The following is a 288,358-nucleotide window of genomic DNA, read 5'->3' on the forward strand; positions in this document are numbered from 1 at the left end:
TCTTTTTATTCCTTGTCTTCATTGTTCTTACAATAATGCACAAATAACACTGAAATATGTGCATCACATGGAAAGCATGGTGGAGGCCCTGAGCCAGCACTTATAATTGTTAGAATTTCAGAAAGGAACTTGCTCACTTAGACATCAGCCCAGAATACCACTGACGGTGAGGGGGAAGGCCAGGCAGGGATACTGAAATCCAAAGCTGTTATAAAGGTACAGTCTTTTTTTTTTTTAAGAGAGAGAGAGAGCAGGGGGAGGGGCAGAGAGAAAGAGACAGAGAGAGAGACTCCCAAGCAGGCTCCAACCTCATCGCAGAGCCTGATTCGGGGCTCAATCCTACAACCCTGGGATCATGACCTGAGCAAAAATCAAGAGTCAGACACTCAACCAACTGAGCCACCCAAGTGCCCCCTCAAGGTACAGTCTTTATAGCAAACATGATGGCTTTCTTTGTAATATTCTGGACACAGGGAAGATATTCAGGAGCTGAGCACTTTCCAAAAGATGCATTTATAATTCATGTGATTAAGAGAAGATATGACTGTGAGATACCCTCCCCCCATTCCCTCTATGCCCCCCTCTATTGTGAGTCCTCAATCTACAATGGTGAATATGGGGAAGGAATGATAGACAGCAATCCCTCACATTACACTTGCACATGCCAGGCCCCGTGCTGTACAGGTGACATATATGAACCTGTTCAGTCCTCACAATGACCCTAGAAGGTAGACACTATTGTTATGCTCATCTTAAAGATGAGAACATGGAGGCACAGAGAAGTTAGGTAATTTCCTCAAGGTCATACAGCTGGTAAGTGGCAGAGCTGAGATTCACAATTTGGCAGGTGATGGAATAAGAAATAGGACTTAACCAGTCCCAAACAGTCATATTGATCATGTGAATGTATACTTGTCCATCGAACTGTAGATCTGCCTATGTATCTTGATAAGCTGTTGCCCTTGGTCCTCTCGTCTCTCAGCTGGTCTCATCTTGCCTATCCCATTGATACTATTCCCCACAAATGCACCCTCCATTCTAGACTGGCTGGCTCTTTCTTAATCCCCCAGACCATACTCACACACTCATTCCTCTCCAGCCCTCCTCAACATCCTTCACAGCATGCTCCCCACTCATAGCTGGGGGTCTACGTCCCATTAGGAGTGTCTGCCTTTGGGATGAAGAAGCTTAGGAAGGCTCTCCAGATTTCATTTCTGCCTTTCTCCCCAAGTCCCTAACTTTGGTCTGAGCTCTCTAGTTCCTCCCTTTTGCCTTGCTCCTGCTTCCTGCCTTTGGCCTAGTGCTTCCACTTCAGGATGGGCTTCCTGGCTTCTGGTTTGGGGGCCACCCTGGGTCCTGTCTCTTGGTCAAGCTCTGCTCCATGATCTGCATCCTGAACAGACCCATGCCTGGCCACCATTGGTCTGGCAGCCTAGGTGGGCAGAAACTGACCTGAGCAACCTGTCCAAATCCTGGGAGAGTCCTATCAAATCCTCAGGGCTTCAATAAGACTTTCCCTAACAATGCCATCTGGTGTTTTCTTTTTCCGCTTCTCAATCATCCTCATGTTTATTGGCTATACTATCCACTCTGACCCGTGTTTGAACAGTGTGTTAGCATTCTCTACAGATAGTATTATTCACTGCCTGTTCCCTATCATGTCTGTCCAAGAAGATAGCATGTCCTCTAGACAAAGACTGTTTCATGTACTCCCTTTATGTTCCCTGTCTTCCTTTGTGTGCTAATACTTTCCCACTAATGCTTGCTGACCTGAAAATTTTATGACTAGTCCATGAAAAATGGGCAACTGAGAGAAATATCATGTTCTGGAGATACCTGCAGTGTGGTACTTATAAGTCTAGATTTGGGGGCTGGCAGGTGCAGCTGACTTTGCCAGCTTATGGGTGGCCTGGCCCTCTTGTCTTACCTCCACTACATCAGTCTTCTCATCTGGAGGGCTGTAGTGAGGGTTGGCCAGGAAGATGTATGAAAAGTTCTTTAGGAAGATGTCTGGCACATAGCAAGTGCTCATTGAATAGTAACTGTGATTTTTCTCATCCCTAACCTTTGAAATTTATATCAAACAGAACAAGAGAACATACTGGAATATGTTCTCTGGTGAACTTGTCTGAGGCTTCCTGGACCCTGAATCTATCCCAACAGAGCATTTTGGATGACCTTATATTAAACTGGATTGTTGGGTTTTCAATCCTTTGAAACTGTGGAATTAATGTTATTAAACATTCAGGAGGAAAGGTTCTCAGGAGAGCCTGTGAGATTGGATGGAAGGGATAAAGCAAAAGCTTTTGATTATTTCCTGATTGTGACTTTCCACCTGGCCTTCCTTTATTTCTCTCCTCCCTCCCTTCCTCTCAAGTTCTGAAGGCTTGTCATGAAAATGAACAAAAGATCAAGGAAATCACTGAGACTTAGGTTATGTGCATATAGATATTAATAGGTTCTTTCATGTCTTCAACATTTAAAAATGGAGTTTACTGTTCTTAGTAAAACATTGCTGGTTGATTCCACTTCACTCATCCTATTTTTAGCCTGTACTTTTTTATAATTGCAACATGAGGCAAAAAGTTCCTATTAAAATCTTGAGCATTCATTCAGCCTTTCAGATGTGGGTTCTTAGATCCTTAATTACAATTGCAGTAGCTCTATGTTAACTTTTTGAATAGTGAGTTCAAAGACCATCTCTCACTGTTAATGTTTTTATTTATTTCATTAATTCATAAACATTGGGTTCTTGGTATGTGTCAATTATGGAGATAGAAAGATGAATAAGATATGGGCTGTCCCCTCAAGAAGCTTCATCTACTGGACCGTAATTATGTATTGTGATGGACTATTTAGATTTCCAATGATGCATTAGAGTACTACCCTCATTAAAAAATACTGAGGAAGTTTTTATCTGCTAAAAGGAGTATTTGTGTGTGTGTGTGTGTGTGTGTGTGTGTGTGTGTGTGTGTTTACTACCCCCAAATAATGTTTTCATACTTTAAACAAATCTTTTTTAAAAAGTCTCCAGTCTAGCTTATAGTTTGGGAAGATATGTCCACTTGGGTTTCCTATAATATTGTCTTACAGTGTTAATAGACTTGGTTTTTAAAATTTCTTAGTCTCTTCCATGTTTTAAAGTGTAAAAGTCATCTTATATCTCTTAAGTGTTCTTTTATAAAACCAACCCTTTGTTCTCAGGAAATTTTTGTAGAATAGATAAATAAACCTGCAGGAAAATGAAAGACTCTTCAGTCTCTCACAGAATTGAAAAAATTTTTAGCCAGCTGCATTATTTACTATTTTATGAACTTTAATAATGCATAGTTCAGTATTTTTGGTTTGCTTTTCTAGGTGATACATGTTCTTTGCAATTAATGATAATAAAAATTAGTTATTTTTTAAACTTTTTTCTCTTATTTATGTTTCACGTTTTGTTGCATTGTATAGAGCAAGGTCCCTTACCCTCAGCACTATTGACACTTTGGGCTGGAGAATTCTCTGTTGTGGGGGCTTTCCTGGGCCTTGCAGAATATTTAGCAGCATTCCTCCCCTCTACCCACCAGATGCCAATAGCACTCCAGTTCCCAAAGTTGTGATGACAAAATGGTTCCAGATATTGCTAAATATCCCCTGAAAAGGTCTAGAATTTCCAAAACATTGTATAATAGTAACAGTGATAGGGGCATCCCTAAGTTGCTTCTAATTTTACAGGGAATAATGCTTCTGGTGTTTTTTCATTAAATACATCAGTTTAGCATAAATAGTCTTTATGAAGTTAAGGAAGTGGACTTTTACTCTTATCTTAAAATAAATAATTGCAATGAGTACTGATTGGTGATAATGTAGGATAAATTCCTTACGGTCAAAAAGAATTATTACAATTCAGTGGACCAAGGCTGGGTAGGGAGTGTGTGTGTGTGTGTGTGTGTGTGTGTGTGTGTGTGAAGGAGTTGGGTGGGGAGTGTTGTGTAACTCCTGATTCTGGACAGTCGACTCATAGAAGCAGAAAAGAATCTGTGCTAAGAGAACACAGCCAAGGCTTTTGCACAGTGAAGGGAAGGAAACCAAATACCAGATTGTTGCTGTAGCTGAGAAACAGTCCTTAGGTATTCCGAGGAGATGAGTTCTTCAGCCACTCTTTTCACATGATAATTTATAGCTTGGTTTGTTTTTTCTGAGCTCATTTTATTAGGCTTCTGCTTTCAACATTTCAAGTATAATAATGAAGTTGAGAGTCACTGTTATTAGCTTCCAATGGCCTTGAGAAGTCTGCTTCTGTGACTGAGGTGATGATGGCAGACTTGGCAAAAAGCTGGGGGGTCATGTTCAAACCTTCAAAAGCAGACTAGAGTAGGGGCCACAGACAGATGGCACAGGTGAGAGGAAGCATAAATTCTACCCCTAAGCTGTTCAGACTCCACTGGGCCTGAATGGGCCTCCCTCCGTGGGGGGTTCAGAGGCCCCCTGGGCTGGCGGATTTATGTCTGAAAGAGCAGTGCAGTAGAGAGAGATTAAGAATGCTTTCAAAGAGTGCGTGAGGGGGTTGTTCCTCGGTCTTAGCGGTCTGGGACACAGAGCTCTGAGTCTGTGAGGACCTGGGCCGGGGCCAGTGAAGGGAGTAGGGTGGCCTGAGGAATGGAAGGTCACCGGCCAGTTGGGGGTTGTGATAATTATATCCTTGTTTCCTTGAAGGTACCAGCGTCCTTGATTTTCCAGCTTCAAAGAGAGCTGCCTCTGAAATAGGGGGACGTTCACACCTGCTTTGCTGCAGAGATTTCTGCCTTCCTGGCTGCAGACTCAACAAGACAACAACACGTCTGTGGACATTTTCAAGGCCATATTTATATACCAGGCATGGGAAGCTTCTCTTCCACCCTTTCTTCCTAAATGAAAATGAAAAGGTTAGTGTGCCCTGTGAGGATTCAGCAATGAACCTGATTTAATGGTTTTACCTTAAATTCAGATATTTTGTAGGTTAGGAGCTCTAAATCATCATACACACACACACACACACACACACACCCTTCTCCCCTCTCCTTCCAATTCTTACACCACCCCAAAGGAGCTATCATAGAACCAGAAGTCTAGTGATTACTAAAGCCAACAGTATACAATACACCTGGAATGTTTGTTTTCTCTTTTTCTTATCCCATTCATCTCCAGATAAGCTGTGCTGACAATAGTTAAGAAGTATAAGCATAGGGGCACCTGGGTCCCTCAGTCAGTTAAGTGTCTGACTTCAACTCAGGTCACAATCTTGCGGTTTGTGGGCTCGAGCCCTGCATCGGCTTGCTGCTGTCAGCACAGAGCCCGCTTTGGATCCTCTCTTTCCTCTCCCTCTGCCCCTACCTCACTCTCATGCTATCTCTCAAAAGTAAATAAACATTAAAAAAAAGTATAAGCACAGTTCTGCCTTTCATATTTTCCTTATAGCACATACAATTCCCATGAGACATTTAGAGAGGAGAGAGGTATTTATTTATTTATTTTTGAATGGGACCCTTTTTGTCCACTGGGTGCAATGAATATGATCTAAAAATTGGATTTCCACTGACTAAATGTATGCTTGCTACTCCCTCACCCCAACTTTTCACAGATCATCTGAACTCTCCCATCATTAGATGTGCAAATTTAAAAATATATTTTGGTCAATAAATTCCCTTTGTTAAAGATGAGATGACTGGTCTCTGACACTTAAAACCCTCAAGAATTAGACTGGAGATTACATGTAACTCCCCGGATCCTGTGCTCTGATGTTTCTCTTGCTGCCATCAGCTCTGTAGACCAAACGTCCCTTCTCTAGGCAAAGAGACGTTTGACCAGGTGCTGGTCAAAACCTTTCTAAAAAATTAGAAAGAGGGAAATATTGTCTATTTTTCTAGCAAGTTCTTGTTCTGACCTTGATAGTGATAGTGGTTACATATACAAAATATTCCCTAACTCTTTTTAACTTTTTCTCTGAGATTGCACAAATACACACTATTATGTTGATGAATTCCCAATTTAGTGACATATAAATAACTAGAATATGCCTCACTGAAACATATAGTCTCTCCCCAACACCCCTCTCTTTGTCTGTCTTTCCTCCTCCTCCCCCCCTCCCTCCTTCTCTTTCTCTATCTCAATTGTTCTAAGAGAGTCCCTCTTCCTAAGTCATGGTTAATGACTGCGATGACTCCATCCTCCCAAGTCAGCTCCTACCTGTCACCTGGGACCCTGGGATACTGAGCTCTTGCTTGTGATTTAATAACGAGACCCAATGGGGCAGCCCAGGTGCTGTATCTCATACCCTTACTGATTGCCAAGGGAACATTTAATCTGTTGACTTTATTCAGTTATGCTAGTCTGGCAAACATACCTGGAGCTATAAATTATTTAGATGTTTAATGTATCTGGTGTAGAAGGATCTCTCTTATACCTTAGTTATCTAAAAGCAGAAGATGAAAAACCACTTTGTTTGCAAATCATAAAATCTTTAACAGATTGTGCCTTAAAGAGTAAAACAGACATCCCTGACCTTAAAAGTATAACAGGGGTCCAAACAAGCATTGTTAACACATTATCCCCTAAGATAAAAATTATGGCATAAATGTGTTTAGGTTAGAAGTGAAATGTGAAACAAAGGCCTTCCATTGGATAATAACAGACTAGTCTGAAGTGAACACAAGGGTAGACTGTAAGTGAGGGGTCAGGAAGGGCATGGCAGAGGCCTTTGCCAGAGTGCCCCCTCCCCCATTACAATGTACTTCCCAATGACAGAGGGAGGGAGATACTTAAAATCCTAGGTAATATGATATAACAAAAACCCTATTAGTATACCAAATTACAACCTAATAGTGAAACATGTCATTGCTTTATTTATTTTTTCACCTTGTACTTAGTATATTTTCAGTAAAATAGAAATTCAGTTCACATTTCATTAAATAGAAACAAACAACAAAAATAAATGATCTCACAGATCAACTACCATCACATCACAGGGTAGGAGCCCCTACCTTCCAACTGTTTCATTTACTCTCCTGATGAAAAAGGGTTGATCTGAAGCATAAATAAGCATAATCTATAGCAACACAAAAATATAAACAATAGGGATACCAAAATTATTTGTAAAATTTTTCTTTTACAATTGCCTTGCTTTAAAGGTCCTCTGGAATCAGGTGACATTATTGGGCTTTTATTTGTCATCACCCAAATACTTTAAAAATTTTCGTTTAGCAATGGGAAGCTGTAAGGTTTTATCTATGAGTGCTGGTTCTACAGTCCAGCTGCCTGGACTTGAATTCTTGACTGTTTTATTAGCTGTGTGATGATGGAGACATTGTTTAACTTTTTTGTACCTCAGTTTTCTCATTTGTAAAATAGGGATATTATTCTCATGGAGTTTGTGGTGGTGAAGTACATACCATGACATATAAGGGCTCAATAAATGTTTAATTATTGGTACTAACCATTTCCTATGTGCTTTAGACTCATTTGTGCATTTCCTCATCTCCTTAGAATAAGCAATGCTGTGAAATAGTTATTATTATGTCCATTTTACTAAAAAGGAAAATTTCCCCTAGACACAGCGTTGAAATAAGCAGAGCCCCAGTTTGAACTCAGGTCCATAAGTTTCTGTGGCAGGTCTGGATCCCCAGAAGTGGACTCTGAGAAAGAGTTGTCTGAGGCTGGAAGTTAACTGAAGAGTGCTCAGGGGCGACATCTGTGGGCCACAGGAGAAGCTGCACTATCGTGCCCCCGATGTTGCAATAAAGACCTCAGCCCACACTGTGGGAGCTCAGGCTCTGACATGGCTCCTTAAGAGTTGGACCTCACTGGGGCAGAGGGTTCGCAGTTAACCAGCCTCTTCATGGAATCTGCAGTCTTTAGATGTAGGTTGGCCCAAAGTGGGTGGCTTTGGGCAAAGCAGCTCTCTTCATCCAAAGGCTATCTCCTGAGAGGGTCTGAGCTAAAGAACTGTCAGCAGCTTTGTCAACACTCAAAGTAGCTAGGGGGGTAAGCAGCTCAGTCTCCAGGGAGAATCTTGGCAGTGTACCACAGGGTCCACACCTTCCTGCAGCCTAGGAGAGTGTTAAAGGTCATCTCATGGACCATGGCAATTGTGATCACTTCTTCTTTTGCCCAGACTCTCTCAGACCCCATTCATGTTGAGGAGCCAAGGAAGCACATGAACAGACTGTCTCTATGAACCACAGAAGGTGCGTGGTGTTTTGAAACAAGCACAGTAGCTGCTAACCAGCACAAGAACCAAGTAAATCACTGATAGGCACTGGCTGCCATGGTTTATATTCTCTTTGTAACTGGCTCTAAGGTCGATCACTTAAAGATGCTTAAGTAGCCCAAATTTTTAAAATCCAATCCCTTTAGCAAGCACTTTTTATGTTGTTTATGTCATAATCCATAGGCTAGAGCCACAGAATTTTAAAATCAGAAGGGGCCTAAGAGATCCACCTCCTTCATCTGGGTTGGGGTGGAGGAGAGTGAGTTTGTCAAGGTCATACAGTAAGTTAATAGTTACACACAATGGGATTGAGACCATAAGCATGAAAACTGATATCTCAAGTAGAGTCTAGCCATTTACCAACTGCAAAGAAATTATAAAAACAAATTCTTGGCTGAAAACTTGAAAGGATACGTTTGGAATGTTATCTTAATGCACATTACAATCTTGAAGTTTCTTGCCATATCCTAGATAAAGTACTGTGTTTATATTTTATTCATTTCCATGCAAGATGGCTTCTAAAATTAAATGCCAAGAATTCTCACTGACAGTGCTTGGTTCACATTTCTTTGATTATATTTTGCTTCTTTTCTGACAATACAATATTTTGTGATTAAAGTATTCCTCTACTCCTAGCACTATAGTTTTTCTCCATATAATTGAAACAATTCCATAAATACCATATGGTGTTGGAAATGTTTAAAGAACCTATTTCAGATTTGAGAGTAAAGTCTTATCTTTAAAGTTACTTTCAGAGAACACATCAGACACACAGAGCTGTCAGGTTTGAACTGTACCAACAATTTTATGTTAACTTATTATCTAAAGTGCAATTCTCTGGCACATGGATATATTCATAACCACAAAGATTAGTGCCTAGCCAAGAAAAGAAAAAGCTTTTAATTTTTCATTACCTCTTCACTATACTACCTGGCTGGAGTTAGACATTTAAAAATCTCATATGATTGTTCAAACTTTCAGAGATGCTAACCCTTAAATTTCCAGCAGAAAACCTTCTGGACAATATCTGAAGAATAGTGGTAGTTTAATATTAGAGTTCAGAGCACAGACTCAAGATCCATACTGCATTGGGTCAAAATCCAGCTTCACCAGCTGTATGACTTTGAGCAAGTTATTGAACCTCTGTAAGATGGGAATAGTACTAGTACTTGGGTCTTGTGGTTGTTGTAAGGATTAAATGAGATAATACATGTGAATGCTTAGAACAAAATAGTGTTCAGTAGCTGCCATATCACTAGAATTTCCCTTTTATATTTATTTATTTTTTAAATGTTTTTATTTAGTTTTGAGACAGAGAGAGACAGAGCATGAGCAGGGGAGGGGCAGAGAGAGAGGGAGACATAGAATCTGAAGCAGGCTCCAGGCTCCGAGCTGTCAGCACAGAGCCTGATGCGGGGCTCGAACTCACGGACTGTGAGATTATGACCTGAGCTGAAGTTGGACACTTAACCGATTGAGCCACCCAGGTGCCCCTAGAATTTCCCTTTTAAACTACAGAGGATTGTACTTTTACAAAGACAGTTAAAGATGCAAACATAGAGTTACAGATGAAAATGTAAAGATCACTTAAGTGATCATGTTGAATTTTTTTTAAGTTTATTTATTTTTGAAAGAGAGAGAAAGAGAGAGAGTGCTCAGGGGAGGGGCAGAGATAGCCGGGGAGTGGGGGACAGAGGATCCAAAGCGGGCTACACACTGACAGCAGTGAGCCTGATGCGGGGCTCAAACCCACAAACCATGAGATCATGACCTGAGCCGATGCTCAACTGACTGACCCACCCAAGCACCCCGATGATGTTAAATTTTTGATTCTTACAATGTAGCTCTTGGGTAAAATATAATCATAAGCCTAGACAGACCATAAATTTAGATTCTAAACATTCATTCCACAACCTGATACACATAATAAATGAGATGGTAAATGCTCAATTTTTAACAAGAAGAAATTTGACTCTGGAAGTCAAAGAACAATGTTCCAATTGCTCTAGAAAATCATTCTCCACTGGTAGCAAAATGAAAGCATGCCAATCTACTCACCATTATATGCACAGTATTTTGCACACTGCCACACAGGAGGAATTTAATATGCGTAGAATGACTGACTGATTGACTGGAAGACACAATGCCCTTTAATTCATGGAACTTGAGAATTTGAAGGGGCCGCCTGCTTATGATGTGTCACAAATAAGGAGCCAGAGGACACATGACTTAAAACTAATTATGTGGTGGGCACCTGGGTGGCTTAGTCGGTTGAGCATCTAACTCTGGCTCAGGTCATGATCTCATGGTTTGTGAGTCTGAGCCCCACATTGGGCTTGCTGCTGTCAACACAGAGCCCCCTTCAGACCTCTGTTCCCCTCTTACTGTCCCTTCCCCACTCGAGCTCTCAAAAATAAATAAAATATCTTTTAAAAACCTAATTATGTGGTTAGTTGTTAATAGAGCTAGGATCCAAAATGTTGACTCTCTGGCTTGGACAGTCAAATAAGTCATTGTCTTCTGTAGTAAATGTGTTCTTAAAAACACCAGTCTCTTGCAATATTCATGGAGTAAAGAGTAGAAGAAGTTGTTCTATAATCAAATGATTTGAGGAACTGGTGAGTAAAACAAATTAAACCATGGATCTCCAGGAGGGAGATATGGTCCTCTATGCAGCATTTTTGAAGAGGGTTTGACCATAACACCCCCTTGGAAGGGAACATCTTTGTAAACTGGTAGTTTATGAAACACTGGAAAAGACTGACCAGTGGGCCTCAACAAATACTTATTAAACACCTATCACATGCATGTATTATGATAGGAACTATACAAAAAGTTAAGGTGAGTTAGACACCAAAGTGTTCCAGGGGCCTTTAACGAGAGAGGGTAAGAGCAGTGGTGGGGGTGGTGGGGGAAGCTCTTAAGAACAGGCACGTATAATCTCCGTCTGTGAATTTGATAAGCATCATGAGAAAGGATCAAATAAAATGCTACTAAAATTCAAAAGAGGGGAATTAGGCCAGAGCTCCATGGAAGAAATAACATTTGAAAGGCAGCTGCTGTGCTCACTGCTATACCACCAATGCAACAAATAACATTTGAGATGAACCTTAAAGGATGGGTATGAGGTGAGTTCTTTTAGTAAAGTTCTGTTAGATTTTGTTCATCTGAAAATGTCTTCATTTTATTCTCATTCATGAGCCTTAGCTTTTCCGGATATACAGTGGACAGTTATTTCCTTTCAACACTTTGAATATATTATTCCACTGTCTCCTTGCATTTACTGTTGTTATTGGTAAGTCCACTAACAGTCTGTGTCAGTCCTTTGTAGGTGATTGTTTCTTTTCTCCCAAGCTGCTTTGGAGATTTTCTCATTGTCTTTGGTGTTCTCCAGTTTCCCTACAAACATGTTTAAGACATAAACTTCTTCTTAATTTATCATGCTAGGGATATGCTATTTCCTATATCTGTGGATTTAGGTCTTTTCATCAGTTCTGAAAAATTCTCAGCTACTATTACTTCACATATTAGGCCCTCCATTTTCTCTATCCTCTTCTTCCAAAACTCCAATTAAATATGTATTAGACATTCCCATTTTATCTTCCATATCTTTAACCTTCCCATTCATACTTTCCATTCCCTTCTTTCCCATGTCACCTTCTGGATATTTTCTGCAGACAGTTCTTCAATTCACTAATTACCTCTTCAGACATTTAACATGTTCATCAAATGTTTACTTTCAACCATTTTATTTTCATTTCTACGGGTTCTTTTATTCTTCTTCTTCAAATCTACCTGGTCATCCCTGAGGGTCCTTTGTTGCTTGCTTATCTTTGGTATTCCCCTCCCCCCACCCCTTATTTCTTTAAATTCTTCGTATGCTCCAATTCTACGTTAAAAAGGCAGCAAAACGTAGTGGTGAAGACTGCAGACTCTAGAATCAAACTACCTAAATCCAAATCGTAGCATTACCACTTAAGAAATGTTGACCTGGGACAATTTACTTAATCTCTGTGTGCCTCAGCTTTTTCATTTATAAAATGGGGGTGACTAGGGTGCCTGGGCGGCTCAGTTCCTTAAGCACCTGACTTTGGTTCAGGTTATGATCTCACAGCTCAGGAGTTTGAGCCCCATATAAGGCCCTATGCTGTCAGCACAGAGCCCATTTCGCATCTTCTGTCACCCTCTCTCTCTGCCCCTCCCCTGTGCTCTCTTTGTGTCTCTCTCAAAAATAAATAAATAAATAAATAAATAAATAAATAAACCTAACAAAATAAGTATTATTCTTTAAAAAAATAAAGTAAAATGGGGATGATAATAGTAATACTTGCTTCATAGAACTGTTACGACAAGTAAATAAGTTAAAATTAAAAACATTTTTGCAGTGGTGCTTAGCAATTAAATCATTGCTTTGGCCATTTTTGTAAATTAAAAAATATATCCTATATCTGAGAATTCCAGTATTTGAAGTTCTTGGGGTCAGACTGGATGTTTGTTTTTCTGCCAACTCTCTCTCTCTCAGTGGACTGCCTCCTTCTGGGCTTGGTGATCTCAGATTTGAACTCAAACATGTCTCTTAATGGCCTTCCTACTGTGAGGATTTGTTTCTGTTTTTTTGGGGGGTAGAGGGAAAATACCAACCTGAGACCTTCTGCCCCTTTTGGGGTGTCCTGGCCTAATGCAGAAGTCTCAGATTCTTGGCTTCCCCATCTTGTGATGCTTTAGAGCTTCTAACACTGCTACTAATTTGCACTGGCTCTCAGGACAACCCAATTTTCTTATTTTCCTAGCACTCTGACTCCAAGTTCTGGTTTCAAAGCATTCTTTGGGAGAAGAGCTGTCCTTAGACAATTCCCTCACTACCGACATGCCCAGCAATGTATTTAAAAAATGATTCAATTCTGGGGTGCTTGGGTGGCTCAGGCAGTTGAGTGACCAACTTCACTTCAGGTCATGATCTCACAGTTTGTGGGTTTGAGCCCCATGTCGGGCTCTGTGCTGACAGCTCAGGGCCTGGACCCTGCTTCAGATTCTGTGTCTCCCTCTCTCTCTGCCCCTCCCCCGCTCGCACTCTGTCCCTTTCTCTCAAAAATAAATAGACATTAAAAAAAATGATTCAGTTCTTTTGTGGTTATAAGGCCTTCAGAGTACCTGGTTATCTACAATGCCTGAAGCTACCTCCCGCTCTGTATCAATCAGAATTGGCTAGCTTATGCTGCAGCGACAAACAACCCCCAAACATCAGTGGCTTAGAAGAACAAAAGTTTCTTTCCCACTTATGCTACCCATCCATCTTAGGTCAGCAGAGCCTCTGCTCCATGTCATACTTACTCAGGGACTCAGGCTAATGGAGTTTTGACCATCTGGCACATTGTCAGAACCTGTAACAGGGGAAAATAAATATGATGGTCATACTGTGGCTGTTCAGGGTTTCCATCTAGAAGTTATACACAGTATTCCCATCACACTTACTTGACCAAAGCAAGTCACGCTTGCTTGCAGCAAGCGCTGCAAAACACCCCCTGCCCTTTTTAATGCTGGATAAACATGTGAAAATCACAAGATTATCCTTATCAGAGAGTGAAGCACAAAGGACCGCACATAACTCCAAGGAAGCGCTTAGGAAGGAGAATGGGAACTATCAGTGACCATCACTAACAATTACTACATGCTTCTTTTTTCCACCTAAAATTATAAATATTATTATGTTCTTATACAGACTTGGTAAGTATCTTTAAAATTTTTATTATGAAAATCTCAAATGCAAAAAACTGTAAAAAATAGTAGCATATAGGGGTACCAGAGTGGTTTAGTCAATTAAGTGTAGACTCTTGATTTCAGCTCACGAGATCAAGCCCCACATCAGGCTCCACACTGACAGTGCATGGAGCCTGCTTTTGATTCTCACTCTGTCCGTCTCCCATTCATGCTTGCTTGCTCTCAAAATAAATAAATAAACTGGGGTGCTGGGTGTCTCAGGCGGTTGAGTGTTCAACTTCAGCTCAGGTCATGATCTCACAGTTCATGGGTTTGAGCTCCGCTTCGGGCTCTGTGCTGACAGCTCAGATCCCGGAGCCTGCTTCAGACTCTGTGTCTCCCTCTCTCTCTGCCCTTCCCCCCGCCCCATGCTCTCTCTCTCTCTCTCTCTCAAAAATAAACATCAAAAAAATTAAAAATAAATAAATAAACTTAAAAAAGAAAACAATAATAAACCCCATAACTACAATTTTAAATGTCTAAATAATAGTCTAGATGGGGAGGATTCAAATACATTTTATCATGAAATATTTCAAACATACTAAATTTAAAATGTTGAGGGCTTTTTATATTAAAAAGTAATATATGCTTCTCATTAAAAATTTTTTGATATAAAAAAGATAATGAAGGGTGCCTGGGTGGTTCAGTCGGTTGAGCGTCCGACTTCGGCTCACGTCATGATCTCACAGCTTGTGAGTTCAAGCCCCACATCGGGGTCTGTGCTGACAGCTCAGAGCCTAGACCTTGCTTCGGATTCTGTGTCTCCCTCTCTCTCTGCTCTTAACCCACTCGCGTTCTGTCTCTGTCTCTCTCAAAAATAAATACACATTAAAAAAATTTTTTTAAAAGATAAAGAAGAATGACCAGAATTTTAATAGATGTACATTCCAAATGGAAAAGAAAGTACCAAAAGTGTGGGTATTAGAGTATAGTGAATATTTGAAGAAAAGCAGTTAGCTTAGTTAAATGATAACCCCTTCTGTTAAACAGAGGGAATTGAAAGCCACTGGAAACAACATAAATTCAATCCAGCCTTTATTGGGCACCTACTATGTAAAGGCACTGGGATATAAAAAGGAATAAAATGCAGTCCTCACCATCTAGTAATATGATTGAAAACATAACTAGGACGATTAATCTAGACCATCATAGAAGTGACCAGACACCAATGTGAAGAAACCAACTTCGAAATTACTGCAATAGTCCAGGTAAAAGCGCAGGAGATCCAGGATGAGGAGGTTGATGGAGGAAGAGATGGAAAGGAATACATTGAGAGATCTTATGGAGATCACATCTGTAGAATATCCTAATTACCTAGATATGGGAAGCAAGGGAAAGGAAAGACCCAGAGATCATTTGAAGATTGTAAACACAAAGGACAGGGAGAAAAACCCCATTAATAGAACTAGAAACACCAGGAAGAGGTGTTTTGGTAGTATACATATTGAGTATTGGTAGTTTGGTTGTTTGGTTGAGTTTGGTAGTATACATATTGAGATTGAGATTGAGATTCCATGAGTATATCCTGATGGAAGTTGGATTTATGAAAACAGAACTCAGGGAGAAATTGGAAATCAGAGTCCATGGCTTATACCATTTGCAGAAGATGAAATTGCCAAGGAAGAGCACTGCAAAACACCCCTCCCTTTTTAATGCTGGATAAACATGTGAAAATCACAAGATTATCCTTATAAGAGAGTGAAGCACAAAACTATTCTTCCATCCAAAAATCTTGTCCTGTCACAATGAATGAAATTCTATCCTTATGGATCCATTCTTCTGTGTCTTGGGAGCTTTTTAGTTTTCAGTGTCCCCAGTTACAACGTCGATATCCCCGAATGATCCTTAGGAGTTGATCAGAAAATACTTTACCCAGCATGGGTTTATCATGGACTTTCCCAGCTGACAGTGGGCATTAGTTTGAAGTGCTGTGGAGGTTGATCTCCTACTCAGGAGATCAGGAAGGGGCAGCAGGAATCTGAATGGAAAGTGATCTGGTATTAGACCAAACCACTGAGTCTTTCAAGAGTCTTTCGAGACCCAGCTGTGGGACACATGCATGTGCACACACAGTCACACACACACACACACACACACACACACACACACACACGTTGTTGGCCAAATGTACACAGTGAGAATGTGGTATAAAGTTCAGCATGGACAAGTCAGCACTGTAGCTTGGTTTGACAGTTGGGATGTTTATATGTCAGGTTGGTTGCCTGAAATATTACATTGGTTCCCTTTCCCTTCATTCAAACTGACTTCCAGGCTTTGCAATGCTTTGCCTGGAAAATTTGAGCCGAGCTCAAAATTGGATGCAGCCTCTTCAGGTAAAATGCACTTTGGTACTAAGCAGGAGAGCCATAGAACACAAAAAATGGTTAAGATGGTAAATTTTGTTCTGAGTATTCTGATACATGTGTATTACAACAAGAAATAAATGTAACATTTATGATCTTAAAAAAAAATGTTTGTGCCTTGAAGCACCATGAAGGGTGGTCTGGAGAGGGAGGGCTGAGGGAGGATGCCTTTGAGAAGTGATGAGTCTAGGAGAAGAGGTCCCCTTCAGGAAAAAGTGCAGAATCATCTAAGATGGGTGTCTTCTCCCTGCTTCCTGGCAGTGTCTAGATAGGCAGCATCCAGTGGGGAGAGGCTACATGAGCAAGGCCCAATCCCAGCATGGCCAATGAGTGCCTCCTGGGCCCCAGGTGAGGAACAGAGTACTACTCAGCCTGGAACAGAGAGGGCAAAGATTTAATCTCTTTTGTACATCACTACTTGTCAGCCCCAAGTCAGGCTTGGCACATGGTATGTGTTCAATAAATATTTATTGAACAAATGAATAATAATGATAAGGCCGAGCCCTGGTGTTACATAAGACCCGTGGACTTCTGTACAAGCCTGTGGATTGGAAAGTGGCAGGTGGATAGTTACCTTTCTCACAAGTCTGGCAGGAGGGGGACTTGGAGTCAGAATTAGGTGGATTTAAGGAAAATAATAGTGACATATTGCACATCTGATAGGCAATGTTTATTTATTATTTATTTATTTTTAATATAATTTATTGTCAAGTTGGCTATCATACAGTGTATACAGCGTGCTCTTGGTTTTGGGGGTAGATTCCCATGATTCACTGCTTACATACAGCACCTGGTGCTCATCATAACAAGTCTGATAGGCAACTTTAAAAAATACTATTTCCCAGGGGTGCCTGGGTGGCTCAGTCAGTCGTGTCTGACTTCAGCTCAAGTCATGATCTTGTGGTTCATGGGTTTGAGCCCTGCATTGGGTTCTCTGCTATCAGCACAAAACCCACTTCGGATCCTCTGTCTGTCCCCTTCTCTTTCTGCCTCTCCCCTGCTTGTGCTCTTTCTCTCTCTCTCAAAAACAAATAAATATTAAAAAAAAAAGCTATTTCCCTGCATCCTTTGCCATATGTTACGTAACATATTTTATTTGCAAATAAATTATGCTTTCAATTACATAAATGGTAGAAGTTCATTTACCAGTGGATAAAGAATTTTCAACACTAGCATAAACAGTGTAAGAGCTGTAATTCTCAGAGTGGAGGTACAAAAGCTTTTTCCACTTGGGATCTCTAGAGAATCAGACATCCTGCCCATGGACAGCCATGGGTATGAGTCAAGTCTAGGATAAACCAGTAGGGCCTCCACCTGTCTCCCCTAGGCCTTGAGGTCAGGGGCTGCAGTGGAGACGGTTGGAGGGTAAATGCAGGAGACCTGGGTCCCACTCCTAGCCCTGTCACCACATGGTCTCGGGTAAGTCCTTTAACCTCTTCTGCCAAACAAGTGTCAGGTTTGATGGTCCCCAAGATAGGGCTGGGGTTCAGCCTGCACACACTTTGTCCAACCATCCCGATGTCTATGGAACTGTGTCTTCTGACTGGTTTAGCATCTACAATATGGTGGTTAAATATTTTCAATGTCATCCTCACTGTCAGGTCTCTTCCATGTGAAGACAGCCTCTTACAGGTCTGCAGAAGACAGGTAATTTGGCTTTCCAGAAGCAGGAGAGCCATAGACACTCATCCAAAGCATCAACTTATCTGATTATAGGGGCACCTGGGTGGCTCAGTTGGTTAAGTGTCCAACTTCGGCTTAGGTCACAATTTCACAGTTTATGGGTTTGAGCCTCGCGTCAGGCTCCGTGCTGACAGCTCAGAGCCTGGAGCCTGCTTCAGATTCTGTCTCCCTCTCTCTCTGCCCCTCCCCAACTCACACTCTGTCTCTATCAAACATAAATAAACATAAAAAATTTTAAGAAAGCATCAACTTATCTGATTATAAATATTACTCCTGATGACTCCAGGAACAGTTACCATGAACCATATAAAACTAACTGCTTATCACTGGCTCTGTGCTCCAATTTTCCATTTTCCACCATCCTCTAATACTTTTCTCCCTCTACTGTAAAGTGATATGTTCCCTGACTTCAAGACATGTGGACACCTTCCCCGTTGATGTGGAAAATAAAAGAAGGCTTAAACTCAGAGCATCTGGGGTTGTCCCATGAAGCCTCATCATTCCTCTCAGGAAGAAAACAAAACACAAAGAGAAGTTGCTAAGGTAAGATACTGTCTAGCAGCCAGGGAGCAGTCTGTGTTCTCATTGCTCCATACCTTGCCCTCTACCTGGAAAATGCTCTCTAAACCCTTTCTCCTGATGACCTTCAACCCATCCTTCAATGCCCCAACCCGTAATTATTTTACTTCTATAATACTTGTTACTTCTCCCCCCCCCCACTGTTATAGAACTTACCATTTGGTGATATAAGTATTATTTATAAGTCTACTTCCCAACTAGAACTCTTTAAGGACAGAGATTGGGTTTTGTTCTCTGTGTCCCATTGTCCAGCACAACACGCGGCATGGATAAGTCAGATGTGCAAGAAATGTCATTCATGTCCTAAATAACACTAAGCTCACTGCCTCCCCACCTACCCCGTACCTAAGCGAACCAGGAACACATGTGTCATCCTTGATCTGGACAAGTCAGATTTGCTTACAAAATTTTGAACTAAAGAGTATAAGAGGGGTGCCTGGGTGGCTCAGTTAGCTAAGCATCTGACTTTTCTTTTAAGTTTATTTATTATTTTGAGAAAGGGAGAGAGTGGGGGAGGGGCAGAGAGAGAGGGAGAGAGAGAATCTCCAGCAGGCTCCATACTGTCAGTGCAGAGCCTGACGAGGGGCTAGATTCCAAGAACTGAGATACCATGACCTGAGCCAAAATCAAGAGTTGGACCCGCAACTGACTGAGCTCCCCAGACACCCCTAAGTGTCCAACTCTTGATCGCAGTTCAGGTCTTGCCCTCAAGGTAATTAATCAAGTTCTGTGTTTGGCTCCATGCTGGGCATGAAGCTTGCTTTAAAAAACAAACAAACAACAACAACAACAACAACAACAACAACAAAATAAGAGTTAGGGCTAGGAGTCAGAAAGTTTGGCACTGGAAGGTCTCATAAAACTCTGACCTCCAAAATTCAACCTTGACACAAGAACTTTGGTGCAGGAAGTTTATCTGGGAGGTTATTCAAGGAAGTACAAATGAGGGTGGGGAAAGTGAGGCAGAGAAGGGAGAAAAGCCCATATAAGGTGTATTAACAAGCAGGTTGTGACCATGGGAAATTGTGGTTTAATCCTGCTTGAGATGCCCTGAGAAACAGTGAGGGACACACCTCAGAACTGCCCCACTGGAGAACCAGAAGGCTGGGGCATTTCTGCAGTGACTCCTGATGTCTACTGTTTGGGGTTGCACATTCCTGCAGCCCAGCAAGCTTCCTGGTACAAGAAAACAACTCTTTGAGGAGCATAGAGATGTGGATGCTTGAGGCGGGGAGTTGCCAGTCCATGAAAGATGGTCTACCACTACTGCAGGTGAACAGGGCCAGGATGGGCCAGAGAACCTGGGCAGTGCATCAACAACACCTGCTACAGTCACCCAAAGCCAAACCAAGCGTAAGTGATGGAGCAGTGGGAGCCAAGAGCCTTACAGAGGGGGCTGATCCCCAGAGAGGAGAATGGTAGGGAAGCTGGCAGAGAAGGAGGAGAAGCAGAGAGCACAGACAGCACAGTCACAGACACAGAGCAGAGGTCTGGCCCTTTCTATTTAGCAGCAGCCTGAAGAGGCCCACGTGGCACAGTCCCCATAGAGATATGACACAGGCTTTGCAGCTGGCCATCAGTCTTCCATCATCCTCTCTTCCATAATTTCTCCCCGCTCCTATTCGTGTATTTGTTGGTCCATCCTTCTGAGCTTCGCTGACCTGTCATGAGTCAAAGGACTCCTATCTATATCCCTATTTATCTGCTGAGCTAAACTCTCTGCTTCTTTATCCAATGACTTGGGGGTCTACAGCCTCTGGAAAACCTGTATTCTAACATCTAACACAACACTCTCCTTTTTATTCCTTTGCAGTAGGTCCCGTATTATTACCTAGACCCTTTGAGTCAGCCATCCTGGGTCGAATTTGTTTGCCAGAATACAAAAGTGATGGCACAAAGGGAGACCAGGGCAGAAAAAACAGTATACATCACAGGACACATCTAACTCTGGTAGTGTAGTAAAGAGTTCAGCTTATTGGCTGGAAGCAGCCACAGTACTAATTAATGCTCACTGGCTGACAAAAGTCAGAATGGTTTCTTTACTTTAGATCTCATTGGCTGAGAGCATCTGATGACACTCAGAGACTGGGAAGAAACTGTATATACACTCACCATGTTTTTTTTAAAAAAATTTTTATTTATTTAAGTAATCTCTGCACCCAATGTGGGGCTTGATCTCATGACCCTGAGATCAAGAGTTACATGTTTTACTGACTGAGCCAGTCAGGTGCCCCTACACTCACATTTTTATTTTGGAAAATATCTCAGATAAAAATAGTGCAATAATTATTTGATATTGAGGAGGATAATCCTAAATATTAAAAGTATTCCCTGATGCTTAATTCTAAGGGTTTCTATTCTATCAACAATAAATCCCTTTTACTTAAATTAGTTTGAGAGGCTTTCTGTTCCTTTCCCATCAGACCATCCTATGTCAATATCATGCCACCTGTATTAGTCAGGGTTCTTCAGAGAAACAGAACCAACAGGAGGGAGGGAGGGAGAGACAGAGAAAGAGGGAGACGGAGAGAGATTTTTATGTTTTTAAGGAATTGGCTCACTTGATTGCAGAGAATAACAAGTCCAAAATCTGCAGGGGTAACCCATTGGTGGGAGACCCAGGGAAGAGGAGCAGTTTGAATCCAAAGGCAGCCTTCTGGCAGAATTCCTTCTTCCTCAGGAGAAATCAGTCTTCTTTCTATAAGGGCTTCAACTGATTGGATGAGGCCCACCTACATTATGGAGGGTAATCTACTTCACTCAAAGTCTACTGAATAAAAAGACTAAACAAAGTCTACTGACTGAGTAAATCTCAACTAAAAAGATAATCTCAACCAAAAAAAAACAAAAAAAAAACAAAACAAAAAACCTTCACAGAAACATCTGGAATAATGTTTGGCCACATAGCTGGGTTGAGACAAAAAATTAAACATCACACCCCCATCTCTGATCCTTAACAGTGGCTGCCTTGAGGACCACGTTGCAAATGATTCTGAAGCCACTTCAGACTCAATAGGAAAGAACACCCCGGTGAACTAGTAACATCTGCTCTGAGCACAGAAGGGAGGAGAGATAGCCTGTGTCATCTATTTGCTATTCCATCAATAGAAGTTTTTAGTTCATGCTTATGGAATGAATGAACAAATGACAAATTCTGTCCATTTTGCCATTACACCTAGGACTAATCTCGATTCAAGCTTGGATTGTTTTGACATTAGCCAGGCAGGCCGAGCAAATTCTCAAGTGTGCCTGAAAACACGCACATGAACCCTCCCAGAAGCTTTGTTAGCAATGTCCCCAGAGTGGAAATAACCCCATTGGCCATCAGCAATACATGTAACAGTTCAGTAAATAAAAAATATTCTGTCACAATGATCATGCCATGATGAATATGGACTAGAGCTCCATACAACACAAGGTACTCTTACAAACATAATGGAGCAAAAGAAGCCAGATACAAAAGAACAATACATTAATTCCATTTATATAAATTTCCAAGATATAAAAGTAAACTATATTCTATATAGATGCACACTTGGTGTTTTGCTTAAAAAAGCAAAGAAGTCGTCCCCATGAGTGCCACAATAGTGGTTATCTCTAAGAGCATGAGAGGGGTTATGGGGGAAAGTTAGCAATAGTATATACATCTTGACTTGGGTGTTAACTTTATTTTTTTAAATTTTTAGTGTTTATTTATTTTTGAGAGAGAGAGAGAGAGAGAGAGAGAGAGAGAGCGGGGGAGGGGCAGATAGAGAGGGAGACACAGAATCCGAAGCAGGCTCTAGGCTCTGAGCTATCAGCACAGAGCCCGAATCAGGGCTTGAACCCATGAACCATGAGATCATGACCTGAGTCAAAGTTGGACCCTTAACTGACTGAGCCACCCAGGTGCTTCTGGGTATTAACTTTAAAACAACTTGTTAAATGGCTTTTTTCCCCTGTGTGTTAAACTTGACAATCAGAAACTTAAAAAAGATGTTCCCAAGGTCTCCTTATGCCAATTCCTGAAGGAAAAAAAGAAAAAAAAGCAAACATGCAGGGGACATCACAAACCTCTGACCCACTCCTCATTTAGACTCTGGCTAAAGTGTCCAGTCACCGACTTTCCAGCCTTCTTCCTCACTAGTGTCTACTTTGTACCCTTTCCTGTCTTGCCTCTTCCTCCAGAACAAATGTCTCCATTTTAGTACAGTGAGTAGATTTATAATATAACAAATCTAACAGTTGAAAGTCCTAAAATTCATCCTCAGCAAAACTTGCAAAGCAGCTGCAAAAAAAAGATGAATGCCACCCGTGGGATCAAAAGCCTAGAAGGGTTTCGTGGAAAAGTTCAGTAGTGTGTGCATGCAAAGTCTATTGTGAGCATAAGGCCCCATTAGAGGATAGAGTGTCCGCCCGTCTCATTAAGGGCTGGAAGTTTCCGAAGGCTGTCCTTTCTAGTACAGAACCCCTGCTAGGCTCTCGTGATTTGCCTTCTAGGATCCTACGTTTAAAATTCGGAATGCAGCTTAGACAGACACAAGCAGAGCGATTTTAAGGGCAGGTGCTCTAAGTTTATTTTTGCCTCTTTTCATAGTCTTTAGTACTTGGAAATTTTTAGTTAAATATACTTCTTCCCTCTGGAAAACAGATTCACCCCTCTCCCACCTCTGCCTGGGGAATAACAAATTTCATATGGAAACCTGAAAACCCATAGAGAAATATGCGATGCTTCAGACACCTCATGTCAGACTGGCTGTCACAGACCCCGGTTTGGGTCAGGCTGTTTAAGCATCTTTGGAACAAGCATTTATCTAGAGGGGTCATTTTATAGATCCATTAAATCTACATTTTCTCTTGGGCTCCTTTCCCTAGCCCCCCTCAATCCTGCTCTAGTCACACACTCTAAAAACCCCCCTTAAGCCTCAGAAATAAATCTCTATAAACTGCCAAGTGTTCAATCAGGCTTTTGCTATATCTCTTTGCAATTAGAATAAATTTACTGCTGGGAGATATGGGGGGAAATATGCAAGGTACTCCTTGGATAAATACACTGCAGCGAGAAAAGTAGAGGCTCTGTAAAAATTATCTCTGTGAATTCAACAAGGATCAAGGTCACTGGAGATGCTACATACCAGGGAATGTTAATTAATGGGCCTGCAGCTGGTGGTACCACTTGGCTGCCCAGCTCCAGCTGCTCGCTCCATATTTCTCTCGTTTGTAGGACCATTCTTGGATCAAATCCCATCTCTTTTTTTCCTCCAAGTACAAAAAGTACATAAGTCTATCCTGGAAGGATGCCAACCTTTCAGAGAACTAAGGAAAGTGTTGTTTCTTAGCTATTTTTATCTCCTTTTTTAAGAAAGGACACTCTATCACCTCGGGAGCTGGATTGCTTGTAATCAGCGTTCAGGCTGTGGTCTGAGGTCACCGTTCTGGCACCGTCCACAGGGAGGTGTCCTGAAGACGGAGAGCAGAGAGGGACACTTGTAACCCCACCCCCACCCCCACGCCCCCCCCCCCCAAACTTCTTCTACTAAAGTAGAAGATACCTGAAAAGATGTTTCCCTTCACTATCTTCTTCATGACAAGGTTTGCAATTTAGGCCAGGCTGGAGGCAAGGTCAAAATGCAACCAGAATGCACTCGACATCTCAGAGATGAAGAGAGAGAGAGGGAAAAAGACAGGAGAAAAGGAGAAAAGAAAATTCTGAAGAAGAGGCAGAAAGTATTTCTAGCGTCAGGGTAGCCTATTTATTCCACTTAAACCTGCTGGAAAGCATTAAATGAGACCAGGCGTGTAAATCACTCAGCACGCTTACCAGGGACACAGGCTGCTATTGTTAATTGTAGTAAAATTTCAGCTAGAACGTAGAATAGAAGTGTTCGATATGGGCCCTCTCCATACTTGCCTGGGAGCTGTATTTAGGCAGTGCATTGTTGTTTTAGCATAGACTTCAGAGTCAGAAAGATCTAGGCTTGTGCACCTGCTCAATCACTTAAGTAGCTATTTGTCACTTGGCTGCTGCATTAGCCTTTTAGACCTCAACTTTGTCATCTCTAGAATGGGGCTAATAATCGTTACCTGTCTCAAGGGTATTGAGTGGATTGAATGAGATACAGCATGTAAAACCTTTGGCAAAGTGTTTGATACCTGGTTAATCTCAATCAATATTCATTGTTATAATTGGGGCTCTTAGAATTGTTTCCATAGGTCAGCAAGGGAAGATGATTCTTTTCCTGGTGGAAAAGTGTTTCAGGAAAAGAGTTGGCCTCTCTGGGCAGGTGAAGACAGCTTAAGAAGTTTTCTAAAGCAGTGAGAATGGTCCTACTTGCTTCTGTCTTAACAAGCCTTGTTTTTCTTCTCATTTGGAAACTTTCTTTCCTTCAGTGTTACATAGTGGAGGGACTGGGCGTTCTTCCACACAATGACAGACACGCAGATCTCGCCCAGAAATAACAGGGAAATGCCTGACACTGCTTCTTGAAGGAATTCTCCAGGTAGTAATTAGCCCTCAGCTCCAGGCTCAGGGCCCTGGGGATGGCTGCCCCACTCCCTGCTAAGGCAGGCAACTCGTCATCCGCTTGGGCCCAGTTCCTTCACAAGGGGGACCCAGCTTTACTGAGCCCTTTTTTAGGGAAGGAAGAATGTTCTTAAAAATGGGGAAGTGTTTTCCATTACTACTCCAAACTGTAAAATGATATTTGGGCCTTTTAAAAGACTTGGGAAATTTTCTGATATTAAGGAATATGGATTTAAAGAAGGCTTGGGGGATTAGATTTTTCCTCCTCTTTGAAGCATTTGAAACAACTTTAATCTGCTTTTAGACTTCTATCCAATTTGGTATGGCATTCTAGCAGAGCATTGTTGCCTTCCTTGTGGAACTGATACTTTTGTGCCTCTTTTAAAAGGCATGAGGAGAAATATTTGGGGTGGGGAAAAAATAAAGCTTGAGTTTAAAGGAACAAGATTTCTAAGATTCTTGAAAGACATTTTTAAATTTGTGTTTCGAGTGTAAGAAAATCAAACAAACAAAAGCCTAGTTGTATATGCAACTACAGTGGTCTGACTTACTCATAACTAATTTCCTGTGGTTGGTCCTTCTATGATACATACGGTGCTTTACCATATGCAAAAAAAAAATTTAAATACTCTCATGTAATAATACTACTCTGGGAGGCAGGTATTATAATCATTTCACCAACAAGAAAACTGGGGCTTAGGGAGTCAAAATTTTGCTTAAATAAAATGTAGTATGTCAAGAACTTTAACTTGGGACTCCAGGCTTTGAACCCAACACCTTTTCCACAACATCCCATTACTTTTAACTTCTCATGTGGCCTAGGTAGCCCGTAGCCCCCATCAACTTTCTGTGCCTCAGTTTCTTGATCTGTGAGATGAGAACAATACCACTCTGGCTTCCTTTCAGGGACTGGAGGATAGATTTTCCAGGACAAGTCCATCTATCACGTGACCAAGATTTCCAGGAACAATGTACAGTTCAGACAATGAGTCTGAACGAAACATATTCTGCATTATCCCGAGGGATGGGGAATCTGGAGAGGCAGCAGAGGGGAAGGTGGGGACACAGTTGTCAGTCTGGGAGCCTTAATGCCCTCCAGCTATAAGAGAGGAGGTAAGTGTATGATCAAAGTAAATGAAAACTAAACCAGCTGTGCAAGCCTAGAAGAATACATATTTTTGAAATACCTAGGAAAATGCTATATTCTTCTTTTTATTTATTTACTTATAACAACTATATCTATTCATTGTTAAAAGAATGAATACAAAAGTGCATTATTAAAAAGTGCATCCCTCCTTCATCTGTTCCTCACCTACTTCGCTTGCTAGACTCCCCACTGTTACATCTGTTTATCTCCTAGAATTTTCTCATTCAAATACTGTGTGTGTGTGTGTGTGTGTGTGTGTGTGTGTGTGTACATATGCGGGCATTCAGATACACTTTATACAGTTTCACATATGTATTTTTAAATGGGTCATACAACCCATATTGTTCTATAACTTGCTTTTTAAAAATGTTACAATGTATCACAGATACCTGGTCATACAGACCTCTCATTTCCCCCTCCACCCAGCTTTATTGAGCTATGCTTGACAAATAAAAATCGCATATACGTGAGGTGTTCAACATGTTGTTTTGGTTTATGTGTACATTGTGAAATGATGACCACAATCAAGCTGATTAACATATCAATCATCTCATATGGTTACCATTTTTTGCACGTGGTGACATCCACTCTTACCAATTTCAAGATGCAATACAGTATTAACTATAGTCAACATGCTGCCCATTAGATCTCCAGAACTCGCTCATCCCACATAAACCTATGTACACTTTGACCAACATCTCCCCCTTTCCTCCAAGCCCCAGCCTCCAACAACCACCATTTTAACCTCTGCTTTTTACGTGTTCCACAGTTTTAGGGACCTCTCATTCTTTTTAAAGCATGAAGTGGGCTCTATTGCATGGATATGCCATAGTTTATTTAACTACCTCCCTACAGATGAAGATACAGGTTACTTCTGGGGTTTTTTTTCTTAACTATTATGAATAATGCTTTGTGGATAAGAATGATGGTTCATTAATATGAAAGAAGACAATTTAGGGATAAGTAGCCTAGAACAAACTTGGGAAAGAAAGATATAATAAAACCCTTACCAGTGAGACCTGTGTGGGACACCTATGACAAGCAGACCCTTCTCAGTTTAGCTCCTCAATATTTCAGATTGCTAGCTAGGGCCAAAGGAAGACTCCAGGAGGAAAAAAAAAGTTAAAGAAAGAAAAAATGCACAGCAGCATTTTTGGTTAAATTGGTTAACCAAAGTTGGTCAAATTGAATGACATGTACATCCCAAAGAGAACCAAGTAGAGAAAGTATGTGTAAACCCTGTAGAGAAACCGTAGGACATGTAAGGAAGATTATAAAGTGTAGATTGAAGACGAAGAAGGAAAATGATGTGACAGTGAGAAAATGTTTCAGCATTTAGTTTTTTTTAATGTTTATCTATTTTTGAGAGAGAGAGAGAGCGCGAGAGAGAGGCAGAGTGTGAGTGGAGGAGGGGCCGAGAAAGAGGGAGACACAGAATGTGAAGCAGGCTCCAGGTTGTCAGCACAGAGCCCAACGTTCATGTAGAGAACGATGCTACTTTCTCCTGTCATGTTTTTTTTTAAGTTTGTTTATTTATTTTGAGAGAGAGAACAAGTGTGTGAACAGGGGAGGGGCAGGGAGGGGGAGAGAGAGAGAGAGAGAGAGAGAGAGAATCCTAAGCAGTCTCCTTGCTGTCAAAGCAGAGCCCAACATGAGGCTCGAACCCACAAACCTTAAGATCATGACCTGAGCCAAAGTCGGACGCTTAACCAATGGAGCCACCCGGGCACCCCTAATTTGAGCATTTAGTTCCCATGTCAGTCCCCATAGGACAGGGGCTGTGTCTTACTCCTTTGCAGCCTCGATACTTGCCATAATTCCTGACAAGCAAAAGATGCTAATAAGTACTTGAAGAAAAGCAAAGAATCCTACTTTCAAAAGGACCAAGTCTTTTGGACATAAGCCAGGAGAATCTACCTGAACGTAGACAAAATCTCGATTTGTGTAAAAATTATTTTAAAAAGTTTAAAACATTTAGCTTAAGTTGAAAAGCAGTAAGTTAAAAGAATGGTGTCAGTAAAAGCCTCTATCATTTAATTTACTGAACATATTTCTTTGCTTACTCTTCCTTGTGCTTAATTCATTGCCTGCTCAAAAAAACATGTAAAAATTGAAGCTGTAACTAACTGGTCATTGGAATTTTAAAAAATTATTTTTAAAAACTGACATCATTTTCTTGAAGCCATCACCAAGTGGCTCTGTGTGTAGTCATCAGTTGTGTCAGTGGGCTGGTTTCTGCCTCTTGGCTTCAAGGCTCATGTTCCTAAAGGGAGTAAAAAGAATCGCATGACCCATGGCATGTCTCCCGTCTTGTTAATAGAGAATTCAGGGGGAAAGTTTAAGACGTAATCCTCTGTGTGATGGTCCTAACAACTGGCTAACTATGGTCCAATCAACTAAAGGCTCAGATACTAGGCGTGTGTGTGTGTGTGTGTGTGTGTGTGTGTGTGTACATTCCTTAAGATGTTATTATGAAGAAAAGGATAAGTGGAAGATAAGTGGACTGATATGAGGATTCACTTTTTTAAGAGAGAGAGAGAGAGCACGAGAGTGTGATCAAGGGAGGGGCAGAGAGAAAGGGAGAGAGAGAATCCTAAGCAGGATTCTCACTGTCAGCACAGTGCCCAACTTGAGGCTCAATCCCATGAACCATGAGAGCATGACCTGAGTTGAAATCAAGAGTTGGGCACTTAACCACCTGAGCCACCCTGGTGCTCCAAGGATTCACTTTTTTCTTTGAATCTTTGGGGGTATTTTATTTACTTATTTACATATTTTTCTTTTAAGACCTCTATGTCTTTTTTGTTTGTTTTATTTTATTTTTTTTTTTTTTAGAAAGAGAGAGGGAAGCTCTGGTTTTTCTCTTTTTTTTTTTTCAATGTTTATTTATTTTTAGGACAGAGAGAGACAGAGCATGAACGGGTGAGGGGCAGAGAGAGAGGGAGACACAGAATCAGAAACAGGCTCCAGGCTCTGAGCCATCAGCCCAGAGCCCGACGCGGGGCTCGAACTCACGGACGGCGAGATCGTGACCTGGCTGAAGTCGGACGCCCAACCGACTGCGCCACCCAGGCGCCCCTGTTTTATTTTTAATTTACATCCAAGTTAGTTAGTCTGAGGATTCACTTTTTAAAAAAAAATTTTTTTTAACGTTTATTTATTACTGAGAGACAGAGGGAGACAGAGCACAAGTGGGGGAGGGGCAGTGAGAAGAGGAGACACAGAATCCGAAGCAGCCTCCAGGCTCTGAGCTGTCAGCACAGAGCTGGATGCGGGGCTCGAACTCACAAACCGTGAGATCATGACCCGAGTCGAAGTCGGAGGCTTAACCAACTGAGCCACCCAGGCACCCCCCAAGGATTCACTTTTTAAAAGAGAGAGAGAAGAACAAGCTTGGTCACCCTCACCTTCTACAACAGGGTCAGCAAATTACCTAAAATTACCTAAAATGGGCAACCCTGTTCTCTATTGGTTGAATTCTCCAGAACAGTAAACCCATACTCATCATGATGACCTTGACACACGAAGGGAAGAAAGATTGAATTAAATTCAGTAGCATTGCTGGTTTTATATTTCAACATCCCATATATTCATTCATTGAACAAACATGAGTGGAAACATTAGATAATCAGAAAGACCATTCTCTAGTCATTCTGAATCAGCAGGATTGCTCTGTTGAGGCTTTCAATCACTTCGGTTCTCATACCGACCTTGAGTTACTCCCTCCCCATCTGGGCAGAAGCTCTAGTTTGTGGTGGAACATGCTACAGAGCACTCTGAACAGTGTGTGGATAAAATTATCTGCCAGGAGGGCACCCACCAGCCTTGGCAGAGAGGAGGAACAAACTACGTAGAAGGACTTTTTAGAATCATCTTTCAGCAGTGTGACTCTGAGGGTTGAAAACTGGACTGAGGTCAGCAGTCTTGGGTTCTGGGCCTTCATTACTGTATGGCTGTCTGACACTGGGCCTCAGCTTCTTCATCATAAGATAAAAGAGTTCAATTAGTATCTTCTACTAGTACATGGAATGGGAATACGGATAAGAAACACATAAAGACAAGTTTCCAAAATCTTAAAGACATATCGTTCTTAATAGAGATGAAAAAAAAAAAAAAAAGATCCTGAGAATTCTAAGAGCACTTCTCTTGGACACCAGTCCTAAGTGTATATTTGCCTCTCCCCTCCCACAAAAACCAGGCATTGCTTGTACTCAGGGATTCTGGTAAGAGCCTCTCTTTCCTAAACGAGATCAGCTGTAAACCCTGTCCTTCCTGAAGGCCATGAGAGCCTGGAGTTTGTGCAGGGAGGGACTCAGTGCTATAAAGATGGCACATGGCCCTATGTCAGCAGGACATTCTTACTGTATGTAAGACCCTAGTCTGAAGCTTGCCCGAAAAGTCCTTTCTTTGTAGCTCCCTGAGTTCAGTGAGGCCCATCTGGTTCAGCTAAGCCTGGCCTATCTTCCTTCAGCCAAGTTAGGGCCTCTCAAAAAGAAGTCCTTCACAGGGCTGTTGACGGCATTTCAGATTGAACCCAATTTGGGCCCTGACTGAAATGATCATTTGCTTGATAACCGCCAATTTAGAGGAGTTAGGAAAGGCTCAACCAACACCAGGGCTCTTAATCTTTGCAACTAACCCACTGTGAGGCAGGTAATGTCTCATGTTATCCTTTTGAACCTATAGATATCTAGAGCTGCTCTATCTAGATTTAAAAATCTTTTAAAAAATTATTTACTTATTTATTTTGAGAAAGAGAGGGAGAGAGAGAGAGAGAGAGAGAGAGAGAGGAGAGAGAGCACACAAGTCGGGGAGGGGCAGAGAGAAGGAGAGAGGGAGAGAGAATTCCAAGCAGCCTCTGCATTGTCAGCACACAGCCCAATGTGAGGCTCGAACTCACGAACTGTGAGATCATGACCCGAGCTGAAATTAAGAGTCAGATGCTTAACCAACTAAGCCACCCAGGTGCCTCTAGAAGAACCAAATCTTAAAGATGAGTTTTCTGTTTTGGTTGTAGAGTTTCTGGAATTGGTTCTCTAATCTGGTTAGATTTAAAGGCACTAATGGCTGTATTTCCTGTAGCGCTGATAATCCATGGTGTGTTGTGATAATAGAGATACACAAAATATGAGCACTGGATGCTCCCAAGCAAATGTATACAAAAGGCAAGGTTCTGGGTGGCCACATAATATACTTTTTCAAAGGAAATCCATTGCTGGCTCTCATGAGAAAGAGTTATCCCCACTTAGTCCCCTTTCCTGTTAATAGACTCATCACTGACCTAAAGAATTTGGCTTTGCAAATGGCTGGCTTCACTTTGCTGGTTGCTGAAAGCCCCTGGGTTTGGGAGCAGCAGTCTGGAGGCAGCACATCTTGTGTTACTTGGCCAGGAGAAATCTCATGAAGCAACACGAAATGGTGTCTATTTGGGTCATCTGTTTGTTTCCTGCCTCATTCTCCTATTTTTAAGAGTCACTGTAATATTAACAATGACTATGACAACAGTGATCACTCACATGGCACATAGCTCTCAGACTGTACACAGATACATGCAGTTAATTTTTACAACACTATGAGGTAGGTATTATTATTAGTCCCATTTTACAGATAGGGAAATGGAGGCAAATCCAAATAGCTAATGAACAGGGAGCAAGGATTTGAACTGGCTCCAGGATCTATGCTCTCAGCACACTTGGATGATTAATAGGTCACTGTTGCATCCTAGCCAAGCCACTCACTGGTGAGATGATCTTGGACTGGACCCTACAACTCTTTAAGCCCCTGTCTCTGAATCTTACCATAGGAATAAGAACAGCTCCTGGTTGATGGAACTGCTGTGAGACTAAACCAAGATGATAAATGTAAACAGCTCAGTTCAGGGGCATCTGGGTGGCTCAGTTGGTGAAGCATCCAACTTTGGCTCAGGTCATGATCTCATTGTTTGTGAGTTCGAGCCCCATGTTGGGCTCTGTGCTGACAGCTCAGAGCCTGGAGCCTGTTTTGGATTTTGTGTCTCCCTCTCTCTCTGCCCCTCCCCCACTGACGCTCGGTCTTTCAAAAATAATAAACATTGAAAAAATTTTAAAAAGGGGCTCAGTCCAGGGCCTACGCATTGAAAGGGCTCAGTAAATAGGCTTCACATTCATTAAGACACCAGTGTACTATGGGCACAGTCAACTCAGCCCAGTTCTGACACCAGTGACAGAAGGAAAGAATGCTTAATAGAGAGCAGGTGACCACAACACTGTAGGACAGACAGCTCTAGACTCAGGAGCACAATGTGGAGAGCTGGGACACTCTGGCAACACGTTTGTTTTTCCAAAACAGGCTAGCAAAATATTGCTTTGGGAAAAATATTTAGTGCTCCTTGTTCTAGAGAGGTGGGTCAAGCCTGTGACCAGGAGCTACTAAAGTTGCTCTGCTGTTCATAGACAGGCTGGCTGTCTCCCATCCCTCCCGCCCTGACACCATTCATTTGACTTGACTTATCATCTCTGATGGGCCACAAGGACATCCTCCCCTGCAACTGGGACCTTGTGAGTCCCAGTTAACAACTTACCTGATGGAGCATCTTTATTTTAGGAGGTGAGGCTGAGAAGTGAGGGAACAAAGCTCCAGATGCCCACATGTGTCAGCCTTGGTTTGAATAATGGGAGGTCACAGGTCAGCAGTCCAGGCTGGAGAGAGTTCACTAAACTATCTAAAACAGATCCTGAAGTAAAGGAACAAAGAAAAATTTTATCAAAAATAAAAATTAAATATATCCATACAGTGGAATATCATTCAACCACAAAAGGCAATGGAGTACTTATACAGGCTACTACATGGATGAACCTTGAAAATATTATGCTCAGTGAAAGAAGCCAGTCACAAAGGACCATATGTTGTATGATTCCACGTATAGGCACACTTTTTAAATGTAAAATCATACGGGATGTGGAAAGTAGATTAGTTATTGCAGGGGAGGGAAAAGGGCCTGATGGATATGGAGTTTCCTTTTGGCTCATGGAAATGTTTGGAATTGTGCAATGGTGATGGTTGCACAATATGGTGAATAAACCAAAACCACCATTGAATCGTACACTTAAAAAAGTTAAAATGACATTTTATGTTAAGTGACTTTTATCTCAAATCAAAAATTAAGCAATAAACTCTAACATTCTAAAACAAATACATATATCAAAAGGGTATGAATTTTAAAACCGTATTCTTCATATTTTTTCCTACACCTTCTAAATTTTCTACACTAAGCATGAATTTCTTTAAAGAAAAATTTTTATTTTGAAACAATTCCAGAGTCAGAAAGTTGCAAAGATAGCACAGAATGGTCCTGGATACCCTTACCCATTTCCCTCTGTAGTTACATCTTATTTAACTATAGTACAATATGAAAGCCAGGAAATCGACATTGGTACAGTGTGTGTGTGTGTGTGTGTGTGTGTGTGTGTGTGTGTGTGTGTGATTTTATTACATGTGTTGATTTGTGTGAGCACCACTGCAATATAGATGCAGAACCATTCCACCACTACAAAGATCTCCCTCATACTACCCTTTATAGCCACACTAAGCTTCCTCCTTCCCACCTCCTGCTCATCTCTAGAATTCCATCTCTATAATTTCACAAATGTGATATAAATGGAATCATACAGTATGTGGCCTTTGGAGATTTGCTTTTTTCACTCAGCATAATGCCCTCGAGGTCCTTCCAGGTTGTTGCATATATCAATAGTTGGCTTTTTTTGTTGTTGTGGAGTTTGATTCCATGGTATGGCGGACCATAGTTTATTTATTGATGGATGTTTTAGCATTTTGCGCATTTTGGCTATCGCCAATAAAGCTGCTATGAATATTTGTGTTCAGGTTTTTTTCATTTCTCTCCAGTAACTGCCCAGGGATAATTTGCTGGGTCATATGGAAAGTCTATGTTTAGGTTTTTTAAGTTTTTATTTATATAAGTAATCTCTACACCCAATGTGGGGCTCAAACTCATGACCCCGAGATCAAGAGTCACATGCTCCACTGACTCAGCCAGCCAGGCGCCCCTATGTTTAGTTTTTTTTAAGAAACTGCCAACCTATTCTCCAGAGTCAATGTACCATTTTACATTCCCACCAGGCATGTATGAGAGATCCAATTTCTCTGATTCCCTGTCAGCATTTGGCATTGGCATTGTCGTTATTTTTTTTTTTTTTGCTTTAGCTACCTTAATAGATGTGTAGTAGTATCTCATCATGGTCAAATGCATTTCGTTAATGGCTAGTGATGGTGAACAACTTTTCATGTGCTCATTTGCTGCCTGTATACCCTCTTTGGTGCTATGGCTCTTCTGTTGTCCATTTTCTAATTAGGTTGTTTGTTTTTCCTGTTGAAATTTGAGAGTTCTTCATATATTCTTGATACAAATCCTTAGTCAGATGTGTGGTTTGCAAATAATATTTTCTCCTAGTCTGAAGCTTGTCTTTTCCTCCTCTTTACATAGTCTTTCACACAGCAAAAGCTTTTAATTCTTTAGAAGTGTGATTTATCTTTTTATTTTCTTTTATGGAATGTGCTTTTGGTGTCAGGTCTAAGAACTCACCATCAAGCCTTAGATCTTGCAGATTTTCTCCTTCAAGTTTTACAGTGAAGGACTACTTTTTGAAAGGACCTTTTTTTCTAAAAGAAAGACATGGCTATTTGGAATACAAAGAAAAACTCAATGGGGAAAGTTAAAACCACTAATAAAACCAACATCCAGAAATATGTTTGGTATTAGATGCCAGGACTTGCAACTTAATAAAAATGTCACCTCCTTTATAATGGGAAAACAGAACCCTCCACCAGTAAACTGCACTATTGAGTACCCATCAGAGTGCTGAGGGAGAGGTGCTTCTCTTAATGCCAAGATCAGCTGGGGGAGTTGCCGTTCGGAAAAGGCTAAGAACTACTGACCCAAACAGTGAAACTCATGTTTATGAACCACAGCTGTTAGTCACAGACTGTAATTGCCCCACTAGATAAAGAAGCTATTTAAGAGAGCAGGTTGCTACAGCTGAAAAGAAACAGAAAATAGTCTTTTGGAAATCACAGGATTGTAACTAAGGGGAACATCAGGTTTGAAGGTGGGGCGGATCGTTGTGTATTCCCTGGCTTGAGACAGGCTGATCTTGCATGAAGATCTTGCAAGATCCCAGCCCTGGCTGATGTTCTGTTTTGCTGGAGAGACTGGTTGAGGTTCTCTTTTTCAAGTCCTGCCATGTGGGGGCTTCCAACGACTAGAATCCGTCCAACCTACACACTTCTGATTCCTAGGCATGTGGAACTTTGCCTCTTGTCCTGCCCTCCTCACCTGCCTGACATGTTGGTCACGGGGTAGCAGCTGTGATGAGAGCAATGGGCTCTGGGGGAGTACTCATCCCCCCGCCTCACCCCACCACCTCCAAGCAACAGACATGAGCTAGTCTCAAAGCATTAGCTACTTCAGGGGGCATGGTTCCCTACCCCTCACCACCAACCTTCTGAGAAGTTGATATTTTAAGAAAGGGCATTTTTAGGGAAACTTGAAGGGAATTTTGAAAGGGTGAAACTGGCAGTTTAAATTGCTTAGCGATGTTAGGAAACAGTCCTGAATTTGATCTAGATTTTCAAACATCTAGTTTGCACTCATTGGAACTTACCTGAAGTACTTAATTATGTACTCGCAAAGAAAATCCTATTTTTTGATTGCCAAGTAAGAATCACTTTTCTTTGCTGAAGAGTGAGGAATCAGGCAAAACCTCTGTATGGTGACAGACACATAAAATTTCATAAAAATTTAGATTAAAAGTTAATTGTGTGGTAAAAATTGCAACCTAAATGTCCATTAACTTAAATTATGATATATCCATACAAAAGCTCAGCATTTATTGTCATGGAAAGGTTTCTACATATATTGAGTTTTTAAAAGCCAGCTTTAGAAATTAACAAGTAGAGGGGCACCTGGGTGGCGCAGTCGGTTAAGCGTCCGACTTCGGCCAGGTCACGATCTCGCGGTCCGTGAGTTCGAGCCCCGCGTCAGGCTCTGGGCTGATGGCTCAGAGCCTGGAGCCTGTTTCCGATTCTGTGTCTCCCTCTCTCTCTGCCCCTCGCCCGTTCATGCTCTGTCTCTCTCTGTCCCAAAAATAAATAAACGTTGAAAAAAAAATTAAAAAAAAAAAAAGAAATTAACAAGTAGAATTTGATCCTATTTCTAAAAAGGCATTGGGAAAGAATATAACAAGACATTATCAGTGGTAATCTTTACATGATGAAGTTATGGAGAATTTTACTTTATTTTTTATTTTTTTCTGAGTTTTCCAAATCTAAATTCATTGAGCTTATATTGCATTAATAATCAGAAGAAAACTAGTTCCCATCCATAGTCATAGGGCTACATGTTAAACAGAACTGTATATATAGCTTACAATTGTATGTATTATTAGTTTTATAAGTTACAAAAACTCATATCTTAAAGTAGTCAAAAGGGATAAGGAGTATCAGGTGAAAAGTAAGAATTCTCTCTCTTATGAATCCAATTTAACAACTGACAACAGGAATATACATATTTAAAATAAAACTTGGAGCACCTGGGAGGCTCGGTCGGTTAAGCGTCTGACTTGGGCTCAGGTCATGATCTTACAGCTCATGGGTTCAAACCCCGCATCAGGCTCTGTGCTGACAACTCAGAGCCTGGAGCCTGCTTCAGATTCTGTGTCTCCCTCTCTCCCACTCATGCTCTGTCTCTCTCTCTCTCTCTCTCAAAAATAAATAAACATTAAAAAATTTTTTAATAAATAAATAAAATAAAACTTGATTAGTGAGAGATCTGAAAAGCAGAAGCTAATGTTAAAGAAATATGAGACAACCTTGAAAACAAGGGAATGAAATTACCAGCCTAATGCCAACCACTCCTCAGCCCACTGCCAGAACACCCCCCTTACAGTCACATGGCCCTTCTAATAAGGGAAATCAGCCTCTTTACACTCTGAGCATGTGGGTCCCAACAGACTCCCACACCTAGCCAGGCATGCAAATTAGTATGGGCCCTAACACCCACATGAATCAAGTCACGTTCGAATTACAGAGCACATTTGGATGGCAAGTCACAGAAGCAGCAAGTGTTGCTCCTGGGTGTGTGGAAGACTCTTCCTGTCTTCTGTACCCCTCCCAACCCTAACTTGTTTATTCAATAGTTGACTCCCAATCCTCAGTGCTTTGGCTTAAATGTCACTTTTTCAGAGAAGAGAAAAATTGGCTTGGCTAAACTGGCATAGCCCCTTCCTTTATTCTCTGTCATCATCCCTGATCATATCTTTGGGAACACTTATTACCATTTGTAATTTTTAATTTTGTGTATTTATGCCTGACCTCTGCCTTCCCTCTCTCCCCAGACTGCAAACTTCATAAGGGCAGGGACCTTGTGTGTATGTGTGTGTGTGGGTAAAATATGGCTTTGTTTAGCAAGCTTTTAGCCCATAATAGGTATTTAATAAACACAGTGTAAACAAGATGGACAATTTTAAAAGTCCATTTTTGAGATGAAACTCTAATTTCATTAATGTTTTAGATAAGACTGACCCTTGACGGGTAGGGCTGTTTATTTCTTCATTCATTCTTCCATTCGTTCAACCAACAAACTTTTATTAAAAGCCTACTCTTTGTAAGACTCTGTGCTAAGTACTGGGGACAGAGGTGCCTAGCAAGGAAGACAAATACAAAGAAGTGAATATGATCTAGGGAGACATGATCTAGGGAGATATGGGTAATTGGGGTTTTGGGGGAGCATGGAGCTATTTCCTGGTCCTTGAGAACCACAGCTGGGTTTTTCTCCACCATCACCCTATGACATCCATTCAAACCCAACGTCATACCCAAAATTATGACTAGGGTCATCTGTGTATCTGTCAGTATGTATAGAAAAGATTATAATCAGGGGCGCCTGGGTGGCTCAGTTGGTTAAGGGGCCGACTTCAGCTCAGGTCATGATCTCATGGTTCATGAGTTCGAGCCTCGCGTCGGGCTCTGTGCTAACAGCTCAGAGCCTGGAGCCTGTTTCAGATTCTATGTCTCCCTCTCTCTGTTCCTCCCCTGCTCACGCTCTGTCTCTCTCTCAAAAATAAATAAAGATTAAAAAAAAAGAAAAGATTATAATCAATGTTTTTAAACAGAAAATTGTATAGGGAAGTGACACCATAGCAAACAAATAAGAAACCAGAGGCACAGTTTGAAAAGCTGCCTCTGCAAAGAAGGGTTTTATTAAGTGCACTCTGTCGCTTTTTGTCCTTCCCTCCATCCTTCCTCCTTCCCTCCTTCCTACTATTCTCTCTCACACACAGCTCAGACACAAGACATGGAGAAACAAATGTTTTCTGACTCGATGACTTCAGCGGATTAGTGCTCCTTTGAAAGTGATATTGTTACAGCCATAATGTGTTTATGTGTAACACAGACATCTTTATGTATAATGCAGACGTGTCTGTGTGGGGAACATTAACATCCTGGCCTTGTCATTTAGTGAGGTAGGAAGTTCAGCCCAGGACTAAAGATCCCCTAAAGCTTTGGGGAATCTTGATACAGGAGAAGGAGGGAGCAGGAGAGAACAGGGGAGATTTCTTTAAGGATTATTTCTCTTTTTTTTCCCTCTCTTGGGCTTAACTCCTACTCTCTGAGAAACAACCCTTTTCCAACACAGCTGGGATGGTTGTCAGGCAGAGGTATCCTTGCTGAGGATAGCAGTCATCCAAAAAAGGGTCAAGCAATCAGAAGATGCTGGAAAATCACAGAGATACCACAATGAGAGTTCCACTTTATAATAACGTGATGGCAAAGCTGTAACAATACTGTAACAATATGAAACAATATGAAAGTATATAAATAAAAAGTTAGTCTAGCTTCTCTGCTATTCCATTCCCCAAAGCAGCAGCACTCAGTAGAAATATAATGTGAGCCATATATGTAATTTAAAGTTTTCTAGAAGCCACATTAAAAAAGTAAAAAGGAACAGGTGTAATTAATTTCAATGATATATTTTATTTAAAGCAATGTATCCCAAATATTACAACTTCAACATATAATCAACATTAACAAATTGTTCATAAAATATACAATTATTATGGAGATATTTACTACTTTTGGTACTAAGTCTTCTAAATCTGGTGTGTACTTTTCACTTACATCTCAATTTGGATGCTAAATTTTCATTGAAAATACTTGATCTGTGTTTAGATTTCACAAAACATACAGTTGAAGTACCCGTTTTTAAATTAAATATGAAGTAGTTAAAATTAAATTAAACTTTATTTTTAAAGTTTATTTATTTATTTTTGAGAGAGAGAGAGAGAGAGAGAGAGAGAGGCAGAGAGAGAGGAGAGAGAATCCCAAGCAGGCTCCATGCTGCCAGCGCAGAGCCCGATGCAGGGTTCAAACTCATGAACCATGAGATCGTGACCTGAGCCAAAATCAAGAGTCAGAAGCTTAACCGACTGAGCCACCCAGGCATCCCAAAATTAAATAAAATTTTAAAATCCAGTTCCTAGTTACACCAGCTACATTTTGAACTTAGTAGTTACACGTGGCTACTATACTGAACTGTGCAGCCCCACAGGAAGCCACATTACTTTTGGTGTGAAACTTTTTCTCTAGGCATATGCATATAAATATATAACTAAATATAATATGCATTACACATACCTGGATTTCACTTCAGAAAAATGTAATCACACTATATATAATTTTTACTCAGCAATTTAATTTTTCCACTTAAAGTTATATTTGGGATATTTTTCTTTTTTAGTACATATGGACGTGCATTCTTTATCGTGGTTGTATCGTAGATTTACTTAGCCACTTCCCTACTAGTGGACACAAAAGTTGTTTTTTATGTTTTGCAGTTATAAACATCCATGCTTGCATACTTATGCTAGTATTTCCACAGGATACATCCCAAGAATTGACACCTGGCCAAGGGCATGTACCTTAAAACATTTGGAAGCTAATGCCCTCCCAAATAGTTGTGACAAATTTTAACCTACACACTTGGCTGGCATTCCTTTCCAGCATCTATAGATGCTCCAAATGTCAGAATCCTAAAACATCAGGAAGAAAAGATCTTATAGCTCATCTATTCCAGTCCCTTTATTTCATGGACCAGGAAAATCAAACCTAAGCTGTGGGAAAAGGCTATGCAGCATGTTTATCGCCAAGCTGGGACTCGAGCAGCTCTCAGGTTCTTGCCCTCTGTCCCACCATGCACGGTGGAGCTGGGCAGAGTCTTTGGAAGCATCCTGGGGAAGAGCATCCCTCCTTGGGCTCAGCCTACCGCCCCTTCCTCCTGCACTTTGTCATTATCAGCTGGCACTGGCTGAGATCAGCAGGCCTTTCAATGGAGCATCACCTTACGCCTCAGTGAACCACGAGCGGGAGCCAAGGGAGACTTTTCCTGGACATTTGTATCCAAAATTAAATTCAATCTGCTCAAATACTTGCTACAATTTCAAAGTGTGCCTTTTCCCTGCCTTTCTTCTGCTAAATACAGCCAAATCATGGACCCAGGCAGAAGGGGGGAAAAAATAGGTGTTTTGTTTCATGCAGAAATAAACTCCACCATGCAGCAATTCCTGGCGGGCCAGCTCAGACACATTCCAGCTTTCATAGCAGTCACTTTGGGAGGACAGAGGCAGAAGGGCATGCACATCCTTTTGGGAGAAGGTGGTTCCCTTTAGCTACCCTCCAGCTGGTGAGGCCTGTGAGATATTAGCGGCAACTCACATGCCAGAGAGATGGGCTCCTCTGGGGACTGTACCCCTCCGTTCAGCTCCCTGGAACTTTATAGATCCCACGAACACAAGAGCTACCTCGTGGAATCCTTGCGGGTAAACTCCGTGCTCAAATGCTCATTGGTGGCAAAGTGGGGCCTGGAAACCAGCTCTCCTCCGTCTCCAAAACATTTCCCTCTTCCCCATCGGTCAGTCCCTGTCCCCATCCATACCCTGCACAGGCACAGAGGGCTTGGTTTCTCTGCTACCTGCTGCCTACACCTCCAGCCCAAACTCATTACAGGCATTAAAAATAAAAAACCTCTTTCTTATGCTACTCATTAATTTATTTTTCTAAAAATCAATTCCTACATTTTAATTCTATTTATTTTTTCTTCCTCTTTTGCCTTATACTCCTTCTTTTCCTCCCAATTATGATGCCTCCTCCACATAGTGGCAAGAAAAAGCCCAAATTCAGGTACAAGAAGTCTCTTATTTTGCTACATGTTGCCAAATAGTTTACATTTTTATACCTGGTGCCTCTTTTTGCTCTTTTTTTTTTTTTTTTAATTTGTATGATGTTTCTTTATTATGGGAAGACAGGAAAGAGGACCGCAGTAGGAAAAAACCAGGGAGCAGGAGAGCACAAAAACAAAATAAGGATTCATTCCATGCCGTATTAGCACATCATCATAAGGCTTCTGACTTTGTCGTTCTGGCACATCTCCACCCCCAAATGCCACTCACCAACCGGTCTGGTGGTTTTACTTCTGCCGTATCTGTCAAGCCCACCCACTTCATTCCATTTTGACCCTCTCACCCTAATTCAATCTCCCCCCGATTAGCCCTTGTCCACTGACACCCACTCTTGCCTGTCCAGTGTGTGTCCCACACTGTAAACGGCATGCCCCCAAAGGACTTTTAAGCCTCATGTTAAGCACTGTAGGGAATAATCATAGCAGTCATCATGACCATGTTAAAATTTGTTGAGCACATCCTGTGTGCCAGGTTATGATTTTTAATGCTTTAATACCAAAGTCACCTAGGCTTCACAATCCTGGACGTAGATATTATTATCTTAAAGGTAATGAAATTGAAGCCCAGGAATGAATGTAGGTAATTTGCCCAAGGAGACGCAGCAATCAGGGGGCAGAACCAATTTAGAAACCCCATTCTAGAAGAATTATTAAGAAATATCCACATAATTAATATTTGGGTATACAGCAATGCCGGTGGGGTCACACTCAGGGGTAAGTGGTTGCACAGACCCCTGAGTTGCATCCACCCTGCAGGATGTAAGTGAGTCCCCACCCTGGACTGCTGAGTTGGGAGACTACGAAGCTGCATCTGGGCACTAGTGGGAAACTGAGGGATTAAAATGTCTGTCCTGGGCCAGGTTCTGGCTGGAACGGGGAGTGCATTTGTTTCCTACTGCTGGTGTAAAAATGATCACAAATTTAGTGGTCTGAAACAATACAAACTTGTTACCTTATGGTTATGAAGATGAGAAATCCCAAGAGGGTCTTACTGGGCTAAAAACCAAGGTAGGCTGGGAGGGCTCCATCCCTTTCTGGTGGCTCCAGTGGAGGATCCAATCCTCGCCTTTTCCAGCTTCCAGAGGCTGCCCTTGTTCCTTGGCTTGTGGCCCCAACCCAGGAAATGCATCGCTTACTCTCCCTCAGTCCTTACAACTGCTTCTCTGACTCCGACCCTCCTGTCTCCCTCTTTCACTCTTAAATGGACTCTTCTGATTACATGGGGCAACCTGCCTAATCCAGGATGATCTCCCCACTCAAGGTCCTTAACTTATACACATCTGCAAAACACTCTTCAGCCACATAAGGTAATATGTTCACAGGTTCCAGGACATTTTGAGGATGCATTATTCTGCCTCCCACGGGGGCTGGAGTCTTACTTGCTTTCCTATCCTTCATGTCTGCCACACAATAGGTACACAAACCTTTGATGAATGAATAAATGAAAGAATCGATTTCAAGAGACACCCCAGAATAACAGAGTGTCTGTCTCAGGAGTGTAAGGAAATGCTGCCATTTTTAACTTGGAAATTTGGAGCCGGGGGGGGGGGGGGGATAGTTTTCTTAATCCTAATTCCTGTGGTTTGGACAATGCCAAAATTAATGGTGGTGCCTGAGGTTAATATTAGGTAGTGCTGAATGAATTCATGATTTGCCAGTTGTCTTTTTAAAAGAATTTTTAATGTTTATTTGTTTGGAGGGAGGGAGAGTGCACAAACAGGGGAGAGGCACAGAGAGAGGAAGAGAGAGAGAATCCTAAGTAGGCTCTGTGCTGCCAGCACAGAACCCGACGCAGGGCTTAAACTCCCGAACCGTGAGATCGTGACCTGAGCCTAAACCAAGAGTTTAGGTTGACAGACTCTTGGTCCGCTTGGTCAGACTCTTGGTTAGCTTGATAGACTGAGCCACTGAAGTGCCCATGTTTTCCAGTTGTCTTAGTCAGTTTGGTAATGACTGATTACCATACACTGGGTGGCTTATAAACAACAGAAATTTCTCACATTTCTGGAGGATGGAAGTGTAAGATCAGGGTGCCAGCACGGTCATATTCTGGGAGAGCCCTCTTCCCGCTTGCAAATGGCCAACGCCTCATTGTATCCTCACAGGGAGCTAGTTCTCTGTCTCTTCCCTTTCTTTTTTTAAATTTTTAAAAATACTTTATTTTTTAGAGAGAGAGACAGAGCGTGAGCAGGGGAGGGGCAGAAAGAGGGAGACACAGAATCTGAAGCAGGCTCCAGGCTCTGAGCTGTCAGCACAGAGCCCAACGTGGAGCTTGAACTCACAAGCTGCGAGATCATGACCTGAGCCGAAGTCAGATGCTTAACTGACTGAGCCACCTGGGCGCCCCCTCTGTCTCTTCTTATGAGGGCACTAATCCCATCTGCGAGAACTCTGCCCTCATGACCTGATTACCTCCCAAAGGCCCCAGCTCCTAATACCATCACATTGAGGATCAGGATTTCAACATATGAATTCGGGGAGGGGGACATAAACATTCAGCACATAACATCAGTCTCTTCTGAACATCGCCATCTTCTAACTACAGCAGAGGACAGAGAGCTGATAAGAACAGAACTATGTAGAATCCTCTTTCTTCTGCAGGAGACAGTGGGAAGGAAGGTTGAGTTCCTAGCTCAGCAGCAGCCTCTATCCTCCATGGGAAGAACGCGTCTCCTCTCCTAGCTGTAGCAATTGTGCCTGGAGTAACTCCACTGAGGCCCAGACAAAGTGTGGTCTTTCAGGAGCTCCACGCTAACCAGGATTTAGCTCAAGACTCTTAGCAGGATTTATAAGGTCCCACCTGCTTTGACCCTTGCCTACCTTCCAGCCTTGCCTTCACCCCCCCACACCCCAGTTATGCCAGCCTCCAAAGCCAACTCCTTCTGCTGCAGGACCTTTTGACGTGCTATTTCACCAATTTTGAAATACTTCTTCTAACCAATTAATTCCTACTTATCCTTGGGCTTGGCCTAAAATCATATCCTGAGAGACATTTTCTTTAACCTGCAAATCTAAATCAGTGCTCTTTCCTCATTAAAAGGTCATAAAAAAAATGGCATAGAGTCAGGAACTGGGGGGCCTGGACTCACGCTGACTGACACTATATTCTGAGCCCACCACGCATTAGCTGTGTGGCCTTGAGCAAGATGTGCAGACCTTCATGACTTTATTTCTTTATTTTTTTGATGTTTATTTATTTTGAGAGAGAAAGCATGCACGTGTGCATGCACACAAGTGGTGGAGGAGCAGAGAGAGAGAGAGAGAGAGAGAGAGAGAAAATCTCAAGCAGGCTCCGCACTATCAGCAGGGAGCCTGATGCAGGGCTCCATCTGACAAACCGTGAGATCATGACCTGAGCAGAAACCAAAAGTCAGACACCCAACAGATTGAGCCACCCAGGTGCCCCTATTTCTTCATCTTTAAAATAGAGCTAGGGGTACCTGGGTGGCTCAGTCGGCTGGGTATCCAACTTTCGGCTGAGGTCATGATCTCACTGTCCGTGAGTTCGAGCCCCACGTCGGGCTCTGTGCTGACAGCTCAGAGCCTGGAGCCTGCTTCAGATTCTCTCTCTCTCTCTCTCTCTCTCTGCGCCTCCCCCACTTGCGTTCTATCTCTCTCACTCTCAAAAATAAACAAACATAAATAAAACGGGGCAAATAATAGCATCTATCACAGGAGGATATATGAGGATTAAATGGGATAATCCACATAGAAAGTTTGGACAAGGGGGTGTACTATTGGCATAAGCTATTGTTTTTCTTTCTAGCAGTTATCCAAATTGTAATTATAAAATTATTTTTGTTATTAATTGTTTAACATCTGTTTTTCTACACACCTCAGGTTGTAAGGCAGCAAGGCAGTGTCTCTCTCTCTGGTTCCCACTGTACTTGTGGTGCCCAGCACACTGCCTGCCATGTTACAGGCTCTTGATAAACATTTCTTGAGTGAATGGATGAATGTATTTCCTATTCCTAGGCCGGGTCCCATAAAAAAAGCTCACCTTGTCAGAAAGTAACCGATATTATTAAAGAACATTGTCTGCACATTTTTGATTGTCAGATTCTGGGCTGATTAGCAGCCTAGAGTTAGATGTGACATTCACCGTCTCTCCCTTTCTGGGGCCCGTTCTCACGCAGGGCCTCGTGATGCTCATTGCCAGGCAGATTTATGAAACATCTCAACAGACGCTTACATTCCATATGTTACAATTTACACATTCCTGCTGGGGTCAAGGTGGGGAATGGCATGCGTGCTAATAGCTGCATTTCTCACATGAACTTTCACATAAACCCTTTTCCCAGCTCGTTTCACTGATACATTATAATATACTTTTATAAACATTTTTTTCAAGGTCATGAATGAATGCTTCCTAATTTCCATTTTTAGAGGATTACAAGTCTCGAAAGGGCAGCTAGAGGTTTCTTAGCCAAGCCCCATCCACAGGCCAGAACTCCATCTGACCTATTCTAGCAGATCGCCAAAGAAACAGGACAATAACATTTTTCAGGGAATCTCACAAGTTCTCACTGGTTCTTCCTTCCTTAGGTTTCAAAGATACTCTGGCTGTACGTGTTGATTGCGCAGTTTTTACTCTAATTATATTTGAAGTCCTAGAATAAGCACGCTTTTGCCAGAAAACATCCAACACAATTGCTCAACCCAAATGGCCACTGCTGAGCCAGTTCGTCATGTCGGTGGAAACCTCCCACAGAATGCTTGCTTCTTGGCAAGAAGGAAGGACCCACACCAGTCTTCCTGTGCCTTCTTTTTCTTTCTGACCTGAATTGTCAGTCAAGCTAGATCTTTGTTCCATTTGTCAAAACACCATTGTTCTCTCTCTTCCCTGTGGCAGTTTCATTTCTATTGTTAAAAAAAAAAAATCAGAAGTCAGTGCAGCCTTGGGGTTGTTGAAAGCAGGTCTTATTGACTGGGCAGCCTAGCTCGTGGCCAAGAGCCAGCCGCATCTTTGGTGTCCAATAGACCATGGAAATAATCTCGGGCCAAGCAACTTTGGCTCCATTGGGAGACGACAACCTACAAAAGAATTTCTGTCACCCACATTGTTCTGTGCTGGGGTAACTTATTGGATTCTGGTTTCTACAACAGGGTAATCTCCCAGTTATGAGATCTCATGTAAAATAATAAGCTTATTAAAAATAAAGCTTATCATTTGTCTTTTTCTTTCAAATTTATTTTTTGGGGGGCGAGGGGTGGAGGGAAAGGGGGACAAAGGATCCAAACTGGGGTCGGTGCTGACAGCAGTGAGCCCGATGAGGGGCTCGAATTCACGAACTGCGAGATCATGACCTAAGCTGAAGTTGGACACTCAACTGACTGAGCCACCCAGGCGCACCATACACCAAATCTTACCATTTTTCTAAGATTAATGTTTTATAAATCTGCTTTTTGAAGAGTCTGCGGCCCCAGGCTATTGAAAAGACACACGCTGTTTAGTGGTAACCTAGGTTGATCTTACTCAACAGCGATTTCATGTGAGGACAGGATAACAGACATTTTTAGATGTTGAGTAGAAATACTATAATTTTGGATACTCCCACTATCGTGATTTTTTTTCCTCCCCATCTCTGACATGATTTTCCACGGAAGATGTATTTTAAACAAAATTCAAAATTCAATACCTCTATTAGACTGGCCTCTATATGTTGCTTAAGGGAAAAGTGATTTCTCCAAAAATGGATAAGTAATTCCTTTTCCTGTCTCTGTAAATTGTTTTTCAAAATAGCTGTTGGGATAATTTATTTAATAGATCGATTGGGAGTTGAATTGGGCATTTTAGGGGACTCCTGAAGATCCTAGAAACTTTCAGGAAGAAAAAGCTAATTTGTATATGGGCTCAGAAACCAGAATGGCTTTGGATTTCCCAAAAGCAATGCTAGAAGCTGAAAGGCAAAGAGCAATGTCTTCAAAATTCCAAGAGAGAATTATTTCTAATCTATCATTATATAGTCGGCCAAATAGGAATCAAGTGAAGGTTGGGATAAGGTCATTCTCAGGCCTACAAGCCCCCTCTGAGTCCATGTCCACCTTTCTTCACCTTGCTCTGGGCCACTAGAGGCTGACCTGTATAGATTGCCATGATGGGCTTTCTTGCCTTCCACTTCCAGTAGGATTTGGCTAATGGGAAACACTGGCAGAGTTTGGAGGGAGTCTGCCATTTTCTATCTGTGGGACTTTGGACAAATGACAAGCTTTCTATGCCTCATATATACAATGGGGATGTTTATATGACTTTTCCTCAGAGTTTCGGTAGGGACAAAATGAAATAATCTAAGAAAATAAGTAGCATAGTGCCAGTCATTCAACAAACACCCAATAAAAGGTAGCCATTATTATTTATTGTTATTCCTATCCTTGTGCCACTGCTAGCCTGCCCAGACCTGTCCACTCTTCAAAGAAGCCAAATGACCAAAATGGCAGGAATGCCACCCTTATAGGCTTTAAAGCTTCATTTGTGAATCCTGAAAGGTTGCAAACAAAACAAAACAAAACAAAACAAAGCAAAACAAAACAATAACAACAAAAAACTGAACCAAGAAGTTTCATGCCCAGCCTTTGAAGCATGGCTTACGCTAAGAGAGCTGCTCTTGCTTTCTGGGTTGGACCCCAGCAGGGTGGGGCATCCTTCAGCAGCTGGCTCCACGTTCTACCCACAGTCTTCAGTTCATTATCACAGTACTCACTGCCAGAGATAAAGGGGAAACTGGAACCAAGATGCATTTCTGAGAAGAGTGGTGGTCCCAAATACCTGACTGAGGACCCACAGCTGTCTTCCTAAGGCACTCAGCCAGCCAGAGCTGTCTCAACTTTTGAGTCTGGGACTCCCTCCCTGGGATATTTAACCCGTCTCTCCTACCAACTGTATGAGAAGTTCCAGAAAGTCAACTGTAATGGAGTCTTGTCTTTTCATATAACCGGAAGGTGCCAATTTGCCCCTATGAAGCCATTTTCCTTTTTAAATTGGTAATATCCCTTTAGCTCACAACTTCAGGATTGTTTGTGCAAGTGGGAGTGAGGAGGGGAGACACATGTAAACAGAAGCTGCCCTTGTAAGAAGAAAAATTGAGAAGGCCCAGCTCAGTAAATGTCAGGAATGGTTGTGTGTGCATGTGTGTGCATGCACAGGTGAACATCTATAGTACATGTGAGCTCTGGGTTTACAAAGGTGCATTTTCCTCTTCCTGTGACCATCAGAAAAGGGCTAGCCCTGAGATCTTTTGTGAGCCACCTTGTTGGGAGCCTAAGTGGACCCTTCAATAGAGTTTCCTCCTGCTTTATCTAAACACAATATTGGTGTACTCATACATGCCATTGCTCCTCTCGATTCAATCCTGCACATGAAAATTCAGGTCTGAAGAGGGGCAGAGAAAGAGAGAGGGGGGAATCATTTAGAAAGGGAAAAACATTGCCTTGGGATTCCTTGAAATAGTAAGTTCTTTCTATAACTCCCCCACAGTGCAGTGATACTGTTATTCACTATTTAACAAAAAAAAAAAAAATTAATTTCAGGGACACAGCCATTGTATGAAGTAGGGCATGCCAGAATTTGATACAAACAGGAAGCGGGTGGGTAGACTTTAGTTGACACCGTGTGGTTGGAAACAGTTTCTGTGACAAAAGCAATTTAATATTAATTGGGTCTGTGGATCTTGTCACAATTGGGCTGGACCCTAAGTATGAATCTGAGAATAAGCTAGGCCAAGGGCTTCTGCAGAAGTGGATCCCCGAAGTTTATCTACTTCACTTCCTTCCAGAATCCGGATGCTACACCACACAGAGCATTGATGTTGTTCTGGCTGCGTTACATCCTCAGTGGTTAATAGCGGGCAGTTCCAACCTCTCAGCATCTATTTCCTCATCTCAGAAATGGGGATCATAACCGTTAATTAAAATGGTTGTTATGAGAAGTAGAGAGAATGTATGAGAGAGACCAGCCACTCAGTAAATGATGGCCAATAATAATAATAACTATTATTACGAAAAGAAGAGAAGGAGAAGGAGGAGGCAAGAAGGAGGAAAAGGGGAGGAAAGCCAATTCTAATTACATAAAGAAGTCACCCCACAGGGCCATCTGGGTAGCATAAGAGTGATTTTATAGTACGCTTTGAGAAATTTTACTTAACATTCTCTTAAACAAGCTCACTAATTTTCCTGATGGGATTATTCTTTGTTTCTAGGCTTCCAACATTTTATTCTGTTTTAAGTATACAATATTTTAGGTCTGACATCAAAAAGTGCATCGTCTGTTTTTATCTTTCTCAGCCTCATCCACATCCTGGGTTACTGTTGCCAGGTATCCTGGGGTCACCCAAAGTACTTTTGTTCTGGAGACCTTTCAAAGTAAGCCAAGGGAGCAGTTTAGAAAACTTCACTTGTTTGTAGACAAAAATATATTAAAACAACCAAGGGAGAAATTACTCTATGGGATAAATATTTTTAATGCCTTACTAGACACGTTTGAAATGCTTTTTGAGTCCTTTGGGAGTCAAATTAGGAGAAAATCTTTGTTTTATTTTGTTTTACATCTTGGAACTTGATCTTTGATAAATGTCTGTGATGCTTGCACGTTGTGTAACACTCCCCCCCCCTCCCCCATGCTGTCAGGATTTCATCAGCCTTAAACAGGCAACAAAAAATACAGGGTAGAGAGGATTAACGGTTTCTTTGTGGCTTTCTGGTTATCTTCCTTTGATTATGCTACTAAATGCAGTTTGGAAAGGCTTGTGGTGCTTTGGGTTTGATGAGCCACTCGCTTCAATTCAGTTCCAAACCAGAAGAGCTCCCCCTTGGGGCATCCTTGTTGCTAAACGTCTGCAAGGCATCATTTACTAATTCAAACAAAAAAGATGGTTGTCATTGTGTGAGATATCCCTGGATGTCAGGTCCTCCATAAGTTATAATGATGCTTTCTTAATTTTAACAATATTGTGATTAGGTAATTATTTACAGGCCCACCATAGGCCCTCTCTCTAAAACTTAATGAAGTGGCCTTTAGTCTCCCCGATTACCACAGGGGAGAACTGAAGAGAATTCTTGGACCTGGTACGAGGGAGGGTTGTAACAAGGATATTTCTTACAGTGGAGCTTCCACACCCTGTTTCAATAGTGACCAAGTCCTACAGCACAGCCAGACAGAGCAAGTTGAGAGCAAGGACTGGGTGCCTCCTGTTTGATTATTGGGACTGCGATACGTGCTCCGTAAGTGTGAACAATGAATGCTGTGACAGAAGGATGGATCTTGCCTCCCATGGGCCTGACCTTAGGGAGAGCTCTGCCACGAACTAGCAGGGCAATCTGGGGCAAGTCATATAATGTTTTATCTGAAAAATGAGGGTTAGATGCTCTTTAAAGTGCCTTGCAGTTGTAACCTGCTGCAAACTGCTGTTTCTTTTTTTTTTTTAATTAAAAAATCATTTTATTTATTTTTGAGATAGAGACAGAGCACAAGTGGGAGAGGGGCAGAGAGAGAGGGACACACAGAATGTGAAGCAGGCTCCAGGCTCCAAGCTGTCAGCACACAGCCTGACACGGGGCTCGAACCCACAAACCATGAGATCATGACCTGAGGCCGAAGTCAGACACTCAGCCAGGCACCCCTGCTGTTTCAACCCAGAGAAAAATTACCTTACATATCCTGTGTGAAGTGAATGTTACCTGGGAACGTAGCACATTGGATTAGGAAAAGGAGATGATCGAGAATTTCTTAGAAACTATTTAGAATCCTCTTGCTGCTCCACCTCCCCCAAATTACTTAAAGCATGTCCAACATTTATTTAAAAGTGAAGAAGCCCAGCTATCTCAAATATACTTGTCTTTTGAAAATGGTTCTATTGATGGAATTCAGGAGGGAACTCTAGTCTCCGTGGGGGTCTCCAAGCACGTGACCCATCTGAGATGACAGGTGAATTTTTCTATTTTTTATATCTGTATTTCAAACACAGAGATAGATGATCAAGGAGCAGCTTTGGCATTTTGCACTCATCTCAGATCCAGTTAAGACAGACATAACTAGAACTGTATTCAGTGAATGCAGCTGCCTTAAGAAAATAGGGCAAAATTGGCCTAACAGATGTTCATGTTTATCTAATAATAATAATAACAACAACAACAACAACAACAACAACAACACACTGTGTTTATCTGGAGCACAACTAAATTGTTCCTGCTGATTTCAAGGTCCTAGTGCAAAATCCTGGATTCAGATCCTGTGGATTTATCACACCCACTGGAGGACATCGGCTTTTGAAAGCTCTGAATGGATTATCCTCTTCCAAGAGTGGGCTCATCCTTTCCAAAAGATAACATCTTGTTTCTCTGGCCTGAATTTCCCTAGACTTCTTTCAAAACACAATTCGTGAAAACAATGTGTGAGAACACACGACTATGGGAAGTGCTCGCGGGACTACTGCAATAAATATGTCAGGTATATGAACTAACTGATGCTATTTATTTGGTCTATAAGAAGAAAGTATCGGGATACAATAAATTACAGTCATTTTTCAACATCTCAGATTTCTCCAGTAACGCATATATGTTGGCAGACCTTAGTGGATCATGCTAATTTATTTGTAAATCATCAAAGGAAAGAATAAAACATATGTTCCCAGGCAAGTGAATGGAATGGAAAACCGAATTGGGCAACAGTAATATTTTCCGCCCCCAGAAGTAAACATGTCAACATGGTGAAGAGGGTTTTGTCCCACTTCTGGCTGAACTTTGAGCGGTGAGATGGCTAATACCGAGGGACCCAGCTTTGCCGTCCTTTCTCACAAAGCATTCCATGATTCAAGGAAAGGGCAGTCTGCAGCGTGACATGGAGAACTAGGTCAGAATAATATTTCTTAATGGTGATTCCTACAATGTTCTATTAATTACAGCAGTGGTTCAGAATTTTCTGTGCCTTGGTAGGTTGTATTTTTAAGTAGGCACTAATTTTTTTTTAATTTAATGTGATATAAAACGAGTTCGAAGGAATCCCTACTATGTAAGTGGTGAAAAATGATGTAGGGGAGTAGAAAAAAACATGTACTTATCCATATATATACAGCACAAGTACGTATTCCAAAGATGATCTTTGTGAACATAAAAGTTTATGCTGCTTTTGATTTGTGTGGTTTAAAAAAAAAACACAATAACACTAGCAATGTTTAGGGATCTTGGAGCAAAACATCAGAACAGAAACTCTTTGCCCTAAATTCACGTGTACTCTCTGGCTTTCTCTCTTATTGCTTCACATAGATTCTCCCTCTTTTCTGGCTAAATTAGTTAACCCACAGTTGCCTTTGTGGAAGGCATCCCTACAACATGCCTTGCCTTTTCTCACCTGCCTGTTTTTGTTCCCATCATTTATTGAGGCTGGGGAGAGGCACCCTCCAGCTCCACTGGAATGGGGTGGGAGAACCTAGCTCAAGGGCCCCTCCTCCATGAAGCTTCTTTTTACCCCAGCTAGAAATGATGGTCTCTTCTCAAGCAGGCTTCCTCAACCTCAGCACTGCTGACATTTTAGGCACGATAATTCTTTGTGGTGGGGGGGACTGTTTAGAGTGTTTAGCAGCACCCCTGGCCTCTAGATGCCAGTAACATCCGCCTTCCTACCTCCACCAAGTCGAGACAATCACAGTGTCTCCAGACTTTGCCAGATGCCCTGCGCAGGGGAGGTAGAAAATCACCCCAGTTAAGAGCTACTACTGCCCTAGGGCTCTCCCCAAATCAGATCACAAAGAGAACAAGGGTCAGGTTCCTAGCAGTGTTTTGGTTCACATTGAAATTTATTTGATGATTAATGAACAAAAGGTGTTTTTTTTTTCTTTAATTATCAGTTGGCAGTTTCTGAAAATTAATGCATTAGGTTAGTTTGAATCAGGCCAGACTCAGAAAACTATAAAAAGGAATTACATTACTGCCTCTTTCTTTTTAGAAAAAGCTTGGGGTTTTTTGTTTGTTTGATTTTTAAAGAACTATAATTTTGTTACTGCACCATTGGATTGAAATGAGAAGCCACCAGAGAACGTCTCTGCATCTTTTGAAACGTTATTGTTGAAGTCACTAACCATTATCTGATGACCCTTAGAGAAAGGCCAGTAAGCTAAGTTTCTGTCAGAGTTTAGTACTAGAAAATTTTATCTTTTCTGAAAAAACTGGGTTTCTTCTTACTATTTCATAATGGGAGATGTGTCACTAGTTTTATTTTCCTTTTTTGACTTGGCTGTTGGGAAGCTCAGAACTAAGTTTTATGCTCAATTACAGTAATTATCTTCATCCTTTGATTTCTAATATTAATCCAACTTTTTGTTCTCCTCACTAGCCACAATTAACTCTTGTCTTTCACTTTTGTTCTGATTGCTTTCTTGAATCTGTCTTTTTTATAAAATAAAATTTTAAGCAAGTGGAGTCCTTACCAACCAGGACACTTTGGGAAGTAAAAAGAGAGCAATTGATGATTAAGCTGGACAACAGCTTAACCTGAGACTGTTTGGGGTAAGATAAAAATGTGGTGTCACTCTAGAAATAAATAATAAACATAACAGAGAACAACAGTTATTCCATTCTCAGGTTGGGGATAATTAAAGATAAACATATGCCCTAAATAGAGAATCAAAGTTATGTGTTTATCATTCATTGTGTGTCACAACTGTTGATTAGAGTTTAATATTTATTACCTCTTAGGAAATTTTGTAATTAGCCACTGTATCAGGAGAGAAAAAAATCTTGGGCTTTCTTAAATGTATTTAATTTCTACTAAAAGGGAGAGGGAGATCCTTTAGATCTGGAACAGTGATCACAATAGAAGTTTCGTTTGTGTGTGATTTATGGAGACTTGGAATAAAGGCACTATTGACCAGTATCAGATTTCTAATGACTCTATCTTGTTTTTCCTAAGCAACTTCTCATAAACTTTTGTAATATCTTAAGCGGCCAGCTGATACTATGTTCAAGCCTGTTTACAGAGCTATTAATAAAAGCTATGTGGCAACTCCAGGAAGAGAGTCAAACCATTTTTTTTTTTTCTCTTCATTGGCTGGAAACAGTTTTCTGCTTATTTTGAAAAACATGAGATCACTAAAGTTCTTGATATATGCTGGACATTCTGCAAAGAAACTCAGAGAAAATAAATGGGATTCTAACTTATTACCTAAAGGACTCATAGTCAAAAAGGAAAGTCATTGCCAATGCCTTGACTGCAAAGTCTTTCCTATGTGGAGTGAGATTTCAATGTGGTACAGGTGAATTTAAAAGAAGATGGGACTTTTTTTCTGTGTGTGCTCAGAATCATGCTGTAATTCAAGTTCTTGGTGGCTGATCTGTTTTTTGAAGTAAATTAATATTCTCTGATTAAACAAACTGAAAATTTAAGAACTACCATTTATTGATCTCTGACTACATGCCAAGCACCATGCAGGCACTTGACAAGCATTGTGTTAATCTGTTCTCAAAACAGCTCTGTGAAATGAATGTATCATTAGCTCCATTTTTACAGTTATGAACCCTAAGCCTCAGGGACAACAAAGAATAAAGAGACGATCAGAGCCATCTGATCTCTAAGCCCTGCTCTTTATACTATTTCATACTGCCACAGTAAAAAAAACTATCAGTGTGAAAATGTAAAGCTCAGCTCTGGGAGCAAGGAGAGTGGCCAGAGAAAGATAACAATAATAGTAACAGCAGCATTTAGGTAGCAAGCACTCTATACCAGGTAGTTACATATGTCTCATTTAATTCTTGCAACAGTCCTGTGAGAAAGGTACTATGCCCACTTTACAAACAGAGAAACAGGAGAGAAAGTGATATACTCTCCAGCGCCCTGTAGCATTTCTTGCCCTGGTTAGTTCCCATGTTACAAGTGGTCTTGATGTTTCTCTGTGTGTGTTGCTTAGCATTTTGCAGTTTTTAAATCACTCTGTTTGCTTTATTTCATTCTTACGATCATCCTCATTTTACAGATAAGGATATTGAAAAAATCAAGAGCTTAAGCTATTTCCCCAAGGCCATGGCCATTGGGTTATTGGCAGAAACAGGATTTGAGCCCAGGTGTTTGTTTGTTTGTTTTTAATTTGAGAGAGAGGCAGAAGGAAAGAAAGAGAGAATCCTAAGCAGGTTCCACACTCAGCATGGAGCCCTACACAGGGCTCAATCCCACGACCCTGGGATCATGACCTGAGAGGAAATCAAGAGTCAGATGTTCAACCAATGGAGCCACCCAGGCACCCCAAGCCAAGGTAATTTTATACCTAGCCCAGGATTCTTTATTCTGGACCACACTGCATATCTGAAATGTGGCTGTAAGGAACAGTACAATCCTAAACTTTTCAAGCTGATGCTGACCTATATAGCCTTCTGTACCGAAAGGAAAGAATCTAAGCTTGATTTTGAAGCAGAAGCCATATATTTCCTTTTCAGGCCTGGCTGTAGGACAGAATGATTTCGATTCACTTTAAGGTGGCAACCACTTTGCTTAAGGTCAGACTTGTTGGCAAAGGGCTTCTCTTCCTGCCCTTCTCCCTGATCCAACAACAGTGCAGATTTTCTTAACCCACACCAATATTGATACTAAGTGTAGAACTTATCAACTAATTAGAAGCAAAGGAAAACAGAGTCTATATGAATACAAGTAACAGTCACCATTTATAGAGTGCTCTCCATGAACTAGGAAATTTACATGCCTTTCCTCATCCAGTTCTCTCAACTTGAATAGGTGCTGTTGTTTTTATCTTGAAGAGGAGAAAATGGAGTGTTGCACAGGTAACTTTCACACTCAGCTGGTGGTGGTGATTTTAATCCAGCCCTATAGAAACTGCCACCCTCCTGATTCCATAAGTCCAGCCCCCTGCTAGGCAGAGATCTGTCCAGAGCAAACATTCCAAATCCTTCAAGCCCTTCTTGCCCCTCGACAGTAAGGTAGGATACTAACAAACACATTAAGATAGGGCAGTGCAGGTAAAAGATGGGAAGAAGCAGGAGTATATTTGTTCCCATCCCTGTCTTACTTTTAGTCCTCTAGTCTAGAAAATCTCCTTGTTCCTTCGTAGCAGTTATCCCTATCTGAAAGCATCTGCCTTGTTTGCGTGTAATTTTTCTGTCATCCCTACTGGAATGTAACCTCTGTGTGAGCAGAGTAGAGCCTGTCCTCTTACTCCTGTCTTTCCGGTCCCTGCCACAATGCTTGGCACAACGGAAGTGCCAGTAAATAGTTTGCCCCATAGTGAATGAACTGATAGCACACAAAAGCTGAGATGTCCCTGCTGAAAAAAGGGGGACTATTCCCTTTCTCTGGTAAACTCCTTGATTAGAGAGAGAGAGAGAGAGAGGGAGAGAGAGAGAGAGATTGAGAGAGAGAGAGAGAAAGCTTTGGAACAATCATTTCTAAAAGGCAAAGAAAGCCTTGGTTTGCCAAAATTTACAGAGAGCTGTGATTATGAGCTTTGCAAGCCATTGCTCCTTAAACATTGTCAGATTTTTTTGTCTTGGTAAACCTCTGCTAGGAATTCTGACAACTCCCCTTCCTCACCCCTCCACCCCTCTTCTCCCAGTCCACCTCTAGTGAATACACATCCTTCTCCTGCCGACCAGCTACATATCCGGGTTCACAGACGAAGGCCCAGGTGGCTCTTCACTAATGGCTCATCCGTTATCTGTATGAAGAGTCAGTGCCTTTTCTGAGTAGATTTTTTTTAAAGCTAAATTGACCTTTGGGGGGGGGGGTGGGGAAGCATTCTACAGATAGCAATGTTTTGCTCTCTGTTCATCTCTTCTTTCCTTATTTCTTGTCTTCTCTTCAAATCTATCCTGCATACCTTTTTTCAAAAACTGTCGACTGAGCATTACTAATGCAGACTGTGGAGATTTCTTCCTTTCTGCCTCACTTTTCGAGCCACCACAGCGCTACCAGGCTGCTCTGAAGAACATACCCTTCCTGCCCTGCCATTGCCCCCATATTCCTTACTCAACATTTGGATATTTTTACGGCATATATTCAGTTGGAAAGATAATACTGATACTTTGTTTTATATGAACATTTATACACCAGGACCCTTGTGAGGCACTGACTTCATTGGGATACTTTATGGCTTAATACATCTGAATGATTTATATCTCATTTTGTCTAAGCATTTATGCTAATAAATTTAACAGATTCCCCAGTACTGCCTGGTCCTTCATTTTCTTCAGAGGGTCAAAGCGAGAGGAAAATAAAGCAGCATGTTACTAAAGAAAGAAGGAAGAAATTGGCCTAACCGATTTAGAACACAAATAAAATTAAACGCAAATAAAATCTCTGATTACAGTTTAGCTGGAGCAAGTCAAGTTCCTAGATCCAGATAGATTTCTGTAATTAAGCTGCTTCTCAAAGGCAGAATCACAAAATGACAGAATATTTAGCAAGCTAATTTACTGAGGTATATATTTTGGTCCCATATAATTAAATCCAACACTTAGGAAAAACACGGGGGAAAAAAAGCCCTGACAACTATTAAACTGAGTGCAGCCGGGAGAGGGAAAGGGATAAGATAAAATCCAGTCTATAAAATATATTCCATTATCTTTTATAGGTTAAAAAAAAACACAAAAGAATACTTGGAAAGAATCTTCTAAGCTGGGAAGATTTTAAGATTGTGTGGAGATTTTTTTTTTTTTTACAGGTGCAGAATAAGTTGGTTTTTTTTTTTTTTTTCTTTTCCCCCTTTTTTCCCCTGTTGTTTGCAAAGTTGAATCTGGGGTCAGGAGTTCTAATTGTAACCTCAGACTAGAATTCCAGATGGTGCGCTGAGGACTGGAGCAACTCTCAGTTCATCAATTTCATGGGCCTACGTATCTGCTCTGGCCACGGCCCGGCCTCCATCCCCACTGTGGCATTAATGCAGAACAAATTGAGACATATCCTCTATATAATTAGTTCCAGAATTTAAAAAGATTTACGGTATAATAATAGAGGCAGCGCTGCGGAATCCTTCCAATGGGGACTCTGGGAGCTTGGGGACCATCATCTCGCGGTGGCATCAGAACAGACGGGTAACTCTGGCAATTCCAAGAACTGCACGCTGGGGGAGAGGGGATATTTTTGCAAGGCCCAGGTGGTGGTTCTCGCCGGTCCTGAACCCCAAACTGGGTCAGAGAACGGAGTCTGAACTGTAGACGAGTGGTTGTTCAAAAATATCGGGTTATTTTTTCAAAGGAGCAGAGGAAACCAGGGTGGAGGGCAAGGGGAAGGTGGACTCCGACAAAAGTCCCTCCTTGACTTTTTTTTTTAATTTAAAGAAATGAAGCTGGGGTTTCTACCGCCAGCACCGGGCTGGAAACGGGCTTAAGCGCCTGCCGGGAGGCCGGGGGTAAGCAGATACCCAAGAGTTGGGAGTCTTCAGGGTGGAGAGGAGCAGCCGGTAGGCTGCCCGTCCTGCGCTCGGAGCTCCCGGCTCTAGCTCCTGCGCGAGGTGCTAACCCAGCGCCAGTTCCTTGGGGCGGCTGGCGGTCGAGCCACTCCTCTTCGGCGTCTGCGGCCCCAACCCTTGACAGATCGCAGTGCTTCGGTGTGTTTATTCAGTTGTCGGCGGCCGCGGGGTGACGCCCGGAGCGCAGCCTGGGAGTATGCGCTGCCCCCTGGGGCCGCGGCTGCTCCGCCGGGCCCGGCTCTTGGTCAGAGCCGAGGTCAAAGTGGGGGGTTTAGAGGTCCTCAGTACCCCCTCCCACTCAGCAGCGATTTTTTTGATCTTGCAATAATTAAGCACTTTCCAGGCCAGGATGCGTTTTACCAACGTACCAAAGCCATATGGATTGTCAGCTTCTCTCTCCCCCTCCTTTCTTTACTCATTCCATTTGCTCTAGGAAGGCAGAGGGGTCGTGAGGGTGAAGCCCCGGGCTAGACGTTGAGCGACCTGGGTTTCAGCTCGGCTTTGCCACTATCTTGCTACGCATCCTTAAACAAGAATAGTGACAAAATTGTAACGTTTATTGAACGCATAAACCAACACTATCCTCCTGTCTAATCCTTATGACCCCATGAGGAGGACGCTAGGATTCCACTATCCCCTTTGATCAATAAGAAAACTAAGCCTCAGAGAGGCTATGGAACTCATCCAGGGTTACACAGCTGTTACCTGGTGGACCTGAGGTTCCGTTCTCCGACCACCAGTTCCTCGCTCTTAACCACTGAGCTCCACAGCTGCCTTTCCTCCGCTGCCTGGGCCTCAGTTTACTTCTCTGTAGACGGGGAGTTGAACTCCCATCTCTCCCAAACGGTGATTCAGACCAGCTCCTCTGTGCCACAGGTCTCAGCGCTGACGTTGAGTGGGAACGTGGATGAGAGAAGTGCGCGGCCAGGTCTACGCAGCCCTCATTTCCTTGGGCCTCGAGCTCCGGAGGTGCAGGACAGCGCCTACATGCGGGGGCGGGCTACAGAGTGGACCTTCCTCGCGGCCAGACTGTCTGTCTCTCCCTCCGGCAGGCTCAGGGTGCCGAGGCCAGCGTAGCGGGCGCGGCTGCGCGGTTAACCGCCGAGCTCCCGCAGAGAACGTTACCCAACGGAGGAAGTGGGACCTCAGTTGGCTGGTTCCCCGGAGGTGGCTCAGGCGCTCCAGGGCTTCCGGGCGTGGGGATGGGCAGGGGGCATTCGAGTGAGGCCCTCTGGGGTGAGGCCCTCCGACTTCGAGCGGCTCCGGACGCACAGCACTTACTTCTTGACCCCGCGGGTTGCAGGGAACTCCTCCCACTCCTTCGGACTACTAAATCGGGGTGAGGAGGCACCCCAGGATTGAAACGGGGATCGCACTACGGTTCCTCTCTCCCTCTAGGATTCTCAGACAACAAATGGCGGTGGAGAGAGGAGTCCTAAATTTTCTCGCCCCCCCCTTTCCTCTCCACCCCACCCCACCGGTGAACTTCTTCTGTAAAACATAAAGGCAGGGAATTAAGCACTTCTGCCCTATCTGGGATTCAAAACCACAAAATCTCCCGTTCAAACCACCTCCCCCCCAAATACCCACCAAAAAACTTTGCAATGTTGGGTGAAAGAGAAACAACCTGGATCTTTTCGTTTGCAAATGAAAATCCCTGACTTTTCATAAAGGGCTTTCCTTCCCTCGTGGCGCCTGAGTGAGTCCTAGTTGAGAAAAATTCCTTCGAAGTAGAAATAAAAGTGGGAAGTATGAGACAGGGGTCTGGGGCATTCTAAGGGCAAAATGGCCTGAGAAGTTTCGTCTCGCAGGGCCTTTCTGCACCAAGAGGACCAAACGTCCTTGCCCTCTGCCTAGCCCTCAGCCCGGCTGCAGGTTTAGAGATAGCACTTGTGGGAGCGTGGTGGACAATCCACAGAGTGTAGGGGGAGGAAGAGATGGTCTCCAGAGCCTTTTCATTTCTTTAAAAATATATAAAGCTTCTGAGTGGAAACAAGCACAGTCAAGCACCAAAGTAGCGCAGAGAGGGGTGCAGTACCTCGTAGGTGGCCTGGGGAACAACCCGGTAGCGCCTGTGCCCGACCTTTGCCCTCACCGTCTCCTGTGCCTCTAGGACTAGCGACCCCAAGAGGAGGGAATTTTGTTTGGCGTGTGGGCCCCGAGCGTGCTAACGCAACTCCCACTTCCTTCGTTTTACTCAGTGCAGATTAAAAGCAAAGAGCAAGAAATGGAGAGTAAGTCAAAGCTTTTTAAAACGTTCTGTTTCTTTGCCGTTCTGCGGCTACCTTGGTTGTCGCTTCGCTGGAGCTGCGGGCCCCATCCGCGGCCAGCCTGGAATAAGAGGCCTGGCGGCAACCAGCCGCTGCCCGCCCGCGCTCCAGGCGGTTCCAGGTTGCGCCGTCGCCGCTACCCCCAGCCTCTCCCGGGCTTTTCCACGTGCCCCGAAACGCACTCCAACCCGGGTTCCCAGCGCTTCTCCTTGCTTAGGGTCTGCATCCCCTTAAATCCTGACTGTTCTGGAAAACAAAAAACAAAACAAAACAAAACAAAACAAAACAAAACAAAACCCCAAACACCTGCCCTGAGGCGCGGGGCTCCCAAAGAGTGACTAGTTGGAGGGAGGAGTCTGTTGCGGCGATGCCCGGATCTCAGAGCTCCAAACTACGCGAACGCTGCCACCGACTGTGGGCCACTGTGTGCTTTCCTTCGTGGTCCTCCTAGCCGGTTTGCGCCTTCTTATCAGTTACTGCTTATCCAGAATGGTACTCTTGACCGTGAGCAGAGGCCGAGCTAGGTGGGATTAACTCTAGGATCCAACCTCTCCCCGCGTGCTTGTCTTCGAATCCTTCCCACCCCTCACCCTCCAAAACAGGTTCTGAGATTCTCCAGTCAGAATATGTGCAGGCTCTGGGTGTTTCCCTAAGGGTATTCTTCCCTCCCAGACTAGCCGCTGTTCACTGGAAAGGAAGATTAAGTGCCGCTGGCACCGATTTTTAGGCAGGCGGCAACTGCCCTCCTCTGGGCGCAAATGTCACCAAGTTAACCAACTACCAAACGATCGAAACATGCCGTTTATCACAGCTGATGCACCCCGCCCCCCAAGTCACCCACGTTCACCTTGAGTCTGGCCTCTGGAACCCACAAGGTGTCCCCCCCACCCCAGTGAACCTGAGATTACGGCCACCACTCCTGCCCGGCGGCTCTAGAAACGAAGCAAGAGCCAGGCTTGCGGGCGCAGAACGAAGGAATTCGCTTCTCTGAAACCCGGGAAAGTTTTCCGTGCTTTCCTGAAGTTCCCGCCGTCTGGGAGCTCACCTGCCCCTCCCTTGAGCCCGCCCTCTCACATTAACAACCCCATCCCGCCCCACCCCCCCCATCACAAATGGATGTAGTGGGGACATTCACTGCTCACCTGGAGAGGCTCTCCCAGAGGCGCCCACACTTGAGAAGGCCGAGAAGGGGAGGTGGGGGGAGGGCTGTGTCCCACAGGCCAGCTGGGAGCGCGTGGCGGGTAGGAGAGGAGGGTGTTTCCTAGAGGTAGGCTCCCTCAGGCCCGCCCCCACCCCCGCCGCGAGGGCGCCCCCGCCGAACCGCGCGCGCCTCCCGGCCAGGCTTGGGCTGCGGTGTGAATGGAACTGCCGAGGCTCCTGGCTCCTCCTCCTCCCCCGCCGCCGGCCCCTCTTATTTGAGCTTTGGGAAGCTGGGGGCAGCCAGGCAGCTGGGGTAAGGAGTTCAAGGCAGCGCCCACACCCGGGGGCTCTCCGCAACCCGACCGCCAGTCCGCTCCCCCTTTCCCGCCCTCCCTCCCACTCATTCAGTCACCCACCCACCCAGAGCCGGGACGGCAGCCCAGGAGCCGGGGCCCCGCTGCCTCCTTGCCGCGATCCTGGACTTCCTTCTGCCGCAGGAACCGGCTTCCACGTGTGCCCCGGAGCCGGCGTCTTCTCACTCGCTCCGCTCCGGGCCAGGGTGCTTTCCGCAGCCCGAACAGCCGGGGCTCCGGGGCCCGGGTGGCATCTGGGGCAAGTTAGGAGCGGCCGAGTCCAGTGCCCAGCATCTGCAAGGCCGAAGGAGCGGCGGGGCGTCCGGGGCTGAGCCGCAGCAAATGGGCTCTGACGTGCGGGACCTGAATGCACTGCTGCCAGCGGTACCCTCGCTGGGTGGCGGGGGTGGCTGCGCCCTGCCCGTGAGCGGCGCCGCGCAGTGGGCGCCAGTGCTGGATTTTGCACCCCCGGGCGCCTCGGCTTACGGTTCCTTGGGCGGACCCGCGCCGCCGCCGGCGCCGCCGCCACCCCCGCCGCCGCCGCCGCCTCACTCCTTCATCAAACAAGAGCCGAGCTGGGGCGGCGCGGAGCCGCATGAGGAGCAGTGCTTGAGCGCCTTCACCGTGCATTTCTCCGGCCAGTTCACCGGCACAGCTGGAGCTTGTCGCTACGGGCCCTTCGGTCCTCCTCCGCCCAGCCAGGCGTCCTCCAGCCAGGCCAGGATGTTCCCCAATGCGCCCTACCTGCCCAGCTGCCTCGAGAGCCAGCCGGCTATTCGCAACCAGGGTAAGCAGGCCGGGGAGCGCCCCCTATACGCGGGGTGGTGGCGCCGGGGCTACCGTCCCGCGCTGGCACTCCCCTGTCCTACCCCTTCCCTGACCCCAGCGCTTACCCAGCTGCCTCCCCAAGGACTGTGTGGATAGCGGAAGCAGCGGCTAAGGGAGAGGAGGCCCGGGAGAGGGAGAGGGAGTATGTGCCGGCATAGGCCCCCGACGGCCTCCTGAACCAGGAGCCGGACTGGTTCTCGAGAGCCCGGGGGTCATCTGGAGCCCCTTGCACCCCGGGAGATTCCGGGACTTAGAGTCTCTGTGGGAGTGGGAAGGGGGAATGGGTGTGGTGTCTGGCGCTGTCTCAGGAAGGTGTTTTGTGGTTCAAGTCACCACCAAACTGTTAGGAGGCACTGGACCTTTTTAGCTTTTAAATCGAGGGACCAGCACCGGGTGTGCAGCCGGTGTTCCCACCCTGAGCCAAAATGTCAGGAGCCGCTCCGGCCCCTAATACGGCGATGGCACACATTAGACGTGTGATAAGTATCACGGAGCAAAGAACGAGGCAAGGAACCCGCTAGCATGTAAACAGTGGCTTTCCTGGAACCGTGTCCCTATGGTAGTATAAGAAGCGGATGTCTCCTGGCGTCCAGCTCAGGCGGCGTCCATGAGGGCTCCAGGGCTGGAAGAGAACTCTGTTTATCCTATTCCAAGCTGTGTGGGACCGGGTCCTCCCTACCGTAGGGCCCAAGCACAGGCCCTCCTTTCAGCGCGCCTTGCCTCCTTCTTGTCATTAAACCCGGGGCTCAGATGAGGAAAGATTTTTGCAAAGCATGGGAGTTAGAACAAGAACAATTTACTTGCCCACTTCAGTCGGTGTACACATAGGGACACAGCCAATAGTTTTCTCATCCCTCTCTGGCGACCGCACACCTACTCCCCTCAGGAACTAGCTGGAACAAATCGTGCAGAGCCCCTGTAGTTTGTTTTACAAATTTATCCTAATTGGACTTCTGTGCTGTGTGAGAAACTGCATCAATTTGAGTTGATTCACTATTTTAGGAAACGCCTTGCGAATTCAATGGCGGAGGGTTTTGCTGGAACAAAACTTCCCGCTAGCTTAGGGACTGGGATGCTTCTGGAATGCGTGGGATGGGAGAAGTAGAGCGTGGACAGTTTGCAAGAGGTGCCAGGGCTTCCAAGGCACTGAAGGGCTCTATGCTTCCCGAAGATTCCGCAACTTCTAAAGGAGTTATCTTCAGGCGGTTCCTAACTTAACCCAGCCTGGAGCACCTGGCTCACCAGAAGCCCTGGTGAAATCGAAACCGTTTTCCCCTCTTCGTTCAGGGAGTCTGGGATCTGTGTTTTGAGGAGCAACCGCAGGCAGGCTCACGGGGGCCCCTCCACTCAAGGTCTTTCTAAGTGAAGTTCTTGATTCGCCCCAAGGGATGTTGGAACAAGTCGGTGTCGACTCAGAGGCTTGTGTTCTCTGATCGTGTCACCTCTAATTAGCAGGTTGTTACAGTTTGCAAATCTCCAGGTCTCAGTTTCCCCATCTGTAAGAGGAAAGCTGAAATGGGCAACTTGGGGGCTGGGCCTCACCTGAAGTTCTGTGCCACTGGAGCAGAAATCCAACTTTCCTCTGACTTGGGGTTCTAAATTCAGAAGGCAGGAGACCACCTAAAATTGACTGGACCAGAAACCCACAAGACTGGCAGGCAGGGGTGTGATGTGAGTCTGTGTGTGGATGTGTGCTCTTTGCAGAGTCTGAGAAGCCATTTGGTCTATTTCTGGGGCTCAAAATACTACCATGCTGTTATTTATTTGAGTTCATCTAGATTCTGTGATGACTTTTGGAACCAGGGCTCTCTCACTTTGTTTGGACCCCTTCTATAGGCAGGTCTGGTGCCTGGGATCCCATCAGGTTAGCATAGGGTTGGGGGGCGGTGAGACTGTGGGCTTCTTAGCCAGCAGGCACTACATTTAAGGGAAACGTCTGAATTCCTGTCTAGTAGGTAGGCCCAGCCGCTGAAGAGATAAAAGTCTTGGGAGTTGGGACCAGGATTGGCAGGTGGAGTTCTCTTCTCGACTCTGGGAAAACCCAGTGGAGAGCCAGCCCCAGACATGTACCACAACCTGTAAGGAGGTTCCTGTCTGTGAATTTAGGTTTTTCTTGCATTGAAAATGTAAAACGGGTCATGCTTGCCTGGCTGTTGGGACTTACTGGGCAGCTGGGAGGTGGGGTGGGAATGTCAGAAGCTGCTCAGCCCTGGCCTCGGGAACCCTGAGATTCTAGATTTATCCTCTTGATTTCTAGTGTTCCTGTGGCTCCCCCCAGGAATGCAGGGCCTAGCGGTGTGTGTGTGTGTTGGGAGAATCAGGGGCATCAGCTCCTTCCCTAAAGTATGGGAATGGCCATCAGCAGACCCAGGCCAAACTCCAGCAGAGAGGAGTCACGACTCTGAATCCCCGTTCCTAGGCAAGGCAGCCTTGCCGTGGCCCACACGAGAGGGCAATTGGCACCCTCTCCCGCCCCCCCTCCAAGGGATCATACCATCACCTCCCCATTTTTTTAATAATTTCTTAAATAGTATAGGTGGTTTCCTAATATCATAAACATTAACTCGGCAAACATTTGTTGAGCCTCTACTCTGTGCAAGGCACTGGGAAGTATTAAGACAGAGTGCATCTTTTAAATATCTCACAGCCTGACGGAGAAGTTGCTTATTTCTGGATGACAAAATCTAGGCTCTAAGAGGTTATGTGTGCAAGAGGTCCCTCTGTGGCAGAGCTGGGACTCGAACCCAGACCATATTAGGTTACTTCTACCTCCTTTTCCAGGGATCTTGGCCGCTCTGTTGAGATGGATTTCCTTTGCTCCATTGGATGGGCACTGAATTAATTAATAGTGGTCTGGGCGTGAGGGCTCATGGTTTGTAAGGGCAGTCAGTAGTGGAGTGAGGACTGGGGTAGTCTCAGACTTAATGCGCAGGGGGCATCACCAAGCCACCCTAGGGTCAGTGCAGAGACCAGCTCTAGAGAAGGGCCAAGGGCACGTCTCTTTGAGTCACTTGAGTATTTCGTTGGGGGACAGATTTTCCCCTATTCTGCCACAGCTGTGGAGTCATCATTTCCAGCCTTCTGACCCCCTTCCTAACTGAGCCTCCATTCTACCCGTCAGCTCTCAGGAGGCCCGGCGGCCAGGCGGTTCCTGGGTTCCTCCAATGCCTCGAGCGGGGAAAAGACGCGCAGAGCGTGTCTCCCCTCTCCTTGCGGTCAAGGTTGCACTCCATTCCCCAGCACGGACTAACCATGGGAAAAGCGCTACCTTGGCGGATTAGAGCCTCTCCCTCTCGGGCATGTACAAGGAGCCTTTGAATACGCTGCTCTTTTCGCCAACAACTGTCCCTCCCTAGGTCCCCGCCCCCATGCTCTCAACGCCTAGACCAGCACGAGGCCCCAGGACAGCGCGATCTAATCAGTCCCGCGTCGGATAAGCTTCTAATTAAAAGAGCCCTCCCTCCCCTCCGCTGACGCTTTCGCCTCGGCCCCTCCGGGGGGGTCTTGAGGGAGGGGGTTGGAGGCTGGCCTTTGTCCCCGGGTCTTCGTGTCCTGTAAGGTGGGGGGCCTTGGGAACCTCGCTGGACGAGGAGCCGACGCGGCGGGTGCGGGAACTGCAGCCTGCAATCCCACAGTTGGCGGAGCCCGCCTTCAAGAACAGCACCGTGCCCTGGGCCACAGCTTCTACTCATCAGTTCAGAAATGGAGAAGGGTTTGTCTAGGGACAATTTCTTTGCGGCTTCTGTTTCTCCTGGTTAAAAAAATTTCTTTCAATATTCGGCCTTTTTTCTGCAAAATGTGGCACTGAGAGCCAAATTTCGTTCGTAAGCTGACAGGCCTCAATCAGGGCTGTGCCTTTGCTCCCAAAAGGAGGCCCAAGGTTCTCACCCAGCCCTGACAGCTAATGGGGCGGGGGGTTATCTTTGCCTACTTAGCAGGCAATAGATTGAGGACTCTGGGGTCATGCGAATTATAAAAGCTTCTTAAGTTGTCAACTTGTGGCACCAAGCAGTGTGCGAGACTTGGCCTGCCTAGTACATTCCGGTAATTGGGACCTGTACCCACCCTCTTCCCCACTCCACTCCAACACGTAACACTGCCTGGTGTGGGTAGGAGAGGCTGGGTTTTTGTTTTCCTTTGGGGGGTTATGTTTCAAAGATTGGGGTAATGGTCTCCTTCCTCTTTCCATTCTAAGTCTTCACAGACGCTTGTCACAGAGCCTCTGTCACGCCTGGGGCAAGAGTAGGGGGTGAGGGGCCTTTTCACCCACCCACTCCCCCGAAATTGAATGGAGTTTGGAGATCCAGTGCAGGGACTGGGTGGGGGTGGGCTGGCACTGTGGCCCTGCATGAAGGCTGTGTGAGCGTCAGGGCAGATCTCATTCACCTCCTGTCCTGGACCCTCAGTCCTGAGACTCTTGGGGACTGCGTGTATAGAAGGAGGGAATCCCACTAGTCAGTCTGTTCAGGGTTCCAGGACTGATCTTTATCTTAGCTGGAGGATGCTTTTTCCCCAGAGATGGCAACAGTTTCCCAAAAGCTGGTGAGGAATAGATTTAAAGCAATTTAATAACAATTACAGAAAGAGATTACATTTTTCAATCAAGACACTAATCAAGACTTTTTTTTTTTTTTTTTTTTTTTTTTTTTTAACCCAGTCTTCGGGGAGTTGGGGAAGAACACAGTTGCCCTTAGTTTTTCCTTAGGGAAACTGTAGCAGGGGGCCCGGGCACTGCCATGAAGGGAAACGGAGGTACAGTCCGGCACACTCTAAAACAAGCGCCCTTCCCCGCCTGGAGCGCAAGGAACGTGGCCCCCACAGTGGTAGAGTTAGGGACGCACTGGGTGCGAGTTGGGTCCGAGGGGGTAAGGAGGAGGGCACAGGACCGAGGCCGGCGGGGCCATCTGGAAGGGCCTCACCAGCTTTCCTGAGGGCCGTGGGTGTCGTGCTGTAGGGTCGCGCAGCTTCAGATAACATTACTCGGTAATTACTCTTCCCATTTAAAGCCCATGCCGTTTAACTGGCTCCGAGTAATTAATGAAAGTTGGTGCGCGGTCCCCTGATTTACGGCTCCGAGTCAGCTCGGGGTCAGCCGAACAGATTCATTTCGCTCGCCCGCGCTGCCCCGGAGCAAGAGCCGCGGTGTTTGTTTTTGAAGAAGAACTTTCTCTGGCGAGCGGTTGGCGGTTTTCATACTTCACTTGCCCGAGGTTCGGCTCAGAAGCAGAAGGCAAGGTGGAAGAAGCCAGGGGCGTAAATGAATTGGAAAAGGCGGGGAGGTCAGAGTTTTTCTTGAGAAAAGGCGGGGAGCCGCTCCGAGGTCACACATTTGGGCTTGGACCAGGCTCCCCGCCGAAAGTTCTGGAGACCGGTGGGGTGGCATCACCCTATGCTGGGGTTTCGAGTACGGGGGCCAGGCGCTTCTCTACCCTGGTTCTGCTTCAGAATCACCGACCCAGTCTCACCCCTGACGCTGTGCTTCTCTCCGCCGCGCTCGCAGGATACAGCACAGTCACCTTCGACGGGACGCCCAGCTACGGTCACACGCCCTCGCACCACGCGGCGCAGTTCCCTAACCACTCTTTCAAGCACGAGGACCCCATGGGCCAGCAGGGCTCTCTGGGTAAGCAGGCGGGAATGAGGTGGGGTCCTTCTCTCTTTCTTCCATGCCACTCCCGTCCCCCTAATTTCCAAACCACAGCAAATCGGGAAAGGGAGAAGAGGACATCTAAAGGGATTTTTAGAAATAATCAGCCCAATCTCACTCAATTTAAAAGAAAAGATTGAGTTTTGTCCCGCCCCCCCAAGTATGTTAGGGACAGCTCCACTCAAACAAGCCTACGAATATGTCTACGTGTTCTACGAAGTGTTTAATAAAGGACTGTGCAGTGAGAAGCTGATTAGCTCCTTATGATCTGCACGCCCTCTCTCGGCACGCGCTGGCATCCAGACCCCTTGCCCCCAGTTTAGCCGAGGAGACTAGCTGGGGATGCTCTCTGTCCCAGCCCCTGCCCTCGGCCTCGCCCCGCGCGTCCCCACTCCCACCCCGAGCCCTTGGGGCGCGCTCACCCCGCTCTCCTCGGCTCTCCGCAGGCGAGCAGCAGTACTCTGTGCCGCCCCCCGTCTATGGCTGCCACACCCCCACCGACAGCTGCACTGGCAGCCAGGCCCTTCTGCTGAGGACGCCCTACAGCAGGTAGGAAGGCGCTCGCCACGGTGTCTGGGGCGCGCGAGCCGGCGGGAGCGGGAACGTCCGACGCGGGCAGCCCCGACCGCGGGCAAGCAGGGTCCTGGAGGCCAAGGACACCTTTAGCTACTTAAAGCAAATTAAAGCAGATCTCCAGGCTCTGATTTGAAAGAAGTAGGTTTCCTCGTCTCCTGGTGTTCTTGGTTGTTTGTTTGTTTGTTTGTTTGTTTGTTTGTTTGTTTTAATATAAATGAGGGCGATTACTGTTTGAGCTGAAGAAGAGTGGGGCTTCAAGAAGTTATTTTTTAAAGGGCTCCTTATTTTTTAAAGTCCTTTTTAAAGGACTTGAACTCGCTCGCGACCAAAGATTAAACATGGACTCGACTCGCACTCCGGTCTTCTCCCGTCTCAGCCTCCTCCTCGCCCACTAGCCACACGGGCCGGCCTTCTCTGGGGGTAATTCGAGGGCGCGTACACTCTGACCGCAGCCTTCTCCCTACCCCTGCGCCCCAGAGTGTCCCGCTGCGGCGGCGCTCGGTGGGCGTGGTTCCCAGCTCCAGGCTCCGGGCAGGGACCGGACCCGGACTGTGTGCCGGGCTGCGGTCGGGTCGCAGCAGCGTCCTCCGGGGACACGGCTCCAGCCCGCGCCCGCCCTCCTTCCCGTTCCTGGGAGGCAGAAGACCAGCTTTTTTTCCTTCCAAGCTTTTTTCCCGTCCCTTGTGCGTTCTCCCGGCTCTCCCTCCACCCTCCACCTTCTCTCCCCCAAATTTATTCTTCAACTTTGGGTGAACTTGGCCGGCATCCCGCTTCTCCGATAGCGTTGCCTAGTAACTGGTGCACACACCGGCGCGCGCGGGTCTGGAAGGTGGAGCGGGGGGAGGGAAGTGGCCGCTCTCGGCCTTCGAGGCGGGGGATTGGGCGCGCATTACCTCATATTCCGCCCCTCCCCCTCCCCCCCCCCCCACCCCGGTGCTACGGGGATCCTGATACCGACTGCCCCCAAATGCATCTCCATCCTGCCCCCTCTGCTCGAGGACCCGGGGCTGACGTCAAGGGAAGGAGGTAGTGAGGTAATGAAGGAAGGAAAAGCGCCTGCCCTGGGAGATTGGGTGGGGGGAATGGCCGCGCCTGGGGGACTTCTTAGTCCCACAGGTGGAGGAGGGGAAGGAATCTTCGCTCCCAAGCGGGCGGCGCATCCCAAAGGCCGGGTGTGCTTATGAACTTGAGCCTGGAACTGGTCTGATTCCCCTATCCGGTGGAAGTACAGGGTCGAGCCCCTTCTATTATGTATGCTTGAGCCCACGGACTTCGGAAACCTTTCCGTTTGATGGGAAAATCCGGCATACCTAATCGGATCTTGGATTCGAGATCACTCTTTTTTCCTTTCCTTTCCTTTCCTTTCCTTTCCTTTCCTTTCCTTTCCTTTCCTTTCCTTTCCTTTCCTTTCCTCCCCTTCCCCTTCCCCTTCCCCTTCCCCTTCCCCTCCCTTCCCCTCCCCTCCCCTCCCCTCCCCTCCCCTCCCCTCCCCTTCTTTCGTCTTTCTTTCTTTCTTTGAGTGAGAGGGAGCAAAGAAATGCGCAAAGGTTGTACAGAGAGAGGTAGAATGACCACACCTTGTCGTCTTCCTTTTCATTCTCACTAGCTAGAATCTAGTTCTGTTCTTTGGCACGGTGGGCCCAGTGTTCAGCCCCAAGCTCTCTGTTTCTGTGCTTCCCCTTGGTGGGTCAGTCACTGGAATGGGTGTAGAATTCACAACCATTCTCTGTTGGGGACACCCCTACTCCCACCCCAGCAAAATTGTGGTGGCAGGGTCATCGTCACCTTTGAGGAGCTGCTCCTGCCGGTTGCCAGGGTGGCATTGCTGTTATTCTGGTAGCCATTGGGGGCGCAGTTGGAATGGTTCCCCATGGAATGACTTTAGCCCACTCCTCCCTCCGTGGTTCCTGGTTGGTGTCTTATCCCAGGCAGAGAGAAAGACCTTGATGCTGCTGGAGTGAGTGTCATTTAGATGCACTGGGATACCTCCATGGGGCTTGGGGACTGGGAGATGTTGGAAGGGGACCATCAGAGGGGCTGAGCAACCTAGAAAGTGAAGAAGGTGGGGATGAAGTGATCACAGCCACTGGTTTCATAATTCTCTGCGCCTGTGGTGGATTCTGACTTAGTGCTGAAATTGTGGTTGTCTTGGATGTAGGAAAAGTCACTTGGGTTGCATTTTATAGGTGAAACTCTCACATTTTCTAATCCAGCTTTTGATCGGCCACTGTATAAAGCAATTTTGTTAGGTTCATCTTTTGGAAATCTTTGCTTATCCCTTTCTTCTTTTATGTAATTGGATCTTTTTTCTTTTTTCTTTTCTTTTCTTTTCTTTTTTCTTTCTTTTTTTTTTGCCATTTATCCATTTTTGAGAGACAGAGCACAAGCAGGGTAGGGGCAGAGAGAGAGGGAGACCAGACTGTCATCACAGAGCCCGATGCGGGGCTTGAACTCATGAACCATGACATCATGACCTGAGCCCAAGTCTGACACTCAACAGACTGAGCCACCCAGGCGCCTTGGATCCTTTTTTTGGTTTTCATTTTTATATTTGTGTCACAAATATACCATTTTCTTCTGTTAGAGAAAATTTCTTTTTTTTTTTAATGTTTACTTATTTTTGAGAGAGAGAGCGAGAGAGAGAGAGAGAGCAGGGGAGGGGTGGAAAGAGAGGGAGACAAAATCCGAAGCAGGCTTCAGGCTCTGAGCTGTCAGCACAGAGCCCGACATGGGGCTCAAATTCATGAACCGTGAGATCATAACCTGAGCCCAAGCTGGAGGCTTTACCGACTGAGCCACCCAGGTGCCCCATGTTAGAGAAGATTTCTAAGCAATAAATCTCCTAAAAAAGGATTTGTGACCCCTGTAGGAAAAAAGTCTGCTCCCTTGAATTTTGTACTGTCTTTGAAATTCCATTCACCCTACATTCATAACATTTTCAATCACTTTTCAAAGATCAGATACAGTAATAATGATAGAACAGACAGGTATAGGATATTTTAAAACTGGTCATATGCAATTACTGCAGTTACGTCATTTCCTTTTTTCTTACTCCTAAAAAAAGGTTTGAGAGGGTACCTAAATGCTTTTGTGAATGCAGTGTTTGAAAAAGCATAGGAAACAAGACTAAATTTTAATCACTTAGTGGCTTAACTTTTGGGTTTTAAGATATTTAGTGGTGCCTCTATTGGCCCCTGGCTCCATTCCCTTCCATCTAAAATTGGGACCTCCTGGGAAAGGCTTGCTTGTATTTTGTTAGCCTCCTTGCACTTGACCCCCAGGGGCCGCCTGCCCAGCCTCTTCCCCACTGCTTTCCAAAGCTTCTGTCTCTCCAGTCTTTAATGTAGTCTCCCTTCCCAGAATAAAATAAAGGTAATGGTACATACACTAATATTAAATAAACAGTGCACAATATGTATTTGCTTTGAGAAAATTCTCAAAATTCTCTCCTTGTTATACAAGTCTTTTTCCTCTCTCAGGGAACAGATCTGGGGAGTTATGTGTGAACATTTGTGTGTAGATGTGAACAGTAGTGAATAGAAAATGCTCACAGTTAACTTACGTGAGGTGATAGGAGATGGTTTTTCCCATCCTCTCTGCCCCCATATGAAGGTGGGTAGAGTTCTGTCCAAAGGTTACAGATTTTGGCTTCTCTGTAGGGGCCGTGATCACAGCTGGGTGAACCATGCATGAGTCCTTTTAACATAATGACGAGGATTTATTGCATGCTGACTGTGTGTTGCTGGGCACTGTGCTAAGTGCGTCACTCAGTTTACTCATTTAACTTCTTCTGATGACTTTGTGAGGTAGGTACTCTAATCTTTATCCTACTGAAGAGAAAATAGATTCAGAGACGCAAAGTAACTTGCTTTGGTCACACAGCGAGTCAGAATCAAGACCAGGACTTGATCCTGAGTCTCTCTGACTTCAAAACCCATCTGTGCTCTGAATCACTGAGGGATTCCAGACCACCAGCATCCTCCACCTGGAATACTCCCCTTATACAATCTGTGCCAACACTGTTGCTGATAAGCGTGAAGAGCAAATGCTTATATAGACTTACTTCATCCAGACACCATTCTAAACACTGTATCAGGATTGACTTCTTTAATCCAGATGATGACTTTTTGAGCCAGGTAATAGGTTATCATCCCCGTTTTATAGAGGAGGTCCTGGGAGGTGAATTTGCCCGGTATGACACAGTAAGGTCCCTGATTTCAGGTAGTGAGGTTTCAGAATCCATCCTCTTACCCAGTGCACCCTGCTATCTCTCTTGATGAATAAGTGCCATTTTCTTTCCAAAGGTGGCATCTGTCCGGGGCCTCAGTAGAGAAAGGTCTTTATTTTCCAGTAATGAAAGAAATCCCATTATCCATTAGTTCTACCCATAACTTTCAATAGAAAGCCCTTAATGGATTCAGGGCAGTTTTCTCCCTGGTGAGTGTTGTCAGAAACAGACTTTCTCCTGAAGCCCTCATTCAACAAAGTCTGTCTTTCATACTTCAGACACCTCTAGCTTAGCCTTTACTGCTGGGGTGAACTGCTGGGGGTGAAGTTCAGTCAAGGCACCTAAAGACCTTTCTCCCCATCCCTCCAGACCTAGGAGGAATGACTGCTTGTAGGGCCACTGTGATTGTGCTTGCTCACAGGCAATGTTCCAGGAGTGGTTGGACCCCATGCTCTCCTGAGGGGAGACAGTAGTAAAATTCACACTCACTAAGCACAAAAACTTTCCCTGATTTCTGCCTAAAACAGGAAGCTAGCTGGGCCTTCTCTGCTCACGTCCTTTGAATCTTCTTCCATAAGGCCTTCTGCCTCTTCTGCTGGCTGACCTCAGTTGAGCCCCCGATCTCTGACTATACCCAGTTCATGGGTTGATTTTCACAGCTACTTGTGAAAAGGAGTTCTGTGCCCTGTGTTTGAAAAATCCTCCTCTCCACACTATTTTTTAAAAGATATTCTTGGGGCGCCTGGGTGGCGCAGTCGGTTAAGTGTCTGACTTCAGCCAGGTCACGATCTCGTGGTCTGTGAGTTCGAGCCCTGCATCAGGCTCTGGGCTGATGGCTCAGAGCCTGGAGCCTGTTTCCGAATCTGTGTCTCCCTCTCTCTCTGCCCCTCCCCCGTTCATGCTCTGTCTCTCTCTGTCCCAAAAATAAATAAACGTTGAGGAAAAAAAAAAAAATTAAAAAAAAATAAAAATAAAAAAATAAAAATAAAAGATATTCTAGTCCTTTCCCTTTCTTCTTGCTCTTTTATTAGGTTTGCATATCCTTATTTTTTTTTCCTGGAAGTTTATTTATTTATTTTGACAGAGAGAGAATGAGTGGGGGAGAGACAGAGAGAGAGAGGGACAGAAGATCCAAAGCGAGTTCTTTGCTGACAGCAGAGAGCCCCATGAGGGGCTTGAACGCTGGAACTGCAAGATCATGACCTGAGCCGAAGTCCAAGTGGGAAGCTCAACTGACTGAGCCACCCAGGCACTCCTGCATAGCCTTCTTTAGCAAATCTGCTACCAAGTTAAATGAGGATATTTCCTTTTGCCCCTTACTAGGTAAAACTGCTCCCAATTTGGGAAGCAATAATTACTGATTCAGATATTTTTAAGTGAATGTTGACAATTCAGGGGCGCCTGGGTGGCTCAGTCAGGTAAAGTGTCTGACTCCGGCTGGGGTCATGACCTCACAGTTCATTGAGTTTGAGCCCCACATGGGGCTCTGTGCTGACACCTGAGAGCCTGGAACCTGCTCTGGATTCTCTCTCTCTCTCTCTCTCTCTCTCTCTCTCTCTCTGCCCCTCCCCCGCTCACACTCTCTCTGTCTTTCAAAACTGATAAACAAAATTTTTAAAAAGTAAAAAAAAATTTAAATGCTTGAATGTTGATTCATGAGCGACGAAGTTGACAGTGGAGGCTTTTACCAGCAGATTGTTTTTCATGTGAGAGAGACTTCCATAGCAGGCATAGAGTTTCTGGGGAAGCCAGGTCTTTGGGAAGTGCACTATATACTAGTTAGGTGGGCTTTCAACATAGACATGCGCCAGAGGGCAGCTCATGCCCAAGGAAATAATATTATATTCGATAATACTTCTTTTCACTTGCGAACATATGTACATTTACATGGTGTACAAGTTTCACTTAAGACAATACTGATATTTGTTTCCCACATAGGTAGTCATGAAGACAGAAAGGTGAAATGGTTTCCAGGGGTGGGCAGTATCAAAACCAAAGACTTGAAACGGACTTGTCTCCAGGGAGGGGGAAAAATCTAGTTTCAAATATTCCTGCAACTCTTGTGCTGACCAAGTGTTTATTAATAGAAATTGAATCCCCAGTGGGTTTTTCTTTGGTGAACTGGTGAGCTGGAGAGAAATAACAATACCAAGAGATTGACTGTAAAATAATTATTCACCAGGGCCTGCTGGGCAGAAATTTCTCAACAGGCAGCCTCTATGGCGCCTTGGGGGGAAGAACGCAGGAAAAGGGCAGTGTGGAAGTCTGGCTGCAGCCTCTTTTCCTGAGCCATGGTTATCAGGTAGAGAGGTGAACCCACAGGGGCCTCTCTGTTGGTGCGGGACAGGGCTATTGCAGCAAAAGCTGGACATCATGAATTCTGATCACAGATGGCAGTTATATCTGCATTTTTCTTGGTTGGTGTTTTCTTTTCTCATTCATCCATCCATTCATTCATTTTTTCCGTCAGTCTTCTGGGGGAAACTCTTTACTTCCACCAAGGTGCTACTTTGCCAGCTGGCAACCATCTGGCAGAGGAAACGCTGGTCTTAAGCAGGTTCGTCAGCTCCATTCTACTGGTGACATGAATTTTTCTACCTTGTTCTGCTGAATATATAGTAAACACTCTTAAAGATGAAAATGTACTTGAATTACACACACATTTGAAGAGCGGAGGAGTCCCAGCCCAGATACTAGCTGAGGGCTTTCTTTCCTCCTTTCTTTTTGTGTGGAGGTCGAGAACTCAGTAATACTGGAGTCCAGGCCAAAACAAACTCTATATGATCTACTACCGATTTCCTTTTAAGTTCCTCTTTTTGCTAGGACTGACTTCCTTTTATTTTACTCCAACTTGCATTAATCCCAGTTACAGAAGGTTTTTTCCTCTCTCCCTTGCTTCCAACTTCAAACATTTCTTACATAGGAAACAAGGGGCTTTAAAAAAAAGTCTACTTAAAAAAATATAAAGGATACCATGACTTTTGGAATATATTTTGGCAGCCTGCAATTGCAGAGTTCACTTCCAAACAGGGTTAGATGGCGAGCTGAAATGCCTACGTGACCACTGTGGTTGCTTTGAGCCAAACCACCTGCTTATCTGATCTCCTCTGGGAATGAGGTGGTCAACACCTACAGTGGTTATTTAATAATTAGATGCTTTATTTCTCAGAGGCCATATATTCCTTGACCAGCGCTGCCTCTTTCTGTGGGTTTTCACGATGAAAGCTGGGTGTTGACCGATTGCCCAAAGAGATCAGAGCTGGAGCATGCTTGGGTCCAGTATTTTTAGCTCGGGTTCACATTCTGTCTCCTCCCCAGCAGAGGAGTTATTGTCATTGCTGTCATTGACTTCCAGTAAAAAGGTGGTGCCAGCCAAAGCTGACAGACGGAACCACTGAGGAACTTCAGCCAGCAGAAGGCAGGATGTGGTTAAAATTGTGCTCTGATCCTATCACTGGACTCAGGAAACCTATTAGTAGGTTGGGGGGTTTCTAAAAGTCCTTCTCCCCTATTGGCCCATCCCATCTTCTCTCCCTTCAAGAGGATTTGCAAGCTGAGCTATCAGGACCACCAAAACAAGAAGCGGGGCTCCTCCTGCAATCTTGGCATAGGATTCTTAGCTGAAAAGGACATGTTGGGCATCTTGCACGTTTTAACTTTTCTGGAGACAGAGAAAGTCACAATGCTTCCTGGAACATGTTCTCTTTCACCTCCAGACTTGTCTGTATTATTATTGTATAATGATTACTATTATTTAAATGGTAGACGATGAGCTTAGAGGCCAAATAATGCCAGGATGCCTTCAAAGGGATGCGGCAGGTGAGGTGGGAGCGTCAGGCAGGCCAGCATCAGGCATGTCTCTGAGCCTCACTCTTTCTCTGATAAATGGGGATCATCACTGTACCTGCCTCACAAAGTTGTGGGGCATAGTGGGGAATGTGTGAAAAGTACTGTGAAAAATTTGATAGATTAGGAAAAATTAAAATTTATGATCTGTATAGTCTTCAAAGAGCCATTTTTAGGGCTTTACAACATCCCTGTAAAGTTAGAATGATTGAGATTAATATTTCCATTTGGCAGATGTGGAAACTGAGGTGCAGTGAGCTGAACTGATTGGCTCAAGGTCTTAAAACTTACAGAGCAGCACTGTCCAATAAAACCAATGCAAACCATATTTATAATTTGGAATTTTTTAGTAGCTGCATTAAAAAAATAAAACAGTGAAATTAATTTTTAATACATTGTATTTAATTCAAAATAGTCAAAATCTTATTTCAATGTGTAGCACTAGCCACATTTCAAGTGCTCAATATAGCCTTGTCTGACTAGTAACTATCTTATTAGGGCAGTATGGAATATTTATTAAGCACACACTAGGACAATACATACATGGAAGACATAGACCGAATATTTGAGAAAATTTGCTTTCTGGGGGCTGAGAAAATGGCCTTAAAAATATTTTCTCTTTGGGGTACTTCCTGATAGAGACCCTTAGGAATCTACTGGACTACTCTTTAAGTCTGTGAGAAAATTCCTAAATCATAAAGTTAGATATTTGGGACTCATTAACCCGTGTGCATAAACTTCTGTCCCTTGTCTTGCTTCCCAGCTCTCTTGAAAATTATGGTCTTAGTCTTATGCAAGGATGAAATAATTTCAGAAAGACCCCACATCCCAACAGGGCCTAGGAAAATTGTCAACCGGAGCTGAGTGATTTTAGTTGGTGAACAATTTTTTAAAAATCAGTGACAAAAATACAGAGCTGCCTGGGGAATACAATGCCTGTTGGCTGAGATTAATGGCGAGATTAATAAATGGATTGCTTGATGAAAAGGCGCAAGAGAACAAAAACCAGTAGAGATTGTGGAGGAGGCTGCTTATTAATGAGCTGTCAGCCCAAAGAAAGTTCACGAAACTCTTCTGTGTTAAATGCAGCAGGGCTGGCACTTCTAATAAAAATTGGGGTCCTTCAGGAATTAATTACACCAGCCTTACAGCAAGAATTTGTGGAATTGCGAAACGGTAGTGGCACAGACCAGCACGGGCCGCTACTGCAAATGGAGAAGCTGCAGGAGAAACTAATCATGTTTTTTCATTGATATGTAGGATATTGTAGTAGCATAATAGCCAGTCAGACACGAGGATGAATGATGGGGCCCAGATAGACACTGACTAATGAAAGGACACATAGTTCGAGTTTGAAGTCACTTCACGTTTCATATGTAAAATTCCCTCCTGGAATCTGATTTTCCCCTTATCCTGTGTGCCCGCCACGAAGGAGTTCCAAATCATTTTCAGAGTGATTATGTGAACGGCAGAGGGACTGGGCCATGATTTATCAAGCTATGCCTAGAGGGAGCACGGTGTCCATTTATTCCAAGTTGCTGCAATCTCCCTTACCCCCTCCACAAGTTCCCAGTTTGGCTAGCCTGACAATACCTTCTCTTAATTAAAATTTGGTGTTGCCCCTGCCCAATGAAGCAACCCAAAGGCATGCCATGACAAGACAGAGATTGTCTAGGTTTGGGGTCTGATACCGCAGGGTAGATATTGAAAGCTTCTCTCTCTTTGCCATGAAGGTAGAATGAAGGTATTCCTCTGTAATGTGTTTAGACCAAGGGTTCGCAGACAACCCATTCATCTCTAGGTCTCAAATTTCGTAATTGACCATGTCGGTTCAGGACTAAATGTATTCCTATCACAGCTTGGTAATTAAGGAGATTTCTGCTCATTGATTTATGTGCCGGTTTTTTAGGAGTGAGATAACTGTAAGAGGAGAGGAGAGAACAATTTTTGGTTGGTTTACATGAGAGTGTACTTTCTCCTGTGGAGTCTTAATGTAAACGATCAGAGATTGTTTTCCTTCTTAGAACTTTCTAGAACAAGGGCTGGGGCCTTTTTTTTTTTTTTTTTTTAACTCCATTCAACTTGTACTAGGGTGATAAAATTTCTAGAGAGTGATTCCTTCAGTTGTGCATAGACTTTATCATCCTCTTCCTTTTGCTTGTCACATCCTTGAGTATTAGACCATCCACCACACATCACTCTTTGACTTTTTAGACCCTCATAATCCACATGATACTTATCCTTTTGATTAAAACAACTTAATGGCCTTTTCACGAATAATTAATCTGCCATCTTTTTACTTTCAGCTCCAGGCTTTTAACTTTAATGTTGAGTTATCCAGCCTGTGTTGCCTTTCAAGAGTTCTACTCCCTTTAGCCTCTTCCCCTGAAAGGTTTAATACCTCTTTAGAAACTTGTGTTTGCTGTACTCAGGTTTTTAAAAGGCCTCCAGATTACTCTCACATCCTTTCTGCTGTGTGTGAAGTGAATAACTGTGCAGGAATCAGTGGGGTGAGGTGAAAATCGTTTCAGACTCCCATATTCTGTCATTTTGGAAAACATGAAGGCTTTCGTTGCAAAATAAAGGTAAACCTCCATTGATTTTTGAAGAAATAGCTGTATATCTTTTTGTAATTATGTGTTTTTAACTCTGGATGTTTTTCTAACAGTGACAATTTATACCAAATGACCTCCCAGCTTGAATGCATGACCTGGAATCAGATGAACTTAGGAGCCACCTTAAAGGGGTAAGGTTTTCTCTGTTCCATGGCCCTTAAAAAGTACACCTGCTTGAACCGTTTTAAAGGCACTTATAACTCATGAAGAAAGTGCAGCTTTAGAATAGTCATGGCTCTCTGTAGGATTAAAATACTTTCCTCCCTCCCCCGGTTGGTGGCTTGTGGACAGTATTAAATTTTCAGGAACATAAAGAGGGGATTTTTGTATGTGTCTGGAACAAGAGATTGAGAATATTGAGAAAAACGCAAAGTGGCCTTTACTTATTGAATGTTTTAGAATTCTTCACAATTGTGTCAATTCAACCTCATTTAATGTTTGTTTTGTTAATGATATCACAGATGTTAATTATTACGTTATCTTATTGAGACATCCTTTCAGTTTATAATGCCCAGGATCCAAATTCGTATTTGAGCGATGAAGATTTGGACACTAAAGAGTAAGATGTGCTCACACCTGGTTGTACCAAAAGGGTTTCTTCCTGTTTGATATACAGTCACAATAGGGAGAACACAGCATAGGCATGGGAAATGCTTTGCACCTGAATATTTAAAAAGGCAAACAGGTGGGACTTGCTTCCAACAGCACAAGGATTCACTTTTCATTTTCTAACAAGTCTAAGTTGACGGCATTAGGATAGGACTCTAGTGAAGATATGATATGACATTAGGATATGACACTAGTGACTCTAGTGACATCCCTGTGATGCAGTAGGTGCTCTTCTAGGTCACCTCACTTAATCTTCCTGACAACATTGTAGGGCTTAGGTATTGTCGCCCTGTTTTCCAAATAAGTGAATCAAGCTCAGAGATGTACATCATTTCCCATGTTCACATCATGTTAAGTGGTACAGCTGGGATTCCAAGTCTGGATCTAATTCCAAAGCAGAGGCTCTTTCCAGCCTCAATGTGCTGCCTTCCACCCCACCAGCAACCCAAGTGGCACTGGGGATTAAGCTCAACACTCTGGACTAGACAACTAGTTTCACATCTCTGTGTATTAGTGACTTTTCATTGGATTCTGGGATCTGGGGGGGCTTGCTAGAGCCACGCATGCTCCATTCCCCATTCCCCACCTCTTCTTCTCTTCTAGAGTTGCTGCTGGGAGCTCCAGCTCAGTGAAATGGACAGAAGGGCAGAGCAAGTGAGTGGATGATGCAATGATGGCAAAGCCAATGATGTAGGCCTTGTTGACTGGCGCCTGGGGTGATGCAGGAGTTAGGATTGACAGTGGGTAATCAGGGTAGCGTTGGTGTAATGGGATGGGAAGAATCTCTCTCCCTCTCTCTCTCTTTCCCTCCCTCCCTCTCTTCCTCCCTTTCTCCCTCTTATTTATCATTGACATATTGAGGGCAAAAATGGAGGTGGTGACAATTCTCATCAACATACTCCTAGAAAGCAATTTTTACAGTGATGCAGCAGGAACCCTGTTCATTTCCTCTGGAATGTTTTACTAAATACTAAATTTGGGGTATTATACATATTCCTGTTAGATCAGTCAGATCTTTCAGGCATACATAACTTTCTTTTTCTTTGCTTTTAAATCTCTCAGGGAGAACTTAATTTTTACCCCAAGTCTGCCAGAATTCTTGCAAAAACTTTTTTTCATTCTCAACATCTGTGACTTCCCAGCATTATAACCTGCACCCTGGGACATTCCCGTAGCTCTTTCTTTTGATTTTATTTTCTGGAACCCTGGCACCAGTCTCCCTCTTCTTATCCTTCTTTCTTTTGTTTACTCAGTCCTGGCTTTTGAGTCACCCTTCAATGGTCAGCAGAGTTGTTTTTGAGTCTTCCAGGAGTTACTGTTAGATCCTTCTCCCCACGTCCTCCCCCAATTTTTCTATTTTATCCAAATCTCACCTTTCTCTGTCTAGACCCAAAAGTAAAAAAGCCCATTGACTTGAAACTTTCATCTCCACACTTCCATCCAAGGGGCTGCTGACAATTTCAGCATTTTGTCCTTTAGCTTGTCTGATGTCCCTTGGCTTCTTGCTCTCACCCTTTCTTTCTGGACCCTTTCCTTTTTTTCTCTCTCCCATTCTCAGAATTCAGAAACTGTCCCCAAATTAAATGCCAAGAATAGTCAGAACATGATTGTGAAGTGAGCAGTATGTTTCAGTTTTTAAAATTCTTTGTGCTGGAGTACAGGGTTTGTTTGTTTGCTTGATTACAAAAATGACAGATAAGGAATCTTGGCATGTGTTTAACTCTGGGTCTTTCCATAGTAGAGATAATTTTGATACCTTTTAAGGTCTTTAAACACATGATATTAGTCACTTGCTGGGGAATCAGAAGCTATATTGTAAGGATGAAGCACAAAGTGAAGTTTGTTTTGTTCAACCCCATTTAAGAAAAAAAAAAAAAACTAGAAGAGTTTTTATTTGTCTGGTCCTTGCATTTTGGAAAAGGAGTTCTGAAACCAAAATATATTTCTTGAATACTATTTTTATTCAGAAAACTGAATGAAAAGGATAAGATATCTCCTATAGGTAGTCCTACAGAGGAGCAACTCTTTGAAGAGCAAAAAAAGTTTCAATTGTCTAACTTACTAACATCTTCTTTCACACTGGATTTATCCCTTTAGAACACATTGTAAGGCAACCAATGCCTGTTTCCATTTGTGATTTGTGCCTTATGTGGATGTTAACATTATTGGGCCCTGTGTAAGGGTCTTTTGATCTCATGACAATCCTAATATTCTATGGTATGTCCATCTTTCAGATGAGGTGGGTGGAGAGACTAAGCCAGGTAATCCAAGTTCACACAGCAAGTAAGTGGCAGAGCCATGTTGGAATCCACTTCTCTCTGAGTCCAGGGTCTGAGTCCTTGATCAGAGTGTCTTAAACTTTTTAGATAGTGACACTTAAAAAACCTTTTACACCAAGATCCAGTATACACACATGCACACACACATACACATACATTTTCATAAAACAGTGCTTACCCTTACTCCAGGCTGTGCATGCTGATGTTCTCTACTGTATTCAATTTCATTTTTAAAAATGCTTCTTGTGATGTGTAGATTGATTTTACAACCCACTGATGTGTCATGACCCACAGTTTGCCTCTCTTATGGCTCTTAAAAATGGCTACTCCTTAGTTCTACCCTCCAAGCCCATGAATTGCCAAGAACTGAATTCAGTTGAATCTGTTATTCCGGTAGAAAATTGGGCTTTTGTCCGGGGGAGACACAATCTGGGTTGGTGTCATTCTTCTTTCTGATGCCAAATTCACTTACTTTTGTCACGGTACGAAAACACTGTTAATATGGAAAACACATTTGAATAAAGATATTCCATGAAGAAAGATAAATAACTATTTTTTATTTAAACTCACAGCTAGTGTCTTGCCGCTGTTTGAAATCAATGGTAAGAAGAATCATGGTGACACAATAGATATATAACAGAAAAACTGGAGGTTTGACTCCTGTTTTGGAGAAAAAAAGATAATTTCCATATCACTTATAAAAATGTAGTATTATCAAATTTTTTATTAAAAAGATGTGGACTTCATGGGGCGCCTGGGTGGCGCAGTCGGTTAAGCGTCCGACTTCAGCCTGGTCACGATCTCGCTGTCCGTGAGTTCGAGCCCCGCGTCGGGCTCTGGGCTGGTGGCTCGGAGCCTGGAGCCTGTTTCCGATTCTGTGTCTCCCTCTCTCTCTGCCCCTCCCCCGTTCATGCTCTGTCTCTCTCTGTCCCAAAAATAAATAAATGTTGAAAAAAAAAATTAAAAAAAAAAAAAAAAGAAAATGTCAGGTAGTGATAAGTACAATGATGAAAGAAAAAAAAAATAGTGGTGTGTTAGTGCCTGGGGAGCAGTCTACTTTCGATTGGTGTCCAGAGAGATACTCTCTGAGGACCCTGGAGATTTTGATCTGGTAGGTGTGGTGTGGGCCTAAGGACAGGTGTGGTTAACAAGCAAATGCAGGGGCGCCTGGGTGGCGCAGTCGGTTAAGCGTCCGACTTCAGCCAGGTCACGATCTCGCGCTCGGTGAGTTTGAGCCCCGCGTCGGGCTCTGGGCTGGTGGCTCGGGCTCTGGGCTGGTGGCTCGGAGCCTGGAGCCTGTTTCTGATTCTGTGTCTCCCTCTCTCTCTGCCCCTCCTCCGTTCATGCTCTGTCTCTCTCTGTCCCAAAAAAATAAATAAACGTTAAAAAAAAAAATTAAAAAAAAAAAAAAAGATGTGGACTTCAGAATAACCCCCATTAAATATTTGTTCATGTCTTTTTTTCCTTGAAAATTTTACTTAAAAAAAAAAAGAACAGGGCTTTTCCCTGTGTCCTAACCAGTTCCTTGGAGACATCTTTCATTAGATGTCAGGGAGCAGTGTTATTACAATGGTTGGGGATGGGATTTTAGGGAGAGTATGGGCAAGATGAGATGAAAACATGATATAATGGGGAGGAAGGGATACTCTTGACCCTGATTTACTCCTCTCTCTTCCTCTCTCTATTCATTTTCTTATATCTGTGTGCCCATTGAGATCAGAACTGCTTTTATGACTTCAAATGGGAGAGTATTGTATTTCAATTTAAGTCAGAGAAGGTACTTTATGAACCCACTTTCTTAACTCCGACCCTTTTCGTCACTCACAAATGAAATTAGATTTTTTTAAAGCGGGTCACTGGGAGAGAAAATTGCCAGGAAAAGCATTAGTCTACCTTTATGAATAATTCTGTTTATGAGGCCTTTGTGTTGCCTACTTTTTATTTCTTTAAAAACCTTTCCTGTGTGTTCCTAATGGATGCTGAATTCCTAAAGCTGCTCACAAGCCCCAGCTACTCCGTTAGTCTGTTTTGTCTCTTCTGAAGAAAATATCCTACAAAATGGAGTAACACATCAACTTTGACTGTGGTCCAAGCTATTAAAACAAGGAAGAAGTCACTCTCCAGGGAGCTGGGCAGGGGGAGTGGGAAATCGAATACAATAGAAATGTTGAAGGAGTGCTGAGAAAAATGAATGTCCCTTTGCTGGTCCAAGAAGTTCACAGACTGTTGGGAACACACAGTATCTGACCTGTGGATGGTTGAAAGGAAAAATGAAAGGCTCACGATGAGTGATGGATGTATGGTGAAAACAAAGCTGTGCATTTTGGTAGGGCCAAGGCTGTCGAATCTGGAGAAAATCCCCGCTAGACATGGTCTCATCCCTGAGAACCTGTGCCAAGAGAGATAACTGTCTTCTCTGGCTGGGAGTTCCAATACACAGCCCAGCACCTTCCCATTCCAGCTCATAAACATAAGGTACTCGTCCAAGAGATTTACTTCTTGAAAATAGATAGCCTGCTTTTAAGTGGCTCCTGGAGCTTAGGATGTAGAGGGAAGGTAGAGAGAAGCAGTTCTGTGAATATCAGCATTCTTGAGTGAAATTCTCCAGCTACACCCCCAGCAAAACTTTGTTAATTTCTTCTTTTAAATGGTTACCTTTATGCCAGGGAAGGTGGTTCTTTGCTTTGATTTGGACTCCACTAGGATCTCCTAGTGGTACTGCCGGCATAAACATGGGACTCCTGGGTCAGCAGGATGGGGATGGAGACTGATTTTGAGTTGTGTCTCTGTTCCTTGCATCTGGAGTGGACTTGCTTCTTTGCCCTCACTTCTCACTTCCGTGCTACTTCTTTCTTCCCCATCGCCTCCTTTGCTATTCGCCTTTCCCACCCTTTTCTCTTTGGCCATATATTCAAATAATGTATTAATTTTTTAAATTATTGAAGTAATGTTACAAATTACGGAACACTTAGAAAATACAACCATACAGGGAAGGAAATTAACCCCACCCCCAATATTTCAGATGAAACTACTGTTAATGTTATGTTGCATACACTTTTAGACCTTTTTCTATGCAGACATATACATTTGTATCCTTTTCTTTTTTTATAACAAATGATTGGGCTTCAGCTTCTGTAGGCCATTGCAAAGTTCTGTGTTTCAATCATCAAGAGAGTGTTTTTGAAAATATTCTCAACTTGTTAAAAAAAATACTTCATTTAAAAACTATTTGGGGCTGGGGAGCCTGGGTGGTTCAGTTGGTTAAGCATCCGACTTTGGCTCAGGTAGTGATCTCACCGTTCATGAGTTCAAGCCCCACATTGGGCTCTCTGCTGTCAGCACAGAACCGGCTTCAGATCCTCTGGCCCCCTCTCTCTCTGCTCCTCTCCCACTGGCACTGTATCTCTCAAAAATAAAATAAACATAAAAAAATATTTTGAGCTTTATAGGCATCCTCTCCACACTATGTTTCTAACTATTTTATTTCTAAGCAAGGAGTTGTTTTCATCTTGTAAAGGTGAGAGAAAATGACAGTTTTGTTTAGCTCAGGAGAAGAAAGAGGTCAAGCAGGAATGATAGAAAAGGAAAGTGGTGGTGAAGGGGTCCGAGATGGATATGAAGAGTATGATAGACTCAGCACAAGAAGATGAAGTCGGATTTCAGCCTGTTGATAAGGGTGTGTGTGTGTGTGTGTGTGTGTGTGTGAGCGTGTGCATGCATGCAAGCACACATGAGCACATGCATGTGTGTGGGGCTGTGGGTGTTGGAGGGGGAGAAGTATACTATCATTTACCCAAGAAAAAAATCATAACCTCCAACTAGGAAAACATCGACATAGAAGCTACGCTAGTAAAAGGCCATCCATATAAATGCTTCTGTGAAGTGAGGGGCTGTTGCATGTATCAGTAGGGGTTTTTTTTTTTCTTATTAAAAGTGAAAATTTTCATTTATCCTAGCTTTATTTCTTCTTAAAAAATTTTAAATGTTTATTGAAAATTTTTTTAATGTTTATTTATTTTTGAAAGCGAGACAGCATAAGCAGGGAGGGGCAGAGCGAGAGGGAGATACAGAATCCGAAGCAGGCCTTTGACTCAGAGTTGTCAGTACAGATCCTGACGCGGGGCCCAAACTCACAAACCCAACCCCGAGATCATGATCTGAGCCAAAGTTGGGTGCTTAACTGACTGCGCCACCCAAGCGCCCCAGTGTTTATTTATTTTTGAGAGAGACAGACAGACAGACAGACAGCACAAGCAGAGAAGGGGCAGAGAAAGACGGAGACACAGAATTCAAACCAGGCTCCAGGCTCTGAGCTGTCAGCACAGAGCCCAACACAGGGCTCAAATTCACAAGCCATGAGATTATGACCTGAGCTGAAGTCGGATGCTTAACCGACTGAGCCACCCAGGCATCCCATTCTAGCTTTATTTCTAACTCTTCATTTTAAAAGCGAAGCCACAGATACAATGTTCTTAAGGCTAAGATGGTACTTTATCAAAATGAAAACAACTTTTCCCCCCTTGATTGTAAAAGTAACACAGGCTTACTTATGTATTTAAAAATTCAGGCCAGCACCAAAACATTATAGAGGAGAAAAGATATCTCTTCTCTCACCACCCAATGATAACTAATTTTTCAACATATTAGGGTGTGTTTGTATCTGCAAAGAGAAACTCCTGGAAACATTTACTGAACTAGTAACTGTATCTGGAAAGATTAGAGGGAGAGAGAGAAAGCCTGATACAGGTGTGTGTAGGAGATTCTAGGAGGAGATAAACTGGAGGCATTTGTACGAAGACACTTCGTGGAGTTTTGCTGCAAAAAGGAGCAAAGAAATGATGTTATATGTAGCTCAATGAGGATAGAATGTCAGGCCAAAGTGGTTTCTTATTGTTTTGCTTTATTTCACTTATTTATATTTAGAGAGAAGTACCTGCATGCTTGTTTACCAATGAGAATGATCAAGAAGAGGGAAGAAGTTATTGGTGGGAGAGCATAGAATTGCTGGAACAGTGTCCTTGAGAGAGAAGAGGCTCCATGGGAAAGTGGTGACTGGTTAGCTAAAAGCTGGGATAGTTCATCTAGTAACCTTGATTTGCAAGGGTTCTTTGTTGATAAGAATATTAACCCTTTATATGTCATATGCACTGCAGGTATTTCCTCTGGTTTGTATTTTAATTCTTTTAATGGTTTTATCTTTTCCTTGCAGAATTTTTTTATTTTATGGTAAACATTATCAGTTTTACTGCTTCAGGTTTTTGGCTTTTATATCATGCCTAAAAAGATTTTTCCCATCAGGGCACCTGGGTGGCTCAGTCTGTTAAGTGTCTGACTCTTGATTTCAGCTCACATCTTGATCTCATGGTTCATGGGATCAAGCCCAGCATTGGGCTCTGTGCTGACAGCATGGAGCTTGCTTGGGTTTCTCTCTCTCTCTGCCCCGCCCAACTCACATGCCTGCGCGCTCTCTCTCTTTCTCTCAAAATAAATAAACTTAAAAAAATTCTTTAAAAGATTTTTCCCATCTCAAGATTTTAAAATTTTAATTGTTTATTAGTATCTTTTTGGTTTATTTTTTAATTTACCTTTTTACATTTACATTTTGTTAATGTTTGTTTATTTTTGAGAGAGACAGATTGTGAGCAGGGGAGGGGCAGAGAGAGGGAGAGACATAGAATCTGAAGCTGTCATCACAGAGCCCCATGCGGGGCTTGACCTCAAGAACTGCGAGATCATGACCTGAGCCGAAGTCGAATGCTCAACCGACCAAGCCACCCAGGTGCCCCTTACCTTTCTACATTTAAACATTTAGTTCATCTTGCATTTATTTGGCAACTTGATTCCACCTTGATTTGTTTCTAGAAGACTAGCCAGTATTCCCAAACTATTTTGAATAATCCAGTCTTTCCTCATTAACTTCAAATATTACTTTTATCAATCCTTGGATCCTATTAAATTCCTTGGGTCCATTTCTAGACTCTACTCTCTTCTTTTGATCATTCTGGTTCTTTTTGTCAAGCTATCATACTGTTATAGTCTACTTAAATATCTGATAGAAAAGTTTACTAGCATTGTAGATCTTTTTTCAAACTAATTCTGGCTATTATTTCTTATTTATTCTTCAAGATGAATTTTAGATTTACCTTGTTAATTTCAAAGTCTTTGTCAATATTGGTTCATTAATTGTGACAAATGCACTTATATTAATGTGAGATGTGAATCAGAGAGGAACCTGGGTATGAGATATATGGCAACTATCTGTATTATCTTAGAAAATTTTTTGTAAATATAAAATTCTAAAATAACAAGTTTATTTTTAAGTCTTAATTAGAATTTTGAATGGATAGTTTAAAAATTAACTTTGGGGGCGCCTGGGTGGCGCAGTCGGTTAAGCGTCCGACTTCAGCCAGGTCACAATCTCGCGGTCCGTGAGTTCGAGCCCCGCGTCAGGCTCTGGGCTGATGGCTCGGAGCCTGGAGCCTGTTTCCGATTCTGTGTCTCCCTCTCTCTCTGCCCCTCCCCCGTTCATGCTCTGTCTCTCTCTGTCCCAAAAATAAATAAACGTTGAAAAAAAAAATTAAAAAAAAAAAAATTAACTTTGGGGGCACCCAAGTTTTGGTGACTCAATCAGTTGATCATCTGACTCTTGATCTCAGCTTGGGTCTTGATCTCAGGGTCATGAGTTCAAGCCCTGTGTTGGGCTTTGTGCTGGGTGTGGAGCCTACTTAACAAAAGTAATTTTGGAGATGATTGACTTTTGAAAAAGATCTAACCCTTTCTTCAAGAGCGTGGATGGTATTCCTCAACATTTTTTCAAGTCTTGTTCTGTGTCAGATGTGTCTATTTTGAATTTCCTCCTTTTCAAGACTTTTAGCAGTAATGCCTCTGGCTCCGAAATCTCTTTGAGAATGAATGTGATTACACTCATGAATATAGTACAAGGATTTTCTTTTGTTTCTTCACCTTGAAATCCTTTGTTGTGTTACTAACATTTGTTTGGAGAGTGGGGCCTGTGAAAAAGATGATTATTCACACAGCCTTCACACCTACAAGCCTCCATTTCAACTGGAGAAGCAGAGGACATCTAATCCTTAAAAAAAAAATTTTTTTTTAGCGTTTTACTTACTTTTGAGAGAGAGAGAGAGAGACAAAACACAAGCGGGGGAGGGGCAGAGAGAGAGGGAAACAGAGAGAATCTGAAGCAGGCTTCAGACTCTGACCTGTCAGCACAGAGCCCGACGTGGGGCTCAGACTCACAAACCGTGAGATCATGACCTGAGCCAAAGTTGGATGCTTCACCAACTGAGCCACCCAGGCGGCCCTAATTTTTTCTTTAATGTTTATTTATTTACTTTTGAAAGAGAGAGAGAGACGGGGCGGGGGGGGGGGGGAAGAGTGCATGTGGCGTGTGCACGTCAGGGAAGGACTGAGGGAGAGGGTCAGTGCAGAGCCTGACGTGAGCCGTAACTCATGAACCTTAAGATCATGAGCTGGGCACTTAACTGAGCCACCCAAGCACCCCAGGGGACATCTAGTCTTAAGAGCCCTGTGCTTAATCCTAGGGTTTTAGGGAGGATAATTTTTTTTAACTAATTGAGCACAGTTGAGTAAATTTTTCAGATTCAAGAGCATGTAAGCTAGCTGGGTAGGAGCCTTTAGGAATCCAGGCTGAAAAGATCCTGTTCCATCTTTTCCTGTTTGTCTCTTGTGTGGGTTTGTCTCTTGTGTGGATCTGGGACACCCTAGCGGCAATTTCTGGCCGTAGAGCCAAAGCATTGAGAATGGTAAACCCAGTGAGTTAGATGAAATTGGGATTCTGATGAACGATCACCTCGATGCCAGACACATGTAAGGAGAGATCAGTTATTTATTATATGGTCTGAATAAGGTGGTCTGTGAAAATGTAGTTCCTGTGTTTGTGTGTGTTGAAGTAGGAATGTAAGTCCCACCTAAAAATACCCTTCCGAGTGGTAGGGCCCAGTAAAACTGTGGCGTTTTTGGACTGTGTTCTCTCCAAAAAGTTGTGAGAAACTGGATTTAAATATGTAAAATATCTCTTAGCTCTGCTCTGAGTGTTAAATAAGAGGGAAAAGTTCAGTTGAGGAAAGTGGTGAGGAAAGCTTGTTGGTTCATAAGGGCTGATTTATACAAGTGTTGTTGTCAGGCTGTTAACCACTCAGCCTGTGTCCCTGTTAAATAGCAGCTGATGACAGGATTGCATGGGAAGTGAAGACCTAGGAGCCAGAACTATAAAGAAACTTTCAAAAGAGGAATACAACTTAGGTTTTAGTAATGATAACATGTTTGGAACAAGTAGGCATCTTCCAAAAGGTAACACTTTGAAGGGACCATTACTCATTTATAGATACCATGTTCTGAGAAATTTGCTGAAAAAATAAATCCAATTACTTTTAGATAACTGCTAGATTATGTATGAATCAAGACTTTTTTTTTTTAATGTTTATTTATTTTTGAGAGAGAGTGAGACAGTGTGAGAGGGGGAGGGTCAGAGAGAGGGAGACACAGAATCAGAAGCAGGCTCCAGGCTCTGAGCTGTCAGCACAGAGCCCGACGCAGGGCTTGAACTCACGGACCACGAGATCATGACCTGAGCCGAAGTCGGATGCCCAACCGACTGAGTCACCCAGGTGCCCCAAACCAAGACTTTTTCTATAGCAGGTGGCAGAATCCCAGTTGTAACTGGCATCAATAAAGGAAAAATTTAAATTTGGCAGCTTACTATATTGTATTTTTATTTATCTATTTTTTAACGTTTATTTATTATTGAGAGACACAGAAACACAGAGCGTGAGCAGGGGAAGGGCAGAGAGAGGGGGAGACACAGAATCTGAAGCAGGCTCTAGGCTCTGAGCCGTCAGCACAGAGCCTGATGCAGGGCTTGAACCCACGAACTGTGAGATCATGACCTGAGCCGAAGTTGGTCGCCTAACCAACTGAGCCACCCAGTCACCCCTGTATTTTTATTTTTTTTAAGTTTATTTATCTAGTTTGAAAGAGAGGTAGAGAGAGCCGGGGAGGGGCAGAAAGACAGGGACAGAGAATCCCAAGCAGGCTCCGCATGGACATGGGGCTCAAACCCATGAACCAGGAGATCATGACCTGAGTCGAAGTCAGATACTTTACCGACTGAGCCACCCAGGCACCCCTTACTGTATTGTATTTTAAAACTCCCATATCTGGATTCAGGGTCTCAGATGGTGTTATTAGGACATGGTTTCCTTGTCTCTTATCTCTACTGTTTTCTGTGCTGGCTGCCTTCTCAGTCAGGCTCTCTCCATTGTGGCAAAAATAGCTCTGGTTTTTGGCAATTACAGCCTCAAAAGGAGAATACCTTTCTATTGGTTCTTTTCCGACAAAAGACCCAGGGAAGTTTCTGAATGGCCTGGGTTGGGTCATGTGGCTAGAGAATGCACTGGTCTGATTGGCCAGGTCCTGAGCATGTACTCACCCTTGGAGCCAGAGGGGAGGATTAGAAGAGAAGGATGGTTTCCTAGAAAGGAAAAGGGCCCTGTTTCCAGAGGAAGGTGGGATGGATGTGGAGTGGGCAGAACAAGAGATACTCAACAGAGAATTAAAACAAAGTTAATAAAAGTGGGGTGAGTCCTCCTCCCTTCCAGATAACATGTGGAGCTGGATACCATAGGGATGTTTGAGACCTGGATAGAAAATAAAATGAAGGATGGTGCAGAGGAGAAGCCTTCTTTCTAATGCTCATGGGAAAAGTGCTCATTAAAAGGTGTAATAGTTAGAATTACTATAGTATACTTTCCAACTAAAAGTGAGACCACATAGGGGCATCTATGGGGCTTAGTTGGTTAAGCCTCCGACTTCAGCTCAGCTCATGATCTCACAGTTTGTGAGTTCGGGTCCCACATCAGCCTCTGCTGTCAGCACACCCCCCCACCCCTCTGCCCCTCCCCTGTTCATGCTCACACTCTCTCTCAAAAAAAAAAAAAAAAAAAAAAAAAAAAAAACCAAAAAACCCATTAAAATAGTGACACAAACTATATTATGTTTTCATTAAAAGTCAAAAATGCATCTTATTCTTTTTTGTATCTGATACATACAACTTATATTTTATTTTTTTTAATATGACATTTATTGTCAAATTGGTTTCGATACAACGCCCAATGCTCATCCCAACAGGTGCCCTCCTCAGTGCCCATCACCCACTTTCCCCTCCCTTCCACCCCCAATCAACCCTCAGTTTGTTCTCAGTTTTTAAGAGTCTCTTATGGTTTGGCTCCCTCCCTTTCTAACCTTTTTTTCCCTCCCCCTCCCCCTCCCCCTCCCCCTCCCCCATGGTCTTCTGTCAAGTTTCTCAGGATCCACATAAGAGTGAAAACATATGGTATCTGTCTTTCTCTGTATGACTTATTTCACTTAGCATCACACTCTCCAGTTCCATCCACGTTGCTACAAAAGGCCATATTTCATTCTTTCTCATTGCCAAGTAGTATTCCATTGTGTATATAAACCACAACTTCTTTATCCATTCATCAGTTGATGGGCATTTAGGCTCTTTCCATCATTTGGCTATTGTTGCATCTTATTCTTGAGATCTGAAATGAAACACCTGAAGGGAGGAGGAAGACAAATTTTTCAAGAAAAAAAAAATAGCTGATTGTTTTCTGTAGACTATACTTCAGAGGAAATTATATACCCATGATTCACCAGATTGTGGACATTCCCTTTTTTTTTTTTTTTAACTCAATCAACTTTAACTTAGTTGTTTTATTTTTAGGTTCTACTTTCTGTGCTGGATTCATAAAAGAATCTGCATTGCTTGCTCTTGCCCATTATGTTTGCAGGAACAGAATAATCCTTTGACCAATTGATTTGTTAGATTCCCACTTTAAAAGGTGAAATTACTTGAAGAAAGAGATTGGCTAGATGGCATTGCTGATGATGTTTGCGCAGAATTTGATTTAAATATTGCCCTTAGCACATCACATCCAGGCAGAGAATAAAAAAGCACTCACGTTGAGCTAGAGGTGGTTGTGCTTCATTGCCACCACCTCTGACTATGTGCAGAAAGAGAATTCAATATGTATTCATCTTCTCAAGTCACATCTTATAAGTGGATGTGAAAGCGAATTTTGAAATTACTCTGGCTACAGGGAAATTAGGTTTTCAATCAGTGAAGCTTTTAAACGTAAGCATTCTGGTGTGACCACTTAGGCTTCCTAGGTGAAGTTCCTGTTCTTTCAGCTCTGAGTCCTCTAGTTTGAGTCCTCTAGTTCAAGTCCCAACTATCTCTGTGCATGGTGTGTCCTTGTGAATGCTGAGTATTTGTGCAGAGGCTTATTGTTTCTTTGGGCTTGGTTTTATTTCTTTGGTTGTCCTCCCTTAAGTTTCTTTTATGCTGTAACTGTCCTTCTCACCCCCACCTCCTCTTTTTTTTTTTTTTTTTTCCTCCTCATGGTATTGATATGTTGGAGATAGCAGGTCAGTTGGCTGGTAAAATATCTCACAACCTGGATTCAGCAGATTGCTTTCTTTTACAGTTTTTTTAACTTTAGACCTCCATCCCCTGTATTTCCTATATAAATAGGTAGTTAGATCTAGAGGCCTGATTAGATTTGGGTTCTTTTCTTTCTTCTTTTTCTTAGCAAGAGTAATTTAAACTGGTGTGTTTAGCCTTATCTCTTGTGTCTAACCTTTAAAGAGGCACACTTTTTGAACATGGTTCCAGTGCTCTTTTCCCTCAAAAGTGGCACATGGGACAGGGGTGATGGTTCTCAGGGCTTGTAGCAAAGTTTATTTTCTTTTTTTTTTTTTTTTAATTTTTTTTCAACGTTTTTTATTTATTTTTGGGACAGAGAGAGAGCATGAATGGGAGAGGGGCAGAGAGAGAGGGAGACACAGAATCGGAAACAGGCTCCAGGCTCTGAGCCATCAGCCCAGAGCCTGACGCGGGGCTCGAACTCACGGACCGCGAGATCGTGACCTGGCTGAAGTCGGACGCTTAACCGACTATGCCACCCAGGCGCCCCGCAAAGTTTATTTTCAACACCAAAAAGAATCACGCATTTAAGCATCTTGTATATAAGCCTGAGTATCAAGGATGAACAGAGACCAGAGATTGATGGGTAAGTTCAATTTTCTGGATATGCAGGAGTTTGAACTTTTCCCAGGTGCTTTCCTTCAACCTGATTAACTTTGCAGAGGTGAGAAGACAGAGGTGAAGATAGGGGGATGCCTACCTGGCCAAGAACTAGAGGTGGAAGAGAGAAGTCACAGGTGGAGGTTTCCCCTTTTTGAATATTTATATCAAATGTTAATTACCTTCGAAAGTCTCTTTTCTTTCTTTCCTCCCCCCCCCTTTTTTTTAAAACCTCTTCTGTTGATAAGGGATTTCAGGGCAGCTCTGGTTTTCTTCATCTGTAAAACCTCAATTCCTTTTTATTAATCTTCTTGTGCCTGTGGAATATCAAAATTAATCATTTCTAAAGAAGCTACTCTTCTAACATTACGGTTTTTTCTGGGCCAAACCTCAACGTACAGGTTTTTAGCATGAAGAGGGTTCATAATTTGTGTTCTATGAGGGACATTTTTCTCTTTTTGTAAACTTTCTAAGGACACATGTTTACATACTTTAAAGCTGTCTAGGAAAAGCAGAATTCCTCAGGATGCATTTTTATGCATTTTAAAGCTGTTTAGGAAAATGCACAGTCCACACCTCCTCCAAGAATAAAGTCACGAGGTATATGCTCTACTGATAACTGTTCCTGCTCAGTGTACTTTCCCAGTTATGTGGAAAGAATTTTCTTTGTAACAATTGTGCCCAGTTTTGGTCGCTCTGTCACATTTCCATTTCCATCGTAGTTAGCTTTGTGCTTTCTTTATACCATAATAAAAATAGTGCCTCAGAGCAGAAGCTGGAGTGTACTGAAGACTGAGTATCTTAAACTTGTTCCTCCTCACTGCTTCCCTTCTCTTATCTTACCCACTCCCACAACATTTTTAGGCCTTCAGCATGCCTGATTTCATTCACGCCGCTGGAGAAAAGAGCTGGGAATTAGTCCAGTGTCATGATGATAGACGTGAACCCAGGATGGGGTTATACCACCAGAATTGTCTAGCTAGTTTTGAAGGAAGAAGAGCTGGGCTGTCCTGCATTCAGGCCCCATCTCTGCCACTTGCCATCTGTCTGACTTTGGGCAGATAACTCAATGTCTTCTTAATGTCTTTTGCAGCAGTATTTTTGCTGCAAAATGCAGACCTTACTAGTAAGTAATAGCAAACATTTACCGAGGGCATACCATGTGCCAAGCACTGTGCTTTATTTACCTAGTCTCATTTGATGCCTTAATGGTCTGATGGGGAGGTGATGTTTTTCTTCAGGACTAGTCATCTAGATTCATCTGGAGATAAAGGATCCAGATTAACTGAGCTCTTTCAAATGTATCTATCTGTAAGAAACTGAGTAAGTCTGATTCCCTTGGTATGGTAGGTTGAATAATGAACCCCCAAAGATATCTAAGTCCTGATTCCTGGAACCTGTGAATGATACCTTTTGTAGCACAAGTGACTGTGCAGGTGGGATAAAGTTAAGGACCTTGAGATGGGGGAGATTATACTGAATTATCTGGGTTGGCTCCAAATGGAATTAAGTGTCCTTATAAGAAGAAGACAGAAGGGAGATTTGGCTATAGAGGAGTTGTTAGAGATGTGACAAAGGAAGCAAGAGGTCAGAGTGATGTGAGGAAGACACCAAGGAATGCAGGTAATTTCTAGAAACTAGGAAAGACCAGGAAAGAGATTTTTCCCCTCCGCCTCTAGAAGAAAATAGCCCTGCCCACACCTTGCCTTTAGGACACCGAGGCTGATTTTAGACTTCTGATCTGCAGAATTGTAAGGGAGTAAATTTGTGTTTCAAGACCCCAGATTTGTGATAATTTGTTACAGCAGCTGTAGGAAACTGATACACTAGAATTTACAGTCTTCTGTCTATAGCTCCAGCGCTTAAAGCTACTGGCAAGTGGGCCAGTGAAGGTTAGAGGTAAACCGCTGATACCTGTAGATGACGAGTGCTTCTGGATTTTGCCATCGTGGCACTGGTCAAGCTTGCTGTATAGGTGTAGCATCTTTTCACACTTTCAAGGGTTTGGAAGGTTTTAATGCTCAGTTTTTCAAGAATCAGGTGCATCCCCACCCCTACTTTGTTGGGAGAGAGAACAAAATCAAGACAGAATTTTCCATTTTGCAGCTTAAACTTCCTGCACAACCTTTAAAGCTGAGGTGGCAAACCTCAGGTGGCCCTGAGGCCAGAGATCTTTTGTCTGACCTGACAGTGATTCTGTAAAATCTCAATTATTTGCCAGAATTTAACACTGAAACGATCTCACATAAAGATCTTGGTTTCTGACTTTCTGGAGAATGGAAAGATCTGACAACACTGGGTTCGTATGATTGCCAGTCCTCGGCTGGTAGAGCAGAGTTCTTACTTTCTTCCTCACTGTCTGGGTTGGAGGGGAGGTCTAGCCACTGCATATATTTCTACCCTATGAGAGATTTAGGTCTCTCGATTGCTTGATCTGGTGGGATTCACTCTCCACTCTGGAGTTGCTCCATGAATGATAACATTCTTGTCTCCAAGTCCCGATAAATTTTTACCCCATACTATCCAGGGCTTTGTGAATGCTTTATTTGGAAGGTGCATCTTTGGCTCCAGAAATCTCTTCACTAGGCAGATAGCTCCTTGCTCTTCTTGGAAGACTTTATGGCTCCAGACCTCTAAGAACCCTACCCTCACTCCTATTTAGTTCATTTACGGCTTAGTCACTGGAACTTTTTAAGGATAATTCTCTCAGGGAAAAGCTTGGCATTACCTGACCATCTAAGCTACCGGCTGGGTCTTAATGGTGGTGACTGTTCCATTTCTGCCTCAGATTAACTCCCACTGATGACATTTGCCCATCCAAATGACTAGATTCTCTGTGATGGCTTCCCTCAGGTTGCTGCATGGACAGACCTTTTACAATCTTACCATTTCCTGAATACCAGAGAACAAGTATAGTATATATATTGTAAATATAATAGTTCCCCACAACAATAAGGAAGATCCTTTTTTTTTTAATTAAAAAATAATTTAATGTTTATTTATTTTTGAGAGAGAGAGAGAAACACAGAGTGTGAGCTGGGAAGGGGCAGAGAGAGGGAGACAAAGAATCCAAAGCAGACTCCAGGCTCTGAGCTGTCAGCTCAGAGCTTGACGTGGGGCTTGAACTCACAAGCTGTGAGATCATGACCTGAGCCGAAGTCAGATGCTTAACTGACTGAGCCACCAAGGAACCCCAATCCTTTTTTTTTTTAAGTGGAAACACAGAAAAGGTGATTTTTCAAAGGTAGAGGAAATATGAAATGGGATGGAAAGCCAATGTTTTGGAAGCCAAATTGAGTCAAAAAGATTTCAACAGTTGGAAATACTTCCTAAATATTTCCTAAAAGAAATAAAATGGAATTTGAAGGATAACTGTGTAGTTTTGAACTGAATTTAAAAAAATCATGTCTTCAAGCTCAAGGTGGGAGACATGTGCCTTACTTGCAGTTCTTGCTGTTGTGGACGATGAGGATTCTGTTTGAGTGGGGAAGACCACTGTGACCTGAATGCTAGAAGCGATGTCGCCTTAGATGCGTTCATTGAGTCCGGATAGCCTATGGGCCTAACGCATTGATTGTGTTGTGTTTGACTAGCATACTGATTTTCAGAAATTTGCAATGGAATCTCTTTGGCTGAGGCATGTACTCTCTGGCCTTACGCGTTTATGTTATTTTCATAATTCTTAAACTTTTTGTGTTTATGGATGGTCCTCCTTCCCCACTCTTCTGGGGGCACTGGGATCCATTTTAAGCCCATGCTTTGAGAGAGACGTTACAAAAGGAAGGGAATCAAGAGGTGGATGATACAGACACTAAAGGAATTGGATACCAGTTTGTTATGATCATTGAGAGAACCTCAGCTCTGTACCCTGGAAAGCTGTCTTCAAATATTTGAAGGACTGTCATGTGGAAGAGGAGTTAGATTCCATCCATCTCATGGGACATTATGGACTCTGTGCCTTAACTTCAGTCACCCAGCTGAGAGGATACAGAGAGGGGCAAGCTGGTCTGTTTTCAAGGCCAAGTTTACCATAGAGCAGAGGAGACACGCAGGGTTGGCTGTAAAACACTAAGACTCTGTGGTTCTCCAGAAGACAGAAAGGAGGCGGCAGATTTCTGCTTGGCTCAGAAAGGCCTTTCTTCACAATTAAAGCACTCCCCAAATGGAATGGGATTCTTTAAAAATTCGCCACCAGTCGTGTTGTGCAACTGTTGATGAGCTAGAAGGGCTTTGAAATGAGGGTTGGAGTAGATACCTTTTCTCCCTCTGTTAGTATACAGTCCCAAACCCACTGACCTGATTTCCTTTACTTATCCAGAGAGAGTTGTCACCATAGTAAATACCTGTGCATTATACTTAGTGTTCTGGGCAGACCACACTGGAAAGAGCTTTGTAGGGTTTCCACAGTGTGGAATTACATTGATGTGTTGTTTGTCTTTTGGAAACACCAAAGCCAGTAGGCAGGACCCAGCTGTAGTTTTTATTCATGGACTTGATAGAAGAACCTAGGGGTTTATTAGGCAGGTAGAGTCTTGTTTCTGGTTGCTTCTTCTTTTTTTTTCTCCCCCTTAAGTTTATTTATTTATTTTTGAGAGAGAGAGAGAGAGGGAGTGTGCAAGTGGGGGAGGGGCAGAGATAGAGAATCCCAAGAGGGGCTCTGTGCTGTCAGCCTGGAGCCCAATGCGGGGCGGGGCTCGAATCCACAAACGTGAGATCATGACCTGAACTGAAAATAACAGTTGGGTACTTTACCGACTGAGCCACCCAGGCACCTCTCTGGTTGCTTCTTCGGTGTGTTGGCTTATATCTGGCTATGAGGTTACCTTTGAGTAGTATAGCACTTCATTTCCTGGAACAAGTATTTTGAGGAAAATCTATTTCTCACACCCTCCAGGAACCCAAGTGACATCCAGAGATCAGCTGCTAAGACAACAGATTCCTAATTCTTCCTCTTTGATAGAACTTAAAAATAATTCAGATTTGTATTGTGTCCCTAGAGAGCCCTCAGCCCCAGAAAATGTGTAAGTCACATTTTGGCTCCATACAGATGATGAAGCCACACAGAGGCAGCATGTCTTCATGGCCTTCAAGGCAAAATGTTCTGGCCACATCGTTCTTGTCCTGTCCTCTTTCTGCTACAACATCACCACTGTCATCAGTTCTTCCATCCCCACTGCCTTTATAGTATAACTGTAAACTGCCACCCAGTTCCTGAAACTGCTCTCACTATCTATGCAAGGGAGACAGGCAATTCTTTCTAAAAAGCTTGGAGCCAGAATGAAACATGAAATTCCACAGCTGCTGTGGCTGCGGGATGTGCGGACCATGTCAGTCATCCTGGCAAACACCCTTTCTCTCCAGGAGTTCTCTCCCCCGTGGAAGTGGGAGTTGAGCCAGCCCCAGGTTTTCCCCACACCCTCAGATGGAGTGGGCTGATCAGCCAAGCTGCCTGCCTCCCACACTGGGACCCCTGGCATCTCTAGAGTAACACAGGCAGAGGGTGGAGGCTCTCAGCCCTGACAGCGAGTTAATTACACCTGGCGGCTTGGGGGGAAAAAGACTGTACATGGACCTCATTATTCCCCAAGCTAATTTTGTAAAGCAGTTTTATAAATTCCACATACCATACAGTCCACTCGTTTGGAGTAGAGACATCAGTGGTTTTTAGTATATTCACAGAGTTGTACAACCGCTCCCACAGTTCTAGGACATTTTCAGCAATCACTCTCCCATTTCCCTCAGCTTCCCCAGTCCTAGGCAGTCAATCACCAAACCACTTTCTGTCTCTATAAATTTGCCTATTCTGGACATTTTGTTTAAATGGATGCACACACTGGGGCGCCTGGGTGGCTCAGTCGGTTGAGCGTCCAACTTTGGCCCAGGTCATGATCTCTTGGTTTGTGGGTTTGAGCCCTGTGTCGGGCTCTGTGCTGACAGCTCAGAGCCTGGAGCCTGCTTTGGATTCTGTGTCTCCCTCTCTCTCTGCCCCTCCCCTGCTCATGCTCTGTCTCTGTCTCAAAAATAAATCAAAAACATTAAAAAAAATTTAAATGGATGCACACAATAGGTGTGCCCTTTGTGGCTGGCTCCTTTCACTTAGCGTGTTTTCAGGGCTTGTCCACATTATCACGTATCAGTACTTCCCACCTTTTTATCGCCAAATAATATTCCAGTTTAGGAATATACTACGTTCATCCATTCATCAGCTGAGAGACATTTGGGTTGATTCCATCTTTTGGCTATTATGAATCATACTGCTAATCCACAATGTGTACATGTTTATGTGTAGATACATGTTTTCATGTCTCCTGGGAATATACCTAGAAGTGGAATTTCTGGGTCAGATTGTAACTTTATGTCTAATCTTTTGAGTAACTGCCAGATGTTTTCCAAAGCAACTGTACCATTTCACAGAGATATTTCATAGAAGCTCCTTGTGGTGATTCTAGATGTGATTATAATGTCCTGCCCATGTAGATAAGAATCTTTACTCTGCCTCATTTGGAAGTAAAATAACTGCAGAACAGATACCAGCTTTGACCTAAAGGAGAAAATACTTTCAGAGTATTCGCTTCTCTCAAGCTGTTCATTTCAATGTTCCACATCCCTCAGCCCTTGCTGGAAGGCCAGGATTAGCCTGAGCACCAACTAGAGGACTAGGCAATCTAATGCTAGGGAAGATTATCCAGTGTCCGCTTACGGCACGGGTTGGCTGCAAAGAGTTAAGTTGATCTGGAAAACTTATCTGTCCGTTAAGTGGAGAAGGGTCACTGATGTGTAATCCCCACTTCTGAGAATGTGACATTTCTTCTGTGTCATCACTTTCTCGGGGCTATCTGGTAAAAACTGAGTCACGAGGTGCCAGCAAAAATCCATTGAACTTAATGTGAAACTTGAGGTATCTGCTCATTCCGGAGACATTCGCAGCTGTCTGTTCTGCTGGCTAGATGGTAAACAACTTGCTGGGGATGAAAGCCATTGTGACTTTTCCCAGCTTGTCTGAGAGGCATAGACACAGATGGCCTCCCTGAGCACAAGGGAGGGCCGCGTGGTGGTGATGCAAGGGTTGAAGAGCCCCCTGCCCTTCACAAAGCCCTGCTTCCAGAGCAGCGAAGGACGCAAAAACCAATGGCTGTTGTCCTGTGAGCTTTTTAAAAACATTCTTCTGCTGCAGACGCGCATTTCTAAAGGGTGCCTGTGGACCGACCTGAGACTTGTTCTTCCCTGTTTGTGTTTGCAGCCACGGCACAGGGTATGAGAGTGATAACCACACCACGCCCATCCTCTGCGGTGCCCAGTACAGAATACACACTCATGGCGTCTTTAGGGGCATTCAGGTGAGAACTTGGGTCGAGGGGAAGGGGGCTGGCTGGAAGGGAACGTCAATGCCTCTTTTCCTTCTCAACAGCCTTTTACTTGCTTGCTGATGGCCATTTGGCCCTGGTAAGTCTGTTCTTAATTACAGGCTCCTCTGACAATAAAGACCTCTCCTCTCCCACTGGGCAGAGAGGGCAGCCTCCTGTCCACAGGTCATTGTGAACACGGTCATCTCCCTGACTCAGACCAAGATGCTTCTGGCAGAATCCCGTCCCTTCCCCCTTCACTGCTTAATTCACTCCTCCAGGTGGGCTTGCGGCTCTTGTAACTAATGACCTGGACTCCTGACTTCCCAAGTCAGACCCTTGAATTGGTCTGCATTGTAAAGTGCCCAAAGGTAGGCTCTGCCTTGCCGAGTGTTCTACTAACCATAATGATGGTAATGGCGCCCACTCTGTGGGTGCTGCCCCCTTTCTATGTGCCAGGCACTGTGCTGACTTTTGTAATGGGCTTTTTGTCTTAATAGACTTAATTTTTGGAGCAGCTTTAGGTTTAAGGAAAAATTGTGCAGAAAGTACAGAGTTCCCATATTCTCCCTCATTCCGACCCTCCCCCACAGTCTTCCCTATTGTTAATATCTTGCATTGGTGTGGTACACTTGTTACAATTGATGAGCCAGTATTGGTGTGTTATTGTTAATGAAAGTCCATAGTTTACACTAGGGTTGACTTTTTGCATTGTGTGGTTCCATGGGTTTTGTTAAATGTGTCATGTCACGGGTCTACCGTTACATTATTGCACAGAATAGTTTCACTGCCTAAAAATAAAAATGTCTATGTTTACCTACTCATCCGTCCCCCCTTCTTCCCCTCCCCCGGACAGCCACTGATCTTTTCATTGTGTCTGTAGTTTCACCTTTCCCCCAAATGTCATATAGTTGGAATCACACAGTTCAGACTCACTTCTGCCACTTAGCAGTAGGCATTTAAGGTTCTATACTTAAACTTTCTTTTTCCATTTAATCCTTAGTGCACCTCTATGAGGTAGGTATTATTATCTCCACTTTATGGATGAGGAGACTGAAGGCCAGAGACAAGTGGCTTGTCCACAATCACATAACTACTTATAAAGCAAGCTTCGCCTGACTCCAGAGCCCCTGTTTTTAACTACCACGTTGCATTGCTTAGGGAAACAGGGGGCTGTGAACAGTTTGGAGGAGAGGGGTCTCCAAGGAGAGTGAGGAAAGAAAAGTAAAAAGGTAAACATTCTGGAGAATTCGGGGAAGTCAATGGAAGGCCACCTCAGCAGAGCCTCTTTGGGGAGGTCAGAACCACACGCAGTGACCAAGGGTTTGCGTGTGTGGCTTTCACTTGTGACTCCGTGGCTGTAACATGAGTAACTGTGGTTATACTTCACCAGCATAGTCAGTACTCTAGAAAAAAGTTGTGTGTGACCCAGGTCCCCACATGACGTGTGGGGCAGGTAGCTCTGAGATGTTCTGACTGATGTTTCCAGAAGCATCATGGTGACAGAACAGCATGTGCCCTCAGCCCAAACCTTCCAGGGGTGAGAATAAAGCCGAGGATTGCAGAAATACGGAAATCTGATGGAAGTATGGGAAGAGTCATCCCAGTCTCTCCTTCAACAAATACCACCGGAATCCTCCACCGGGACCCTTGACTGACATTGACAACTCAGTTTTATATCCCAGTGCTGTGTGCACTGCATCTAGATTGAATTAAAGGAAGTGAAGGAAGCTCCATTTGTCTTTCTTTCCACAAAGCCCGGTTTGTCAGACTCGCTGTCATGGCTGCTGATATACTCCAGATCTCACAGGTGCTGTTTCACTACCGACTCATTTTCTCCTAGAGTCTACCGTTCAAACGTAGCCGGCTCACCATTTAAATTTACGCCACCATTTGCCTTGAGACACTGTGGCCCGTCAACAGCAAAGTTGTATGTCACTAAGTACTTTTCCTTCAAAAAAGAAGCTCTCACAGTGCAAGGCAGTGTGAAATAGAAACTAGAACATAAGCATGGTGTGGAAAATGCACAGAGCAGGGGATGGGTTAAGCTCAGAGGCAGTTCCAGGTCTTAAAACATAGATGTGTTCTTTGGTCTTGACTTTTGCACATCTGTAAGAGAGTGAGGAGGATTCAGTGGCCCCCGGGGCACTCCCACTGCTCCTGTCTAGGGGTCATTGATCCTGAGAGCAGGAAAAATTTGCCTCACTGTGTCCTTTTAGCACCTTGTCATGAAGGACTGACCATTCACCTACCCACTCCCACAAGATCAAGGGAATAAACAATGAAGGACATGTAAAGTGCACAGAAGGCAGACAGTGTTTTCTGGTGGTATTACTAAATGTTTACACTGGCTACACCATTGGCCTTTGGTGGTTTTAGCCCCTTCACAAAGAGAACCCTCAAATCTCAGGGGCTCCTCCTTCCTTGTCATCTACTCCCACATGGAAAGTGTGGTCAGCTTGGGGTGCATTTAGTATCCCATATTTCTCTCTAATCAGGACTTCCCTACCTGTTGCAGGTGGGGCCTGAGGTCGTGTGGCCATGTGTCCAAATGGGAGGAAGTAGAATAGAACCTGGGACTTGGGACTTCCAGACCTCACTGCCTCAAGTGGAGAAGCTGAGGGATGGGATGGATTGGGAGCTCTTGTAGCACCAGCATTTCTTTGCCAGATCCTCTGGATCAGCGTCCCCAAACAGACAGATGAAGTACTGATTCTGGCTGATCAATAGTGAGGACGTTGAAGTATTGCACTGTAGAATGCCCTGCTCTGTCACCCATTAGTGATGCTTGCTGTGGGTATCTGGGGTATGCATGGGAGTGGTTTTAGGTTTTAATATCTGCCATCCCTTCCTAAGGTTTAATCTAAAGCTCACTTTCCCTCAGGACTGACACGAATGTTCACATGTGGCTTAAAGCCTCCATTTCTCTTACACTCTGCCTACAGGATGTGCGACGTGTGCCCGGAGTTGCCCCGACTCTTGTCCGGTCGGCATCGGAGACCAGTGAGAAACGCCCCTTCATGTGTGCTTACCCGGGCTGCAATAAGAGATATTTTAAGCTGTCACACTTACAGATGCACAGCCGGAAGCACACTGGTAAGTGTGTCCGCTGTCCAGCCTTGTTTCCGGTGGCCTTTGGGCAAGGGTGGTTCAGGAGCTCCTCCTCCTGGCTGTCACACCTCTAAGGACACAGGAGATTTCGTGGATTGACAGTAGGCAGTGCTTTGAAAGGTCTGGCCAAGGTGATTAAAAAAAAAAAAAAAAAAAAAAAGGTTGCAGGGGCATTTTGCATCCTGACTGTCCATCCTTTAATAAAAAAGTCAGTAAACTGCCTTCAGGAAGGGCTGAGCAGAGTGATGGACAGAGAATTCCACTGAACTAAAGAGACTTACTTGTCTTTGAATTCAGGCTACACGACCAAATGGTGAGACATTGAGCATTTGGTCCTCATTTTGCCTTGTGGAAGGTGGAAATGACAATGCCTACCTTATATAATTTTTAAGACTAGGTTAACTTTAAAAAAATTTTTGTAATGTTTATTTATTTTTGAGAGAAGGAGAGAGACAGAGTGTGAGCGGGGGAGGGTCAGAGAGAGAGGGAGACACAGAATCTGAAGCAGGCTCCAGGCTCTTTGCTGTCAGCACAGAGCCCAATGCGGGGCTCAGACTCACAAACCAAGAGATCATGACCTGAGCTGAAGTCGGATGCTTAACCAACTGAGCTACCCAGGTGCCCCCAAACTAGATTATCTTTGAAAAAAAAATTGGATTAAAGGCATTAGATATGAAGCACGTAGTATAGTACGCTATGTCAATGGCCTGAATAAACAATAGTGTCACTATTCTTTTGTTAAAGAGAGAGGGTCTCTATTAGGCTCTCTAAAGAGAAAGGACCTATTCTGGGAGTTTGGTAATAAGACAGTTTGAGGGATTGATGGGCAAGGTCATCATAAGACTTAAGGAGAGATGGTCTAAAGACAAACTTTTAACTGCTTGATTAGTAATAACCAACCAGATAGGAATAGGAAAATGGATTTGTAGGGTTAATTTTTGTTTTCAATCTTAAAAAAACAAACAAACATGATTTTTGATGATGTGTCAAAGAAGGCTGGGTTTTCCCACAGGTCAAGGGATTTGCCTCCCTCTAGGGAAGAGAATTGGCCTCGTCTGTTCTTGGCCATCTTGGATGTGATTTTATTATTGATCACAGATGTTTGCTGTTGGCCTTGTGGGCACTGGACGGGAGTGTGGTTGGGTGTCGGCTGCAGGGAAAGAGTGTGGAACACAGCCTTTCCTGCAGGGGGGTTGGTGTCATTTTTTCCCCATAACTGGAAGGACAGCTTCATTGTTACAACTACCCTTACTGTTTTGTTATTACTGCTTATTTTGCTTTGGGGAAGCTGAAGAAGAGAGTGAGTTCGCACTCAGTAGACCACATGCTTTGGGGCTAAAGGTGAGAGAACTAGGGATGTTATATTTTTACATGTTTCCCCCAATATGGTCATTTGAGAAGTATCTGTTAAAGTTATAAGGAAAATGATAGAGTAAAATGGTGACTGGAGAAATGCAAGAGAATGCATTGAAGGCAATATGGTTGTTGAAACCTTTAATGGGGAAGAGACACTTAGCAAGCAGTAAAGGGGAGATGTCTGTGTGAAGGGAAAGCAGTGGACAAGCTAACCAAGACCCTCAGACCCACCTGAGGCTCTAAGAAGCTCTTCTTTGCAGAAGACAGGACAGCAGCTTGGTATTTAACAGTCGTGCAGCCCTTTTCTTGAAAGAATGCAATCTTATCTATATGTAATAATGTTAAGTACTTCTGTATTAAATACTTTTTATGTGCCAGACTCTCCACATGCATTATTTCATTTAATCCTCACACACCTGAACAGTTATCAGGTGGGTAGGATATAGTGGAAGCAGGACCCAAACTCATGCCTTTTAACTCCCAAGTCACAAACTCCCTTCTCAAAAGTTTAGAGTCTGTTTTGGAGCTAGGCTACACACAAATGAAAAGAGATAAAGAGAGCATAGGATAATGTACTAGAACAGAGGCTGGAGGAACTTGAGGAGAGTTGCTGATTTGAGCTAAAGTCATCCCAGAAGGAGGAAGGGCTTAAGCTAACCATCAGAGGGTTGGTAGGGTACGGTAGAGGAAGTCAAGAAGGAGCAGAAGCAGAAAGGCAGGGAAAAGATATTAGACTGAGTAGTGTTGTTGAAGTATAAGGCACCAGGCCAGATGTAAATACAAAGTTAACGGGAGGCTCCTGCCCTCAGGATTTTCCAGCCCACGGTGAAAGGCAGCCCTGGACGCAGCCTCCCACGTTAGGTGTTCTATGATCAGTTCTGTACTGAGAGAAGGAAGGGCTTTCAATCTGAACATGAAATTTCCAAGAAGGCATTGAAGAGGAAACAAGGGGCATTAGAGAGGGATGTACGGCAGACTTTTTGATGGGTGGGAACGTGGATGGAGATAGGGACAAATGGCGGTTGGGGTCAGCAAAGTGCAAGGCAGATTTGGGGAAGGGTGAGCTTTGGGATAGCAGGAATGCAGACTAATCAGGGGGAATAGAGGAAGTTATGAGGCCTGAAAGGCAACTAAGGACTGCCCTGCAACAGAAAGACTGACTGGTCCTGGGATAGCTTGCTCTCCATCCCAGAACACTGGTGACTCAGAATTCTCATAAGAAGGTGGGAAGGCCCAAGGTCGCTCAGTGCACTCATGGGGCTTAGTTCCCAGTATTTGGCTGAACTTTCTCTAACAAGGACAGGGGTGGGGCTTCTGCATTCTGAGGCAGAAGGTTGTGTAATCCCACTACTGATGTCTCTCGGATAAAGGGATACCAGAATCTTTCTAAATACTTTGGCTCCTGGTTTAACTTGGGTGTCTCACAACCATGGGGCTTTTTGTGCTTGACTCAGGAATGAGAAGTCAGTAGTGGAGAGCACCAAATCTTTAGGCCATAAAACATAAAACACTTATTTCATGAGGCCAGCTCCAAGGCATATCCATTCCAGAATTCTGCCTCCAACTCAGTTTAGGAGTTAACACTTTTTTGGTTTATTATTGATCTAAAGATTCTCTACCAGTATTTAATTTAATTTTTATTTTTATTTATTTATTTTTATTTTTTTTTTAGCAGTGCTCTGGGCTAAGCTCTTTATGTGGATGGTCTTGTTTAATCTGCTCATAAATCCTTTGAAGCTGTCAGATTATCAGCCCCATTTCTCAATAAGGAAATAGCCCCTCACCCAGAGCTTTAAGTGTCAGAGCTGGATGTGACCCTAGTGTCAGACTTCAGAACCTGAGCTCCTGTCCACTTGTAACTTGCAGGTCAGGGACCATCCTCAATCAACCAGTTCCCCATTCTACACCCAGCTTAGTACAGGTGGGCCTTTAGCTTCACATTGCCGTTGGCCTCACCACCCTAGCAAGGTCCATCAAGTGCCTTAGGCATTTTGGGATCCCTTCAGTCCCCTGAGGAGAAGTAGCCTTTAATGACATCCCATCTCCAGTGTCATTTTCAAATGGAATGTGTGTCTTCCCCAAGGTGAGAAACCATACCAATGTGACTTCAAGGACTGTGAGCGAAGGTTTTCTCGTTCAGACCAGCTCAAAAGACACCAAAGGAGACACACAGGTTTGTAGGCTCACTTCTCCTTGCTGGTAGTATGTTCTGGGTTGCAGCTGCTTTTGTGATTCTCTTTGTTGTTGAATATGGATGGGAGAGGGCTAGCCATTTGTTTAGTTTTTCCAATAATTCCCTCCCCCTCAAATATCTGGGGATTTTCCTGTTCTTAAAAAAAAAAAAGAAAGAAAGAAAAGGAAACATCCCACATTTCTCCAGCAAACCGCGGAACAGTGGGATCCCACCAGCCATCTGCTGATGACACGTTGAGCAGCAGTAAAGAGCAGGGTGGTGGAGAGCATAATCCAATTTATAGTGTGTGATTCACTTTTTCAGTCTCGGACACAGCTGGGACGTTGGTGAGAAGCTGGACGTTTGTGGTTAAGGACTAGTTGTTCCCAAAACACAAGCAGGTCTTCAAGGATTACTGTTGCAGAATCAGGTGGTTTCATGCTAGGCCTGGGGACCTGGGGAAATCTGAGGGTGAGACAGACACCACAGGTGGCTGGAAATGCCCGGCTCTTTGGGCCACCAGGAAGCAGGCCTTGTGGGCCTCATTATGCTCCCACATTGTTAGGGCTGCGGCTAGACCTTCTCTGTCCGTTTAGGTGTGAAACCATTCCAGTGTAAAACTTGTCAGCGAAAGTTCTCCCGGTCTGACCACCTGAAGACCCACACCAGGACTCATACAGGTAAAACAAGTGCGTAAACTTTTCTTCACATTTATTTTTCATTATTTTTTTTAAAAAAAATACTGTTGAATGAAGTTGTTTGTGATGAGAGAGAGATTGGAAAAGTCTAGTGGAGAAGTTCTGAGCAGGTTTAGACTCAGTTGAGAGGAAGAACAATGCATGGCTGTCTTTAAATAATAACATTGTTTCAGAAGAGGTGGGGTGGGAACTACTAGCAAAAGGGAGATGTGAAAAGAACTTATTACTGAGCGTCCAGAACAAAAGGAAGAGTTGAAGTAGCCCAGTTTTCTGTCACATCACATTGCATTACTCAGTTTGATAGGATAATCAACTTTACAGAAAAACAGCAGAAATTCTTCCAAGCCAGATATTTATTCTTTGGAGAGCTCACATTTCATGACACAATTTTCAGAGACCTGACTCCTTGCTGTGCTAAAAGTTAATGTCCCAGGAGCAGTCATGGTTTCTGCCAGACTTGTATCAGCATATGGCTACTATTTCCTTTCTACTGGTATAGACATTTATTCCCTGGCTGCTGAAAGTTTTTGCTTTTCCACAAGACTGGTGTGATTCATAATGAAAATAGCTCCATCTTTGTTATGTATTTTCTAACTTTTTCTAACTTTGGGAGGAGGGCCAAGGCTTAGGGTTATCTCACTGTATTTTTGCAACACCCTTGTAAGAAGAGGAGGGTAGGCATGTTTTATCCCCATTTTCCAGATCAGGAGACTGAGGCACATAGTCATGAAATTACTTGTTTACAGTCCCAAAGCTAGTAAGTAGCAAACCCAATTCTGTCTGCTCCCAGTCCCACAATATCCCACAGCCTTCTTTGTTGGAGAAAGAGCATGGGTTCATCTCACAGCCCAGGGAATATAGAAATCAGGAAGAGAGTCAATGTCAGCAAAGCTGAATGGCATTGAGAGACTGAGGAGCGTAACTGACCAACAAGAGAAAGGGTTGGCATGTGTCTATTAGGAGATAACCTTTGACAGCCTGGCTGGAGGTCAGGTGGAGGGGCAGGAGCTAGATCAGGAAGAGCAGAGGAACAGTGAGTGGGAGGCGAAGGAAAACGTGAGATCATGAGTCCCAGATTCTCAGCCCAAATAGGCTGCATTTACAGAGTCAAGGCATCTGTGCCCCGAGTTGGTGGGATGGGCATAATTTTTGCCCTACTCAGGTGCCTTTGGTATTGCTTCTTTTAGTCCCAAGCTCATAATTTGGTGAGAAACTTATCGTCCCTTGTACCCTGCCCCTTCTGCCCCACTTCCCCATTCCATCCACTGAATTTGTGCATATCTGCATGTGTGCAAAATGACCTGTGTCTCTGGCAGACTGTTTCACCCTGTATTTGATCAGCCCCCAGTCCTGACGCTGGGACAGTGCCTCCCCTGGGACATTTCTTGGTGCTTGTCCCAAACAATAGTTCTCATAGGAGAGGCAAACTGGAAAGATCTCCCTAGTGGACCAGAGATAGGCTCCTGTAGTATTTTTACTTAGGATAAAGCCACAGCTCTATTTCCATTATGGCCAGGTCTGGGAGGTGGGATACTGCAAAGTGCATGAACCTTGGAATAGACAGACCTGGATTTAAGTCCTGCTTGGGTCTGCCCTCACCAGATGTCCAGCTTCATATCTAGAGTGGGGATACCGATGCTTCTGTTACAGGGCTGTTGCAAGGAATACATGAAATAATGTATATAGATGATGCCTAGCACAAGGCTGGGCATATTTAATTTAAGGCCCTCATTATCCTCCCTATCCAGAATGAAGCTTGGAAGGAACTTCTGAGAGCACCTTAGATGGAAAAGTCTCAATCTTTTGGCAATCTTGTTAAGAATCTTAAAACTATGATAGGGATTATACTCTGAGTAACACTTTAATGTTAAAGAAGCAAATATCCTGTAAACTGGTGTCAGGGATTTCTTTTAAAATATCCAGCCCATTCAGAATATCTACACAGACAGACACAGTAAAGTTACAGTCATAGCTCTGTTATTGGATGGCAATCGATCCGTTAGTATCCAGAGTAATGATCCTGAGCCCCTGCAGCCCAGATGAGCTCAATTCCCTGAAGAGGCAGTGGAGGGGAAGCATTTACACAATTCCCAAAATGGCCTAATAGCAGAGGCCAAAACAAATGTTTCTCCCCCTTGATGACATATGAATTGCCCAGACACTTTCATTAACAAGACTCATTCCTTCTCTGCCATTTCCCCCAGTCTTCTGACTGAATAATATTTTATAATTTTTACAGTTTTTTAATCCTTAAGGGCCCAGAGGTGCTGCCGTTTCAAGGCTGCCTATGAAATGAGCCCGATTTGTTAGCCTAGGGAAAGAGCTAGAGGGAATCGGGAGTGGGTGTCTTGGGATAATTTAACTCGGGACTTTGATAGTTGAACTTGTGCCCAGTCTCTCCGCTGCAAGTGTCTCTGACTGGCAATTGTGTCAACAGGTGAAAAGCCCTTCAGCTGTCGGTGGCCCAGTTGTCAGAAAAAGTTTGCCCGGTCAGACGAACTAGTCCGCCATCACAACATGCACCAGAGAAACATGACCAAACTCCAGCTGGCGCTTTGAGGGGTCCGACCCGGGGACAGTTCTGTGGCCCAGGCAGGACAGTGTGTGAACTGCTTTCCAATCTGACTTTGAAGTTCCTCCACACTCACCTCTCTAAGAAGGAGATGGCAGGTGATCTTCATCCAGCTTCCAAGACAAGATGCCTGTACCACTGGATCCTACCAGGTTTGCCCGGAGGAGTTGGGCTCTGCTTTGCCTGCTTTTAGTCAGCTTGAAGGCCCTGGAGAAGTGGCCAACAATGTCCAGTTAGTTAAAAGCCCATCTCTGCCATTTGGTCTGGATTTTCACTGTAAGAAGAGCCATTGTTGATAATGTCCCCCCGCCCTCTTCTTCTCCTTTTACGCTCTTTTCACTAGGAATGGAGTCATTGTACCATTTTCCATCATAGAATATTTATAGGCCAGGGCATGTGTATGTGTCTGCTAATGTAAACTTTGTCATGGTTTCCATTTACTAACAGCAAGAAATAAATCAGAGAGCAAGGCACTGGGGGTGAGTCCCGTCCGACATTCCGGAGGTTAGGCAGGCCACTAACCTGGAAGGCAGGATGTAGGACTACCATGCAACTTTAAAAATTTCGTGTGTTTCAAGCAGCTGAAAAAAAGAATCCGAACTAACCAGTACCTCTGTAGAGAAACCTAAAATAATTTTTCCATTCAGTTAATACAATGTTAACATTAGCACAATGCTGTTAAGAGACTGTGCTTGAAGATCTGAGATTTTGGTTTTGTTTATTTTTGACTTTTTTGAGCGGTAATCCTATGCATCTTCAGAGATGTACATATTTCCTCACACAAAAAAAGTGGAATTCATTATTATCATTTGGGGTGTCCTTTGAGTGTACCGACCACGCTGGTTATGTGGCTTCAAGTTGTAAAAATTAAAGGGACTCTGAAAGAAAATAGGGCTGGTCCAGGATCTCCACTGATAACTTTGAGTCTACCAGTGTATGTGTAAAAATGAGACTGGTGTGAGGAAATCCATTGTTTAAAGGTGGTTGGGTGTGTGTATGTGTGCGTGTGTGTGTGTGTGCAAACGAGGGTGTTTGTTATTTACTGTTGCTTGAACTTATTGTGTAAATAAAAATACTGATAATGATTTGCTCTTTGACAACTGAAGTTAGGAAATGTATAAATGTTAGATGCATCACTGTTTTGGTGTTGATCTTACAACGTATCAATGATAACACTAAAAATGTAACCTGCATTTTTCACTTCGCTCTCAATTAATTAAAGTCTATTCGAAAGGAAAGTGGCAAGATTGTATCGGCTGTATTGTGTTCAAATCTTAAGGACAGTTGAGACGGACTTAAACAGGTAAGAAGATGCTACTGACATGGACAATCACGAGCACTAGTGTAGTCTATCCTGGTCCTGATTATTATCTGTTTCTCTCTGTCAAACCTCAGGAGGCAATTATCCATTCTGGAAGCAGCCAGCACCATAAAGTGATCATGCTCAAGCTGCAGTCAGATAGGTTTGTGGATGGCATGGTCGGAAGTGTGTTTGAGGGTTTATTTTAATCAGGCTATTATTATATCACTTTTTATTCCAAGTCAGCAAAAGAGAAGAGGGATGCTACTGATAACTGGCCTCTTCTGGAAAGTTCACTTTCAAGAATTTTCCAGGACTTTCTGGTATATACTGCAACCAGGTGGCTATAGGTTGGACACCTAGCACAACGGAGTTTCCAGCTGTAGTTGCCATAAATTAGCTCAGCAGGTTGAAAACTGCTTAGACTTTCCAGGGCAGCCAAGTGTAAAAGCACATTATACATTATACATTATCTATAAACTCCCTTTCTGGTTCTAGTGTACGGTTTTTCAGTTGTAAATAAGGAGATTAATTTGGCTCTGCCCCTCTCAGCTCCATTAGCTTGGAGTTTGCATGCATCCAGGTTTCATTTCTTCATTTAAAATGTATCTTGAGCAGACAGCAGCTGAGCCATGAAGACTTTTCAGCAGCTCAAAGCTTGGGCCGCCTAAAAGTCAGGTCCTGAGGCCCCTCTACGTTTGCATCTGGCTCTTGCATCACTGTTAATTATAGCGAGTATGGTGACTCATTTGTATCAGCCGTTTTTATCTTTTCCTGCCAGAAGACAGCATTTCTCTGGAGAAGCTCAGGACAAGCATGGCAAACGTCAGCAACTCAGAGCGAGCCAGGTTTCACAACAAAAGCAAAGCCACATTGTTTCAACTGCAGGAGGAAGACCAGAGATTCTCACACTGCCCTAGTGGTTTAGCTTGCAGTTAAGGTCATGGGCTTTGGAAAGCTGGGAAAGCTTTCCTCATCTGTAAGATGGGGGCAAAAGATTCCCCTGCCTGATAGGATTGTTGTGAAGATGAAATTTAAAAAAGTAGAAGAAGGGCACCTGGGTGTCTCATTGGGTTGGGCATCCGACTCTTGATTTTGGCTCAGGTCATGATTTCACAGTGTGTGAGACTGAGCCCTGAGTTGGGCTCTGTACCGACAGTGTGGAGCCTGCTTGGGATTCTCTCTGTCCTCTCTCTGCCCCTACCCCACTTGTGCGCTTACACTCTCTCTAAATAAATAAATAAATAAATAAATATTTTTTTAAAAAAACAGAAAGAAAAGAAAACATCTACAATATAGCAAAGTCTTAATAAGCATTACCTAGGAAAACTATTACCCAAGCACTCACCTGCTAATTTCCTTTACCTCCCCCTACCCAGGCCATCCTCTCACACTATCCAGCCATCTTCACAGCTCTGCAAAATGATGAATTCATTTTCATAGACTCCCAACCAGGGTTAAGATTTGCAGCAATAGGGCTCTTGCCAGCATCCCCACAGAGACATCTAGCTTTGTGTCTTTTGCAAAGCACTGGGTGGCCCTGACTTTGTGCTTCTGAGAGCCACGGAGTTGACCGTCAGTCAACTGTGAGGATGAAAGCTGGTGAAAGTTGGTCAGTGGGAGCTCTCTGTGGCTCCGGCTAGAGGCTCTGTTAGGTGCACTTGTCACAACGTGCATTTTTCCATCTTGCGTTACTGTAGTGTCTAGTTCAGTATGTGGTTCAGTGTCTTAAAGGCCCCCTTCCTCTTTGCCAGATCTTCCCAGACTGTTCCAGACATCTTTAGCGCTCTCATCTCTGAACTTGTGTAGCACTCTAAGAATGGAACATTAAATAGTACCTTATGTGGGTGTAGCACTTTCCCACCTGGGACAATCTGTAAGGTAGACGGGGCAAGTATTATTGCCACTTAACGGGCGAGGAAGCTGAGGCTTGGTGACAGCAAGTGGCTGAGGCAGGACTTGATGTTTTATGTCCACCAAATCACGCTTGATGATGTTGACTTGCACTCTGCTGCATTATTTCCTATCTATAAATCCTATCTTCCCAGAGTGTGAACTTCTGGAGGAAAAAATCTCCCCTTCCATGTTACTTAATAAAGGCCTTCGCAGCCTTAAGTGACCACACGTGTTACCTGCAGAGTTGCTAAAGGGCACGCTGAGATTTGGAAGGAATCGGAGGGCCTGAGAGTCTTCATTTCTCCCAAGCTCCCAGCTGGGCTGTGGGCCGCCCTTTATGTAGCAAGGACCTAAAGAGTGGGCTCCATGAATACTTGCTGAACGGTGACTGATGAGATTTGCACCTGCCAGTCGTGGGACCACACTGAGCCTTTCCAGCCCTGAGAGAGCAGGCAGGGAAGATGGCCCAGGGCTGTGCTGCGGTGGCCCATGGGGCTGAGGGCGGGGGCGTTCATCCTGAACGTGGCCAGAAGAACTGCATGTGTTAGCCCTGGTGAATCCATTCACGGAGAAGCTTGTTTTCTAACACAGCCTCCCCATCTTTTGTTGGTGGCCTCCCACAAGCAGGGAGGCCACCCTCAATGAGGTGACGTGTGCCCCGTGGTCACACCTGCACATCCAGCCCTTTTACTTTGCTCAGTCCCCATCCCATCAGCAGGCCTCGACCTCCCTGACACTTGTAAACTGGAATTCTGTGGCTTTGGAGAGGCCAGCCTCGCTGGCAGGCAGGAATTCCCCATGTCCTGCTCCTACCAGGAACTGCTTGTTTAGCATCTTGGGTACCAACAAGCAAAGGCAGTGGCTTCTAGAACCCTATTTCCCTGCAGGACATTTGCACTTCTGGTCTTGGACCAATAGGTGTGTCAGGGAGAGGTGTGTGTGTGAGGGGAACAGTGGTTCTCAACTGGGGGCGTTTTTCTTCAAAGCTTCGCAGCAGACGGGGTGGCTTCTAAGAATTTCTCACAGGTAGGGGCACCTGGGTGGCTCAGTTGGTTAGGTGTCCAACTTCGGTTCAGGTCATGATCTTATGGGTTCATGAGTTTGAGCCCCGCAACCGGCTCTGGTCTGGCACTGTGGAGCCTGCTTCAGCTTCTCTGTCTCCCAATCTCTCTGCCCCTCCCCCACCCCGCGCCAAAAAGAAATAAACATTAAGAAAAAGAATTTCTCACAGGTAAGTGCATAAAGGAAAGTAAGCTTCTCCAGTAAAGCAGACAAATCCCTAAGAAAATATAAAGGTGTTGGTCCTTTTCATTTAGGTCTTTGCTTCTAAAGAGTATTTTATATATTGGGTGATTGAAGTCTGTATAAAGCTTAATAAATACATTTTTTTTTCAACGTTTATTTATTTTTGGGACAGAGAGAGACAGCATGAACGGGGGAGGGGCAGAGAGAGAGGGAGACACAGAATCGGAAACAGGCTCCAGGCTCTGAGCCATCAGCCCAGAGCCCGACGCGGGGCTCGAACTCACGGACCGCGAGATCGTGACCTGGCTGAAGTCGGACGCTCAACCGACTGCACCACCCAGGCGCCCCAATAAATACATTTTTTTAATGTTTATTTATTTTTGACAGAGAGACAGAGCATGAGTGGGGGAGGGGCAGAGAGAGAGGGAGACACAGAATCCAAAGCAGGCTCCAGGCTCCGAGCTATCAGCACGGAACCCGGTGCGGGGCTCAAACTCACAAACCAAGAGATCATGCCCTGAGCCGAAGTCGGACGCTCAACCGACTGAGCCATCCAGGCGCCCCAAAAAGCTTAATAAATACATTTAAATGATTATGATGATGAAGAGCACACCTGGTCTGATTTCTTGCACTGAGAAAGTAGCTGCTTTACTGGAGGCCTCTGGGCTTTTCTCCATTTTTCAAGCAACCCCCTGATTCTGTTAGTTCTTGAACTGGCCTTGAGAAGGAATGAGAGGGCCAGACAGCACAGGAAGGGGGTAAAAACCCACCAGCCCAGCCAGCAGACAGCCAGCAGACAGCCCAGCCAGTGTAGTCAGGTCCGGGAAAAGGTTGGTTTTCAGGAATAGAAGAGAACACACTGCTGAAAACCTAAGACTCTGGAGAGTCGGTACCTTTTGTGTCAGACTGAAACTCATCCAGGTATGAGTGGAAGTCTCAGACGGAGAGATTGCTGATGGAAGCAGCTAAGGCAGACGAAATTAGCAAATGCAAGTTTAAGAGATAACAAGATATTTTTGTGGAGCAGGGGAGACTGAAGGCTGGTCCCGGGGAGATGGGGCTGAGATAAATGCAGAGGCTGGGTTGGTTGAAACAAGAGGCTTTTCCCCTCGAAGCGTCCCAGGAGCATTGGTGATGTTGACACTGGGTAAGAAGGATTGCCTGACAAGGCAGGGCTTCTGAGGGCCACTGAGGAGGCAGCTGGACTCCAGGAGAAAGAAGAAGGAGAGATGGAAAGAGGGAGGCAGAAAACTCTGGGAAGAAAGATGAGACAGATGAGGAATGAAGTGCGGATGTCAGGGAGGTCTGACGGGAAGAAGGGACTTCTGTCTGACAGGGCCTGACCCCCATGTGAACCTACGCCAGCTCTGTTAACACACACCCGGGCTCTCCCACATGGGAGATGCTCACGTGCTAACATGCAAGTGCTAATAATGTATGCCATTTGTCGGACCTTTGTGTGTGGACTAGTCCACATTTTCCTATTGAGAATGTTCCCATTTTACAGATGCAGAACCCGAGGTTCTAGAAAGTATGTTACTGGGGGGTCATACACCTTGTATATGGCAGAGTTGAGATTCTAACCCAACTCTCTCTTTTTAAAAAAGTTATTTTTTTGCTGATGTTTAGAAACATTAGAGAGAGAGAGTGAGAGAGAGTGAGCAGGGAAGGGGCAGAGAGAGGAGACAGAATCCCAAGCAGGCTATGCACTGCCAGCACAGAGCCTGATGCAGGGCTGGAACTCATGAACCATGAGATCATGACCTGAGCTGAAACCAAGAGTTGTACGCTTAACCGACTGAGCCACCCAGGCGCCCCCAATTCTGATTCTTTTTTTTTTTTTTTAATGTTTATTCATTTTTGAGAGAGAGAAAGAGAGAGAGAGAGAAAGCATTAGCGGAGGAGGGGCAGAGAGAAAGACACAGAATCCGAAGCAGGCTCCAGGCTCTGAGCTGTCAGCACAGAGCCCAACGTGGGGCTCGAACTCACAAACCGTGAGATCATGACCTGAGCCAAAGTTGGACGCTTAACCAACTGAACCACCCAGTCCCCCCCAACTCTGACTCTTAATGCCTGCATTGTACCATATTTATTCTCCTGTCTCAGGGCCTGTTGGCCCCACAAACCGGAGGAACAACAGCAATACCTTGCCTGCTTGTTTGTTTGGATACTGGGAATGTTTGTCTAGTGCCCAGAGAAAGGCTAGGAACGATTGGCAAAGTGTTCTCTCCCCACATATCCGATTGTAGAGCTGTTTTGTAAAATATGTTTTCATTCAGTATTTTATATTAAATACCGGAACTTAAGAAATGACATAGCATAATGCTAGCCGGACAGTGATAAAAGGGGAAAATTGAGAAATACATTTTAAAGTTCAAGGTCAATGAGTACTTTTAAAAAGCAGCATCCTGCTTTCCCAAGGAGCTGCATGTCAGAGGGAACAGGCTGAGGAGGAAGCTGTCGCATCTCGTGATTGTGGGTGAGGGGGAATCTTGGGGATGTGTCCCACAGAGAGGACTCTCCCCTGGTCTCAGCATCAGGCATCCTCCATTTTTCTAAGATGTCATTGGGTCCTTACTCTCCAAGTGAAGAGGGCCAGGGAGCCTGTCACAGATGTCTCCTGTCCCAATTTTTCTGAGGTCTAAAAATATAATGACCCATGTCAGTGGCCTTTATCACTCAATTTGGGCACAGCTTTACTTCCAGCCCCCACCCTCGCAAACTGTTCCTTTAGCAGAGGAGGAAGGCATGGCGATCCCTGGTCAGAGCTTATGGAGATCTCATGGGGGAAGATAACCATGTGGGACCGCATGGGTCAGCATCTGCCTGCATCCCAGCGGTAGGCTGAGTGAAGCAGGATTTACCTCTTCTCCGAGACTTCTTGATAAAGATGCCTTTGAATTCAGTGGGTGGATAACACAACGTGTGTTGTGATGCTGCCCTCTGGAGACAAGCTGCCACCACTTTTAGACCCCCAGGCCCCAGGGGAAGCAGCTGAAGAAATGTGAATTTTGAAAGATTCCCCCATTCCAACCTCCAACACTAGTGGCAACACCGTGGTTCTGTTTGCTGATCCAGCCACTGGCCAGTCCCTCCTCCGTTCCCCTCTGACGAGAGCAGCCTAGAAAAGCCCAGAGCAAAGGATGAGGACTGTCGAAGCAGGCCATAGGGTGAGCACGTCCTCCAGGAGGCAGGAACCTCCCAGCCGTGTGACATAGCCACTAAGAGCACAGGCCCTGCCATCACACCCGTGAGACAGCAAACACCTTCTTAACCTCAGAGCGTCCACTCATAACAAAATTGTTCACCTCCAGGGCTTGTCCAGAAGATGGAAGGGGATGCTTAGCCCACGTACCCTCCGTCAAGGGCAGCCAGGTCTCTGGCTGTGCCTCAAACAGGCTCTGGGTACCCCTCTGCCCCCTGCCGGTGGGCCAGGGTCCTGCCCCATGGCACAGAAGGAGGTGGGTTGCACTGGGCGAAGCTGGCCAAACTCCTCTTGTCACACAGTTGTCTCCATCTTCCTCCTTTGGCCTGCCCAAGTCAGTAGGTTGAAGGGACTGGGGATACAAGGTCACTTCCCCGCCTGTCAGTCACCTCAGAGAGGAGGGTGTTGTCAGGTGGGAGTGGCGGGGACCCACCCTCACCGGGTGTCCTACGGCCTCCTTCTTGTAAAGGTCCTCTCTGAACCCATCAGAGTGCCTCCTGCTGGTCCAACTTCCCAGACGAGAGGGAAAAAGCATTCAGAAGACTTGGCACAGGTGCAGCTTTTTCCCGGGGAGTGTGCCTGCAGGGGGGACGGTGTCAGGAAACTGGGAATTCCACGGGTCCCGGGTGGCAGGCCGGTTTGGGAGTCAGGAGGTCTCAGGTCTCAGTTAGGTCTCAGTTTGCAGGTCCGTCAGCAGATACCTTGCCTCCTGAGTTAAGTTGCCGGCTGCATGGCTTGGCGAGGCGCCCCAAACGAGCAGAACGGTGGCTCCGCTGACCCCAAAGCAGCAGTGATTAAAAACTTCTGGTGCTGGGTTCCGAGATGAATTTATGGCGTGTGTGTGTTTAATCCATAATAGTAGATTCGTCTCTCCAATTATGATCATCTGCATGATGCCACCAAACCTGGATGAAACAGAAACCTTCGCTGGTTTATCTGACCATCTGCTGCCCCAGTCGCCAGAAACTTCATTTCCCTTTGCCTACTTTCCTCCACACTTGTCCTTTTAGGATCACAGTCTCTATGAATAGATGGAACTCGGTTTCATTCCCCAGATCTGCCACTTACCAGCCCTGTGACTCTGGACCGGTTGACTTGACCCTCATCTCGCTCATCTGTAAGGTGGGACTATAACACTGACCTCGTAGAACAGGTGTACGGGTTAAATGGGGCAAAGTGCCTGGTGCGGTGCTTGGCACATCGTGGGGAGTTAATAAACAGCAACATTTGCTCTTGTTGTTTTGTCTTTGACACTGTGGATACCCACTGGGTATCGGGTATCTGGTTTAGCATGCCCTGGGGAACCGCTTGGCCTTTCCTGGGCACTGTCTCCAAACTGAAAGTTAACGAGGTGACCAGGATAATGGCAAGATGGCCTGGTATAGGCAGGGCATTCAGTCCTGGTGAGTCGCAGGCCTTTTCCTGCTTGCAGGCATTCCTTACCGATTCCGGGAGACGGAATGCAAACACCAGGCGAGTTCGGTACCATGCCCCGGACTGCCAGGATGCACTCCTAGAAGCAGATATGTGTAGGCTCCCACCCGCCAGAAGAACTCATTAGGACAGTCTGTGATATGGTGCTGAAACCGGAGGCTCGCTCAGGCGAGCCAGGGATGGGGAAGTCCCGTCCCTGCTGAACCTCTCTAGCTGATAAAGGCAGCCTCTGCTGGCAGATTTCATTTTTCACTGGGCCATCTGTATCCAGTCAAGGGTAGCTTGTCTTTCTGAAAAACTTCCTCATCAGCGTCAACCCTGCACAACCTGTCTCCTGAGTTAGCCACCACTCCTGGTGCCGGGGTCATGGGGACCATGTGGTGTCAACAAACCAGAGTCATCATAAGGTACACGGAAGCATTGAAGTGGATGGGATGTTTATGTGGCTGCTGCAACATTATCAGCCCGAATTATTGCCGAGTTAGCCCTGTGTTAGCTGGTCTATAAATCTTCAGAGCAGTGTTTTTATTTTCTTAATTTTATCATTGCTGTTACCCACTTTTATCACCTGTTCATGGAGAGAATGATGCTACTCTCTCCTGTCACTGTTGTTGTTTTTTAAATATTATTTATTTTAAGAGAGAGAGAAAGAGTGCATGTGCAAGGGAGGGACAGAGAGAGAGAAGGAGAGAGAATCCCAAGCAGGCTCCTTGCTGTCAGCACAGAGCCTGACCCAGGACTCGAACCCACGAACTGTGATATCATGACCTGAGCCAAAATCAAGAGTTGGCCACTTAACAGACTGAGCCATCCAGGCGTCCTCTCTTGTCACTGTTGTTCTCCTTCCTTTCTATATCACTCTCTCCCTGTGCATTTTTTCCTTCTACTTTCTTCTTGCAGGTTGGAAGTTCCCAGTTTGAGATAGTCGGTCTGAGATAGCCCTTCCCTCTGATGCTTGGGTTTTCATGGCAGTCCTGAGGGGACACCCTGAAGGACTCTCTTCTTGCTTGCAGTGGATCCTTATAGAAGGCCTATAGGTTTGAGGTGAACTTAAGAGAAAGATCAACTTCCAACCTTAAAGTCCCCCACTTTTTTTTTTATCACCAAAATGTTTAAGGTAAACTGTAGCAGTTTGGGTCTTCCCAGAACATCCCTTCAGAACTGGGATTGGCCAGAGGAGCTCTGTCCCCTGCAGGGGTCAGTTCCTGCTCATAGCCGGAGAACGGCCAATACCAGTCACTGTTGCCCAGTGACTACCATTAGAACTGCCCTCATGGGTCTTCTGGAGATGCAGACATTTAATCTAGGTTAAGGAGTGATGTTATTCACTGCTGAGTTTGAAATCAGAGGTAAGTTTATAACTTTATTTATTTAGCAAACACATATTGTGAGCCTTCTATGTGTCTGACCCCCAGTTCAGAGATGAAGCAAGTGTGGCCTTCTCTCCTGGGGCCTCAGAAGTCCCGTGGGGCAGGCAGAAACTTAAACAGATGTACAAGCTTGGGCAAAAGATCAAGAATGAGCTTTGCTTAAAGGGGCTTGGGAATAATAGAATGTTTTTCAGCCTGGTCTTGAAGGATGCATAGGAGTTTCTGAGAAGGAAGAGGAGGGAAGAACATTCAGAGGGGACTGCAAGAATGAAAAGGATGGCAAATATCTTACTGTACCTAAAGCCATAGTGGGGAAGGAGGGAACCAGGCCATTGTTCAAAAAGACTCCCGCTTTCCCAGGATGGTGTGCCCTCAGATCTGGTTACCGGTGGTGCATGCGGCTGGCTTCCACTCGCTTGTGAGCCAGTTATTACATAGCTAGAATTTTGCAAGCCGGTTGCTAAAACCTGAGTAGCTTGGATGGGGAGTATTTATGCCATAGACATTGGCAAGTGCTACAAAACGGGACTGACTGCTTTTGTTGGTTTGTTTTTTGGAGAGCCAGTTAGGCCCATACCACTTCCTGTAGGCTCCTCTGGTGCATAGTTACATCCCAAGAGAGCCTGCACAACGTGTCTTCATACTCAAAGTCAGTTATTCCCCTTTTCCAGGAAGGCCCTGCTGTGGTTCTTCTTAAGCATCTGGTCTTCAAAGATGGGGTCAACAGACAAGTAGAACAACAATCTGATTCTTTCTGTTTTGAAGATGGCTTGGTTTGTGCAGGCCAGGTGCCTGCCTCACACCATATCCTTCTACCTCCTCCCACATGCCTGATCTAAAGCCTCGCTGGGGCCCAACCTAAAGTCAGCCCCACTGGGATCAGTCACAGGCCCTGATTTCCTCCTTCTTGTTCAGAAAAAGCTCCTGCAGGGGGACTGGGCCTCAGATGCAGATCTCGGCTGGGCACCATTGTCAAGAAAAGACTGACTTTTAAAAAAATTTTTTTTTTTTTAATTTTTTTTTTTTAATTTTTTTTTAAATATTTTTTTTCAACGTTTTTTATTTATTTTTGGGACAGAGAGAGACAGAGCATGAACAGGGGAGGGGCAGAGAGAGAGGGAGACACAGATTTGGAAACAGGCTCCAGGCTCCGAGCCATCAGCCCAGAGCCCGACGCGGGGCTCGAACTCACGGACCGTGAGATCGTGACCTGGCTGAAGTCGGACGCTCAACCGACTGCGCCACCCAGGCGCCCCTTAAAAATTTTTTTAATGTTTCTTTATTTTTGAGAGAGAGAGAGAGAGAGAGAGACAGAACACAAGTGGGGGAGGGGCAGAGAGAGAGAGGGAGACACAAAATCTGAAGGAGGCTCCAGGTTCTGAGCTGTCAGCACAGAGCCTGATGCGGAGCTCAAACTCACGAACCGTGAGATCATGACCTGAGCTGAGGTTGGACGCTTAACCCACTGAGCCACCCTGGCAGCCCAGGAAAGGACTGACTTTTTAAAGAAACATTGTTTTTTCTTCCTTTTCACTAAATCAACCAGTTATTTCATTGTTGACACAGCCTTGGCCTTGATAAATCTGTATCTGGTTGCTCAGGCCCCGAAATCTCTGGCCACAATCAATCGTCTCAATGTAGTGTGATGGAAGGAGTCAAACAAGACATGTTCAGATCACAGCTTTGCTGGTGGCCAGTGGGGGTAAGTGTATACATGTCACTTCACTTCTCAGAACCTCATTTTCCTCATCTGTGTCGTGGGAGGGACAAGCTCACCTCACGTGGTTGCTGTAAGAACTCAACTAGACCATGTGTGGAAGGGGCCTGGCTTTGATGTTTAAGGCCTTTTTCCCTCTGCTTCAGCTCTCACTATACTCCTGACTACTCCCACCCACTGCCTTATCCTCATTTGGTTAGTGGAGTCTGATCCTGACTTAAAAAAAAAAAAACTCAATGATGGAGCTCCCTACATTCTTCAGCTGGACCCTGTTTGGAGTGTATTCATTAGGTGAGGAAAAGCTCAGTGACCCTTCTTGGGAGAGGACTTGTGGCTGTGGCTTTATTGCTTCCACGCTTGAATCTCTCTGAACCTGCAAAATATGGATAACAACAGTGCTCACCTCATAGGTTTATAGGGAGAATCAAATGAGATAATACACTTAAGGTGTGTAGCAATTTGCCAGGTGCACTGTGGGCATTCAATGAGGAGAGCTGTCAATGTTTTGCTTGCTATGGCTAAATAATCTTGAAGGGAGTCTAAGGGTCAAAGGACTGTAGAACTGGAAGGAAGCTTTGAATCCAGTTCTCTTATTTACAAAGAGACAAAGGGCCACATAATGAGTGGCAAAGCCAGGACTCCAATCTAGGGATCCTAATTCGGAGTTCAGAGTCCACCACATCTCATCAGCAGGAAGTGGTTAATCCTCGCACTGGATTTTTTTTCCTACCAAAGCTGGAAGACCAGAACAACCCTCAAGGAAGATCATTAATATTGGGGTTTGTTATTTTGAGACTAATTAGGACTCACATTGCTTTGATCCCCAAGGGAGAAACTCTGAGAGGAGGCGGGGGCCTAGTTTCCAGGAATATGGAAGCTGTTACATGTTGCCTCTGAGCACAACCCCAGTGGGGACCAGAGTCCCTGAGAGCTGATGGGACATACATCATCCAGAAATCTTGCTGCTTTGAGCCAAATGCAAATATCGGCAAGACCCAAAACTGGGATTTTAGCTCTCTCTTTAGGAAAATAAGACATTTTAGCAGATAAGACAAAGCTGGAGAAATTGGCAGAAATCAAATATCAGCCTCATAATAAATGTATCTGGAGAAGAATATTAGACATATGTAAAATATGTGAAAATGATTTTTAAGTAGATTTCTTTTTCTTTTTTCTTCTCCTGCATGTTTATGTTGGCCATTAGAGGACTATTGACATTCTTCACTGTTGAAAACCTTCCTCTAGGAGCTGGCCTCTTTTTGCATTTTTTGCCATTGTTTTAATCTGAAACACCCAGGACATAAAAGCATGGGAAAGGAGGGGTGAGGAGAGAGGCAAGCCCATTTCTCTGTCCTATGTGATGTCTTTATGCCAACTCCTAGTTAGTGCAGCAGAGTGATGAAAATCAAAGGCTTAAGGCTTTGGAACCAATGGGCGTGGGTTTGCGTTCAGCTCTGCCCCACTCCTCATATGATCCTAAGGAAGTCATTTCCCCTCCACCCAGTGCATTCTCCTATCTCTACAAAGGAAATAATAGTAGTACTTGCCTATATCTGTCTGGGTCCAACCAGGAGGCAGAAACCGCACAGTGATCTGAACAGGGGTGGTTCGTCTAAAGAAGTATGAGGCATGGATAGGTCAATAACTAGAAAGATGTGAAGAGAATTCTAAAAGGTACATCAGAGCTGAGAAAAGGTACCCAAGGAAGGACAAACTTGGGGTGGGGAGACCTTCCCTGAGGCTGGCGTTCAGACTTGGTTGGAGGTTGTAGCCTACCAGATGGCAGAGAAGTTTGCTGGGTTGTTTGGCCCAGAGCTGGTATAAAGTGGCCAGGCAGGAGGAAGCATCCCACGTATGAGTGAGCCCAGGTGGGTGGACAAAGTGTTATAGGGTGCTGGGAGTCTGCTTATTGGCAGGTGACGCTTGGCCTAGGATTTGTGGGGTTGATGTTGGGAAAGCCATGAGGAATAATCCTCTAGGGTGCAGACAAGGCAAGGCTGGTGGGCAAGTGCACAGGGGAGTTAGGGAGCCCGAGGGGAGGCCTGAAGTGTTTGCATCAGGAAAGCCACAGCGACGTGGCTGTGGCAGGGCTGTGAGGTTGCTGAGGGACTGGGCACCCTGGGTACAGCAGAGCACCACCGGACGGCCTCACACACGGGAGTAGGCATGGAGCACGAGGAGCAAATAGCACACCAAAACCGGGAAGAGAAACTTTTTCCTCCTGTAGTGTTTCTCCATTGCCCTCTACTGACAGACCTTAACACAGTGCTCAATATGAAGAAGAAAAGCTCAGAGTCCAGTCAATCATTGTAAAGCATGTACTGTAGGGTGAGTTCAGAGCTGAGAGGCCATAAGTTGATTAACTGGCACATGAGTTCAAGGAGTTTTTTGAGGGATTAAATGAAAGAGGCCATGTAGGGTCCTTATCACAATGCCTTGTAGATTTTAGTGAATAGAATCTGTTCTCTTGATTCCTGCTAGGGGGTACCAATCCACATTTTGCAAAATGTGTACTAAGGTCTTTGACTTATGTGGTAATAAACTCCATTATTTAATGAGAAACCAGCTCAGAAGAACAGCCTGAATAGCCTGTAAAAGCCCCCAGATGAAAGCAGTCCCACAGGCTAGAAGCTTTGAATGGTGATAATTAGCAAGTAACACCTTTAGAGATGCTTTCTGGGGAGCTGAAGCCTGGGATGCTCTGGAATAGGATTGCACCTGTCCCCTATCCACCAAGATTTTTTTTTCAATATATGAAGTTTATTGTCATGTTGGTTTCCATACAACACCCAGTGCTCATCCCAAAAGGTGCCCTCCTCAATACCCATCACCCACCCCCCATCAACCCTCAGTTTGTTCTCAGTTTTTAAGAGTCTCTTATGCTTTGGCTCTCTCCCACTCTAACCTCTTTTTTTTTTTTTTTCCTTCCCCTCCCCCATGGGTTTCTGTTAAGTTTCTCAGGATCCACATAAGAGTGAAACCATATGGTATCTGTCTTTCTCTGTATGGCTTATTTCACTTAGCATCACACTCTCCAGTTCCATCCATGTTGCTACAAAGGGCCATATTTCATTCTTTCTCATTGCCACGTAGTACTCCATTGTGTATACAAACCACAATTTCTTTATCCATTTATCAGTTGATGGACATTTAGGCTCTTTCCATAATTTGGCTGTTGTTGAGAGTGCTGCTATAAACATTGGGGTACAAGTGCCCCGGTGCATCAGTACTCCTGTATCCCTTGGGTAAATTCCTAGCAGTGTTACTGCTGGGTCATAGGGTAGGTCTATTTTTAATTTTTTGAGGAACCTCCACACTGTTTTCCGAGTGGCTGCACCAATTTGCATTCCCACCAACAGTGCAAGAAGGTTCCCATTTCTCCACATCCTCTCCAGCATCTATAGTCTCCTGATTTGTTCATTTTGGCCACTCTGACTGGCGTGAGGTGATATCTGAGTGTGGTTTTGATTTGTATTTCCCTGATGAGGAGCGACGTTGAGCATCTTTTCATATGCCTGTTGGCCATCCGGATGTCTTCTTTAGAGAAGTGTCTATGCATGTTTTCTGCCCATTTCTTCACTGGATTATTTGTTTTTCGGGTCCCTATCCACCAAGATTTAGTAATGCTGAGGTGCTCCTCAACAGCGCCACCTGTTTGTGTCAATTATACCACTTCTCAGCCTCTGGCATGGTTTCCTAACAGTTCATTCCCATATTTCCCTGCATGAAAACGACTTCATTGGGTCCCCAAATGTTGCCAATGGGTAAATTAAAAAAGACCTTAGAGACCACCTGTTCTGACTTCATTCTCCAGATGAGGCACAGAAAGGTGATGGCCCAAGGTCATTCAGCTCAAGGCAGGACAGTGCCTGGAATCTAGGTCTTTTGAGTACATCACACTGTCTGAAAAGGGCATGCATCTAATGAGGCATATGTTTTATAACTGAGTTTTCAAAGATGTGTCAATATAGGTGTGTGTATTGGCTTGGATAGTGTGTCCCCCCCCCCCCCAAATAAAAGTCATGTTCTCCCCGGAACCGCAGAATGTGACTTTATTTGGAAATGGCTTCATTACAGATGTAATTTGTTAAGATGAGGTTATACTGGAGTAGGGTGAGTCCTTAATCCAATAGGACTTGTGTCTTTACAAGAAGAGGAAAAGAGACAGAGACAAAGACACAGGGGAGAATGCCACGTGAAGACAGAACAGACACTGCAGTGAAGGCAAACCAGAGGATGTCAGGCATGGCTGGCAACCACCAAAAGCTAGGAGAGAGGCATGAACAGATTCTCCCTCTGAGCCCCCAAGAAGGACCCAACCCTGCTGGTACCTTTATTTCAGACTTCTAACGCCTATAACTGTGAGATCAGTTTCTGTTGTTTTAAGCCACTCCATCATGGGAGACTTAATACAGTCTACAAAGATGAATGCCAGGCGATTCTATGTGCCAGTAGACACTGCACCTGACCTATACCTGCGATTTCTGCTCGCATCGTCAGTCTTGCCATCAGGATCCACCAGGCATCTGTCTTCTATCCATCCATTTGCTTTGTTATGAGGGAGATGCTGAGGCATAGATGGATGGAGTAATTTGCCAGGTCATAAGGCTGATGAGTGGCCTTATGGAGCTTTTCTGTTTGCATCCCAAGTCACTGCTCTTTACATGACACCATAAATAATCCTTTTATTACACAAATTCTTCCAAAACATCAGGGATGGACCTGTTATCTGGGGCTAGTGTATGAATTGAATTTGGTTTTGGTCCTTAAATCTGACAAGGACACAGCTCCACATTGACCCTGCTCCCCTTACTACCAAATAATTTAAACTAATTTTACATGGAAATGGTGCAAAAGCTATGTAGCAAATTGTATCAGTTTAGAATAAAACAGCACATATTAAAAGAACTGTCCACTATGGTAATATGAGGTTTATTCTGGGAATGGAAAGTGTAATTTTTAGAAACTATTAATAGTTTCCTGTTCAACAGGAAAAATAAGTTATCTTATGCCTTAATAAAAAGTCTATCATTTTCCTTGATCAAACTTAGAAATTTGATAGGAAGAATTTCTTCACACACATTCGTACACACACACACACACACACACACACATGCAAATTAATCTCAACAACTGTGGAACATCTGGAATTCTCATATGTTGCTATTAGTGTTTAAAATGGTAAAGTCATTTTGGAAGGCTTTTTGGCAGTTCCTTATAAAGTCAAATATACACCTATCCTATTACCCAACAATTCCACCTTTTAATATCTACTCAAAAGAGATGAAAACATTCATCACCAATAAGAATTATACAAGAATGTTTATATCACCTCTAATCACGATGTTTAAATTTGAAACAACTCAATGTCCATCAACAAGAAAAGGAATAAATAAATTGTGGCAAATTCGTACAAGGAATACTATTCAGCAATGACAAGGAATGAATGACTGATCAATGCAGCAATCTGGATGAATCTCAAAAGCAGTTTGAGTGAAAGAATACAGACCAAAAGAGAGAATACTGAATGATTCCTTTTATATGAAGTTCAAGAAAAGGCAAAATAACTGGGTAGTAATAGGAACCAGAACAGTGGTTGCCTATGGAAAGGGGGGATTACCTGGAAGAGGGCATAAGAGAATTTTCTAGAGTGATGGAAATGTTCTATATCTTGACTGGGGTTTTGATTACTTGTTGTATACATTTATTAAAAGTTATCAAGTTTTTCACTTAAAAATATATACATCTCATTGCTTTTACCTCAGTTGAAAAAAAATACTTGAGTCGGCCTCATCAGCCTTGAGGAGGAAGAAGAGAAAAGAATGTTTGGAGTAGGGTCAGTAAATAAAACAAGAATGGAGAAATGTTAAAAATTGTTGAGGTTGGGTGTTGAATCCATGACGGTTTAGTATACTTTTCTCTCTACCTTTGTGCGTGTTGAAAATTTCCATGATAAAAACTTTTTGAGAAATTAAATGCAAAAGCCAAAGCATCTTTAACATAGAAGAACCAAGCGATTCTTCTTGAAAAGGAAAGTGGACAAGGATGTCTTTCACTACAATCTCTTTTTAACAGGAATTAGAAGCACTGGCAAGATCTATTCACATTGCACTTTAAAATAAAATTGCAAAACCGACCATCAACTCTAATAGATCAAGTTCTCTTAAATGTTATACTTAAAGTACCAAACGTGTACTTATAACACAAAAACATTAGTATTTTTGTTTGATTCTCTTAGCATTTCTACACTTATGTATAAAAAATCCCCCAGGTTTCAGAATTAAAGAAGCTTTTACTGGGGTGCTTGGGTGGCTCAGTCAGTTAAGCAGTCAACTCTTGATTTCAGTTCAGGTCATGATCTCACAGTTTTGTGAATTAGAGCCCCGCATCAGGCTCTGCACTGGCAGCATGGAGCCTGGTTGGGATTCTCTCTTCCTCTCTCTCTGATCCTTCCCCACTCGTGCTGTCTCTGTGTCACTCAAATAAATAAATAAGCTTTTTTTTTTTTTTTTTTTTTTTTTTTTTTTAAAAAGGAAGCTTTTACCCTGTGAGGAAACAATTTCATTATCCCAAACATTTTGGGGGTTACCTTTGGCAGGGTTGATGGAGTCTGAATGCTGACTACAAAACTGTCCACCAGACTGATCAGACCCACTGAGCCTTATTTGCAATCCTGTATCTCGGTCTCCCTTGGATACAAGTCAGGACTCCTAAACATTCTCTCTACTCAAGAAGTCTGCACACCTCCTAGCCTGCTACTTCACTTGACTGGATTTTGCATTTCTTTGATTCTTGAGATATTTAAGTGTGTCTGGTCTAGTTTTAAAGAACTTTAAACTTGGTAGAATCCTTCATTCTTTGAATATTTTTCCAGTCTTGAAGTCCAACAACACATAAAAGATAGTAAAACAACAACCAACTGGATTCTGGATATTTCTCATTGCATTGTCTGACCTCGTGCCTATGAATTCCAAAGTTATCCTATTGACAATGAAGACAGACCAGAATTTGAAATGCTGTAAATATTTAGAGGTTAATGTTCGTTCAATTCCATTTTTCTCTTATGAAGTTGCTACGTTCATAATGATAATATTTAAAGGAAATGCACTGCCTCTGGTGCCTCATAAATCATAAAATGTTTCCTTGTACCAAATGATACCTTTGCCCAGAAAAAATAATTACTCTTTCTGAGGGGCAAGTACTAATGAATTCCTCTTTCTGAGGGGAGAATATTAGTATTAAACTACCAGGAGAAATTGCCTTTGTCTTCTTACAAGTGCCTGTGTGCCCAGATGTGTAGACAGAGAACTCTCTTTGATGGCTATAATACTAGGTTGAAATCACAGCTAAAAGAAGAATCAACTCATTGCTGCTGTTGGTGATACCGCCGAGGAAGGACTGCCCCACTCCTCACACCCACCCAGCTTCCCATTACAAACAAACTATGGGGGCACCTGGCTGGCTCAGTCAGAAGAGCATAAAACTCTTGAAATTTGGGGTCATGAGTTTGAGCCCCATGCTGGGTGTAGAGATTACTTTAAAAAATAAAATCTTTAAAAAACGAGCAAAAACCAGCCTTGAGTTAAGCTTAGTAATCAATGTGTTTCCCTCCTGACCGCCCCCAGGAATATCGTGCACTCAGAGTAGTTTTGTTTCCTCTGTATTTGGTTAATGCTAATCAATGCCCCCATTTCAGCAGGCAAACCGCCCACCTTTTCTCTGTTAATCTATGGGACTCAGCTCATGGACATGTATGCAGTTACAGAATCACCCTTTTCCTTGCTCTCCCCTCAGTTATTTGCCTTCTTTTTGTCCCCATCCCCTACCCCCAGTGGCTCTCAGGACATGGTTTATTGAAGCATAGCCCGGACCTGAATATAAAATTATTAATACTAATACCTCACATTTACTAAGTGCCCACTGCTGGGCCAAATGCTTTCCATGGACATTTCATTTCATTTAATCTTAACAAAAAACCCAGTGACATAGCTGTAGCCAACTGCTTCTCAGGCATCTCCACTGGGATCTCCCACAGGTGCCAATAAGTCGACATTTTCAAAATGGAACCCATCATCTTCTTCCCCAAGCCTCCTTCTCCTCAGTAGCTCCAGCCAGAAACCTGGGAGTCATCCTGGGCTCCTCCTTCTTCCTTATGCCATCACCCAACATCCAATCAATCATGGAACCCTGGCAGTCCTAAATCTAGATTTCTCTGTACTGCCGCCACTTTTCTCCAGGCCCTCACCTCCATCATCCAACTCTAGATTATTGCAAAAACCTCCTGACTGTTCTCTCTACCACCAGTCTTGCTCTTGTCCATCTATACTGGCACAGTAGCCACAAGGGACTTCTTTAAAATAAGTCATCTCACTTCACTGCCCATTGCCCTTAGAATAAAGCCTAAATTCCCAGGGGGTTACTGGCCCTTTGGACACCTGACCCCTACTTTGCAGCCTTGCTCAACAACTCACAGCTCTGAAGATGGACTTCATTCTCTATGATCTTTGAGCGTCTGTTTTGAATTTTGTCTGAATCCCTTCCTCTGTAGCTCCTCTTCCCATTTCCCCCAAATCTCTAACTCTTACTCATTCTCCAGGTCTCAGGCTAAACAGAGAAGCATTTCTTGGACTCCAAATCTACCATCCCTGAGACCTCTGATACAACCCCACATTTCTCCTATTATTGCTCCTACCACAGCGACTCCAGACTCTAAGCCCTTATTTTAGGCAGAACAATGGCTCCCCAGAGATGTCCTAACCCCTAGGACCTGCGCATGTGTTACCTTACAAAGTAAAAGGTACTTTGCCATTGTGATTAAATTAAGGTTTTTAAAATGGGGAGATTATCTTAGATTATTGAGGTGGACCCTAAGTGTAATAAGGGCCTTGATAAGGAAAAGAGAGAGGAGAGTTAGAATCAGTGAAGGAGATATAATAAAGGAAGTAGAGTTCAGGGTGATGAGGGCCATGGTGCAGAGTGATGAGAGGCCACGGGTCGCCTCTAGAAGCCAGAAAAGGCATGGAAACAGGTTTTCCCCCAAGCCTCCATCGGAATGCAGCCCTGATGATATACTTTGATGTTAGTCTGGTGAGAACCACTTTGCACTGCTGATCTTCAGAACTGTAATATAATACATTTTTGTTGCTTTAAGTCACTAAGTTTGGGGTAACTTGTTATCGCAGCAGTAGAAACCTAATACATCCTCTATGTAGATTTTGTTCATCTTTGTATCCCTAGTACCCAAAGCAGTGACTGGCCCACATTGTGTGCTCAATATTAAGTTGGCCAGTGAAACTACTTTGGAAATGTTATCCTTGTTATTTTTCTTCTAGCATCTGCTTCCTCTCTCCCTACTCTAGCAGCTAGTCCTTGGGTTTCTTTCCTCAGGGAATAGGTATGATAGGAAAAAATGACCAGCTGGTACCTCCTTTGAGTGCTTACGCATTTTTGTACTTGTATTTGCCACCATGTAAAAAAAAAATCATGGAGGGTATGACTCTGAAAAAAAATCACCATAATTTAAAAGAAAGGATTTCTTCTGAAGACCAGTAAAACATTCCTTTATGCAAAGGGAAGATCTTGGGAAGGGATATGGCAAGACCCTAGGGGGAGGTGGCTGAGTGATGTGTCTTGGGTAGGGTGCCACAGATGGCCCAGCTGAATGTCTAGTGCTCTCCAGGTCTCAAGGGGACAGGCAGACAGGGGAAGTGTCTCAGGGAATACCTGTGTGCACAGATTGCTAGAACAGCAAAAAAACAATATTTCAGGCTTTTGTAGTGACTCTTCTGAAATTTACATTAGACCCTTTAACATTAGCCAAGATTAGACTCCAGTGACATGGGAGTTTGACATAGGAATTAAGTTCCATTTTAGGAAATAAAGTTATATGATTTCATATGCTCTTGAATGTGTGGATAGCAATTCAAACCTACCACATGTATCCATACCTGCAAAAGTCAACTCTGTTATTTTAGTAACTGTCCTACCACAACTCAGAACTCTTTCTTAGCTGTGGAAGAAAATATATTTTAATAGCCCATACCACAACAAGTGTTTTAAGTCCATCTTGATTTTTGACATGAAAATTTGGATTTCTAAAGCTCATATTTATGTGTGTTCCTTCATTCATTCAATGCATTCAAATAGTAAGATAGTACAGTATAGTGATTAAGGGCAAGCGTCCTGCCGGGTTTAAATTCCTTGCTCTGTCACTTGCTAGCTGTGAGCCTTGGGCAAGTCACTTAACCACTTTACAAGAAGCCTGTGGGTTAAGCTAATACATGGGCTTCTTGTCAAGAGTATTTGAGTGAATATGTGTAAATGCTTCCGTTTGGGTATGATGTTACTAAGTTACTTTGTGTTGAACTTTATTTTAAACCTGATATATGCATAGAGATTGAACTAATGTCCCTTGCTGTAATTGGAGATAATGGAGATGATACCTTCATATAAAAGCACCCGTCTGGCAGCTCAGGCACCTATGTAAGTGCTTATTGTTATCAGCCAGTGCAAGCTCTAGTCTAGGTACTGGAATATCAATGAATAAGACAAAAATTCTGCTCCCATGGAACTTACATTCACTTGGGGGAAATAGACAAGACAGTGACAACAAAACCAAATGAATATTTATTGGGTCAGGTGAAGAACAACAAAGTGGGATAAAGGGGATAGGAGTTCCATTTGGAATAGGGTCATTATTTGAGATTATTTGGGCAGAGACCCGAAGGAAGTCAGGGAGAAGGGAAGACGGAGTGTTCCAGGCACAACAGCCAAGTGCAGAGGCCCGAGATGGGGCATCATGGTGTACTAGAGGACAGTAGAAGGCTGGTGCGTTGGGGCTAATAGACGAGTAATAGGTGAATTCAGAGAGCTTATAGGAACCAGACCAAGGAGGATCAACCTTGTAGGGAATTGTAAAGATTTTTGTTTTTGTTGTGGAGCAACAAACCATTGGAGGATTTTGAGCAGAAGAGTAACATGATCTGACTTAAAACTGAAAAGGATCATGATCCAGCAATTCCAATCCTAAATATGTTATGTCAAGTATTTAACAGGTATTCAGACAGAAACTCATATGAAAATGTTCATAGCAGCACTGTTCATAACAGTCAAAAAGTGGAAACAACAAATGTCCATCAACGGATAACCAGATAAACTAAATGTGGTATATCCACACAATGGAATATTATTCAGCTATAATAAAGAATGAAGTACTGATACATGCTATAACATGAGTGAGACACAAAAACATGGTGAGAGAAGACAGACAAAAATGGTCCCATACTGTACGATTCCATTTGTTTTATTTTATTTTATTTTATTTTATTTTATTTTATTTTATTTTATTTTATTTTATTTTTATTCTATTCTATTCTATTCTATTTAAAGTTTATTTATTTATTTTTATAGAGAGAGTGCAAGGTTGGGAAGGGCAGAGAGAGAGAGAGAGAGTGAGAGAGAGGGAGAGAGAGAATCCCAAGCAGGCTCTGTGCTGTCAGTGTGGAGCCTGAGATCATGACATGAGCTGACATCAAAAGTTGGATGCTTTACTGACTGAGCCACCCAGGCGCCCCTGTATGATTCCATTTAAATGACATGTCCAGCATGGTAAAATCCATAGAGACAGAAAGCAGATTCGTGGTTGCTTTCCAGGGCTGCTCCGAAAATTCCACAGCACTCCCTGAACACTCTCCCTGGAAGGTGGAGAGTGGGCAGTGATGGTTTAATGGGTACTGGTTTCCTTTGGGATGATGGAAATGTTTTGGAACTAGAGAGAGGTGATGGTTACACAGCATCCTAAATAGACTAAGAGTCACTAAATTGTATACTTTGAAACGCTTAGTTTGATGTTATATGAATTTTATCTCAATAAAGAAATAAATAGTAGGATCTTTCAGGTTGCTGTGTGGGAATAGACTGAAGTGGGCGAGGACAAAGACCAGTGGGTCGGTTCTCGAAACAATCCACCTGAGGCATGATGGTGGCTCGGACAGGCTGGTAGTGGTGGAGGTGGCGAGAAGTAGGCAGATTCTGGATATATAACTTAAAGGAAAAGCGGCCCAATATCCTCTCAGAGGCTCAGTGCTTGTGGGACCCCATGTGGTCTATACCTCCTACAGCCCTTGTAATTACTCTCAGCCCCTAGAAGTACTGGATTTAGGAATCCTGGGTGTTCTCTGTCTTAAAGCAAATACTGATCCTGAGGATGACCACAGGAAATAGGGGTGCTGTGTGGGCCACAGAGCCATTGTGCCTGGAACAATGTATGGTGAGTCCCATTACCCCTGATGAGGGATTACACTCCACTTAAGAGTGGATATCATGTTAAATCACTACATAAACTGTTTTCTTCCTTCCCATCAATAAACATTACTTGAGAGAAAGCCAAATGCACTTACAGGTCTTAATTGTTCAGAACAGTAACTAAGCCCCACTTGGTCAAGATTTTCTTGACTTAGCAGCTGTCCAGAAAGTGACAAATTTATGATTTGAGAGCGATTTCATTTTTTTTTCCTGAATCACACAATAATTTGTGGGAATTAGCCACCTGATAAGATAAGGGGTGGGGGCAGAGAGAGGGGGAGAGGGCATTCAATGCCCCTCAGTGTTCCAGGGAGGGCTGTGGAATTTTCGGAGCAGCCCCAAACACACTGCAGGGACCATTAAAGGATTAACCAGTCCTGGTCCGGCGGCTGCAAAGCGGTGAGGTTAGTAAATCATGGGAGGCTGGGTCATTATCCTGGGAATTAGTTCAAGTTGTATCCGCAGAGACACCAGCTATCAATCGGAGTCTCCAAGGAGAACAGCAAAACCCGAAGCTGAACTCCGGGACTTGACGAGCTGAGACTTCCAGGTCACAGGCAACAGGGTTTGCATTCCCTTTCTGGCTCAAACCTCCAGCACATTTTTGCGGAGGCAATCCGTTGCAAGTTTATTTCTCTCCACCAAATTGTATTACTAACTTTGCACGTAGTTGCTTTAGGGGGGAAAAAAAGGGCTGAAACATGAGAGTAAGTATTGGCTGGATAAAAAGAAAGTTTTCTTCCGCAGCGCGTGTCAACAACTGAAGCTTCGGTTTTTGCCTTTTCCCTTTCTTTGTATGTAGTTTTTCTTTTTATTCAGTGAGGGTGGAAAGGGGAGTTTTATTTCACTTAACTATGGAACTATTTAAAAAAAAAAACAACAACCCTAATCCATCTAGCCTATGGAATATGGAGGCTCCTGACAAAAGCAATAAGTGGAAATAAAAAATGTATTTGAATAGCTTGCGTTTCACTCCCCAGATGCCCAGCAAAACGGCAGCAAATCTTTCCCCCTGACCCTCTTCAGGACATTTATTAATTATGCTGCCGAGTGAGACTCTGTTTGAGGAATCTGTCTCTGTGTCCTCACGGAGTTCGACTGCCATCTGAAAGAGCAATTTTGCAGAAAGAGGGGATTTTGTGTGGCTGGTTTAAGGGCTCTTAGGTCCCTAATGCACCATTGCTAAAGGGGTGTTAATAGACAAGGTGGAAGTATTCGGCTTGATTCAATCAGCTAACCTGCTACCAAGCAAAGGTTCTGAGGGTGTTGGGACCTGGGGAGGGTTGCCTGATAAATGCACTGAGGAGCAAGCCCACTGGGAGAAGGAGGCAAGTGTGGTGGCTAAGAATCAGGACCTCCGCCGAGCCGCAGCTTGGAGGAAATCCTGGTGTTGCTACTCTCTGTGATAAGACGTTTGATGTCCGTGACCTCAGTTTCTCCATTAATAAAATGAATAATGGTGCCTCCTATGTAAAATAGTTGTAAGGATCAGGAGATAATACTTATGAAGCGTCTGACATAGAGTAAGAGCTAAGAACATGTAGCTAGCTATTATTACTTCTGTTTCAGAGGGCAAAGGATTGCTTCCTTTGCTATGTCCAAGAGAAACACAGGCCATGCCCAGGGATGCTCACTGGTTCAATACTAGACTGTGCTTTGTGGTTATTTGTCTAATCTCAGCTAGTCAAAGGGGAAAGAGCATTGGACTTGGGGTCAGAAGACCTGGTTTCAAGTAAATTTTCTTCTGCTAATGCGATGAGCAGACCTTGGGAAAAATTCCTTATCCTCTACAAGCCTCAGTTTTCTAATCTGTCAAGTGGGGACACTCATCTGGGCTCACGGATATATCATGAAGATCAAAATAGATAACGAATTCATGTGGCCGTGCTGTACAGTTGGAAAGCACTCTGAATATAAGATGATGGCAGTTGCAGCAGCTAACAATGGAGTCATGTGGACTATTGATGTCATGCACTGTCCAAGTACACTCTGATGGCCTTGGTCCCAAGAAGGAACTAGGAATGGGGTCAGAATGATCCCAACCCCATCCATGCTTTTACTCCCTGGAGGTGGGACAGCACTGTCCCCCTCACCCAATGATGCCAAGGAAGTCTTTGCAGGGCTAGTCTCTGCCTATATCACTAAATTCATGTTAACGATGGCTAACTTAATCACTGCTTCTCCTGCCTCCCCTAGAAGAGCCATTCTGAAGTGTGGTGATTAACCCTGTCCAGCACAAGCTCAAGAGGACTGGCCAAGTACACAGCAGATGGAGTGACTCCAGTAAATGTAACTGGCCTCCATTCCTCAAGGCCAGGGGAAATGGAGCAGAAGCTGGCCCAAGCCTGTTCTCAACAGCTTGTGGTTTCACAGTGGGAGGAAAGCAGTAAACACAGCCCAGGACTTAATTCAGAGGAGAACTTGGTCTCTTTCTTCCTTGCATGGCTGAGCCCCCTTTAATACACTGTGTGATGTGCTAAGCTCTATGGTTTTGCAAAAACCTACCCTTAGAGCAGTAAATGATTCCTGAATGCAAAGTGCTTTACTTTGTACCTTTCTATGTTTTAGTCATCACCTTAACAGAGAACACAGATGGGAAGGGAGTCATGATTTAAAACATGATAGACCGAATTTCTATACCTGTCTATTAGGATACATGTGTGCAGGATCAAATACCCCCAGATGTAAGCCTTCCCTGTGAACTATGCCCAGATATGGAACTCTGGGAGTTGGGTTTATCATTCCTCTCGCTTGTTTCAGCTCTGTTCTTTTCTGATGAGGACTCAGTAGAAGACTGGCACCAATTTCTAAGAACAGATATCTTTGATCCAAATGCTTTATGTGGCAGACCTCTCCAAGGTAACCTAAAATGATCTGATGGGACCATTCTAGACCAATTTGCTCTTTCCTCATTGGAGACAAATTCTTTCAGAAGACATTTTAAATTATTTCATGGCTACCCTGTCGAGCTTTTAAATCCAGCAACCCTGCATCTAAAGCACCCTGAAACAGACCTTCCACATGACCTTGTATTTGGCCCCTTATATTATGGTCCACACGAGAGCCTCCTGTAAGTATTGGTTCTCAGTCAAGATCAGTTTCCCAGAAATGTTAAGCTCACTGTCTGACTCATGGTCACAATTTCTATTTTTTGAAGGTTTGAATTTTATGAAGATTATTATTACAAAAATAACACGTTTGCTACATAAAGTATTTAAAACGGAGTATGTAAAATAAAAAGTAAAAAGTGAACTTTTCACTTGATTCCACTCCCCTTGGGTATCAAATGTTCATTTACATATAACATTGAAAAGAAAAATGGAATCGTGCTATATATACTGTCTGCAATTTATTTATATTTTTTACTTAAAAATATCTTGGATATCTTTCCATGAATATAAATTTTAGAGCAGGAAGCTAGGGTCCATGGATCCTCTGGGAGATCCATGGATGGACTTCAAGAGTTCATGGACCCTGAAATTTTATGTGAATGCACATGTGTGCATTTTCCAGTGTTCAGCGTGTTCTACAGGTCTCAGAGGGTTCTATCACCCCCAAACTGTATAAGCAAAGTCATCCCAATCTTATGTTCAAGGCTTTTTTTTTTTTTTGTACTGGTTGCTCCAAAAGTCACAGTTAAAACTTACATATCACTGCTGACTTGCCATTGTGATATATTAGTCTAATGATGACTTTTATGAAATTGCCTTTAAATGCTAAGTATCTTCAAGCATAGAAACTCACTCTAACTCAGTAACTTGCTCAGTAGACCACATTGTACCTCTCTTTACTCTGTAAATTTTGCAGCAGACTTGAGCCAAAAACAATAAAATCTGACCTGGACAGATCTGTGCAGTAACAACCGTGCTATTAATGGGGGCCCTGTGCTGTAAGGCTGCATGATGTCCCGTCCAAACAAAACGGAAAGTGAAACGTAGGCAACAGATAGTCCTTAGGCAGGTAACCATTTCAGACGAGGAATAATAAAAAATTGAGAGTCTAAATTGCAAATCAATTTCTAATTCTTTGCTTTCTCCAACCACAACACAGGTTAATGATTGTTAGAAATGCTCCTAGCAACCTCCAGCCCTGTTTCATCACAACCGGAAATTATCTTAATTTATGTGTTTCCTTGTTCATTATTTGTCTCCACTGGCACCCCCCCCAGAATGTACGCTCCATCATCAGTCTTTATCTGTATCTTCAGCTGCCTAAGAAAGTGCCTGGCAAATACTACTTAATCAAAATCACTTAAACGAACAACTAAATCAATAAATCAATGAATGAATGCTGCCCCACTATGGTCAGGGGGAACCGAACACGTGGAAGCTCAGGTTGGAGTTCGCCCACACTTTCTAATTTTCAAAAGCCGTGTGAGGCATAGGCCCAAGTTCCTAAGGGAGGAGCCAAGATAGAAAGATGCCTATTGGAATTCATAACTGAGGCCTGCAGCATCTCAGCAGTCGGCAAGCCGTTAATTCCAGTTGTTGAGGAAGTAACAATGACAAACGTCTTCTCCATTGCCTGATTACGGAACGGGAGAATGCTGCTTTTTTATTTTTAACCTCGTCTTCAGTTTGAGGATGACAAAATGCACCAGCGCGTACCATGCGATGATTTCACCCTCGAACACAAGTGGAAGGGGTTGAGTGGAGACATGAAGCAGCCGCTGTGCTATTCACCGGCCCTCTGACCCTGTTCCAACCCAAGAGGGTCAGCAGCCTGTCCTCTTGGCCTGCCCTGCAGCCCGAAGCTAGGTAAGGCAGCCAAGGCTCCGGAGGGAGAAGAGGCCACCCCCTGCCCTCCGCCGCCCCCTCTCCAGCACAGCCTTGTCGTTTCTTGGACTCATAAATCCTGAGCCAGTATTTGATCCCACAAAGCAAGATTGTGGTTATCTGGGTGGATGGGCCTGTCATGGGGCCTGTAGACAAACCGCAGCCAGGCTGGGCCGCGCTGGATCATTAGTCACCAGGACAGAAGTTCTGTACCAGGTCAACCCCAGGGCCAGTCCAGCTCTGGCCTCAGACAGGGCCCCAGGAGGACAGCTCATTATTGTTCTCAGGAACTCCAAGTCAAGCCTTCCTGTTCTTTTGCGAGGTGAAGGGGGAGGTAGGTGAATAAATAAATCCTTTGCATCTGTCTGCGGTGCCTCTCAAACTCTAGTGTACGTAGCAATTCTCGTACAGAGTATGTTATGAATACAGGGTACCCAGAGATTCTGGCTCAGTGGGTCTAGTTCTGACATGACTCTGAAAATCAACCAATGACCACCTTATGACTGTCTGTGCTGCATCCCCAACGTTGGTTTCATGCTGTTGAGGCATTGCTCCCCTACTTCCCACCTAGCCACCTAACAGCCCCTCTGCAGGAGGCTGGATGACGGTGAGAAAGTCTCTGGGATTCAGGCACAATTGGGCACAATATAGTACTCAGCCTGTTACTTCAAAGGGACAAAAGACAACCTGCTCTGAGCAGCACTGGCACCAAGGAGCAAGAGAGCAGAGCCTGATGCCCCTGGTATTGGGAGGCAGGTCAGCTTCTCAAATGACAACATTATGGATAATAATGACAATGGCTCCCACTAATGGAGCACTTCCACAAACTGGGTACCGTGCTGAGTGGTTTCTGTGACTTATAAGGCAAAAACCCTATGTGATGGCTTCCATCATTACGTCCATTTTACAGTTGACGTACTGAGAGGTTAAATGGCCTTCCAACTACTTCTGAACCTTTGTCTCTCCAGATATGGACTGAGGACTAGCAGCAGTGTGGTTTTATTATTTTTAAAGAGTTTTTAAAAATGTATTTATTTATTTTGAGAGAGAGCGAGCATTGCGTGTGTGCTCGTGAGTGGGGGAGGGGCAAAGAAAGAAAGAGAGAATCCCAAGCAGGCTCCGTGCTGTCAGCTCAGAGCCTGATGCAGGGCTTTATCCTAGGAATAGTGAGATCATGACCTGAGCCCAAATCTAGAGTCAGATGCTTAACCAACCTGAACCACCTGGGTGCCCCTATCTATCATGGTTTTAAAAATAAGTTCACAGGGGCACCTGGGTGGCTCAGTTGGTTGAGTGTTTGACTTTGGCTCAGGTCATGATCTCACAGTTTGGTTCGTGAGCTTGAACCCCACACTGGGGTCGCTGCAGTCAGCGCAGAGCCCCTTCCGGTCCTCCGTCCCCTCTCTCTCTCTGCCCCTCGCCCGCTTGTGCTGTCTCTCAAAAATAAATAAACATTAAAAAATACGTTCACAAATGTGTTGGTTTTCTTCCTATCAAGGGGTGGGGTTTAATTCCTCTCACCTTCTGTGTGGGCTCCTGACATATAGAACACGACAGACCCAAAGGCATGTCACTTTTGGGATTATGCGTAAAAAGACTGTGGCTTCCATTTTAGGGGAAGCCGCATCATCAGCAGCCCTCTGGAGAGGCCCACATGGTAAGGAACTGGAGCCTCCTGCCGACAGTAACCAGCAAGCCTGAGCCTGGAAGTGGAGGGGCCAGTCCCTTCAGAGACTGCAGCCCACAGGATGGTGTGTTTGTCCCTTCATGAGACAGCCCATGCCAGAATCCTTCAGTGAGGCTGCTCCCAGAGTCCTGACCCTCAGAAACTGTGTGAGACTACAAAAAATTGTTTCACACTGCTAAATTTCAGGGTAATTTGTTATGCGGCAATACATAGCCAACATGGTTATCATCTGGGAGCTTTTTAGAAATGCAGGCCTCAAGCCTCACCCCAGATGCACTGAATCGGAAGGTGGAGTTTAGCAAACTGCCCGGGTGATTCATATGCACGTGAAGTTTGAGAAACACTGTTAGTCAAGAATACAGATATAAATACATATACGTATCTCCCAAGGAAAGCCTTTCAAGTTAGTTCATCTTGCATCATTCCTTTCCCCTCCCCATCTTTTCCCCTTCACTAAGGAAACCGGGGTCTCTGCCCATGGCCCCACCCTGGCTGTCATGTTGCTTGGTTTGCTGAGCATCCCTCCCCTCTGCCCCACACCCAGCACGTCACATGTGTCTTCTTGCCTGAAAAATCTCAGGCATGGATTATGGGAAACAACTCAAGGGAGTGCTCTAGATGGGAACCCATGGAGGCCAGGTAACACACAAACTGGGAAAAGTACCTGAGGGATATGATGCCATATCATAAAAGTGTGAGTCTGATTCATTTCTTGATACGTGGCCGGCCCGCCTCTAGGGGTCTCCCCCTTTGAGGAGTTCTTAGTGACTTCAAAGGCCAAGTCAACATACTGGAGAGGGGAGCAGGGGGAGGGTGGAAAAGGGTGTTTGGGTTTCAAGTTATGAACATAGGGTCACCAAGAGAACCCACATTTGGAGGATGGTTGCTTTTTTATGTCATTATTTACACTGTGTGCCTGCTCTAGGTTTTGGGGCACAGACACTTTCTGGAGGACTGAACCTGGCTGTCAGGCCTTCAGACGGGGGAGGAAGCCTCACTAGCAGTGGGAATCGAAGGAGGAGCTTTTGCTCTTTCTCAGTCCCCAGATGGTGGCACATGTGACAATGAATTGTTACTATTTCAAACAATTCTTCCTTTGCCTTGTTTCTCCGGCCACGTGCCAGCATCCTCAAGTGTGTTTCAGCCAGTTCAAAAACACCAGAGTAGTTTGAGCAGGTAGGTGAGAGGTGGCTTCAGTCAATCTTTTTAGCTGTATTTCGGGCCAATCCCCATCACGTACCATTTTGACAACAGCCAAATGGCACATTTTCCATTCTGCAAAAAACACTGTGGGTTTCACACCTAGACCTTTGGATACACCACTCCCTCTGCTTGTAGTCTTTTCCTCCTTTCTACTCATCCTTCGATTCCTGGCTAAAGTATCACCTCCTCCGGGAAGCCACCCTAGATTGCTCCAGTCTAGGTCTGGTTTCCCTCCTATGTGCTTTGACAGCACCTACTCAGTCCTTCCTCATACCGTTTATCACTCTGTAATTGCTGATCTCCTTCTCTCCCCTACTAAACTGGAAAGTCTGGGAGTGGCCCTGTCTCCACTGTTCCATTTATCACAGTGCCTGGAAGAGAGGAAGTGCTCAATATTTACTGTTGTGCAAATGCACAGATGAATATTTTGTGTGCCTAGAAAGGTGCCTGGCCCTGGTGTGTGTTCAGTAAAGGTTTTTGTAATGAATTGGTATCTGGTGCTTGTTTCTCTGGCGAGGTGAGAAAGTGGTGGAGCTCTTGAAGGAAGACCCCCCCCCCCCGCCCTGGAAACCCCCAGAACCCCCCGCAAACCAGGAGATGAGACGCTCTGCCTAGGTCCCGCCCTCTTTTCCTGGAGGAGTAAAGTTGTGGCCTCCACGGCAGCTTGCTAGTGCCCCGCTTTCATCATGCTTCTGCTTCTCTCACTTCTCTTGACTTGATAAATAGAATTGAACTTTCTGGTCTGAAAGGTGCTGCCTTATTGATTCAAAAGCTGGCAACAGTGACCCCGGCACAGAAACATTTCCTGGGGATCAAGTAACCAGCTTCTCTCAGCCCTCATCAATCTGCAGGCTGGCTACACGTCCACTTACTCTAGGACTTACTACCTGAACCCTAACCCTAAGTCCCCCAGGCCAGGGGATGGCCCAGATAATTTACTATCATCTTGATTTCCCAGGGCTGTAATTTAGAAGCGCTTGCTGTTGGAGGCAAAACAAAGCAATGCTTTGGCTCACCCAGGGTTCTGAGTGGTGCTCCTTTCATGGGATTAAATAACAATCCCAAGTCAAAAATGCTTTTTACACAAATCTCCTTATCTGGCTTCCATAAAAAGCTGGAGATAATCATGAATATGTCCAGTTCATAAATGAGGGAATAAGCTAATAGAAACTGAATAGATTGTCCTCTGGCTTGGAATGCGATACTACTCTCGGTGATCATAAGTAAGACGGTGTTAACATCCGGTTCTTTAGTGTTCACTGTGTGCCATCTAACACGTGATATAGATAATCTGATTAAATTGTCGCACCAATATTATAGATTACGTATTACTATTAAAAATTTTTTGGGGGGTGAAAAAGGTGAAGGGGATTAAGAGTGCACTTGTCATGATGAGCACTGAGTAAGGAGGTATAGAATTGTTGGACCGCTATATTGTACGCCTGAAACTAATACAACACTGTATGTTAATTATGCTGAAATTAAAATAAAAAATAAACACATCCACAGCAAAAAAAACTTGTTTTGAGTACAGTTGACATACAGATTATGTATTATTTTCATCTGACACTTGCAGATGTTGAATCTTAGAAAAGTTAAATAACTCACCCAGGATTACAAAGCCACTCAATGGTAGCGCCTGCAGTCTGCCTGCAGTCAGCTCAGCTCCTGAACCGGTTCTCCTAGTCGTTACTCTGTGAACTCCATGAGGACAGGGACCACATCCACCTAGCCCTTCCTTGTGTCCTCACTGCCAGAGGATGGTAGGGAGCAAGCGCCTGCTTCTTCTGCTCTCAAATCTGATGTTCTTTTAAACGTTCTGTTCGTGGGACTTCTGGGGGGCTCAGTCAGTTAAGCATCCAATTTCCGCTCAGGTCATGGTCTCACAGCTCATGAGTTCAAGCCCCGTGTCGGGCTCTGTGCTGACAGCTCAGAGCCTGGAGCCTGCTTTGGATTCTGTGGCTCTGTCTCTCTCTGCCCCTCCCCCGCTTGCACTCTTTCTCTCTCTCAAAAATAAATAAATATTAAAAAATTTTTTTTAAACGTTCTGTTCTGCTTCAAAGAAGGCAATGGAGAAGGTAGATCTGTGCCATGTACAAGCAGGCCAGCGAGGCCCATTTCCCATCCATCACCAAGGCTTTCAATCATCTGGGCCTCAGTGAGCTCAACATCAAAATCGTCATAATCAGAGCCGCCATTTATCAAGCACTAACCACATACGCAGCACGCTCCCAGGCACTCTGTGCGCGAGCCCTGACCGGTCCTCTGCACCACCCTGCAAGGGAGGCGGTATTATTTCTGACAGAGGTCAATTGTGATTCAGAAAGCTGAAGTAATGTGGCTAAAGTCATACAGTCACTAAGTGGTAGAGCTGGGATGGAACCCACATTAATGCCAGAAATAGACTCCTCAATGTTACCCTTCTCTTTTTAAAAACAGCTTTCCTGGGGCGCCTGGGTGGCGCAGTCGGTTAAGCGTCCGACTTCAGCCAGGTCACGATCTCGCGGTCCGTGAGTTCGAGCCCCGCGTCAGGCTCCAGGCTGATGGGTCGGAGCCTGGAGCCTGTTTCCGATTCTGTGTCTCCCTCTCTCTCTGCCCCTCCCCCATTCACGCTCTGTCTCTCTCTGTCCCAAAAATAAATAAAAAACGTTGAAAAAAAAATTTTTAAAAAAAAAATAAAATAAAAAAAAAACAGCTTTCCTGAGGTATAAGAAACCACACAATATGTCTATTTATTGATTAAGATTCACTGGCTTTTAGTATAGTCACAGAGTTGTGCAACCATCACCACAATCAGTTTGGGCATATTTTTGTTACGCACCCCCCTTGCAAAAGAAACCCCTTCCCATTTGTCTCTCTACTACCCCCACCCACCCCACTCCCTCAGCCCTCAGAAACCACCAATCTACTTTGCCTCTATAGCGTTGCCTATTCTGGACATTTCATATAAAGGGAATCATACAATATGTGGTCCTTTGTGACTGTCTTCTTTTACTTAGTCTAATGCCGTCAAAGTTCATCTCTGTTGTAGCAGGTATCAGAACTTCCTTCCTTTTTTCTGCTCAGTAATATCCCATTGTATGGTTATACCACATTTTATTTATCCTTTCAGCAGTTAATGGACATGTGGGATGTTTCTGATGTTATCTCCCTTTCCCACCCCATTTGCCTCCCAGCGACGGTTCTCAGGACCAAATAAAAGTTAGGCAAGAAAGCATTTTCTAACTCTCAAGTAGGAGGCGGCCGATTTTATTGAGCTGATGGAAACAAATGAGGGCGAGTTGGCTTATGTTTGTTTATTTGTTTCCAACGAAGGCCAGCAGATCCTGCAGCGGTAGTTGGAAATTTGGTCCTGGCAGAAGAGCTGTGTCCTTATCGTTGCCAGTGCCTCTTCAGCATGCCATTCTGGGATAATAGTTTCTATCTTGACTTTTATTTTTTTGCTGTAAAACAAATGATAGCAAGTGGCTCTTTAAGGGAATAGTTTTTATGTGGAATGATTCAAAAGTCTGGCATCTAACTTTAATGGAAAACAGATCTATCTTCTGCCACTAAACTAGGGAATTGTTGACTGGAAATAATCTTACTAAACCAATTAAAAAAACTCTTCATGGATCTTTCTCATCAGCAGCTCAGCAATTCATATATCTTTCAGATATCAGAAGGGGCTAATCGTGTGTGTGTTACTAAGGAATCCATTGACTATATTTTGTAAACACACTTAGATGAATCCAAGAAGAAAACCAGGACAGTTAGGAAACTTGCATCCCTCTCTTCTTCCTTATCCTGGGGTGAAATGAAACAGAAGTGGGAGACGATGTTCTTTTCCTCATCTTAATTTAGCAAACGAGGACTTGTTTCAGCTACGTCCTATCAAGACTGCATATGCTGTACAAGTATTTCTCGTACATAACACACTTTGGGGTTAGGTTTTTCAGCAACCAATCCGAAGGCAGTATACAAATATCCACGTAAAATCTTCCCTGTTTTCAGCTAAAGGGAGCTTCTATTATTTTCAAAAGGGTCTCTACACAATTCGACAGATTTATTGAGTGCTGACTGCGTCTGGCAAAGGACATGGAGACAGGCCCATAGAGAGGTGCCAGCCAGAGCATGAGAAAAGTGACATCAAGACAGGAACGCAGGACGAGAGCTGGCGGGGGTTGAGGGGGAAGGGTCTCTATGGGCAGGAACAACTAATACTTCCGTTTATACATTTTCTGTTTGCTAGACACTATGCTGAACACTTTACACGTATTTTCTGGCCCAGTCACTGCAATTTAAGGGTGGTGTGCCCTAACCCCTCTTTTAGGGTGGAGACTGACTTGCCCAAGTTATCGGGCCAAGGTCCTAACCACTGCTCAAACCATCTCTCAGTCAAACAGAAACCAGTCTATTCAGGACACTCCATATCAGAAAGTAGATAATGATTTTTTTTTCTTTAAAGGAAAATGAAGTCAGATTTTCTCACCAAAATTATACAATTTAGTTCTGAAATCTGAGTGTTGAACATGAAGAGATCAGAGATTTACATGTTTACCATTTCAGCATTCTTGGGCTGGGCATGTTATTTCAGTGGCCCTAGGCAAGGCTGGGAACTGGATGACTTTTATCTGTGATACTCCCACACCACACCCCTTCTCCAGCGTTTGGGCCCCTTCTCTCTCACCTTTCACGGTACCATCCGGCTGCCATTACATCCAAGCTGTCCTATGTCCCAGATCTGATACGTGTTTCCTTAGATGAAAAAGAAAGTAGACTCTGGAGCTGGAAAAGACTGGGAGACATCATCTGGTCTCACTCTCCCATTTTGTGGGTGAGGAAAACTGAAGCCCAGAGAAGTGAATCACTCCAACTCACAGAGCTGGACAATAGGTCTCTGATGAATTGTTCCATCGTGTGTGTAACTGTGTTGGTTTTTGGAGAAACATAAAAGGGGCCCAAAGAACTCCCCAGGGTCTGGGATGAAGACCACTTGCTGTTCTTAAGATGATTCAGGTGATGTTCAACAGCATTTAACTTCTCTGTCAATCCTTCTGGTTTAGGTCAAGGAGACAATTTCCATTTGGCCCTGCCTTTAACACCTAACACTTGGTAATCTCTCTTTTTAACAAAAAGAGAACAAAGCTCAGGCTCAGCGCCTTTGGCTGACAGCTACTAGCTCCTAGCTCCTAATAACATTGTATTGTTTTCATTGTATTTACTATTACGTCTCTATTTTGGGCAAGTGACACTGACTTTCCATTTACACTGCTGACGCAAAGTTTTCCCGAAAACGTATCCATTTGTTTTTTAAAATAGGTCTAAACCGTTAAGCAAGTAACGCAGATGGTTCACAAATATGACAAAAATCTTCACAATGGTAAGCAAATGCCTTAAAAGCAAGAGATGTTGCTGTAAACCATTTGAGTGGCAATGATTTGGGGCCCTGCACAGGACCCTGAGGTAAACATATCGCAGATCACACTGCCCAGCCCCTTGCCTACTTTGAGAAGGGTCATCTTTGCCTGAGGATTGGGAATAAATTGATGAATCACTTAGCACCGTCCACCCCTTGCCCCATGATTCTACCTCTGTTGTGGGCTCATCCGTAGCTCTGCCCCTTCACTCCCACTTCTCCCTCCAGTCCTGCAATGGCCTCCAGGTTTCCCTCTCTTCTCCTTATAGACTGTGACACGAAAGATGGCAGCTGACTCACAGGGAATTGCTTCACGTTGAAGAATGGTGATTCACTGTGGCCTCCTTGAACACGCTTGGGTGAATGAAAAAAGGTTGCGCCCCATAGTGGAACAATGCTGGTGTGGGGGCTTCTGGCCCTGCCTCCTCTGAACTTGAAGGGCCTTATAGGGCAAGTCCCTCTCTGTCTCTAGGCCTCCGTTTCCTCATCTTGGAGCAACTGTCCCATCAGCCCCGAAACTCTGAGTTCAAATGATCTTTCCACCATTTACCTGACCTCTTTGCTTGCAGGGAAGGTAGGCTGAAGAAAGGAGGAAGAAGGAGAAAGGGTGTGGTGAGGACACCAGGAGTTTCCCGACTGGTGAAATGAGAGAGTTGTGTGTAGATAGGGGCCCAAATGCATAGAGTTGTTGTGAGGATTAATTAGGATAATGTCTGAAAATGTCTTACCACAATACCCAGCACACAGTGGGTTCGTAAATGTGGTGGCTAGTCTCATTGTCATGGGTTTGCTGAAGAGGTGAGCCGGCTTCTAGAGACAGGGGAGGCTGCTGAGGGGCGGCAGGCTTCACCCAGGGTTGGTGTATGAAGGAGTCACATCTCATGCTGGCTTCTCCCAGGGCTGGACTGGAGACCGGGCCGATTCCCTTGCCCTAGGTCTGACCAGGGATAGAGGGTACAGTCAGAAAAAAAAGAACCAGGGAGAGAGTGAGGGGAATAGAGGCCCCTGTGCAGAGAGGAAAAAAAAAAAAAAAAAAAAAATGACAAGGAACCAGTCAAAGGTCAGGAAATCAATTTTTTTCTCCTTACAGATCTATAAGTTTAGAGGCTTGTAAAGGTCAACGTTGTCCTTTTAAAGTACCTCCAGGATTTACATCCTGAGTAACACTTGGTTTCCTCCATGGTAAACATGAAGATCCAATTAGTTTTCCCTATAATTCAAAGAGATCCGAGAAACAGGGACCTTTCCGGTCGGGAGTCAGCTTGGCTATAAAGTTTCTTGCTACACTATTCTGAGGATGAACTTTAATCCATATCTTATCTCCTGTTTGAAAATGAACATCCCTTCTCTTCTTATCATAATGTTTCTGCTTTCTTTTTCACTTTTTTCCCCTTTCCTGAGAAGATTTGGCCATATTCCTTTTTGGCAATTAGAGTAAATTCTTCATACTTAGTTATTTGCTGCACTCAGTTACCTTAAGAATTTTTCTCCCTGACTTGACTCCAGAAGGCATTTTAAGGTCCTGTCAAAGCAGAATGTTGCTGGAACCCAAGCTTTCTGGGCCCAGATTCTAAGTCTTTTACAGTGATGTGAAACGGGGATCACTGAATATTTCTCTTTTTTATGGCTTCCCTGACCAGGGATGAAGTCACTGATGCAACCGTTCCATGAACCCTGCTTAGAGGCTGCTTCTCAGTCTCTCGGTTTCTCCCTTTTCCTCTGGGTCTACTAATCCATCCTGGTCTTTCCTGGGGGGCCAAGGGGGTGGGGTGGCAACTGCCAAATACAAACATGCCCCAGGCTGGGCTTCCTCCTCATGCTGGGCGTGTTGCTGATGTGCTGTCATGAAGGGTCTCATTCTGGATTCCTGGGGTAAGGGGATACAGAGGGTGAGAACCTCCTTTCGTGGAGGGTGAAAATTAATAGTGTTTAAATACTCCACATCCTTCTGAAAGGCAGGACTGAGCTTTGAGTAAGAGATCTGTGTGAGCTAAGGAGTTGTGGGGCCTTTTTAGAAACCTGGAGGAATCTTATTTTGCTCTCTTTTGACTAAAAGAAGAGGAGTGAGCTCTTCAACAATGAGATGATATCGTGTAGAAAGACCATTGGGAATATTTGGTAGGAGACATTGGTCTCTTCAGAGCAATCCCTAGTTAACAGGGGACTCCTGATCACCATAAGAACCAACATCTACTGACTACTATGATGAACAGGCCTTAGCAGAGGTGCTTACGTGCATTATCTCATTTAATCTCAGAGCCACCTTATAAGACAGGTGCTGTTATCATCTCCATTTCACCTAAACAGAAGCTAAAACACAGAGAGCCTAACCAATTTGCTCAAAGCCCAACTGAGTAAGTGGCAGGGCACAATACATGTGACAGCTCAGCACATCATTTTTTCCTCCAGCTTTGGTGAGTGAAAAAAAGGATGAATGACCATACACCCTACCTAATATGGTTGAAATATGGAGGGATGATTTTGCTTTTGCCTCTTAAGAGATTGCCATTTGGCTTTCCTCTTTGTTGCTTATCAGTCCAGATAAGAGTTGTATCCAATCAGAATGCATTCTGAAGTTGCAAAGAACAAAAGATGCAACTCAAACGAACTTTAATAAAGGAGATTTATGAGCTCATGTAACGGCAAGTCCAAAACTCGGGTGATACAGCACCTCAATGACGTTATCATGGACTTAGTTTCTTTATGTCTTTCTGTTCTGCCTTCTGTTTGCACTCCAGACTTCATATGTGAGTAGTTGAGATGGTGAGAGCACACTTCTTTTCTAGTATTCCAAGCAAGAATCCAAAGATTCATCCTGGTTGGACAACTTAAAGTTGCAGCTAATCCTTGAGTCAATTGCCACTCCAGGCCAGGAGAATGGAATTTGTTGATTGACTTAAGTCAACCAATAATCACCCCTGGAAATGGGGCAGAATCTGCTTCCACTGGCTACATGAAAGACACAGGAAGACTGGATACCCAAACAAAAATCTGAGTATAGTCAGGAAGGGGAGAGCAGAGAATGGTTAGTGGATAAATTACTCATAATTTAGAAGTGGAACCCTTGAATTACTTAAAGATAAAGCATGTCTTTGGTTAAAAGTGATAGAATACCCAATGGCTGAAATATAGATTATTAGTCACACTTAGTATGAAATGTGAAGGTGGGCCATTCCAGTTGGTGTGGAGGCTCAATGAGGTCCCTGGTAATCTGGACTTTTTCTGCTTTGTCACACTCAGTGTTTTAGCAACAGTCACAAATGGCAGCTAGAGCTCTAGGTGTTACATTCTCAAATGTTAAGGAGGAAGCAGCTGTGACCCAAACAAGAAGGAAGCAGCAAGGATGGAAACAAAAGGACTCTCTTCCCACGAATCTTGTCTTTTACTGAGGTAGGAAAATCTTTCCCCAAATCCCCTCTTTCTCTTCCATCTGACTGGCCTTAACTGGATCATATGGCTATCTAGCTGCAGAGAGGGCTGGGAAAGTAAATACCTGGAATTTTCGGTCTCTGTAGTGGGGAGCTGGTGAGGAAAAAGTAGATTGAGAATGGCCTTGGGTAATTATCCAGTAATGTCTTGTTTTGGTAATTTTGTGCTAACAAAGTAGGGGCCGTGTCCTAAGATTCTGTTAGTGTCCATTGCAGAGAACATTACCAAGATCTGTCTTAAGGCTTTTTTTAGTAAAACCCTGACTCACAGGTAGTTAGCTTTTATCCATACTACCTTTGATGTTTATTTATTTTTGAGAGAGTGAGAGACAGAGTGTGAGTCGGGGAGGGGCAGGAGGAGGGGCAGGGAGAGGGGGAGACACAGAATCCAAAGCAGGCTCCAGGCTCCGAGCTGTCAGCACAGAGCCCGATGTGGGGCTCAAACCCACAAACCTGACCATGGCCTGAGCTGAAGTCAGACCGACTGAGCCACCCAGGCGCCTCATCCATACTACCTTTGAATACGAAGTTCAATGTAGCATTAGGTATTCAAGTATTGACAAGAGGCTTATCAGAAGCAAATTTAGGCAGCACCCTACTTCACATTGTCAGCAGTAAATGAACACCTCACACTTAATTAAAAATCAGATGTCTAAAGAAACCTTATAAAAACTGGAAATTCCAATATAGATGGTTAATTAATCTGAAATTTGTGGGGTTTTTTTCTAGATGGAAAAAATATTTCTCTGCTAATTAATTGCCTAATCTTCGGGGCTCTAAGCTCGCTCTCAAAGTACATTACAAATATCCTATCACTCAATAAATTGCAGCTAGTATCAGCAAAATATTTTTGGCTTATTTGAGGACTAGAGCTACGAGGCCAAGAAAGTGACTCAATAGATTAAGGAAACGGTAGAGTGAAAGATGCTGAGAACAATCTGATTACACACACATACATCTATTATGTTTTCAGTTTCAAACTATTCCAACTTTGGACATTTTTTTTTTCCCCTTCTGACTTCCTTTGAAAAACGACATGAGCAAATTTTTCACTGCAGTTGGAAGCAGACTCTGTTAGAAGAAAGAGGCCAGTACGCGGGGAAACTGTGACAAATGTATCTGCTAGGAGGAAAGAAAAACTTGAAACATTCAGAGAGCTAAGGATCCAGGAGTAATTGCCGTTTGGCTGTGCAGGGCCGATGTAGACTTACATTTAGTACTGACTCACAACCAACATTTCATGGTGCTTTAGCATTTATGAGGCATTTTTACTTACATTGCCAATTGGCCCAGGCTCTAATAAATCTCCACTAGAGCATATTTGGTATGTACAATTACACAGGGATGTAATAGGTTTTATTTTTGGCACCCCAGCAGTTTATTCCCCATCTTCCCTTTTCTGGCAGCTGATTCAGGCCTGGCCAAATCATAGTACCCATTCACCTGAACCATAGGAGGACCACTCAGGGTCTTCCCCTGGGATTTTGATGAATAGCCAATAAAGTTATCCACCCACCCCATCAGCACCATATGTTGCAAAGCTGGAAGGGTAAGACTGGAGCTACAGAGGGGAGCAATGGAGATGGAGAGAGCTTAGCATCACTCTGGACCCAGGATCAATCTTTGCCTGAAGCCAGTCTCTTGGGATGTCTTAGTTAGGTGAACCAAAATTCTTTTTCTGGCTTACCTAGTTTGGCTTGAGTGTCTGTCACTTGCATAAGGAGTCCTGATTGATACCACTGTTTACACAAGCTACAATCTGTCTTTGCAGGTTCAGCTTGAATTGAGCCTCTTTGACGAAGCCTTCCCCAGTGACTGCCCCCTGGCCATTACTCTTTCCAGTAGCCACACCGCTCATTGACTCTACCAAACAATTGGAATGGTGTTGAATACAATCACAATATTCTCTGATTTTTCAAATGTCTTTTCAGTTGTATTGTAAAGTCTTATGGGAATGGATAGTACAGTCCCCAGTAAAGAAACAGAAGTTCTGAAAGTTTTTTCGGAAGTTGTTTGGTTAGAACTTGAGCTACATTTCTCTGGAGAAGTAATATTAGCAATGGGTGAGTTTCTAGGCTAGTTCATGAAAGCCTATTTTATGAAAATGTGTGACAATGACAGAGGATAATAGAAGAGGCATACAGAAAACTACTGCTTGAAAAAAAGTAAGTTCGATTTGAGAAAACCAGGAGGGAGAAACAGATTATCTGAAGGAGTTTGGAGTTGTGTTAGTTTTTTTTTTTTTTTTAATTGGTTTTTATTTTTACCAAACTTCCATGTCCACATGGTTTGAAGAGTCAAAGAATTCAACAAGGCTTATCACAAAAAATAGCGGTTTCCAAACCACTCTGTCTCCTCAATTTAAAAAAAAGTTTTAACATTTATTCGTTTTTGAGAGACAGAGAGAGACAGAGCATGAGTGGGAGAGGGGCAGAGAGAGAGGGAGACAAAATCTGAAGCAGGCTCCAGGCTCTGAGTTGTCAGCACAGGGCCCCACACGATGCTCAAACCCATGAACCGTGAGATTCTGAACTGGGAACCTGAGCCAAGCTTGGCTACTTAACCACCGAGCTACCCAGGCACCCCTCTGCCTCCTCAATTTTAAAAAGATGTTGCATTTAAATTTTTTAGTTGTTTATTTGGGTACTTAACACATGTGTCTAAGCCACTTCTTGATCTTTCTCTTTTTGGCATTATCTACTGACTTCCATGAAAGCATATAAGAATTTAGCTTTCACAATCATTTGCACCGCCCGCCCCCGCCCCCGCAGCTGGTACACACCACCCACCTTCTCAGTGTAATTCCATCATGATTTTGGTTCCATCAACGTTTAGTGGTCACATTGTCTTGACGAGATACACGCCATTCACTGCCGAGCCATGCAGTACAAAGGAGTTCTGAGATTATTTTTTGATTTCTGTCCCAACTTGAAGTTTCCCCCCAAATAACGATCATCTTATTTGTTTGTTTGCTTAGGTTTTCACATCATTATTAATTTAGCCTCAAATTCTCTCCCAGTTGGCTACATACCTTCTCAATAAGTTCAAAAAAACATTATGTCTTTCATCAATTCATCTTTTGGGAGACATCACACCCAGAACCTTGTGACCTGCTCGGGGTTCTAGAATGGCTGTTCTCTGTGCCTACCGCACAGCTGCTATCTGAGGACACCCTATCATTATCCTGGGGATCCTTTTACCTTACTCTTCAGTTAGGTGTCTTGCTTCCTGTATCCCAGCTTTCCTCTTTCTTGCTCTACTCCCTCATTTTGGCGGCATACCTTCTCCTCTAGTACTTGTTTTTTTCTTTTGGGAAACACAGCATAAAATTTATCAGTCTAACCATTTATAAGTGTAAAGTTCAGTGGGATTAAGTATATTGACATTGTGAAACCATCACCACTGTCCATCTCCAGAGCTCTTTTCATCTCCCCAAACTGACACTTTGTACCCATTAAGCAACAATTCCTGTTCTCACCTCCCCACACACCCTGGCAACCAATGTTCTACTTTCTGTCTCTATGCATTTGACTATTCTAGTCATTTAAGTGGAAACATAATACTTGTCCTTAAGAAAGTGTGTATGAAAGGTATATTTCTTGAGAACATGCATATCTAAAAATGTCTCTGGGGTGCCTGGGTGACTCAATCAGTTGAGTGTCTGACTCTCGATTTCGGCTCAGGTCATGATCCCAGGGTTATGGGAGCGGGCCCTGCATGGGGCTCCTTGCTGAGTGTGGAGCCTGCATAAGATTCTCTCTCTCTCTCTGCTCCACTCCCCAACTTGCACTTTCTCGCTTGTAAAAAAAAAAAAAAAAAAAAAGTTTAAAAAATGTCTTTATTTCTCACTGATTGATAATTTGGCTGGATATATAAATTTGTGCTCATTGCACTTTTCCCTTCTAATTTTGAAAGCACTGTTTCAGTATGATATACCAATTAGATCATGGACTCTGGAGCCAGACTGCCTGGTTCCAATCCCAGCTCTTACCATTTATTAACTGTGCTATTTGGGCAAATTTGTACTTTGCTCCCTTGTACCTCAGATTTCTCACCTGTAAAATGGAGATCATCATAGTACCTATGTCATAGGGCTGTTGTAAGGATGAACTGTAAGGCACTTACTTTAGTACAGTAGAGTTAAAGTCTACCCTGAATATCAGCCACCACTGCCTTCCAACTTGTAGTGTTGTCAAGGAGTCTGAAGCTGTTTTGATTCTTGATCCTTTCTAGGTCACTCATTTTCTTTTTCTTCAGAAGTGGCTAAAAGTCTATTTGTACCACTATTCTGAAATTTCATAATGATGTTCTTTAGTGTAGGCTCATTTTAAATCATTTTTTCCTGAGCACTCAAGAGATTTTTTCAGTCAGGAAACTCATGTCATTCAGTTTGGGGAGATCCCATTGATTAATGAAACAATGACGTATTTAATGATCCAGTCTTTCCTTTTTTCCCATGTATTTTCACCTGTATCTTTTATACCTTATATTTTCATATATTTAATGTTGAAGAGCTCTGCCTCGTTCTTTTGTCCTTTTTTTTTTTTTAATTTTTTTTTTCAACGTTTATTTATTTTTGGGACAGAGAGAGACAGAGCATGAATGGGGGAGGGGCAGAGAGAGAGGGAGACACAGAATCGGAAACAGGCTCCAGGCTCCGAGCCATCAGCCCAGAGCCTGACGCGGGGCTCGAACTCACGGACCGCGAGATCGTGACCTGGCTGAAGTCGGACGCTTAACCGACTGCGCCACCCAGGCGCCCCGATTATGTCCTTTTTTTAAAAATAGCCTGTTCTTGTTTGATAGATTCATATCTTCTTTTACCTCTCTGAGGATTGTAATTAAAAAACCATTTTTCCCCTGCTCCTTTTATAGTCTTCATTTTCTGTTTGTTCTTACCACATCTTTAATATTAGAATCTTCCTTCTAACATCTGGTGATTCTTGGTATCTGCCAAGTAGGCAGAAAAACACTGATTAGAAGCTCTGTGTGTGTGGATGGGGTTTGTCAACTGTGGGTTTCACCACGAAGCAGTTTTTTTTTTTTTAATGTTTTTATTTATTTTTTGAAGGAGAGAGAGAGACAGAGTATGAATGGGGGAGGAGGAGAGAGGGAGACACAGAATTCGAAGCATGCTCCAGGCTCTGAGCTGTCAGCACAGAGCCCGACTCGGGGCTCAAACTCACAGACTGTGAGATCATGACCTGAGCTGAAGTTGGTCGCTCAACAGACTGAGCCACCCAGGCGCCCCTTACCACAAAGCAGTTTTACTGGATCTGATCAGGAGCCGTTCATGTCACAGAGAAGAAATCTTGCAATCTCCTCTCTGGAGGATGTATATCAGGCTTCCAGCCTGCTGGGAAAGAGGGTTTGGGCAGTATTTACATTTTAATTTCGTCCTCTTGTTTTTTAATGCACTTTCCCTTTCTAGAAAGTAAGCCTTCAGTGTTTTTGCTGCTGTGGAGGACAGTAATCCAGCTGTAATGACCTGGAGAGGATATCTAATTACTCTTCAACAGATTTCCAACCAAAGCTCTGTTTCCCAGTTCTGTACTTCAAACTGGGATTCTCTTTTGGTGTTCATATCACTCATTTAGAAGTTGCTTTTGTGGGTCTTCTGTCAGTGCCACTAGACTTTTTTTTTTTTTTTAAACAAGAAGGGAGCAATTGTTCATGCTGCTGTTTTCACTTTACTCACCAAGAACATCTTTCCAGGTCAATAAATATTCTCTGAACTATGTTAATAGACGTCTTGTATTCCTTCATATAAATGTGCCATTATTTATTTAATCAAGTTTTTACTGCTGGGCAAATTTAGGTTATTTCCAAATTCTTGGGGTGCCTAGGTGGGTCAGTCAGGTAGTGATTGACTCTTGATTTAGGCTCAGGTCATGATCTTGCATCTCTGTGCTGGTGGCACAGAGCCTGCTTGGCTGTCTCCCAGTCTCTCTGCCCCTTCTGCACACACACACACACATGCACGCACACACACGCACTGTCTCTCTCAAAAATAAATAAATGAAACTTAAAAAAAGCCCTACAACAAATTCTTTATAAGCAAGAACGTGTTAAATGTTTTTGTTGCAAAAATTCTGTCTACACCCTTCATTATTTCCTCAAATTCAATTCACTGCTCCTTATGACAGTACCACTTTTGACAGGTCATTAATCCCGTGAGGTGCTTTGTGAAATTATAAACTTTTTGCAAACAAATATGTTTGGGATTGCTGACATTCTGTGTGGGTCAGTTTAAAAAGCTCCACAGCTGATTTTGTTCTACAGTTCAGTTTGGAAACCACCACAATCACAGACTCACTCCTATTTTACCCAGGAAAGCTGTGCTCCTTGAGGCCTGAGTGAAGCAGGAGAAAAACCGGCAGGTGTCTTCGTCCATGTGGGCTTGCTGTAACAGAATACCATAGACTCAGTGGCTTATAAACAACAGAGATTTCACACAGTTCTGGAGGCTAGAATATCAAGGCACTTGATTTGGTGTTTGGTGAGAGCCCATTTCCTGGTTCAGAGGGTCATTTATTAGCTGTGTCTTCACATGGTGGGAGGGGTAAGAAGCTTTCTGCAGCCTCTTTTTATAAACTCACTAATCCCATTAGGTTCTGCCTTCATGACCTGATCACCGCCCAAATGCCCCACCTCCAAATACCATGAGTGGGGATGAGGTCTCAACATGAATTTGGGGAGACACAAACATTAAGTCAGTAGCAGCACTGCAGGAGGATGTCTGGCTCAGGATGACAAATAGCCCAACGTTAGTAGAAGGCACGCAGCATAACCCACCTACTTTTTTATCATCAGGATGTGCTCGGGGGCCTATACGGTGGGAAGTAATGCCTTTGGAATAATTTTATTTAAACAAATCCACGAATTAAGGCACAGTTTGTTTGGAAGCCAAACTTTGTAGCCTACACTCAACAAAAAAAGAATGTTTAACACTGTTGAGAATTTTGAGGGAGGCCTCTAGATGGAAGAAACCAGCATCATTTCAGCAATGTCAAATAAAGGGCCAAATCTATTAATTCTCAAGCCTTAATGAGCAGAAATCTCACTAGACAAGCTTGTTAAAATGCAGATTCCTGGGCCTCATCATTCTTAATCTAACTGGTCAGCTATAGTGTAGGCCCTAAATACTGAATCTGTAGTGAGGATCTCTGGAAATCTGATCCAGGTAGTCCCTGGACCACGATTTGACAAATTGGCTTTAGATAATGTTTCGCCAGGAATTACTAGGGTTGCTTGAATCTGAAAACATCTCTAGAATTCTCTTGTTAGCTGTCACAGGATCTCGGGGGGGGGGGGGGGGGCGCGGTGAGGCTGAGAAAACTTTTCCCCATCAAACAGGGCATCAAGGCCAGAAGGCACGCTGGTGATCCAGTTTGGAGTGGTTTTCATGGAGCTGAGTGTGCGGGCAAACGTTTGGGAAGTTAGGCCTTCTAACCGTCTGACCGACTGTTTCCTGGGGTTACTGAAAATTCATGCAACCTCTTTAGACAGCAAAGCTGTCGGGCTGGAAGCTACACAGAGCCTCGGAAAGGGCTTTTAAAAACAGTAATTAGAGAAAAGGAAAAAACAAGTCGGCCTGCCCTTTGGTCCCAGGAAGAGGAAATGGCCGCTCAAAATTTGGAACCATAGTTTTGGGAGTCCCTGTTCTCTGCCCCTTAACTGTTTGTAACCTAATAACGCTCCCCTTTCTTTCAGGCCCGCGGTCCCTACTTTGAATAGCTCTAGAGTCTGATTAAGGCGCCCACACTCGGATATCCGACCCGCACAAATAGCCGACCGCCCACCCCCTCACCGGCTGGGCCGGGAGTCGGGGTTCAGGCCCAGAGGGGTGAAAGTCTCCCAGGACTTTCACTGCGCGCTTGAGAGGGGGCGCGGTACTCGCCGGCCCAGTCCCGACGGCGGGTCGAAGGTCACGGGCGGAGAGGCCCGCGCCGCACAGCGCCGAGTCTCCGACCGCAGCTCAGGATCCGGGCGCCGGGCTGCCGCGTGCTTGGCGGGCGCACGGAGCGCTCGGGCCGCCGCACCCCGCGCCCCGCGCCGGGCCCACCCGCTCCCTGGAGACGCGAGCGCCATCGGCCGCCCACGGTAAGCGCCAGGTGCCCCGCGGACGTTCCGGAAGCCGGCGGCGAGCGAGCTCTGCGGCTCCGCCGGCTCCTCCGGCTCTTCCGCGCCCCGGCTTTCAAGCTCAGATCCGAGGCGGCTTCGCGGCTGCTCTTCCGCGCCTTCTCTTCCGCCGCGGGGCGAGCTGTGGTTCGGAGGCTTCCCCAGCGCGCGGACCACACTCCTGGGGCCCGGGCGCAGCGTCCCCCGCCCCCGGCCTCACTTTTTGCCCTTACACACTTGGCCCTGGCACAGACAGGCTGCGTGTCTTCCTTGACAAGTACGCCCCGTTTGCCCGGCCAGGACGAGCTGCCCGCTTTCTCTTTGGTCAGCTCACGAATCCCTTCTAGAAAACACACCGGAAGGGGGAGTTTTGGGCCAAGCGATGCCTTTTCTGTCCAAAACGCCCGCCTCCTGCACACCTGGTTTTAATAAGAGCCTAGAGAGAAATATGGCTAGGAGCCCGAAGGATCCCCAAGAAATTCCGTCCACAGAGAGAAAGAAGGGTGCACACGGGTTGCACGTGAGCAGACGCACTCAACTGTTACAAGGGTTTGTGAATACCTCGTGCACTTTTCAACTCTATTTGTAGTTGGGAGAGGATGTAAGTGGTAGTGATGCTGGAAATGGGATATTAACAGCAGTAAAAACCACATTTATTAACACTGAAGACAGGAAGATGGCACAGTTATGCACAATGTATTCTTTTCTTCCCAGTTTTAATAACAAAACAGGAATTTTGAAAAACAACTGCCACCCCTTCCTGTACTCCCGCCGGCTTAATCCATGCGCACACGTATTTTTTTTTTTTTTTTTTTTTTACATAGTTGCAATTAGGGGTACATGGCCTTCTTACTTCAAATTCTGGAACAAGGGAGGTAGATTATATCCCGACAGAAGGGATGTCTTCATTAGTTCTAGGAGAAAGATCTTTCAGTGCATGAGCTGGAAGTTAAAGATTGTATCATGCTTTCAACCTATATTACAAAAGTTTAAAGGATAGACATGAAAGGCTTTTTAAAAAGATCCTTGTGAGACACATAAATGTAAATATATATTCACACACATTCTTTTTGCATCTTCATTTAAAGCCAGGGACAATTTTTTTTTTTTTTCCAACATAGTACTTTGATCTTTATACTCTTAAGGAAATAACTACCCTGTACTAGAATTTTGAAAGCACTAGTTTTTCATCATTTTTTAACCCCCTAATGAGTATTTAATCAGAGGCCTCAGGGTCTTGCACTTCTGTTCTCTCTGCCTGGAATGCTTTTCCCTTGCCTTTGCTTTGCTAGCTCCTCCTTATTTAGATCTTAGCTCATATCCATTTCCGTGCCCACCCACATGCTTGGACAAGGATATTTTGTGTTTTTCAAAGCACTAACCACGATCTGAAATTATTAATTGATTATTCCTGGCCCCTCGCCTGGGTAATGTAGGGGACATTGCTGTTTTACTTGCTGTTCTATCCCAGAGCCATATCCCCCACTCCCAGAGTCTGCCAGGACTGGTATTTAGTGACTAAATTTACTGAAAACCCAATCTTTGTAGTATAGTGTAGCCTTGGGAGCACTTGCTGAAATGTGACCCTGGAGGAAACATCTTTAGTCTCCTGTTCCCCACCCCTTTTTCCCCTTGGTGACTTGGGTGCAGCTGCTTTCTGATCTGCTGGCTCTTCTTGGGGCCCCACCCACAGTGACCCAGGCCAGCCCCAGGAAGTGGGCCCTGGAGGCAGATGGGGCCTCAGGCAGTTTTTCTGGGGCTGGATTTTGGACTGGAGAGTGGCTGGGATTCTCCCCCAGAGGCCTGGGACTGCTGGCCGCACAACCCCCCTGACCCTTTAGCACTTCCCAGTGCTTGGCTGTGCGCATGAGGCTCCAAGGTTCGTGGTGGGAGCTGCTCATGAAAGATGCTCTGTTATTGTTGGACTCCAGGCACAGGGAATAATTAGGGGGGTGACATGTGCTAAAGCAGAGGTCTTTCCTTGTGGGCTGGGCTACAAGGCTGCAACTGGCCTGCTTGCTGGCAAAGGCCGTGGATTCCTGCAGATTCCTACGTGGTTCACTTCTCAGAGGAAGCCTTGATGAGGAAGAGGCTGGGAGCGGGGGCAGAAAGTTCGGAATTTCCCGTGGTTCCTTGGGGATTGATTGTTGTAGAGAACCACCGGGCCAACACCAAGGTGAAGTGGCTGGGCCTGCTTGCCTTTCCTCAAGGCCCCATGCGGCTCCCAGGGGCTTGCAGGCTGCCTAGCCAGGGCCTGCATGTTGAATGGGCAGAGCCCGAACCCGCAGCTGTGGGAGGAACCGATGTTCTGGGAACTGTCGGGTGCCAGAGCAAGAAGCTTCTTAAGTTCCTCAGTGCTGAGCATGGTGCCTGGCACATGGTGGGTGTTTAGTAAGTGTTCGTTCAAGTACAAAGGATGAGAATGCCCTTAGCGCTGTGTTTCAAGCCTGAGTGTGTCCAAGAATGTAGACTCTGGAGGCTCACTGCCTGGGTTCAAATCCTGGCAGCTCCACTTATAAACTGTGAGCACACCATCATACTTCCCTGTGCCACACTCCGCATCTGCAGGATGCAGATAATAATGTTCTCCACTTCGTGGGGTTGTTGGGAGGTCGAGATGTGGACATTTTGGAAAGTACATAGAACAGAACCTGGTGCATAGCAATAGGGTTAGTGCTAAACAAAAATTAAAGATAAAATATGGAGAAGGTAACAGTTCCCTCATGGGGAATGGACAAGGAATGGAATCAGGGAGGGGCATATAAATTGTAATTGTCATTTTCTTAACCTGGGTGGGTACATAGGTTTTGTTATACTGCTATTCTTTATACTTTACACATATAAATGCTTTAATAACTGTTCAATATATAAAACATTAAAAATTCAGTGTATCCTGTACTGCATTTTAACACACTGAAGACTATTGCAGCATTAATTTGTACAACCTATCTTATTCTTGAACAACCTTATGAGGGAAGAACTATATTATTTCCAGTTTGTAGATCCAGAAACTGAGGCTGAATAACTTGCTTAAGGTCTGCACCGTTAAAAATTTTTTTTTTTTAATATTTATTTCTGTTTTTGAGAGAGAGAGAGAGAGAGAGCACAAGTGGGAGAGGGAGAGAGAGGGGTAGGTACAGGATCCAAAGCAGGCTCCAGGCTCTGAGCCATCAGCATAGAGCCCAATGTGGGCCTCAAACCCATGAACCGTGAGATCATGACCTGAGCTGAAGTCAGATGCTTAACTGACAGAGCCACCCAGGTGCCCCAAGCCTGCACTGTTAACTAGTAAAGCCAGGATTTATTTATTTATTTATTTATTTATTTTTATTATTTTTTTCAACGTTTATTTATTTTTGGGACAGAGAGAGACAGAGCATGAACGGGGGAGGGGCAGAGAGAGAGGGAGACACAGAATCGGAAACAGGCTCCAGGCTCTGAGCCATCAGCCCAGAGCCCGACGCGGGGCTCGAACTCGCGGACCGCGAGATCGTGACCTGGCTGAAGTCGGACGCTTAACCGACTGCGCCACCCAGGCGCCCCAGGAAAGCCAGGATTTAAATCAGAGTCTGGGTTCTTAGTTACTGTGTATGGCTTTCTTAACGTGTCACAGATATAGCGGGTTGTATCAGAGCTTTAAAAAAATGGAATTCAGGGGCGCCTGGGTGGCGCAGTCGGTTGAGCGTCCGACTTCGGCCAGGTCACGATCTCGCGGTCCGCGAGTTTGAGCCCCGCGTCGGGCTCTGGGCTGATGGCTCAGAGTCTGGAGCCTGTTTCCGATTCTGTGTCTCCCTCTCTCTCTGCCCCTCCCCCGTTCATGCTCTGTCTCTCTCTGTCCCAAAAATAAATAAACGTTGAAGAAAAAAGAAAAAAAAATTAAAAAAAAAAATGGAATTCATTACTCTGCCTATGTCCACTCACATAAACTTGCACACTGAGACTTAGCTGTCAGAATTTTCAGTCATGTGAAACCAAGTCAAAATACAGAAATAAGCTGGATACAGAAATAGCTGACTGCAAATGGCCACTCCTGACCCTCTACTTCAAATTTTATATTCATTGAAACAGCCTCCTATTCTCATAGTTCACTTAATAATAAGAAATGTTATACATTTTAATTTAAAATAAATGTATACAAAATGAGATGTCACTTATATGTGCTTTACTCTGTATATAGAGCACATATAAAATCTTTATAAAACATATATTGGGATTCCATCTAAGATTTCATTAGAAAAAAGGTCTGGGATGCAAGAAAGAAAAAAAGAAAATTGACTGTCACTGGCTTAAGGGTATAACTGAGGTTTAGGAATTTGATGGTGTGTGTTAAATTGTTATTCAACATTTTTTAAATGCTTTTATGTATGAAGCATTGTGTTATGCACTTAGGAAAACTAAGAGATGATAGAACAGTTTGATATTCAAAGTTGTTTGTAGTCCTTCAATATGTAATACATTAATATATAGTTGACTTTTGAACTATAGGGGTTTGAACTGTGTGGGTTCACATATATGTGGATATTTTTTGGTAAATATAATACAGAACTGTAAATGTATTTTCCCTTCTTTAATAATGTTTTCTCTCTACTTGCTTTACTGTAAGAACACAGTATATAATATATATATGTGTATATATATATATATATATATGTAACATAACATACAAAATATGTGTTCATTGACAAAATCTGGTGTTTGTATGTCATCAGTAAAGCTTACATGGAATTTTGACTTCACAGGTTGGAACCCCTAACTCCTGTGTTGCTCAAGGGTCAACTGTACTATTGACCATTTTGGAACTTATGATACTATACTAAGCTGAGTATATTATGAACTATGAGATTCCTATAATCAAAGTGTTTGGGAGAATTCAAGGAAAATGTCAGTGATTTCACAGTCTCAGCATTTGAGCTGAACTTCAAAGTTGGAAAAGACAAGGGGGAAAGGAGGGAGGCTCAAACCTGATTGAGGATGAACAAATGGCAGTGGAGGGAGGCAGGGTGTGATAGCAAACCTTGAGGTCCATTCAGGGAATGGAAAATAGTTGACTATAGTGATAGGTTCTCTGTAGTGGGGATGCCTATAGGAGGGCAGGTTGGAAGAATTTCACATGCCAGACTAAGGGGTAGGTAATGGGGAGCCACCGAAGGTTTCTAAGCATAGTTGTGATAGGCTCAGTACTGTGATCTGGAACATTCTTCTTATACTTGCTGTTAAGAGGAAAGAAAACAGATATGAAGACCAGGGAGTAGGCTACTGGGATAGTCATAAGGATTTAAACTAGTATGATGGCAGGGGACAAGGAAAAAAAGGGTGATGGAAGAGGTATGGCTGGAGCTAAATTTATAGTTTGATGACTGATGGAATGTGTGGACAGAAGGAGAGGTAAAAAAAGACTAACCATTTGGGATTGGATGCCACTTACAAAATAGAGAAGTCAAGAGGGGGAGGAGCTGGGCATATTTTAAAAATGATGAATGGGTGAAGATCTGAGGAATTCAAATTTCTATTCTATAGGACTTCTCTGAGCCTTTAGAGAGAATGTATCATACGGCATTTCCCAGGGTGTCCACAGAAACCCCCTCTCCTCCTCCCTAAACTTCAAGTAAGAAGCAAGCCTAGTGCCTTGGACCTTTAACAACCCTAGTCCTACATTACAGCAAGGAAACATCATCCAGGAAGGACACTGTGTTCTGGAACCCAGGTGAGTTTGCATTTGCCTATCTCTTCAAGCAGTTTTTGTAGGTCCTATTTCATCATGCCTCTAATTTATAGCATAGGGAAAGTGTATTATAAGCTTTGAAGGAAAAAGGAGTGAGAATTTCACACTCCTGCCTGTAAAGTTGGGAAATCGTGGGGAAATTTTGAATTTTCTTGGCAATACTTCGCTCTTCCTTCTGAAGGCTTGGAGGAGGTGGAAGCTCTTTTCTGTTATTGGTGCTCTGCTACAGCTCTTGCTTGTACATGGTTTCCTTTGGAACAGGTCCTTGGGTTTTGAGACATCATGTAGGCATTTTATACTAGATCATCCGAATTGACTCATGTCGAGGTCTGCTGCAAGCTGTTCCAAGTGACATTGAAGGACATGATTCCAGTTAAATCAAAGACTTCCCTTACTGGAAAGTCATCGCTGTGATTAAAAAAAATATGAAATTATATACATAATGTAAAAGTTAGCATTTCAGCTTTTAAGTATACAATTCAGTGGCGTGCAGCATGTTCACATTATTGAGCAGCTATTACCACCATCCGTCTCCAGAACTTTTCCAACTCCCCAAACTGAAACCCCATACTCACTAAACAGTGACTCCATATTCCTCACTCCCCACCCACCCCTGGTGCCCACCATTCTATTTTCTCTTTATGAATTTGACTACTCTAGGGGCCTCATATAAGTGGAATCATACACTTTTATGTGGCTAGCTTACTTCACTTAGCATAATGTCTTCAAAATTCATCCACACTGTAGCATGGGTCAGAATTTCTTTTCCTTTTAAGGCTAAATAATACGCCATTGTATGGACAGACCGTACTTTTTTATCCATTTATGTGCCTATGGACCTTTGTGTTGTTTCCACTTCTCTGTGATCTTGATTCAGTTCTTAAAGTAGTCCCTGCATGGGATTTCCATACAAGTTGGAGATGCCTTTCAAGTTTGTTTTAGTTATGTTTGAGTTGATAATAGAAAATGACAAACCATCTCACTAAACCAAGATGTGAAATTGAGTTCATTAAACTTTAGAGAAAAAAATACTCTCTAACCCAGACTTCAAGTGGATTTGGATAGCAACAGTTCTGTACTTGACTGGGGGGCTTGGCTTGGTCCCAGGAGCCCACCGGGGATGGACGGGCGCTAACTCTGCAGTTGAGAGATAAGTATTGGGGCTTTGCTGTGCTTTCCTACATCCTTGCAAAGCCTAAAGCTTTAGGGGTGGGGGGTGGTGGTGGGGAGGGAGCAGGGAGTAGTAGGTTGGCTTGACATCCAGGCCTAGACACCATGGTCAAGAATTCAGCTGTTGCCCAGGAACATGCTGCTTTGGAGGCCGCTATTGGTTCTTAGTTTTGAGTAGGGGCAACATTAGCAGAAGACTTTGGTGCAATGTGGAGACAGGGAGAGACCACCAGAGTCCAGAGCTCAGCCCAGCTTCCCACACCACCCTTTCTCCTTCCCTGAGGACTTAGATTTAGAGAAAACAAAATAGTTTTGACTGAGTTATTAGGTTGGAATAATTTCAAGTCTAGTTTAATGAGTTTCTCATCCTCTGCCAGCCTTATAGGGAATCAGTTTTATCTTTTGAATTTACTGGTTCCCACATTGTATGCGTTGATGCCTTGGGGTGCTGCAGTAAACTTGCAGGGTACCATGAGATATATTAAGTTTTTAAGGGAAACACAACTGTACTTGACATTTGTGGGATGCCCTAGAACTACTTGCTCGAGGTGTTCATAGTTTTAACATGAGATTGTGCTATGTTCCTTCCAATGGTGTCATATCTTTGTGAAGCTGGGTTTTTGGTGCAGCTGTGATAAAAACTGAGTGCCTAATGAAAATCAGTGTAGACTAGGAGATGAGAGCAGCAGTTTCCAATCTGATTCCAAAGTGTAAGAAGTCACACAGTGCCCAATAGGTATACACCATCCATTAAGAAGTAATTGTGACCATTTAAGAAAGAAAATTTGCTTTTTCTTCAATTTACATGTGTTATTCTTTCAAATGGCCACTCAATTGTTAGGACATAAATACTTAGTAAATTGTTTGGACTTTAACACTTATTAAATGGAACTGTTAAGAATTTCTTTCATCCAAGGGGTGCCATAAAAAATTACTGAGACGCTAAGGGCACCTTGTATCACGAGAGTTTGGGATTCTTTGCTGTAATTTATCAGAAAATTCCCGAAGTATTTACTTTTAAATATGTCAAGTATGGGACTGGAGATGAGGTAACAAGAGGAATAAAATAAACACTTTGCTTTGAGATTTCCTAAAGTGAATGGCTTTATTTATGTATTTTTGATTATAAAATTAATATGTATTATCGGTTATTTTAAAAATCCAGAAAGATACAGAATAGAAAATAAGACCTCCATATTCCCATTCTCTGTTTCCCTCCCACCCCAGAGATAACAGCTATTAACATTTTGGTGAGTATTCTTCCTGACTTTTATTTCTCTCACATATATTTAAGATTAGATGTTATATAAAAATTGGATCATATATATTCTATTTTGCTTATTGCTTTTTAAAATTCACTATATCGTAGCTATCTTTCCCTGTCAACATGAATAGATTTGTAATCATACTTAATGCGTATATATTTACTTTAAACAGATTTACAAATAGACTTTCAAGAGAAAAAAGCCTCTCAATTCTAAAACCTAATTTATTACTGACTGGGAACTCAACTGACTGGTTGAGTAGCTCAACCATGCCCCCTTGTGGCATGATACGATATTTAACATTTTTCTTCGAAGAGTTGTGTGTAGGCCTTGTATTCTGACATGGAAGATACAAAGGTGAATGAAATAAGATCTGTTTTAGAAGCTCACAGTCCATAAGAGGAGATGAAATGTATAATTAAGTAACTATGGGAGGACATAAAAAGTAATTAGGTATATCATAGGAGAGCTACATTTAAAACCCCCTTAGGAGCAAGGGGTTAGTCCATCTGTGAAGATTAAAGACTTCATGGCACATGATGGCAGCAGCAGCAACAACAATAATAACGGAAAACATTTACTGAGTTTTTAAGCCAGGCACGGCTCTTTGCACTTTTTATAGCAAAGATGGAATTTCTCTCTTTTAGGCTTTACACATGGGAAAGATTTCAACTCAGAGGGGTTACAAGGAGATGGAATGGGGCAGGGGTTAGTACACTTATGTGTACTATGTGGGGGAGCCGCAGGAACAAATGCAGGAGAGTCTGTACAGAGAGGACTAGGCCTTGCAGATTGCCTGGAGTGAAGTGGGAAACAACATTGAAAAGAGGCTAGTGCTTTGAATCCCAGTCTAAGGAATGTGACCTTAATTCTGTTGACAGGCATTGGTAACCAATGATTCAAGAGTTTTGATCAGGAGAGTAATTTTATCAGAGGGGGGCTTTTATTTTTTATTATTATTATTATTATTATTTTTTAAATATTAATGTTTATTTATTTTTTTTTAATTTTTTTTTCAACGTTTATTTATTTTTTTTGGGACAGAAAGAGACAGAGCATGAACGGTGGAGGGGCAGAGAGAGAGGGAGACACAGAATCGGAAACAGGCTCCAGGCTCCGAGCCATCAGCCCAGAGCCTGACGCGGGGCTCGAACTCACGGACCGCGAGATCGTGACCTGGCTGAAGTCGGATGCTTAAACGACTGCGCCACCCAGGCGCCCCCAGAGGGGGGCTTTTAGAAGATTCACTTTTTCAGCAGCGTGAAAGATGAGCGGCTCATGGTGGAGTGGCCAGCCAAGAGGCTACTGCAATAGTCCAGGCAAGATACAGTGCCACTCTAGAGAGGTGCAGCAGCAAATGGAAAGGAGAAATGAAAACCTTAGTTAGGAAGGCAGCAATGAGAGGATCTCTTTCTTGAATTTCACAGGTTTATTACTGATATAAACCACGGTAACTTTCGTGAACTCTGAATGGAGGTCTTCCTACCCAATGGTTCATACATGAGCTAAATAGATTGATTTACCAGTGTTTGCTGACTCGTTTCCTCCCTTTCTTCCAAGAAACTTGTTATTTTAGGGACACCAGCTAGAACATTATTCAGCATCTCATCTGGTAATTTTGACAGGGCCCACGTCCTCTGGCAGGGCATACTATTCCTAGCCATTATCTAAATTTGTGATGGTGGCATGGTATTTCGAGAATGGTTTTTTCCAGTGAATATTAAAACAGAGGGAATTTGCTGAAGCAGAGCAAACAAGGGCTGGATTAGACCTGAGGAGCTGATTCTAAGGATGGGAGATAACTGGAATTGCATGATCAAGGGACTGCAGTGCAACTGCTTTGTGGCCAATTAAAAAGATGAGACAGTTGGGGAGCCTGGGTGGCTCAGTCGGTTAAGCGTCCAACTCTTGGTTTTGGCTCAGGCCATGATCTCATGGTTTGTGGGTTCAAGCACTGCATGGGGTTCAGGCACAGAGCCTGCTTGGGATTCTCTCCCTCCTGCTCTCTGTGTCCCTCCCGCACTCACTTTCTCTTTTTCTCAAAATAAGTAAACTTCAAAAAAATATGAGAGAATTAAATTAGATGATGGGAGTTTAGCTTGTCTTCCAAAACAATCTATTTTATTTTATTTATAAATGTTTATCAAAGAAATCCAGCCTTTAATATTATAAGCACCGGGGCACCTGGGTGGCGCAGTCGGTTAGGCGTCCGACTTCAGCCAGGTCACGATCTCGCGGTCCGTGAGTTCGAGCCCTGCGTCGGGCTCTGGGCTGATGGCTCAGAGCCTGGAGCCTGGTTCCGATTCTGTGTCTCCCTCTCTCTCTGCCCCTCCCCCGTTCATGCTCTGCCTCTCTCTGTCCCAAAAATAAATAAAAAAAGTTGAAAAAAAAATATTATAAGCACCTAGTTCAGTGATTCTCAAACAAGGTCACCCATTCATTGGTGAGCCATCAGGATCTTCTTGGTGGGCTCAAGCCCATCCCATAAATGCATAGGGTGTTATAATAAAAAGTGAGGTACATCAGCTCACATTTATCTCTAATAAAGCTAATAATAAACGATTCAGATATCTTCCTCCCAGTTCTTGGTTATCACCAGCTTTCCCCTGCCTATGTGGGAGTGTCCCTACATAGTCTGAGGGTCACTGATGTGGAAAGAAGTGATTATATTGATTGCTCTTTGTGCATTTCCCCAGTAACTAGTGAACTTCTCTGAACTTCATGGGTCCTCTGAAATACTGTTCCTTGAGAAGCTGTCTTGAATTATGTCACATTTTAAGGATAAGTAAGTTGAGTGAGGGAAAGTTATGTCAGGTGTTTCTACGGTCTCCAGGACCTAGAATTCAAAAAGATTTACATGGCTTTTCTCTCTGAATGTTAGAGGTTATGCTTTTGCTCGTGGCAAAGAGCTTTGACTGAATATACCGTATAACATAATATAATGCAGTTCTTAAATTTGTGGATCACTAATTAACATGCTTGAGCTATTTCAAACTTTGCTGGAGTCATAATTCAAAACTGATTTGTCATCAGTATATAGCAGTATCATATTTCAGACCCTATCAGATTATAGTTATGCACTTTATCACTTTTTAACCATTTAAATTACATTCCTGTTAATAGGATCTATGTTTTAACATCAACAGGCAGATTGGTGGATTGCATGGTTCGTGTCTAGTTGAGTTTTTATGGCTAATTGGGCACATATGTACTAAACTAACTCCTCTATTTAGAAGTGAGGGATTTTACTAAAAATGAGCATATTTTTATTACAGGCAGTTTAGTTTCATCTGCTTAAGTAGTTTTAAAACATGAACCATTTTTCAGTACAACTGTGTCTTAATGTGTTAACTGTATTTTTTAAATGCAGATTTCTTTCACTAGCTTAATGGGAATTCACAGAAATCATAGCCTTTTAATTAAAGCCAATCTGTTTCAGTACCAGACATTCTGAAAGATTCCAGTGAACCAAAAAAGAACACATTTCTGCACTGGAAGTGTGCATATGGGACCCTTCAGAAGCCTGACAGAAACGCCTGATGGAAGGATTTGAAACAGGAAAAAGATTAATAAAAAGAATGTCAGAGTAGTTTTCAGAATAGCTTAAATAATGTGTGTAGTGAAATAATTTTCTACACCAAAGGATGATTTGATTGAAAAACTGTGACTCTTGCATAGCCTTAATGCTATAAAGTCTAAATCTAACTTCAATCCATTTAAACTAAAAAGAGCCCACGATAGCTATATTTTTCAACCCTAAAATTGGTATAAGTGACTATATTTTCAAAACTAGTTTAAGAGGTCTGACAGGCAAAAATTGGAAGACAAAGGAACAGAATATTTAACATCGAAAGGACCCTGGGAAATCTGGAATGTATAGTCATTGTAGTGTTAGTTGTAAGGAAATCACAGGATATGTTTGGGTAGAGTTTGGTCAAACAGAAAGAACCTGAGACCGGAAGTCAGATGCACTTAACTAGCTTTGGGGCTAGACAGGTCACTTAACCTTGCTGTGTTTCTATTTTCTCCATTGTAAAACAGTGATTATATCTACCAAAGCTATCTTATGGTTAATGTGAAGATCCTAATGAGCTATTAGGTATAAAAGCCTCTGGAAAAGTAATGCTAAAGTGTTATACAAGTGGAATTATTTCTGTGGTTTTGAGTAACCATGGCCAGGCAGAGAACATGTTTTTTTGTTTTTTTGTTTTTAATATTTATTTATTTTGAGAGAGAGAGACATACACAGAGAGAGATAGGGAGCAAGTAGGGGAGGGGCAGAGAAAAAGGGAGACAGAATTTCAAGCAGGATAGCGCAGAGCCCGATGTGGGTCTCGAACTCACAAACTGTGAGATCATGACCTGAGCCGAGATCATGAGTGGGATGCTTAACCAGCTGAGCCACCCAGGCACCCCCAGAGAATATGTCTTACTTGCCTTTGCCTCACTCAAGTGCCTAGCACCTGTCTGGTGTAAGGAAAGAGTTACACCAGATTTGAAGGAAGGAAGGAAGGAAGGAAGGAAGGAAGGAAGGAAGGAAGGAAGGAGGGAGGGAAGGAAAGAAGGAAGGAAGGATGGATTTTCTTTGCTCTAGTTTTATTTTCTCCTTCAGAGACTTGGGCCAAAAAAATAAAACTAAATGTGTAGTTTGGGATTCCTTAGAGTTTTACACAGGTGCACCGTGCTGGTACCCATCCAAGTCTGAACCACATGTATAAATACAAATATAGTCTGGTAGATATCCTAGTATTACATGTGTACAGGATGTTTTGTGGGATTTCTTTCCATGGTATTGGATTTGGCAACTAGAACTGTAGTTGCAAACACAACATTTTAAAGAAAGCCAATGACAACGTGCCCCCGCCCTTCCCTCCATTCCCTCCCTTCTCCTCTCCCCTACTGTGGGGCAGCCTTCTTGGTCCTCCTACCTCTGGTCATTGACCCAAGCCTTTTCTGTCATCCTGAGGGCCTTTTATGGAGGTTATGGGGCGGTGGGGGGGGGGGGGCGCGAAGGGAGAGAGAGAGTCTTCTTGGCTGTAGTCTTTTGGCGCAGTGGTATTCATAATTTTCTCCCCTTTACGCAAGGGAGAGGCAGAGGCTGGGGGGTAATTGCTTCAACAAATTAAATGAGGGGAGAAATTCCTTCTTGCTTGCAAGAAGGGGAAACTGGCATTAGCTTCCCTGTTGGACTCCTGCTTGGGTAGCAGCCTTGCAGATGTGTCCCCTGGCTTAATGAGCAGAGGAGAGGACTGGAGAAGGATGGGGTGATGCTGTGGGGCTCACTGCCGGGTTGATGTGGCACTGGTTGATGTGGCAAGGATCCCCGAGTTTACTGTGGTCAGGTGTACACTATGGAGCAGGGCTGTTGGGTGCGGCTCTCTTGCTGGTTTTCTGGCCAAAGAAGAGGGTGGCCCATTGGGCGAGGAAGCACGCTGAAGAGTCACACTCCCAGATGCAGCCTGCCCTGCAGGGGAGGCAGGTGAGGAGGGTCAAATTGAGTCACGTTGACATTTGAAGCTGAACTAACTAGCAGTAAGTGACAGTGACCCAGAGGTGATGGAACTTGCTGGAGACCCACCACTCCAATGGGGAAGGGAGGCTTGACAGCACACAATAGAAAGCAGTGATCACAAGGTAGAGAGACAGAACACGAAGCCAAACCCAAACTGTTCCATGTTGTGCGGCACTGAGCAGAGGCTCTTTCATGAAGGTATGACATTAATTAGAAACTGTCCTTGTGTGGTCTGACTCCAGTTACTTAATCACAGAATCCAGACTCTGAGCAGACAAGACCTTAAAGATAAGTCCTTCTAGGCTAGTGGATTTCAGATGACGTCCTAGGAAGTCTGCGGTGGGGGTGGCAGCCTACAGAGGTTGCTCAGGACCCCTGGGGGAGGAATGAGGATGGGTTTAGATGAAGGGGGTATGGAGGGAGGTAGATATACTGAGAGGGTGGGACTTCTGGTTTCTCCCCCTTAGCTAGAAAAAGTTTGCTTTTATCTGCTTTGTATATGAGGCTTCATTGCAACATTACTTTTGTTCAAAGCTTCCCCAATTTAAAGACAAAGCTTCCTTATACTCTACGCCTCTTACTTCTGAGATTAATAAATTGAAGTTCGTACTGGGGGAAGTGGTAAGCCACAGGCCACAGAGCCTTGCGTGGCAGATTCAGGACACAGGTCATTCAGGTCTTTACCCTGTCCCAAACCGAAGAGTGGCATTAGCGTCATGAATTCAAGGTGCATTTACTAAGCAGCTACTAGATAGAGTCATGCAGTAGGTTTTTATTTCTTCTTCTTCCTAAAAGATTCATGCAGTTATTGCGTCCGTTTGGTGCCTTTATTGCCAGAAAAATAACAGCCAGCAGGGGCTTTCTTGGGTTACCTCGGTAAGAGATCTCTGCAAGTCAAACACTATTAACTTTAATGAAGCGGCTTTGATGGTGGGGAAGAGACAGCTGACACCACATTTCCCTAACAATAAACCACTCTGACAGATAAAAACAAACAGGCTCAAGATAACATATAGCATTTCAGAGAACAGAGCCAATAATGAACGCAGACGGATGTGAGCCGGGCTTTCCTCTAAGGCTGTGTCCCTCCATCTGTTGTGGAAACTTCTAAAAGGCAGGGTAGGATGATCTAATCTGGCTTTTACAGAAACCGCTGCCTGCGTTATTATAAGGATGGCCCTGAAGGGAAATCTTAAATAAACCTAGTACTACCCTGGGCTCTTTCTGAAGACTCTCTTTGCTCCGTGTTAGGTATTACATCTGAGCACTGATGGTGTGTTTATCCAGTGTTAGCCGCTGTGCTCATGCAGCCCTGCACCTTCCTGGCCATGTGGCGGCCTAACCTGCTGACGTCTCCCCATGGGGTGCACTTTCAGCCACCAGAAGGGAACCAGTGCCCTGTGGTCACTCCCTACGGGGTCACCAGGGCTTTACTCCGTCTTGGCAGATCCCAACAGGGAACTTGGCCTAACAGCAACAACAATAAAAACCAGCCAGCATTAGACCAGGGTTGGCGTTAATGTCTGTTGGAGGCAGCAAAGAGGAAAATGTTGTGCAGTTTGAGCTTGGACATGGTTTGGTTATTGGTCATTAAACCCAGATTTCAGTTAGACTATGAGGAGTAACAAATATCATTTTTGTAAAACAAAAAGCTTATTTCAGTTCCCTCACCAGGTGGTCACTTAACAAAATAGCCTATGGTGTATCCTTTCACTGGCGGGGGGGGGGGGGGGGGGGGGCTGCTTTTATGTGTACAATGGGGGAGGGATGGTTATGATTGTAATTTTGAGTTTTTAAGTCCTTTTCTACATGTATTTTCTCATTGATCTTCACAGCCTTCCTACCGAAGTAGATTTTTGATAGTCTCACTGATTTGCCCAGGGTCATACAGGTAGTAAGCACCAGAGCCAGGAGTGGGTGGATTTCAAGGCTTATTCCGCCCTGATGGAAAGCTCTGAGAATTCTCCGTGTGTGTGTGTGTGTGTGTGTGTGTGTGTGTGTGTGTGTGTGTGTGTTGAGGGTAGGGCATGGGGGTAATGGCTAGCAAGCAGAAGAGCCTGCCCTGAATTACTGTTGAAATCCACTGATAATTCCAGAGCCCTAGCATAGCCTTAAGGGCCATGCTCTTTCCTTACTAAGACAGTTAACAAGTTGCCCAGGTACCTGCTTTCATAATGGCAGTAATTATTAATGGGACTCTAACTCAGAGTTGGAAAGAAAGAAAATTCCCATTGCCTCTTCCCACACCTTAGCTGAGATCAGATTTCTCTCTGTTAGACACACTGGATATGGGTTAACGAGGGCCCTTACTGTAGGGGAGGGCGATGATGATGTAATTAGCTCTAGCCTTTGTATTCAGGTCCTCAGGCAGGGGACAGGGGCCGTGAAGGGACTTGGGGCACCATGAAAACATTCCTCTGTCTTCCAGCCTGAGAAAGCGTCTTAGAGGCCAAGGGGACTGGGTTTTGTGGGAGCCCTCCGTGGTGGCCTTGCACTGATTCAGAGTTGCTCCGGGGATTTCTCCTGGCCCCTTTTCTGTACATCACAGCAGCTCTAAGGATGCTCCCTCCAACTTTGACTCTGGTTGCTGCAGGCTAACAGCCCAACAGAAGACAGAGTTTTAAATGGGGGCTGAAAATAAGGGATGCTTTAGGCCCAGAGTTGATTTTTCTGATTTTTTGGCCTTTTCACCCAATATATATTTATGGATGGATGTATTTATTTATAGTTTATTTATTTTGAGAGAAAGAGAGAGAGAGAGAGAGAGAGAGGAAGACACCATGCACACCACATGGGGGAGGGGCAGAGAGAAAGGGAGAGAGAGAATCCCAAGCGGCTCCACAATGTGGGGCTGGAACTCAAGAACCGTGAGATCATGACCTGAGCCGAAATCAAGAGTCTGACGCTTAACTGACTGAGCCACTCAGCGCCCCAGTATTTATTTAGTTTTTAAAGTAGGCTCCACACTGCTGTGGGGTTAAACTCCTGACCTTGAGACCAAGAGTCTCATGCTCTACCAACTGAGATAGCCAGGTGCCCCTCACTCAGTATTTTCTGTGCAGATGAAATCATAGTAACATGAACATCAGGGGCTTGGTCAAGGGAAGGACTGCAGTGAAAGTAGCTTCAGGCGCATGAGGTGACTGTGTGGTTTGTTTAAGAAAGACTGGAGGATATGGGGCAGATTGGGTGGGTGTCTCTGAGCCTTGGCTCCACCTAGATCCCTTTCAGCTTGGAGCGCCCCCTTCTGGACTGCTCTGTATCAAGCTCTACTTGAGCTCTGCCCTGCCATACATACCTCTAGTTTTCTTCTATCAGGAGGAATGCGGGGGAAGGGGGAGTAGGAGATCTGGGCAGGTTTAGCAGTTATTAATTTCGGAACATCACAAAGCTCTGCCCTCTAGTGGTTCTTTGGGAAACATTCACATTGTCTTAACAACAACAACAACAACAAAGACAACACTTAATGCTGATTCTATTTGAAACAGAATGGCCAGAGAGAGAGAGCGAGCAAGATGACTCCAGAGAACAGAATCCCTGAAGCTCCACAGTCAAAAACTCCTTTCTGTTTCAATTGTCACTCCCTGGCCACTGACAAGTTTAGGAACTGTCCAAACAAGTTTAGGCTACTTTAATAAAAGAATGAAGCAACACATCCCTAAAAACAAAACTCGGTTTGTATTCCTTGTTCTTGCTCAGGATAGTGCCTCTAAAGCCCTTTTACTTGTGGCCCTTGTTTGTTTACATTACTGACTGATAACAGGGTTGATTCTTGGATGGCAGCAACCTCCTGTCTGTTTCTTTATGAAATAGCTCTTTGGCATTTCTTACCCTCTAACAAGTATTCCTGTTTTCTTGCATGTTGAGAAGAAAACGCCTTTAGTAACATACCCACCTTAAAATTCAATTTTCTTCCATTTCTTCAAAGTAAGGACAGATTTTAATTTATATGGCAAGCTGAACTGTGTGCTCTCTTCCTAAAGTTTTTAACTTTACCCTTAAGTTGACTCTTGCCTACTCGGTGACCTTGCACCCTAATTTTTCCGTTTACTTCCTGTACCGTATTTGAAGAGCCAATAAATCACATCTTAGGTCAGCCCTTTCCTTAACATGAATAATATTTGTATTCTTGCTGTGCAACACAATTTTACAACAATGCCAATTTATTTTTTTGGCAGCCTAGACTTTCATTCTTTTTTCTTTGCTTTTTCAAAGCCCTATTGAATTTCAAGCCTCTCTCTTAGCTCTTGTGGTGATTGCTGCTTTAATGCACTAACTTTTCACCTCTTCAGGCTTATCTGGAAAATATCACATGTGAGGTCCTAGGTGGGCTGCCTCAGTTTGATGGGGTTGCAGAGCAGAATTGGGTCCAGTCAGGCTGTGATGTGGAGGCCAACTGGGAAGAAGGGATGGTGAGACTGGCCACGGTGAGTAGATTCTCACCTGGTGCTTGGGTTGACCACTAACAAGTTTACTACCCACCCCCACCCCCTACATAGGACCCTCCTTTAATTAAAATAACATACTTTAATGATCTCGCAATCATTGGTTTGTTTCCAGAAGCTATCAGGTTGCGTGTGGAAAAGTCAGTGGAGCAGAAACGCGATCCACTGACCTCATCACCCAAGCCATGGAGGAGGGAAATTCAGCATCTGGCACAGGGAGGGTAGAACCAGATAGAATTTTTATTTCAGTCATATCTTGTAAGAGCCTGGCTTTTTTATGATAAACTCTGGCTAGTTCTTACTATTCCTCCCCCTTGTGAAAATCATTCAACTGTTAGTTTGTACCCATTTTTGTTTGTGTCTATATGCTGTGCGTGTACGTGTGTGTGTGTGCATGTGTGTGTCCATGTGTGTCTGTCTGTTGGAGGGCTTAGAATTCTTACTTTTTTATGTTCTTACACAGTGTGAAATTCATTGAGCACCTGCCCAGGCAGCCAGCAGTATTTACAAATCTATGGGAACTCAGAACTTCAAAGTATCATACCTCTCATAAATCATTGGGGGCGGCTGGGTGGCTCAGTCGGTTAAGCGTCCGACTTCAGTTCAGGTCATGATCTTGCAGATCGTGAGTTCGAGCCCTGCATCAGGCTCCGTGCTGACAGCTCAGAGCCTGGAGCCCGCTTTGTATTCTGTGTCGCCCTCTCTCTCTACCTCTCCCCCTCTCTCTTTCTCAAAAATAAATGAACATTAAAAAAATTAAAAATATCAATATTGTGGCCCAGTTTGCCTTTAAGGTAGGTGTAGCAAAATGTTAAGAGAAAGGGCCCTGCAGTCAGTTGAGTTTCCTGTGTGATGGTGGGCACTTTACCCATCCTTTTTAAGCCTTACTTTTTCACCTGTAATATGGTAATAACAATGACACGGGTGAGGAATAAATGAGGTGGTTCATATAAAGCACTTAGCAGCACATAACGCTCAGTTTTTATAATTGTGAAGATGGAAGAGCCATCTTAGGGGATCAGTTTGTATGGTGTAGATCTGGACTATGGGGTCAGAAAGGCCCGAGTTCAGACTCCTAACTCGTAGGTATTAGCTCATCACCTCTGGAACCTCATATACCACACGAGCCTTTGTGTGCTCCTCCGTAAGCTGATGACCGTATCCTGTCCCCCCAGGGCTGTTGTGAGGCTTTAGTTAGGTACAGGATGTACTGTGCTTGGCACATGGAACCTGACACGTGTTAGCTGAGTTCCCGTTCTCCAAGTCTTCTAGGATGCTGGGTGTTGTCTCCAGTAGGCATTTCAACCCTAGTTTTACTTGATATGAGTCAGAGATAAAGAAAAGGGGATCTGTTAGAATGACACCACCCCTACCCTCAATTAAAAACAAACATTAAACACTTTCTTTCAGATATCTTCAAAAACCCGGGAGACTTTGGTTCCCCAACTTAAAATACTAAGTCAACGGAAACAAATATTGCTGTTCTGTTAAAAGTAAATGAATGCGTATATTGTTACGAAACGATGGGTTGAAAGTTCTCCTAATCACTCTGAAGGAGAACAAAACTCCCTGACTGAGAAGTATACAGGGTGCCACGGAAGTTCTTTGGGGCCACCAAGTGCTTTGGATGTTAATAATCTGGTTGGAAAGATGCCATGGTCGTGTACCTTCTGTGTGTGCCTCAGTCTTCCCCCTTGTACCTACTAATATAGCTCTGGGCAGAATTTTTGGTTGAGTGTCTCAAGAGATTTTTCTTCTTTTGTAAATAAAGAGGTCAGCCTATAATCAGTGCTTTCTCGGGGCTGTAGAGGTGAGAGAAGGGGTCCATTGACATGGGAGCTACACGGAAGCTTCTTTCTGCTTTGCTCAGACGTGGGGCCTGTCTGCTCTGTGGGCAGGTCCGTGAGAAAACAGTAACACCCGCTTTGGTGTGAGCAGTCTGTTTTCTGCTTACATACACAGACTTGATTTATCATCTCAGTCCGGACAGCATCTGAGTCTAATTACCTGGGTATATGAAAGTTCAGGAGATCTCAACTAAGTTTGCAATTCAGGGATGCGCTTTACCAGAAGCAGATGGAAAAAATAAAACACTTTAGTTTATGACTATTTTTCTATTTGGGGGAAGGAGAAAGAACAAAAAGAGTTGCCAAATTGATCCTTGTCAAGCACTAATTAAATATTATTCATGATTAATTCTGATGTTGATGTATTCAGTGTTTTAGCGGTGTCATAAATATCTAAAAGAATGAAATAACTCACTTTGTGTAGCTATAATAAATCATGCATACCACAGTTCCCACATGGCCTCATGAGCCAGCCCCTTATTATTATGTTTTTAATACATACACTTGTTAGTGACTTTCATGGAATATTATTAGAGATGTGAGAAAATAATTTCCTAATTATGCCTTGCTGTTGGCATTTCATGCAGGTAACAAATACTTTTAAAATTATGAACAGTTTCTAATTGTTTCTATTGTTTAGAGATAGATATTGAAATATTTACAAATGAAATGTCTGGGATCTGCTTAAAAAATACAGCTTGTCTGAAAGAGGGGTGAGTGGGTGGGAATATGGATGCAACAAGAGTAGCCATGAATTGATAATTCTTGAAACTTAGTGATGTGTCCACGGGAGTTCATTATAATATCTTCTATTTTTCTGTATTTGTGGACTTTTCTATAATAAAATGTCTAAATGATTTTCCCTTGGGAAGGAGCTCAAGTTTACTTCTCAAGAAAAATTATGGTAATCAGTGTTTGTTGTAAGCGTATGTTCCTTAAATGACACAAATCATGGGTCAGAAGAATGTTGTAAATCCAGCTTGGGGTTGATAGACTAACGAAGATGGTGATGATGATGAAAATAGCAATAGTAGCTGCTACTTCATCGAACATCAACTGCATTGCAGACGCCGTGCTGTGTGCTTCCCACCTTTATTTAATCCTCAAGATGGCTGTGCAGGTTAAATATTTCTGTCCTTACTTTGTAGATGAGTAAACGGAGACCGAACTTAAGTTACTTGTAAAGGCTGCATGCTCTAGGACAGAAATGAGGCATCCAGGTCCCAAAGTGAATTCTTTTTTTTTTTTAAATTTATAAGGAGACTGCACTTAGTGAGACAGTTGGATTCGAACCATGAATTGAAGCAACTTGATCAAGAAGGGACCTCAGAGATGCTTTAGTCAGAGATGGCAAATAGAGGACATGCTTCATGCTCCCTGCCCCTGTGCCCATGGTAGCAGATGCTGTCAACAGATTGTGGCTCTTTGCGGCACAGGCTCAGAATCCCACTCAGAACCCCAAACAGGTCAGCTGGCTCAGAGTTGGCATTCCTTTAGGAAACTGTTCTTCATCTCTTATCCCTCTGACCACCTTACCAGATGAGAAAACTGAGGCCTGGGGAGAGGCAGGACTCACTCAAAATCTCACAGACAATGGGTGTCAAAGTACTCATTTCTCCTGACATCTGTCAGGGCTCCTTCCAGCACATTAGCTAAGGCTCCTTCCATTTCAACCTTCCTGTGATCCTACATGTGTTAATACACGGAGACCGCTTAGAACAATGCCTGGCACATGCTAAGGACTGGATTGATACTGGCTATTGTTACTATTATCGTTATTTGTTATAAGGAGGAAAACCGTAAACTATGCCAACTCTAAGATGTAAGAGGTGTGAATAAAACCAGGTCAGTTTGCAAAGCATCGGCTAGTTTCCTAAAATGGTAACAGAGCCTTGGGCTGAAGTTGACCAAACAGCTGCAGCTTCAGGCCCCAGTACCCCCCTCCCCCAACCCCCCCCCCCCCCAACACAGACTACTGGGCCTTTGGTCCCCAGTCACTGCTCCTCAGGAATGTGCGTGGAAAGCACCGTCCTGAGGGCTCTGTCGAGTGTAGATTGATGATGCGAAGCAGCCGACCTTAGCATTGCCTTTGTATGGCGCCAGGGACACCCCGCCAGCCTCACCTTGTCCAGGCTCGGCAGATCCATAAATGGCTCGGCCAGCTCGATGAATTCCTGCTCTGCCAGGGCATCCGGATTTGGGCTTTGCTCACAATCTCAGGTCACCCTCTCCTCCTCTTAAGACTTTTGAATCCTTTGATGATTCTGACTGACATTATTTCCACCACTCGCAGGCACCGTTGTCTTACCTACAGAAAATGTCCTTGATTCTTTGGTGGTTTTGTGGCTTGATTCTGGTTTCCCCGGGAGCTTAGGAATGATGCAGGTATTGTGAGTGGAATTTGTTTTTTTTTAAGTCTGTGAATTAAACAGCTAAGAAGCCCATGTAATTTGTGTGACAAGTGACAGCTTGTGTGAAAATAACTTACCCATATCCTGTTACACATTTGCATCCATTATGCTGGGTAAAGCCGTATGTCACTGGTAGACCATTAAGTCGTAGTCACCAGTGTTTTCCTAGGTGAAAGGGTAATTATTTTTGCTGTTTGTTCATAATTTATTAATAGTCAGTGCAGAACATTAGGGTAGAGGATTATTTCAAACAAAGTGACAGATCAGATGTGTGGAAGGCATAGTGATCTGGCGGTTGATAAGAAAAGCTATTAGTGTAAAGATAAGCTTTCGTTTGGGATCTGCATTTGCTGCTGCTGATTGACACTTCAGATAAAATAGGCGCGTGCAGAAGACTTAAGAGAAACCTATTGAGCATACCAGTAAATAGTTTTGCTTTGGACGGAATCAGCTGTGTTCTAGAGTACAAGCACGGTTTCCTAGAATGGTATGTGCATACTGGTACATGGGTGATTTTAAGGGGCACACGAGTATTTTTTTCTTTTAACAGTTACAAATTTACCTTAAATGTGCTAGGAAAACAGTATAACTTACAACATACGTGATTTTTTGGATTTTTTATTATTTATTTTTCTTACGTTGAGGTTAAATTAGATATTAATGGTTTTTTTAAATGTTTGTTTTTGAGGGAGACAGAGAATGAGTGGGGGAGGGGCAGGGAGAGAGGGAGACACAGAATCCGAAGCTGCCTCCAGGCTCCAGGCTCCAGACTCTGAGCTGTCAGAACTCACCAACTGCAAGATCATGACCTGAGCCGAAGTTGGACGCTCAACCGACTGGGCCACCCAGGCACCCCTACATATTTATGTTTTAAAAAGTGAGTTAAAGAAAAGCAAGTCAAAGAAAAGAAATAAGTAAACAATAGTAAAGGTGGTGGTCAAATCTGGCCAAAATTGAGATAATGATATGTGAATTAATGATGTGTGAAGAACATTGGACTACAGATTTGTTGGAACCTTGGGATTAGCTTTTGTTCACTGGGGGTGGCCCCATGTTTTGATGTAACATGTTGTCCATTGAAACCATCTGGAGCTTTTACAATAGTCTACCTTTGATTTAAATTTTCAGCATAATATTGTTCTTTAATTTCTAAGCAAAAAACACCAAATCAAAGCATGGAATATGATTCAAAGCCGATATTGGGAGGAAGTTACTTCTGAGTTTTTTCTTCTTCTTCTGAGTGTGACATGAAAAAATATTAAAGCCTTGAGTGTGTAACTAGCTTAAAGATAACCTGAAATTTTGTCTAACTCTGCCACTAACTTCCTATTGGATCTCTGTGATGACCTCAACTTTCCCTGGACCTCAGTTTCCACATCTGTAAAATGAGGGGTTGAGTTGATGTTCAAGTTACCTCCTGACCCTGACTTTTTAACTCATTCAGAATTCTGAGCGACAGAAGTGATGCCATCGTTAGTGCTATGATGTTCTGGGAAAATTAATGTATTTCTTAGCCTTTGAAGAGGCTTACTGACACCAGAAACTCAGCTGATCTCTTAAATTTTTTTTGGTGTTTATTTATTAAAAAAATTTTTTTTAACGTTTATTTATTATTGACAGACCAAGCGTGAGCGGGGGAGGGGCAGAGAGAGGGGGAGGCACAGAATCTGAAGCAGGCTCCAGGCTCTGAGCTGTCAGCACAGAGCCTGACGCAGGGCTCTGAACTCAGGGACTGTGAGATCATGACCTGAGCTGAAGTTGGACGCTTAACCGACTGAGCCACCCAGGCACCCCTGATGTTTATTTTTGAGAGAGAAAGAGAGAGAGAGAGAGAGAATGGGGGAGGGACAGAGGGAGAGGGAGACACAGAATTTCAAGCAGGCTCTGAGCTGTCAGCACAGAGCCCAAAGTGGGGCTCGAACTCATGAACCTCGAGGTCATGACCTGAGCCGAAGTCAGACTGAGCCACCCAGGCACTGCTCAGCACCCCCTCAGATCTCTTAAAGTGGACTAAATAACTTCTTTAAAGGGGATGGCACTCGTTTAGAATGTAAATTCAGGTGTGCTTGTTAAAGTAAGACCCAGTCTCATTTTTTCTTCATCACACACGGGATCTTTTCGGTAATTGGTGTCCCTAACTCAGCTCAGGGAGAGGGTTAAAGATGATGGATTTCCCAAGCGAGCAGAACTCTAAAGCTGATTCTTGTAAATAGAGAGGAAGTTAGAGGAATGGGAAAGACAATTCAGTTAGAGACAGTAGTTTGAACTAAGATCTGGAGAGGGAAAAGAACCTGGTTCATTTAGGAAAATACAAGTACTCACCGATACAGCATCTGATCACTGTGGTGCCTGCCTGAGCCAGGCACTGTGACAGGTGATCAGGACAGGAGGCTGCAGTGCATGGTGGTGGTGGTGGGGAAGGAAGACAGGAGACACTGGTGAGCAGGGCTGTCTCCCGAAGGGCCTCATAAAGGGACCTCAGAGGCCTTGCCGAGGACCGAAGAGTTTGGACTTCCAGCAAGCTACTCCCAACTGCTGCAAGCAGGCAATGGCTGAGAAAGCTTTGAGATCAGGAGAATTGCGGGAAGGATGGAGGCTTTGGGATGTGCCTTTCTTCCTCCAATGGCTCAGTCCATGTTGGGGCCTTTCCCGTGAGGCAATCTTCCTGAATCTGGTCACTTGAAGGCCCCTGTGAGCCTCTGAAGACAAACGTCCTTGCCCCTCTAGCCAGGGGCAGAGGAGTAATGACTGTGCCTAGCATGTGTGTCCACTGTGGTCTCAGATGCTGACTCACAAATCACTTTTTTTTTTTTTTTTTTTTTTGGGTGAAAGCTGATTGTTCCCTTTTAGCTTCTTGCTTGGACAGGAAGCCCGACAAATCTCAGGAGATATTTCTGAGGATTAAAAAACATGGGGATGTTCCCTCTTGCAAAAATTCTTCCCTTTGTACCTAATTTGCACAGATCGTATAAGTACCATTCTAGAGACAAGCTGCTTGTTCCTTCTGATGATGTTAGACACAAGCAGCCCATTCCTTCCTGACAAGCAGGTCTGGGTAAGCAGCTGCCAATTCGGTGAAAGCACAACATTGGAGAACGGGAGGCAGTGCTGTGCCAGGCACCCAGAGGCCGGCATGGGCTTTCTAGAGTTAGCTCCATCATGGAGAGAGGATATAGAGAATCTGGGAACACAGCCTCTTGCAGTGATTCATATGGCTGTTTGAAACTGCAGTAGAAAGAAGCACACATCCCCCCCACAACACCCCAAAACATAAAAAAGAGTTCCACCATCACTGTTCATTTTAAGCTTTGCATTTGATGTCTATCCATTTGAGGAATTAAAAAAATAAAAAACTGGCAGACTCATTGGACTACTGAAGTTCAAAATCTGGCTCTGCTGCTTGCTGGCTCTCGGGCCCAGTGCAAATGGAATAATAATATGCCTTCTATAGAAGATTTTGGGGTGGAAGAAACTTAAAGAACTTAGCCAAGCTCTTGGAAGATGTAAAGTGAATGGTGGCTCTCTTTATTGTCTGGTGGACATTTTCGGGTTTTTGGTAGCAATCACCATTCCCTCATCACTAAATACTGTAGTAACAGAAACCACTTACATGCATGTAAAGTTTATATTTGCACAGTTTATATTTTTGCAAAACTGAGCTCAGCTGGTCAGGAAGGTAAGTAAGGAAACTCTTTCTTCCATCTTACAGGGAGTAAACAAGAATTGGGGCAGTTAAGTGATTTGACCAGATTCCTAGAGTGAACAAAAGATGAATCAGGGGCGCCTGGGTGGCTTAGTCAGTGGAGCGTCTGACTCTTGATTTCTTCTCAGGTCATGATCTCAGGGTTGTGGAAGCGAGCCCTGCATCAGGCTCAGAACTGAGCATGCAGCCTGCTTAAGATTCTCTTTCTCTCTGTCTCTGCCCTTCTCCCCCCACCGAAAAAAAAAAAAAAAAAAAAAGAATCAGCACACAGATTCAGTCTTTAGATTGAAATCTGATGCTTTCTATTGTGTCATAGTGTCACTCAAACACCAGGAAGAATGACACGAGCGCCATGTCTCCTCGCTTCTGTAAGTGAACTATCCTTACTCTTAGGAATCAAAATACCACTCGCCACCTGTGTCCTGACATGAGCACTGGCTGGGGCACATCCAGTTTCCTGGTTTCCTGGTTTCCTGGTCAGGCAGGCAGGCAGGCAGGCAGGCAGGCAGGCAGGGGAGAGATAAGCAGGGCTTTCACAGGGGTGTTACAATCATGCCTGTGACAAACCTTGAAAACCCCAACCCAGTATTCTAATCCTTGTGAGTTCAGGGGAGGGCTCCTTGCTGCGGTGTGGCTGCCTTGGAAAAGTTGTATAGGGGTGACATCAGCTTAGACAGTGAGTGTGATTAGATCTTTGCAAGGGCAACAACAACTATAGTGATGCCCCCTAACCAGCCCCTGTGTAGTTCACAGTGGGTATAAGCTTTGGGTCTGGGACTATTAGTAATTTCTCCTCTCAGAAGACTCCTACACAAGTCCATATCCTCTAGCATCATTTCTCATTGGTTCATTGAGGTTTGTGGTACTAGGTCACCCGTGCGTTGTAGATTCTGGTCCTATGACCTACACGTCCTTCTTAGTAGAATGCACCCAGGATTTGAATGTTTGAGTGTTGAGTGTTGGATTTTTGCTTAAATGCCATTCCTTCACATCCCCAGAGACTAATTTTACTGCAAGTGGAGACCCACTGTTAGCTCTTCTTGCAGAGTGCTTTGTGACGTCAGAGAGAAGGCTGTCCTGTGAGCATGCCTGGCGGGGTTCTAACCCGGGTCGGTTTGCCGGGTGGGGAAAGATCCTTGCTCTCTGTGGCTGCCATTTCTTCTTGTTTATGATGAAAGAGTTGGAGCGATACCCAAGTCTCCTTCAGCTTTTAAATTCTGTGTTGTTTAAGCAGTATTTTAGGAACAATTTAGAAGAATCTGTTGGAATACCTTGCTTAAACTGAGAATTGCTAAGTTGTGTAGACATGAATATTTTTATTCTTTTTAAAAATTTGTTTTGTAGCAATACCGGGGATTATAAAAAACATATTATTAAGCAGTTTCTATGTATTGTCTTTGCATGGAAGCTAAAGGCTTTTTTAAAATAAAAAAAAATGTGTTTATTTTTATATCCTTCAAAAATATTTTCAGAGGGATTGTCATCCAGTCCAGAAGTTCCTATGCCTGGTGTATGGTCAGAAACATGGAGGAAACATTTAAAAGGTACAGGATTCCTAGGTGTCTCCCAGACCTATGCAATTAGGATATCTGGGTTGGGGGGCCCAGCAGTCTACATTTCAAAACAAACAGAGAGTCAAACAAAGTCCCTGGATGATTCTGATGAACAGGGTTTGGGAAATCACTAAGTTAGCTGGTGTTGTGTGATTGTGGTGGAGTCAGTTTCTGATTCCTGACTCTGCCTTTCTCATTCCAGCAGTTTTCTAGTGCCCAAGGTGAGCTGCAGGGAACGATCTAGGTTTCTAATTGGCTGATGTATAGGAGAGGAAGCCCAGGCCTGTGCCATGGATGGGGATGAGTTTTTCCAGTCTGTGCTGGTTGAACATTTGAGTGCAAATGGCATCCTGTCTTTGGTGCCCTCCAGTCTCTCCATCTCCAGGGGCTTCTGACCTCCCACATGTGTCCCCGACCCAAAGCAGTCCCTACTCATGCAAGTCAACAATCCCATCCTACTCAGATTGCTTTCTTCCATTTTGGCAGAACAGCTTTATTAAGATATAATTGACATATCATATGGTTCATCCATTTAAAGTGGATAACGCAGTGGTTTTTAGTATATTCACAAATAAGTGCAATCATCTGTTTTCAAAGAAACTCTCAAAGATTCCCCTCATCCCCCACCACCAGACAACTACTGATCTACTTTCTGTCCCTGCAGATTTGTCTATCCTAGACATGTTATGTAAATAGGAGTCATCTAATATGTGGCCTTTGGTGACTCCTTTCACTTAGCATGTTTCCAGGGTTCATCTGTGTAGTATAGCATATATCAGTACTTCATTGCTTTTTATGGTCAAATAATATTCCATTGTATGGGCATTCCGCATTTTATTTTATTTTGTTTCATTTTATTTATTTTATTTTATTTTATTTTATTTTATTTTATTTTATTTTATTTTAATTTTATTTTACTTTACTTTACTTTACTTTACTTTACTTTACTTTATTTTATTTTATTTTATTTTATTTTATTTTATTTTATTTTAATTTTATTTTGAGAGAGAGAGAGACAGAGAAAGTAAGTGAGCGTAGAAGCTGGGGAGAGGGACAGAGGGAGAGGGAGAGAGAGAGAATCTTAAGCAGGCTTTATGCCCAGTGTGGAGTCTGATGTGGGGCTGGATCCCACAACCATGAGATCATGACCCGAGCTGAAATCAAGAGTCAGACACTTGACCAACTGAGCCACCCAGGCACCCCTCCCACATTTTATTTATCTGTTTATCCACTGATGGACTTTGGGTTGTTTCCACTTTTTGGCTATTATGAATAATGCTCTGTGAACATTTGTGTACCAATTTTTATGTGGCTATATGTTTTCATTTCTCTTAAATATATACCTACCTAGGTGGGGTGTTGTGGGCCATGTAGTAACTTTATGTCAAACTTTGAGGAACTGCTAGACTGTTTTCCAAAGTGGTGGCACCATTTTACATTCCTGCCAAGAGTGTAGGAGGGTTCCAGTTGCTTCTTGTCCTTGTCAGCACTTGTTATTTTCCCTTTAAAAAAATAGCCACTTGAATGAGTGTGGAGTGATCTCTCATTGTGGTTTGCTGTTTTCCTTTTTAAAGGGAATTCCTACCAAATATAATTTATTTAATCCATCTAAGAAAGGTCTTTTTAAAATCAAAATTAACTTTTACTTGTTCTTTGTAAAAAGACTAAAAAAACCAAAAAAGTAGAAAAGCCAACCCCCCTTCCCCCCCCCCCCCCCCAATCCCACCACCTAGGAAAAACTGGTGTTACACTATGGAGCATCTCCTTTTAGAATTTTTTTTTTTTTTTTTTTTTAATGCAAGATTCACTTCTCAGAGGAGAATTTTGTAGACTCAGTGAAACCAGTTGGTGGGATTATGAGGGAGATATTTTTGAGCAAGAAGAACCCTTCCCACCTGAGATAAGGCCAGTGTCAGGTGTCTCAGCCGTACCTGTGCAAAAGTTCAGACCCTTGTGGTAAGTGGAAGAAATGTTTTTCTTTCTGACCCCAGCAGTCTCTTGAAAAATGTGTCTAACTTTTAGCCGATTAGCTGTTAGCAGTCTCTGAATGAAGATCCCTGAGGTCAGTTAGACTATGAGGTTGGTCTTGGGGTGTGGGTTAGGGGTGGTGGCTAGGTTCTCTTACACCCTAAACCTAAGAATCTTTTGACATTTGCTGTGAGAGGCATATATATATATATACATATATATATATACATATATATATATACACACATATATATGTATATATATGTGTGTATATATATATATTTACATATATATATTTAAATAAAATTTTTTTACATTTATTTATTTTTGAGAAATAGAGTGAGACAAAGCGTGAGTGAGGGAGGGGCAGAGAAAGAAGGAGGCACAGAATCCGAAGCAGGCTCCAGACTCTGAGCAAGCAGTCAGCACAGAGCCTGATGCGGGGCTTGAACCCACGAACTGTGAGATCATGACCTGAGCCGAAGTCGGACGCTCAACCGACTGAGCCACCCAGGTGCCTCAGGCATATATATATTTTAACATTGATCACGTTAGCCTCATTGGATGAAGAAAAGGATAATGCATGTTACAACACTATCGTTGGTAAGTGACCCCCATTTTGGCATTGATTTAAAAAAGGCAATCTTCTAACAGCCAGCTAATTAAGAGTTCAGTGGTAACTTCTTATTTTTGTAACAACTCAAATTGTCGAGAGTTCATTCTAAAATCGTGATTTGCACCTTAGAATGTGTTCTCCCTTAGCAACAGTGGTGGTCTAACTGGCGGTCAGGTGCCAGGGCGAGCACAGTCTATTTTAGCTCCAAGAGAAAAATGAAATATTGTAGAGCACTTACTATATGTCAGGCACCCTCCAGCCTTTTACATGGATTATTTCATATCGTCCTCACAGTTACCTTAGGGGGTAAGGTCTCCCACTATCCCAGTATTACAGATGAGAAAGCTGAAGTTACACGTCTTGGCTTGGATGTGCAGTCTGGCTGTGGAGTCTGGAGTGCTAGCATTCCAGAAAATGGTGCTTGTCTAAAGCTTGTAATTAAACAAAACAGGAAAACAGTATGAGTGAAGAGAGAAGTTTTGCTTATCTGGACGGCCAGTGCCATTTCCTATGCCTATGCAGGTGAGGGTTTCCTCTGTTGTGCCCTACTACTGGGAAAGGAGGTGTAGAATTAAGTGAGGTAAACCTCTTCTGTGGGGGACATCACTATAAGTCTGTGCTCTTGGCTAATTAAGCACTTTTTCTGGGAGTGCGCTTGAGGAATGAGAAGAAGCTAGGATTGTTGCAACTCCTTTTTCTTGATCTCATTCTGCATCCCTCCACCCCCATCCTAACGTACCAGGTCATGAGAGGAATAAGAGCTGAGCACTGGGAGCCTTAGCAGAGCAGGGTGGTAGCCTGGGCACAGGAACCCTTGGAGGGCATGGGGTGGGGAGCGCTGGAGGACCTGTGAGTGGTCTGGGGCAGGGGGCAGGGAGTCCCGTTCACTGCCAGCCTGCTGTGAACCAGGCACCATGCTGGGCTCTTGACAGATATTGTGTCATAACAAGTTGTCATAAATAGCTAATAAAATTCTATTTTATTCTGACCACCACTCGGTGAAGTAGGTATTATTAGCAGCCTGAAACCCTTTTGGAACAGAGCTGGTATGAACAGTTAAGGCTGTCGTCCCTACTTAATGGACACGTTTGCAGGCTCAGAGAGAGGAAATAACTTGTTTCATGATCCCCAAATGACAGAACCAGGGCTGCAGGTCTGCCTCGATGCCAGACACTCCATGAGTATTTATTTAGTTTGTTTTTTGGAGCCTATGAATCTAGGTCCCCTGCTCTCTTGTGGGCCATGGGGTGGGGTTGGAGTGAACAATCTAATGGCCTAGTTTGAAGGAGGCCAGGATTCCTGCCAGGGTGTTTGGAGCCTTGCCCCCCGGAGGAAATGAATGTCATGATTGCTGATTTCATGTCCCATCTTTTACCAAAAACTATCTGGAATGAGTTGAGAGTTTTAAGCAGTGTTTCTAAAGCCTTTAGTGGTCAGGAGCTTATGATTAGGGTCAGACCTGGGTTGGAATTCAGAATTCTATATACTGCATTTGCTTTAATTTGTGAAGAGGGGATAATACTGCCCATTTGGTAGGGTTGTTGGGACGATAATGCTTGGTGCATGGTAAATGCTCAAGAAACGTTAGCTGTTACTATTATTACCACCTGTGTGTGTCTTTCTGTCCTCCCCCCACTTTCTTATACTCCCCTGGAGGGGCCTCCTTGACACCCTCTCCCATCCATACCCATAGAGGTCCACTAGCTTCAACTACTTACAGAAAGTTATTCAGGAAATTTGTTCTGCGTTGGTTTGGAGTTTGCTGGTTGGATGTCTTCAGGCTCTGGGAGACTCATTTGCTGCATTGGGTCTCCCAAGGCTGTGTGTAGCTTCCATGTTGACACCTATCTGGGGCCAGAGCTGCTCTATCAATTCTTTATTAAGACCAGTTATTTTTTATTTATGATGCTTGCGTGTTCATTAAAAATGGCACTCCCTGTTGGGGATACCATCAAGGCTTTTAGCCAGTTTTTATCAGGTTGTTAGAGTAGATATGAATATTTTAATAGAGAGAAAGAGCAGAGCCTTCAACAAACTTAATTTGTTCTAGAATCTAAGTGACAGGCTTAACAGGGGTGCCAAGTAATTCAGTATAATCAGCCCAGATAGTGGAATAAGGAACACAATTAAATGGACGAGGGAGCTTTTCCGGAGAGGCCACAAGGGGATTTTCCACCCCCGAGCAGCTGTAAATCACTGTATCCCTGCATCCTTTGAGTCCAGGTAAGATCTCACATAGCCACAGGCAGCTTCTAACCCCGGCTAAGTTCCCAGGAAGCCAGGGGGAGCGTTTTTGCAGATTCCATTTTAACATTTATAGAATTCTTTTCCCAAGATGCTGATCTTATTAAATTATGTACAAAATGATGGATAAGCCAGGTCACTGCTGCCCATTAAAAGGCATATTTGGAGGCCTCAGTCTTGATTGCAATCCTAGATACCACGGCTGGTTCCTTGGTGTAGTTTAAAAATTATCCACTTGGGGGAGCTTTATGATTGAATTTTAAAATCCATATCAGATTTTATATGCGACGTGAGATCCAGATGAATACCACCCCTCACCCCAACTACAGTGACAAGCTACTGAAGCAAGCGATGGCTGCAGAAATACAAAGATAAATCAACTTGAGTGATTTTGCTTTATTGGCAATTCCTCCCTCCGGATTTTGAAGTTATTCTTGATTTTTTAAAAGCTTCCCTTTCAAACTAAAATAGTTTAAAGATAAAATAAAGAATAGCAGCACTTTCTGCTGTTTTCTTGGATGAGTGTTCTGCATACTATGCAGACATCAATGCATACTTAAATAAATGCATGTCCCAGTTAATTTTAAGTAGCCAAAGCACCACAAAAATCTCCTTTGAAGTTTTATGAACATGGTCCGTTGCAAAGAAGATAAAATCATGAAACCAAATGTCTGAGCAGGGAATGCTGTTGCGTTGTATTTGCCATGCAACTCTCCGTCACCCTATCTCTCTTTCAAATAGGTGGGGCATGGAGAGGTCTAATGAAGGACAATCCCTTGCTGCCCGGGCATATGTCCAGGTTCCAGATGGTCTTTGGGGTCTACCCAGATTTGGACAGTTTTGAAATAATGGAAAGCTAGTTAGGGTTCCTAATTAGGACATTTGCTAGAGAATGTTGTCACAATATGGATGCACTATTAACCCATTTTACTATGGAATAAAATGAAACCAATTATAAGCCCGCATACACAAGTGTGACTCTATTTGTCCACCTGCCCGCACAGAGGGAGCGGGAAAGTGTTTCTCAGAGGGGGATGGCTTGCTTATTGTCTAAAGCTCAGTCTTACTCTGTTCTCTTCTTTTCTCCTCTTTGTCCTCTTCTTTTGAGTTGTCGGGGCTTTACAGATTCTCTCCTCATTTACTTAGCGTTCAATTATTATATTAATATGGCTTTGCTATTTTGACAAAGCCCCTTTCTTCTTTTTCTTTTTCTCTTTCCAGAAGAGGAAGGGAAGAATTGTGGACGCTTGCTATTCAGCCTTTTGTCCCTTTGGTGAAGGGCATCTCTGTATCTGAGCAGCTGCTGCCGTTTCCTGGATTTGCTTCCTTCACTGCCATCCCCTACCCCACCTCCTCCCCACCCCCCCACCCCCAACATGCTCAGGCTCACCTTGCTCCACCTCTCTCACTGGGCAGCCTGGCCTGTCTCCACACAAGCATCACATTCTGTCGCCAGTCCTCACGAGGACCAGTCTCAGGTACCTGCTCCAGTGGGGTCCCACTCCTCTCCTCCCCCCAGTCACTTGTTCACCATCTTCATTGGTCACATCGATATGACTTTCACTGTCTGCTCAGTGGAGGAGAAATCTCGCTTCCTCAGGAACCCTGTTGCTCCCACCAGGAAGACTTTTTTCTTCAGGAGGAGAAAAAAAATGCCACTCACTCCTATTTTTATTTTCTGGTCTTTTGCTTTAATGGAGTGGTTTTTCTAACTTTTATTTGTAACCATTAACTTTTTTTTTTTTAATAAATCATACACAGAAGCCCAGACCAGTCCATGCCTGACTTCACAGAGCTCTGTGGCAGATCGTTTTCTAAGACAGCTGCAACTATTTCTGCTGAAGTCTTTTACAATAAGACTTTGCTGCTTGTCCCATCAAGGGGTGGAATCTGTTTCTCCTCTCCTTGAATCTGGTGGCCTTTTGGCTTGCTTTGACCAACAGACTGTGTTGGAGGGGGCAATGTCCAAGTCCCAGCCCCCACCTCCAGAGGCCTTGCGGCCGCCACCTCCATCCTTATGGGGCCCTAAGACGACCAGGTGAAGAAACTGCCCCTTCTGTCCTCTGGGGTCCTTGCCCTAAGACCTCTAAGGGTAGACGCTGCTCTACTTTGCCAGAGGATGAGAGGCAACGTGGATGAGAACTGAGGCCCCCCAACCAACATCTGGCACTGGGGCCGCCTCGCCAACATCTGGCACTGTGCACTGGACAGGAGGCATCTCGGACCTTCCAGGCAAGGTGACTCCCCAGCTAATTGCAGGAGGGTGAATGAGCCTGCCAGAAAAGCAGAGGAACCACCCAGCAAAGTGCAGAATCAAGAGAAATAGTCAATTCTTGTTATTTTCTGCCACTAAATTTTGGGCTTAAATAGATGACTGAACTAGAAATAGAAATAGATGGCTGAAAGAGGTGCCCTTCAGGAAAATCTTTATGTTAAGTCTACTCTGTGTGTGTGTGTGTGTGTGTGTGTGTGTGTGTGTGTGTGTGTGTAAGCCAGCTTATTATTTATTATGAAATCAGTTTCTGCACCATGACAGTGTGAACGGAGAAGGGACGGCTTCCAGCAGCCCCATGTTGCTGCCTCCTCCTGCCTGTCCTGCCCCCCTTGCACCGCATGCTACAACACATCATGGCTGAGCTTGTTGTATATGTTTATGCACCATGAACATTTTGTAGATGCTTTGTGGAGAGCCTTACATAAAATCGGATTTATGTTTATTAAGTCTTGGCTAAGAGATCCCTGCATCTAAGGGCACAGAAAGGCCCACCTGCTCTGATGGTAGCAGAGGGAGGACCTGGGCCCTCAACGCCTTAGCTGAACCCCACTCCCTCGCAGCACTCCAGAGAACCCCAGGACTGAGGGTGGGAAGGCTCCTGTCTTAACACACTCCATTGCCTGCTGGGAAACTTACAGTCATCCAGATCAGCCACACTGACTAGGTGTATTGATAAGGTACATATGTTACTTTTCTGCTGCAAGCAGGTGATTTTTTAAATTCCAAGGAGACAGCTACTGTTGCACATTAACCTAGTCTTGAATGTTAGACTCTGTGTCCATTTTCCTAGTACTACCTCGATAATAATTCCAGTATTATCATGACTTACTGTGTGTTGGGCTCTGTGCTAAGCACTTCCTGTACAATGTCTCACTTAGTCTCCCTAAAGGCCCTGTGAGGCAGGTATTATTGGGTTCATTTTACAGATAAGGAAACAAGGACTCAGACCCGAGGCATTTATCTGTCAGGGGTGGGGCACCACACAACCGTAGGGGGCGCCATTCACATTGTGGTCTGTGCAGTTCACATGGTGGCCCTGCCCAGGGTGATAGTCTAGAGGGTGATAGAGCTGGGAGTTCAGACTCCAAAATCTGAGCACTTCATTTTATTTTATATGACTTCATTAAAACTTTTCACTTCTCTAAGCTACTTTATTTCTTCTGTCTCTATCTATGTATTCCAATGTCAGTCTATCCAGCCACTTGTCTGTCTGTCTGTCCATCCGTCCATCCATCTGTCGGTCCATCTGTCCATCCGTCCGTCCATCCATCCATCCATCCATCCATCCATCCATCCATCCATCCATCCCTGCCTCCTTCTGTCTGCCACTCACCCAGTCATCTTTTAGTTGAATCAGTGAAGGGAGTGAGCATCAGTAATAAAGGTCTGAAAATCCAGTTTCTTGAAATATACCTGGAAACATTCTCTGATGTGTATTCTTATTTTTAAGTTCATTTGAAATAAAAATTTTAATTACTGAATATTTAAAACAACTCAAAAAGAAGATAATTTTCCAGAAACCCATGTGTCTGCAATCCAGATTTCATATTGTGCTATATTTGCTTCAATTTCTTCAGACCCTCATTTTGAAAATGGAAATAGAACAATGAGAGTCAAAGCCCTACCCCCTCTCTTTTACTTCTTTCCCTAGCTTAAAGATGGCATGTCATATCCGTGTCACATTCCCACGCATGGTTTTATGTATTTACTAGCTCTGTATGTATCCATAAATAATATTTAGTATTATTTTTGAGTTTTATAGGTTTCATTTACTAATAGTATGCTTTTGCAACTTGCTTTTGTCCTTCAACACTATATTTTTTGAGATTTATTCATTTTGACATGTATACATCTTACTGATGGGCCGTTAAGTTGTTTTACTTCTTTTGCTATTAAAAATAATGCTGTAGTGAACATCTTGGAACAGCCTCCTTGTTCACAGATGCATGAGCTTCTGTTGGACAGACACCTGGGACTGGAGTTGCACATCTTCCACTTTCCTGTTCAAAATATGCTTCAAAGTGGTTGTGCCCCCAACAGCACTCTACCACAATCTCTGTTTTCCATCTGCTCCCTACAATTGATGTTATCTAGTGTGGATCAAATGGTCTCTTATTTTTTATTTCTATTTCCCTGAGCATCATTGCATGGTTATAAAGGTCATTCAGATTTCCTTTTTTATGGAATGCTTATTCATAATTAATATCCTTTGTCTATTTTTTCTACTGGATAGTCTTTGCCTTTCTTTTTTTTTTTTTCAATATATGAAATTTATTGTCAAATTGGTTTCCATACAACACCCAGTGCTCATCCCAAAAGGTGCCCTTCTCAATACCCATCACCCACCCTCCCCTCTCTCCCACCCCCCATCAACCCTCAGTTTGTTCTCAGTTTTTAAGAGTCTCTTATGCTTTGGCTCTCTCCCACTCTAACCTCTTTTTTTTTTTTTTTTCCTTCCCCTCCCCCATGGGTTTCTGTTAAGTTTCTCAGGATCCACATAAGAGTGAAAACATATGGTATCTGTCTTTCTCTGTAGTCTTTGCCTTTCTTATTGGTTATAGGAGTTTTTTTTATTTCTGGTTTGTTGTTGTTGTTAATTTTTTTTCTGGAAACAGATCCTTTATCAGTTAATTGCATTGCAAATACCTTCTATGTCAATAAACACAGTTTAGCAAGCTCTGTTCAGTCTCTTGTAACTGTGAGTCTTTCAGGTTTCCTAGGTAAGAATTCAGAATGTTATCTATTACTGGTCATTAGCTATTACTAGGTCTACCAGACATGGCCAAAAAATCAACATGGTAAGAATTAAGGCATTGCTAATGACCTCATTTGCCAGACTTGTATTTCTCTTCTCCCTAACCTCTGCCTAACAAAACCACACTCTAGCAACCGCTGAGTCAACACAAAAAGCTAAAATGCCTGTTCCTGGTCATAACTAATGAGTTGAATGAATGAAAGAGAATTAATAAGATAATAAGTCTATCTTACCTAAAATAAGCCAATCCTAAGCATAAATAAACTACATTACACTTCTTGTGTCTTGGAGAGAGTAAGTTCATTTAACTCCATCTTCTCAACCAGCTGCATCATCAACATCAGTAAAGACGTGTAGGTAATGGCCTTTAGCACTATGGGATCAATGGCCGTAGAGTAGGTCGTGGAATCTGTATATTAAAAAGCTGCTCCAAAGGATTATGATCTGTAGCCATATTTGGAAATCTCTGAATTCGGTCATCTGGCTTTCTGGGCACCACTCTGCCTTTACTATGTGGCCACCTTCTGTGGCAGAGGGTATCTTTCCCCAGGACAAGGCAGGAGGCAGATCCAGATATGGGAGGAGGATCCCAGGGAGGAACAGGAGGTTCTTCCCTGCGTAAGGTACCCCTAGACACTAGCTTCCTGTCTGAAAATCTGTCTTATTCCCATTAATTGCCATTGGAAGTCTCCTCAACTCTCTACCACTCTGGCCTCAATGAGACAAGCACAACAGAATAAAATCCATTCAACTTCCTCCAAAGTGGGGGATTGTTTTCTTACTGCTAACCTGGGAACTGGTTCCCTGATTCCTAAGATTTTTATTTTGTTTTATTTTATTTTATTAAAAAAAAATTTTTTTTTCAACGTTTATTTATTTTTGGGACAGAGAGAGACAGAGCATGAACGGGGGAGGGGCAGAGAGAGAGGGAGACACAGAATCGGAAACAGGCTCCAGGCTCTGAGCCATCAGCCCAGAGCCTGACGCGGGGCTTGAACTCCCGGACCGTGAGATCGTGACCTGGCTGAAGTCGTACGCTTAACCGACTGCGCCACCCAGGCGCCCCTGTTTTATTTTTATAAATGTGCTCTAAGTCTAATAATCATAGCCGCTGAACCTCTTCGAAGAGAGGTAGGTCTGAAGGAGAATGTGGAAAACTACCAAGTCCAGCAGCTCCTCCTGCAGAGATCTGTTGCCTGCAGAGTCCTGTGACTTCCTAAAGCAGTTCTTAGGATAGGGATGGACCAACAATTTCCTGTGCTGCTAAACTAAGCAAGCATTATGTTGAAACATAGTTTTTAAAGTCTTACTTTAACAAGAGAACAGGGCCATCCTAATCCTCGACTGCTCTAGTTCTCCAAGGAACACAGGAACCTCCAAGGAGTTGGCCAGTTTACATGGGAAAATGATGCTGGCTCTTCCCCCCCGCCGCTGCAGATCATGTTTCCAGAAGGGCTAATGGGTGCTGGCATCCTTTCCACGTTCTACTCACATAGTCTTGTGATACGGAGTCTGGCATCAGCTACAGAATCGATGCTTTCATGAGGTTGAGTTAAGTCTCAGACTAACTCCGTGACCTTGATTGCATTTCTTAATAGATGAGTCTCATGTAGATGACATGTCCTAGTTTCCTGGCTTACTGGCTTTCTTTTTATTCTCCCCTTTCCTCTTCTCTGTTTTCCTCTTTCATTTCTTTCCATAGTCTCATGTGGAGAGAACCAGTGTTCAAATCCTACCACTTGCTAGCTGGGTGGCTGTAGGCAGTTCCTTAACCTCTTAAAGCCCCAGCTTCCTTGTCTTTAAAATAGGAATTCTAATAGTGCCAATGTCCTAAGGTAGAATAGGACTGATAGGACCCAGTCACTATCACTGGGTCACTGATAGGACCCAGTGCAAATGAAACTGTGGGGCCCCTTGTTAAAAAATTATTACGAATTTCAAAATGGTGATAGCTGAATTTTAAACCAAGTGTGCGGCCCTTCTAAACATAGGACCTTGTGTGATTGCATAGATTACACACCCATGAAACCATGGAATCAATGAGATAGATAAGTAGTGTTACTATGACTCCTGTTATTTTGTGTCTTCCGTTTCCTTTCTGTGCTCTAGGTTTGCCAGTAATAGCAAACATGCCTTTATCCATCAAAATATGCACACACATACTTACTATTCAGTTGTTCTTAGGGTCCCTTAAGTCTGTTGAGTTTGCTTTTTTCCTTTGCTTGAACCTAATAACAGAAATCATTAGATATAAGATTCTGATATCATTCAGAGTGCCTCCGTTTATATATTCCACTTTTCCTTTGATCCTTTTCCATGTTCATATCTGAGTATAATTATACCCATTACTTTTGTATTCTCCTTATTTCCATGTTGTTCCATAGTTTTTCTAATTAATTTTTTAAAAAGAAAATCACTTTCAAAAATTAATGAGATAGGGGTGCCTGGGTGGCTCAGTAGGTTCAGCGTCTGACTCTTGGTTTTGGCTCAGGTCGTGATCTCATGGTTTGTGAGATCAAGCCCTGCATTGGGCTCCACGCTGGTAGCACGGAGCCTGCTTGGGATTCTCTCTCCCTCTCTCTCTCTGCCCCTCCCCTGCTTGTGCACACACACACACCCTCTCTCACTCAAAATAAATAAACTTTTAAAAAATTAATGAGATGTTAAAATTAATGAATTCATTGTTAACAATTAAAACAGATCCTCCAGAAGGAAACAGGGGCTAGCAAGGGAGGAAGTGGGTTGGAACCAAGAACTGGAGAGCAAGACAGAAGAGAGATTTCAAGAGGCACCTGGGTGGCTCAGCCTGTTAAGCTTCCAACTTGGGCTGTCATGATCTCATGATTCATGAGTTCAAGCCCCACATTGGGGTCTCTGTTGTCAGCATAGAGTCTGCTTCAGATCCTCTGTCTCCCTCTCTGTCTGCCTTTCTTCCACTTGCGTTCTCTCTCAAAAATAAATAAACATTAAAAAAAGGAAAAGAGAGTTTGAGGAATGAAGTGTTTTGGTGACTGGGTTTTGGGGTCCTAGACCAGTGAAGAGCAAACTGGTTCGTAATAATTATAGCTAACACGCTGTGCCGAGTGCCTTACAGAGCTCGTCTCATTTGGTCCTCACAATAACCTGAGACAATAAATGGGGTTATAGTGATCAGTAAATAGGAGAGGAAGAGGCGTAAAGTCAAGTAACTTGACCTAAGGTAAGTGTTGGCTCAAAATAGGCTCAAAACTACTCAGGCAGACAAACTAATGCAGAACTTGTATTTCTAAATAGGTGTGTGTTTTGTGGTGGTGGCTATTGACTGTGACTGCAGTATGTTGAAGTAAGTTTCAGTCCTTCTGTCATTTCACCCTTACATACTTCATTATGCATTTCTAGAACATATGGATATTTTCTTATGTAGCTGTAGTACCATGATGATACCTAACAAAAGTAGCAGTAATTCTTTGATATTACGTATAATCCAACCATATTCAAATCTCTTTGATTGTCTCAAAAATGTCATTTTAAAATCCTGATTTCTACACATCAGGATTCAAATAATGATCTCTATAATGCAATGGCTGTTATTATTTCTTAACTTTATTTTCATCTATAGCAGATTCAGCTTTAAAAAACAAATGCCATTAACTTGTTGAAAAAACCCAGTCAATTGTCCTGTAGAATTTGGATTTGTCTGTTTGCTTTTCCGAAATATTACTTGACTTGCAGAACCTGTTTTTTTTTTTTTTTTAATTCCAATGGTGTATGTAGCCTTTCTTAGACGTGTTGTTCTGGGTCATGCAAAAAGCAAATCTCCTTTTTTCTCTCTTTGAAAGATATCATAAAAGATTAAATTTGTTTTTAGTGCTTTTCCTTGGGATTTGTTTTTAAATATCAGCCTTGTATTTCTCCTAGGGATGGACCATCATTCAAGTATTTCATCTCTGCTGTTTTATGTTTTGTTTACATATGTAAACAAACATATGTTATGTTTTGTTTACATTTTTCCCTTCCTTAAATATACTTTAGTGCATCTTTGCAAATATAATACTTTTTATCATTTCATTAAGATACTTTTTATCATTTCTAACTCAAGAGAGTGTCAAAAGTTATGATTACTTTAGTGCATCTTGAAATATGTGGAATTTACTTTTCTTAGGAATGCATTTTTTTTTACAGTAAAAAATGAAAACTTAATGTTTCTCAGATTCATTTAGAAGATCCCATGGGTTCTTTGGGTAACCACAGACTCAGAGGTGAGTATATAATTGAAGAGTTGTCTCTACATTCTTCCTAATATTTTTCATAGAGATGACAATAGGTATTGCATTGCATGATCCACAACAACATGTCCAGGAGAAGTAACATACAGTGTAGGGATGAAGTGAAGGTATGTGAAATGATGTCCAGACATGGCTCAGTAGGTTACAACATTGAGATCTAGGCTCATTGCAGTATACCTGTGTTAAAGGATATTTTGTTTTGGTATGATCTAGTGGCTTTCTAGCTTGGTTATTCTAATGAATCCTACCAAGAGCCAATCTGTGTCAAAAAGATTCTTAGTATCTTAGCATCTTAGTATCTAAAGCAAAGTAAAAACAAGAAAGGAAAAATCCCAGTATTTGCTGTCTGTTATATCTCAGGTGGCTGATTTTTGTTGTTTTGCCTTTTCTAGTAGATGAAGTTTTGCAGGTGTGTTTTGTAGGAAATACTTTATTGTGTTTAGAAATGAATAATGTATTACAATGCTGATTTCATAGAAAGTATACAGTAATTAGGGTATTAGCCTCACTGATTCTCTCACATCCTCATGCCTGCCTTCTCACCTAAGTCTGTAGCATCTTTTCCTTGTCATGTGATACTTGTTGGCTATATTATTTGAAATCAGCTAAGCTGTTGTAGCAAAGATCCTCTATAGTACAGTGGTTTAAATAATGTAGAAACTGATTTGTCTCTGTCATCTGACAGTTCCAGGGTGGTCCAGCTATTTGAGACTGCTCTGCTCTATGCAGTCATTCAGGAACTTGGGCTCTTCCAAGCTTTAGATCTGTCATCCCTTAGGATATAGCCATTGTCTGTGTGAGGCATAGCTTTGCCACTGTGAAATCCCATTCATGAGAAAGAGACAAATTCTGGGGCTGGGGAGTCCCTTTTGATTCAGAAGTTGCACATGTTACTTCCACTCTTATTTCTTTAATAAGAGCTTGGTCAAATGGCTACACCTAAGTGGAAAGGAAGATTGGAAGTGCAGTTTTTGGTGAGGCAGACATGTGCCCAGAAAGAAGAGGAGAATAGACTTTGGTGGGCAAGCAGCTGTCTGTTGGCATACTATTTATATTAGTGGGCTCTACAGTCAGACAAACGTGAGTTCCAATCGTGGCTCTGACACTGAACATCAGTGTGACCTAGAACAAATGATTTATCTTCTTGATTTTCCCATTAGAAAAGTAGAGATAACAATTTCTACCTTATTATGTTGTTATGAGAATCAAATTGAATGAGCAACTTCATGCAAAGTGCTTAGGAAAAAAGTACTGGTGGTTAGGAGCAAAGAATTGGGATCAGACTGGTTGAGTTAAAGTCCTGACTCTGCCTTTGCTGTCCGTGTGGCTTTAGAGAAGTTACACAAAACTCTCTGAGATCCATTTTTTTGTTTATAAAACGGAGATATTATTGGTACCTACCTATCGAAAGGGTTCAGTGAGGTCCTCCATGCTGGATTTATTAAGTTATTTATGCAAGCTCGATAAATCATGATGGTCTTTCCATAGTTATCATTTTGTCTGTTCAGTTTTTACTCCTGAGTTTATCTCCAAAAAAGAAGTAGTAAATTTTAATAGCATAAGCATGCATCTGTCATGAGTCGCTGCATTCTCTTATGTCTCCTGTTACTGCTTTGCTCCTATATCCTGCTAATATGTTTATATATTCAGATTGTGTACTGGTTCCTGTTTGGTTTCTTGGGTAAGCATCTACTGATGACTTTATATTCTTAATCACGTAAACTAGGCTAGTTAGTGTGAACTCTATAGCTTGTCTCACAAATTGAGTACATTTTTTTCATAATGGCCTCAATCCCTGGCAACCATTGTGAATGGATCAAATCAAGCTGGCCAGAAGAAATCACTCTATGGCTAGCTAGGCAATGTAATAAAAATGGAAAACACAGGGATGATACCTGACTGCTTTAACCTCAGGGTATCTCTCTCATATCACTGCAATGACCCCAGATTATATTTTTCATGTCTAATTTTGGGATATACTTGCAGAATTCTACTTCTCTGATTTCATGCAGATAACCTCAAACCCTGCGATTGTTCCTCTTCCCTTCCAGGGACCCCTGCATGATTCCCATATGACTGCAGGGACACCTTCCTCCTGCCCCTCTTGCCACCCACTACTTACAGAGCTGACATGCTGCTGTGTTGTACCATTGTACTATCCTGAGTTCTGTGGCATTCAGCCTGGCTCCAATGACATAAAATGAGGGGGTATGTATGCCTTTTTCAAACTTGAGACTAGCGAAAGACAAAAACCCCCTTTTGTTTGAAACCATTGGAAGTATAGTTTTGAGTTCCTGTTCTTTTAGAGACACTGTGGGGTGGGCCCTTCTCTTCCCCACACCCCCACCCACTGGCTGCTGTAGTTTCACATGGAGTAATTGAGCAAATGAAATACCAAACCTATAAAAGGTAGCATTATCGAAGTGAATGAACGAACGCTTACCTAGCAGAACTGTAAGACATGGAAAAATAGGAAGACAAGTTAATGATCTAGAAATTGTATAGCTTTGCTGTCTTAGAATCATGGCAAATGGAACATATGGCATTGGGTCATTTTTTGCATTGATATGAAAAGAAAATGAGTTTATTTTACAAATAAATGGAGTTTGTGTTTCTGTTTGCTATTCATGACTGTAATGTTTACTTCTCTTGAAATCGAAATATGTCACCTAAATATTAAATATAGAGAAAGATTTTTTCAGCTATTAATGAAGAATTTTTTCTTTACCTGCTATGCCTTCATCCACTTCAATAAACATTTTATGCTTTTTTCTTTGTTTGCTATTACTTTGTCTGATGAGGTTGTCTGTGAACAGAGGCATCTTAAGAAAAAAAAAGGGGGGAGGGATTGGTGAAAAGACAGACATGTTAAAATGGTTATTTGTCTGAGTATTAGAATTTCAGATTAAGGCCTAGAATCAAATTCCTTTCATTTTCTCTGGATTTAAAGATATAGCAGTATTTCTATTTCCTATTTTGAGATTCAGAATAGCCCCAGAAGTCCATTAAGGTTGCCATTAAAAATTTACCACATTCATTGTCATTGTAGTGAACATTTATTATTTTTTATCTTCACAGCATCCCTTACTTTAGAAGCCTTCTTCTCCTTGTAGAAACCACCCCTGCCCTACTCTCAGTTCATGTGACCCAAGCCTGACCAGTCCAAGTCCCCAGGTTACTCCAAGTCAGTTACAAGGCTTTAGAGAAAAAGGAGCTCTCTGCTAATTGAAATGGCTGGCTACAGATGTAGTATGAGGCTGGCAGAGGTGATCTAGTCTTCTGCCTGGGGACATTCTCCTGAGACTGAAGCCAGCTCAGAGAAAATCAACGCAAGAGATGGGGAAAGATTCTTGGCCATATCGTTTGAACACTCAGGCCTGAAGTGATATGTACCCCTTACCACTGAATTTCTTATTTACCCCCTCACACTATTCTGGGTCGGTTTCATCCGCTTACAGTTGGAAGAGTTCTGGCCAATAAGGTCATCATCATTTTTCTCAGGGAGCATTTGTTCAACCCTTGGATCACTGTATATTTAACTACTTCACATACAATAAGAAAATACAGTATTAATAGAACAGTAGAATTGGCAGGGTCACCTGCCAGTTCCCACCCAATGCAGAACTCCCTTCCTCAATATCCTTCATTGATAGTCACACTAGAATCAAAACCACTTCATTTCTTTAAGGATTTCAAGATATACTAGGGTTTTGGTTTTCTATTCTGAGTTTCAGAATAAGTCTTGAATTCCATTATGGTCCCTACTTTAAAAAGTACACCCAATTCACCATGTGAGATAACTTACTGTCTTACAACAAAGTGCATTCCAATTTTGGAAAGTTCTAATTCTCAGAAGATTTTTTCTTTGATTGAGTTGAAATAGGTTTTATGTTTATTTCACTCATTGGTCCCAATTCTGCTTGTTTTGAAACCATGCAGATTAAAGCAAGGCCCCCTTCTACAAGATAATACTTCAGATATTTGAAATACCAATCATATCTCTACTGTGTCTTCTTTGTTCCCAGCGACATAACCCCAGTTTCTTATCCCATCCTTCACAAAATGGGGATATCCAGACCACCTTGGTTACCCTTGCCTCAGTTTCTGTTTGTTAGATATTCCTTTGACATGGGACCAGCACTGAGTTAGCACCTCCTTTGTTTTCCTAGAGCTATTTATATGAGTGCAGCCTTATACTGAATTATATTTTGGGGCTTCTATTTCCCACCTGCAGTTTCTGATTTATAGCAAGCTTGCTGTGAACTAGTACTTCTTTCCCTCCCATCCCATTTTTTTTTTCATCCAAACAGTTCTTAAGCCATATCTGTGTTTGAGTTTTGATTATGTGAATCTGTATTAGGGTTTTGCAAACAACCATAAACTTTCCTTCCCCAAATATCCAGCACCATGTGAAGGGTATTGTTTTGCCCTTGTGTTTCTGCCTCATTTGTGACCTCTGTTGTGTTAAATGATGTAAGACTCAATCGTTGACATTTGGGTCACTGAAATAGTCTACTGACTACATAAGAGTATTCATTTGATCAATTAGGAACTCATTCAGATCTGTGGGTGAGAAAGAATCTAAAGTAATGGCTTAGGGGCACCTGGGTGGCTCAGTGGGTTAAGGTCTGCTTCTTGGCTCAGGTGGTGATCTCATGATTTGTGGGTTTGAGCCCTGTGTTAAGCTCCATGCTCACAGTGTAGAGCCTGCTTGGGATTCTGTCTCTCTCTCTCTCTCTCTCTCTCTCTCTCTCTCTCTCTGTCTCTCTCCCCCCTCTGTCTCTCTGCCCTTCCCCCTCTCGCGCACATGTGCTTACTCTCTCTGTCCCTCAAAATAAATAAACTTAAGAGAAAAAAGAATGGCTTAAATACGCTTAAGGTTGTATGGAGAGAGCCTAAAAGCGGCGTGATGTTTGTGTAAAGGCATTCAGGGCTCATGCGCCTTTTATGTTTATGTCTCACCACCCCAATGTCTGGCTTCTACTCTCAACATTGCCTCCCAGTCTAACTAAGACTGTGCTTTCTAATATCTTGTCCACATTCCAGATAGTAGAAGGGACAAAGGCTGCTTTTTCCAATCAAATAAGCTCCTTTTAAGGAGTTCCCTCAAATCCCCACAGTCTTTTCATTTCTGTTTTCATTGGACAGTGGTAAATCATGTGGGCACAACTGCAAGAGAAGTTGGGAGATGGGACCTTTATTCTGGCATTACCAGCCAAAAATTGGGATTCTGGTGCTGATAAAGGAAAATGGATATTTTAGAGCCCACCAACCACATTCATGGAAAGCTATATTGAAATGTTTTCTTTCTGGCCATGGAGGCAAAACATAATGAAAAGACCTACTTAATTTGGGCAATATCTTTCCTCACTTTTGGATGGCCTTTGGGTTTACAATGCTCTATTTTCCTCTCCAGGAATTTTCTTCCAGGCCTAGGTGAAAAGTCTACAATGCGGTTGTTTTTTGTACTCCTACTCCCTTCTTGGCTGCCTAATGTAACATTAATCTGCAGACCATGAGGTGGCAAAGGTGAAAATTGTTGGAGGCTGGCACATGTTTGAATTAAATCCAGTGCTTTTTTTTTAATACAGTAAGAACGAGGTCTGGTCTTTCCCTTTTTAGTAGCAACTGTGGCAGTAATTAAATTTGACATACTCTTTAATACTCAATGCTGGCTTTGCATAGTTCTGATATGCACAAATTTCAGTTACCAAATACATTAACTGAGAAGTTTGATGAACTACAAACTTTGCTGCTAGCTCTTTAGTCCACAAATCACTATGTAAGTGACAGAGGCACATCATGGTCGGTGACCAGTCATGTCACTTACTCCAACCAATCATGTCACTTGTTCCAAAGTCTTTCAGTGATTGGCCACTGTGACTGTGTTACTCAGCTCATGAACAGACAGCAGTGTATTTGCGTTTCCTCCTTGTTCCCAGTGATAAACCCATGAGACATTTTGCCAATAGGGATAATCAAAGACAGAACTGGCCAACAAAAATGAAAGTGCAGCGAAGAAACAAAAGTGATGATGCTGAAGTGTAGTTGGAATCAAACATAAATGGAACAGAGAAGTAGCTGATTGTGGGCATGACACTGCCTTCTTTTGAAAGACGTGCAGTCAGAGGAACTTAGTGAAGGCAAATCTATGGACGTAAAGGAGGAAAGTAGTTGTGATGAAAGGATAAAAATGTCCCAGAGGAGGTGACGCCAGCAAAAACTTCACCTGAAAGGAGCTTTTGGAGATATTTAATGACATTGAAAATACAAGTGAGGGATAGAAGACTGTAAGCAGATGCAAACTTAAAAAGCGAGGTGAAAAAATAAACTCAAAATGGATAAAGGACCTGAATGTGAGACAGGAAACCATCAAAACCTTAGAGGAGAAAGCAGGAAAAGACCTCTCTGACCTCAGCTGTAGCAATCTCTTACTCGACACATCCCCAAAGGCAAGGGAATTAAAAGCAAAAGTGAATTACTGGGACCTTATGAAGATAAAAAGCTTCTGCACAGCAAAGGAAACAACCAACAAAACTAAAAGGCAACCAACGGAATGGGAAAAGATATTTGCAAATGACATATCGGACAAAGGGCTAGTATCCAAAATCTATAAAGAGCTCACCAAACTCCACACCCGAAAAGCAAATAACCCAGTGAAGAAATGGGCAGAAAACATGAATAGACACTTCTCTAAAGAAGACATCCGGATGGCCAACAGGCACATGAAAAGATGTTCAGCGTCGCTCCTTATCAGGGAAATACAAATCAAAACCACACTCAGGTATTACCTCACGCCAGTCAGAGTGGCCAAAATGAACAAATCAGGAGACTATAGATGCTGGAGAGGATGTGGAGAAACGGGAACCCTCTTGCACTGTTGGTGGGAATGCAAATTGGTGCAGCCGCTCTGGAAAGCAGTGTGGAGGTTCCTCAGAAAATTAAAAATAGACCTACCCTATGACCCAGCAATAGCACTGCTAGGAATTTATCCAAGGGACACAGGAGTACTAATGCATAGGGGCACTTGTACCCCAATGTTCATAGCAGCACTCTCAACAATAGCCAAATTATGGAAAGAGCCTAAATGTCCATCAACTGATGAATGGATAAAGAAATTGTGGTTTATATACACAATGGAATACTACGTGGCAATGAGAAAAAATGAAATATGGCCTTTTGTAGCAACGTGGATGGAACTGGAGAGTGTGATGCTAAGTGAAATAAGCCATACAGAGAAAGACAGATACCATATGGTTTCACTCTTATGTGGATCCTGAGAAACTTAACAGGAACCCATGGGGGAGGGGAAGGAAAAAAAAAAAAAAAGAGGTTAGAGTGGGAGAGAGCCAAAGCATAAGAGACTGTTGAGAACTGAGAACAAACTAAGGGTTGATGGGGGGTGGGAGGGAGGAGAGGGTGGGTGATGGGTATTGAGGAGGGCACCTTTTGGGATGAGCACTGGGTGTTGTATGGAAACCAATTTGACAATAAATTTCATATATAAAAAAAAATAAATAAAAACTTTATAGAAACATTTAGCACAAAAAAAAAAAAAAAAAAGCGAGGTGACAGTTTGCCAAGGCACAGAAAAGCTAGTCACTCCATAATGTGAGTTATATGATGACAAGAAGGCAAGCTCTGCTCAACCTGTTTGTTTTTGTTTTTGTTTTTTTTTACAAATAAATAAACCACTTTATTTTCAATGTTTCTAGTATTTGAGTGTCCTAAGTAAGCAATATTTTTTCCATTTTCCTATACGTTTATAACCAAGAGGGAAAGTTTTTAATGTTTTGACAAACATTTTTACAGGTCATGGAACAACTGTCATGCTTTCCATTCAGTCTTGCACAGTCTTAACCTGCATGGTCATTTTTATGGTCCTTTCCTACAGTGAGGACCACCTGTAGTTCATAGATTTACAGTCTTTAATGGCCACAAAATTCTGCAACTCAGGCAAATATTATCCCCTCCATTTTTCTTTTCTTTCTTTTACTTTCTTTCTTTCCTCCCCTCCCCTCACTCCTCTCTCTTTCTTTCTTTCTTTCTTTCTTTCTTTCTTTCTTTCTTTCTTTCTTTCCTTCTTTCATATAAATGAAAGTCACAGAGATCATGCAGATTCAAAATTACATATCTGAATAACTGGCAGGACTTGAACCATAATAATAATAATAATAATAATAATAATAATAATAATAATGATAGTTTTTAATTAAAAAATCTTTTGGGGGGCACCTGATTGGCTCAGTCAGTTCAGCATCTAACTTCGGCTCAGGTCATGACCTTGTGGTTCGTCAGTTCCAGCCCCATGTCAGGCTCTGTGCTGACAGCTCAAAGCCTGGAGGCTGCTTCGGATTCTGTGTCTCCCTCTCTGTCTCTGCTCCTTTCCCGCTCGTGCTTTGTCTCTCTCTGTGTCTCAAAAAATAAATAAACGTCAGACTCTTAACCGACTTAGCCACCCAGGAGCCCCTAAATTCATTGCTTCTTACAGCCCCACTACCATGACACTTATATTCTTTCCAAATAATCTCATTAATATGTGAGGTATAAATGGGAAAAATGCCCTAAATGTCGAGGCCCCCCAAAATCTAATGTGTTCCATGTCACATTTCATTGATTGGTGGGTTACTTACCATTCTTGGGTTGAGCAACAGAAATGAACTCCAACATGGTAGATTACTACAGTAGTGATCCCCAGTGAATCATGTCTCCCTGTGGCCACTTTTCTTGGCAAGGTTTCTTTGCCACTCCTCCCATTAACAGATGAAGTTGATTCTCCCACCCAAATTTGGGTTGGTTTCAAACTATTTTTGACCAATAGAATGTGGTAGAAGGGAGGTTTCACCTTCTTTTGCTTTTGTTCTCTTGGAACGTTTCTCCATCATTTAAAGAAGCCCAGTTTAGCTTACTGGAAAGTGAGAGGCCACATGGAGAACTGGGGATTCTAGCTGGCAGTTCCAGCTAGTTTCCAAGTAAGTGAGTAGGTGAGGAGATCTGGGATCAGTCAGCACCCCCCCTCCCCGCCCCAGATCTGCCCACCAATTACAGATACTTAAATGAACCCAGCTGACGCTGCATGGAGCAGAGACACACAATCCTAGCTGAGCCCTACCCACATTGCTCATCTACAGAATTGTGAGTAAATAACTGGCTGTTGTTTTAAGGCATACAAGTTTTGGAGTAGATTGTTATGCAGCAAACCACTAACTTCAGTAGAAAGAGAATTTATTGGGGGAACCTGGGTGTCTCAGTAGGTTGAGTGTCTGACTTCAGCTTGGGTCCTGATATCATGGTTTGTGAGTTTGAGCCCCGCATCAGGCTCACTGTCTCAGCACAGAGCCCACTTCAGGTCCTCTGTCCACCCCTCCCCTGCCCCTCTGCTGCTCACTCTCTCTTAAAAATGAATAAACATTAAAAAAAAAAAAAGAAAGAATTTGTTGGCAAGATATAGGGCTGTTTGTAGGATTGAAGGGAAAGCTGAAAGTCTTGTAGCAGGAATTAGTCAACAGTCTTGCCTGGGTACTGCTTATATAGTGAATGAACTCTAGCTGTTTCTTCTGTTCCTGTGTTCTAAAGATTTAGAGTGCTGAAGTAGAAAATTTGTTGAGTCACATGTTCATTCTATGGATGGATTGACTTATGAGAGGAGAATCTGGCAGAAGGAACTTCCAGTTTCTTCTTGAGCTTCTGTAGTTGGGGAGGCAAATACTGGGACTTGTCCCCCTCCCACCACAAATTGTACACATTCTACCATCAAATTGTATACACATTGTACACATTGTACCATCAAAAGAAATCAAAGTGGAGGAGGAATGGAAGATGGGCATCTTCAAAATGACAACTGTCATTGTTACTTCATTGCAAATAAATTTGTGGGAAGTCAAAGGAATTTTATGTCCATATAACAAGTATATAAGTCAATATATGGAGAGAAATTGCATATTGGACCAAGAGAGTTAAAGCACTTTATAGCTCATCAAGGCCAAGGACCTAATTTTATAAATGAGAAGAGTGAATCAAAGGTTGAGATTAGGCCAAGTGTACATTGAGTTTGTGATAAAACCAGGACTAGAACTTGGGTTTCCCCCCTGACTCCCCAATTGTCTATAACCTCAGTTGGATTTGGGAAGGAAAAAAAAATTGACCTTATACATTTGAAATTTGCATATTACCTTTCTTTTGCGTATTCTCAAAGCAATGACTCTTTAGAAGGCCTCTTGGACTATGGATTGCACCTTCCTTCCTTATATTTCCTCCCAATAAAACACCCATCATCTCTTTTCTACTCCCAAACACATTCAAAGGTGCTCAGGTAAATATTTCTTGGGGCCAGCCTACCCCTGAAAAATCAGATGAGGTGGATGTTCCAAAATCCAAGCCAGCTGGCACTTGAATCAGGACAACACTGTCAGGTCAAGACTCAAACAACTCTTAGAACTTTGGTTTGGTGACAGCTGTCCATTGTATTTTCCCTCTGTTTTAAATATCTTGGTTTTGAGAGGTTAAAATAGCATCTTTGGATAAAAATAGCATCTTTGCATTATTATTAGATTCTGGTGCAGACTGTTCCTTTAAAGTCCTAATCCTGTTAGTGAGACCTGTTGATTAGACTGTATCATGGGTGATTATGGCATCTGAGAAGAAATAGCTCGTTGAAGAATCTCAAACTATATGAACACAAACCTACCAAGGAGAAAAGGCACTGATTATTATTAATGGAAAATTGCACAAAAACAAAACAACAATAAACAAACAAGGACAAGAACATATAGGAGATAAATCATTATGAAATAGAGTTTGAAGAATATTTAGATCTCTGGTCTGGGAGAAAACATAAGAAATTGGTGCCTCTGCAAAGGGGGATGCCTGGCTGGAAATCTAGGCAGGAGGGAGACTTTTCAATTTCTTTTCAAAGAACCATGTCTTTGAAGCCTTACCTATTCAAAAATAACTAAATAAAAACAACAAAATAAGGGAAATGCTACAAACAGTTCTTTACCAGAAGCAAGTCTTTTGAGAACTTCCCTTGTGTTTTTTAATGCTTCAAGTATATTTTGGGGAATGAGTTATAGAGACATCTCTCTAGCCTTATTCTCTTGACTTATTAAGTAATATGGAGTTTTCTTTGGCTAAAATTTTAATGGTTGCTACAGTTAAGGGATTTTTTTTTCCACTCAACACATCTTATCTCAGTATTTTCTGTCTTGTATTAGTTGATTTTTATCATTCTAAAGACTCAACACATAAATAATATTCCATTTTCCATCTTTCTGGTCTTGCGTAATATTTGATATTTGAAAAATAGCTTCCAAACGCTTATTTTCATAACATTTCTCTTATCCTCTTAAAATGTGGACATTATATGTAATGGACTAATTTTACTCACCCAAAACGTAGATTATTTTGCCACTTGTTGGCTGTTTTAGTGTTTAACAGATTAAATCAGGGTTTGTAACTAAAGGTTTCACATTGGCTTATATAGAGATAGCAGTTCTCAGCGGGTGCACCTTAATGGAGATTTTTTTCCATTTTGAAAGACATGTTTTTTGATGTTTCTGCCATGGTTTTGCATCCTCTGGAAATAATACCAATGTTGCCATTATTTGTGATAGGAGAGGGACTGCAGAAAGAAAGGATGTTGGCTTCAAGGTGAAGGTTTTGGCAGATTCGGTGCCATCTCATTGGTTACAAAGCTTTTCTGGAAAGCGTGCAATTATTCAGCTCGTACAGCACAATGAAGTGAACAATTCATTTAGTCTCTCTATTGATACCCCATCGCAGAGGGACTGGGGTGGCTTGGGAGATTGGAAATGGGAGCTGTGGCCTTTTCCCTCGACGTAGGTGGTTTGGATCTGTTCCTTAGGGTAGTGACCACATAGTGTCTCCATCTGATGACTGTGTGGTGACCCATGTGAAACAGATTGGTGGTTTCAGGCCCATAGAGAGGCAGTCACAGCTCAACATCCAGGATCCCAGCTGGCAGAAATATGTGAGGATTATACTGCCATGGTTCTATTCACTGTGTGCTTTAGTGAAATTTACAGGTTGAAAATCCTACTTGCAGTAAAGTGAGCTTTAGAATATCTTCATAAAGCTCTAAATGAAGGTATCTCAGCCTTCTACATTTGTCAGATGATTAGCACACACTTGGCTGTTTATTTTGGCTTAAAGGCTTCAAGAATCTTTAGGGTCATAAGACTTCTTCCACATTTGTGAATGTCGAGGATAATATATCTACTTACAGCTAGCAAAAATTTCTTGAAGAAATACCGTATACTTGGGTACAGGATTCTGTTTTCAAGTTGTAGTAAATTGTGCTACATCTTGGTAGTTTTAGATTGAATGAAGCTTCCTAAAATGAAACAGATGTGCTTAAAAATTATAAAGATGTGCTTATAAAGTGCCATTCAGACCTATGATATTTCTTAACCTTGGCTTGGGGGCCATGTTGATTGACCCACTGTTCTTCCTCAACATTTTCATTTTTCAATTCTAACATTTAACAACCTTTTCTACACACATGTGCACACACATACAAATTTACTACATCTATTCTTTTTTTTTTTTTTTTTTTTTTTAGTTGAAGGACTCCACACCTGGTCCTCAGGTAGATAAAATGTTTTAAGACTGAATGCAATACTTAACAAAAGGAATATGTATGTGCAAAATCCTAGGCTGCCGCAGTTGCCAATAGCATCTGCATTATCCTGTGATCTGTAGACAGTTACAATTTGCCTAAGGATTTTTTAAAGACTCAGGTATCACAGAATTGGACATGTAAATAAATATTAATAAAAAATAAGTAATAGAATTCTTTTTAGAGCTTGGGAGTTAGGCGTGAGCCCAGACAGGGGAAAGTCTAGCCCCTTCTTTTGCACCAACACATCTATCCTTAATATTTTGTTGTGGTTTCAGGGTTTTCCTAAGAATTGGATGCCTCTCGGTGAGGACATCAACTAGGTCTAAGATTTCTGGAATTTGATTTGTTAATGTCAGGCATCATCTTTCAGATGGAATGTGTCTGCACCCCCGTCCCTGCAGGCTACTCTTCCCTCTCCCTGTGGCAGCAGTTGAGAAGGCCTCTACTAGGAACCATGATTTGTGTCCTTCAGAGGAGCTACCTCATGGAGTCACCACTGAAGGGCGGCCTATGATTGGCAACCTGATGATGTACTATTTCCTAGGGAGGGGGGAGTGCATTGCATATCAGATCCGTGAGCTCTACCAGTTCTGATCTAGGCAGTGGGGCAGTGCGATGGGGATGAAGGACGGGTCCAAGTGGAAAACATGCGTCGGTGAAAGGGATAGTCACCTAGTTGTAACTAGTGGGAGTATTTATTTCTCTGTTTTAAAGATAGTGGGGCGCCTGGGTGGCGCAGTCGGTTAAGCGTCCGACTTCAGCCAGGTCACGATCTTGCGGTCCGTGGGTTCGAGCCCCGCGTCGGGCTCTGGGCTGATGGCTCAGAGCCTGGAGCCTGTTTCCGATTCTGTGTCTCCCTCTCTCTCTGCCCCTCCCCCGTTCATGCTCTGTCTCTCTCTGTCCCAAAAATTAAAAAAAAAAAAAAAAAATTAAAGGTAGTGATGGACTCTTACTCTTACTTTTGGGTCCTTGTGAGTCGTAGACCACTATGATGAGAATATTTTTAAAACTCCTTTGCTTTCTTAGCAGAAAAATTGAACACACTGGATAAAGGCATGGGAGAAATAGTAGGCTTGGACCTTTCATCTTCCTCCTTTCCCTTTTCTGCCCAGCCTGATGGTGTTGGAGGCCCATGAACCCCTTGGCTACTGACAGAGCCCCTATACGTAGGTCGTGAGAGAGTTTGGGGACCTGGTGGTGGTAAATTTGTGATAGCCCTCTTTGTGACATACTTAAAATGCCAGGCGTTGCTTTATTTAGTTACTTGATTAAGATTTCTTATTTAAACTGGAAGTTATCACTTAAATACAGAACTGAATTAGAAGAAGGTTAAGTTGGATCTTTTCATTGACAAGAAAATGGTCAAGACATAAATTCATCACTGAATTACAGAAAGAGTGCAATTTGTTTTTAACTCCTTTGGTGAAGGCTGCACCAATTCTTGTCGCAAATCATTTGAGAAGAATCTTGTGGGAGGTTATAGAACTGATTCACTCACTTGCACGAAGACTGATTTGACTTTTCTCTCCTGAGGTTGGTAATGCATGCTTTTATTTAGTTTAGAGGAGAAAGGCTTTATAACCTCCTGTTTTCCATGACTCATAACTTTCTGAGCAGTGACATTGTGCTTCACAAAGAGGGGTGTAATGAGACTTTGGGGGAAAGTGTTACCTAAATTGAACCAGCCGTTTTGAGTGTGAGATCATGAAATAAAGAGGAGCAGTTGATCTTTCCAAACTTCAAATCTGCAGTGTGCACAGGCCCTAAGAACTAACTTTCCTGTTAAGAGGGAAAAAATTTGGTGGCTATCTTAAAGCAAAATTAATTCTGGTTTTAGAGCTTTCAAACAGACATTTTCAACTTGCATAGGCTGTCCATAATTTCAGGAAAAGTGGGTAGCTTCAGGCTAGATTGTTTTCTCTGTTGGTGGGTGTAAATGTATATGAAAGCTATTTGCTTCTCATGTAAAATTGGATCTGTTGACATAAGCATTTTTTTTAAGCTTGGCGATGTAAGCCTGCATGAAAGACTTCACTCAAAGTTGTCTTCTTGAGAACTTGAATTTAGTCAAACATGTTACTGTGAGATGAGTCACAATTTGAAATATTTTACATAGATTTCGCTCTGAATTTTGTATCAGAATGGATTTGTAAAGGAGAGTTAAAAGTAAATGTCAGTAGATTGAGGAGCGAAATAGAAAGCCCCTAGTGTTGAAATGTCATTTGGAAAGGGAATACTCGAGCTAAAATAATGATATTTTGTATTTATCATCTTCTCTCTTTTCATTTGTTACCCTTTTTGAATTCAGTCTGTTCCTCTTTTCATATTGGAAAAGAACTAGAATTGGACTATTAGAAAAATGTAAAAAAGATGATAAAAATTAGGTCCTTAGACTTAGGAAATTAAAATATGAAAATTTTTCACATGGATTTCATTATCATTTACAGCCCCGTAAAGCAAAGGAGGCATCACAGGCTCATCCAGGGTACAAATTTGTTTATCTTCAACAACGTAATTTGAGGTTATAATTTTCAGCTTTCTCTCTTTCACCCCTCCCTTCCTCCCTCCCTTCTTTTTCTTCAGTAATATTTAGAGCTCTACTGTTTAGTGTCCCATAGCATATGTTTAGGGGTTCTCATCCAAAAGGGATGCAAAACTCTATGGCCCCCCCCACCAATTGGCATTCAAATGCTGCACCGTTCCATTAAGAATTGGAGGAGGGAAGAAAAGGAAAGTGTAAACACAGGGCTGTTAAATACATGTGGTCACTGTCCCCCTTTGTCATGCTGCTTAATTTGTTGTTTTGTCCAGTCAGAAGAACTGGATTCTAGCATTGGTTCTGTCAATAACTGCCTCTTTAACTTTGGTCCTGACTCCTCGGTATCTTTGAGTCACACTTCTCTCATCTGTTAGAGTGGTTGGAAAAGATGATCAATAAAGACCTTTTCTTATTTTGTTTTATTTGATTTATTTTATTTTATTTTATTTTATTTTATTTATTCTTCAATATATGAAATTTATTATCAAATCGGTTTCCATACAACACCCAGTGCTCATCCCAACAGGTGCCCTCCTCAATACTCATCACCCACCCTCCCCTCCCTCCCACCCCCATCAACCCTCAGTTTGTTCTCAGTTTTTAAGAGTCTCTTATGCTTTGGCTCTCTCCCACTCTAATCTCTTTTTTTTTTTTCCTTCCCCTCCCCTGTGGGTTTCTGTTAAGTTTCTCAGGATCCACATAAGAGTGAAACCATATAGTATCTGTCTTTCTCTGTATGGCTTATTTCACTTAGCATCACACTCTCCAGTTCCATCCACGTTGCTACAAAAGGCCATATTTCATTCTTTCTCATTGCCACGTAGTACTCCATTGTGTATATAAACCACAATTTCTTTATCCATTCATCAGTTGATGGACATTTAGGCTCTTTCCACAATTTGGCTATTGTTGAGAGTGCTGCTATAAACATTGGGGTACAAGTGCCCTTGTGCATCAGTACTCCTGTATCCCTTGGGTAAATTCCTAGCAGTACTATTGCTGGGTCATAGGGTAGGTAATAAAGACCTTTTCTTGATTGCATGCATACTCTATAACTTCTCAGTCCTCTTTCCATGGGCAGTTTAGTCTGTTTCCTGTCTGACTTCCCAGGTAATGGGGGATGTCACCCATGGCTGACAGGATGAAAAGTGAGAATTGAGTTCTGCAGAATTTTTTCAAGGTTGCTTTCTCAAAGCCAGAGAGATGGGTCACATTGAAGTACACTGCTCACCAGGTTGGTAAGCCAGACACATGGAAGCCATCCACATAGAAGTCATTTCTCCGTCTCCTTTTCTCTCTCTACCTCTTTATCACCACCCCCATTCAATTTCAACTGTCATTTCTACTTCCTAAATATTTCTTGCCTCTGACTTACATTTCTGTTGACAGCGCCCCAGATCAGGGCCCCATCATCTCTTACCTACATTGCTACAGCTACCTCCTAACTGATCTCCCCACTGCCAGTCCTGCTCTCTCCATCTCCCACACAATAGCCAGTGCTGTCTCGTTTTCTTCCACTCTCTGCCCTATTCATATACTCCAGTAGTGGCCTTCTTTGGATTCCTATAGCCTGCCAAGCTCTTCCCCTTATCAGGAAACATGCTATTCTATAGATCTGGAACATTCCCATTTTTTTTTTTCTTTTACATGCGTGGAACTTTCTCCTTCATCACTTCTCAGCATAAATATCATCTCTTTAGAGAGAGATCTTCTTTGACTAAGTAAATCTCTATTACTCTCTATCACTTTCCTCTCTTTCTCCTTGGCACTTTCTACAGGTTGTAAAATATTTATTTACATGTGTAATGAGTGTCTTTACAAAAACTTAGGTGTACAGAGAGGGGATGTTATTTCTCTGTAGCTGAATCTAAGCCAGCTCATGAATTTCTCCATAAATTAGGAATGATTTCCTCTCTCCCTTCTTTTCTTTTCCCTTAAAGCAATTAAAATTCCAGAGGAGCTTAAGTGTTTTCTTTGCATCAGGGATGAGATGTCTAGTTGTGCCCTCTATCACTGATGGCCTCTACTTGATGTATATTGAGTTTTGAAGGGAAATGATAAATAATACTCTTCTTCCTCTCCCAAATTCTGGTCAGTTGAGCTATAAGACAAAAGAGGAAGGCATAGGGAGACTGAAATAGCACCACTATCATTATTAAAGCCAGTGCTAGAGAATGTGTTTTATATCTGTGGCAAGTGGATTTGCTCATCGCTGCTCTAGCCTGAGAAAGCATTCTTAAAATAGTTGCTAGCAGTAAATGCTGAGGTGGTTTTAATTAGAAAGGAACAATGGTTGTCTTAATCTTGCTGCTCCTGTGTCTCTGCTTATAGGAAGAGGAGCTTGGTCATGGTCTTAGTGAGTTTTTATGGTACAATTTCAGTTATTTCATTTAATGAAAAGTTCCAGAACCGTGTCTAGGCCTATTAAGCACTCTGTAATGTTTGTTGAATGAATTAAAGTATTTGTTGTATACATCGGCATTTTTGTAAATACATTCATTTAGTTTTAAAACAGAAATGTTGGGAAACAAGAATTATTTTGTAGATGTTTGTGTTTGTGTGTGTGTGTGTGTGTGTGTGTGTGTGTGTGTGTCCCTTGAGGCACAGAAGTACAATGTTAGAGATAGGCAACCTCTAAGATGGCCACAAATGATCTTTGCCTCCTGGTTTTCAAATCTTTGTGTAATTCCCTTCTCCCTGAGTGTAGGCTGGACCTGGTGCTGACTCACTTGTAAAGAATAGAACATGGCAAAAGTGATAAGATGTCATTTCTGAGATTAGGTGACATAAATACTGCAACTTCTCTCTCTGTCTCTCTGTCTCTCTGTCTCTCTCTCTGTCTCTCTCTCTCTCTCTCTCTTTCCCTGCTCCCTGTCTCTCTCTGTGTCTGAGGAAATCCAGCTGCTACAGTATGAGCTGCCCTGTGGAGAGACCCATGCATGTAGCAAGGCACTGAGGGAGGGCTTTGGCTAACTGCCAAAAAGGAATTGAAGGCTTCGGTCTAACAGCTCTCAAGGAAGTAGGTCTTGCTAACAGCCAGGTGAATGAGCTTGGAAGTGGATTGTTCCCCACCTGACTTGAGTCTTCAGATGAGGCTGCAGCCCCAGTTGACGGTTTGGGTGCAGCTTTCTGAGAGATCTTGAGCGGGAGTCCACCAACTAAACTGTGCCCAGATTCCCTACCCACAGAAACAGCGAGGTAATCAATATTTGTTGTTTTAAGCTGCAAAGTTTTTATCTGTGTGAAGTGAGGATAATAGAACGTACCCTATCCAGCATCCAGTGGCAGAGAGAGCGCCTTTGGGAGGTGCCCCATACATGCTTATTGATATTTGTAAGTGATAGACAACCAAAATATTTGTTAAATTATTCAAGGAGTTAAAATTCTCATGTTGCCTTAAAGGAAAATGAGGTCTTTTGGGGAGAAGGCAAACAATTGTAGAGAGGTACTTTTGTATCTTTCATCTGAGTTTATTGTTAAGTGCATGTTTCTGTATTAATTGCTGCTCCTGAAGTGAGTGGGGGATATAAACAATTTCAGCACATCACATTAAGTAGAATATTAAAAAAGATACTTGCAGGAGAAGATCACATTGAAATGTGAAATGTGGGTAGAAGAAAAGACAGCTAAGCCAGTTTAGATGGACTTCGGATTTTGACGAGGTTAACAAATTTAAGTTCAGGGCTAGTCTTTTACACACATCAGTCCTAACAGTTTCCTACCACTGCCATTTAGTGGGAGTGCTAATGCAAAATATTTTCGTCATGTTCTTTTCCATTCTGCAGGGATGGAGAGAATTCCAGTATATAGCCTCTGAAATAAGATCATATGGTAATACGTATGAGGTGGGAAAGCACAGTGTTTGGGGGCATGGACCCTGGAGTCAGATGGGCAGGGTTTGAATTTGAGTTTCCTCATTCTACTTACTAGCTTTGTGACCTTTGGCGTATTGTGTAACATATCTGAGCCCCAGTTTCCTCAACTTTAAAATCATAATGGTATCTACTAAGAGGAATAAAAATCCATATAAAGATTTACCACAGTATTTGTCATATACCCGAATGTTAGCTGTCCATTATTTTTATTATTATTACAAGTATTGAACACTGTGGCTGGCACATAGTAGGCATGTGATAAATATCAATTTCCTGCCCCTTCTTTTTTCCCCTCTGTGTCCTAAAAGCTAGCCTATACTTTTTGAGTTCTAATTTATTGACTGTTTATTCTCCAATTCAAGAAATATTTTGACGTAGGGAATTTTTCAAAGACACTGCTTGTTTAAAGCCTCTCTAATTTCTCCTTTTTTTTTCTAAAGGTTTCATTGTTAGCAAAGCCTTCCCGAGAGCTTTCAACATTAAATTGCAATGAGTTGCTTGAAATCACCAGGTATCAGAAGATCTTTTTCTTTAGGTTTAGAAACTAGTAGCCAGCTGAGTAGAGGAGAGCTATTTATCATCTAGTTATTCTGGATATGTGGGCTTGGGTGCCATTTTGTGTATCCTCTGTGAGTATCAAATTAGCAGGAAGGGCTGTCGTCTGAAACTGTGGTGGAAAGACAAGTGAACTCAGTGCTGTGGCAACAGGGTGGAGTATTCTAGGAAAATTACATAAGGAAAACGAACAATAGGGGATTGTTTTTTCTTTTTTTATTTATTTTTATTTTTTTTTTAATGTTTATTTATTTTTGACAGAGAGACAGAGCATGAGCGGGCGGGGGCGGGGGGGATTGTGGCACAGAGAGAGAGGGAGACACAGAATGTGAAGCAGGCTCCAGGCTCTGAGCTGTCAGCACAGAGCCTGACGCGGGGCTCGAACTCACGAACCGTGAGATCATGACCCAAGCCGAAGTCAGACGCTCAACGGACTGAGCCACCCAGGCGCCCCCGTTTTTTTTTTTTTAATGTTTATTTATTTCTGAGACAGAGAGAGACAGAGCATGAGTGGGGGAGGCGCAGAGAGAGAGGGAGACACAGAATCAGAAGCAGGCTCCAGGCTCTGAGCTGTCAGCACAGAGACCGACGCGGGGCTCGAATTTACAAACCGTGAGATTATGACCTGAGCTGAAGTCGGTCGCTCAACCAACTGAGCCACCCAGGCACCCCAGGGGATTGTTTTAGATAAATTCACAAGAGTTAACCTACACTACAATAACTTTTAATTTTTCCTGTTAAGTAACATTTTAATTTCAATTTAACAAGTTTAACATTGAGATTATCAACAGGCTCTCAAAAATAATTCTGCCTTTGTAAGCTGTTGCATCAAATAATTCATTTGAAAGGAGTGATTTTTTATCTCAGTTCAATGCCTATGATTGAATTGAATTCATTACGCAGTTTCTTGGAAGGTAGTAAGCATATCAAAGACAAAAACATTATAGTATTGCCAAGGAGCTGAGAAGTGTACAGAATTCTCCAAGATCAGGTTTTCATGACATGCAAAGGAGCAGGGGGATTGTTTACGATATTTAGCAGTGAGGAAGAGTTTAAAATGCAAAGTAAACCTAATAATAAAGGAAATAACACCTTGAAAGTGAAACCCAACAAATTCAATGGTTGATTCAAGTACCTTCAATTCTTTAGTGTGGACGTGATTTTGTTCATTTGTTTTTAAATAAAATCTTATCTGTGCTCATGTTCAAGTGGCCAAGGATTATCCCTAAGCAAAACCATTGGAAGTTTACTTCTTTACTTATTCAGTCATTTGTTCACTGATTGATTCATTCAACAAGTATTAACGAGTACCTACTATTTGCCAGGTTCTGTATTAAGCCCTGAGATACAGTGGTGAGCTATGCGTGCCTCGGTTTTGGGAAATGCTGCCTTTTCTGTTGAACCCCATCCCCCTCTGCAGAAATATTCACAGTGTCTGTTAGCACACGAAAGGCTCTGAGAAGTCCTGCAGTGAAGAAACCTGTTTAACCTTCTTTGATATAATGTTTCCTAGACCTTTACATCCTCAAGGAACTATTCTTTCTTACAACACACTGGGGGGAAATCTAGGTTAAGATGAAATGTGCTGCGTAGAAGGACAGGATGACATTGGATAACAAGGCAAGTAAAACACTGCTTTAATTCATACTTGTTGATTGCAGGACTCTGTCACCAAGCAGTTTGGCACTCCACTTGATGAGAAGGAATTTGAAGGAATATGTTATTGCCTCGATTTTGTCCAGGACCCTTTCTATTCTCCATGTTTGCCGTGGCCACATTGTTCAGCTTAGGAAATAATACAAGTTCAGTATGAATGGCGAGGTTTTTCTATTTGTTAACAATGGTCCGGGAGCTAGCTGTTTGCCAAAAGGAACCTTCTTACCATTCATGATGCTTCATTTGGGGGAAATAGATGCAAGTGTTGGATATATGGTTAAATTGGATTCTTTTAAAACATTCCAACAAATCTAACTGATCTGAAAGAAGAGGTCATCTTTGGATTGCCGTTTTTGGAATTACCTACTTTCATAAAGTCAAAATAACCCTCAAAAAAGTATATTAGTGTACTACAAAAAAATTAATACATGCAAAGTAATGTAAGCACATGGTACTTTTAATTTCTCGGTGGCCCCGGGGCACCGTTATGTGATCTTTTCTGGGAAATCACTCATCGTGTAGCTATTGGGGAAAGGGAGCACTTCAGCCCCTTTTCTGGGAGCAATCCAATGCAGTATGGATATTAATTAAATTTATTAAACAAATAACACAGCGACTCGGGGAAGCAGGGGTCCATCTGCCAGTTCTGCAGACAGATCTCTGCAGAGACGCGAGCTGAATGGTAGTTAAAGCTAAGTTGCCGAGCTCAGCAGATGGGCTCTTGTCTCCAGTGGGGGAGATTTGGTGGCGGTCCAGCAACTCTTTCCCCCCTCCAGGTTTTTGTTCCTTGCAACTGTGATTGAAGAAGCCCTTCTCTGTCTTTTCCCAGCCTTGTGCCTCTCCCCCACCCCACCCCGCTTTGTTTATGTGAGCAATGTTTAAATCTGAGTGATTTGTTAGAGAGGCAAGTCCCGGCTGATCTCATTTTGTGTATGTGCTGTAAAGCTCAAGCAGAAGATAATTAGGAAAATGTAATCCCATTGACTTTACACCCCACTTGTGTACATTGCAGCAACTCAGGCTTTGTGCCCTGGAATAAAGTCTCTGAACAGATTTGAATGTAGTCGGCATCCCCATTTTCTGTCGCTGGAAGTTCATGTTATTCTGAGGTTTAGATACGTATTATTCCTAAAACTGTTCTTGAGATTGCCTTTAGACCTATGTGCCTTTTAAACCATGCAGTTGAAGGATTCTTGTTTGTTTGCTTTTTCCTTATGTCTTCATAGTCTGTTGGCAGGTGTCTAGGTGCCTTAAATCCCCGTGTCTCCTTCACTTGCCCTCTGGGATGAGATGTCATTGACAATGTTAGATGGGCACATTTGTGATCTGCTGTGTCTTTTAGAAACCCACCTCCCCACCTCCTGACCTACCTCTTCCATGATAAAAGATGGTGAATTTGAAACCTTTCTTTAAGTAGCCACTTTGCTTTCAGTTGATTATTGCTTCCCACTATTTGGTATAAGTTTTGACAAAAGCCCACTTGGACACAATTTAATGGTAGGATGTTAGATTAATGCAAATCACCCCCTCGGCCCTTTATCCCTACCTGAATGTTTGCAAAAATTATTTTGTAGAGGGCTCTGTCATTTCTGGCTATGTCCCCTCACCTGGGACCGGTGCCCTTCTCAGGGGGAGGGCTGGGGAGGGACAGACGAAGCCTGCTAAGCAGATTGTGTGCTCTATTGATGGTAAAGTTTTGGACTAAATAGATGCCACCTTGGGCTGAGTCCTGAAATGCCCTTGCCTCGGAGAGATAGGTCTGGTTCCAGCCAACCTGCCGGTGGGACATATTTGCGGAGATAAAGACACCTCTGTGGAATAGAAACTCTTCCAATCAGAATGTGTTCCCTCGCCTGCCCCCTCAATTCTCTGCCAGCAGAGGCCTCAGTTGATTATAGAACCCAAAGAGAAGAGTGGACGAATCTGGGATTTTGATCATTCCTGGGTATACTGAGTTTTGTGGGAATATGGAGGCCAAACCTTTATTCCAGTTTGTAAGAAGAACCAGCCAATGATCTATTTACCCAGAGCACGAATAAATCTTAGCAGGCTGAGCCTCTGTACAACCAGAATGGTCTGTTCATTTCTGCTGCTCATGAAGTTCAGTCAAGTCCATCCTTGATATCGGTCTGTGTTTGTGCTTTTTGAACCCAACTTGAAACCCTAGTCTTATTGGGTTTAACTGGGAGATGTAATATTTCAGCTGCCGTTGCCAGTCCCTGTCCCTCACTGAGGTTGTAGCACCCCACCCCCCACCCCCCAGGCCCCCGCCGCCAGGCCATGCTAATATTCATAATAGGAACGCTTCTGTTACTATGGCAAATTGTTGGAATGAGGTGGAGATTTTTGTTTTTTCATTAGAGCCCTGCCAGCGATTATTGTGAACTCCAAGAGTTATCGTTCCATCCTGGTTTTTTAATGGGATTTAAAAAGGCCCAGCAAAAAAGACAGTCATGAAGGGGCTGGTGAAAAATGTTTGTTTACCAGCAAGTCGTAGGTGAACTGCCAATTTATTTCTCTAATTTGTTGGAAGTCAGAATTGGCTGGGGGCAGGGGGAAGACTCTACATTTTGAATTCATAGGCTATTTACCAGTGTCTTTTCTGCTTCTCCTTCTATCCTGGTGTACCTGGACTAATTTTGTTCTCTGATTTAAATCGCAATCTAGTTGCCCTGGCATCTCAATTTAAGGGAAGATTGGATGTTGTTTTTCAAAGGGAATTGCAAGTGTTTTACTCTTGTCTGAAAACAGATTGTGGCTTCTTTCCCAAGGATAAGCTTAGGAATTACATATAAATCTCAGGGTTTCATTCTTAGCAAAATGTTTTCAACCCTCTTGTCCACACATTAGTATAAATGAATAAAACAGAGAAAAAGCCAGAAAACACCCTGACAGACAGTGTGTGAATATTTCTGATCTGCTTCCTGAGCCTGCCATTCTACCGAACACATTTTGTTTACTCTCCGGCTTCTAATTGCTTTATTGCAGATTTTGTAGGCAGCATGACAACTTGGGACTAAATGCATAAAAAAGCTTTTGATGCGGAACAGAAGTTAACACTCATCTGTAAGGAACCAGAGAGGAGCTTGAAAAAGAACAATTTAGGGGCGCCTGGGTGGCTCAGTCGGTTAAGCGTCCGACTTCAACCAGGTCACGATCTCGCGGTCCGTGAGTTCGAGCCCCGCGTCAGGCTCTGGGCTGATGGCTCAGAGCCTGGAGCCTGTTTCCGATTCTGTGTCTCCCTCTCTCTCTGCCCCTCCCCCGTTCATGCTCTGTCTCTCTCTGTCCCAAAAATAAATAAACGTTGAAAAAAAAATTTTTTATAAAAAAAGAACAATTTATTTTAAAACTATCTGATAAGGACAGGTATTTTTCAGATGTTTTTATTTATTGGCTATGATGTACCTTTCTTCTAGGAGCTCAAGTGCAAACTTTAAAAATATTCAGGGGTGTCTGGGTGGCTCTATTGGTTGAGCGTCTGACTCTTGATTTTGGCTCAGGTCGTGATCCCAGGGTTGTGGGATTGAGCCCCGTGTTGGGCTCTGTGCTGAGTGTGGAGCTTGCTTCAGATTCTCTCTCTCCCTCCTTCTGCCCCTCTTCCCTACTCGTGTACTCTCTCTTTCTCTCTCTCTAATACATACATACATACGTACATGCATACATACATACATAAAATATTTAAAAATATTTAGTCTGGGGTCTCCTTGATCATTCCTTACTGTCTGTCACTCTTCTGATGAATATTTTGCAAAGAAATCATGTTTGGGAAGATTACCACCAGCCTTATGTAGCAACTGTCTCCAGAATTGAATGCTGTAGCTCTTTAAAACATGTACTCACTGTGTAGGACAGGGACTGAGGATGGCATCTCTAAGTGAGACCCAGGTCTGGGAGCTTGTAACTGAAAACACTGACATTTGACCTGTGCCTCCTGAGAGAAAAAGTAAGGTTCGTGGTCATTGTCATCCTTAATGATCTCTCAACCTGTTTCCCATGTCTCAGTCTTATTTCTGGCACCATGTCTGGAGCTTTTCATAATCCTGGATATAATAAATATCGATTGATCATTGATTAGATTTGCATTTGGCTTCCAGGAACTAAGCAGAACAGTCCGGCCACCATGGCCAGAGGCCATCTGAGTCTTCTCAGGTCCAGGAATCCCTTACCTTTGCTGTGCTTCAGAAAACTGCTTTCAGTTCTTCTGATCTGGTCTTCTGAGGTCCAGGTGACAAGAGAGCCTTCCTGGGGCTGTATAATTCTTTTGTTCTCACTCTACATTATATTTTAATTCAAATTCAGAGTCTTGTAGTAGGAAGGGAATTTATAGATACGTAGCTCAACTCCCTCCCAGTGACAGTCACGATGGAGGGGTTCACACTGCTTGTCCATTCGTAACAACTGAGCATTTAACTCCCACGTTGTTGCAGTTTTTAATTTTGTGAGTTTTTAAATATTTTAGATGTTAGAAACTTATTCTTTAATGAGTAGAAATCTCAATCTAAGGAAACCCAGAGTTTGTTTCTAGAAGTGATGAAAATAAAATCACAGTTCACCTCACTAGTATCATGATATCCTTTTCCACATAACATGTCTTCAAGTAGGCTTACCTATATTTAATGTTTTTATATATGTATATATTTTCAAGTGTGCTTATATTTAATGGTAACTAGCTATGATTGCTAGTTCCTGAGCTAAGTGCTTTGCAATACATTATGCCATTTAATCTTCACAACATATTAATAGTCTCATTTAAAAAAAATTTTTTTAAACGTTTATTTTTGAGACAGAGAGAGACAGAGCATGAACAGGGGAGGGGCAGAGAGAGAGAGGGAGACACAGAATCAGAAGCAGGCTCCAGGCTCTGAGCCATCAGCCCAGAGCCCGACGCGGGGCTCGAACTCATGGACCGTGAGATCGTGACCTAAGCTGAAGTCGGATGCTCAACCGACTGAGCCACCCAGGCGCCCCTAGTCTCATTTTAAAGATGACAAAATTGAAACAAGGAGATGTTAAGTAAGTTGCCCAAGGTCTAAGTGAATGTAAAATAATCTACCGTTGTAGCGAATAGCCAAGCCTGGATTTGGAACCAAGTCAGCTGACTCCCACATCCCTGCATTAAATTACTCTGCTATGTTGCTGGCCTATATTTACTCATTTCTAATTTCTAATTTCCTTAGATCTGAAAGGAATTTGAGGCCTCTTCAAATAAAAGTGCATGTAAAATAGCATAGTTAAAAACTATTTATCACAGAAGAAAAAGATAAATTCTGTGAGAGCCCTTCAAATTTTTGGAAATAGCAATCCCATTGCCCCTAAGTTTGCATTTTCAAAGTCAACATTGCCAATTTCTTAAGCATTCTATCTATTGGGAAGAAGGTGGGTTGCTACACTGCTAACTCTTTGGGGGAAGCGGCCTTGTCTTACCACCCCTGTGTCTCCAGTGCCTAGGGGACAGTGTTAACATTGACGGAGAGGACTGGGGAAGATGAAGCTGGTTGCATAGGTTTGATTCAGGCCACTGCTGCTGAAGCACGCTTATTCAGAGTGGATGTTGGGTCAAACTGTATGGCATTTGTGACTTGGGAACCCAAGGCAAAAATGGGGATGGAGGAGGAGGAGAAGTAGAATAAAGTAATATTTATCTTTCTTATCTATTCTCTACTACTTATCTTTCTTATCTATTCTCCACTATTTATCTTTCTTATCTATTCTCCACTATTTGTCTTTCTTACCTATTCTCCACTATATGCTGTTTTGCATTTTTTGTATATATCACTGTAAACCACCTTGAATCCCTTTTAGAATGAGGCAGGATATTAATAAATGCTTATATATTTATACAGGCACACATACATACACATAAAATATTAGATTGAGTTGACCTGTTTAATGAAATCCTTTGTTGTCTGTTGAGATAAAGGGTGGTGTCATTAATCAGGAGGAGGCTAATGATTGCCACATTCGCAGAAAAGGTGGTGAGGCATGAGCCCAGATGATGAGCGAGGGTTGGGCTTTCCGTGTGCTGTGCAAGCCGCCCCTGCGGGTCTCACTGTGATTGTCCCAGGTGGTGTGACTTTTAGGCCTGTGTCACGCTGCTCATCTTCCTCTGGAACTTGAGAGTTCTCCTTAAAACTGCATGCTATGGGGCGCCTGTGTGGCTCAGTCGGTTAAGCGGCCGACTTCGGCTCAGGTCATGATCTCACGGTCTATGAGTTCGAGCCCCGCGTCGGGCTCTGTGCTGACCGCTCAGAGCCTGGAGCCTGTTTCAGATTCTGTGTCTCCCTCTCTCTGACCCTCCCCCATTCATGCTCTGTCTCTCTCTGTTTCAAAAATAAACGTTAAAAAAAGAACTGCATGCTGTACCTCAAAGTCACACAGAAAGGGTAGACATGTTCTTTATTTATTGCAAACAATATTACTTCTCTTCATGCAGCTAGAGAACGGTATTTGCTTTTAAATGGTTGCATACATCACATGTATGTCATATTGACCTTCAGTCAGCTGAACCCCCCTGGTTCTCATCAGAGAGTCCCCTCCTTAGTTTTGTGCAAGTGATACTTTACACCTAAATCCAGGACTTTGCATTAATTACTCCCGTTCTGCAGATGGTGGAGTAGGTTCAAGGAGGCCAGTAAGTCTTCCTTCTCTTGCCCTCCTACCTTTTCTCTCCTGCCATTGTGACCTCTTTATTTTTATTTGTTTGCTCCCAGTCCTTGGAGTTATGCCCCTCTCTATGGTTGATTCCAGGTATTCTTGACCAGATGGTACCAGAGCACCGAATGATGGGGTTGAGGGGATTTTCACAATATCTTCTCTGGGTGGGGAGTATTTGTTAAATATGATACACAACTCATATTGGGTATTTCCAATACTATCATTATGCTACGATGATTCCCTTTCTCTATCATCTTAATGTACTAGGTCTCCAACCCCAGGAGGAAGGGGGAAGAAGGAAGAAGCCGTACTTAGGTTGATCAGAACCCAAAAATCCAGTCATCACTGGGTGCCCTTGACAGTCTTGCTTTGTTCTCCCCAGGAAGGTTTGGGGGTGAGTACGGTAGACCTGTTCCACAGGGCTGCATTTTGGCTACCCACGTCTAATAACCAGGGCTGCTTGGCCATGTTCAGGATGCCAAAGTCAAGTGGTGAGGTTTGTTGTGTTACAGACAGAGGTTTGCTACTGGAGGTCATGGTGCACGTCACTTACTTTCCATCAGGACAGAGGGTTGGTTTATGGGTGGCCTTTTACAGTCTAAGTTCAGGCTGGATAAGTCTCACTTAACATGAGAGTCTCTCAGATATCAGGACCTTTTGTTTTTATGAAGAAGGAAATTTTGGGAGATAAGGAAGGGCCTGATGAAAAATCTTCTTCCTTTGGATAGGTCATAGCACAAAAAAGAAATCTTTTTTCCATCTCCTATAAGCTCAAATAGACCAGGGCTGCTCTCAGCTGGGGTGGCCCAGGGAATAGGAAAGTCTTGACCTGAATAATGAGTATAGCTCTTTTTATTTCTCACATCTGTGTCCTTCTCAGCCCCTTACCAGGGGTCCCTGAGGTGCAAAGACAAGCTTTGGTTCAATTCTCCAGAACTTTTACTATTTGTAATACTTGCCAATATTCATTCATTCATCATATATTTGTTGCGTGCTTTCCAGAAGCAGGACAAACTGTAAGAAAACAATAGCAGTGGGTCTCTGCCCTCAAAGAACCTCTGTCCAGACGAGGAGACATATTTTAATTAAGTAATCGCAGTAACAATATATAATTACAAAAATGGTAAATGATCTTAAAGAGAATGGACAGAAGACTTCAACTAGTCTGGTGGTTACGTGAGAATTCCAGTTATCCTGTCCATGAATGTGGACATCCAGATGTGGAGTGGGTTAGAATGGGAGTGAAGGACCAGTGTGGGTGGATAGTAGGGAACAAGATGTTAAATAATGTGATAATAACTATGTATAAAGGTAATGAGTTGGTGTTTTTCATTTAATGCTCTTGTAGAGCTTGAAGGTTTTTATCAAGTAGATATGCCACTTTTTTATAATAAAAAAGTTTAAAAAATAAAAACTAGGGGGTCCCTGGCTGGCTCAGGCAGTCGATTAAGCGTCTGACTTCGGCTCAGGTCATGATCTCATGGTTTATGAGTTCGAGCTCTGCATTGAGCTCTGTGCTGACAGCTTGGAGCCTGGAGCCTGCTTCAGATTCTGTGTCTCCCTCTCTGTCTCTGCCCCTTCCCTGCTGGCTCTCTCCCTCTCTCTCTCTCAAAAATAAATAAGACATTAAAAAAATTTTTTTAAAGAAATAAATAAAAACTAAAGAAGATGGGTTGTTGGCTTATACACAACATTTATTTCTCGCAGTTGTGGAGGTTGAGAAGTCTAAGATGAAGGTGCCAGCAGATTTGGTGTCTGGTGAGGGATGGCTTCCTGGTTTATAGACAACTGTCTTCTCACTGTGTAAATGGTGGAAGGGGTGAGTAAGTGCTCTGGGATCTCTTTAATAAGGACAATAATTCCATTTCATGAGGACTTCACCCTCACAACCTAAGCACCTCTAGGATTCTCCACCTCCCAATACCATCATGGTGGGGATTAGGTTTCAGCATGTGAATTTTGGGGGGATATGAACATTCAGTCTCTAGCAGTATGTGACGTGTAAACCTACTTATTCTTGGCTCTGTCCAAGAAGGGATGCCATTCTAGATAGAGTAGAATCCTCCTTTTCCTTAGGACAGCTCAGTATCAACCCATATACTATATTTCAATGATGCTTAATTTCTCTCTTAGTCTTGATATAAAAAAATCAACATGAATGTAAATTCTATTTTCCTCCTCTCTTCCCATGCTTCTCATCATTGGATCATCCTGGAAAGATGCTTGATGCATAGCCCACACTTTGGAGATCGCTGGATGAGAGGACAGGAAGGTTGGGGATACTAAAGGCAAACAAAGTCAGACATATTTTTAAAATGTAGGGGTAGGGGGGTCTGGGTGGCTCAGTCAGGTAAGTGCCCGACTTTGGCTCAGGTCATGATCTCATGGCTCATGGGTTCAAGCTCCATGTTGAGCTCTGTGCTGACAGCTCAGAGCCTAGAGCCTGCTACAGATTCTGTGTATCTCTCTCTCTCTTTGCTCCTCCCCTGCTTGTGCTCTGTCTCTCAAAAATGAATAAACGTTAAAAAAAATAAAATAAAATAAAATAAAATAAAATAAAATAAAATAAAATAAAATAAAATAAAAATGTAGGGGTAGAAGTAACCGATTCTCTGACAGTGGAGCAGGTGAAGAGTGTTTCTTTCGTTTGTTCATTCAACAAACAATAAATTGAGCAATTCCTGCCAAGTGCTGTATTATACACTGGGGAGAAAAAGATAATTCACTTAATCCCTGCCCCTCCCAGCTTAATGAGGAAGACTAAAATGCAAATGGGAAATTACTGAATGGTATGTGGAAAGAGGCAGTACAAAGTGTTTGGAGTCTCTCACTTTCTGCATGTTTTTGTCACTTTCTTAGTTGGCTCTCCTCTTACCACCACTCTTTTAAAAAAAATTAAAAAAAATTTTTTTGATGTTTATTTATTTTTGAGAGAGAGAGAGACAGACAGAGGGTGAGCAGGGGAGGGGCCAAGACAGAGAGAGAGGGAGACACAGAATCCAAAACAGGCTCCAGGCTCTGAGCTGTTAGCACAGAGCCCGACAAGGGGCTCGAACCCACGAACTGCAAGATCATGACCCGAGCTGAAGTCAGAGGCTTAACCGACTGAGCCACCCAGGTGCCCTGACCACCACTCTTAATTGCAGTGCCTCTTGCATGCACCCCTCTCCCCATACAGAAAGTGTTACAGTAGGGATTACTCTACTATATCTCTTTTTATGCCACTTACCAGCTTGTAACATTCTCTGTAATTATTTATTTTTATTGTCTGTCTTCCTCCCATGAGAATATCATCTTCCCAAGAGCAGGGATATTTGTCTGTTGGGTTCACTAATCTGTCCCAACTCCAGGAATAGTTTGTTGAATGAACGAATGAAGGGAGTGATCATTAATCTCTGATTATTGAAGGTCGTAGACGGAGGGAAATGACATAATAAAGAAGGTAATGTGTTAGCTGGGTCCTTTTAAGGGGAAAAGGCATGTTGTACAGAAGGAACAGCGTATACAAAATGATGGAAGTGAGAAGTAGCCTAGTGTGTTGGGAAAAGATGCATGGTTCAGCTTTAGGGTATATGGTGGAGAACACTAGAAGATGAAATTGGAAAATTGAGGAAGATTATGAAGCCCTTCATATATGTTGTTTACCATCGGGGGATTTCAGACAACAAAAGTACCTGAAGACCTGTAAAAAGAGAAGTTGATAAACCAATTTGTATAACATGTAGAAAATCTTACTTCCTCTATTTTCAAGCCCAGTGTGCTTGTCCAGAGCACTGTTGTTGAGGAAAAGATGCTAAAGATGTCCCTGGGCTTTGGATGAGGCCTGGGAGAAGTTTCCTAACTAGGTTAGGAAACATGTTGTTTTCATCTATGTCACCTGGCCTAGTGCCCACTACATACTAGTTGTTCAGTAAATGTATAGAAATAAATGAAAGAATGCACCTGCTATGCAGTGTCCAGATGACCTCCAAAGTGAAAAGGATAACACTAAGGGGTGTCCAGTTTTATCCCAGTTGTTGCTGATATGAATGCCCTGCTGGACATGTTTGCGGATAGTCTCCAACTCCTTTGTGGTGTTATAGTTTTGTGATAAAGAGCATGAACTTCAGAGTTAGAACAACTTGATTTTGAATCCTGGCTCCATCATTTACTAGCTTCATGCCTTAAATAAGTTCCTTAACCTCTCTGAGTTTCACTTTCCTAATGTAAGGATGTCAGTATCTATTACCTAGGATTACTTGAGGATTTAATGAGATGGTCTATGGAAGAGTTTCAGGCACTTATGGGAACTTAGTAAGCATTCAACAATGGGTGAATATTCATTCCTTCTATTAAGGAGGAATGAGGTCAACTTTGATAAGCATGTACGCTGTTGAGAAGCATTGACGTTTCAGGAGAACCTGGGTGGCTCAGTCGGTTAAGCATCCAACTTTGGCTCAGGTCATGATCTCACAGTTTGTGTTTTCAAGCCCCAGGTTGGGCTGTGTGCTGACAGCTCAGAATGTGGAGCCTGCCTTGGATTCTGTCTCCCTCTCTCTCTCCCCGCCTCCCCCCCCCCCCCCGCCCGCTCACATTCTGTCTCTCTCTCTCAAAAATAAACAAACATTAAAAAAATTTAGAGAAGCATTGATGTTTCACTTTATTTAGTCAAAAGCAGAGTAAAATGAACATGACCCATTCCATTACTTAATAAGTTGGTAAACGTTTCCTTTGTGCCAAGTATATTAATGCAAATATAAACTCAGCAGAATTACAGAAAAGATGTGTTTTTTTTAGTGACCCGTAATGACTACGTGCACTAGGTACTGTGTTCCTCTTCCATGCTGACACTTTGGGGTGCGATATAATAAAGAGAGATGGTGAGGTTGGGATGATAATAACAAAGTCTGGTGTATAAGTGTGATGCTTTAAACTGACCAGTTAGTGCCGTACAGGGAAAGGGTCTGCCTTTGCATTCTAGAGAACCCTGGAATGTTGAAAAGGACACAGAATGGAAAGCAGGAAGGATGGCTCCTTGCTCCTGAAAAGGTCCTTAAGATTCATGTCCTATTAGTGGTTCATTAATCTCAGCTAAAATTTGAATCTTGATGGTGTGTCAGACCCCGTGCTAACTGCTTACTGCTGATCATCTCACTGAATATTCATAACAGCAATATAGGTATTATTTGTCCTGTTATTTATTCATGTATGAAGCTTAGAGAAGCGAAGAATCTTGTCTAGGTTCTCTTGAGGAACAAGTGGTGGTGGAGTTGGGACTCGAATCTCTGTTTCTTTCTCCCTGAATTCGTAACCTCCAAGGTGTACATTTGCTCCGTGGAACAGTTGTACCGGGCTTCTAATAAAGGAGAACCATTTTCTTAACATGCATTGAAGCAGTTTGAAGTCCTGTAAGCTACAGAGGAGTGTTTTTTCCCCTTAGGATACAATGTCTAATACTAAGAAATGTTAGCAGAATCATTTGTGAAGGTGACTTAGACAACCGTCCATCCAGTGAGCCCAGCAGCAGACTGTTCTCTCACTTCTCTGTTTGTTCATTAAATAAAGCTTTAAAAAACCTGAATGTGTTCATTTAAATGCTGACTTTACAGGTAAGAAGAAGTGACATATTTAAGTAATCAATTTTACTTCTCTCTGTGATGTTTCGCCTGTGAGTTTGGGTACAATATGCATAATTTAGATGTCAAAGAACTAAAATAAATTTTAAAGTTTCTAGTTTCAGGTAAATATATTTTATAATAAAACATGAATAAAAAAATCAATGAAATGATCACTTAGGTAATAAGCTGGGTTATTTTTTTTTTATTTTTATTTTTTTAAAGCCATGGTTTTTTTTTTTTTTAATTTTTTTTCAACGTTTATTTATTTTTGGGACAGAGAGAGACAGAGCATGAATGGGGGAGGGGCAGAGAGAGAGGGAGACACAGAATCGGAAACAGGCTCCAGGCTCTGAGCCATCAGCCCAGAGCCTGACGCGGGGCTCGAACTCACGGACCGCGAGATCGTGACCTGGCTGAAGTCGGACGCTTAACCGACTGCGCCACCCAGGCGCCCCTAAGCTGGGTTATTAAAAGGATCAGATTACTCTAGTTAAGATTCTTCCTGGAGCATGAATCAAGCATTTTGGGAAATGGCATTAATTCGGTTAGACTCATTCAGGATAAGGTTTCAGCAGATTAATACTGTGAATTTCAAAAAGCTCAAACCATCTGATATTCCTAAAAACCCTGGGCATTGGCCTGGGCTGAAAGTTTGATTCTTATACAATCACTTAGCTTTATGCTTATTCTAAGCCCTTGCCTGGCCCCTACCCTGATTGGATGTTATCTACAAGTTGGCTTTTGGTCTCACCAAGGACCGGGTAAAATAGAGCGAATTGTTCATGCTAATTTATCATAACTTCCCAAAAGGAGAGTGCATCACTCCTCTAAGCGTGTACCCTTTTGTTCATAAATTCAGCAAATATTCTTAGCAAATGACATCAGAAAATTTAAAAATTTATATCATGTGCTAGAATTTAGCCTTTGTTTACTTAAACATTGTTCAACCTGAGTATAAAATACACTGCTGGGGCCCTTTAAAACACTTTTTTTGTTGGATTTTAATTCAGCTATAAAGACAATTCAAGTGAGAAACTTCAGTGCGTTGATTTTGTTCTTTGCGTCATTGCACTGTAATTAGCTGAGTTGCGTTTTAAATGCAGCACAAGAACATCTTTCTTGTCTGTTTATGTCAGAAAAAAATGGCTAATGAGCACTTATCAAAAAGATGAACATTTTTTCATTAGATTAAGTAAAATCAAAAGAGATTTATAATGTACTATTATGTTTCAGCTTGGAATAAATTGAGTAAAATAGCTAATATCTTCACAGCTTCCTAAGAATTTCTCTGCATGGCAGGATCCTCCTCCCCCACATATTTAGACTTCAGGGAAGTCCCCATTTGTGGTGATTTGCTCTGTGAAATCAAGGCACATTCCCAAAGGATTTGGAATGCCCTTAATATTATTTGTAAAATCTGAATATCTACGAAGCAGGTGTCAACATGGATCTCCTTTGGATATGCTAGTGTTCTTTGCTACTGGATAAAGTTCTTTAAAATTGTTTTTAAAAATGATTTCCCTCTAATTTGTGTTAGGAGTCAGTCACAATGCCACCTGGTACTCAGTATCATGCAGAGCATTCTTCTATTTTGAGATTTTTGTGTGTGTTCAAGTGAATGAATATTAGCCTCTGTGTTCCCAAAAGGTATAGATGATGAAGGTTGATTCCTTAGGAGAGTTTAACGTAAAAATGTACAAGTTTAAGAACCTTCTTCCTTTAAATGTCACATAGATGGCAGGTTATTTTCAGGGCATCAAAGATTCTGAGACATTACTTTCATTTTAACTATGTGAGAGTTAAAATCCGGCTTCTTTGGTGTCTGTTTAGGATTGTACAAATGCGTGCATATCCACAAAGCAACCGAATAACCAGGCCATATATAGATAAAGAAGACTCAGCTTTCTCAAGTTTTTTGAGTTAGCATTAGGGTGAATGGACAAGAGGTGAATTCTTTGTGTAAAAAAATGAGAAATAAACTGCTCTGGACACTAGACACTTAATATAATCATATACCGTTGTTGGATGTCTACAAAGGAGTGGAATTGCTGGAATACAGGATATGTATTTGTACCATTTTAATAGACACTGTGAAACGTAGGGGAAATAATACCTACATTCACACTGCCACCAGAAGAGTATTAACATTTTAGTTGCTCTATCTAGTCACCAACAAAATAAAATTTTAGCCATTCTGAGGGGTTTAAAAGTGAAGTCGCTGTGGTTTTAATTGCATTTTCTTGAATGGCTAATGATGTTTAGCAGCTTTTACTCTGCTTGGCCATTTGGATATTCTCTTTCGTTCTCTATTTAAGTCTTTTGCTTATTTTTTAAAAATTGGGTTGTCTTTTTTTTTCTCATTGATTTTTAGAAGTTCTGTGTATGCATATATTTTTTAAGATTTTTTTTCAATGTTTATTTATTTTTGAGAGACAGAGAGAGACAGAGCATGAGCAGGGGAGGGGAAGAGAGAGAGGGAGACACAGAATCCAAAGCAAGCTCCAGGCTCTGAGTCATCAGCACGGAGCCTGCAATGGGGCTCAAACTCATGAATGGTGAGATCATGACCTGAGCCGAAGTCAGACACCTAACTGACTGAGCCACCCAGGTGTCCCTGTTTATATTTTGAATATGAATTCTTTGTTGGATATATGTGTTACACACCTTACTGGTTGTCTTTTGATAAACAGAAGTTCTTAATTTTGAGGAAGTTATATTTATTAATCTTTTATTGTATGGTGGTAATAATAGTAATAATCTTTTCTTTTATGATTTGTATGTCCTGTATTCAGAGATTATTTTGCTCACCCCAATATTAAGAATATAGCCTGTGTTACTTTCTAGAAGCTTTATTGTTCTTCCATTTACATTTAGATCTGTAATTCATATGGAATTGATATGTATGCATGCTTTGAGGTGGGTTAAAGTTTCACTAAAAAATATCAATTATTAAACATACCATCTTTTCCCCCATTGCATTCAGTAGTACTTTCTTTCATAAATTAGGTGGTCTTACATGAGTGGTCTGTTTCCTAGATCCTCTATACTATTTCATTGATTTATATGCCTATCCTGTGCCAGTACCACTATTTTGATTACCCTACAGTTTATAATACATCTTGATATTTGGTAATGTAAATTCTTTATTCTTTTTCATGTTGGTTTTGGCTATTCTAGCTCTTTTGCCTTTCCATATAAAAATTTAAGATCAGTTTATTAATTTTCATAGAAAAACCAGCTGAGGTTTTGATTGGGATTACATTGAACTTTGAGATCAATGGGGAGAACTGACATCTTTGCAACACTTAGTCTTCTAATCCATGGACATAGTATATCCCTCCATTTATGTAACTCTTCCTTATTTTCTGTCAGCAGTGCTTTGTAGTTTTCAATGTACAGGGTCTTACACATTTTTTTGTTAGCTTTGTTCCTAGGTATCTGGTATTTTTCATGCTAGGAATCCATAGATAGCTTACATTATAATATTGTAAATGATATTGTTTTAAAATTTCATTTTCCAGTTGTTTTTTGTTTGTCTCATCTGTTTTTTGGTCATATCATCTACATATTTCCTTCTTTTGGATTTCAAAATATATTTTTTTATTGCTTAGTTGTCCTTTTGTTAATTAAATATTCTTTTTCTGTTATTTTTGTGATTATCCTAGAGGTTACAACATGCATCCTGGACTTATAGTCAAACTTAAATTAGGATTATTACCACTTACTGAAAAATGCAAGGACCTTGTAACACTCTAACTGAATTCACTCTGGTATCTCTTTTGCTACTGCTGTGGAATATTTTCAATATCATCTATATCTATATATTTATATTATATATATATATATTTTAAACCCCATTGGACATTATTAATATTATGTTTAAACAGTCAGTATTAATTTAAATTTACCCACTTATTTATCCTTTCCACTGCTCTTCATTCTTTTCTGCATTATTGTGCTTTCATTGAGGATCATTTTCCACCCTTTAAAATTTTTTTTTTTTCAACGTTTATTTATTTTTGGGACAGAGAGAGACAGAGCATGAACGGGGGAGGGGCAGAGAGAGAGGGAGACACAGAATCGGAAACAGGCTCCAGGCTCTGAGCCATCAGCCCAGAGCCCAACGCGGGGCTCGAACCCACGGACTGCGAGATCGTGACCTGGCTGAAGTCGGACGCTTAACCGACTGCGCCACCCAGGCACCCCATTTTCCACCCTTTTAAAGAGTGCCTTTCAGGGGCACCTGAGTGGCTCAGTCAGTTAAGCATCCAACTCTTGATTTCTTCTCAGGTCATGATCTCATGGTTTGTGAGATCCAGTCCTGTGTCAGGCTCTGCACTGACATCGTGGAGCCTGCTTGGCTCCTCTCTCTCCCTCTTCCTTTCTGTTCTTCCTTCCCCCCCCCACCCCCCACCGCCTCTCTTTCTCCCTCTCTCTCTCAAAAATAAATAAATAAACATTTAAAGAGTACCCTTCAGCATTTCTTTTAGTGTGCGTCTGTTGGGATGAATTCTCTGTTTTTGTTAAAATGGCTATTTATTTAGATTTCATTTTTTGAAAATATTTTTATTTCTTTTTGAGAGAAACAGAGCCAGAGCATGAGCGGGGGAGGGGCCGAGAGAAAGGGAGACACAGAATCTGAAGCACAGAGAGAAAGGGAGACATAGAATCTCTGAGCTGTCAGCACTGAGCCTGACCAGGGGCTTGAACCCATGAACCGTGAGATCATTACCTGAGCCAAAGTCAGACCCTGAACTGACTGAGCCACCCAGGCGTCCCTGGATTTCATTTTTGAAGGATATTTTCTCTGGGTATAGAATTCTAGCCTTGCAATTATTTAAGAACTTCAAAGGTGCCATTCTTTTGTCTTCTATTTTCTATTGTTTGCACTGAATAAGTCAGCTTATTGTTGTTGCTTTGAAGGGAAAGTGTTTTTTTTTTCTTCAAGATTCTTTTTGTCTTTGTCTTTGGTTTTCAGCAGTTTTTTATGGTTGTGTTTCTTTAACTTAACTAGCTTGGAGTTATAATGATTCTTGAATCTGTGTCTCCATGTATTTCAGTTTGGGAAACTTTTCTGTCAGTATCTCTTCAAATATTGATTCTTACCCATTTTCTGCTTCCTGTTAATCTAGAACTTTATTTACAACAATTGTGTCACTTAAAAAAAAAGTGGTATTCTATATATGTCAGTTACGCTTGTTTGTATTTTAAATATTTTTATCTGTTTGGGCTTCAGTCTGAATATTTAGCCTGACCTATGTTCCAGTTAATTAATTTTTTCTTCTACTGTGACTAGTCTGTTGTTTAACCTATCTGTTGAATTCATAATACAATGATTGTATTTCATAGATTCCAGTGCTCCGGTAAAATGGTCAAATTTTTTATGTTCTCTTTTTAACATATTATTGATAGCCTTCTGGAGAAACTTTAATTTTTTTTTTTAATTTCAAATTTGTAGAAAACTTGTAGGAATGGTGGAAACATTACAGCATATCTTCTACCTAGAGTTACAAATGTGTTACATTTCCCTCTATTTACTTTATCATCCTTTCCTCCACGCACAGGTGTTATCTCCTGCCACATTCACACACATTATTTCTTTCTGAATCAGTTGACAGAATGTTGCAGATGTCATTCTTCTTTATTCCTAAATTCTTCAATTTGTATTTACTAAAAACAAGGAATTCATCTTACATAACCACAGTACAACTATCAAAATTAGGAAGTTTAATGTTAATACAATACTGTTATGTGATCTACATTGTAAATTCAAATTTTATCAGTTATTCTAAAAATATCCTTCATAGTTACATTTTTTTCCCAGTCCAGTATGTGATCTAGTATACATTGCAATTAGTTGTCATGGCTCTTTAGTCTCTTTCTATCAAAATAATTCTTCCACCCTTGCGTGTCTTTCATGACCTTGATATTTTTTAAGAGTATAGAACAATTACTTTTTGAATGTTCCTCAATTTTGTTTTTTTCTGATGTTCTATCATGATTAGATTCATATTATGCATTGTTGCCAGAAAGAACTCGAAGTGATACTGTGTCTGTTTCAGTCTATTGGTTTGTTGTGGGTGTTACTGACTTGGATAACTTGGTAAAATCATACTGTCTTTGTGTGTTATCCATCATAAAGTTACTGTTATTGATTTGTAATGAGTAATTTGTGAGAGAGATATTGGGGACCATATAAATGTTATGTTTCTCACCAAACTTGTACCTAATATATTTTAGCATCCATCAATGATTCTTGCCTAAATCAATTATTACTATGATATTTGCAAAATGATGATTTTCTAAATCCATTATCTTTTCTACATTTATTGCTTGGCATACTTGTGTAAAGAATAACTTTTCGGGGCACCTGTATGGCTCAGTTGGTTAAGCGACCGACTTTGGCTCAGGTCATGATCTTGGCAGTTTGTGAGTTCAAGCCCCGTGTCGGGCTCTGTGCTGACAGCTCAGAGCCTGGAGCCTACTTCAGATTCTATGTCTCCCCCTCTCTCTACCCCTCCCCTCCTCACTCTCTGTGTCTCTCTGTCTCTCAATAATAAATAAACATTAAAAAAAAAAAAAAGAATAACTTTTCAGATACCTGGGAAGATGGTGGCATAGAAGGACACTGGGCTCACCTCGTCCTGCTGATCCCTTAGATTCCACCCACATTTGCCTAAATAACCCAGAAAACTGCCAGAAGACCAGCAGAATGGACTCTCTGGAGCCAAGTGTAGACAAGAGGCCCATGGAAGAGGGTAGGAAGGACGGAGAGGTGGTGTGTGCTTACACGGACTGGCGGGAGGGAGCCGGGAGGTGGAGGGGCAGCCCGCCTGGCAAGGCAGAGCCCCCGAAGTCTGGCTTGCAAAAGCGGAGGGGCCGGACTCTGAATTCTGACAGCCAGCGGGACTTAACATCTGGAATGTTAAAAGTCAACAGCTCTGCTCTCAGAGAGCGGTGAGGGCAAGAGGATGCAGGGAGGGAGGGTTGTTGAGCCCTGGAAGGACAGAGTTCAGCTCGACAGGGGAACAAAGGCGCTGGCAAGTACCATCTCCCTCTCCCATCCCCCAGCCGAAATTCCAAAGGGAACCAGTTCCTGTCACCGAACTTGCTTGCACTGCAGGAACACCCAAAGCTGTGCTTCTGTGGATCCATCCCTTCGATGGGCCTGCTTCCCTCCTGGTGCTGCAGGGCCCCTCACACAGGGGACCACGGATGGCAAATAGAGCTAAGCCTGCCCCTCCTGCCCCTGTGCACATTGCGGATCTGCCCTGGCTAATATGCCCTTGGCCAGATCCCATTGAAGTACCACCACAAGCCTGGCAGTGTGCAAGTAGCCCAGACAGGGGCCACACCACTCCACAGTGAGTCCTGCCCCGGGAGAGGGGAAGATAAGGTACACACCAGTCTGACTGTGGCCCCAGCGGTGGGCTGGGGGCAGACATCAGGTCTGACTGTGGCCCTGCTCACCAACACAAGTTACTCCGGACAGCACAGGGGAAGGGCCCTGAAGTTTGGAGCTACCTCAGGGACTACCCAAAATGACAAAACAGAAGAATTCCCCTCAAAAGAAACTCCAGGAAGTAGCGACAGCTAAAGAACTGATCAAAAACAATTTAAGCAATATAACAGAACAAGAATTTAGAATAATAGTCATAAAATTAATCGCTGGGCTTGAAAAAAGTATAAAGGACAGCAGAGAATCTATTTCTATGGAGATCAAGGGACTAAGAAATAGTCATGAGGAGCAAAATAAAATGGAGGTGGCCATAGCACGGATTGAAGAGGCAGAGGAGAGAAGAGGTGAATTAGAAGATAAAATTATGGAAAAAGAGGAAGCTGAGAAAAAGAAAGAGAAAAAAATCCAGGAGTATGAGGGGAGAATTAGAGAACTAAGTGATGCAATGAAACACAACAATATCTATATAATAGGAATTCCAGAAGAGGAAGAGAGAGAGAAAGGGGCTGAAGGTACTTGAACAAATCATAGCTGAGAACTTCCCTGATCTGGGGAAGGAAAAAGGCATTGAAATCCAAGAGGCACAGAGAACTCCCTCCAGACGTAACTTGAATTGATCTGCACGACATATCATAGTGAAACTGGCAAAATACAAGGATAAAGAGAAAATTCTGAAAACAGCTAGGGATAAATGTGCTCTAACTTACAAAGGTAGACACATAAGAATAGTGGCCAACCTATCTACTGAAACTTGGCAGGCCAGAAAGGAATGGCAGGAAATCTTCAATGTGACGAACAGAAAAAATACGCAGCCGAGAATCCTTTATCCAGCAAGTCTGTCATTTAGAACAGAAGGAGAGATAAAGGTCTTCCTAAACAAACAAAAACTGAAGGAATTCATCACCACTAAACCAGCCCTACAAGAGATCCTAAGGAGGATTCTGTGAGTGAAATGTTGCAAGGACCACAAAGTACCAGAGACATCATTACAAGCATGAAACCTACAGACATCACAATGACTCTAAACCCATATCTTTCTATAGTAACACTGAATGTAAATGGACTAAATGCTCCAACCAAAAGACATAGGGTATCAGAATAGATAAAAAAAAAAAAAAAAAAAAAAACAAGACCCATCTATTTGCTGTCTACAAGAGACTCATTTTAGACCCGAGGACACCTTCGGATTAAAAGTGAGAGGATGGAGAACTATCTATCATGCTACTGGAAGTCAAAGAAAGCTGGAGTAACCATACTTATATCAGACACACTAGACTTTAACTTAAAGGCTGTAACAAGAGATGATGAAGGGCATTATATAATAATGACAGGGTCTATCCATCAGGAAGAGCTAACAATTATAAAAGTCTATGCACCGAATATGGGAGCCCCCAAATATATAAAACAATCACAAACATAAGCAACCTTAGTGATAAGAATGTGGTAATTGCAGGGGACTTTATTACCCCACTTACAACAATGGATAGATCATCTAGACACAGGATCAATAAAGAAACAAAGGTCCTGAATGATACCTTGGATCAGATGGACTTGACAGATATATTTAGAACTCTGCATCCCAAAGCAACAGAATATACTTTCTTCTCGAGTACACACAGAACATTCTCCAAGATACATCACATACTGGGTCACAAAACAGTCCTTAATAAATATAAAAGAATTGAGATCATACCATGCACACTTTCAGACCACAATGCTTTGAAGCTTGAAATCAACCACAGGAAAAAGTCTGGAAAACCTCCAAAAGCATGGAGGTTGAAGAAAACCCTACTAAAGAATGAATGGGTCAACCAGGCAATTAGAGAAGAAATTTAAAAATATATGGAAACAAGTGAAAATGAAAATACAACAATCCAAATGCTTTGGGATGCAGTGAAGGCAGTCCTGAGAGGAAAATACATTGCAATCCAGGCCTATCTCAAGAAACAAGAAAAATCCCAAATACAAAATCTAATAGCACACCTAAAGAAAATAGCAGAACAGCAAAGACACCCCAAACCCAGCAGAAGAAGAGAAATAACAAAGATCAGAGCAGAAATAAACAATATAGAATTTAAAAAAAACTGTAGAGCAGATCAATGAAACCAAGAGTTGTTTTTTTGAAAAAATGAACAAAATTGATAAACCTTTAGCCAGGCTTCTCAAAAAGAAAAGGGAGATGACCCAAATAGATAAAATCATGAATGAAAATGTTATTATTGCAACCAATCCCTCAGAAACACAAGCTATTATCAGGGAATACTATGAAAAATTATATGCCAACAAACTGGACAACCTGGAAGAAATGGACAAATTCTTAAGCACCCACACACTTCCAAAACTCAAACAGGAAAAAATAGAAAACTTGAACAGACCCATAACCAGTGAGGAAATTGAATCAGTTATCAAAAATCTCCCAACAAATAAGAGTCCAGGACCAGATGGCTTCCCTGGGGAATTCTATCAGATGTTTAAAGCAGAGATATTACCTATCCTTCCCAAGCTGTTCCAAAAAATGGAAAGGGAAGGAAAACTTCCAGACTCATTCTATGAAACCAGCATTACTTTGATTCCAAAACCAGACAGAGACCCAGCAGAAAAAGAGAACTACAGGCCAATATCCCTGATGCATATGGATGCAAAAATTCTCAACAAGATACTAGCAAATCGAACTCAACAGCATATAAAAGGAATTATTCACCATGATCAAGTGGGATTTATTCCTGGGCTGGAGGACTGGTTCAACATTCGCAAATCAGTCTATGTGATACATCACATTAATAAAAGAAAAGATAAGAACCATATGATCCTGTCAATCAATGCAGAAAAAGCATTTGACAAAATTCAGCATCCTTTCTTAATAAAAACCCTTGAAAAAAGTTGGGATAGAAGGAACATACTTCAACATCATAAAAGCCACTTATGAAAAGCCCATAGCTAATATCATCCTCAATAGGGAAAAACAGAGCTTTCTCCCTGAGGTCAGGAACAAGACAGGGATGCCCATTCTCACCACTGTTGTTTAACATAAGGTTGGAAGCAATCAGCCAACAAAAGGAAATCAAAGGCATCAAAATTGTCAAAGATGAAGTCAAGCTTTCACTTTTTGCAGATGACATGATATTATACATGGAAAATCCGATAGATTCCACCAAAAGTCTGCTAGAACTGATACATGAATTCAGCAAAGTTGCAGGAGACAAAATCAATATACAGAAATCAGTTGCATTCTTATACACTAACAATGAAGCAACAGAAAGACAAATAAAGAAACTGATCCCATTAACAATTGCACCAAGAATCATAAAATACCTAGGAATAAACCTAACCAAAGATGTAAAAGATCTGTATGCTGAAAACTATAGAAAGCTTATGAAGGAAACTGAAGAAGGTACAACGAAATGGAAAAACATTCCATGCTTATGGATTAGAGGAATAAATATTGTCAAAATGTCAATACTACCAAAAGCAATTTACACATTCAGTGCAATCCCAGTTAAAATTGCACCAGCATTCTTCTCGAAGCTAGAACAAGCAATCCTAAAATTTGTATGGAACCACAAAAGACTCTGAATAGCCAAAGTAATATAGAAGAAGACCAAAGCAGGAGGCATCACAATCCCAGACTTTAGCCTCTACTACAAAGCTGTAATCATCAAGACAGCATGGTATTGGCACAAACACAGACACATACAGACCAATGGAATAGAATAGAAACCCCAAAACTAGACCCACAAAAGTATGGCCAACTAATCTTTGACAAAGCAGGAAAGAATATCCAATGGAAAAAAGACAGTCTCTTTAACAAATGGTGCTGGGAGAACTGGACAGCAACATGCAGAAGAATGAAACTAGACCACTTTCTTACACCATTTACAAAAATAAACTCAAAATGGATGAAAGACCTGAATGTGAGACAGGAAACCATCAAAACCCTAGAGGAGAAAGGAAAAAAACCTCTCTGACCTCAGCCACAGCAGTTTCTTACTTGACACATCTCCAAAGGCAAGGGAATTAAAAGCAAAAATGAACTATTGGGACCTCATGAAGATGAAAAGCTTCTGCACAGCAAAGGAAACAATCAACAAAACTAAAAGGCAACCAACGGAATGGGAAAAGATACTTGCAAATGACATATCAGACAAAGGGCTAGTATCCAAAATCTATAAAGAGCTCACCAAATTCCACACCCAAAAAACAAGCCAGTGAAGAAATGGGCAGAAAACATGAATAGACACTTCTCTAAAGAAGACATCCAGATGGCCAACAGGCACATGAAAAGATGCTCAATGTCACTCCTCATCAGGGAAATACAAATCAAAACCACACTGAGATACGACCTCATGCCAGTCAGAGTGGCTTAGATGAACAAATCAGGAGACTATAGATGCTGGAGAGGATGTGGAGAAACGGGAACCCTCCTGCACTGTTGGTGGGAATGCAAACTGGTGTAGCCACTCTGGAAAACAGTGTGGAGGTTCCTCAAAAAATTAAAAATAGATCTACCCTATGACCCAGCAATAGCACTGCTAGGAATTTACCCACGGGATACAGGAGTTCTGATGCACAGGGGCACTTGTACCCCAATGTTTATAGCAGCACTTTCAACAATAGCCAAATTATGGAAAGAGTCTAAATGTCCATCAACTGATGAATGGATAAAGAAATTGTGGTTTATATACACAATGGAGTACTACGTGGCAATGAGAAAGAATGAAATATGGCCCTTTGTAGCAACGTGGATGGAACTGGAGAGTGTGATGCTAAGTGAAATAAGTCATACAGAGGAAGACAGATACCATATGTTTTCACTCTTATGTGGATCCTGAGAAACTTAACAGAAGACCATGGGGGAGGGGAAGGAAAAAAAAAGTTAGGGAGGGAGGCAAACCATAAGAGACTCTTAAAAACTGAGAACAAACTGAGGGTTGATGGGGGGTGGGAGGGAGGGGAAAGTGGGTGATGGGCATTGAAGAGGGCACCTGTTGGGATGAGCACTGGGTGTTGTATGGAAACCAATTTGACAATAAATTTCATATTTAAAAAAAGGAATAACTTTTCCTTCAATCCCATTTATTAATTTAGCAGACTTAAGAGTTCTTTAAAAAATTTTTTTAAGTTTATTTATTTATTTTGAGGGGGGCGAGGGGCAGAGAGAGGGAGAGAGGGAGCATCCCAAGCAGGCTCTACAGTGTCATCATGGAGCCCAATGTAGGGCTTAAATTCATAAACTGTGAGATCATGACCTAAGCCAAAATCAGGAGTTGGGACACTTAATCAACTAAGCCACCCAGGTGCCCCCAAAAGAATTCTTATTTAATTGAAAAGCTTATAATCCATTGATCTCATTTTTAAATTTGATGCTAAAATATTGCAGAATTGGCCATTTCGAAGCCCCTCAGGTTGACTCCTATGAACTTTTGCCATCTTCTTTGAACATTACTTTCTGGCACAATGAGATGTTCTAGGATCATCTTTTATTTTATCTGCCCCAGCATTGGAATCAGTCATTTCTTAAGGCATTCTGGTTTCTTTTTGTGGAGAGTTTAGAACCTAAGTTCTGGACACTTAAGTATCATCATTTTGCTACTGGAGCGCCATTGTGTCTAGGCTCAATGGAGCTAAGAAATCTCTATTTCTATCTCTAATCTCCAAGTCCATATTGATATTTCAAAATCGAATCCAACACCAGAAAGTTCATTTTAGTTTTTCTCCTGTCTGTTTGTAACTCCTGTCTCCAAGTGAGAAACCCGGCTCACATTATTCTCGGCATATCTACTCATTTTACCAGTCTCAGATTCACAGAAAAGAGTTTCAGAATTGCTAACACTCCCACTAGAAAAAACATATGCACTAACCAGTGTTCAATATTTGTTAAAAGATTCTTGTCTTTAGACTGAGGGTATATAGTCAAAACTCTGTATTTGAAGGTAGTTATTTTTCCCTTCAGTGTGATTGTTATTCATTTGAAATATAGTTGGCCTCATTTGTTTCTGTTTATGTTTCTTTCCCCTCCATCATTGTTAATTTAACTTCATTATTGTTGTCACCATCGTCATCATCGTCTTTGTGAGTATGTAAAATATTAACATGGTCCCAAACCCAAAATTATACAAAATGCTATATTTAAAGGAGTGTTACTTTTCCTTCTCCACCCCATCCACCTTTTTTAAAAAAGTTTATTTATTTATTTTGAGTGCGAGTGGGAGAGGGGCAGAGAAAGAAGGAGAGACAGAGGATCCCAAGCAGGCTCCATGCTGCCAGCACAGAGCCCGATGTGGGGCTTGAGCTCACAAAACCATGAGATCATGACCTGAGTCCAACCAAGAGTTGAATGCTTAACTGACTGAGCCACCCAGGTGCCCCCCTGCCCCATCTACCTTGTTAATGCACCCTCATTAGTTTCCTGTTCAACCTTCAGGAGTCTCTTTTTGTAAATATAAATAAACACATTTATATTATCTTATTGAAGCATCAGCCTGAGGGATAGGCATCTAATTTAACACATTTCGCAGCCTGCTGGAACACTCTCTGGGGATAGAGATTGGTTCCATCTTTATGCTCTCCCTTTGCCATGCTCGAAAGCACCAGCATTTCTTGGAAGGGAGCTTTTACATGTATTTGGTCCCCTGATTTCTGCAGCTGCTCCCCAGACGACACCCCTTGATTGCCTGGCTCTAGTAGCCGGGGTTGGGGTGGGGGATTGCATTCCTGGGTCCCAGGAGACTATGGCAATCAGAAAGACCGTTTTTGTCAGGGTGCCACCCCCAGGACATTGCACAGATAGCAGACTGAAGCACACCTCCCAGTCTTTCTGTGAAACAGACCTCTTTGCTTATCCTGGAGCTTTGGTCTGAGGAGTAGGCTTCAGGTTTGGCACACAGCTAGTGGCCTATGGAGCTGCTTTCGAGGAACATGGCCTATGGATGCCATCTTGGTGCTCTCTCTCTCTGCCTTGCTCCAGCTAACCAGTATCTCCCAGAAAAGAGTTTATTTTCTCTTCTTTATTACACAAGAGTAGTGTACTCTATATGCTTTCTTACACTGGTTTATTTTGACTGACAGCAAGTATATCCTGGAAATCACTCTATATCATACCTTCTTTAGTTTTTTTTTTTTAAGTTTTTTTTTTTGAGAGATAGAGAGAGAGAGTGAGAGAGAGACAGGAAGGGAGAGAACATGAGTAGGGGAGGGGCAGAAAAAGAGGGAGAGACAGAATCCCGAGCAGGCTCTGCACTGTCAGCTCAGAGCCCAATGCAGGGCTCAGTCCATGAACTGTGAGATCATGACCTTAGCTGATATGAAGGGTTAGGTGCTTAACCTACTGAGCCACCCAAGTACCCAACCAACACCTTATTTAGTTTTTACTTACAGCAGTATAATACACCATCGTGTGAATGTACCATAATTTATTCAACCAATCTTCTATGTATATTTTATCCCAATGTTTTTTCAATAACAGTTAGTGATGTTCCTTGTTCATATGCATTTTTGTATTCCTGAAGGTGTACCTTCAATGTAAATTCTTAGATATGAGTCAAATGGTAAACTCACTTGTGATTTTGTTAGATATTGTCAAATTCTCCCTCCATAGAGGTAGGGGACATTCCCACCAGCAGTGTGTAAGAATGTCTCTTGCCTTATGGTCTTGTCAAGAGAATGTGCCATCAAGCTTTGTAGTTTTACCAAATTTAATCATTGAGAAACAGTAATTCAGCATAGTTGTAATTTCTCTTATGACTGAAGTCCATCTTTTCATCTGCTTAAAGGTCATTTTAAAATCTTTATTTGTGAATTGTCTCTTTGTGACTTTGACATATTTTTCTTTTTCTTTCTTTCTTTTTTTTGTCTTAACCCCCTCAATTTTAGAGTTCTTTATGTAGTAAGGATAGATATTAGCCCTTATCTCTGATGCCTGGTAATCATGGCTATTTTAAAATCAGTCTGTGAGTCTCTTTTATTGTCTTTTTAAAAAAAATAATTTTGGGTTTTGACCATTTGTTCCTCTTTCCTAGTAGGCCTAGGTTTTGACTGAATGCCAGACTTGGTGTATGAAAAGTTGTAGAGGCTATAGGTGGTGTTATTTTCCTCTAGAGATGATTTCGTTTCCTACTGGCTGACAGATGATGTTTGGGTAGGTAAGCTTGATCGAGGCTGCTCAATTTAAGGTTTCTCCTCATTGTAAGGGAGTAGCCCTTCTTGGGTTGAAATTGAAAGGCTGGGGGGGTCTCCTCAACACAACAAGACTCCTATTTTCTCCTTAGGTTTTTAACCTTGTAGTAGTTGCATTTGGCTCGTTTGTTGGTTTCACCAGAACACACGTAGTGGAGGAGTGAGCAGATGCCCTTAGGGGAACCTGCACCACCAGGCTCACTTCTCTGCAGCTCACCCTCTCCAGGATGTTGGCCTATCACTTTTGTCCCCTCTATCAACACAGCAAGACCACCATGAGCTGTAGGTTCCTGCCATTCTGAGGCGTTGTTAGCCACATGGTGAGCTGGCAAATACCCTGATGAGAAATAGGGATGGTGAGTACAGGGTTCATCAGTGTATTACCCTGTTCCCAAGGTTACAGCCTGTAAAGTTCTGCCTTCTTGGTTATTTGCCCAGAGCTTCAGGCAGCTCTTCTTTTACATTTTATCTAACTTTTAGAGTGGTTCTCAAATAGAGGGGTTATCCTGATACTAGGTATTCTGTCCTAGCTAGCAGCACCATTCGTGTCTCCACTTAGCACATTGCATTGAATTTATATGGAAATGAGAGGACACAGGCAAATCAGCAAGGCCTTTTAAAGGATAAAGAAAGGGGCCTGCTCAAACACTGCTGGGGAGGGTGTAAGTTGGTGCCACCTTTCCAGAGGGTGTTGATTTATATCAAAATCTTTAACACTTCCTTTGCCCTTTGACTCAGCACTTCTGCTTCTAGGTGTTTATCCTGAGAGAATAATCATGGATGTGTGTGGAGGTTTATTTACACAGGTTCTAAGCCCAGTCAACAAAATTGGAGTGAAAATCCTAAGTATGAAACAATGGAGGATTCAATAAATTGTGGTGCTTCAATACGATGGAATTTTAGGGAACTCAACATTAGAAATGATATAGAAGACTATTTAAACATAATAATGATCAATAGTTAAGCACAAGAGATTATGACACATGTGCAGTATGGCCCAATTTAAGGTTGTATATACAGATACATAGAGATAAGACTGGAATAACGCATATAGCTGGTATTGTTGGGTTATTGGGTGTTTCCCTCCCTTCGTTATGCATATTTAAAATTGTTTCCATTTTTGGAAAATTAATTTTGTTCAAAGAAAAAATAAATACACTTAAAAAAAACCCCTGATAGTTGGTAGGCCCAGTTGATAATATTTTCTGGCAAACATTTTATTTTATACTGGTTGCGTGAGTTCTGTCTTTATGCCCTCAGTGGTGTTACAGATTTCATCAGAAACAGTACCTGCCTATGTGAAAGAATGAAATCTTGCCATTGGCAACAACGTGGATGGAACTGGAGGGTATTATGCTAAGTGAAATAAGTCAGAGAAAGACAGATATATGTTTTCACTCATATGTGGAACTTGAGAAACTTAACAGAAGACCATGGGTGAAGGGAAGGGGAAAATAGTTTCAAACAGAGAGGGAGGCAAACCATAGGAGACTCTTAAATACAGAGAACAAACTGAAGGTAGATGGGGGGGGCACAGCAGGGGGAAAATGGGTGACAGGCTTGTTGGGATGAGCACTGGGTGTTGTATGTAAGCGATGAATCATGGGAATCTACAGTACCTGACTCAGAAATATTTTGTGGAACAGAAGACTTCCATACAAATATACTTTGAATTCCTACTAGTCAGATTCAAACAGAGGCTTCACTGTTTCTGTCAGTGTTTGCAAAAGCCTTTTTAGTAAGGAGTCCTTTAGTAAGGAGTCCTTTTAAAGGTTTGTGACAAAGACTTGGATTATAAGGGAAGATTTATTTCCTAGAAAACAAATCTAGTTTCCTTTTGAAACCAATGGCCAAAACTTAAATGAAATTGCTTTTGTAAAACTGAAATCACGATTTCTGCAAACCATCCTCATTCTCTGTTGTTTTCTTCTTGAAGGTCTGTTCTGAGACAGCAATCACCAACTATGACCTGTTGGGTTTCGAGGCTGCTCCCTAGGAATGTCCATTCCTTGGGTACATCATCCAAGAACCAGAGAGTTGAGGATTGTCATCGACACCTGAGGCCTATGGGTACTTCTTACCCATCCAAACGAGGTGGCAGGACACTGACCAGTATGGTCAGGTGAACAATGCCGTGTACTACAGCTACTTTGACACTATTATCAGCCACTACCTGATCAGGTAGGCTTGGGGTCTGAGCCCCATGTCCTCATGTCAGCCCTCTCAGTTGGGAGTTCAGGCGGGGCATTATGGGAAGAGATACCTTCCATTTTCTTCTGCTAGTGCACCCTTTTTGTTGAGCCAACTGAAAGTCAGATTATTCAAGAGAAGAACAGGAGGACCAACATGTGAGTGAGGAAAGTGTCACCCTGCTGCTCTTGCAGTCTCAGGTGCTCGTGTATCTTGGTCCTTTGCACTAAATTGTCAGTAAATGTGCAGGCTTTGAATCTCAAATGAGCATCTACACAAAAAGCCACATGTGTTCAGACTTGAGCAGACAATACCATCAGCCCTCGGGCCTTTTTGTGAGAAAAGCAGCTGCTTCCCCCAGACAGGGCACATAAGGGGGAAGAGAGAAAGTTAAAGGTATGAAGATGTTATGGCCTCCGAGTGCAGCGCTGACATGATTGCCATCTGATGTGTGTTTGCAAGACTGGTTAGTATATATTCGGTTAATGTAATTCTCTATATGAAAGATTGTGTCATATAGACCCATCTGAGTAAATTCTACCTCCACGTTGCATTAGCTGTGCAGTTTTGAGCAACCTATTTAACCGTATGGAGTCTTCTAGAAAAATAACTCACATTTGTTGAGAGCTTTCTCTGCATCTAGCACTGTGGAGCATTTTACAGAGACTTTTTAAATTGAGGGTATAATTGACATAAAACATTATACTACTTTCAGGTGCACAATGTTTGTATAATACTTGATATTTTTATACACTGTGAAGTGATAACCACAATACATCTAGTGACTATCCATCTCCATACAAAGTTACAAAAACTTGATTTTTTTTCTCATGATGGACACTTTTAAGATTTATTCTTCTAGCAACTTTCAAATATACAGGATAATTCTATTGACTATAGTCACCATGCTGTGCATTACATCCCTATGACTTATTTCTTAGAACTGGAAGCTTATACCTCTTGACCCCTGTCACCCAGTTTGCTCATCCTCCAGCCCCTTTCTCCCCATGGCACCACCATTCTGTTATCTGTATATGTGAGTTTTGTTTTTAGATCCCACATATAAGCAAGTTCCTATTTATCTTTCTCTGACTTAATTTCACTCGTCATAATACCCTCAAGGTCCATCCACGTTGTTGCAAGTGGCAAGGTTTCATCTTTTTATGGCTGGCTAATATTCCATCTTCTTTATCCGTTCATCCATCAATGTACACTTACGTTGTTTCCATATCCGGGTTATTGTAAATAATACTGCAGTGAACACAGGGATGCATATATCTTTTCAAATTAGTGTTTTCATTTGCTTCAGATAAATACCCAGAGGTGGAATTGCTGAATCATATGTTATTTCTATCTTTAATTTTTTGAAGAACTTCCATACTGTTTTCCATCGTGGCTACACCAGTTTAAATTCCCCCACAGTGCACAAAGGTTCCCCTTTTCTCACATCCTTGCCAACAGTCGTTCTTTGTTTTTTTGAAATAGCCATTCTACCTGATATGAGGTGATATCTCATTGTGGTTTTGATTTGCATTTTCCCCTGGTGATTAGTGATATTGAGCATCTTTTCATGTGTCTGTTGGCCATCTATATGTCTTCTTTGGAAAAATGTTCAGATCCTCTGCCCATTTTTTAATTGCATTGTTTGCTTTTTTGCTATTGGTTTGTATGAGTTTTTAAATGTATCTTAGATGTTAACCCCTTATCAGATATATGATTTGCAAATATTTTCTCCCTTTCAGTATGTTGCCTTTTCACTTTGTTGACAGTTTCTTGTGCTGTGCAGAATCCTTTTAGTTTGATGTAGTCCCATTTGTTTATTTTTGCTTTTTTTTGCCTTTGTTTAAAAAATTTTTTAATGTTTATTTATTTTTGAGAGAAAGAGAGAGGATGAACGGGGGAGGGGCAGAGAGAGAGACACACACAGAATCTGAAGCAGGCTCCAGGCTCTGAGCTGTCAGCACAGAACCTGATGCGAGGCTTGAACTCATGAACCATGAGATCATGACCTGAGTCTAAGTCGGAAGCTTAACCGACTGAGCCACCCAGGCGCCCCTTGTTGCCTTTGTTTTTAAAGCCAGATCCAAAATATCACCAAGGGTGATGTCAAGGAATTTGCCACCTGCCTTTTCTTCTAGGAGTTTTATGATTTCAGATCTTACGTTCAAGTCTTTAATCTATTTTGAGTTATTTTTTGTGTGTCTAGATAATCTAGTTTCATTCTTTTGCACGTGGCTGTCCAGTTTTCCCAAATCCATTTATTAATGAGACTATCCTTTTCTCATTGTATGTTGTTGCCTCCTTTGTTGTAAATCCATTGACTATACATGCATGGGTTTATTTCTGGGCTCTCTATTCTGTTCCATTGATCTGTGTATCTGTTTTTATGCCAGTACCATACTGTTTTGATTACTATAGCTTTCTAATAATATAGTTTGAAATCAGGCAGCATGGTGTCTCTAGCGTCTTTTGTGGTTCCCTACAAGTGTTAGGATTGTTTGTTCTATCTCTGTGAAAAATTCCACTGAGATTTTGATAGGGATTGCACCAAAGTAGCCTTCAGTCAGTGACTGATGGGAGTTGGTATATAAATACCCCAGCTTCCTCACCTCTTGGATGAGATACCTCTGAGCCACCCACTTTACATAGGCTCCTGTGCTTCCCCAGTGGGATTAAGATCCAGTTCCCAGATTGGTAGCTTTTTAAAAAAAATTGAGTTAAAATTTATATAACTTAAAATCTCTTTTAACTATTTCAAAGTGTACAAATTCAGTGGTTTTTAGTACAGTCACAATGTTGTGCAACCGTCACTGCTCTCTGAATCCAGAACATTTCCATCACCCCAAAAAAGGATTTCTCATTTCCCCTCTCCCCCTTCCCTTGGCAACCATGAATCTACTTTCCATCTCTATAGGTTTGCCAATTCTGGACATGTCATATAAGTGGAATCATACAATATGAGGTCTTTTGTGTCTGTCTTCTTTCACTTAGCAAGATGTTTCAAGGCTGATCCATGTTCTAAAATGTATTAGTACTTCATTCCTTTCTATAGCTGGATGGTACCCAATTGTATTGTCATGCCAGATTTTGTTTATTCATCTATCAGGTGATGGACATTTGGGTTATTTCCACTTTTTGGGTTCTAAGAATAATGTGGCTATGAATATTTGTGCACAAGTTTTTGTAAGGACATGTTTTCAATTCTCTTGCATATATACATACTTAGAATGGAATCGCTGGGTCATGTGGTAATTCTGTGTTTAACTTGTTGGGGAGCTGTCAGACTGCTCTCCAGTAGCTGGGCCATTTATATTCCCACCAGCAATGTATGAGGGCTTCAGTTTCTCCATATCCTTTTCAACACTTTTGATTATCTAGCTTTTTTGTTATAACCATCCCGGTATGTGCGAAATGGTATCTCATTTTGGTTGATTGATATTTCCCTAATGACTAATGACGTTGAGTGTCTTTTTATGTGCTTGCGGGCCTTTGGTATATATTTTTTGGAAAAAATATCTGTTCAGATCTCTTTTCCATTTTTAATTGGGTTATTGTGTTTTTATTGTTGAGTTGCAGGAGTTCTTTTGGCTCTTGGGCCCTTATCGTATATATGGTTTACAAATGCTTTCTCCCATTCTGTAGATTTTTTTTCACTTTATTACCAGTGTCTTTTGAACAGATAAAAGTTTTAAATTTGATAACAGAGTGATAACTTCTTAAGTAGCAAAGGCTTTATTGGCTGCTTGCCCCTCCTGTAACTTCTGCACGGACACTTAATCCACAAAAAGTACCTCATAGTTCTTGCCCGCGTTGCACATTTGCTGTGCTAGTGAACTCAAATCTCTTCTTCTTTCAAGAGGATATGTATAGAGCAGCTTTCACTTTGAGTGTTCCTAGTTCTCTCTTGGGTGTTTTGTGGTCCTGAATCTTCAAACTAATTTTACTTTGTGTGCACCTGTCAGTAATTCTTCCAGAAATAGCTTATACTTGCTTACCTAGGAATAATAAACTGTTTTTTCAGCACTCATTTTAGCTTTTAGGAGAATGTGTGCTTTATAGTTTGAAATCCACAGCAGGAGGTAAAAACAGTATTTGAGGCTACTTGTAATTCCATGTCATTTGTCCCGTAGGGAGACTTGACAGCGAATTTTTCCAACGTGCTCAGGACTACTCACTCTTTTTAAGGAAGGAGCAGCCTTGTCACTTCTTTGGGTGGACTCTTAATCCCAGTGCCGTTGAGACCTAGTGTCTTAGTTCGGCTGCTGTAACAGAACACCAAAGCCTGGGTGGTTTAAGCAACAGAAATTTGTTTCTCACAGCCCTGGAGGCTGGCAAGTCAGATCAGGGTGCCAGCACAGTCAAGTTCTGGTGAGGACCCTCCTCCTGGTTTGCAGACACCTGACTTCTTTCTGTGTCCTCTCTTGGCTGAGAGCTCAAGCTCAAGTCTCTTTCTCTTCTTATAAGGATATTAATCTCATCGTGGGGGCTCCACCCTTAGGACCTCATCTAAATCTAATTACCTCCCAAAGGCTCCATCTTCTAATACCACCCCAGGGGGGTTATGGTTTCAAATTATGAATTTGGGGGGCAACATAGTCATGCAGTCCATGCCAAACGTGGAATGTTTGTGGCTTTTTGAATATCTCTCATTTATGAATGTGGGAAGTTGATGTGCAGATAATGATAATTGAGTCCTTTATCCATTGAAGATTGTGTCTGTGTGGTCCCAGTTTGTTTGAAAACTGTTTCACCCAAGGCCCGATTCCACCAATTTGTGGGAAGTTGGGGGAGAGATGGGGGTTGGCAACATATAAGGAAGAATTCCTGACAGAAGAGTGTCCTTTCTCATGTCAAGGTCTCCAGATATTACACATTTACTCCAAAACTGTGAAAATACCCTGGCCACTGTGGCCAGGGACTTCCTAGTCATGACATACTCTCTCTGGAGACCTGAGGATTATCTCATAGGTGGCTGTCAGAAGCCAAGCCAGTGCCACATAAAGGTGTGAGAACATGGGGAAGACCAGCTGAGGAGACCCAACCTGGTCTTGCCAGTGTGAGGTAATGTGAGGAGGGCAGCTGGTCCAGCTGAAACAACGCGTCCCGGCCTGGCTGGCACACTCACCCCCTTTCACCTGGCTCTCTAAGGATGAGTAGTGCCTACACGCACCAAACACCCATGGGATAATCAGTGAGCAACATCCCTGTCTAGAACATTCCTCTTTGAGGGGAATTTTCTCTAGGAGAGGGGACGAGGGAGTTGTGGAGGGAGGGCATGGTGGAGAAGGGTGAAAGGGACGGAGGAAGAGGCTGCAGATTGCCCAAAGTTCCCATCACTTTGACACGTGGAAGGGGTTAAGTCATTCTTGAACAGTTTATCGCTCATCAATTGTAATTAAATATGTTTATATTAAATTATGTTCTGTAATTAATGTAAAATCCTTTAGCCTGTGCTGTTATTAGAACCAGATGCTGAAGTACCAACAATATTTCAACATGACTGTGCTGCCTCGCCAGCTGTCTGACTGTAATTACTTTAATCTCAGCTTGTTATCTAATTATCACCTTTGTAAAGGGAAAAGTGCTCTCTAATGCTTACTGATTGTTTCAGAGGATGATGAGGAGCGGGGAACAGCTGTCAGAGATCGTGGGCCCTGCTTATCACGAGGAAGGAACTTATCCTGAAGCCTATTCAGGGCAAAACTGCTGGGGGAAAAAAAGACGTCCCAGGCAGGAACGGGATGGGGCCTATGAGGCGAGATAGTTGTCGGGCGGGTGGTGAAGGGTGCGGCCATTGGGGACCAACTGCCAGGTGACACCTGCCCCTCCTCCAGGGATGGCTGGAGGACGAGTTACTCAATCTGTTTGACTTAGTTGCTTTGTCTGTAACATGGAGCCATTCGTGATGCTGGAAATCTACCTCAGAGGATTGTTGTGAACATTCAGTGAGGTAATGCACGAGATGAAGCCCTCAGCACGGTGCTTGACAAAATGTACATACTCCTATTTATTCTTCCTTTAAAAAAAACAAAAACGAAAAACCCCTCAGCACTGGTTTTCTCCATTTCCATCTTAGCCTTCATGGCCAAATCTGAAACAATTGAAAATGGTATCTAAATGCCAGCAACTTGGTATATCGGTTTGTTTTCCAGATTATGTTTAAATTCTGTCCTTTTGGGACTGAAATTTACCTTTGTACGGCTGTTTCAGAAACGGTTCGCCAAATTCGTCAAAAGTATAGAGTCAGTATTATCGGGGAAATCTTGAAGCCCTCTCTCTTTTCTTTTTAATTAATACTTTGGGAGAGACAGAGAGAGAGAGAGAGAGAGAGAGTAAGCAGGGGAAGCGCAGAGAGAGGGAGAGAGAGAGGGAATCCCAAGCAGGCTCCGTGCTGTCAGCACAAAGTCCGACGTGGGGTCAAACTCATGAACCATGAGATCATGACCTGAGATGAAACCAAGGGTTAGATGCTTAACTGACTGAGCCACCCAGGTGGCCCTTGAAAATCTTGAAGCTCTTAAGGGCTGTTTTGGAGTATCTTTCAGTACTTTGTGCGTATCTTTGCATGTCAGCAGTGGCTGTGGTAATCATTAAAGCATATGCCCTCAAGATGTTTATTAAGCTTTCAATACCCTCCCATGCTTTACCTCTTAGGACCTGCACTCCCATCAGAGGGGAGTTGTCTTCTCTCTCCCTGCCTTGAAAATAGCATGTCTTGGGGCGCCTGGGTGGCTCAGTCGGTTAAGCCTCCGACTTTGGCTCAGGTCATGATCTTGTGGTTTACGAGTTTGAGCCCCACGTCGGGCTCTGTGCTGACAGCTCAGAGCCTGGAGCCTGCTTTGGATTCTGTGTCTCCCCCTCTCTCTGCCCCTCCCCCCTCACGCTCTGTCGTTCTCTCCTTCAAAAATAAATAAACATCAAAAAAAATTAAAGAAAAGAAAATAGCATGTCTTTCTCCCCCATTAGCCTGTGAGCCCCCATCAAGGGCAGAACAGTACCTTCATCATTTATATATACCGAGTGTATTGCTTTGTGGGGCACATGCTTTGTCCTCAGTGAATGTTCCTTGAAAGAACGACACAAAATAACTCATTGTGGGACCATGCTGGATCACCGGGTTTTTTCTTTCCTGGGGGTGTGAGGAACACTGCCCGCTGGGGCCAGTGCAGCAGGTCTGTCTCTGGTGACTGTTCTTGCCCCTCATTACTGTTTTGTCCTCATGCCAGCAATGAGCACCAGTTGGGGTCTCACCGTAACGGTGCTGTGTCAGCTATGTCTGGAGCAAGAGGCCACAGCCAGCACACCCCGGGACTTGCTTCCCGAGGAGGGCAAAGCAGTGGGTCTTTAATGTCAGGAATGCCCAGCTGCCAAGAGGGCTGCCTTGTGAGCAGGGGCTCCCACTGTTCATCAGAAGAGCATTAAGTGTCATGAGCTTCACGTAAACTCCCTTCGGTAGAAGGTACAAACAAGGCTCTGCGGTCACTCTTTGTTATAGTGTTTTTGCCTATTGAAGGAAATATCCCCAAATGGGAGAAATAACCCACGACGATTTCCTTATGGAAATCTCTGTCTGCAGTCTTCTGTCCTGTCTCTTCCCTCTTTGTTCTTTTCTGTCGTGCAGCAGCAAACTGCCTGTGATTCCTTGCAAGCAGCTTGCCGAGTCTCCGCCGTGGCCTCTTTCTGGAATGCCCTTGCTCCTGTTCTTCAGTGGTCTGTCTCTTCCCAGCCTTTTGCGAGCATCCCACTGCCACCTCTCAAGTAGAATATGTGTCCATTCTCTGTATTCCCATAGAGTCCTGGATTTTCTAGATCAGAGGTCCACAAACTTTTCAGTGAACTGCCAGATATTAAACATGTTAGGATTGGTTGGCCGTGGGTCTCTGTTGGAGTGGGGAAACAGCCACAGGCAACATGTAAATGAACACGTGGCTGTGTTCCAATAAAACTTTATGGAAGCTCCCTACCCCTTCTACTTTCTCTGTGCTCTTGTATTTTTATAGCTTGAGTCATTGTTCTGGCCATTTGGTCATGGATTATTAATGTATCATTACTGACTTTGTCCTCCTCTAATGACCTGTCACCCTAATCTGAACTCCTCAAGCTAGGAACTGTAGTGTCTTGGCCTTGATTTCCCCCCAAAGCAGAACTGAGACAGGATTTTTGCATATGGGCAGTTTGCTTCAGAAATTGTTCCCAAGGAGCAAAAGTGGGGACCTGGGAGGTCCGAGCTGGGAGAAGGGGAGCCAGCCCAATGCTGCTGAGCTGATCAATAGTGTGGGCAACAGCAGCTGAATTCCTCTGGGGATGCGTGAGGGGCCCTGTACAACGGGCCCCACAATTGTCTGCCCACAAGACAGAAATGGGGAGCACTCACCTACTGGTTCCATCCCTCACTGGTCAAGGTTTGCCCCACACAGTGTTAGCTCCCTGATTTTGCCGAGTCTGTGCATGTGTCAGAATCATTGAGCAGATTCCCGGAACCTCTCATGAGGTTGGGGCAGAGACACCCAGGGCAGGAAGCAAGAGATTCTTCATGCTGCCCAGGCAGGGTGCTGTCAGGTCCCTCCTTGGCGTGACTAGTTGCTGCAGCAAGGCTGGCGTGAAGAAGAAGCTTCAGGGGATGCGAGGCAGCCTGGCAGAGGTGCCCACCGCATGGAACGTATGTTTTCTGTTGCCTAGTGCAGGAGGTTGTATGTGCTGAGGAGCACTGGTTAAGAGGGCGCCTGCTGGTGCTAGACCACCCTGGTTTCAATCCTGGTTCCACTCCTTACTGAATGTGTAATCCTAGGTAAACCCTTGAGCATCTCTGTTCCTCATTCCCTTGTCTCTAAAGTGGGGACAGCAGTACTTAGAGCAGAGGCTGTGGTGAGGTACAAAGTGCTTAGAAAAGGACCCATGTCATGTGCTCAGCAGATGTTAGTTATTAATAGCCACTTAGTAAATACTAAAGAATTTTTAACAGCGGCCTTTTGTAAGGCAATACGGCTATCTTTGCTTATTTATTTACTTTTTGGTTATTATGTGTCTCTTTTTTCTTTTATTTATTTGTTGTATCTGTTAAAAAAAAGTGAAAGACAAATCAGTAGGACCAAGAAAATGGAAGGAAATATATTTCTTTGAGGACGTGAAGAATTTTCCTATGTGTTTTCTTTTTTAAAAATAAATTTATTACCAATGTATAGTTGACATACAGTGTTACATTATTTCAGATTATTTTTGTTTATTTTTGAAAATAAAAGATACTCTTTCCAAATTGAGCTTGAAATACCTTACCAAATAAGATGCGTTTAAATAAATCTTTTTTACTAGAAATTGAAAAATAAGAAAATAGAGGGGCACCTGGCTCAGTCGGTTGAGCATCTGACTTCGGCTGAAGTCATGATTCCACGGTCCGTGGGTGTAAGCCCCTTGTCGTGCTCTGTGCTGACAGCTCAGAGCCTGGGGCCTGCTTCAGAGTCTATGTCTCCCTCTCTCTCTCTGCCCCTCCCCCACTTGTGCTCTGTCTGTCTGTATGTCTCTCTCTCAAAAATAGATAAACATTAAAAAGAATAAAAAAATAAGAAAACTGGAAAACAAGGAGAAAAAGACATAAAACACCAACCCAATTCTGGTACTGCAATTGAGGATGACATTACACTCTGAGCTTCTTGGGGCCCAAGAAAACAGGGAAACTGGATGAGCCACGTAATTCTCATGACCTGATAGAAGAAAAAACAGATGATTTCTTCCTGAGAAAACAGACTTTTTCCCTCTCAAATTAAATTCTTAAAAGGGATTTAAAGGAGTTAACCAACGAGGCTTGAACAATAAAATCATATAAATGTAAGTATCCTGGAAAGAAGGGTTTTATCTGTTCTGGGCTTGACCAGTGCTTGGCGCCTGTGGGTGCTCCACGAATAGAAGAATAATGGGAAGTGTTTCTGGTGGCAGATTTTCATAAGAGGCAGCATCCTGCCGGTAGGGTTTGGCGCCAGGGTGGAGGACAGAGGTCAGGGGGTGTGCCCTGGGTGGGGTGGGGTATGTTTGGGAGATTGAGGAGGAACCAGAAGCATTTTGGCTGGCCTCCTGGCTCAGAACGCTGGCCCTGATCCCCGCCAGCCTCTACTCCTTCCTCTTTCCAGTGGTCCCTCTCCTTCTTCCCCATCTCAGGCCCAGTGAGCACACTGCACATCTTCCTCATGGGGGCAGGTGAGAACCGTCTCCTCAGCCAGCACAAGGTTTCTCTGCTGGGCAGGCCTTGAGCTGTCCCAGTCAGGCAGGCATCCTTCAGGGCCCAGTCCTCATTTCTCCTGCTGACTGGCATCTCCCAGACCCCAAGACAAGGCCACACTCCCTCTTTAGTACATTTGCATCTCAGGGCTTCTATTAACATATGGATACTCTGTCAGTGTGAAGGCCTCAGTTAAAATACTATGATCTGTCTCCTTGAGCCCAAGGAAATCTCATTATAAATAAAGTAATCTCATTTGCGGGTGTGTTCTATAACCCACAGGCTGGGAAATGTACGGATACAGTATGCCTGGGAAGTAGGCCTGTCAGATTAATACATTGTGTGAAAATTGGGGCCGGAGGTCACCAGTCTCCTGATACACAAATCTCCCTCTGAGAATCTCATTTCATTCAGACTATCAGTTAGATTAGAAATACCCTAATTATCCCACTGAAATTAAATTACTTTATGTTAGGGTGATATAATGAACAACCATAAAGAGGATATATACAACCAATCATCTTATTAGTCACAGCAAGACCAGACCATACACTAAACGGACCTTGCTGGCTATTGTCAGCTGGTCTGCCACACAACAAAAAGGGACAAGAGAAAGAGGAAAATGAGAGAGGTTAGCCCTTGTTACATTTCTGGCAGTTTGTGTTTTTCTTGGGCAGGTGTGGGTTCTTCCCGTGTTCCTCTGCTGAGTTGTGAAGAGTTCTCCCCAAAGGCATCACTTCTGGCCATTAATGAAAGAACTGTGAAGAGTCCACTGCATTCTTGATGTTATTCACGGCCATGGTGGTGTGAGGTCTCGTGACTTAATGGAGAGGACCAAGCATTCATTGCCCTTTACCTTCTATCCCACAAACCTTCACAGCACCTGTCAAGTAGTATGACCTTGTTGCTAAGGTGCACTTGTCCTCCACTGAAACACTAACCTCTATCACATGTATTTGTCAAATAATGTTAGCTGCTGTAAAGAATTACCCCCAAATCTCAGTAATGCAATACAATAAAAGTTTATTTCTTGTTAAAATCACTAACACAGGTCAGCATCTGTGCGTGTGTGTGTGTGTGTGTGTGTGTGTGTGTGTCCATGCAGTCATTCAAGAACCCATGTTGTGGTTCTGCCCCCCTCTAGCTCAGAATTCTCGGTATTGGGACTATCAGCCTCTTAGGGCTGGACAATTTCCTTGTTATGCAGGGCTGTCTTGTGCATTGTAGGGTGTTGAGATGCATCCCTGGCCTCTACTCACTAGATGCCAGTAGGACATTCTCCCAGTGTGACAATCAAAATGTCTCCAGACATTGCCAAATGTTCCCGAGGAGTGGGGGACAAAATTGCCCCCAGTTGAGAATGACTGCTCTAAGTCAGTGGAGCCTCCTGCATTCATCAAGGAAATGGGAAAATATCAAGGAGGATTCTGCAGGAGGTTTCTATAAAGCACGTCTGGAAGTGTACACATCACTTCCACCTGTACTCTGCGAGGCAAAAATCACATGGCTTCACCTAACTGAAAGGGTGGTTGGAAATGTAGTCTAGAAGTGTTCCCTGGAGAAAAAGGAAATGGAGTTTGTTCAACATGTAGCATTTCCTGCCTCACTGACCTTCTTCAAGGACAAACCAAGGATACACCAGAACCTGAGATTTGGTACCTCCCTTTACTAGCACCTGAGACTTTCAAGACGGCTGATTGCCACCATGGGAACCTACCTAGGTCTGCCTTTTTGTGTCTCTACTGTCCTTTCTCCCCCCTCTCAAAGCTCATCTGTCTTGCCTTCCATTTATGCAGAGCCCTGGTTTCTAACTAATTAAATAATGTAATGCGTGCTGATGTGGTCAAAAGAAGCTCCTGGGCTCATGTGCAACTCTTCTGATGAGCGTCATTATGAATTTTTAACAGAAACAAGGAGATGATGGTCATATGAGCCACTCTAGCCGATTGAGCAGAGAGGAAGGGGCAGAGCTCCGGGTGACCTCTATTTGTGCAACATGATTATGGGAGAATTGTTATAAATAGAAAAAATACTGGTAATAGTTTAAAAATTAATACCATCATCTTAGGTCTTTTTATTAAATGATAAGCAAATAAATAATTTAATAAAATAAGCATGCTATGGACTGCATGTTTGTGTCCCTCCGAAATTCATACATTCAAATCCTAACTCCCGGTGGGATGATATCAGGAGGTAGGGCCTTTGGGAGGTAATTGGGTTTGGAAGAGGGCATGACAGTGGAGGCCTCATGGAATTAGGAAGAGAAAGAGAGTAGAACTCACTGCCTTAGCCATGTGAGGACACAACAATAGGGTGGCCATCTGTAAACCCGGAAGAAAGCCCTCACCAGAACAAAATCTGCCAGCACCTTGATCTTGGACCTCAAGCCTCCAGAACTGTGAAAAGTAAATATCTGTTGTCTAAGTCCTCCCTGTCTATGGTATTCTGTTGTAGCAGCCCAAACTAAGACAGAAAACAATGTACTTTCACCCTTAAATAGATAAATTACTACATAAAAACCTTTGTTCAGACAGCTTGGTCCTTTGGGTGACCAGCTCCCTTCCTCATCTCCAGTGCACAAGCACACAGATAGTGACTGGAAGTTAAATTGTTTTTAATATTATCATTTTAAAACAATTTATTAAAAAAACTTTTTTAAATGTTTATTTTTGAGAGAGAGAGACAGAGCGTGAGCAGGGGAGTGGCAGAGAGAGAGGGAGACCTAGAATCTGAAGCAGGCTCCAGGCTCTGAGCTGTCAGCATAGAGCCCGACGCAGGGCTCAAACTCATGAGCTGTGAGATCATGACCTGAGCCAAAGTCGACCACTTAACCGACTGAGCCACCCAGGCACCCCTATTGTTATCATTTTTAAGAGCAAGCACACGCTTGAACTTGTCTCGTAGACATAGGATATGCAAATAGAGATAGTTGGAAAGAGATCACCATGTGTGTGCTGATATCCTGTTATTGGAGTTAGTACCTCAAGGTTTTTCCCTGTCTCTCTTGGTTAACTTTTCCTTTTAGTTCTGAGGTGACAGGTCAGTAGCATTGTTAGAATTGCAGTTTTTCATTGGTTGGAATAATTATTTGAAAGCATCGTGTCTCTGTCATTTGATTGCAGGCATCTTGGGAGCCGTGACTGGTAGCTGTTTTGTTGTTATATCCCAGGGTTTGGCACATGGTAGGTGTGAATACATTTTTCTTGCATGAGTGAATTAAGGATTTGGGTTATCTGGAAGTATTAGTCAATCAGGCTTTACATTGAAATGCAACCTGTTTGATTCACTGCAAAGCTGCTGACAATTTGGAAATCTGATTTTTACACTTTTGAGGGGTGCCCCCAAGAAAGCACAGGTATCCAGTGAAAACGGTGTTGCATTTATTAAATCTTTGTCAACTTGACTTCACTGTTTCTACAGGAAATCTTGAAGAGCCTGGGACCTCGTAGTCATCCAAAGCCTTTTATTTAAAATGAGTGGACCTGGGCAATCCTTGTGCTGCTAGCAAGCCCAGGAGCCTGACTATGGTAGAAGCATGGTTTGCAGGTAGATAGCCTGGTTTGGGGCAGGAGAAGACTACTAATCACATAGCGGTGACGCCAGTGCTCTAAGTTCACTATTTCTGGGCCCAGGTCAAGGGATGGGGTGAACAGCCTGAGGGTGTGTAGCTGTGAATGTCAGAGAAAGGTTCGGTAGCTCCTCAAGAGCCTCAGCCTTTTATCATTCATGCCATGCAGCCACCTCTCAGCTCTGAACAGAGTGAGGTATGAAGTCATTTCTAAAGCAGCATCTATGAAATTCCATTACATGGTGCTTTTCAATTTAAGGGGAAAGACCTTTGCAGAAACTAATTTGCAGTTGCTTTAATCATGGAGCTCAGAGATAGCACACTTTCCCCATCACTGCGGCTAAAAAGACTCACACTGGTTTTGCAGATTGGGCTTCCCTCCCCCCGCCACCCCCACCTCGGCTCCTGGATTCCTTCTGTGGTTGTGGTACATCCCCTAATTTTTGCAATTTTTGAGACACAAAGGGAGTAATTATATTCAGTCCTCCTGGTGAATGTAAATGTTTTGGAATCAGAACCCATTTGAAAACACTCAGAGTTAAATCAAAGCAAATGGAATCACTCTAGGAAGGGGATCATCTTGAGGTTATTTCTTCTCCCCTGACAGCCTCTCCTGCCTCCCAGGGCCTGTCTCTGGGATTCCCTTGTTCTCTTATTCACTGACACCACTGTGATTGCTCCTGACCTGGAGAAGGGCGGCCAGGGACTATAGAAAGTGAAATAAAACACTTGATCAGGAGTCAGGAAACCTAGGTCCAGTTCTCCAGGTGACCAGATTTAGTCCCTTAGAAAATTCGTTAAACCTTTCAGGGTATCTCATTTATCAAATGAATGTAATAGCACTTACCTTGAAAATCACATGGAGTTTGGGGGAAGACTGGGTGAGGAAAAACATGGGAACGCATGTGAGTTCTTACCAAAGGTAAGGGATTGTTAGGGAGTTGGTGACACTGGCTTACTGAAGTCCTTTATTAAAGAGCAGTTACCTCAGTCAAAAGACTTTGTTACTGACCCAAAACTCCCCAAGGTAAAGGTCACAGTTGCTTGAAATTTCTTTGGGCTTAAAGCTTCATAGCTCTTGGAATCTCCTGTAAAAATAGTTTCTGGGGGGGGGGGGTGGTGTACATCACACTAAGTAACCCATTTTCAGTTATATCAAACATTTAGCAGAGACTTGTTTATCAGACAACATTGACTTCTTGGGGAGAAGAACAAAGAGGCTGAGACGTGGGAACAGGCGAGTTCTTTAGGCTGGGAGTTTTGTGAGAGTGTTGAGGGGAAGTGGAGAAGTTGTGAAGATCTTTATAATGTCGTGTTCTGACAGACTGGTCAACACAGACTTGGATGAGATAAGGCATAAGGGCCAATAACACATCGGGTACTGGATTAAGTATTCCACCTGCTTAATGAATATCAGCCATTCTTTTTGGCTGTTAGCAACTAAACACACTTCATATGACTATAGGAATCTCCTCCCCCACAATACACCCATTATGGAACCTGAAAGTGCCAGGCACTTGTGTTCCCAACCTCCTTTGCAGCTAGGATGCTGGTGAATGATCCAGGCTTTGCCGATGCATCTGCTCCAGGCTCTGAACTGGCAGCTGCTGATGTGTCGAAGTGGGGATTGGTGAGGGTGGTGGTCCTGTGGGAGGTACATCCTGCGTGAGGTGGCAGCCGTGACAGTGTTTCTGGTGTCAACATCCAGAGTATGTCTGGGGAGAGTGGCTGTGGCAGAGGTTTCTTCAAGGAACTCGCTCTGTGGTGTGACTTTGGGTGTTTTTCCTGAACATCAGCTTTAGACCTGTTTTTCAGCCCTTCAGAGATCTGTGGGCTCTCCAGAATCCTTTTAATAAAGCCCTTTTCATCCTAAATTAGCCGGGATTCATTTCCGTGGGTTGCAATGAAAAATTCTGATTGTGATATATAAATATATAAAATATACTGAAATCCTCACAACAACCCTCAGAGATCATGTGTCTTTTGCCTGGATTTTATGAGAATGAAACTGAAGTGCAGGAGTGGGGGTGGGGTCAGGCAAGGGTGAGTAGATATTTCAAAGTAGAACCATTGACTCCAGTTTTTGGGCAAGGTGAGCATGAGGGTGCTGAGGACGAGGACCGGGGTGTGGCCTGACTAGCCTGGTGCTGGAGGAGGAAGTGCTGAGCGACCGAGGTCCTGTGCCACGCCTGCTAATATATAGTAGTCCCCCCCTTGTCCACAGGGGATGTATTTCAAGACCCTGGTGGATGCCTAAAGATGCAGTTAGTGCTGAATCTTAATATATACTATGTTTTTCCTTTACCTATATAAAGTATAATTTATAAATTAGGCACAATAAGAGATTAACAACAATAATAATGAAATGGAATGATTATAACAATATACTATCATAAAAGTTACATGAATGGGCTCTCTCTCTCTCTGTCTCTCTCTAAGTATCTTATTGTTCTGTACCCTTATCTTCTGGTATTCAGCCTTCTTCTTGTGATGATGTGAGATGATAAAATGCCTACATGAAGAGATGAAGTGAGGTGAATAATGTAGGCATTACGACGTAGCTTTAGGCTACCACTGACCTTCTGACCATCCTTCTGCTTCGGGAGCCCAGTTGACCGTAGATGACTGAAACAGTGCAGAGTGAACCGTGGATAAGGGTCTATGGTATTCGAAGTTCTCTGTAAACTATAGGGTGGGGGGGGGGGGCATAGAAATGTGTTGGTTGGTACCATAAGAGCAGTTAAGTACAATAATGATGATGATGATGATGATGGTGTCTGATTAGGGGGAATAAGGGCCCTGATGGTTCCATGGCACTTTCTGCAGGTGCAGTGAAGCAGCCAGTATTTTCTGAGTCCTCTCTGGCTGTGTAGTTTGCAAGAGAAGTCAATTTAGCCCTCTTACTGCAGGGGAGATTCCTGTCTCTTTTGTTTTTAGCCCCAGCAGCAAGAGATCAGGGGCACCCACTCACCGGCTGGTTTGCAAAGGTACCCCTGGAGGGGAACCTACTCTTATTTAAGTCACTGGCTGGGTTTGTGTTACTCTAGAAGACTTAAAAGAAGGGATTCTTTAGTTTGGCTCACAGAAACAATCATCTTGTTTTTTGAAGACTTTAGATGTGGTTGTAGTTAATGCTGCAGGGGCTCCTCCCTCCCGACCTGACCCTAAAAATTCCCCCCCAAATTCTGGAATTAAACACACCCTTGGTAAGCTTGATGACAGTGTGATAAAACATAACAAAGCAGAGTTAAAAGAAAGCTGTGGGTGACTGTGGGTTCGAAACAGCAGCAGTGAATAGCTCTCCTTATTAATTTGGTAAGGTGGGAATGATTCGTTTTACTTGGTCATGAGGTTCTGAAGTAAAACATTTGTGCATGAACTTCTTCAATAAAACGAATTTAGGGAAGGCATTCATCTCAGGTTGTGTATCATGTTAAAATAACTGACAGCTGGAGAAAATATATTTGCTTTTCCCTCACTTTGCATTAGAAATAGAATTTCACTCCACCATTAGCCCCGAGGGTTTATTTTTAAAGAAAGTTCTCATCGATGGCTTAATGTAAAAACCTGTTTGTCAATGGTGAAATATGTATGCCAAGCCTTCTGCTGAGCAGTTAGGCTGATGAGAGGGTTCACAGCGTGCTGGCCAGTCAGGTGGTGTGGATCCTTATGACACCTCCTCCCCCCTGCCTGTGACCGTGTTTCTGAATTGCTGAGAGATATCAAGTCAAGGGTAAGAGGTACATGAGTAGAATAGTTTAAGGAGTCCCCTTGGGAGGAACAGCTCCTATGGCAAAGGAAAATGGGAAGAGAACAAAAAATAATACACTGCAGCTGTTTTCTGCTTCTGTAGCTCTTCTTACCCTGCTGTTACGGGCAGGGAAAGTGTCATGGATGCAAAGTGGTGGGGGTATTGCTTCATTTCTGATATGCCTTGTAAATTTTGTAATCAGGAGGAAGGCTTCTGATAAGGGTGAGAAACCTTGGGAAACGGGACGATCCTTTCTTGCCATGTTGGGTAACGGAAGTTGTCAGTGCAAGTTCTGGAGCAGAGCGCATAGGTTGAGACCACAGTGGAAAGAGCAAAGGACTTAGCCGCCCTGTGCCTCAGTTTCCTCATCTGAAAATGGGGGTAAGAATGATACTCACTTTAGGGAATTCTTGAGTAAACACTTAGAAGAATATTTGGTACATACACAGTGTATGTTTTATTCAAAATGTGATTGAAGGTATCAGAAAGGGGGGATACACAAGAAGGCAGTGGATGGACATCGTGAGGGCAGTTGGGGAAGGCACCAGGGAACCTGTGTCTTACTGATGCCTAGAAAGCTGAGAAGGTCTGGGGGAATACAAAGGGGCAGGAGGTCCCGCCACATTTGCCCCTTGAGTACAGGGGTGCTGTGGGCACTCACCTGCATATTCCTAGTGTGTAGACCTATTGGTAGAGAAATAAAGGAGAGAATTTGACTTCACTCTGTGTCCTGAAGTCCTTCCTGCTTCTTGGGCAGTTAATTGCCTGGGGTTCTTTCCACTTTATGTTAGGTTGTCTACATACACACACACACACACACACACACACACACACAAATTGAGCACAAGCTTTGGAATCAGGTAGACTTGGGTTTAAACCTCAGCGACTGAACTTAAAAACCAGGCGTCTTTGGGAAGTGAATTAACCTATTGGAGTCTCCACTTCCTCCTCTATAAAATGTTGATATGAAGAGAATATCCTTTGCAGAGGTGTTATGAAGACCAAGTTAAAGAGAGCAGGTGAATAGTTCCTGGCATGTAGTTAAGTGCTCAAGAAACTGCAGTTACCATTATTACCAAGCATAATAAGTAGTAGCTATCATCATCACCATTTTACCTTTTTCCAAGAAATGTCTTTTATCTATTGAAAGAAAATGCCCAAAGAACTCAAAAGGTACATTTGCATCTCAAAAACAAAACCATCTCTGTTAAGAGCCAGCTTGTGTCTTCCTCTCCAAGTCTGACCAGACAGCGTGGAGCCTGGAGAGAAAGTTACCGGTGACGCTTTTTGATGGGGAAACCACCTGCCCAGCCTTTTGTGTTCCCCTCGGAGAAATCTGTTGTCCTGGGAAGGCTTTTCTTCGGATGGCAATTTGGCTGCTTAAATGAAGCCAGGCTTCTTTGTTTCTGAGCACACACTGGTTCCAGGGCTCCGTACGGGAGTGGAACACCTGTCATTAGCAGGTGACGGTGGAGCTTCCTGCTGATGGCCCCTTCACCTCGTCGCAGAACCATGTGAAGTGGCGCTGTCTGTCTGTGCGCACCTCAGTGTGTGTGTACATGTGTGTGGTGTTCTCGACAGACTCCCTCAAGGATCTGATCTTAGTCTTATCTTTTGCTTTGACAGGGTCTGTGGCTCTGTGTCACAGAGATAGACAGAATCATCCCTTGTCTAGACCAGCTTCCAAGAGTTAGGATACCCCTGTTCTCTCTGAGATGGGTGTGAGTAGCAACAGGTGAGGAGTTCCAGAGTCTTGGTGACTCACCCCTGCAGGGCGAGGGGAGCCCTGGCCTGGGAGGCTGTCCGATGTGGAGAGTAAGTGTTCGAGTCTCTGAGTCAGACATTCTCAAGTTGGAACCCCAGCTTGTAACTTGGGACAACTCATCTTCCCGAGCCTCAGTTTTCTTCTCTGTAAAATAAATGCATGGCTCATAGTATGTGCTCAATAAATAGTCTAAGTCATTGATAAGACCTGGGTTCTGGTCTTGCCTGTGCCATTAACCAGCTGAAGTAGCCTTGCCTATGTCATTTCACCTTGCTGTTCTGGTGGGCAGAAGGTGTGGGGAACTCAGAAGTCCCCTTTAGCTCTGAGGTTCTGTGATTCTGCCAGCAGCTCTCAGTCTAGAGGTCTTGGTTTCTTTGGCCATTTCCTGTCCCTCCTGAATTACACCTCTCTTCATCTCCACTGGATCATTCCTACAGTGTAGATACATGATACACTATTTCCTATCTTTAAAACATTTTTCCATCATCTTTTACCATGTGTCTTTTCCAATAACATCCTAAATGCTTTCTCTACACAGTTCTTGAGTAGGAAACAGAAAAGGGAAAACAGAAAAATGATGTAAAGGCTGGAAGCTTCACAGAAGTCTTACTTTCTCCAGGTCTTGGCCAGAGATGCTCTGGTATGACACCAGCTTTGTCACTCCTCCATGCTTATAATGGCTAATTGTTTGTCAACATGGTTGGGCCATGGTGCCCAGGCATTTGGTCAAACATTATCCTCGATGTTTCTGTGAGGATATTTTGGGTGAGATTTACTTTAAATCAGAGGGCTTTGAGTAAAGCAGATTACCCACTATAATGTAGGTGGGCCTCATCCAATCAGTTGAAGGTTATTAAGTAGAACTAAAGACTGATCACTGCTGAGCAAGAGGGATTCTACAGCAGACAACCTTCACACTTGAACTACAATCTTGGTTGTTCCTGGGTCTCCAGCCTGATGGCCTTTGGACTTGAACTGTAGCTCTTTCCTGAGCTTCCAGACTACTGACCTGTCCCGTCAGATTTTAGACTCACCAAACCTCCACAGTCACATGAACCAATTGCTTAAACTAAACTTCCCTCTCATGTCCTGTTGGTTTTGTTTCTCTGGAAAACTCTGATGAATATACTGCTTAACCCCAGCCTGTTTATATGTGTCCTTTTCCTTGGTTCTGGGTTTCTTCTCTTCTCACAGGATTTATCTCCTGATAGCCATGTAATTCAGGAGAAAAGTGACCAGGTAAACTCAGTCATACCAAAGCATTAGAGGCAGATATGTGTCCCCTGTCACATGGGTTTTGCCCGTAGAAGAGGAAAAGCACAATGCTTAACACAGACATCATCAAGAACGCACATTGAGGCCAGTGGGGATGTTGCCTCACTTCTCCAGAAAGTTAGGCTGGTAATAAGAGTGTCACTGTAGAAAAGCCAGCCTACAATGAGAAAGGATGAAAACTTCAACTGCCTAGTCCAGACTGCTGGAGTGATGTCAAGGAAATGCAAAGGCTTTGATGTCTGATGGACTCAGGCTTACGTCCTAGGTCCACCTCTTATGTGTCTTTGGATAAACCCCTTAACTTCTTTGAGACTTAGTTTCCTCATATGTAAATTGAGGCTTTAATATGGGATAGAATTGCTGTAAAAAATCAAGTAAATAAATACATGTACACTACCTAGCATATGGTAGGAGCTAAATCCATGCTGGCTTCTTTATCTTCTTAAGAGAGATTTATTTGGGGGTTTGCAGGAGGAGTGAGGGCCAGCCTATACCAGAAATTGCAGCCACTGTGGTACAAAGTGCATCTTTCCAAGATGACATCCCTGTGTTCTGGGTTTGCAGATGTGCATTTAATTGCTGGAGCAGCAAACCTGTAATGAGGGCTGCTCACCACTGCAAAATGGCCTGCGAGAGCTTCTTGCCCCCCTCTCCTTCTGTGGTGGTTTCAGGGCATGGATAGGAGTGCGATTGGCATACCTCATAGGCTTTGAAAGAGATTCTCCTTTTGCCCTGTCATGGATCCCCAAGCTCACCTGGGCCACCCCTGCATTGATCAGAGTAAGGCTGAATCCAAGGTACCTTCACTTCTGTGGTCCCCAGTGGATCACTGGGGTCTATACCCAATCGTATAGACATTATGTGAATGAAAATACAACAGAAGTCCCAGAAACATAGAAAAAGATGCTGCTCCTGCCCTTCCACTTGACTAGAAGACACTTGTTTGTTTGGTATTCTAATGGATAGCTTTTGAGGAATTTCTAATGGATAGCATTTGAGAAATTTCACTTTGCTCTAGGAGCAAATAGGAAAACCGTGTTGCCTGATGGCATCACTTCCCTGTACTGACTTCCAGCCTCCTGTGGGATTCACAAAGTCATTGATGCCCATTTAGTGCCAGGCTGCTGTGTTCACGCCGGATAGCATGGAGACATATAGAAGAAAAGAAGACATGGCCGCCTGCTCTCAGGGAGAGGGCTTCTCACTTTGAGGAAGCCTGTGCCCTTGCTGTATCCCAACTTTCACCCTTGGCCACCCTATGACCAGGTGGCCCTACAAGGTACCATCCGTGATGGGATGCTTTCAGGAATGAAAGTGGATGCTATTAACAGTTGTGTCAGGACAACAGATACAAATTGAGCAATCTGGCCACCATATTTAGTATTAAGAGCTGTCTAGTCTTCATAAGTCTAAATAGGGTAAGTGAATGAAGGCCTGCTCTCTTTCTCTCTGTCTTGTAAATATTTACTCATGTTGGTTGAAACCTGTCAAAAGTGAGAGTTTGCTCTAATTTCACCAATTAGAGAAGTGGGGGTGAGTGGAATGTCTGGGGCTTGATCTACGCATCGGTCGTAACACTAGCATCACAGACGACAGACTCCAGCCACCGCCTATCATAACATGGTGCGTTCTAGACCAAGTCCATCAGGTACCAGCAGAGCTGGAATAAATCGCTCCCCTACACTGCCCGAAACCAGAACCGTGGGCTCAGAATGAAGGTGGTTAAACAGAGCAGTGTGTTTTGTTGAAGCAAATGAGTGAAGAAACGGATTCTAACAGCATTTACCATTAGGACCCCACTCCTGATGTGGAGCCAGAACCCTCCCAGAAGCTCGATGGTGCTGTAGGTTCAGGACAAGTTTAATGAGTGGCTGGGCATTTCTGCCCCGCTTTTGGATAACAGTTTTCCTAAGTGACATTTTGTTTCAAAGTCTTGTCCATCCATCAATCCTTGTCCATCCTTCTGTTGCCTTCCCAAGTCAGCAGTGCCTCTTCCCAGCCCACCTGGCACCAGATGTTCTGTCAGCCACCACTGTGTGTCCCGTGTCCTCCGAGTGGCAGAATGCGAAATCTCAGGCGACATTCACCTGGAAGCGCTTAGCCCTCAACAGCTGCAGCCCCTTGATTACCTTGCCCGCCTCGGCAGCTCCGTGCCGCCACCGTATCAATTGCTTGTCAATTCGGTTTAGCCATGACTTTGACTGACTGGATTGAGGGGAGTGGAAGTGGGGTGTAAGCGAATGGTTAAAATTAATTGCTACATAAGAAAAAATTGAAAGATAATTATTCCTGCTTTCCTGTCAGTGCTCGAGGGTAGATGACCTCATTAACTTGCAGCTTGTACACAATTCAATTACTAGGAGATGGAAAATACATTTTTAATTACCTCGGTGGCCTGCGTACCATTCATCTCCATTTGCACGGCTTTTTTTTTTTTTTTTTTTTTTTTTTTTAACTGTTGTGCTCTGAAGAAGTAGCACCATCTTAGGAAGGTTGTCATAAAAGCCGGTTCCTGGCTCCTATTATTCCTGTTTAAGGTAGGACGGTAAATGTGTGAGATTAACCCCTAGATGCCAGGTGAGTTGCAAGGCAACACTTGCTGTAGTAATCTCTTCTTAATTAGCTTGTTAGGTTACAAAATTCCCAGTTCCTAGTGAGAGAGAATTACGAGGGATAAAATTGTGTATTTGGTTTCCAGTCATTGAGAGGAGAAATTAAAAATTGTGGAAAGCCATGGGAGACTGTTAAAAACTGAGAACAAACTGAGGGTTGATGGGGGGTGGGAGGGAGGGGAGGGTGGGTGATGGATATTGAGAAGGGCACCTTTTGGGATGAGCACTGGGTGTTGTATGGAAACCAATTTGACAATAAATTTCATATATTGAAAAAAAATAAAAATAAAAAGGCAAAAAAAAAATTGTGGAAAGCATGGAAATCAGGAAGGTGGGCCAATACCAATATCTATATGGATCCCGGAAGAAAGTTCTGGTGCTGTTTTGATGTCTGTTATTTCAGTGATTGAATTAAACAATGACTTAATTATCTCATGTGTATTGCTTGGCATCCCCATCCCCCTTTTTTATTTTATTTTATTTTATTTTATTTTATTTTATTTTATTTTATTTTATTTTATTTTATTTTATTTTATTTTATTTCATTTCATTTCATTTCATTTATTTTTTGAATATTTATTTATATTAGAGAGAGAGAGAGTGTGCCCAAGTGGGGGAGGGGCAGAAACAGAGGGGGACAGAGGGTCCAAAGCCTGCTCTTTGCTGACAACAGAGAGCCCTATGTGGGGCTCAAACTCGCGAACCATGAGCTCATGACGTGAACAGAAGTCTGACACTTCACTGACTGAGCCATCCTGGTGCCTTCCACCCCCTGCCTTTTATTTTAAATTCCAGCACAACTTGGAAAACTACCTAAGCTCTAGACAATTTTGTAGCAAAGTCAGGGATGTGTGTTGCCTATGAGTGTTGTCAGGATCAGTTTGTTCTGGAGAGTAGCTGTCACCTCTTTGCATCTCGGTCTCCTGTCCCCCAAGTGCTCTGGGCATGGGTTCCTAAATACTCTGAAACAAGGTAGATGTGATACCCTCTGGAAAAAAATTGTGCGTGTGGGACCTGCTCCCACTACACACAGCCACACAGCCACTGATAGGTTGCTTTTCCCTCTACTCTACAAATATGGAACTTGAAATGGTGAGTCTGGATTATACTTGTAAAGTGTCTTTAGTCCATACATTTGGGAATTTAGAAGCCATATCTGCAAAGGCAGTTTATTTATTTATATGAACTCCTTGGATGTTATTCATTAATCGTGATGGTCAGGTGCCTTGTGTAGTAAGAATAACAAGTATATATAGCATATTTTTAAGAATTTGGATGACTTTTTGAATTGGATTGCTATTGCATCCATTTGGATATAGCATCACAATCAAAACATTTTGATTTTGAACCATGTAGGAAATACCTAAATGACACGGTGAGACAGATGTTAATTCTGCCAATGCCAAATTTGTAAAGGAGGTCCTCCGTCTCTACTCTGTCTGTTAGGGCACTCAGACATGAGCTCAGGAACACTGAAAACTTGCTGGGCAAGGCCTGGACAAGAGATAGCCCAGTTTTCATGGAACTCAAGGTCTAGCAGAGGAGGCTGGCATGTAAATTATGTGGTAGGTATGATGATGAGATATTCACATGTAACTAAGAAGAGAGTGTGGTGAACTTCTGTCGAGATGCTCAGGAAAGCTTCCTATTTCATCAGGCTTATTTCACTTCTAGCTCATGGTCCAGGGGAGAGTTTCTGGGGTGACCTGTGATTAGCTCTCTGAAAGATGGGCCCAGAGTTCACGTGACTTTAAGAAGTTGGGAACTGAGACCTGTGTTTTCAGGAAGGGAACTGAGACCTGTGTTTTCAGGAAGTGTCACTTCTTGGGATCACTGGGGGCCTTGTCTGTGAGACAATTGTGACAGTTGTCACAATTATGAGACAACTGAGACAATTCTCACAATTATGAGAATTTATCACTGTAGGAGTTGTCTAAGTTGTCCATAGTTCTATGCTGTGGTGTGCTTTAAATGTTTAACAAGTAACTGTCCGGGAAAAAAATTGATCCTAAATTTTACTAACATAAAAGAGGTACAGCTTGCAACTTGTAAGTAATATTGACATAGGCAACATACTTATTGTAAGTCTCATATAGCCACCTGATAATCAGAAAATGCTCTCGTTGAGTTTTGCTGAACTCTTGTATCTGTAGCCAATGTGTGGTTGCTGTCTATCCATAGTTTGACAAAATCAGACTGCAAATAAATGGGTGATTGCACTCTGATTCAGCAAAGAAGTTTCTCACATCACTGATGAGTGAGACAGTTCCAATATGAATGGCACAACAAAGACCTATATCAGAACTTCACTTGTTAGGCAATGACATGACATACTTCTTTAGGGAGGCCAATAATAGCCTTCAAATGCTGAGAAATATTTCCTCAATTTTTTGTGCTGTTCACAATGTAATAGCTACAAGGATGTATAGTTTAAATTTAATGTATGTTATTAACATTTTATTCATAAACCTCCTTAAGTCTAGATAACAAAACAATAAATCAAGGCATGATTTCTAGCTTTTGCTGATTTCCATGGTGTGAATACTACCACCGTAGCTAGTTCTCAGGCTACCCACGAGATGTCATGGAATGCAGCATACCATTAGATGGTGTTTCCACCCCACAGATATGAGTGTGGTTAGTAGAAAAGGTAGTAAATTAGAGGGAGCCAAAACATAAGAGACTCTTAAAAACTGAGAACAAACTGAAGGTTGAGGGGGAGTGGGAGGGTGGGGAGGGGGGGTGATGGGTATTGAGGAGGGCACCTGTTGGGATGAGCACTGGGTGTTGTATGGAAACCAATTTGACAATAAATTTCATATTTTAAAAAAAGAAAAGGTAGTAAATTAATTAGGAAGTGAGGAGTTTTGAGTAGTACATTTATTACCTTTGATTTTTTTAAATTAATGTTTATTTTTGAGAGAGAGAGCCACAACACAAGCAGGGGAGGGGCAAAGAGAGAGGGAGACATAGAATCCAAAGAAGTCTGCAGGCTCTGAGCTGTCAGCACAGAGCCTGATGTGGGGCTTGAACCCACGAACAGTGAGATCATGACCTGAGCCAGAGTTTGACTCTTAACTGAGCCACCCAGGCACCCCTGGCTTTATTTTAAATATAATTTATTTGACTGTCACAGTTGCCACCTATGACCTTATATTTGGCAGCTTCCTGGGTTGAGGTTTTCATGCCAATCCCAGGACACTTACACATTTTCTACAAATAGTAACAAACTGGATCCTTAGAAGGAAGGATTGTATATGAAGACTCAAGATGTCACACAGACTAGAGTTTGAAATCCAGTTCTTCCACTTAACTGGTCATTGGGGATTGGGTACTGGGTCTGTTTCCTTGTCTGTAAAGTGGAAGTATGGTATCTAACTTCCCCGGCTGTTGATGGGTTAAGTGAGATAATGAAGATGTTCACACAGAGCCCTGCATGGAGACAATGCCTAACAAGTGTCACCTCTTACAACTGAAGTATAGCCTCCACATATGAGGTATGAACGGAACTCAAATACGTATTTTTTCCCACTGAATACAGTAGTGGTGATGGAACAGAGAGATTGACATGCATACGCTCCAGCAGACAGAGACTGTGTGAGCAGTCAGACTCTACTTTCTGTTAGCCAGCCTTGAATTCTGTGCCTAGGAACAAGCCAGGTCACAGAAATAAGAGTCAGGGATTACAGCCAGCCATGCACTCGTTCTAGGCCTTGACACTGGCTGGGAGGAACACTTAAAATTGACTTCTTGTTTTTTTTCTTATGTCAAAAGCGATAAATCTTTATTGTAGAAACTTTAGAAAATTTAGTTAAGCCCGAATGAGTAGTAATTTCATACTCATCAGTAATCACTATGAACACTTCAGTGTTTTTCTTTGTACAGTATTTTTTTTTGGTAAGAATTGAATAATACCATCACATTACTTCATAATTAAATTTTTGTACTTAACAATATCATGAACATCTTTCATGTTAGTAATATTCTTCCCTCAACACTAATTTTAATAGCTATATAATGTGTGAAGGTTAGAAGATACCTTAATATATTTACCAAGAACCGTGCTATTGGACATCTTCGTTATTATAATATTTTCTGCAATCAAATGTCTGTCCTGAAGGAGAATTTAAATTTTATATTAAAAATAAAAACGTCTGGCGGGGGGGGGGGGGGGGCTTGGGTGGCTGTCAGCTGAGCATCTGACTTCGGCTCTGGTCACGATCTCACGGTTTGTGGGTTTGAGCCCCGCATCGGGCTCTTTGCTGTCAGCTCGGAGCCTGGAGCCTGCTTCGGATTCTGTGCCTCCCTCTCTCTCTCTGCCCCACTCATGCTCCGTCTCTCTCTCTCTCTCTTTCTCAGAAATAAACAAACATTAAAAAAATTAAAAAAATTAAAAATAGAAACCTCTGTTCACTCTGGGGCTCTTCTGGCCTCGTGTTCTGTAGGGAAGATGGTGTTTACACCTGGCTCATGAGAAGGACCTGTAGATGTAGTGAGGTTGGGAGCTACAAACCTTGCTGGAGCTTCCATTCATCTTCCTCAGCTCTTCCTTCTCAGGATTCTAGCTTCCTGAAGGGCATGACAAAGGGAACAAAGGCCACCAGAGCTTTGACTGCAAGCCTGGGGTGTGGGGGTTCCTCATCCCTAAAATGCCCCCTCTGCCTCCCAAGTATTCTTCACTGTGCTCATTATGCGTGAACGGCTTTTTATCCTCTTAGCACACCTTCACAAGTTTTTCCCTTCCTCCTAAATTGTCTGACCCTTTCTAACATGCATCTTCAGGGAAGCCTCCCCCTGTTGCACACAGTTGGTTGTGTTTGCCTGGCCCTGCGCTCCCCTTTGCCACATTCACCTTGCATCATTGCTGTTTGGTGCAGTACCTCTCTCCTCTCCCAGAAGGTGGACGGTGTGAGGTCAGGGCCACGTCTTGATGTCTGGTTTGTTTTCACAATGCCACTGCCAGCACAGCAAGCATTGCACACAGTCAGTGATTAATATGTGCCTATTTAGTGCTACTAAATCAGTGTAACTGATTGATGGTTGGAGGGAGGTATGAACCAAATATGGTATGGTACTGTGTTTAAAAGAAACTAGTTTCAGGAGCGTCTGGCTTAGTCAATTGAGCATCTGACTCTTGATCTTGACTCAGGTCTTCATCTAAAGGCCATGAGTTCAAACCCCGTGTTGGGCTCCAAGCTGGATGTGAAGCCTACTTAGAAGAAAAAATTTTTTTAAAGAGTGGAATCATATCATGGCAATGAACCCTTAGTTGGAGCTGCTCTTTCTAAAGCAGATCAGAATGGAGGCTTGGTGGACATGAGGTGGAGGCCCAGAGCCTTGCCCCATGAGTCTGCCCTTCAGCCGAGCCAGTATATCCTTGGAGCCCTGAGGATTCTTCCTGGACTTGAATACAAGACCTGGCTTTGAATCCTCACTCTGCTATTGTGTGACCTTGCATAGTATCATCTGCACATTAGATGTGTCACTTCCTACCTCATAGAGGAGTTGGGAGGGCTAAGTAATAGGACCTAACCAAAAGCGCATAGCACACAGCTTGGTGCCTAGTAAAAACTCAGGAGATGTCACTTTATTTATTTCCCTCTCTCCTTCACACTTATTCTTTCTCACTTTGCTCTCCCCTGTTCTTGCTTGACTAACAAAAATTCCCAGTCTGGGTTTCTAAATGGAATGGGCCCAACCAGTTCAGATGCTGGTCTAGCCAACCGCCTCTCTAGCTCTGTCTGCAGGGAACCCAGCTCCTACTGTGACCGTCTCCAGCCCTGAGCCAGTCTCTGGTTCTGGGACTCTTCTGCATGTGATGAAGAGACTAAAGCACATGGTGGAAGCATGGAAGGTCCCAGTATGTCTGTGACTCTTACTGTTTTTATTCTAAGGTCTTCAGTGTTACTTTTAACTTAGAGACAAGGCTGTCTGGAGGGACCTTGTGAACCAGCCACTACTTTTGTTAGGGGGCAATAAGTTTTGTTAGGGGGCAATAAACCAAATTGAAAACTTTTATATAGTAATAGGTAGCACATACTAAATAAAAAGTCAAGCAACAAACAGGAAAAGCTATTTGCAACATATGTAATAAAGAATTAGCATCCATAATATATAAAGAACTTCTGATCAAAAAGAAAAATACAAGCATATTTCAAACATACTAATATAGATTCCTCTTCAAACTATATGACAACTTTCACCCGATCAATGGTGAATGTACCTGAATAGCCTAGAGGAGGTGGGACCACGCTGACATGTGCTCTGAACAGTGCCTTGTACATAATCAGTTTCAGCTATTATTATTATGCAAATATTTATTAAGAGCTTACTACTTCTATAGAAGCATTCTGTAAAATAACTCTATTATAAATAATAATATAACTATACAAATATATAATATAATAAATATTATAAAATATTCTATTCTATAGAATAATCACACTATACAATACATAATTGCATTGTGCTCAGATATATTTAATACAACACAAATAATTGCACAATAAACAATTGTTTAATTGGATTAACCAAAAAGATGCCAAAAATCACTAGCAATAAAAATGGGCATTAAAACAATAAAGTGTTATTTTTTTTTTTGTCCTTTCATTTTGTTTAAAACAATGGTAGTGCTGATGTTGGTGGGGACCTGGAGAAACAGATACTCTTTTGCACTGTTATTGGGAGTAGTTTAAGCTGACATTAAGTATACCTTTTGAACTAGCATACTACTTTTCAGAATTTATCCTAAGGAAATGATCATTTTTCCAAGCTGTAATTTCAAAGCTTTTCATTGTGATTATTAAAAAATGCGAAACAACTGAAAGAACCATCCGTGGGGGAATGATTAAATAAATTTTGATATCCTAATACTATGCTGCCATTACAAATTATAATATAAATCTATATTTCTTTACATAGGAAGATTGCATAATTTATTAAGCGATCAGAGCAGGTTACAAAACAACACGATACAGATCACTCCTCATCTGTTTAAAATGTGTCTATGTCGGGGTGCCTGAGTGGCTCAGTCGGTTAAGCGTCCGACTTCAGCTCAGGTCATGATCTCGCGGTTTGTGAGCTCCGCGTTGGGCTCTGTGCTGACAGCTCAGAGCCTGGAGCCTGCTTTGGATTTTGTGTCTCCCTCTCTCTCTGCCCCTCCCCCACTTGTGCTCTGTCTTTCTCTGTCTCTCAAAAATGAATAAATGTAAAAAAATTTTTTTAAATGTGTCTGTGTATGTGTATATGTATTGTATGTATGTATATGCCCATGTATCAGCATGTGTGTGTGTATACAGAGCAAAAATTCTGCAAGTATATACAAAAACAGTAGGGGAGTTTTAGAAGATGTACTTTATTTTCAAAATATCTCTATAGAATTTGAATTTTTTTACAATAAATATGTACTACTTTTCTAATCAGAAAAAAAAAACCTAGGTTATTTTCTCTCAGTTATTAAAGGAAAAGGGACCTTTTATTTGCAAAGCAAGGTGCTGTGTATGCGTGGTTAAGACCAGAGCTCAGTTTCAGGACAGAAGAAAACTATGGGGAGTAGGCAGTGGTGTGCAGTGGGGAATGAAGTGATGAGAGACTCATTCCAGCTCTGTGGGGGAGAGGAAGGGACATTTGAACTTGGCCTTGAAGGATGAGAATCAGTGGGACGTAAGAAGAAGCATCAGGATTGAGAATGCCAACTGTGCATAAGCTGCTTATAGCCTGAACTAAAGTAATGGATTTCCCCCCAAGAATTGCCCCTCAGGAAAGAAGAAGTTGCCATATTAAGTCTTGCAAGTTCTCTCATGTTACGGGATTCTCTTTCCATTGTTTTATGTTGAAACACCACATTACCCTGAAATGACCAAATCAAGGTTACTTTTCAATGCTTATAGAGGTTCCCAGCACTGATTTAGGAATTATTCCTTTGGGTGTGACTTCACAATGGCAACTGTTAGAATTTGTCTTAAATGCACCTTTTAGAAATCATGCTGCAAAGCACTGTGGTTACACAGGGAAGGTCATGAATATTTGTAAAAGTACAAATAAATGGAAATCGTACTTGTGGTTGAGGATAAAAATTTCATGTTTAGCATCATATACAGATTCAAAAGTGCGGCATCTCACACAACTTAGATGAAGTTCTCTTGGAAACAACTAAAAAAAAGTTCTAAGGATGATGAAGACTGATGTTAGAATAAAAGTATTTCATGGAATATGAAACTGGAAAACGCATTTCTAAATCAGTGTATGGCTTTCTTATACATGAGATTTTACGTGTGGATAGAGTAAGTAAGTTAAAGTAAATATTGTAAGTAGACATTTGGCTCTGTCATGTATATCCCTGAAAGTTTCCCCCTGGTTTTCTCATCAGAAAAATGGGAGATTGGCATTTAGGGAGTTGCCTTATATTCAGACAATATGTTATCTCCTGTGTTCAATATACATGTGTATCTGCTCTCTATGTTATTATGTTCAACTTGTGATACTCTAATGAGCAATGCCGACAACAGCTACTGGCTTTGCACTGCAAGGCTCTCTATCAGTTTGCTGTCATAACAACACTCATAACACTGAGTGGTCTAAATGACAGAAATTTATTGTGTCACGTTTCTGGAGGCTAGAGGTCTGAGATCAAGGCTTTGGCAGGGTTGGCTCCATCTGAAGTCTCTGAAGTGAGGGGTAATCTGTTTATGCCTCTGCCCCAGCTGCTGGTGGTTTTCTAGCAATCTTTGGTATTCCTTGGCTTGTAGAAGCATCACCCCAATCTCTGGCTTTATATTCACATGACATTCTCCCGGTGTGCCTGTTTGGCTCCAAATTTCCCCTTCATGTAAGTATATCAGTCATATTGGAGTAGAGCCCACCCTAATGACCTCATTTAACTAAATTAAACAGCCTTTCTCTGGGTAAGGTTACAGGCTGAGATACTGGACATTAGGATGTCAACATATGAATTTGGGTGGGGGCAGGGACACAATTCAGCCCATAGCAGCAGGTATGTTATTCCTCTTCCACAGATGAGAAAATGCAGACTTGAAGTTGCAGGTAGAAAGTGGTAGAAGGGCACCTGGGTGGCTCAGTTGGTTAAGCATCCGACTTCGGCTCAGGCCATGATCTCATGGTTTGTGAGTTCGAGTCCCACATCGGGCTCTGTGTGGAGAACTCAGAGCCTGGAGCCGGCTTCGGATTCTGTGTCTCCCTCTTTCTGCCCTTCCCTGATCACACTCTGTCTGTCTGTCTGTCTGTCTCTCTCTCTCTCTCAAAAGTAAATAAACATTAAAAAAAAATTCAAACAAAGGAAAAAGAAAGTGGTGGAGCCAGGGACTGAACCCAGCTTGGTCTGGAGCCAGCCCTCTTGTCTGCTCTGCTCTTCCACGCAGCTTTTCCGGTCTGCGTGTACTCATGGATACTGCCTCATGAAAATTCTCTCAGCAACCATGGGGTCTGCGAGGTTTTATCTCAGGAGCTGATGTTACAATTAAACTCTTTCATCCTGATGGCTTTGTGTCGAATTGTGACGCAGAGTACAAGTAGATAAGCTTTCATGTTTGTATAACTAGTCCTTACCCTTAGGAAATCTGGGAGCTAGAACCTGACGTTGTGGCTCTTCCCTTTGTTCATTTACTGTTTATTAGGCGCCTGCAGGTAGGTAGGTAATGCTGAGGAAATATAAAAAGACAGGACCCTGGCCCTCATCCATTCCTGTTGCTAGTCTGAGATGTGCATAATCAAATTAAAATTTAAAATGCGAAGCCCACATGTGAGGATAAATCTGGCTTGGAAATCATGGCAGAACTTTTGATTTTTAATTAGTTTCAGAGAAATAAACCTATTCCATTCTCGGTGCTTTAGAGCTTCCTCTGGCCTGATGGTGCTTCTTTGAAGAACAGAGAGTTTGGGGAGGAGCTCGTGGTGCCTAGCAGGATTCTGAAAGAGCTGGCAGATTTTTACTGGTTTTCAGATGGAGGGATAAGAGCCGTTAAGCGAACTGTGTGTCCAACTCTGTTCCAGGAGCTTGATATACATGGTCTCACTTAATTTAATTCTTGTAACAACTGCTGTCCTAGGTGCTATTTTCTCTATGTTATAGGCGAAGAAAATGAGTTTGGAAGAGGTGAGACAGAGAATGAGTGCTTTCATTCATTCCAGAGATGTTTCCCAACCACCCTTACTCTTCAGGCACTGAGTGTGCAGTGGCTGATGGCACAGGCCCAGTCCTGCCCTTTGGGAGCGTGCAGGCAAAGGCCACTGGCAAAACTGAGGGTGGAGTCTGGCTTTGTTCTTCTCCAAAGCCAT

At 43.0% G+C, this 288,358-nt stretch overlaps 1 protein-coding gene and 1 long non-coding RNA gene across 10 annotated transcripts; one reads left to right on the forward strand and one right to left on the reverse strand.

The window, feature by feature from the left end:
* Positions 1-2,703: 2,703 nt before the first annotated feature.
* Positions 2,704-62,595, reverse strand: LOC147576572 (uncharacterized). The gene is made up of 4 exons (XR_015240931.1): positions 62,356-62,595; positions 32,818-32,970; positions 13,559-13,608; positions 2,704-4,889 (listed from the first exon to the last, which is right to left on the reverse strand). It is a non-coding gene; the product is annotated as an uncharacterized LOC147576572 (long non-coding RNA).
* Positions 62,596-62,676: 81 nt separating this feature from the next.
* WT1 (WT1 transcription factor) lies at positions 62,677-113,952 on the forward strand. 9 transcript variants are annotated; one of them, XM_086677738.1, is made up of 10 exons: positions 62,677-63,493; positions 69,035-69,157; positions 69,628-69,730; positions 80,500-80,577; positions 81,659-81,709; positions 102,702-102,798; positions 105,750-105,900; positions 109,355-109,444; positions 110,041-110,124; positions 112,580-113,952. In XM_086677738.1, exons 1-10 carry the CDS (start codon positions 63,049-63,051, stop codon positions 112,699-112,701), a joined length of 1,344 nt encoding a protein of 447 aa, XP_086533864.1. In that variant the 5' UTR covers positions 62,677-63,048; the 3' UTR covers positions 112,702-113,952. The 9 variants fall into 9 exon arrangements, with proteins under 9 accessions (XP_086533864.1, XP_086533867.1, XP_086533863.1 ...); XM_086677737.1 differs by having other exon boundaries at positions 62,678-63,493; positions 110,041-110,133; XM_086677743.1 differs by lacking the exon at positions 62,677-63,493 and adding an exon at positions 63,523-67,246.
* Positions 113,953-288,358: the final 174,406 nt, after the last annotated feature.

The sequence above is a fragment of the Puma concolor genome, chromosome D1 (assembly GCF_028749965.1).
Source record: "Puma concolor isolate L17-30 chromosome D1, mPumCon1.1.hap2, whole genome shotgun sequence".
NCBI classification, from domain to species: Eukaryota; Metazoa; Chordata; class Mammalia; order Carnivora; family Felidae; genus Puma; species Puma concolor.

Excerpts from the sequence above, each read along its gene's own strand:
- WT1 (XM_086677737.1), top strand. The coding sequence starts at position 63,049 with ATGGGCTCTGACGTGCGGGACCTGAATGCACTGCTGCCAGCGGTACCC. Across the intron at positions 69,158-69,627 it reads GGGCCAGCAGGGCTCTCTGG|GCGAGCAGCAGTACTCTGTG; the intron begins GTAAGCAGGCGG and ends GGCTCTCCGCAG. Across the intron at positions 102,799-105,749 it reads GCGTCTTTAGGGGCATTCAG|GATGTGCGACGTGTGCCCGG; the intron begins GTGAGAACTTGG and ends CTCTGCCTACAG.